This window comes from Cucurbita pepo, chromosome 13 (assembly GCF_057944985.1).
Source record: "Cucurbita pepo subsp. pepo isolate OVF chromosome 13, ASM5794498v1, whole genome shotgun sequence".
Classification (NCBI taxonomy): Eukaryota; Viridiplantae; Streptophyta; class Magnoliopsida; order Cucurbitales; family Cucurbitaceae; genus Cucurbita; species Cucurbita pepo.
In genome coordinates, this window is record NC_141810.1 from 1,230,759 (window position 1) to 1,501,815 (window position 271,057).

A 271,057-nucleotide genomic window follows, 5' to 3' on the forward strand; every position below is an offset into this window, starting at 1 on the left:
GCGATATGATATACGCTCTAAAGCTCGAGCCAATAAATATGTTGTATCGTTTACTTATAAGAACAATAAAGTGTAATGACCCGTTCACGTGAGGACGTTTCGTGAAAAGGAGATCATTAACCTATTTTTTCTTATTTCACAATGATATCCACTTTAAAACCTCGAGCCAATAAAGACATTGTGTCATCTACCTATAATAAGAATAAAGTGTACAGATCAGTTCACGAGAGAACGTTTCGTGAAAAGATCATTTTTACCATCGTTGTTGAGTAGAGAAATTTTGTCGACTTTTGACGATTTCATCAAGATCTAAGAAAGAAAAAAACAACGATCTTGTACGATTATTATTCACCTAAAGATTCAAACAGCTTCCTATTGGGTATAGATATTTTGTGAGATAATATATGATAGAAGTTGAAAGGATTGAGAGACAGACATATAGTACAATGTTTTTGGTAAGCTAAATTTTTGTTGTTTTTAATGATGTTCATACAGACAACGTAGGATGGATTGGCGTTGTTTGTTGAGGGTTTGTAGTTGGAGAATGGGAGAACCGACAACGTTCACTATAGACAGTACCTTGCTTTCATTATCGTTTTTCATATCATTCAAACGCATTCAAAAGCTTTCCCCAGATTTTCTTCCCTTAGGAAAGATCTCATTCATTTCAAACATATATATTTGCTTGTCTTTTTCTATGTTTTTTTTTTCTTTTTTTACTTTTTCTTTTAAGTAGATCGAGAAAGATAATAAAAGTTCAATCTTTCATTAGGTCGACATCACAATCTTAAAAGAGATTCCGAGCTTCACAGATGAGATAAAAGAGTTCAACAAATGAACGGTGGATATGAGTGTATACGGGTTGCGTTGGGAAAATCTTTTGGATCAATATAAAATTTTGAGTTGGTGGGGTTAGTAACCCGAGCAACTCGGATAGAGTTCACGACCCAATCCAACCCTCTGTTTTTTAATAGGGTTGGGTGAGTTGAGTTGGGAGAATCTTTTGGATCAATCTGAAATTTCGAGTTGGTTGGGTTAGTAACTTGAGTAACCTGAGTTCACGACCCAATCCAACCCTTTATTTTTTTTTGTAGGATTAGGTGGATTGAGTTGGAAAAATCTTTTGGATCAATCTAAAATTTCTTAGTTGGGTTAGTAACCCAAACAACCCGAATTGAGTTTACAACCCTAACCAATCCTCTATTATCGGGTAGGGTTGGGTTGTCGGGTTGTTCTTTCTTTAAAAAAATTATTTTGAAAAATCCTATTTATTCACAATACATGTTACATTAATAACTAAAATCTCATAAAACTCAAATATTAAACATTCACAAGTCACAATGTATCATATACATCCGTTACATACGTCAAATATTTTTTATTTTCATACTAATTTTAAAAGTAGGATAGGGTAAGGTTGGGTTGTAATGCTATTTTTGGATTGGTTGGGTTGACCGACCAAAAAAATGTCAACCCGTGAATCAACTTGAATTTGTCCGTTTTTCAAAAATTCAACCTAACAGTACAAATCTTAAAAAATCTAATCTAACCCAACCTTTATTGTTTGAATTGGGTAGTTCAAGTTGGTCAAGTTTCTTCGATCATGTGAACACCTCTAACGGTGAGCATCTCTCATTAGTTTTTCTTTATTTGAGTTCAGCCACACATGGTGTTGAAGAATTTCCATCTCTAACATTTTGGTTACAGTTATATACTTAAATCAGTTGTACTATGCTCAAGTTGACAAACAATAACACATCAAGTTGTAAATTATGACATGTTTTTATAAGTAAAGACATAAAATCAATAGAGAACTAAGGGAGAAAAACGTGTAATTCTTCGAGTAAGTTTCTAAGAAATGGGTAAAAATTTCGAGTTTTCCTCTCTTGGATACCTTTTTAGCTCGACCTCCATGAGAGCGATCAATCATAATTGTTCGAGAAAGAGTTCAAATTGTTACTCAAGGGATGGTGTTTAAAGGACATTATGGTCATAAGTTGTATAGGCATATGGTTGGATGTCCTTTTGGTATTAATTTTCTATATTTAGAAAGTAAGTTGATTTATTAAAACCCTCCTTTTTATTTGTGTTTCTATTTTTAGAAAATAGTGTTCATGTATTAACCAAACTTTCAATGATCCAACACTCTAATTATTAAAATTTGATCGTGGGTTGGGTTTACAATTACCTTAACATCTACAAAAATTTATTCATAAATAAATTAATCCCACATTTTAAAAATATATTACAAAATATACGTTACTAATTGTGTCTCATCTAATTCTCTGAAAACACGAATGCTTCGTCTTTGACTTACCCATCCAAGCGAATAGCTCACGTGCCTAAATTGGAAATGCCTTGGCTGTCCCTTCATAAGGTCGCCATTTAAGGCCTTGACCCTCTCGTGGGTCGGCTATTTGGCCTTCGGTCAATCTCTCGAGAAGTTGGCCGTGCCATACACATTGCGTTGGCTCAATCTTTATAAACGAACCCAACCTTGGCATCTTACCCACCATCCATTATGCTTGATCTCGACTTATTTACCTGTCTTTAGACTTCACAGTCCTTTACAATTTTCGAACACAATCGAGTTAGCTATATTCACTCATAACATAGTTAGGTGATCAAACATCTACTCTTTTATTCTAGACGCGTTCTAAAACTGTGAGGTTGATGGCGATACGTAACGGGTTAAAGAAGACAATAACTGCTAGTAGTGGGCTTGAGCTGTTACAAATGGTATCAGAGCTAGACACTAGGCGGTGTGTCAGCGAGGACAATAGACCCTTGTTAAGGATATTTAGTACTAAATTATAGTTTATCATATATATCATATTTCATATCTTATTACGAGGCAAATATCTAGATATTTGTCTTATTACTATAGGTATCTTTCCATTTATTGTTATTTCCATTTATTACTCTTTCCATATTCTTATAATTATTTTATTATAAATAGATAACTTTCACACATCTAGGTGGGTGGATTAAGCAAACATTCTTAGTCCTCAAGTAGAGTGAATTGTGAGATCCCACATCAATTGAAGAGAAAAACGAAACATTCTTTACAAGGGAATAAAAATGTTATCCTAATAGACGCGTTTTAAAACTGTGAAACTGACGGCGATAGGTAACGGGTCAAAGCAGACAATATCTACTAACATAAGATTATAGTGAAAAAAGTTGGTTTGGTTGAAAACTAAGGGTTTGTGAGTGGAGTTAAGGTTTGATTGATGAGGTTTAGTGGGGGATATAATGAATACACATAAAAATAGTTACCTTTATTGAATAATAACAATCCGACATAATAAATCAAAAGGTACATAAAATTAAAAATAAAAAAAAAATGAAAATTTTGAATTGATATGGAGGGAGAGGGGACATTAGAATTCCCTTCATCACCATGAACTGCCAAATTTCCATTGGGAATCGCTTTCCTGTCAATATTATTTAAAAAAAAAAAAAAAAAAAAAAAAAAAATTGAAAATTTCCAATTGGGTGAACACCCATTTGCCAAATCCAACATTATAAAGCCCTTCTCTTGTAATTTCTTCCCCTAAACCTTGCATGTAGTACAGCCCCCATCAATGGCGGAGGAGGGAAACCACGGCGTTCCACTTGTGTTCGACGCGGCGGTTCTCCGGCATGAACAGAAGATTCCGAAGCAGTTCATATGGCCGGACGAGGATAAGCCGACCGGGCAGTGCCCGGAGCTGGAAGTCCCATTGATCGACTTGTCGGGATTTGTGTCCGGGGACAAAGATTCGGTGGGGGAGGCCATCCGACTTGTCGGCGAGGCATGTCAAAAACATGGTTTTTTTCTTGTGGTGAATCATGGGGTTGACTCCAAGTTGATTGCGGAAGCTCATAAGTACATGAACCAGTTCTTTGAATTGCCGCTTTGTGAGAAACAGAGGGCTCAGAGGCTATCCGGTGAGCACTGTGGGTATGCTAGCAGCTTCACTGGTCGATTCTCTTCCAAATTGCCTTGGAAAGAGACTCTTTCCTTTCGATTCTCTGCTGATGATTCCTTCCCTAATCTTGTTCTTCATTACCTTTCCGCCAAGCTCGGTGACCAATTCCTCGACTTCGGGTACTTCCTTTTCCTTTCTTCTACTTCAAACAATATCGTTCATGAATGATTTTGAATTTCAAGTGTCTGGGTCCGTTCGTCTTAATCAGTTGAGCTGCCTAACCATCTGTCTCAAATGGGTCTCGTAATTTGATCTTTTTTAGTTCAAACCAAATGGTTAAGGTGTCAAGTATCTAGACTAGTACGTCTTAACCAGTTGAGTTGCCTAATCATCTGTCTCACGTGGGTCTCGTAATATAGTTGAAACGATATGGTTAAAGTTATCATTCGTGTTTAAAATGATTTTAAAGTGTCTGGGTCAATACGGTTTAACCAGTTGAGCTACCTAACCATCTATCTCAAGTGGGTCTTGTAATTTGATCTTTTTTAGCTCAAATGGTATCGTTCATGTTAAAATGATTTTGAAATGTTTGGGTCAGTATGTCTTCACCAGTTGAGCTACCTAACCATCTATCTCACATGGGTCTCGTAATTTGATCTTTTTTAGTTCAAACGATATCGTTTATGTTTAAAATGATTTTGAAGTGTCTGGGTCAGTACGTCTTAACTAGTTGAGGTATCTAACCATCGTGGGTCTCGTAATTTGATCTATTTTAGTTGAAACGATAGGGTGGAGAGGTTATTGGCTGATTGTTTGATTGGGTGGAACAGTAGGGTATATCAGGAGTATTGTGAAGCAATGAGTGGGCTATCGTTGGGGATAATGGAGCTGTTAGGGAAGAGCCTTGGAGTAGAAGGAGATTACTTCAAGAACTTCTTCAAAGACAATGATTCAATAATGAGACTGAACTTCTATCCGCCATGCCAGAAGCCCCATCTGACCTTAGGCACTGGCCCTCACTGTGACCCAACGTCTTTGACCATTCTTCACCAAGACCAAGTCGGTGGCTTACAAGTTTTTGTAGACAACCAATGGCGTCTCATTGCCCCTAACTTTGATGCTTTTGTTATCAATATTGGTGACACTTTCATGGTAATCAAACAAAACCCATCAAAATCCTCATCTTTTTCTTTTAAAAAACACTTTCTTTTCCTATTTTGACCTCGAAAAAGAATCCATTTAACTTTTTTACGGGTAAGTTACCGACCACTATTAAAAGTTTGACATCTTCGAGAAAAACTTTAAAGGGTTTTTTTGTTGAAGATTGTTGGGAGTGAGTCCCACGTAGACTAATTTAGGGAATTGATCATAGGTTATAAGTAAGGAATACATCTCCGAGAAGCTCAAAACAAAGTCAGGAGAGCTTATGCTCAAAATGGACAATATCATACTATTGTGAAGAGTCGTGATTCCTAACATTTTTTTCGTGGGAATGGGGAATAAAGAAACTACTAAGATGTAAGCTAGAAAGACGTATTCTTTGATACCCATGAACCTATATATCGTTAAAAGACATGGAAAGGGGTAGTTTAGGGTTTTAAACGTATTCTTTGATACCCATGAACCTGTATATCGTTAAAAGACACAGGAAGGGTAGTTTAGGGTTTTAGACGTATTCTTTGATACCCATGAATCTATATATCGATAAAAGACACAGGAAGGGTAGGTTAGGGTTTTAGACGTATTCTTTGATACCCACGAACTTATATATCGATAAGAGACACGGGAAGGGTAGTTTAGGGTTTAAAACATGTCGAATACATGAATTTGGAGTTATAATAATCATAATATGATATGGCTAATGATGGGTTTGTTTTGGATGGTAAAAAAGGCACTATCAAATGGGAGATACAAGAGTTGCTTGCATAGAGCGGTGGTGAACAACGAGACAACAAGGAAATCTTTAGCATTCTTTTTGTGTCCAAGAAATGATAAAGTGGTAAGGCCACCAAGGGAGCTGGTGGACACTCAGAACCCACGAATCTATCCAGACTTTACATGGTCTATGCTCCACCACTTCACTCTCAACAATTACAGAGCTGACATGAAAACCCTTGATGTTTTTTCAGCTTGGCTTCGACACACCTAATAATTCCATCAAATTTATAACCTCGTCCTCGTCCTCGTCCTCGTCCTCGTTGTCGTCGACGTCGTCGTGTTCTTTAGGCTAAGTGGCTCTTGCTGTGTTCAAAGGAGTTTGTGTGGTGAGGAAACTCGAGAGAGGAGAGATCCTTTTACCTTTTCTTTCAATTGGGAAGACAAGGGAAAAGTTGGGGGAAAAGCCAGTTGTTTTTGTTTTTTATTTTGTTTTTGTTTTTGTTTTATTATTATTATTTTTTTTTTAAATATATTTTTGGATCTTAGTCAATTCTTATAGCTAAAAATCTGACCATTTATATGTCTATGGTCTAATCCTAATGTTTTCTTGTCGTTTTCAGTTTGGTCGTTTTTTTTAGATAATAACTAACCAAATAATTGTTACATCAAATAATGTATCAATGAATATACTAATGACTAATTTCTAGATAAATTACTATGTTATAGGTCTAAAAAATTTCTCGATACCTTTCAACGTATGATTGATATCCTGAGAGTTAATGGACAACTTTTTGTTGATTAGAAAAAAGGGGCTCGTTATTTATCATGACGTCTACTATTTGTACACGAGTTGGGTTGAGTTGGAAAAATCTTTGAGACCAATCTAATATTTTGGGTGGGTGACCCGAGTTACCTGATAGAGTTCACAACCAACTCGACTCAACTCAATCCAATCCAACCCTCTATTTTCAATTTGAGTTGGGTTGGGTTGTCGGGTTGTTTTTTTAATTATTTATACATATTATAATAATAACTAAAATCTCATAAAGTTCAAATATCTAACATTTACGAGTCACAATGCATCATTAACGTTAAAAATTCTTAATCTTTTAAAAAGTAAAGTAGGGTTAGATTGGGTTGTAACCCTTGTTTCCGATTGGTCAAGTTGACCCGACTAAAAAAATTTCAACTAGCAAACTGAATAGAATTTTTCAATTTTCTAAAAATTCAATCCAACTTAACTTTCTAGAATAAAAAAATTGAAAACGTCGAGTGAGTTGTAACTTATAAAATTGAAGATAAGATAACAGGTCTCGAAGATTCATGATATTAGATAAGATAACAGGTGATTCGAGAAAAAATATTAAAAGTAGGTTTTTCAGACCCTCGAAACGATCATACTTTTTCAGATTCTTGTATGTTGAGTAGAATCTTTATCGATCGAAATTTGAACAGGTAGCATCTGACTAACCATATAGATAAATCAGTTAAATTAGTTGACAATTTTCTTCGTAGAAATTAGGTTAATCGAAGACGACATGCCTCTCATGGTAAAAAAAAAATATATTCCCAAATACCAAATTAAATATAAATTTGGAAATAAAAAATAATAAAACAAAATAAACCATTATAATATCGTGTTAATCACAATTTAAAAAACGATCTATTTTGATACTTAATTATAGCTCATTTGATAACGATATTATATTTTATTCATAATATTTTATTTATTTTCTCCTTTTAAAAAAATTCTTTAGAATCTTATCCCAATTTTAAAATAAAGACATTTTAAGATAATGCAAATAAATTAAATATTTTCTGAAATAAAATATTAAAATTAATTTTCACTTGAAATTATAAATGAAAAATAAAAAAGCATTTAAGAAAATAAAAATAAAAATAAAAATAAAAAATAAAGTGAATAATGCATTGAGGATATTGTGTGACAGAGTAGCTTTCAGTTTGTCTTTTTGTTGTATTTTTGTGAAAAGTATTTTCTCTTAATATCATATTCTTCCTATTTATTATTAATATTTTTTATTAATAATTTTAAAAAATATATGGAGGTTTGTGAGATATAGTAGAATACAAAGAACATTTGCTGCAATTTGTCTTGTTGTTTGTCTTTAAAAATGATTCCCCATGTTCTTTTATGATATAATTTTTTTTATTATATAGTAAATCAATTTTAAATAATTAAATTACCATTTTTTTAATTTATTTACTTTTAATTCGGTTAAGTTTGTGTTGCTAAGTTTCTTAGCTGAGGCTTGACTTCGAGTGTTCGAATTAAGGTTTAAGGTTCTTTTGAGTAAGAATATTCATTACGAGCACTGTTTGGGACTTTTAATACAGTTTTGACTTGAGTTGCTTAGGCGTGCTTTAGAACGTTTTATAAGTATAATTCTATCTATCGAGTTTGTTTGCTTGTGTGCTAGCATGTTTCATGCGTTATTTATGTTGTATATATATGATTTATTTTAAAATTATTGTGTTCTTATATGGTTGTCTGGCTGCTCGTTGTGATGATAGCAAGTCGTTGTGACTTGTCATGCGATTATAAGTGTGGCATCCGCGTAAAAAAGGGGTATATGAATGGATCGGTGTTATAGATGGTATCATAAGGCAGGCTCAAACTCTCGACCTCAAGATAACTTGAAGCTATGAGGACTATGCGGTAGCCAACTACGCCACCAACCCTCAATAATAAGAAATAAATTCAGAGACTAAATCGACACAAATAGATCTTTTGCTAGGTTTTATAGGACATTTTTTATATTGTTAGAATAAAAAAAATATAGTGTGGTGAGAGAGGCTCGAACTAAGTTAACTCAAAGCTTAAGAGCTCACGCTTGTCAACTGCGCCACCACCCCCAAGATTTAAATTTAGAGTCCAAACCGAAACAAAAAGATCTTTTGTTAGGTTTTATAGGGCATTTTTTATATTGTTAGAATAAAAAATATATATTGTGGGGTGAGAGAGGCTCGAAGTCAGGATAACTCGAAGCAATGAGACCTACGCGCTAGCCAACTGTGCCACCACCCCTCGATAAGAAAATTTAAATTCAGAGTCCAAACAACACAAACAGATCTTTTGCTAGGTTTTATACGACACTTTTTATACTGTTAGAATAAAAAAGAATATTGTGGGGTGAGAGAGGCTCAAACTCTCGACCTCAGGATAACTCGAAGCTAGGAGACCTACGCACTAGCCAACTGCGCCACCACCCCTCGATACGAAGTTTTAAATTCCGAGCCCAAACAAAAACATATTATGGGGTGAGAGAGACGCTCGAACTCTCGACCTCAGGATAACTCGAAGCTATAAGACCTACGCGCTAGCCAACTGCGCCACCACCCCTTAATAAAAAGTTTTAAATTCTGAGCCCAAATCGACACAAACAGATCTTTTGATAGGTTTTATATGAGACTTTTCATATTGTTAGAATAAAAAAAATATAGTGGGGTGAGAAAACTCTCGACCTCAAGATAACTCGAAGCTATGAGACCTACGCGCTAGCCAACTACGCCACCACCCCTCGATAAGAAGATTTAAACTCCGAGTCTAAATCGACACAAACAGATCTTTTGATAGGTTTTATATGAGACTTTTCATATTGTTAGAATAAAAAAAATATAGTGGGGTGAGAAAACTCTCGACCTCAAGATAACTCGAAGCTATGAGACCTACGCGCTAGCCAACTACGCCACCACCCCTCGATAAGAAGATTTAAACTCCGAGTCCAAATCGACACAAACAGATCTTTTGCTAGGTTTTATATGAGACTTTTCATATTGTTAGAATAAAAAAAAATTGTGGGATGAGAGAGGCTCAAACTCACGACCTCAGGATAACTCAAAGCTATGAGACCTACGCGCTAGCCAACTGCGCCACCACCCCTCGATAAAAAGTTTTAAATTCCGAGCCCAAACCGACACAAACAGATCTTTTGCTAGGTTTTATGACACTTTTCATATTGTTAGAATAAAAAAAATATTGTGGGGTGAGAGAGGCTCGAACTCTCGATAAGTCGCAGCTACGAGACCTACGCGCTAGCCAAGTGCACCACCACCCCTCGATAAGATGATTTAAATTCAAAGTCAAAACCGACACAAACAGATCTTTTGCTAGGTTTTATATGACACTTTTTATATTGTTAGAATAAAAAAAATTATTGTGGGGTGAGAGAGGTTCGAACTCTCGACCTCATGATAACTCGAAGCTATGAGACCTGCGCCACCACCCCTCAATAAAAATATTTAAATTCAAAGTCACAAACAAATCTTTCGCTAGGTTTTATATGACACGTTTTATATAGTTAGAATAAAAAAATATATTGTGGGGTGAAAGAGTCTCAAAATCACGACCTCAGGATAACTTAAAGCTATAAGACCTACACGCTTGCCAACTGCGCCACCACCCTTCAATTAGAAAATTTAAATTCAAAGACCAAACCGACACAAACAGATCTTTTGCTAGGTTTTATATGACACTTTTTATATTTTTAGAATAAAATTATTTATTTTGGGGTGAGAGAGTCTCAAACTCTCAACCTCAAGATAACTCGAAGCTATAAGAACTACACACTAGATGTCACAATCACACTCTTAATGGCAGCGGACTTGCAATTGTGCGACACTCACTTTCCAACGATGAGTGAGCTAAGTCAATTCGTTCTTACGTCCCCTACGGCCAAGTGACGTATGCTCGAGCCTCTGGCCTCGATTTAAGAAGAAGATTTTAGAAAACGAGTGCAGAGAGAGATTTTCGAAAGAGAGATTTTGAAAGAGACGTCATATATGCAAGTAAGAGAGTAACAACAACGGCTCACAGTATATAACTATTCATAGGGAGTAGTTGACAACTAGCCATATCCCCTGTAGTACATTCTGAGACATTTCATCTCTGGCAGGCCTAGACATGATTTTTCCAAAACGTCATACTCCCTAGAAATACAAAAGTAAAACACTAGAACATGGAAAGACATAAAGGGTTTGGCTTGTCATGGGCATGCAGCCATGGGCAACACGCCTTGGACGAGCATGACCATGACATCCTCCCCCACCTAATTGGTTGACGTCTCTTTCAACCGACAACTTTCAAACCTGGCGATGTGGGTGGCGGCGGAGTCTAGATCTTCAGCGCGTTCCCAGCTAGTTTCCTTCATAGGGAGATTCTTCCATTTGACAAGGAATTCGCGAATCTTCCGTATAGGTCTTCCTATCTTCCTAACCTTATCAGCTAGGATCTCCTCTATTTCTTTGGTGTCTCTTTGTTTCAGATCGATGCTCGGTCTAGTGATTACATTTCGGTGGTCATCGTCTGGGTCAGGGTGATAGGGCTTCAAGTTGCTCACATGAGTTACTGGGTGGATTTTCATCCATGTGGGTAGTGCAACTCTGTAGGAAGTAGCTCCAATCTTTTTAAGGACTTCAACCGGGCCTTCATATATTCGAACTAGTCTCTGGTCCTTTCGGCTGCGGAATCTGGTTTGTTCTGGTCTCAACTTGATGAGGACTTGGTCTCCTGCTCGGTATTGGAGGGGGCGACACTTCTTGTCCGCCCACTTCTTCATATACTTGGAAGCTTTCTCCAAATATGCCCGGGCTATATCGGTTGTCTGCTTCCATTCTCTGGTGAAGTTTTGAGCTTGAGGGTTTTTTTCCTGCATAAGGATGATCAATAATATGGGGCAAGGCCGGCTGTCGTCCACTTACAATTTTGAAGGGGCTCTTTCCCATAGACGAACTCGTTTGACAATTGAAACAGAATTGGGCGACATCTAGCAGTTGTATCCTGTTCTTCTGTCGAGCGTCAACGAAGTGACATAAGTATTCTTCGAGCAAGCAGTTGAATCGTTCTGTCCATCGTTTTGAGGATGATAGCTCAAGGAGATGTTTAAAGTCGTTCCCAAGAAGTTGAATAACTCGGTCCAAAATGTGCCAATGAATCTACCATCCCTATCGTTGATGATGCTCGACGGAATGCCCCATAACTTAACAATGTGTTTGAAAAATAGTTGGGCTGTTAGTTCAGCTGAGCATAATTTGGGGTGGGAACGAACGTTGCGTATTTCGAAAATCGGTCTATGATAACCAAGATGGCGTCGTATCTCCGACTTTTGGGAGGTGTGTTATGAAGTCTAGAGACACACTTTTCCAATGCCTTTTTGGCACGGGTAGAGGTTCCAAGAGTCCCGAGACTTTGGCTTTCTCGACTTTATCCTGTTGGCAGATGAGGCACGTCTTAGTGTATTACATGATGTCGTCTCGCATATTTGACCAGAAGTACCCCTTTTTTATTAAGGCATATGTTCGTTGCCACCCAGGGTGTCTGGCCCATAAAGCATCATGACATTCTTGAATGAGCTTCTTCCTCAGTTCTCCTGTTCTTGGAACGTATAATTTGTTTCCCTTTGCCATTAGAAGGTCTCCCTCGACCCAAAACTGTCATGTCTTCCTAGCTTTGGCTAGTTCAACGATGGCTTTGGTCAATGGGCCTTTATGTAAATGTTCTTTGATGATGTCGCGCATTGATCCATCGATCTTACTTGAGTGAATATGGGTATTATGCACAGGCTCGCATGTTCGACCTTCCGACTCAGTGCGTCGGCGGCTTGGTTACTCTTTCCTACCTTGTGTTCAAATTTGAAGTCAAATTCAGCCAACGACTCCTGCCACCGGGCTTGTTTTGCCGTCAATTTCGGTTGATCGAAGAAGTGGCAAATGACGCTTTTATCCGTCTTCACTACGAATTGTGATCCCAAGAGGTACTATCTCCAGACTCGTAGGCAATGGACCACAACTAGCATTTCTTTTTCGGAGACAAAGTACCTCCTTTCAACATCATTGAGCTTTCGACTTTCATAAGTGATGGGGTGGCCTTCTTGAATAAGGACACCGCCTAGAGCAAAGTCGGAAGCATCTGCCTCTATTTCAAATGGTTTAGTAACATCTACTAATCCGAGGACAGGACCCCTCATCATGGTTGCCTTTCGATCTTCAAAGGCCATTTGACATTTATTTGACCACGAGGGTGGTCTTTCTTCAGGAGTTCTGTTAATGGGGCTGCTCGTCGTGAAAACCCTTCGACGAACCGTCTATAGTAGTTTGCCAATCCTAGGAAGGATCGCACATTGGATACGGAAGTAGGGATCTTCCACTCTTGGATAGCTTTTATCTTATCGCTATCCATACCAATCTATTCACAACTGATACATGTCCAAGGAAGTTGATACATGTTTGTGCGAACGCACATTTTTCTTTCTTGACGTACAACTGATTTTGCCGCAGCTTGTCAAACACTAGCTTCAGGTGCACCTTGTGTTCCTCTAGGGTTGTGTTGTATACAATTATGTCGTCGAGGTATACTTCGACGAACTGATCCAAGTATTCGTGAAAAACCTGGTTCATTAACGTGCAAAACGTAGCTGGGGTGTTTGTCAAGCCAAAGGGCATTACCAGGAACTCAAAGGCCCCATATCTTGTTACACACGTCGTCTTAGGCTCGTCCCCTCGGCGATACGTACTTGGTAGTACCCTGATCGTAAGTCCAACTTCGTGAAGTATTTGGCTCTGTGAAGTTGGTCAAACAAGTCGAATATTATCGACAGTGGGTCTTTGTTGCGTATCGTCACCTTGTTTAAGGCTCTATAATCTATGCACAGACGCAACGTCTCATCCTTCTTTTTCTGAAATAGTACGGGGGCTCCGTAAGGTGCCTTTGCCGGGCGGATGAATCCTGCCGCCAACAACTCATCTAGTTGTTTCCTCAATTCGGCTAGCTTAGGGGGAGCCATCTGGTATGCGTTCTTCGCTGGGGGTTTAACCCCGGGGAGGAGTTCAATTTCGTGATCAATGCCTCGACGGGGTGGTAATGTTTGTGGTAAGCTCTCTGCATTATGTCAGCATAACTGTCTAGTACATCCTTGATTTCGTTTGGAATAGTTTCCTCAGTGGTCGTTCCATCAGTGGTCATTTCTTCCATCAGGGGTATAGCCATGAATGTAGGTTTCTCTCGTGTGAATCCTCTTTTCAATTGTATGGCCGAGATCATTCTAAGATTACCTAATTGCTTGATGCTTGCAAGTATTACTGTGGGGTTGTGATCGGTGATCACCAAGCATTTTGCCAGTGGCATGGGGATAACTTTGTGTTCTAAGAGGAAGTCCATCCCAAGTACCACATCGAAGTCGTCCATGCAAACCACGACAAGATCCATCTCTCTGGTCCAGGCCCCTAATTAGAAGGGGACTCTTTTGGAGACTCCACAATAGGCAAGGCCTCGGATGACAGCTTTCATTTTTCCAAGGTTCTTTTCTATGGTGAGTCCCAATCTTCGTGCTTCTTGGTCGGCGATGAAGTTGTAGGTCGCATCTGAGTCTATCAAGGTGCTCTTGCTTGGTCTAGAGTTTATTGTTGCATCTACGAACATAAGCCCTTTCTCTATTATCTCCTCTGGGTCGACCTTCCGTTGGAGGGCTGACAAGAATTTAAGCGCACCCATTCGGGGTTGTCTTGATCTTCCCTCCTGTCTGGCGTACTCTTGACTCCTGTGTCGTTGCTCTCTTGAATGGACACTTGGAGTGCACTGAGAGAGGCTTGATGAGGACAGTAGGACAGTCTGTGGGGGCCTTTACACAGCAGGCATTTTAAGGTGTTGTCGGGTAGTTGTTTTGAGGGTAAGATCCTCGAGATGTCCCACTTGGTTATTCTGAGGAGGTCTATCTATCCACCCACTTGGTCTGTCGTTACTTCCGTTTGGCCTATTGGGGCCTTCATTTTGATGACCTGGCGTTTTATATGTTTTGCCCCCAGTGTTTGGGGCCCGTGTTGTTCTTCTTTGGAAACTCGCTTTGTTTCCAAAGTCTAGGAGTCTCTAGGCGCTGGCGATTGCGGTAGCTAGGTCTTAAACCTTTTTCTCGTGTATTTTTGTTTTGGCCCACGATTGTAACCCAGTTATAAAGAAAAATACCTTTTCTTTCTCTAACGTGCCCCTGATATCTAGCATCAAGGTCGAAAACTGTCTGATATAGTCCCTTATGCTTCCATTTGTTTTAGGGTTATTAGTTTTTCCATTGCTATATGTTCTATGTTTTCAGGGAAGAATTGGTCCCTCAATTCTCTCTTGAGGTCTTCCCAAGAGTCGATGGTGCACAATCCATTCTCGATATCTTGCACCTTCGTACGCCACCAAAGTTTTGCATCGTCTATGAGATGCATTGAGGCTACTGTCACTTCTATGTCGTCGGCACAAGTCGTTGTGGCTTTGAAGTACTGTTCGACATCAAAGATGAAGTTCTCCAACTCTTTGGCGTCCCAGTTCCCTTTGAAGGGTCTGGGGTCTAGGAACTTCAGTTTGTTGGATCCCGTATGAGTTTGCCCAGTCGTGACGTTCTCCACAGCTTTCATGGTCACCCCAATTCGGGTGTTCATGTTGGCCATCTTTTCTTGGATGGCATCGATCGTTGTTCTGAATTCGTCAACTAATCAATTAAACAAACTCATCATGGTATTTTGTAGCACGTCGAACTCTTCGCAACGTCCCTCCTTGTGCGTGACAGAGCTATCGGGGCTACCAATAGGTCTTGAGTTGCTCGTAGAAGCAACTCTTTCTTCGAGCGAAGCCACTCGAAACATCAGTTCTGTGATTGGCAACCCATCCAGGCGGTTGCCCATTGCATCGATTTCTACGACTTTTCCATTCAATTCTGTCACCCGTGCTTCCAGGAAGCGAATGGTGTCAGGGACTTCTTTGAGGAACATCATTTCCTCCTCTATTAAAGTAAGCTGGTCGGCTTGTGATTTGGGTGTCGACTTTGTCGTCGTCATGGTTTCGGTCTTTTCTATTTCACAGAGCTAACAAAGCTCTGATACCACTTGTCACAGTCGCACTCTTGATGGCAGTGGACTTGCGATTGTGCAGCACTCACTTTCCAACGACAAGTGAGCTAAGCCAATTCGTTCTTACGTACCCTATGGCCAAGCGATGTATGCTCGAGCCTCTGGCCTCGGTTTAAGAAGAAGGTTTTAGAAAATGAGGGCAGAGAGAGATTTTCGAAAGAGAGATTTTGAAAGAGACGTTATATATGCAAGCAAGAGAGTAATAACAACAGCTCACAGTATATAACTATTGGTAGGGAGAAATTGACAACTAGTCATATCCCCCTATAATATATTATGAGGCATTTCATGTGTGGCAGGCCTAGACATGATTTTTTCGAAATGTCATACTCCCTAGAAATACAAAAGTAAAACACTAGAACATGGAAAGACAAAAAGGGTTTGGCTTGTCATGGGCATGCGGCCATGGGCAACACGCCATGGACGAGCATGATCGTGACACTAGGCAACTGCGCCACCACCCCTCGATAAGAAGATTTAAATTCATAGTCCAAACCGACACAAACAGATCTTTTGCTAGGTTTTATATGACACTTTTTATATGATTTGGCTTGTCATGGGCATGCGGCCATGGGGAACACGCCATGGACGAGCATGACTGTGACACTAGGCAACTGCGCCACCACCCCTCGATAAGAAGATTTAAATTCATAGTCTAAACCGACACAAACAGATCTTTTGTTAGTTTTTATATGACACTTTTTATATCGTTAGAATAAAAAACAAAATTGAGGGGTGAGAGAGGCTCGAACTCTTGACCTCAGGATAACTCAAAGCTATAAGACCTACGCACTGGAGGATAACTCAAAGCTATAAGACCTACGCACTAGCCAACTACGCCACCATTCATAGTCCAAATCGACACAAATAGATCTTTTGCTATGTTTTATAGGGCATATTGTGGGGTGAGAGAGGCTTAAACTCTCGACCTTAGGATAACACGAAGTTATGAGACCTAGCCAACTACGCCACCACCCCTCAATAAAAAGATATAAATCAAGAGTCCAAACCGACACAAACAGATCTTTTGCTAGGTTTTATATGACACTTTTTATACTGTTAGAATAAAAAAAATAAAAAATTAAATTAAATTAAAAAAAATTGTGGGGTGAGAGAGCCTCGAACTCAGGATAACTTGAAGCTATGAGACCTACGTGCTAGCGAACTGCGCCACCACCCCTCGATAACAAGATTAAAATTTAGAGTCCAAACTGAAACAAACAGATCTTTTGCTATGTTTTATAGGGCATATTGTGGGGTGAGTGAGGCTTACTCTCGACCTCAGGATAACTTGAAGCTATGAGACCTACGCGCTAGCGAACTGCGCCACCACCCCTCGATAACAAGAGTAAAATTCAGAGTCCAAACTGACACAAACAGATCTTTTGCTATGTTTTATAGGGCATATTGTGGGGTGAGAGGCTTAAACTCTCGACCTCACGATAACTCGAAGTTATGAGACCTACGCGCTAGCCAACTGCGCCACCACCCCTCGATAAAAAGATTTAAATTCAGAGTCCAAACGGACACAAACAGATCTTTTGCTAGGTTTTATATGACACTTTTTAACGCTAGCCAACTGCGCCATCACCCCTCGAACTCTCGACCTCAAGATAACTGGAAGCTATGAGACCTACGCGCTAGCAAACTACTCGACCACCCCTCAATAACAAGATTAAAATTTAGAGTCCAAACATCTTTTGCTATGTTTTATAGTGCATATTGTAGGGTGAGAGAGGCTTAAACTCTCGACCTCAGGATAACTCGAAGTTATGAGACTTACGCGCTAGTCAACTGCGCCACCACCTCTCGTTAACAAAATTTAAAATCATAGATCAAACCGACACAAAAAGATCGTTTGATAGGTTTGATAGGACATTTTTTATATTGTTAGAATTAAAAAATAGAGTGGGGTGAGAGGCTCGAATTCCTAACCTCAAGGATAACTCAAAGCTATAATACCTACATACCCAACCACTACTCCTTTGGAAATCAATAGTTTGAAAATGTTGATTTTGTTTAATATTTATATTAAATTTTGTCAGATGTGCATAACATTAAATTAGGTTCTGCTTTTTTTTTTTTTTAAGTTCATTTTCATTCCCATGCTTATAAAATTAAAATTTTAAAATAGATTATCTCATACTCACAAAGTACAATCATGAAATCAATTCTAGTCTACTAGGAACAATCTTGTTAATTGAAATTTTTAATAACAGCACTATTAACGCTTTTTTCTCTTAGAATAATCTATCAGCCTTCAATCATTTTTCGAAAGATTGAATAAACCCTAAACCCTAAACCCTAAACAAAAAAAAAAAAAAAATACATTATTCCATTAGAACATAAAAAATGACATAAAAATTTAATTATTTAAAAACCCTCTAACATACCCTTATTTTGAAAGAAAGATCCCAAAAAAGTTGGAAAAAAACGTGTCCGTACAACAATGGAAGAAATGTAATTTTGAATGGAGCTAAATTAATTAGTAGAATAATACAAATCCCATTACGCACAGTACAAAATAATGTCTCTCTCGAGGCCACAAAATCATAGGTCTACCAAATAGGGGCGAAAGGGAAAAACCCCATTAGGGATAAACAGGAAATAATAAATAGGATAGTATCATCAAATAAAACTATAATCGCCGAGATTGGCCTCATGCGATACACCATTCACTGTTATCTCATCTTTTTCTACAAAATTTCCAATGAATATGTATGCATGCTGCTCCTAATTCAGGCTGTGGTTTCTATAAGGAAAGATGCTATAACAGACGCCACCCTTCTTACCATTTGTTGCTGCCACCGCTGAAGTTTCGACCTCTTCCACCCGAAAAACTGTTTCTTCTATCAGAAAACCCTCCACGACCACCTCCTCGTCCTCCTGAAAACCTACTACCACCGTATCCTCCTCCACGACCTCCGCCGTATCCTCCACGACCACCACCACCAAATTTTCCACCTCGTGATTGCTCTCTGTCCTGCAATTTTGGCAGTGTTTTCAAGACCTCTAGACGCACGCCGCCTGCATTGCCCTGACCTGCAATCAGAGGGAATAAGAAAAGCAAAGAGAACCGTAAATTATATTTGCAAGGAACAGCTTTGATGGTGGACGGACCCGAATAAGATCCATTTATCATCCACAACTTCGGAAAAAAGCTACACAAAATGAATCGAAGATTTACCAGTAAGAAATGCATCCAAATCTTCCGTTTGAACGTCGAATACAGCGCTGTATCCATCGGCCGTTAGTGTCATACCCTTGACTGACTCAACCTTCTCCTCTGGCAAAAACCTCCTTAGAACACTGTAGGCAAATCTGGACAATTTAAGAAGCAAAATTCATCAGTTTGATGATATGATGTGTAGCAGTCACAATGTAGGAGAAACGGAGAGCAAGGGGATAAATCAAAGCTATTTTACATGCAAGACAAAAAACGTTTAACAAATTAATAAAATTAAAATCAAAATAGCTCACGATGGGGAAAAGATGGGCTTTCCAGCCTCGAGAATTAAAGTGACATGATTTTCCATTGACGTCAGAAGAGATCTACTCTTTATCTCTGTATATCCCTGCAGAAATACATACAATCAACCAAAATGCAGTTAGGCAAATGTCGATGAAAAAGAGACGCCAACGAGCAAGAGCCTATATAAGATTACATAGTTTAGGGGGGAAAAAAACAAAATAAAAATGAAGGATAACTCACAGAGATCTTCGCAAGGGCCTTGGCAAGTAGCTCAACAGACGACAAACTAGAGTTGTTAACTAACTCTTCCGCGGCAGACTTGAAAGGTGGGATTACACTGTTCCAATATATATAAAATTAAAGAGTGGCAAAAATAAAATTACCCACTAAGAGAACATTAACCAAATATACCTATCGGCGACTTGAGTTACTGATTCCGCAGCACTTGCTCCAGCAGATCTGGCTATATCAATAGGTTGGGGAGCAGACAAGTGCTCAAACTTCACACCAGATTCTCTTTCTATCCTGGCAATTCTTCCCGCCTTTCTTGGATCATACAACGTCACGGCAACTCCAGAATTTCCTAAAAAGTACAGAATAGTGTTTTTAGGAAGAGTTTAAATTTATAAGCATGCACAATGAAGAAAAGTTTCCGAACTCAGAAATACCAGCTCTTCCTGTTCTTCCAGACCGATGAATATAAGCTTCTATGTCCTTTGGAGCTTCACACTGGCAGATTCGTAAATAAAGATAAATATGACATACAGAAAAAATTATAATAATAAAAGCACACTTTAGCAAATAAAATAAAAATGGCACGTTAGATATCAGGCTCAAGCACAAACCTGGATAATTAGCTGAACATCATTGATATCCAATCCACGTGCTGCCACATTGGTGGCCACTAATACCAGAAACTTGCCTGACCTGAACCCAGAAAGCGTAACCTGCAACGCGTAGGAAATAAAATGAACATTCGTTACACATGCAAGTCTCCAATAATCTGGATACTTCACAATCAAGAATATTATACGAAGGAAATAAAATGGACATTTAACTGTTAGATGTTACATAGTTAAATAAGCTAGCACGTGAGGGTCTATTGTGAATTTCCAATAACCATCCTACCCAAGAACGGTTTACTTATAAAATTAAAAGATCATTACATTACCCAAAAAAAGCAATCATAGATAGACTACACAATCAATCATAGAAAAACCACATAAAAAGATAATTATAAAATTACCGAACGTTGAGACTGCTGTATATCTCCATGTAACGGTCGTGCTTCTGGAAGAAGACCAGCAAGCTCTGATGCAGATTCCTTTGTCTCCGTAAATATAATAGTCCGGCCCCCACTGAGTAAAATATCATCATACAGTAAAACAAAGAGAACAATTGAATAATTTATGACTGATGAAAAATAATAATAACAATAACTAATTTCTTTCCATTCGAATGACTAACCTGCTATAACATCGAATGATATCTGGAATAAGCCGAGACCTTTCTGAATCAGAGCAAGGAATAACAATATGCCTAACATCATTACTGGCCTTCATTTTCTCATTGCCCACAAGATCTACAGTTTTCTTGTTCGCTTTAAGGAACCTCGAAGCAATCTAAAAAAGCAAAACAATATCAGTAACAATCGCGGAAGAAAAATACATTTTTCAGTCAATTTATCAGCATGTTTAAGACTAAGGAGCTTGGTAACTATAATTATGTTTGGAATACTGACATCTTTCACCCAGCTTGGTAAAGTGGCACTGAAAAGAAGTGTTTGAACTTTGTTTACATCCTCTACCTTGCCTAAAAATCCACCAAAAAAAAGTTAACCAACGACAGGTAAAACATAAATGACACAATATCAGTAATGAAGCCAAATAGATTTCAGTCTCGCTGTGGAACAAATAAGTAACATTCTAAATAATATACCTAGAATAAATTCAACATCATCGACAAAACCCATCCTCAACATTTCATCAGCTTCATCAAGAACCCTAAACTTTAGAGACCGCAGATCAATATTATTTCTGTTAATGTGATCCTACACCACAAATTGAAAAGGGCACATGTCAGTAAACAAACACTATACGTTATTATCATTTAACAAAGCCTTCAAGAATTTGCTGTAAATTTCCACCTTTACACGACCAGGTGTTCCAACAACTATGTCAACACCTCTTCTCAGTTTATTTTCTTGGGGACCATAAAGCATTCCTCCACATAAACAGCAAGACTCCAAGCCTAATGCATGCCCATAAAATTTGAAGTCCTCAAACACCTAATCAAACCACAGCCTTTCAATCAACTAAAATCAAGAATAAAAAACGTAAATTAAAAAATCTTCAAACCATACCTGGTCAGCCAATTCCCTGGTCGGTAAAAGTACTATAACACTAGGAGTCCTTCCATATCCATTCACTTTCGATGACTTAGAAGGCCCATTTACTATAGACTCCAAGATGGGCAAGACAAAAGCTAAAGTTTTACCCTGCACACAAAACATGAAGGTAATATACATAACAGACTTTATTACATGGCAAACCGAACCGTGCCATGAAAACAAACTAGCCCTTTTAGGCTCATTGAGAACAATATCGTTGTAAAAGGCTTATAGAGATTTTAAAAAATAATATATAATAAATAGAAACCAATGTCAGAATTTTGCACGACTTGAAACTACTAAAACTTATCAACTATCTATAACATGCAAGATTTACCCTTCAGGTGGAAAAAAGAATTACAAGAAAGAATTGTCATATGAAAAACAAGCTTCAAAACAAGTCTATGTTTCACACTGGAGAGGAAAACCTAACACTTTATACCTGTCCCGTTCTGGCTCGTCCAACCAAATCAAACCCGTCATATACGGTGTCGAACGTCATAGCCTGAATCGGAAACAAGGAGCTAATGCCCTTCTCCTTCAACCTCGCCCTCAGCGGCTCCGAAATCCGAAACTTAGAAACAGCATTCGGGTCGTCAGCTTCCTTCTCCACATCGTCTTCGTCAGACTCAACCACCTTTGACTTCTTCGAGCTCTTTTTCTCCTTTCCGTTTTTCAACCTCGAATTCACAGGTTCGCCTAATTCCGAGCTCGTCTCGCTTCTATCCCCGTCGTCAGCCTCTTCTACGGCTTTCCGCTTCTTGCTTTCTTTATCACCCTTACTCTTCTTCTTCTTCTTATCCGAGAGAACCAACTCGTCACTCTTCTGCTCAAAAGCATCCTCCGAAGGTAGGGCTTCCACAAGAGCTTTGTTCTTCATCTTCTTCTCCTTCTTGTCCATAGAAACTTGGGGAAACGGTGGAAGATGTCAAAACTCTGGTGCTCAAACCGATCCGAACTGAGGTGCGACTCCGTCCGGTACGGTTGAAGAATGGTAGATGAAGATCAGAGGCGGCTAGGTTTAGAGTGGCAACGATTGAAAAAGGAGGACGAAAGGGAACGAGAGCAATGAAGGCGGGGGAGGTTCTAGGGTTTAGAACGAAGAGAAAAATGGAATTAAAACGGTATTTATACTCTTCCTTTCCTTCTAAAATTCACCGCCGTTTTCTCAGTGTTTTGCTTTCCCTTGCAAAAAAAAAAAGATTATAAATTTAATAACAACATTTTTAAATAATATACTTTCGTCCCTATAAATATTTTAAACCATTTTATATATAAAAATAAAAAAAATTAAAAACTTATAAATGGACAAATTTAAAGTAATAATATTTTATAAATAAAAATAAAAATATAATATTCAACCAATAAAAATTTTAATTCCAATATTATAACATATTATTCAACAATTATTTCTTTCAATAATCTTCAAGATTAGAGAAAACTCTTCTCTATCTCTAAGCCTAATAACTATTTTATTTTTAGTTTTAAAAAAATTATTATCACTCCACTCAATCTAGGTTTTTTTTTTTTTTACTCAATTTTTCAAATTTTTTAAAATTCAAATCAAGTTATAAAAATTTTAAAAATTGTTTTGTGTTATAGAATTTAACATTTTTATAAGAAAACAAAAATAATTTTAGAAAATAATTAGTTTTAACATTTCATTACACCGTATCAAAAAAAAATATATATATATATAAATATGTAAATATATGTTAATAGAACTAGTCTCTTGAAAAAAAAAAAACTTGGTAGAACAAAAATATTTAATTAGATTGTTAGTTTTTATTCTTGGGTTTAGGACATTTTTCATGGTATTATTCACTTCAATCGAGTCTTGTGATTTGTGTCGCCACATTATCTATCTGCACGTGGGAGTCACAACATACTTTCTTCTTAGATAACTCATGTTTCAAGCCTCCACCTCATTTCACGTACTTTATGTATCACACTTCACATCTCAACTTCATTTTTAATGCCTTAATTTCATTCCCAATATCTTGTCTTCATGCCTCACGCCTTAACCATATGTCCTATGTCCCGACTTAAGATCATAAGACACGACCCCTAAGCCAGTCTTAAGACTCGACTCTTAGGCCTTGGCTAGCTCAATAGGATTGGATTAACCCACTTGCCTTTGGATTTGGCTCATAATATCACCCATTCCCTAAGAAAATTCGATGGAGGCTTCTCGACTTGGAGCGAATGACTTCCCAATGGTTGCACGTATCCAATTACTTGTAATTGTAGTTAATTTTCTTATTCATTTCAAGCACTGATAATAACACTGTCTTTCACTATTATCATATGATAATGAACTCTTTTCCAATTTTATTAAAAGATCAAGTTATAATTAAGTACTATTACTTAAAATATGTTATTTACAAAAATAAAAATATCATTTCAAGCAACCTTTAATTTACATTTCAAGCCATATAAAGATTGTCCAAATATTATAATAGTTCAATATAATTTAAATACTAAAACACCAATCATTTATAATTTGATATTCTCTAAAAAAAATCATACTTGTTTAAATCTCAAATGCAATAAGGACCTACAAACTAAAGGCCTGAAATACCATTCTAGTCTCTTATGGGATGGGATGGGCAGAGAGTATTAGAAATGACAAACTGATGGCATTCAAAGTTAATCTAAGATAAATAAGAGGGTTACAGGGACAGAGCACTACAACAAGAAGTTCTCAGCCTTAAAAGACGCATATAAGTAAGCTAAACAACCAAAAAGAATCAGACAACAATTCTGCAAGTTATCATAAAAGAACAATTCTGATACCTAAGACATCCTCTGAGCAGCTTCCTTCGCCAGCAGCCTCTCCTTTGCCTTAGTTTTAGCCTGGGATTTGGAACCCATGATTCCACCACCCCACTTCTTCCTGTACTCGTCGTACTTATCATTGAAATTAGCCTAACATATAACAAAACAACAAACAAGTCAAAATGAGCCTAATCCAGAGGCCATCTGGGCTTTATATGTTGTGTATATATATTGTAAACCAAACCACCTTAATAGCTTCGAGGATCCTGCTAAACTCCAGCTTATCTTCGTTCTTCACGGTTGTCAAGCACAAAACTGATGCAGTCTTTTGGTGGACAATCTGTTATTAAAAAGCCAAAATTACAAAAGGTTTGATCCATGGATTCGAAGGAGTAGACATTGTTGTGTTGAATAAAGAGACAGTTACCGCTCCCAATCGTGCTTTTCCCTTCACGATGCAGTATGGAATTTCCATCTTCCTGCACAGAGCTGGGAGCCAAACGACCAACTCAATTGGGTCCACATCGTGTGCAATCACGACCAGCTGTGCCTTGTTCTGAAAAGAAAGAAAGTACATTTTAGATGGCGACTATAAAGGGTTTATCTGATTGCAGATGAAAAGTGTGAATTTTTGCTTGTATGGAATAAAAGACTACCTGTTCAATGAGATAGGTAACATGGTTGAGACCATATTTAACAACGATAGGCTTTTTCGCATCGTGTGATTTGCCTTCAGCTTCTTCCTGAGCTCTTTTCAAAAGACGCTCCTTTTTCTGTGCTTTATCCTCTGGCCTATACTTCAACAACATCTTGAACAAGTTTGTTGCTGCATATGCATGAAAATGAATTTAAAACTAACACTCTAAACACTCTACAACAAATACCAAGAAATAAGAAACGTAAAAAACAAAGGATACGATACAAGTCAAATCGAACCAAAACCACATAGAACGTGACCAGAATAATTCGTTGGAATCTGGCCAGAAACTAATATGTTTTCCCAAATGATCAAAACGGAATTTCTAAGTAGAACTATCATAAAAAAACAAAGGCACATTTCATTCACGACCAAGAGTATAAAACAGGTTATCTAAAGAGAACCATTTATAACAAAATGTTAGAAGTCTAAGCATAATACAAGGAACCCAACAAGAAAAAAAAAGGCTCAGACAAGAATCTAGGTTCCAAGGTGCTGAAGTTTACTAGCAATTCCCAAAATACTTGAATTGTCAACGAACAAGTTAGCAAAACCAAACTGTCAATCAATAAGGTAATAAACTACTTATTTCTTCTTTAACCGTAGCAGAACCTTTTACAACACTCCTAAATTAGATGCATTCGTACAGTGTATCGCTCCTATAACCTAATAAATTTTATAACGGAGAGAGTTCCAGCTTGAAAGAAGAAAAAACATATTAACTAAACTATTCAATGATGACCATCTAAAACCTAACGATTAATGAAAAATCTCTTGACTAATCATATGAAAAGAATCTCGATGAGAATTTTAATGACGATCACAGATATTCGATTTTATTACCAAGATTCTTGTCAAGGGTCTTGGTGAACTGATTCAAAGCTGGTGGAACCTTGAGCCTCTGCTTGAGAATCCTCTTCTTCCTCTGAATTTGAACAGCTTTCGGCCATTTGACGAACCGTGTGAGATCCCTCTTCGGCGGCAATGCCCCACCGATTCCAAACTGCTTCGGACGCTTCTCAAATAGCGGGTTCACCACCTTCTCCTGCAAACAATCGGATTCTGTGTTAAACCAAAGCAACGAATTCAACAAATTCGCATCATGGGAAAGGAAAACAAACAATCGATTTACCGGCTTCTTCTTCGCCAAAGCTTTTCCAACAGCCTTCTTCGGTGCCTTTCAAGAACACAAGAAGAACATATCAACAAACATTGTTCACGTTAAAATGCAAAGAAATTGCATCACTATGAGATTGACGCAAATCCATAAAACTCAAAAACGAAGTATCTAAGCTACTGATCCATAGAGGAATCGAACGAAAGAGAGAAGACGGGAGTACCATTTTTTCCGCGGCAGGAGAGCGAGGTGAAAGGAAGTGGCCGCCGCTTTAGGGTTTTATTTGGAGGAGGCTCTTCAACACAGTATGAATGGTGGAACGCCTCAGGTTTGTATTTTCTTTATAAATGTCATAATATTTTTTATTTGTTTATTTAATTTTAAGTTACCATTTTAATTTTGAATTTTTAAAAAATTTAATAGGTTAAGAACGAGTTAGACCATTCTTTAAAAATGAAACTATTTTTAATTGATTTATAAATTTATTTTAAATTTTTTAATAATAAAATTAATTTAATTTATATACTTTTATTTTTTTTTTATTTAATATATCTCAAATAAATTTAATAAATTAATGTTAGACATTAAATTAAATTCAAGATTATATGTTTATATACCTATGAGAACGTGATTTCGGTACCACCGTCATGCACACTAACTACAGTGACATTGTTAATATTGATAGCATAAATATGTGCATATAAGAAAACGAAGAAAGTTTAAATATAACAAAGACTAAGCAATAAAGCACCTTGGATTTTCCCTTTCGGGGTTGTCTCGTGATCCCCTATGCAGCTTGGCCCGCCAACAGTACCAACCCAAGTCTAATAAAAGCAAGCTCAATGGTCATCTAGCAGCAGCGACGAAAGTAGCAAACACAACGATAAAATTACTGTAGTTGATGCTTCACTGTATACTTTTTCATATACTTCAACATCAGCACAATCTTGTTTAATTTTGTGTTTTTACTCTAAGGAACTGAGGACTATCATCTCTGAAGAAAAAGGCGAGTCACAACGTGAGCAATACGAGCAACATGAATACCCGAGATCTTACTCAAAATTTTGACTTTTTCGAGAAGGCTAGTCAAACCCTCGGCACAAATGAAGAAGAGATAAGGAGAGATGTGGGGTTTTCATATCTCGAACCCATGTGGGCTTGAAAGTTTAGTACAAGACCGACCAAGAGTATGCTCGACTCTATCAATCACCACTGTGGGTTCTTTGCCCTTCAAAACGAGGACTATAGTCGTGTGATTAAGACATTTCAAATGAATACCCTCGTTTAAGCAATTGACGCATGCTCTCGTAACATCTCCACCTACTACCACGTGTCAGTATTCCTAGTAGAATAATCTCGGAAAACCATTTGAACCAAGGACTTTCGAAGGGTGCATTTGCTTACGAATAACTTTTATCTCCTAAACTTTAAAGAGACGACCATTAATTTTAAAAAAAAATGTAAATACTCCGAGAAAATTTAAAATAATAAATATTAAATTACAAATTCATAAAAAAATTAATTTCTCTAAATTTGTAATTTATTAAAATCTAAATTTAAAATTTAAAGTTTACATAAATTAAATTAAATTAAATTAGAGAGAGAAAAACCTAGGTTGCTCTTGTTCATCACTGTGTGTAATTGCCAACCCTAATAAAACCCTAGCAGGCATCATACTGAAGCGGCAGCTTACTTCACCCCGCCCTATTGCCGCGCGAAAAATGGTACCCTCTCCTTCTTTCCCGTTCGATTCCTCTATGGATCAGTACATTTGATTCTTCGTTTTTCGTTTTATGGATATGTAATCTCTTTACTTTTGGATTTGGGTCAATCTCATAGTCATGCAATTTCTTTGCATTTTAACGCGAACAATGTTTGTTGATTTGTTCTTCTTGTGTTCTTGAAAGGCACCGAAGAAGGCTGTTGGAAAAGCTTTGGCGAAGAAGAAGCCGGTAAAATCGATTGTTTGTTTTCCTTTCCCTTGATGCGAATTTGTTGTTTCAGTTCTTCATTGCTTTGGTTTAACATAGAATCCGATTGTTTGCAGGAGAAGGTGGTGAACCCGCTATTTGAGAAGCGTCCGAAGCAATTTGGAATCGGTGGGGCATTGCCGCCGAAGAGGGATCTCACACGGTTCGTCAAATGGCCGAAAGCTGTTCAAATTCAGAGGAAGAAGAGGATTCTCAAGCAGAGGCTCAAGGTTCCACCAGCTTTGAATCAATTCACCAAGACTCTTGACAAGAATCTTGGTAATATAATCGAATTGCTGTGATCTTAGTTAATTACGGATTGTGTTCCCCTTCGGTTTATGCATTGTGTTCTTTGAGCCTGGAACTCTCTTCCTTTATGAAGTAGGAAATTTGTTAGGTTATATGAGCGTTGGGTTGAATGATTGCACTTAATTTAGGAGAAGTGTAGAAATGTTCTGCTACGGTAAAAGAAGAATTAAGTAGTTCCATACCTTATTGATAGAACGTTTGGTTTGGCTACCTCGAGATTCTATGCTTTGATTGACAAATGCAGTTTATTTGGGATTGTTGATAATAAGCTTCAATTTCTTGGAACCTAGATTCTTGTCCAAACCTTTTTTCTTGTTGGGTTTCTTAAATAGTGCTTGGATCTTCTCACATTTTGGGTGATTTAGACGTTCAAACGACTGTATTGTCGATTTGATGTGTATCATGTCCTTTGTTTTTCACGTTTCACGTTTCTTGGTATTTGTTTTAAGTGTTTAGAGTGTTAGTTTTGAATTCATTTCCATGCATTTGCAGCAACAAACTTGTTCAAGATGCTTTTGAAGTATAGGCCAGAGGATAAAGCACAGAAAAGGGAGCGTCTTTTGAAAAGAGCTCAGGAAGAGGCTGAAGGCAAATCCCACGATGCAAAAAAGCCTATCGTCGTTAAATATGGTCTCAACCATGTTACCTACCTCATCGAGCAGGTGTTCGTTTATTTCATACGTGCGAAAATCTTCACTCTTTCCAACTGCAATGTTATCTCTTCAATATAAAATGTACTTTATTTTCAGAACAAGGCACAGCTGGTTGTGATAGCACATGATGTGGATCCGATTGAGTTGGTTGTATGGCTCCCAGCTTTGTGCAGGAAGATGGAAATTCCATATTGCATTGTGAAGGGAAAAGCACGATTGGGAGCGGTAACAATTTTCCTTTTTACCCTTTCCTGAAAAACGTTTTACGATTCGCTGAATCCTGGGGTCAGTCGTTTGAAAATTGTTCCTTTTTCAATAGATTGTCCATAAGAAGACTGCATCAGTTTTGTGCTTGACAACAGTTAAGAACGAAGATAAGATGGAGTTCAGCAGGATCCTAGAAGCTATTAAGGTGACTAGCACATTTAAAATAGATATTACTCTTGTCGTGTACCTCTGCGTCGAGCTTACTTTTTTAATACGCGTGCTGCTGTGTTTCGTTCGTTAAGGCAAACTTCAACGACAAGTACGACGAGTACAGGAAGAAGTGGGGTGGCGGAATCATGGGTTCCAAGTCACAGGCCAAAACCAAAGCAAAGGAGAGGCTCCTTGCCAAGGAAGCAGCTCAAAGGATGTCTTAGGAATTCACAGACCCAAGTCTAGGATCGAGCAAAGGACAAAGAAGAAGCTTTTAGCAGAGCAGAGCATGTCAAAGTATGGCCGAGGGAGTCGGTAATGATCTAACTTAAGCCATTTTTCTTTGATTACAAAGCAGATTTTTCACGAGGCTTGTTTTTATTTTCAGCTTTTAAGTTTTTTGGATTGTGAAATTTTAAACTGTTCTTCTACGAGTTGACATTATGGAATTATTCTATTCGGACACCGATTTTCTCGTATATGTCTTGAGTTAAACGTTCGATACCGACATTATGGAATTATACAACATTGCACACCTTTTATTGATATTTTCTCGACTTTTTTATAAATTGAAGAATGTTTTGTGGTGAAATCTTACAATCGATCCTCTTTTATGGTTAGCGTCCTTGCTAGTGATAGCATTTATAATAGCTCGAGTTCATCACTAGTAGATATTTTCTGTGCTCATTACTTATCACTGTCAACCTCACGGTTTTAAAATGCATCTACTAAGAATGCTTTGTTCCCTGATGAGAGATTTCACAATTGAATTTGGTGGCATTTGGGTCCCAAATTTTCGTGTTCAACTATTTTACTCATGATATTTGTATTTTGTAGGATTATCAGGTTTTTTCGTCAATTATTTAACGAACATAATTAAAAGACTGAAAAGTTTTTTATAAGTTTTTTTTTTAATTTTAATAATTTTAAAATTAGAACAATAATTTAAATAAAAAATAGGTGTCATACCATTTAAAACGACAAAATTAAGGAGCCAAATTTCATTTAATTTCTAATTAAGGAGACAAAATTAATGAGCCACAAATTTCTAAATAAAAATATTATTTAAATATATCTCTTCCCCCTCAAATATATAAATATTTTGTTAAAAATTTCCTTTCTTTTGAGAGGTGGTTATCAATAAAATAAAATTAGCTCCCAGCGAGGATCGAACTCGCGACCTTTCATCACTTACGAAGCGAACGCAATACCACTATGCTATGGAAGCAATTTACATCTCCTAAGTTTGTCATTACAATTTTCAAAATAAATTAATTTCTTAAATTTTAGACTAAATAATAAGAAAATACCCAATTTTGTTTCAACAATACCTCACAATTTTTAAAAAGTTTGTAATAGATATTCTCATCTTCCCCTCCCCTGCCCATTTTGCCCTTTTGTCAAAATCCACTCCCCAATTTAATTAGCATTCAAAACTTCAAAGTAAAGATATTAAATATGACACCCGAGTAAAAAAGGGACACATGAATAAAGCGGGATCACATCCGAATGAGAGCGATTACGAAGATATGATTACTAAGAAAAATTTAAAGGAATTGAAAGTCATTATTTATACCAATAAGGCGAACTTTCATTTTTTAGTGGCTTAATTATAAGAATTTCATGGTTAATAAGTTTTACTTCGACCAATTTTATGTCGGGTGACCTCTCAGGAATTTTTCTACACTCTTATAAGAGGTTTTTACAACCTTATAAGGGTGTGGGACCTCGAAGGTTGTATAAACTCACCATCTACCTCCACAATCTACTTCATTTAGGGGTCTAGTGTCCTCGCTAACACACTGCCCGATGTCTGGCTCTAGGACCATTAGTAACAGTTCAAGTTCATTGTTAGCAAATATTATCCGCTTTGGCCTGTTACGTATCACTGTCAATCTCTAAAACGCGTCTACTTGAAACGATATGGTATCCTAGTGTGTTTACAAAACCAATGAATGAAAATGATAGATAAGGACATCATAAATGAAAAATAAATAAATAAATAAATAAAATAATAATCCTTTTGGGCCCATTACAAGGCCCATACCTACCACCTCATGCTCCCATCTTTATACACATTATTATGAGGACCACCAATAATTTTCCCTTTTCACTTTTGTACCTCCAAAATTTAATTATGGAAGCACATTTATTTTTCCTCAAATCCTATATAAATATTATGCCCATTGCTTTTATTTCCTCTCTTTTCTTTAATGGGTTCGTTTGAGTAGATATGTACGCTAAGAGGTCAGATATTTGAATCTCTTCAATTTCACATTCGAACTATGTTAACTATATTCGTGATAAAAAAGCGATAGACATGTTCCTTCAATCAAAGAAGTCTGTGATTTAAATCTCTCTAATTTCACGTGCAGTTTGGATTTTTTTTTTTTTTTTTGATAAGTTTCGTTCCAATTGGGTTCATCACTTCTTTAATCGTGAATTGATTGCACCCCACTAAAATTTTTAACTCGGGTATTGACCAAACCATATAATAATAATCAAACCATATGATAATGTTCCATTTGACCCAGATATTGATGATACCATAGGATAATGTTCAATTTGACCCAGGTATTGATCATACCATATGATAATAACCCGAGTATTTATCATACCATACCATATTGTTCAATTGTATCATATACCATATACTATATTGAGTGTTGTTCTCGTCTCGTATTTTCTTGGTCGGGAAATTGAAACAAAATAAAAATAAAAATTAAAAAGAAAATTATTGCATCAAATTTAACTGTCCTTACAAGACTTGTACACCAAGTTATTAATATTCTAAATAATCCAAACCCTAAAATTTTTAATAAACAATTTTCTATTACTTTTAGAGAAATAGAAACCAAAAAGCTTTGATTCCATGCCTTTCATTTTTCTAAATAAAATCCAATTTTGCCCCAAAATACAACATTATCCCCAAGGACCCCACCAAAATTCCAACTTTTCTCATTTTTGCAATTATATCCCCCAACTTTATCAAAATTACCCTCCAAATTTGTTATTCGGTCCAAAAGAATCGTATAATCTCCCTACATACACAAATATATACCGATTACAATTTTCCATTTTCCCCCTTCTCTTTCATTATTTGCATTTCTACCCCCCTCTACTTTTCCTTATTTCCACTTGTACCCCCACTCATTTTGCTCTTTAAACCTCCTCAAAACCCCATCGACGGCGACGTCGAACGCGTCTCTGACGCCGCCGGTGCCGTAAACGAGCTTCGGAATTGACTCGATCACTCTCTCTCTCATCTCCCTCACTTCCTCTCTGCTAAACCTCTCCAGAACCGCTTCAATGGAGACCGTCCCGTTCTTCACCGCGTTCCGGTCTATAAAAACCGAGTAACTCCCCGGTTCGCTAGGTAAGAACCACTCGTACTGGTAATACGCCGTACGCCGCCAGAAGAACACTGGAATCGCTCCGGAAATCATGCAATCGAAGATCGACCGCCGCGTGAAGCTGTCGCCTCTCGGCTGTAGGCAAAAATCTGAAGAGAGAAACGTCTCCAGAATCGCCGATGTGCCGTTGGTGCAGCGACTACCAGCGCAATCGACAACGCGGCATTTCTCCGCCGTGGAGTTGCGGCATTGGTAGAGAAGTACCGCTCGGAAGTCGTTGCCAAACGCGGCGCGAGTCGCCCCGGCGAAGCAGAAGAGGTGCGTACGACGGCGCGTGCGGACGAAGTCCTGCCAGGCCGTCACGTCGTCCTGGCCCCTGGGGTGGAATCCTGTGGGGTAGGGTACACCGACGTCAAAATAATCCCACGGATTTCGCTCAATCAGAAGCCGAGTTATGTTCCTCATTCCGGGCAAATAAATACACTCCGATCCCCAATCCTTATCCTTGCTCCGGCGGAAATCCCATGTGATTCGTCCCATTGTAATGAAATGATCCCAGCCGTTGGATTTTTTGTAATACTCCTGATCTGAAAGCCATTTAAGAATCATACGGCAGTGCTGATCCCGATCCTCTACGGTTGAATTCGTCCAGAGGAATTTCCCCACTGCGAGTCCAGCGTAAAACGGTATGTAGAACGCCGTAGCCAATTCCGGCTCTGAAACACGGCATTTATGCTTCATAATACGGTTATGGAAAATAATCTCCGTCACGAATTGGTCCGTCCAATACCACGACGGAAGAAGATTCTCCGGAATGATTCCGGCGAGAGAATCGGCTCTCTGTCCGAATCCGCCGTTCGCCATCGCTCTGCAACTCGAGCTCCACGGATTCAGATTGTCGCAGTTTTCGAGAATATCCTTGTTAAATGCCGACGGCAGATCGTAGACGAAGATCCGGCCGTTTTTACATTCATCGGCATCATTAGCGGCGGAGGAGACGACGGCGACGGAGGGGAAGCGGTGGAGGCGGTTGGAGGAAGAGGAAAGCACCGGTGGGAGAGGGAGAGGGAGGAAGCGAATGGTGAAGAGAAGAAGGATCTGGAGACAGAGGATTACAAGGAGAAGCCATAGCCGAGATTGTTGATGATGAAATTGCTGTAACAACGAGTTGAACGCGTTCTTCCTGTCGAACAACTCCGACGATTTGAACTTCTTCGGGTGGTGCTCCGCCGGCGAGGAGTTACCGGAAAGAGGAAGCATCAGAATAAAACGAATAAGTGGTTTAATTCCGACGTCCGGAGAAGAATGGCGACTGTGACCGTCACCGCCAGGGGAGAATTGGTTTTAGAGTGAGAAAGAAGAAGGCTGAGCTGTATGAAGAAAAAAGAGTTGCAAATGAAGGGCGGAAATTTTATGTGGAGGGAGAAAGACACGTGTCCAATTTGGTTACCGACTGATGGAGCAACCGACAGCGTATTGAATCAATTTCGACCGACAAGTGCCGGTTGCTTTCTGTCAGAAACAAATTCCGCCGTTGATTTTCCCAAGCGGTGAGGGTAATATTGGTAAAGTAAATAAATAATGATTTTATTTTTAAATCCAACAATTTAAGGTAAAATTATGAATTTATAAAATAGTTAATTAAGGAATTATCACAATTTTCATATTTATTTATTTATTTATTCTGTAAAAAGTATCTTTACGTTTATTGGTAGCGTGCAAGAAAAGGCATCTTTACGTTCATTGGTAGAAGTAGAATGCTAAGATTGGAATATATTTTAACCAATATATTATTCCCTTTAAAATAATCTATCATTTTAATTATTATTTAATATTTGAGCTAATGAATTTTATAATTTATTCATGTCAATTTAAGTTTTTTGGGTTTCGGGTTTGATGAATTGAGAGACCAGAGAAGATTTTAGGTCTACTAATTGAAAATTCGGGAGGTTTTGAGGAAAAAACGCATTACGGGCACCGTACAACTCATCTCCTTCAGCAATCACACATAACGGGATTCGTATCCATGACAGTAAACATCAAATCAAAGCGATGATCATGTTTGCATGTGTATGCATTTTTCGACCCAACGATGAGGTCAAAAAATCATAGGTGACTGACAGCAATTACTACAGTGGCCACGAGGTAATCACGATCAAAGCTTTCATCTTTTAGCTATTTCAACTCGATTAGACTTTGAAAACATCCATGACATGCACGTGACAACAACTAAGTTACGTTTTAGAGGTCAGATCGTTACAACAAACTTCAAATTTAAATTTTCAGTAGCAGATATTGTCCTCTTTCGACTTTCTTTTTCGGGCTTCCCTTTAAGGCTTTAAAACGCGTCTGGTAGGGGAAAGTTTCCACACCGAGTGTTTTGTTCTCCACCACAACTAATATGGGATATTACACCGACCCTTTTATTAGGTTATTGTTTACAGTTATATTAACTGAAGATCATAAACGGATTAAAACAAGTAATATTTAGACAGTATAATTCAATTAAAAAAAATGCCATATTTTTGCAAGTTAAAAAAAGAAATTAATAATTTTAGGAAAAATAAATAATTACGAAAAAGGAAAATAATAATATCAATAAATACGCATCGGAGACAAAAGGAAACAGTTGACGGTGGAAGTTACAGCTGTTAAAAACCTAGAAAAAAAACCGTTGAATGGGATGACGTCAGACTGCCACGTGGATGACAGCAAAACCGAAAAAATTATTAAAATATATTAAAGGGGGCGGCGCACGAAGTGGGACGGACGTAACGTGGAGTATTAAATGGAGTTTAGTGGGTGAGGTGGCGTCCGGAGAGATAGCTGTCAGGATTGGGATATAGGGGTAATGGGAATTGCCAAACTCGTTTTATGTCTTTTTCTTTAGTACTCTTGTCGTGTTCTAGGAGACTAATCACGTTTAATTGTCTTAATTTTATTTAATTATGGACGAAATTATTGATATTATTAATTTAAAAAGATTTATATATGTATTTTTTTTTAATTTTATTAATATTGTTGCTTGATAGTCTACAAAAGTGAGTCAAAATTAAATTCTTATAATTAATTTATTAAATTATTAAATATAATTATTTACTTGTAATAAAATAATTTAGTATTTGAACCTAGGATTTGATTGGACATTTCCATTAAAATTGCCCACAAGTCCCTAGATTATGAAAAATTATTTAAATGCCACAAAAGCCCATAGAATAAAACAAAAAGAATAAATTTTTGAATGTATAAGAACCTATTAGATACAAACACGAGCATATCTGCAAAATCCCACATTGGTTGGAGAAGGGAATGAAACATTCTTTATAAGGGTGTGGAAACCTTTCCCTAGCATACGCGTTTTAAAAGCCCTCCGAGGAAGTTTGAAAGGGAAAGCTCAAAGAGGACAATATATGCTAGCGGTGGGCTTGGACCGTTACTAATGATATCAGAGCCAGACATTAAGTGATGTGCCAACGAGGAAGCTGAGCTTCGAAGGGGGGCTGAACATGAGGCAGTGTGCTAGTAAGGACGCTAGGCCACGAGGGGGAGGAGGGGGGGGGGGGGTGTGGTGGATTGGGGGCTCCCACATCGATTGGAGAAGGGAACGAGTGCCACCGAGAACGCTGACCTGACCCCAAAGAAGATATATTGTCTTTTTTGGGCTTTCTCTCAAGATTTTTAAAACGCGTCTGTTAGAGAGAGACTTCCACATCCTTATAAAGAATGCTTCGTTCCCCTCTTCAACCGATGTAATATCACACAATCCACCCCCTTCGAGACCTAGCGTTTTCGCTGTCACTCGTTCATCTCTCCAATCAATGTGGGATCTCATAGAAATAATCGAGGCCCTGTAAGTACTCACCATGAACAGGGCAGAAAATCCTTGTTTACACCGTGAATGGAGAGAGTTTTGTCTTCATTCGACAAAAACGGGGATTGGAACAAAAATTATATTTCTCATCGTCAGTGACTCTACTAAATTATTTATTTATTTATTATTATTATTATTATTATAGAAATAAGCTATTGAAGACTATGATATAATAATAGCATGGCCTACATTTTTAAGGAATAATATTTTACAAAAGCAAAATTAAAAAATAATGTCAAATAATATAATATAAAGAAAGGTAAAGAAATAAAAGTTGTATTTTTAATTTTAAAAAAATAGAGAAACTTTACGAAGGGATAAAGAAATCCATAATGATTAAAGAAAATAAAAAATACTTAAACACCCAACCATAAAGTAATAAGATTCCTCCACCAATAAACTTTTTTACTCATTTTATGAAAAAAAAAAAGGAAAAAATTATAGTTGCATTTATTTATTTATTATTTAAAATTAATTTTTATAGAAATTTTTACGAACCTAGATTCTGTGTTCGAGTCATAGCAAAAAAGATCTTTTAGAGATTTGACATTGTAGGAGCTGAAACATATAAAGATCAGGTAGAATTATCGATGTATTTATATGTTGTTGAAATTTACTTAATAAGGGTTGTTTCGATTGAAAATTTAATAATTCGAAGAATTGAGTTCGGTCTAAAAAACGTTCGAACCGACAAACACCTCTAGCACATAAGGCCATCTCGAAAGCTTTATTCTAAAATTGAGAAAAATTTATATTAGATGTGTTTAAATAACCTGATAATCTGATAACCCGAATAACTCGATTCAAATTATAAAACTTAGATTCCGCTATAAAATTTTTGGAATTGAGTTGAGTTTCTCGATTAGTTGGGTTCAAGTTGAATATTAAAATTTAAAAAGATCGTCATACGGTTTATGTGCACCAACTTGGGCCAGCCCAGTTACCAAAGCCCATCCTCTAACTTTCATCTCTTTCCTTATTTATTTTTAATTTCAAATCAAGATCAGACGTGAATCAATTCTATGTTGGGTGTGTTAGACGAACACGACTCTCCACAATCGTATGATATTGTCCACTTTGAGCATAAGCTCTCATGACTTTGCTTTGGCTTCCCCAAAATGCCTCATTCCAATGGAGTTAGTATTCCTCACTTATAAACTCATAATCATTCCTTAAATTAGTCGATGTGGGACTTCCGTCATCCAACAGGGTGAACTCTTGAAAATTTTCCTAAAATGCATTTGAGTAGGGACAAAGTATCCTGGAATGACTCATGTTGGTCTGTGGGGATAGACTTCACTCTTAGACATGAAGAGTAAGTAATGTGAGCATGTCGCAGAGGATGTAGGAGAATGTTGGGACATCAAGTGTCATTAGAAACGGGGAGTAGCTAGCGTGACTATGTCGCCCTAGATGCAAGGAAATGTTGGGGTCATCATGTGTAAAATTCAGATTCCAAATCCTATGCGTGAATCGTTACAGGAAAATGATGGGACCATCATGTGCAGAATCCAAATTTCATGAATCAGTTAGAAATTTGACTTCTTCACTAGTTTTATTAAATTTATTAAAAAAAAAAATCGATGTAGAGAAAATTAAGATTCACGTCATACGTTCATACGAAACTTATGGAGATACGATAAGAAATGAGGAAGAAATTGGAAACCATAATTTTGAGCTAAAAAAAAAAAATGTAGAAGAGAATAGAGGCACCACCGGAAGAAAGGGGAAGGAAAGGATCATAGTCTTTCAATGAACATGAAAGCGACTTCTTAGAGGGTAGGCTTTGCGTGATCCTATTGCATCGCTATTTTGTGATTTTTTTTTTCTTTTTTTAACTATATATTCATCATGATATATTGTTTTATAATAATTAATAAAGGGAAATAAAAATTTATTAAATGTATAACAAAACTAGAAATATTCATCGAATTCGTGTAGATTCACTCCGAACAGAGTGGAAAATCACCGTTCACCAGGGGTATGGGAGAGGGAGAGTTTTCTACTTGTTGACTAAATGAGGATAATTATATTTCTCGTCCCCTATATCCTCCCCAATTATTTATTTATTATTACTATTATTATTATAAATTTTTACAAGATTATTAAAATTCTACATTAAAATATTAAAATTGATTTTTTTTTAATTTTAGAAATTAGGTTATATTTTTCTTATGAAATATTATTGCTTTTATTAGGATATTTTATACAATTTTCTTTAAATATTTATATCGAGAATTATCGAGGTGATGATAGAGAATTCGGGCGAGGACGGGGTATGTTCCATGTCCATGATCCTATTTAATCAAAAAAAAAAAAAAAAAAAAAATCCCTATTTCCTTCCTCATTCTTCACTTACATAAGTATGATGGGTTAAATGGACATCTCTATATAATTATTGTGGTTTAGAATAAATTAAAAAACAACAAAAAAAAAAACAGAGACATTTTGGAAAACTCGATTCTCGAGATTAAAAATAGGTGACAGTAATGGAAATGAGAAGAGTTTACTCGTACCTGTAACAGCCCAAACTCATCCCTAGTAGATAGTGTCCGTTTTTCCGGTTATGAATCATCGTCAACTTCACGGTTTCAAAACCGTCTGCTGGAGAGAGGTTTCCACACCTTTAACCCAAAAGTTGTATTCATGTAGCAACAAAAAGAAAATAAAGTTACCATTAACCCTTCATTTTCTCAACTAAATAATTCTTACTTTTTGTTCTAAGGAAGGGAAGTTGAGTATTTTAGGGGTTTTTGTTCTCTCTCTTTCCCACATGTATAGCACATGCACAAGGACAAGGGGTATATGAGAAAGACAAAGGCGAGTTAGAGGTATAAAATGGTGGGTGAAGTGAGGCCTTTTGGGATCACAATTTGACCTTAAAGCTCTACCTTTGGTATTTGTAGTGATGGGAAGGCAGCCTTGCTGTGACAAACTTGGTGTCAAGAAGGGCCCATGGACTGCTGAAGAAGACAACAAGCTCTTCACCTTCATTCTCTCCTACGGCCCTTGCTGCTGGAGGGCTGTCCCCAAGCTTGCTGGCCTCCGTCGCTGCGGCAAGAGCTGTCGTCTCCGATGGACCAATTACCTCCGACCCGACTTGAAGCGCGGTCTCCTCGATGAAGCTGAAGAACAATTAGTCATCGACCTGCATGCTCGCCTTGGCAACAGGTAGCTCAACAATAACTCACACCATGAGTATCATTTTTTGCTTAATCATGAATAATTTTCTGTCTCAGATGGTCAAAGATTGCGGCGGGATTACCGGGAAGAACAGACAACGAGATCAAGAATTATTGGAACACCCACATCAAGAAGAAGCTCATCAAGATGGGGATAGATCCTGTTACACACCAGCCTTTGCAGAAGCCACAGACAGAGAGCAGCAGCCAAGGAAGCTCCACTGATTCCTCCTCAGCCGCCATATCTCCATTATCAGAACCTAATTTCCCTGCAAAAGATCAGCCATTAACAAGCCAAATTTGGATGGAGGCTCTTCAAGATGCTTCATGGTCCAATTTCTCAACATGGGGCACTGAATCCTACACTGATTTTGGACCACATTCCTCAGAGGATAGCTTGAATCAGTTGCTGGATTACTACAAGGACCTTGGAGACAAGGATTGTGAGTTGGGTTCTTCTGGGAATTTTAACAAACAGTTGGCGGGCATGGGAGAAAAAGACTGAAAAACACCCCAGCGATTCAGTTCATTCTCATCCTACTCTAATTTCTAGCTTCTATTTTGGAATTGAACATGAGAAATCAAACTCTACAGAAAGATGCGAAACTTTACAAGAACATTGTTGCTAAGAAAATGTTTGCGCAGAAAGATATGAGATTCAGAAATGTAAATGCGATCAAAAGATCCTTCAATGAAATAAACAACGCAAAGAAATGGAAATTGAGTACCAAATTTTGTGGTTAGTAATACCATTTCCCCTCCGCATATCCCATCGACAAGAAGATGAATAGCCATGGCTACAACTACGACATGGTTTAGGCTCCCATTGGAAGCAGCGACGGAGGATAAATATACCAAATGACCCCAATCCTTAATATTCTAAACCCTAAACCCTTTTATATTTTAAGTTTGTGTCTAATAAGTTCTTAAACTTTTAATCAGATATCCATGTTGTTCTGAACACAAATGGGTAACACGGTCATGTCGTAGAGGTGTAGAGGAATGTCGGGATCATCAAGTACTGAATTTTTATTTGAATCATGGACATATTCGTTGCTAGCCCGAACGGGCAAAATGTAAGACCCTCTTAGCCAAGATGTGTAAAAGTCAATAATAGCCTTGGTAATTACATCAACCTAAGGGCAAAATAGGTAATAAGACATGAAGATGTTGGTTGACTTTGTAAGGGTAAATTGTTTTTGTGTGCATGGTAGGAAGATTGGACACACCAAAGATAGTTGTTGGGGAACATTAACTCAATGTTTTGGCCTATTTTAAAACACATAACCTAGCTTGTCTATAAGATCGAGAAGAGTTTCGAGTCTTTTGTAAAGTGATTCGCGGGTCCTTTTTTTAGATAGGACAGTGAAAAAAATAATTATTGAGTGACGGTAAAGGTTTGTATTTTTTCTCTGAAATTTTCTTAAAACCTGCACTGATAGTCGAGAATTTGGTGTAGTCCTAAAAAACTGAACAAAATGTTGAATAAATAGTCTACGAGGGTTATTTAACTCTAAAAATTAATTTTTTTAGAAAGTAAATACAAGTTTAATCCGTTAAGTTTTGAATGTTTTGTGCATAAGTTTGGAGAAATAACTTAAATGCCACCCATATAAAGCCATATTTTAAGGTATAAGACAAATTTCAACCGAAAGCGGATTATCAGGGAAAATGCTAGTCATGTGACTTCATTCGTAAGGCCGAATATATACATTGCATGTATGTGTGTAATGCCTTATGTTCAGAATTCGGATTCAGAGTCTCGACATTTCGTTGCATCCCGTGTAACATGCCTATATTAGCTACTTATTTTGAACGGGATCCAAAAATGAATGACTAACCTTATAGACCAACACAAATTCTTATAATATATTTTGTTTTTACTCACATGTTTCTTAGAACGAAAAGAAAAAAAAAATGCTAAAAGAACTCGTGCTAGTTTGTAGAGATAATCCTCCTTGAATTATACGATGATTTTTGTTCCTAAACATTTTAATACTCATTTGCAAATTTAAATTTAATTTAATGCAAATTTAATTTAATGCAAATTGATGACTATATTTTATAAATGTTAGTGAATGAAGTGTCATAAGAATATTTCGATAAAATAAAAATGAAATGACCAAAATGGACAAAAGTTGAAAGTATAAACATAAAAATGAATATTTTAAAATTATAGGGATAAAATTGAACTAAAATCGAAAGTAGTATGAACGGTTTTAAAAAGGTTCCAGAAGCCGACACAATTGTGAGATTGGACGATTTGTCTATCATACCATTTATGGATTTACGTTAGCGAGTGGATGCAGGCATGTCTAGCGGTTATGGTGAAGATAAGATAGACATGTTTTTAAGGAGTCGTTTGGTATTTCTCGTTTTTAAGATACGTAAGCGTTCCTATTTTTTGTTTTTTTGTTCTACTTTTTCCAAAAACATAAATAAAAGTATTACTTAAAGTTTTTGAATATTTAATTTTAAAATTTTAATTTCATATAAATGTTACCATTTTAATTTAAAATTTCAGAAAACAAGAGACAGGTGATTACCAAAATGTTTTTTTTTTTTTTTTTTTCTTCCTTTCAAAAAAGTGAAAGAAAAAAAAACAAGAAACAATGGCTAAATACCTTCCATGTTAGAATAGCCTCAATTGCTTTGTTACCTATTCCGTAAGTAACGGTAGCAGATTTTTAGTACATCATATTCATACATTTACGGTTCATGTAATGATATTATTACTCTTGAAAGATGTTTTCCGTACATCGCATTTGATACCAAATAAAGCAAATATTGGTTTTCATTCTCTACATATGAACCGGAGGGCAGTAAGGTAGGGTATATGTGAGATTCCATATTGGTTGACGAAGGAAACAAAACATTCTTTGGTGTGGAAAACTCTCTCTAGTAGACGCGTTTTAAAACCTTGAAGCTAACAGTGTACGTAACGGGCCAAAGCGGACAATATCTGTTAGCGATGAGTTTGGACTATTAGAAATGATATTAGAGCTAGACATCGGGCGGTGTGCCAGCGAGGACGCTGGACCCCCCAAGGGGAAGGGGGGTGGATTGTGAAATCCCACATCGATTGGAGAGGGAACAAAACATTCCTTACAAGAGTAGAAACTTTTCCCTAGCAAATACATTTCAAAACTATGAAACTGATGACAATATGTAATCGGCTAAAGCAGACAATATCGAGGTTGGTATCACCCAGCATATGATAAAGTATAATATGCAATGAATGAATGTAAACGGTAGAACTTCTCATGCATTACCTATACACTTATCCACAATTCCAGAAACTGATTATCAACAGTCCATTGAACAATATCCTTCAAACAAACAGCATATTGAGAAAATGCAGCATTTTCAAAGTCTTAAAGGGTTCAGAAAACTCTGTACAGAGTTGAATTTTAGTACTTTACAGAACATATTCAGAGATCCACATGAGTCATGAAAATACATCTCCCTAATTTACACTAGAACATATATTTACACAATTCTGAGAATGAACTATTACTATGCTTTTAATGTACATATTACCTGACAGTAATAATACAAGAGGGTTAAATACCTCACTAGAGCTGCGCTAAGCAATAAAACAAAACAAGCTTAAAAGTGATGCCAAGTTTTCATTCTTACCAGTTGTTTGGAAGCAAAGGATGATGAAGCAGCCAAACTTGGTGTGAATTAGCTTCAAGGAATGGATGGCTTGGATACATCTGGTGAGTTTTGACTGCTCTTCACAACCAAGTCATAATTGATGGAAGCCAATTGTGATAAATTCTGCAGAAGAATGAAGTTTCTGCATCATTTGATGTCACTTTTGTTAGGAATCACGACTCTCCACAATGGTATGATATTGTCCACTTTAAGCATAAGCTATCATGGCTTTGCTTTGGGCTTCCCCAAAAGGCCTCATACCAATGGAGATAGTATTTATTCCTCACTTATATAAACCTATGATCTTCCACTAAATTAACCAACGTGGGACTCACTCCCAATAATCCTCAACAACTTTCAACCCAAGAGAATGGATGTCTATAATGATAGAAAATAAAATTTGTACAGAACTTATAATTTCTGAGAAATCATTTGGATTCATTTAATTATTATTCTCTGCTGTTTATGTACCTTAAAGAAGTCCATTTCCAACATTAGTGAGAATGTTGGATTCTTTATAAACCACAATTATTCTCTTCACCTCTTTGAATGAAATATACCATGCAAATATCTTCGATGGAAAAAGAAAAAAAATTCTAGGCCTAGTACGCCTTACCTTGAAAGAGAAATTGCTGAACGAATACTTCACAGAAAGGGCTGATGATGTACCGAAGTCAGCCAAACTGCCACATTCGTCTCCCTGTATCAATGACATCAAAACAATCAAACTGGAGGATATAACAATCTCAAAGACATAATGGATTTATATTGATTTCAACAATCAAACTGGGGGAGAGGAGTATGATTAAGAGATTCATACCACCATGTATGGTGTGCATCTTTTGATTCTTAAATGTTGATCCAGGGGTTTCAATATGAGTAAGTATCATTAGTTAAATATGACAACCGTGATACTTGGTTGCCACCAAACAAAGATGTGGATTTCTTTCTTAGATCGGGAGATCATCTTGGTGATAGATAGCCTAAACCTTACCATTAGTAATATGCTTTATTGACATTGTGGCAATTCTTATTGAGGATTCTTCCAATTAATAAATACCAGATATAGGGTAACAGAGATGATTCAGTTTATCAAAAGCATATGTCCAAGACAGGCAAACTAGCTTACATCTTCATCTTGTTGGTTACTAAGTGAACTACTGCTGCAAGTATCTGTCAAATCATGATCATCAAAGTCACTTCCACAGTTAAAATCCTCATCTTCTGGATTCCATACATAACGGCTCATGAAATAACTTGTATCCTGTGGCTCTGCTGATGGTATAAACATGGCCTGTTAAAAAAAAATACAATCTTCCTTTAAGGTTCATAAATCTATAAAGAATTAGGTCAACCAATTCTTTCGTGCAACAATGATGAATACCTTCTGCCTTGCAAGTGTATCCCAGTTAATATCTTTGAAGAAAAGATGCCGCTTGACCTGACAGAAGAAAACAGTTCCAATCTTTCGTTTCATTTAATAAATCATAATTACCTAGCAAAACTACTGTTTTTTGCAAGGAATTATACAATTACCTCTCCGGCTCCAGTAGCTCCCAGTCTTTGAACAGAATTTTCAGTCAGCAATCTGAAACATAGTGCATTGGCGTTCATGGATAACATAATACTTATAAAACAATTCTTTCGCAGTTTTAGTTGGAAAGAAACCAAAGAATTTTCTATATCATTTTCAATTCATCAAGATCAAAACTTCTCATTAGTATTCCTTATCTAAATTTTTCTATGAGTATTCTCGTAATAGTATTTGTAATGATTGGGAGGCTTTTTGTTAAGGTCTATCTTTAGTTTCCCTCTTTCTTTTTTCATTTCATCTTTATTAGTCTACACTTAGTAGACTTTGAATTCTTGTACTCTCTATTAGCTTTTCATACATTAATGAAAAGTTTGGTTTCTGGTTAAAAAAAAAAAAGAAGATAAAATCAAACAACCATTTGAGGCAGCAAATAAACTGAAAACTGTAAATTTTGATATGCTGTTATTACAGAAAAGGTTTCAATGAATCTTACTTGTCAATCAAATCATGGGCTTCATAACTCATCTCGTCTGGTATCTTGGGCCATGGTATGTCTCTATTAATGATATTATCAAAAATTTGCTGCAATGAAATAATAACTCCTTTGGTCAATCACAATGTTGGGCAGTTAACAAATGTATTACCAAGAAACAAGAGCTACAAAGCTCTGTATTAAATTTTCAAATCCCAATCACACCAAACAGATACGCTATCAAATAGAGCGCGTAATATTGTGTGTTATTTCTACTTATTTTAGAAGCATTGATTTAGATACGCAAAAATTGACTCTCTTTTTAAGAACTGTCATGCAATCATCATATCAAATAGACCTTCCGGGAAAAAAAAAAAACGAAGTCCAGAAGGAACTTTTTCAGCACAAACACGATAACAATGGATTTATACAAGAATATAAGGGGAAAGATGTTAATTGCTCGACTGTTTAAGATCAGCACCTTCACAATGTAAAGCCGTTGGATGCGACCATTGGTATGTTTAACCAAGCTGGTCCATGATGCTAAGATTTAGCCGTTGGAGTTAGGTGGTTAGTTTGGCTTCATTTAGCTGCTTTATTATATAAATATTCATGGTTTAGGTTGTATGCATTCATTCCTAATTAACTTTAGCTTAGAAGAAAAATTACGCATTCAAAGAAATATGATCAGCCTTGTACACTGCATGTTAAGAATTCTAGTAGCAGATTCAACCTGTGGACTTTCTGCATTGAACGGCGGTAATCCTACAAGCATCTCGAAAAGGATTACACCAACAGACCACCAATCAGCAGTTACACCTGCAAGAAACAAGTAGACAAAAATAATATGATAAGGCTTCATTGAGAATAATTCAAGTTCTTGTACGCCGGATACTACGCCTATTGGTTACAAACCGTGTCCCATGCCTAGAAGTATCTCAGGGGCCAAATAGTCTGGAGTACCAACTACTGAATGCTTTTGTCTGTGTTCTCTTTTTGACAAAGATTGAGATGTTGGACCATTGTCTCCAAGTGAAGCAGTTCCATTGATTGATGGACCTGTGAAATCATCTGTACTATTGATAAGACCAATCTTGGAGAGCCCAAAATCTGTTAACTGTAACAAAAAGAAGAAGAGGTTTCTAAGAAATGACAAGCAAAAACAACTTCAACGTTTCTCAAGAAGTTCAAAACGAACTAAAAGAACATTATAAAAATGAGTGTACATGGATTCCACTTCCTATTAAAGAATCCAACAGTTTCTTCCTATAGCAGTCGTGTTCTTACTGCACTAGCCGTATAGTAATAATATCCCTTTTTTTAGTTATTTTCATTTTTCATCTATAGGAGGTTGCTGATCTTTCTCATTCCTTCATAATCTACAAAATCTAACTCTACCAAAAAGTTATATCATGTTGCAAGTCTAAATTAAAACATGATATAACCCCACATTCATATAAACAACCACTGCCTTATTCTTCAAAGATTCCTGGCAACTTAATTGAAGAATATATTCAGAAGCTTTTGCAGCAGCCACAAGCTAGATTGCAACTGAAAAACAGAGTTGAAGGATTGCAATTCTCCACGCCTTTTTTATTTCAACGAAACGCACTACGTTTAAAGGACAGATCTAGTAGAATCTTCTAAGCAAGGTATCTATTACTATCCTAAGGACCAAATGCCCGAGCGAAATGACGTTTGTAGCCTCATCTTTGAAATGGCTTTACTGAGAGAACTATTGGGAGGTTTTTCCTTATTCAAATGGAAGGTAATATAGGTTCTAGAGGAAACTGATAAGAACAAATGGATGAAATGAAGCAAACGAGATAAATATTATTAATAACTGACCATCAATTAATCACCAAGCACAAACAGCCTATTAAAGATTTAAAAACTCTCCCCAACTAACTAACAAAAAGCATTCCTACCAATTTTACACCTGCTTAATATATAGTCCCTACTGAAGGCCGATCAGAGACCTACCAAGAAAAATTTAGAATAAATCAGCCACTTCGATCTTCTCCAAGTTGGACGGTTTCCTTCAAGGTTCCAGCCCATGTTATTAGAATCCTTACAATCTGAATAAAAGCTCCTAAGAAAGTGCCACAAGGATCAGTCTAGGGAATTTTCTATAATTTTTGTAAGACCTGATAGAAACCTATCCAACCTTTTCCATTACGCACCTGCCTAAAATCCCCAAATAACTTCTCAATAGAATACGTGAGAAAGCTTTTCCTTCCAATGACAAAGAATACCTCCTAAAATTTGAACAACCTGGTATTTCAAATTTTGGAGTGGATAGTTTTAAGCTATGACATAAACAGAATTACTTTGCCTAAGATTCAACTTCATAACATAAGAATTTAACTGCTGCTAGTTCTTGACACTATTGCCATAAAAACTAACAGCAGGGACATAATGAATGTACTTTAACAACTTTGTTTCACGACGAATATTTCCACAAATCTATGGGATTGCCAAAAATTACAAAATATTGAGAAATAAAGGAAAACTGAAGCCCACACCTTAATGTGACCATCTTGACCAATCAATAAGTTATCTGGCTTTAAGTCTCTGTGAATCACATTTAAGGAGTGCAAATATTCCAAAGCAAGAACCTGAAAAGTATCAAGACATGCATTAACTAGTCGTTTTTTCGATGATGGTGATAATCATAGTAATAGTAGTAGTATAGAAAAAGGAAATAGAAAAGAAAAGGAAATATCATTTTCTTACAATTTCAGCGATATAAATTCGAGCCATATCTTCATCTAAGCACCCCAGGTTTCTCAGTAAGGAATAAATATCGCCACCATTTAAATATTCCATGACCAGATACAAATTTTCCCTACATGTGAAAGAGTAGAAAAAGCGGACCTGTTCATAACCACATTTACAAAAATGAGAAATTAACACATACAATGCTTCCTTAGAGGGAAATAAATTATTGAAACAACTAACCACAAAAGGGTTGCGAACTGAGATGAGGATATTACGTTCAGCCAAAATACTTTCAACTGCATTCTTGCGTATCATATCAGCCTTCTTTAAAACCTGAAGTATCATACAAACGGACTATTTACTTTAAAGTACAACAAAGATAATCTCCTCCATTCAAACTTAGAACACGCAGACGGCATACTAAGAAAAATATCCAATTTTAAGTTTAATAATACAAATTATTCCCCCATTGACTTTGGACTGCATATCTACTTGGTTCAATATCATTTTAACATGTGCAAAGAGATAAAAGAAAACAAAAGATAAATAATTATATATATGCTATCATGTCAGACATATAATCTAACATCACTATAAATGCCTTAGAAACCGAAAAGGGTGACAACATAGATAGATTTCATTAGTGACTAGTATAGAACCCACTCTTAAAAAATAAGAGTTTTCTTTTTCGGTAAGTAACATAAAAAATATATATAACAGTTTTTAGACTCAAATAATTCATTTAACAAGTTGATAACTAGAAACAATTATAAGTAGGCACAAAAAGTATGTAGACAAAATTATCGTTACTCTTTAAGTTTACAGTATACAATTTTTTAAGATATAAAATAATGTGAGCATATTTTATTTTTAAATTGTTGCATATAAAATGCAAATGAAACCACGATAATTAAAAATTAAAATTGTGAGCAGTTTTAAATTAAAAAACATCAGAAAAGCATTTTTTTTAAAATGACTACGAAAAACAATTTTCATAAGCACACGTAACCAGACAACTCAAACTTTACCCATAATGAGCCTAGTTTGGCATAGCATGAAAACCCAGTATAATACTGATATCAGCATGTATTTCATCATGTTAGTTATGTTGATGTCATATTTATTATGAAGCTTCTGGAGGAAGTTGTGATGAATAGTTTATAAGGAAGTTGTCATGAATAGTTTATAAGGAAAGTAGATGAGTAGTTGCTTCTAGAGGGGGTGTAAATTCCGTTCTTCATGTGTCATCCATCTCACCGTTATTGGAACACTAACCTTTATTGCAAACAAGTCTCCAGTTGCTCGTTTTCTGGCAAGGAAAACTCGACCATATGCACCTCTACTGATTGGTTTAATTATTTCAAAATCTTCAATTGATGTTCGATCTTTTGAACATGTGTTAACAGGACTTGCACGTAAACTACGAACAGCATCATCTTCCACTGAACTCTCTTCATCCACGATTCCATTTGAAGAGTCTACTTTATCATCTTCTATTTGCCCACAAAGTTGTACATATTTTTCCCTGTAAATGCAGAAATATCAGGATGTAACCATAGAAATAGATGTGAGTAATATCAATTACTGGAGGAAAAAAGAAGGATGCAGAGTAGGTCGTACTAATGCAAGAATAAAATAAAAATGTAGCATGCTGACAGAGTTTTTATCTTTCCACAAAATAATATATTGTACAGCAATTGAATTGTGAAACAAGCCAGTCGACTCACTGCAAGAGCTTCTCTATGCGCCTTCCAAAAGTCTCCACGACAAGAGCATCCACCTTCCTATCCTGGATTGCATATTTAAGGTCTTCTAATCGATCAAGCATAGACTCCAATGCACCATAGCCAGAGTTGTTAACGTTTGCAATGGAACGAACAATATCCAATAATTTGTAAATCTGTTATTCCACATACATGTTATTTGAGACATTTAACATGAATGAGTTCTTGGAAAATTCTTTTTACAAACTAAGAAAGACTAGAAGTACTTATTCATATTTTATGCAAATCCCAAAATAATACCTTCAAAGCTCAACAGAATCAAAGGACAAATAGGATGTTGCCATGATATACGGAAAACACTACCTGCTGATAATTTTCAAGTTCAGATATTGTTCTTCGCCCATGCAACGCCAACTCAATCTGGCTGGATCTGGGTGTTAAAAGAGGTGATCTTGGTGTTAGAGTTCCAGCTGACATTGATTTTGTACTGTGTTCTGGTGTGAAATTAAATGGTCGATTGTATGATGGATCAGGAAAAGTATCCTGACTTTCCATACAAAAAGAGTTGCCAGTAACAGGGAGGGAATCAAGCAAATCCTCTGAGTTTTGACAATACAAATTGATTCCTTTAGATGATAACTCAAAAAAATCTTCTTGCATACTTGATGTAGAAACCTTAACAGTATCAAAATTTCCACAGGAAACATTGCTACTTCTCGGTGTACTTTTAGGCGTCCAAGACTCTAGTATTTTTTCAAGAGCTGTAGCAACCCGTGCAAGGCGCTCGTTCACAGTTAAACCTTTCAAATCACACCTATCGGCAATCGTACATATTCGAGAATGCTCCTCAACATGAATGGTAGGAATTTCAACCTCACAAATCCGACAAATCATCAGATTCTCAAAAGTAGCATTTTGATAACCCCATATTCCCCAAGATAATTTTTGTTCTTTAGGAGGTGCTTCAGAATGCGCAATAGGAATAGATGGGGTATCTAAATGATTGATGCTCCCAGTCTTAGCTTCATGTACATGCAACATTTCAAGTTTATCCTTAGAAGGTGTTCCAGTAGAGTCAGAGTCTTTCCGGTTCTTGGCAACTGCTGATGGTAGCTTTTTCCAGGATGACATCCTATATGTGCTTGTGGATGAGTCAATACTTATCGCAGAGTCCAGATCAACATTTCCAGCACTACTACTAAAACTTGGACCTGAATGGTGCTTCACCATGCGACTGGCTTGATCCTTCCCAACCAACTTCAGCTGCTGCTCAATATCTTCTTTTGTAGTCAATGGATCGCCAACGTCGAGTTGTTCGAGCTTCCTAATTTTCTCTGGATAAATTCCTGGATCATTAAGTTGATGAAGACCCAAAATGTGCTCATTTTCATAACCACTTTCCTTTCTAAACTGAATAAGCCTAGTACATCGTGTCAAGATGAAAAGAAGGCGGGTATGGGCTTGCTTAAGAACCCCTAATGGCAGCTCCTGCCGCCGGTCGTCTAGATTTTGGACAATCCCTTCACCTTTCGCCCAAAAATCAGTAGGTGACATTGTTGCACATTTCCGAGCAACCACCAATAGGTCCTCCAAACCTTCTCTTATTTCAGGCAGAGACCGGTCTGTCTTTTCAAGTGTATCTACCAGATCTCCAGCAAAAATACCCAGTTCGTAATTAACATCATCCTTCAATCTGTCAAATTTGGCTCTGATAGCCACCATGATCTCCTGAAAATTAAAGCAAGCAACAGGTAGCTTCGTTCAACATAGCTGGAGAGAAAGAGAACAGCCATTACCACAAAGGTGAAATAGAAGGAAGAACATACTTCCAGATATCCAAAGGCCCGAGGCTTCCAAACTGGAAAAGGGCGAACTCCCTTGGAATTAAGCTCGTGAGAGAAGCTTTTGATATCCAGAGTTCTCTTCTTTTTTCCACTAGTAACACGCAGTATGGCACGGAATCGTGGAGACTGAATTTCCTTTCCAAACGCTACATGATTAACCTAATCAAGAACAGCCATCGATGAACTACATTACGTAACCAATCTACTCCATCAGCGGTACGGATTTTACAACGCACAAACTCAGATACAGATACAACTAGAGGTAGAAGAAAAGCAAGTGTAAATCATTACCTCAAAATCATGATTCAGAGCTGTTGGATATCTAAACGATTTCGATTGACTCCACAGAACTTTTTTCCCTAACGAAACATGAATAAATTTTACAAAACAATAACAATCCTCACACTTACATAACCACGCACCAAAACAGAGCCAAGAGAAAAACAAAAGAAAACACATGCATCACACATTCTACATACCATGATCAGTGGAGGAATGTTTTGGCTCGGACTCGGTCCCAGCGGTGGCATTAGTCCTGGAAGTTTCTCCCAAATCGGAGGGCATGCCAGCGGCCAAGGTCCGTTGCGGCAAAGGACCAGACCGCGTCCGAATGTGGTTCAAACCGAGAGAGGAGGCCATAATGATGGAGGAATCGTCAGGTTCATAAGGAAAATCCTCGTCAAGGTCATAATCTTCATCGGAATCGGAGTCTCTGGCATTGGATATGGAATCGCGGAGAAGAGGAATGGCGGGGATCTTGCGGAGCTTGGCGACAGAGGAGGATGAATCATGATCGGAAGGAGGTGGTTCGGACATAGAGGAGAGGTGGCCGGAGAGAAGGAGTTTTTCCGGTGACGGTTTGTTGAAGATTGAGGAATTGTGGCATTGGGAGAGGAGAGCGGTTGACTGAGAGAGAGGAATTTTCGCGGGAAGAAGAAGCCGTAAGATTAAGACACGTGGAAGAGGATGAATCAACTCCGTTAAGATCTTGTGTTGCTTTTTTTAATGCCTTTTCAGTTTTAAAATATGCTTCCCGCTAAGTGACGGATTGATCGTTGCCGTCTTCACCCGCTTATTCAAATTTCAGCTACAAAATTAAATCAATAAAATACATTTAATTCTTAAAATTTAGTGAAAAATAATTATAAAAAAATTAAAATAACTCGAATTTTCAATAAGTATTTAAAAAATATCGTTAAATAATAAATATTCTTTAATTTTTTAAAAAATCAAAAATACTTTTATATGGGTTTATTAAAACTTTTAAAAATTTAAGAATATTCGTTAAACAAAACTAAGGTTTAGGAATATTTTTATTAATTTAGTTTTTTTATTGTTTAAAAAAATTATAAATAATCCGATCAGAGTTAGCAACCATAGGGTTCCATCCATTCGCACTAAAAATCTCAACGTTTACTATACAATAATATATTCGAACTTCTGATAGTTGTTGTATTCACCTGCTTATTCAAATTTCAGCCGCTAAATTAAATAAATAAAATATCCCTAAAGTTTCAATAATATATTTATATTTAATTTTAATAAATAAAAAAATTTTAAATATTACTCGACGTTTTAAAAAATTTAAAAATATTTTTATCGAAATTTTATAAGTAATAATTATTATTAAAACTTTTGAAAGTTTATTTTTTTAATTTAATTTAATTTAATCTATTATTTATTTTTATTTTTATTTTTTAAAGTAATTATAAATAATCGGGTGAGTCAGCAGGTGTAGGGTCCCATCAATCCGCGCCAAAAAATCTGAGAAGCCTCAACTTCCATAGCCACAAACTCTCTGGAAAACCGATCTTTGTCCTTCATCTCCATTTCCATGTCCATCTTCACCTTCTCCCCTTCTCCTTCTCTTTCCTTCTTCACTCCTCCAAGTCCTCCCCGTCGTTCTTCTGCATTTCCGGCGGCAGCCCTATCCTCTGCCAATCTCAACACCGTAGCCGGAGGACTCGCCCTTCTTTGGTTCAAACATGACCTCCGAATCGACGATCATCCTGCTCTCCATGCCGCCGCCTCCCAGTTTCCCGCTCTCATCCCTCTTTATATCTTCGATTCCCGCTTACTTTCGCGTAATTTCTCTTTCTCTCTATTCTGCTTGTGGATTTAATGGCAATGTGGATACTAATGGAAGTTGTTTGTCTGTATAGTGTCTGCGATTAGATGATGAATGAAGTTAATGGATCTGCAGGGTTTTCTGATGAAATGCTTGAGATTACTCTTCTTGCATTGGAAGCTCTGAAGCATTCGTTGAGGGATCGGGGTTTGGATTTGTTAATCAAGTTTGGGGACGCGGAATCTGTACTCCGGGAGCTTGTAGTTGAGGTGAGGATCAGATTTTTCTAACTTTCAAACATCTAATATGAACTTTAAAGAATTGGAAAATATATTTTTACTAATTTTGATTCAAATCTAGATTCATAGTATTTCATTTTATTTTATGTTTTAAGAGTTTTTATTTACTTTTGGTTTGTATTTCTAGCTTAGCTAATTATAGTCATAAAGTAGGAATATTATCATTCCATTTCACTCTTGAAATGGAAGGTCAAGAGTTTATTTTGGACTATATAAAGTCATATATATTGTATTTGTAAAATTAAAATGTAATGAACATAGCATTTATTCCTTTTTAGTTTAGGTTGCATACTTAGAATCATTCGTGCTTGATCTATCCATTTAAATTTCAAATAAGTTTTTTTGAAATATTTGATCTAATCTAGAATCTTACTTTCCCTCGTGGTTTTGAAGTCATTAGATATTTTAGATTTAAAGGTCCTAATTTTCAAGAATTGGGATGAAACCAACTTGATTGGGGAGTTTTAGCGTTTTGCAATCTAGGAATTTTCATATTGTTAGAGTTTTTAGTATAAATTGTACTTTTGTTTATTACTTTAACTACTATGTTTTGAACAGGTTAAAGCTACACATGTCTTCGCTGAGGAAGAAGTAGAGCATGAGTTATGTGTGTTGATGGATGGGGTATCTCAGACATTGTCCAGTCTGATTCAGAGCCCAAATCTAACAGTTTGGAGGACGCCATTTTACGATATTAAGGTCTGTCTGTGGATTTTACTCTAATACTCTCTTTCACATTGCCGCTTTGACTTGTTGATTTTCATACACCGTTGCCGTGTCTACCAGAGCTTAGAGGCCTTACCTGCATCATACGACGAGTTTAGGAAGCTTCAACTTCCTGTAAGTTCTCCACTTTCTTCTCCAACATTACCCTGTTTGAGACTGGAATTGAACTGGGGTACGTTCTGTGCACGAACTTTTACCTTTGGAGAACGAGAGTGGCATCCATATTGTGGCGGCCATGATAAATAATACTTCATTTGTATGATAAGATGGCTAAAATCATTAGGTACCATGCCCACATTTGATGCCTTGAAGGAATTTATGAATAGTAATCGATTGTACAAACCAAGTGAAGATTGGGATTCGATCAAGAATACAACAGCTGAAGCTACTGTTCTGGCTAAATTTTCTAAAAGAGGAAGCAATGGAAAGAATCCAAGTTCGAAAGAATCTAGGACAGAGAGAATGGGGAAATCAATTTTTTCCACACAAAGAGGAGTGAATTTCCAGAGGGGAGGTACAGAAGGTCTGTTGAATGCATTAGCTGCATACATAAGATACAATGAGGGAACATCTCGAGATGACTGGCAAGTGTAAGTATTCAAACTTCTCTTCCTCGTATTCCCTATCCTTCTAGGAAAGAAGGTTGAAAAAACAGACAGTGGGAACTCAAGCTCATACTGTTATCTACGTGCTAAGGGATTTGCAACCCTTTGATACGTTTCCGTATTAACATCCATATGTTTTCCTGGCCCATCAATCCACTACGATTGATTCTAACGATCTTGTCGTGTAATTTTCAATACCCTTTTTAGCTACTCCTACTAATATGTAAATTTGCAAACCCTTTTCATCACAGAGGACAAAAACATAAAGCATTCATATTCTTGTTCTGTTCTCATTTACATTTTTATGATGCAAAAGAATAGCTTGAAGCATTAATATTTATTTCAACTAGTCATTAGATTGTCCATTGAGGTCTACGTTTTATGCAGATTACACGAAATGGTACGCAATTCTGAAAGCCGAGATGGAGCTTCATTTATCAAACTGTTTGGTCCTGCCATTCATCTGGGAATGATTTCTAAAAGGAGAGTGCATTATGAAGCCATCAAATATGAAAAGGAAAGAAATGCTGGGTTTCTGTCACCTTTTGGGTACTCAGCAGGCACTGTTGCTGCAGCAGTTGATGCTGTTCTCTCCTCAGAGGTACGTCATTTAGTTTAAAGTTTCAAAATGTACTTTTGTTTGATTGGTTGGTTCTAGAAATTGGTCTAACTCCATGAAGTTTTACATTTATAGATGAATTATAATATTAAAGTATCTTTAGATTCTAATTTGATTTTCACAACACAGTGGTATTCACTTATGTGTCTGAAGAGCAAAGGAAGGCATTTGGGAAGCCTCTCTTATCGAACTTGGAGATGGAATGGCTTTCTTGTTCAGGTTGGTATATTCTCTGCAAAGTTTTGGCCATATGTGTAATGCCTGATTTCCTCAAAAAAAATGCCCCTTTTCAGTACACAGTTGATGGACGTGACGGCCCTGCTATGCTTCTTGTGCATGGTTTTGGTGCTTTTTTGGAGCATTTCCGAGACAATATACATGGCATTGCTGAAGGTGGAAACCAAGTTTGGGCTATAACAATGTTGGGATTTGGGAGTTCAGAAAAGCCAAACATAGTGTACAGTGAATTAATGTGGGCTGAGCTTCTTAAAGATTTTATCGTTCAAGTTGTGGGCAGACCAGTACATCTTGTTGGAAATTCAATTGGTGGTATTTACAAACTTACTGGATATATTACCATAAACTCTCAAAGCTTCTTTCCTACAACCCTCTCAAGGAAGTTTGCTTGCTTGCTTTTCAGGCTATATTGTTGCTATTGTCGCTTGTCTTTGGCCTGCTTTGGTCAAATCAACTGTCCTCATCAATAGTGCTGGCAGTGTGGTTCCAGGATATTCTTCTTTGCCCTTCAATAAGGTGAGTTTTCTGAACATTATTATGTCTCATCTTTCCGAAGTTAGCTTCGAGTATGTGCGGGGTTATGCGTTAAGGCCACATAGGTGGGGTGAGTGGATATTAGCATATAAACTAGACCCTTCTTTCTTGTTGGGCTAATACAAACTTCTCTTTTAATCACAATTAAGTCATATTTGAACTCCAATGCCTTCCTACACGCACTTGTTCTTGTTGACGCATTAATACACATACTCACATCCATATCACCCATTCATCAAACAAACGACCATAGAACAATGACATATTGTTATCATCTGCACTCAAATTACGGAAACTAATTCCATCAATTCTCGAAAATAACCCTAAAGTTTATGGAACCAACATGAGACCGAATATCGAATATTCTTTCTTTTTCGTGACTTTCACATATTGTCATTTGCATACAGGAGAGGCAGGTTTCTGTTGCTGCATGGCTGGGTGCTCGACTCCTTCTAACTTACTTAAGACTGAAAACCAAGGACATAGTGAAGAATTGTTATCCTACTGTATGTGAACTAATGCCCCAATTTTGTACTATTTCCTTGCATTTCATGTCATAGAACTTCAAAACTTTCCAACACTATTTTGCGCTGTGCAGAGAACAGAGCGAGCTGATAACTGGCTTATCAGTGAGATGCTGAGAGCTGTATCCTCATCTGTAAGCTTTTGTTATGATGTCTAGAATCATCAGCTTCACTTTTCATTACAGATTGTGTAAGTTTTGCCATCAAATATCACCTTAACGGATCATGAAAAGTCCAAAGATCCTGGAGGCCTGGTGGTTCTGGAAAGTATTTTCAGCTTTGATCTTTCCGTTCCCCTTAATCATCTGTTGGAAGGATTGGAGGAAAGGGTTCTTATTATCCAGGTAAAAGGATGGTTAATTTTGAAGCAAGTTGTTACTGTCACTAAATGTTACAAAAGAAAGGATAACGTGTGAAGGTTGGTACATTATGATGCATTTGATAGGGAATGAAAGATCCAATCTATAACTCCAAGGCTGTGTTGGCGAAGCTTGAAGAGCAGTGTGTTGGGGTTACGATCAAGGAATTGGATGCTGGTAACATCATTTTATTTGTTTTATTTTCATACTAATATGATATTTTTGCTGTTCTAACTTTAGTTTCTTGTATTCTCAAATTTTCAGGGCATTGCCCACATGATGAACTGCCTCAACAAGTTAATTCTATTCTATGTGAATGGATACTGAGACTGGAAACTAAACCAAAGGTAGACTCACAATGACCATATTAAGTTTTGAAGCCATTATTTATATTGAAGTACTCTTATAGCACCTGATTTGTTTATAGCCTTATAAATATGAATTAATTGTTTATTTAGTAGAATAAAAAACCAACAACAAAAAAAAAGATCTACTCTCTTTAAAAGACTTTGAAGGTTGTCTTCCGCTCACATTAATAGTATGATTTGACAATATAGAAATTATTCCAAGGAGACCAAAATCAAGATTTATAAGAATTCATACCATATTCTCACAATCTACGATGTTCTTCGCGGATGAGGTGAAACACAATTAGATGAAAATGGCAGGTTTGAAAGACCATTCACATTTTAAAAATAAAAGCACATTACGGCAGAACGCAGAATGCAGCTCATGCAAATATATTCTAACTTCTGATCAAAGTACAAAATTCAAAGATATCAACGAAATAACAGCAGGCCAAAAATCTTCCTCTCAAAACAAGTTATGAACTTCAAAATTATGACAAAAATGGATGATAATGCATTAACCTTAACATTTGAGATTTGAAGCAGGGCAGGCACACAGAGTACATAGACCTCTAAATAACTACGAGCGGAGTAAAGAACTCGGGAAATATTGGAAAACACATCAATCTGCAATTGTGACTTCGACCTCAACCCCCGGTTCGATGGTGATGGATGTGATCTGCTTAACAACGTCAGCAGAGCTAAAGAGGTCGATAACCCGCTTATGGACACGAAGTTCAAATCTGTCCCATGTGTTAGTACCTGCAACAGAAGTACAAGATTATTGACCAATGATCAGAATGGATCATCTTATCGGTCCCCTCGGCTTCTCTGATGAACATGGGGGCTAAGAGAAACAAATCAAGTCACCCAAGAAAACATATACCAAAATAACCAATATTAACGGAATAATTATAAACAACGCCAGACTGACTACACTAAATAGAGTCGATTATGATACCAAGTACAGAAGACTGGGTTTTACATGGAATATGATGACAATAGATTTATTTCATATAACAATAAACTCAAAATTTTGTGAAACACATCAATGCACAACTCCAAAGAACTTGCAGATCTCCCGTTCATACGTTTCCACGGTGTTTCGTGAACGAAGACATATTCATGCAGCAGAATCACTCGCACCCAAATTTCAAGTATGGAAAACAATATCAAGTCTAAGGGCTGTACGTGGGGAGGAAGGATAAAGAGATAACAGAATTACCACACTAAAACAAGTGTTTTTTAAAGCTCAAGGTGCAATAGTGCAACGGCCTTCAAGGGCTTAAGCGCAAGGCACGAAAATAAATGCCCTTTGTGAGGCACACTATAATGAAAACCACCTTATTTTGTGCACCTCGGTCTTTCCAAGGCGACCAGGGTAACAATGACTTTTAAAAACAGACTAAAACACAGGGTGTGAAGCTACAAATATCATGATACCAATCAAAGATTAAGAAAAATAAAAGATGGAAAATACAGTTCAGGGCTTGATCCAGGGTAACAATGACTAACAAGCAAACAGAGAAATCCAAATACGGGCTTATAGTTATTCTTAAGTTAAGCATTGATTCAAAATTACCTTCACCGCAGGGAGATTTCCTGGTGGTGATGTGCAGGACTTTTGTTGGCATCCTCACAGGCCCCTTAACCCTCAATCTCTTGTCCTTGGCACCCCGAACCAAATCAGCACAAACTATTGATTGAAAAAGAAAGTAAACCGTGAGGATTAAGCTAACATTTACAAAGCTGAAGACATCAATAAATTCCAATAATTCATAGAAACAAAGAAATTAGGGCAAAGAAAACCCTCGCTCGGTAAAGTCAAAACCCCCAAAGAGGCTCGATTCCAACTTGGAATCATGGAAGACTCTCAAAGCGACCATCAGATATTCATTCGGCGGACTTAACATAAGAACAATTCAATAATAAACAATCCATTGATCAAGACGAACATGAAAAATGAAAATCCAACGAATTACAAACAGCAACAACAACAACAATCATATCGCAAATTTAGAAGAATCTATATATTTCCGAAACACATTACAAAGACGCAAAACCAAGAGACAAACAACACAAGAGTTCGAATATAATATCATAAAAAATAAAAAATCAACTTGCTTCAAAAACTGATGGAAGGAGATACCCTTTTCAAGGTTCTTCACGTTCTTCGACGAAAGAGTGATCCTAATCTTGTGGATCTGCTCTTGTGCATCCTCCAAACCAGCCTTGGTAGGCTTCATCGCTGCATACGCCATATTTGCTTACTTCCTGAAAACAAAAATTCCAAAACTACGGGAATCAGATGTGAAAATAGTACAGCAAACACCGAGTGAAGTGGCACAGAAGTGGTGGAGAAGAGTACCGGAGCAAGGGCGGCTTCCGCTGCTAGGTTTTGCAGTTGGAGGATTTAGGGAGGAGGAAGATAGAGTATGGAAGTTAGGGTTTTCATATTAATATCAGTGGACTAGAGGCCCGAATACTAATAGATCGGCCCGAATTCGAAGGGGGTTTTAAATAAAAAATAATAAAATAATTAAAAAAAAAAACCTATACATTATAATAATAATCTTCCATTTTAAAAAGACAAAAAAAAAAAAAAAAAAAAAAAAAATAGCACAATTATAGAAAATACTCCCAACATAGGAACCTCTCGGTGTCGAATGTCATGGTCATGTTTGTCTAAAGTGTATTGTCTATAGGCGCATGTCGGATGTCCCAGTCATATTTATCTAGGATTTGTTTATCTCAAGCATAAAAGAAAGTTAGAGAGGGAGAGCCACGGCTGTGCATACGACCCATGGTGGTGGCGGTGGCGCGCGGTGAAGTGCAATGGAGCTTCAGTTTTTGTATCCTTGCACCCGCTTCACGTACACAATTAGTGTAGTGGAAAGCTACCTCCTTGAAAGAGCTAAAAGCGCACCTCTCCTTCACCTGAACTTCTGTTCCTTGACCTTATTGAAGGAGGTAAAGCAGCTTCGCTCCTCTCTATATTAGCCGAGCTAGCTTTGTTTTATTTCTTGATTGAACTCGAGTTTCACTGTTCTTTCACGAGGTAAAGCGTCTTCCCTAGACAAAGGGAGTAGGTTGAGTAAGCATTGGATCCTTAATTGATGTTTTGGGCCTGGCCCAATATTTTATCAATCTTTCGCATCATTATGATGGGCTTTAGACAGCCAAATTGGGCTCAAATTAAAGCCCACTAAACCACTTTGGAAGGTGAATGAGAGTGATTTAGAAATCGATAAATTCACTTATTTCAATTTCAAAACCACTCCAATATAAACAAAATCCCACACCTATGAGTTTGAATGAACGTTCCTAAAGCCAACACGTGACCCGCACGAATGCACCGTGCAACCGAACGTGAGATGCTATATCAAATTCCCCACTGCCCATCGTGGACCGAATGATAAAGCCATGATCCGCAAGGGAACAAATCACTCATTTTTTCAATGGAGACAGGTACACAAACGACAACTCCAAACGTCACACATTCGTCGCCTACCTACCATTTAGGTGGCACCTACAAGATCCACCTAAGGTAAGGAATTTCGTGGAGAACCAAAGAGAAGATCGAACAGTTTGTGTCGATCATCTAGCAAGTTCTTATCTTACTCCAACATTTAGCGTTGTTTCACCCAGCCCACTTAGCAACAGAGTTTACGAAGACTTCAAGTAATGTGAGATAAGCTAATCACCAAACTGGTCGAGAGTAGGTTAATTTTCAAAGACAATAATAAAACGTAACATTTTTAGAGCATGCCTTAAGGTGACGATAAATTAAAAAAAAAAAAAAAAAAAAAAAAAAAAAAAAAAAAAACCAATATTAAATGTTTCATTAACCCAATAAATAATCAAATAATTTTTACATTATTTGAAATTTTCATTTATGTATATTTTCATATTATAAAATCGGGGGCAAAAAATAAAAAATTGGCCCATTATAAAGGGCCTTGCCATGTAACATAAGGTCCCTCTAAATTATTTTTATTTTAGAAAAATAAAATTAAACTATAAAGTATCTTTATTTAATTTCTAAGCCTCCAAAATAGTTGCATCAATATGTACTTGGGCCAGCAGCTTTTGGTCATGTCAAATTACTTTAACGTAAACATTTAATTCCATAAAGTTAAAAATAATAATATCACTAAATAATATTTTTTTTATTTAAAAAAAATATCTAGTCTTCTTTTATTACAGAGACTTAATTATTTTCGATTTAATTTATATTCATGCACCACAAAAAAAAAAAATTACAACTAGGACTAAATTGTTATAAAATTCAAAATAAAGTATAGGAACTTGTTCCTACGGTATTGGGGATAACAATTATATTTTTCGCACCATTCCTATATAAATATGATAACTGTAAGTTTCAGATACTTGGCAAGTGCACCAGATGATCTGTTTTATTCTTAGGTTTCAAGGCGAAAATACTGCAGAACAAACGCAAATACAGTACACGACTCAACTAGCTTCACTAATAACAAGAAAATAGCTTACAGAAATTGACCAGTTCCTAGAGAATAGGTTTTTATTGAAATAATATATATATTACACGAGATTATATCGAAAATATGATATCCATTATTTTTTAATTAATATTTTAAAAATATATATCTAAAAATCGTACGAATATAAATTAAAATATATATCTATTTTGCCATCGTGGTAAAGGAAAATGTTCTCGGAATTAGATACCGAGTTTAAAGAGCGCTAGTCTCGTGTTCTTTTTCATCATATTACAAATTTCTTACATGCATAAATCAATATTATTTATTAAAAAAAAAAATCAAAACTCTCTAACGCTTTTATTTTTAAAATATAATAAAAATACAAACATTTGAGATAATATAATATTTATATCGTAATAATAGAAATAACTTTTATCATTTTATTTAAATTATTTTGAATTATAGAAAAATATATTTATTTATTTACCAAAATAAGATGAGTGTCTTTTTTAGGATAGAAAAGTAAAAGAGGACCCAAATAAAAAAGATGGGATTAAAAAGGGTCCATAAATTATTGGATTAAAAGGGTCCACTCGTCAAAAAAAATTAAATGGTAATTTTTCATTTTAAGGTAAGAATTTAATTTATTTTTTTTTAAATACAAAAAATAAAAATCCCGACAAAAATTATACACTCATTGTTTGATATATCTTATGAACGAGCTCTCTAAGTAAGGCGAATTACTGAAATATCCACTTTCACGATACCAGAAATCCTAGATCGTTTGGAAAAACAGAGTTGATATTTTTGTCGATGATAACTCGAACGGAATAAGAGATAGACAGTGTCACTTGAAGACAGGTATTGAAGAAGAATAATCAAAATAGGGTAACTCTTAAGCTGCTCTCTTGACTTTAATTAGTGTCGAGAGACTTGTATCAGTCCAAATTTAATTCCGGATTAAATCGAAAAAAAAAAGTGTAATAAAATTTATAAATGATGAGACTTTTTGTAAATAAAAGAGAGAACTTTTACAAAACCTTTTCCTCATTGGTGGATGGATGGGTTGGCATTTCCAAGTTACTTTTGTGGGTGCATTTTTCCTTGTCCTCTTATACCCCTCCAAAGGACAGCTGCCCTTAAATCTTCACAAATTAGGGCTTTTTTTTTTTTTTTTTTTAATTATCTTCATCAAATTATTATTTATTAATTAATTTAAAATTTATGAACATAGGTTGAAATTGTTACACTATATTTATAATTTAACCTAAATAATGATAATAAAAAGTTTTATTTATTATAAAATAAAATTAGAATAATTGTAATGGCCCAACCCCACCGCTAGTAAATATTGTCCTCTTTGGACTTGTCCGAACTTTCAGACTTCTCCTCAAGGCTTTAAAATGGTGTTTTGTTCTCCTCCGCAACCAATGTGGGACAACACAATCCACCCCCTTCAGGGCCAGCGTCCTTGCTGGCACACCACATCATGTCTACCCCCTCTAGAGAAGAGCGAGAAGGCTGACACATTGTCTAGTGTCTTGCTCTAATACCATTTGTAACGGTCTAGACCCACCGCTAGTAGATATTGTCTTCTTTCGGGTTTCCTCTCAAGACTTTAAAATGCTAAGGAAAAATTTTCATACCCTTATATATAGTGTTTTATTCTCGTCCCTAAGGAACACGGGACATCACAAGAATAATAATAAAGATATTGACAAAAAAGAAAAGACAAAGAAAGAGGAGGAGGAGGAGGCTACATGTGAAGGGAAGGTCCAATTCCACAAATAATTAATTAAAAAATAAATAAAAATAAATGGCACTTTCATTTGATTGGTTGATGGGTTTTTGCATGGAATTTTGGAAAGTTTAACTGAAAAAATAATTAAAAAGAAAAATAAAAAAAGCATTGTAATGATAATAAAATAGAACAAATAAAACTTTTTAAAAAGGTTATTTGAGTCAGAAAATAAGTGGGGTTTGGACTTTGGAGAATCCCATGCTCTAAAAAGTGCCAAACCCTTTTATTATTATTATTATTTATTTTCTTTTTTCATTGAAATTATAAGTTTATGGGTTTTTATATCTATTTAATTGTTGATTTTTAAAATTATTTAATGGATTTTAATTTTTAATTTTTAATTTTGACGTATTAAATACAGTGTTTGGAATATTTTGTTTAGCTGAAAATTGAAAAATAAAAGGAAAATAAAGGAATTATTAATGCTTAATTATTATATTTGTAAAATTGTTCTAATTATAACAAGAGATATTGGACTAATGTATTACAAAGAATTAGAAAATTAATATATTTAAAAATCTTAAATAATTCATTAGAATTGTTTTTTTAATATAAATTATATTGAAAAATGTAAAATACCTTAATAAATGCAATAGTATTTCACCCTATTTTAAAAACACCAATTTTAATATCACAACAAAAAGAAAAAAGAAAAATATATATATATATATATATATATATATATTTATTTATTTATTTATTTATTTATTTATTATTTTTTTTTTTTTAAAGGAGGAACAGAGGAAGAGATGGAAATATAATCTCTTTCTCGAGCTCCGTTTAGTTGATGAAGAGAGATCTTTCACTTCTCTCTCTTCCTCATTCATGATTTTTTTTTTTTTTTTTTTTTTTGTCACATGTGAGGTAGATTCGTAAGGGACCATGATATGTGGAAATCACTACAATGGGAGTAAGATTCGGATTACCTTGTTGATCGAAAATCTGAAAGCAAGAACATTGTTTGAGATCCAAATCACTCCAAGATTGATCATGTCTAGCTTGAATGATTTTTGTTGATCAAATATCTTAACGCAAGAACACTTACTGGAGATTCGAATCACTCCACAAACAAGATTTATCATGTCAAACTTGAATGATTCTACATGCAACCCAAACTACATAGAATTGCAAAGAAACGTAGCTATTGGCTAAAGAGAATCACAAATGCTTCTTTTACTATATTTTTTCAGTCTACTTACAAATACAACATACATGGCTTTATTTAGTCTAAAAATGAAACTACACGACATTCAAAGAGTTGTAACATTCATACTTAATGGTCATAATTAACTCTTATGTAATTGTAACCGAAAGTAACTAAAAAGTCTTAAAATACATTAATTAAATACAATAACTCTAAATTACTATGAATTGTAATCCACCCAAAATTTATAACACGAAACTTCATTCTTCTTTCAATGTGGCATGAATTGAAATATCTTTTGATAGTTTCAACAATATTTTCCTCACATCTTCATTGAAGTATATTGTATGATTGATGTCTCTTGGTTCATATCAGACAAAAAGTCAGACGACTCTTATAATATTTGAATTTGTAATTTTTAAATAATACAGTTAACAAAAATCTTTAAAATTAAATAAAAATATCTCATAAACTTAATAACTAATCTTGTAATTGGACACTAGAATGGAGTAGGGATGAGAAAATAATAATAATGATAAATAAATAAATAAAAAACAGTATAATTGGTCAGAGATCCAAACAGCGTCATAACCATTTTGAATAAATTTTAGGTCCATTTTTCAAAATTCTTCATAAAATCCATAATGAAAAAAATGAATTTTCTAAAGTGAAATTGCAATGATCCAAACTTTATATAGATTTTACGTAGAATATCGTAAAAAGAAGCTCGAGCATGGAAGAAGTCGTTATGATAAAGTTTTGAAAATTTTAGAACGAATTACTTTATTTTTAAAGATATTTACATATAAAAATAATGGCACAAAATTAATATGATTTTAAGAAAAAAAAAATGATGTTAAAACTGTGTTGTAACATTTAAGTAAATGAGAGGTACATGAATGAATCGAGATTGTTGGATGATGAAAGTCCCACATCGGCTAATTTAGAGAATGATCATGGGTTTATAAGTGAGTAATACTAACTCCATTGGGGTGAGGTCTTTTGGGGAAGCTCAAAGCAAAGCCGTGAGAGCTTAGGCTCAAAGTGGACAATATCATATCAAAATGGACAATATCATACCGTTATCTGATTTGATCGGTTAGTCGTCACAAACATTGGACGGAGGGGAACAAAGGTGGCTGGAGGAATAAATTCACAATAATTGGCATATTAATATTCTGACGTGGATAATAAATAAATACCAAATATATTTATTTTATTTATGTTTTTTTAAAAATAAGAATAATATCATGCGAATAAGGTGTAATTGAACAACGACAAAAGCCTGCAGAGTGGAGTGTCAGTTACTGACACTCTCTATAAATGACACAAAAATTATATTTATTTATTTCCATTTTTCCTTTTTCAAATTCCCTTCTTAATCCTCTACTCACGCGCCCACCCAACCCAACGTGCTCCTCCTCCTCATTTCTCCACGTGGCTTATCGTTTCTTCTTACGGTGGGTTGCGAGGCAGCAGAGTTCTTAGTCGATTTGAATTTTGAAATTGGGTCCGCCGCCTCGTGCCATGGCCGGGTACTGCCCCTTGCGTACAGACAAATAGATGTCCGCCACATGGCACACATAGGGCTGATCATTGCGCGTCACCTAGAGATTTAATCTGGACCGTTGAAATATTGATCAGATCCGATGGTCTAAATTTACTAATATCGTAATTAATTTAAATAGTTAGTTAAAACATTAATCACTTCATTTAAAACGTTTCTATATAATTTTATGATTTAAATATTTTATTATAAGATATGTCATTAATGTCTTGATTTAATAGATTTTGGTTGTCTCAATTAATCGACTCTTGTTTTGATTCGCGATATTATTTTTCTTTTATTATTTGTTTTTTATGTTTAAATATTGTTTTTATTCCATTTTTATTAAATTATTTTTGTGATTTTTTTTTGTCGAAATTAACGAGTTTGGGTAAATTGTTAATTTTTTTTTAACTATTCAATATTTTTAATAAAAAAAATATCATTTACAGGGTGGAAATTAATAAAATAGGTCAAATTCAGAGGGAATAACTTGATTTGTTTTTTTTTTTTTTAAGTAAATTTTGGGTAAAAAAAGCTGACAGTATTAATAGTATTTTATTGAATAGTAAATATATTCTTTTCATAAAAATACGGATTAAAAATGCAGCCTTAGTTAACTTTTCAAAGTTAAAATTTTTTAACCTCGTATAAATTTGGTTAAAGACCTTATACTAATCGAGATAGTATTCATTGATCATAAATTGATGATCATACCCTAAATTAGCAGATGTAGGACTTTCATCATCGAACAAGGTTTATACACTTTTGTTAGGAATGTTTTGTTACCCTCTTCAACTGATGTGAGATCTCACACATACACTTGAATTTTGCGTTCGAATATTTTAGCTCGACAACTAATGATAAGTGGAAATCAACCCAAGGAGAGTAAGATTCGGATTACCTTATTGATCGAATATCTCAAGGCAAGAACATTGTTTGAGATTCGAATCACTCCACAAGCAAGATCGATCATGTCTAACTTGAATGATTCTTGTTGATCAAATATCTCAAGTCAGGAACACTTGATTGAGATTCGAATCACTCCACAAGCAAGATTGATCATGTCGAGCTTGAATGATTCCACATGCAACCTAAACACATAGAATTGTAAAGAAACTTAGTCATTGGTTAAATAAGAGCACAGATGCTTCTTTTACTATATTTTCCAAATCTACTTACAAATACAACATAAATGTCTTTATATAGCCTCAAAATGAAACTATTAAAGGCATTCCAAGAGTTGTAACTTTGATGCTTTATGGCCATAATTAACGATTATGTACTTGTAACATAAAGTAAATAAAAAGTCTTAAAATACATTAATGAAATACAATAACTTTAAATTGAAATCCACCAAAAATTTATAACATGAAACTTCATTATTCTTCAACGTGGCATGAATTGAAATATCATTTGATAATTTCAACAATATTTTCTTCACATCTTTATTGAAGTATATTGTATGATAGATGTCTCTTGGTTCATATCAACTAAGATACAAATATTTGTGTTTTTTTTTTTTTAAATTTACAATGGTTCGAGTAAAACTATGAGATAAATTACATAAAAACCACGAAAATTACTCAATAAACTTAACTTCTAAGTTAGCTAAATCAATTTCTTACAATCATTAAAAAAAAACACTCATATATTGTGTAATATTTGGAAAACATTATCATTTGGAGTTGATAATTATGGATAGAAGACTTGTTTGGTTGATCATTATTTATTTTTTTTCTATTAAAAAAAAAGATATAATGAGCTCGCTTCATCACATCAATCATGTTAATTTAATGGCATGATTGAACTTCGGAAGTCAACATTATGGTGTGAGTGGAAGTAGCGTATCATTTCTCCTTCGTTTGTTTGACTTTGACCACCAAGACCAATCATCAGATAATGGCGAGACTCCATGAGATCTCATGCACATTCAACAGATCGAGCGGCTGATATTCAATCCACGCAAATCGTTTTTTTTTTCTTTCTAAATATTTTTCAATATATTTTCTTTTAAAAATAAAAAAAAAAAACAACAGGATAAGTGGATGGGTTGAGAGTAGGGGCGGGAACGAAGAGTTTTTCAGAGTCTTCAGTCCCTTGTCTCACTTAGCTAACGAGGAGAAATCTCTTTAATTATTATGAATAATAATAGAGAAATATGAATTTTTGTAAGACGATATTTTATTATTATTTTTTTAATCGAGAGGTGTATTCTTAAATGAATTAGGGACTCGATAGGTTTATAGTCTAAAAGATCGAACTCTGCAATCTCGGTTTGGTTGGCATGTTGACATTTTTGCTCGGAAACCCATAAATAGGATTATAATCCAATCCTATCATACTCTTAAAAATATTTAGCGTTTATAACCGATGTTACTGATGTATTATGACCTGTAAATGTTTAATATTTAAATTTTGTAAGAGGATAAGGTTGGGTTGTGAACTCTATACACAGAATGTTTACTCAAAATTTTAATTTGGTCGAGAAGATTTTTCCAACCTAACAAGTATATACCGATTTAATTATGAATTTTTTACGACTTTTATTAAGTAGTTTAAAAATATTGGGACTAAATTGGTAGGATTAAATTATTATAAATTAAAAAAATAAATAATTATTTCCATAAATTAAAAATAAATAGTTGAATCATGAATGCATCTCAACTTATTTCCTTTTATGTTCTTGAAGTTCAACAAAATAATAAATAAATAAATAACTGAAAATAAAATAAAATAAATAAAGAGCTCTGCAAATTCAATAATTTATGGCCAATAAAAATATTATCATCATCTCCATTACAGGCAGGCTTTAATCTCCCAAGAATCTACCCTTTTCAGCCCCCACTCTGCTCCCAATTTCTCCCTTCACTCCAAAAGAAACCTCCTCTAATGAAAACCCCCTTCACCTTCTTCTTCATTCCTCTGCAAACCCAAATCTAGAACACCCAGAAACGCCCCACTTTCATCAATGGCGGCCCCCATTTCCTTCATTTTCATCTCCCTTTTCATATTCCTCTCGAACCCAGTTCGGATTCTGGGCAACGATGAGCTCAAGGCGCTACTGGATTTGAAGGCGGCTTTAGACCCTGAAAATCAGTATCTATCTTCGTGGAGCGCTGATGGATACCCATGTGCCTCTTTTGAGGGGATTGGGTGTAATGAGAAGGGACAAGTTACTAATATGTCGCTGCAGGGGAAAGGGCTTAGTGGGAAGCTCTCCCCTGCCATTGCTGGGCTTAAGCACTTGACTGGGCTTTATTTGCATTATAACTCATTGTTTGGGGATGTTCCTAAAGAGATTGCTAACTTGACTCTGCTCTCTGATTTGTATTTGAATGTTAATAACTTTTCTGGGGAGATTCCGCCTGAGATTGGGAACATGGCGAGCTTACAAGGTTTGCTTTGGTTTCTTTCTATGGCTGCTTTAAGTGCTGTGAGATAGCTTTTGAATGTGACTGTTGGCTGCTGTTTACTTCAACAAATGTTCTTATCTAGCTTGAAATTGTAGATTTACAGCCTTTTCTTCTACATGCATGAGTTTTGGGTGCCATTGAAGCTCATAGTTCTGCCTGAAATCCATTTTGTTTTCAGAGAGATGATGATTTTCTTCATTCCCCTGTTTTTTTTTAATCTGGGTCATGTTTTTTTTTTTTTTCGATTTAATCTGTAGAACATGTGGTTTTCTTCGATCTAGAATGTCACAATACTCTATGTTAAAGGGGTTTTGGGGTTCTTGAATCTAAGGGGAAGCTTGTGATTTCACTGTTTTGAGCTTGGAATGGTCATTTTTGTATGTGTTGCACTCTGTTTTGCTCATATTTGAGCTGTTTTGTTATTCATTTTCAGTATTGCAGCTATGTTATAATCAGCTGAGTGGGAGCATACCAACGCAGCTTGCATCTTTGAAGAAGCTCACTGTTCTTGCTCTCCAATCCAATCAGTTAACTGGTGCAATCCCTGCAAGCTTGGGACGTTTGGCCTTGTTAGTGAGAGTAGACTTGAGCTCAAATCATCTCTTTGGCTCTGTTCCTTCAAGGCTTGCGGATGCGCCGTCGCTTGAAGTTCTCGACATTCGAAACAATACGCTCTCTGGCAATGTACCTCCTGGTATCGATCGATGTTCATGCTTTTGTGTTTTGTTCAATTTTTCTTTTACATGAAGCTAAGTAGGAGCTTTGTTTTGCTTGTGCTTGCTTTGATGAAGCTCTGAAGAGATTGAATGAAGGATTCTTGTTTGAGAACAACTTGGGATTATGTGGAGTTGGGTTTCCTTCCTTGAAAGATTGTTCCGGCTCGAGTCGTGTTACTCAAACCCAACCTGAACCTTATGCTGGATCAACTGGGACAATGCCCACACGAGACATACCCGAAACTGCTAATGTTCAGTTGCCTTGCAACCATACTCGTTGCCCGAGTTCATCGAGTTCCTCCAAATCTCGAAACGCTTCAATTGTTGGTGTAGTTATTGTAACCATAGCACTTTCAGGTATTGGGATCTTAATGTTCACACAATACCGTCGTCGAAAACAGAAGCTTGGATCTTCGTTCGACATTTGTGATCACCGTCTCAGCACGGATCAAACCAAAACAACTTACAGAAAGAATGGATCTCCTCTTGTCAGCCTCGAGTATGCCAATGGCTGGGATCCATTAGCAGACGGTCGAGGCTTGAGCGTTTTCGGGCAAGAAGTGCTCCAAAGTTTCAGGTTCAATTTAGAAGAGGTGGAGACAGCCACTCAGTACTTCTCAGAGGTGAATTTGTTGGGGAAGAGCAACTTCTCAGCTACATATAAAGGGATTTTGAGGGATGGATCAGTTGTTGCTGTTAAGAGCATTTGTAAAACAAGCTGCAAGTCAGAGGAAGCTGAGTTCTTGAAAGGATTGAACCTTTTAACTTCATTAAGGCATGAAAATTTGGCTAGACTTAGAGGATTTTGCTGCTCTAGAGGCAGGGGAGAGTGCTTTCTTATCTATGATTTTGTTCCTAATGGGAACTTGTTGAGATATCTTGATATCAAGGATGGTGATGGCCAAGTTCTTGATTGGTCTACTAGAGTATCCATTATAAGGGGCATTGCCAAAGGTTAGCTATTGCATGAACTTTATTTTGATATCTATGAGCTAGTTTTTGATATCATTCTTGGCTTTATTGACTACACGTGCCCAGTGACTCTTACATGTGTCATTTATGCTTTATGTTATATGATTACGTGATGACGTTAAAGATGATGTGATAACGTTATATGATGATGTGATGACGTTATATGATAATGTGATGATGTTATATGATTACGTGATAACGTTAGATGATGATGTGATGACGTTAAATGATCATGGGATGATGTTATATGATGATGTGATGATGCTATATGATGACGTGATGACATTAGATGATGATGTGATGATTTTATATGATGATGTGATGATGCTATATGATGACGTGATGACATTAGATGATGATGTGATGATGTTATATGGTGACGTGATGATGTTAAATGTTGATGTGATGACGCTAAATGATGATATGATGATGGTATATGATAATGTGATAGACGTATCCTAAGCGAGGCTGAATGTTTCGATGATCTAAAACCAGGTGTAGCATATCTGCACAAGAACGAAGCAAACAAGCCAGCTCTTGTACACCAAAACATCTCAGCTGAGAAGGTCCATATCGACCAGAGATTCAATCCGCTACTCTCGGATTCCGGTTTACAGAAGCTGCTTACAAATGACATCGTCTTCTCCGAGCTCAAAGCCACAGCAGCTCGAGGCTATCTAGCTCCAGAGTACACCACAACAGGTCGGTTCACAGAGAAAAGCGACGTATACGCATTTGGGGTGCTAGTGTTCCAAATCCTCTCAGGGACTAGGAAGATCACCAGCTCATTGCGTGGTGCTGCTGAAGCATATCGTTTCGTAGAGCTTCTCGACTCGAAGCTCCATGGTCGATACTTCGAATACGAAGCAGCTAAGCTATGTAGAATTGCATTGCTTTGCACGCACGAATCACAGAGCGAGAGGCCGTCGATGGAAGCCGTTGTTCAGGAGCTCGTGACCTGCAGCAGCTGCTTATGAAATGATATATAGAATTGGAAGGAGATTTTTGGAGCTGTGAATGAATGGCTGGCTAACTTGTTGTTGCTCTAACTATTTTTTTTTTTTAATCTGATTTAGTGAATAGTTAATGTATTATGAACTCTTTCAAATGTCACTTTCCTTAGGACACTGAACTTTGGCTGTCACAACAGCTGCCTGCTGTCTGTCTGTCTGTGTTAATTGCCAACATTTTTTTTTTTTGACTGTGACAGTGAACTGTCCCCTAATTCTTGGAATCCTGTGAAAGTGGTTCTTATGCCTCCTGGAGGGAATGGGGTAAAAGACATTTTACTGTTTACTTTTTGTTTTTGATAGAATTGACCTAAAAAAAATAATGACCTTATCTTTTTCATTATTCATTTTCGATAATCATTTCGACAAAAGACCCACACTCAAAGTTTTATAGCTTTGGGTCCGCTATCCCGATCATGATTTTCCTATTCCTAGTAGGAAAAGTCATTTTCTTTCTTGGCCGGGTGTGGACGAGGAAGGGTTCGAACTTTCGACATCGTGGTTTGTAACCATGAGCTCTAATCCTATGAGCTATAGGCTCCACCCTGTTTCCAGTGGATTTGTTCTCGGTGTATCCTATAAAAAAACATTTCCTCTGCTTAGCCATTTGTTGAAATTCCTTCGGAAGGTGGCGTGTTATGAAATTCTTGTAAAAAATGATAAGGAAACAATCTAAGGGAAAACTTTGGAACGAATCAACTTGATTGGAAGATCAAGAGTAAAGAAAACTGGTGATTCAAATCACTCTACTAGAGAATGAAATGCAGATTTAAACACAAGAAATGTAAAGGAATAAACTCATAAACTCGTAGCTTAAGAAGCATAATATGTCACTTTCGTTTTAATATCCAAAATTTTTATACAATTGAAAAATAATAATCTAAAGTTGAAAAATACAATGAAACCTCCATAAACCGAACATGTATGGTACAATCTCATCATCTACAATAAAATTTTTGTGACATGATTAAGACACCTTATTACTTATCATGTTCCGTCTTCCTCAATGAGTGGGAGATTTATAAAAAAAAATTAGAAAAATTTATTTTTTGAAAAAGTTGGTCACATCGTATTTGAGCATAAATATAACCGCTCAAGCCCACCGTTAGCAGATGATGTCCACTCTAGTCCGTTTCATAGAGCCGTCAGCCTCACATTTTTAGAACACGTTTACTAAGAAGAGGTTTCCATAAAGCACGGATAATGATGGGAGAGAGATGGGGAATACAAATTCTAATCTAGGGGTCGTGGAGAAATGGGGAAGGTTCCAGATGTTGGCTCAGCCTGGTTTCCGTTTCATTAATCCATTTGCCGGCGAATACCTCGCCGGAATCCTCTCCACCAGGATCCGCTCGCTTGAGGTTCGTGTCGAGACCAAGACTAAGGTTTACATTCCTCTCCGATTCTCTGTGTTTTAATGCTCTGTTCGTGATCGCTGGATTTTGGATGTTTCTATTGTAGGCTAGGAATTAGTTGGAATTGTTGTAAGGTTTCTGATACTTGTTGAAGATTGTGGAGTAGTTCTGCATACGTATAATAGCCTTCTCTTTGCACTGCAATATTTAGGTTTAGGGTTCCAATTCGGCATTTGAGTTGCAAACTTGTCTGTTGTTCTAGTTCGCATTCTGAAGTTTGTATAAAAATTTGTTTTAGTGATTGTTGGCTGGAAGAATTAACAGCTTGAAGGATGAGACAGGAAATTAATTGTGCCGGTTAGGAATCAACGACTCTCCACGATAGTATGATATTGTCCACTTTGAACATAAAGTCAGGCCTCATTCCAATGGAGTTAGTATTCCTCACTTATAAACCTATGATCATTCCCTAAATTAGCCGATGTGGGACTTTTATCATCTAACACCTCCCCTTGAACAAAGTGTGCCTCCCCTTAATCGAGGCTCGACTCCTTTGGAGTCTTAGTCATTTTTTATTGCCTTCGAGGAGGCTTGGCTCCTCTTCTTTTGGAGTTCTTTGTTCGATATTTGAGGATTTACCAATCTATTGGCACGACTAAGTTTAGGGCATGACTCTGATACCATGTTAGACGAACACGACTCTCCACAATGGGTATGATATTGTCCACTTTGAGCATAAGCTCTCATGGCTTTGCTTTGAGCTTCTCCAAAAGGCCTCATTCCAATAGAGTTAGTATTCCTCATTTATAAACCCATGATCATTCCCTAAATTAGCCGATGTGGGACTTTCATCATCCAACAATGCCAAGATGATGTTCTTCACTTTACAAACCAATAAAACTACTTCTTCCAATAATCCTTAGATCCTTAGAGCATATTTTTAGATTCTGCAACTATTCTCGAATCTTAGTAAGAGTTGTGTTAAATCTATGCAGGACAATGTGTTTGTGCAATTGGTTTGCTCAATACAATTCTGAATTGTCAAAGCAAATGCTGATGATGCATTTTATGAATTGCAAAATCCCAAAGCACAGATACAAGTTTATATATCTTCGACGGTAGTTGTCTGAATTCTTTTCTAATCAATCAGCTTTGACGTGTAATACTTTCTTTGATGGGGTAATGTTCTCCTTGAGTGGTTGTCTTATTGTTATTTCAGTGGTTCGTGAAGTTAGATGATGTGAGATTTCACATCGGTTGGAGAGGAGCACGAAACGTGCTTTATAAGAGTGTGGAAACCTCTCCCTAGAAGACGTGTTTTAAAAACTTTGAAGGGAAGCTCGAAAAGAAAAGCCTAAAGAGGACAATATCTACCCGCGGTGGGCTTGAACTTAGGCTGTTACAAATGAATTCTTTGAATAGAAGAGTGAGGTTTTGCTTTAGGAGGAACTTGAGAAGGTACCTCAACTAATTATACATTGAATTAGATGACAGTTTCCATATAACACGTGAATATTGTTCGATCTAATCAACTTTGTTCTTCGATACTCTCAAAGCTATTAGGGGTGATTGGACTCATAGGGTGGAAGGTACCTCAGCCAAGGTGGTCATGGATTTGATTATGATCACTCGGTACTTCGACACCATTAAAGACCTGGGAAACTCTTCAAAGAACACAACTATATTTGTATCTCATGGGTCATGTTCGGAATATTAGTTGTGAGATCTCATATTGGTTGGGGAAGAGAACGAAACATTCTTTATAAGGGTGTAGAAACCTCTCCCTAGCAAACGCGTTTTAAAAATCTTGAGGGAAAACTCAAAAGGGAAAGTCTAAAGAGGACAATAATGAGCTTGGGCTGTTACATTAGTGGTAAAATACGCGACGGATTGACGGAGGCTGGCAGTGCCGAGTTGAAGGTAGAACAAACTAGCAAGGAAACAAGACCCTTTTTCTTTTACTCTAGAGGTAGAGAGTACCATCTTCTTTCATTTTTTCTGTGATGAATCTTGAACACTATACCAAATATAGAAGGGGGATAAGGCTGTTAGCACCCAAACAATGAACTAAATTTTGGTTTGGTGAATGAATTCGAGATATTCTGTTCTTAAATACGAATTCATTCCAGTTTTGCAGTATGGAGTCCCGTGATTGGGTTCTTGGTAATGGGCCACGGCACATTAGGGGCAACCCTCTTCTACTTCACATGTGGTTTCTATGGTATTGTTTCCCTAACCTTTGTCTTTGATAAGGTTTCTATTTTGGCTAATAAGGATATAAGAAACAAAGAAAAATATGCCAATTACCTCCAAAATTCTCTTCTTTTTTTCTCCTCTCAAAACCCTAATCTCCCAATTTCAAGTCTCTCAGCCAAGTTCATATATATATATATATATATATGTATTATTTGAAATTTGGCTAAGAATCCAAACGTTTACTTTAAAACGATGAAAATCACGAACTTTGTAAGAAAACAAGAAGAGCTTTAAATGGACCTTATTTATCTCATTCAAATACTCAAATAACTAAATCAAATATATAAATTAGAATGAAATTCTTAAAAATAGACCAAATTGCAAAGAAGTTTAAATCATAATGTGAGATCTCATATCGGTTGGAGAGGGGAACGAAACATTTCTTATAAGTGTATGGAAACCTTTCTTGGCAGATGCGTTTTAAAACCAGGGAAAGTCCAAGAAAATAATATATGCTTAATATATGCTGGCAGTACAACCGTTATAACTACAATATATGCTAGCAGTAGGGGAAGTATGAAAGGGAAAGCCCAAGAAAACAATATATGCTAGCGGCAGGGAAAGCCCAAGAAAACAATATGGAAAGCCCAAGAAAACAATATATGCTAGTAGTAGGATTGTTACAAATGATATTAAAGCCAAACACTGAAAAATTCAAAGAGAACAATATCTGCTAATTAACGGTAGAACTGTTACACAAATTCTAAGCATATCGTAAAATTCTCCTCAATCAAAAGAATTTGATTGATGAGTTAAGTTAAATGTTAAAGGCGTTTTATTTCACGTTACAAATCCATCTAACTTCTTAAGTAACATAAACAAAGAATGTAAATTTTATTTTACATACTAGCATTATCTTTTAACCTTTTTTTAGTAATTCAATTCCAAGCGTATAAAAGCTTTCATCTCTAAATTTGATAAATTCAAATTAAAGCAAACATCACCATAATGTATTTTTCTCCATCTACCCTTAAAATTTTCAATGGCCAACCACCATGTTTCATCCTTTATTGCCCTTCATAGCTTGACTTTTTTTTAATAGGTGGGTGAACGAAGACCAAAAACATAATATTAATATTCAACTAATAAAATAAAATAAAATAATTTCACAATATTAAAATTCTTTTCTTAAAAAAGAAAAGTAAATACAATAAAAGTAATAATCAAGTGGAATGACCTACCAAATGAACATTTGGTAGAGAGCATTATCTAAAAACAATTTTATTTTTATCATATATATATATTACCAAAGAGAAAATATCTAAATAATTAATCTAATTATTAACGTTACAAGTTCACGTACCTTCACTCGTGCTCGAAACATAACCCGTAACCCATATTCAAGTTGATGTTTTTCAACCCCTTCAAAAACAAATATATGATATCTTAACAAATTGAATCGAACCAAATATCTCAAAACTTTCTCTAAAACCTTCAAATATTTTCATAATAAATTCATGAAGAAACTATGTAACCATCTTGTTGATGTATAATTACTCCCTGTCAAGGCATTTTCAATCCATTCATCAATGTCATTATTACAATAATGTAAACATGTTTTGTCAAACAAAGAACCAAAAATTCAAATCTGTCCAAACCAAAAGGAAAATGATTAGACAAACAATAGTAAGCTTAATCCCCCCCTCCATTTCACATCAAGAATTAATAAAAGGCTAGTAGGTTTGATAATTATTCTTTCAAAAAAGATATTAATTTGAAAATCCCTATCTATCTCCACCTAGCTTTTCATACACACTTCCTGTTGTTCCTTTGAAACTGGGGCCACTTAACCAATAAAATGAAGGTTTGGTGGGGAAGGGGGTTTTGATGGGAAAATGCATAGTGACATTCCTTTGTAGCAAAGTTCACAGGGAAAGGGCCAAAAGTGCATACCAAAAAAGTAGACTTAGCATGTGAAACAAACAGTAAAATGTCATTCAGACAAAAAGAAAAAGTTGTGATATTAATGTATAATTCCAAGTATTTCTTTTTCTTACTCAAAATAATTCAGATAATCGAGATAATCCCCAACAACAGTGTTCTATTAGGTGAGATTTCACTCCTACCATACAAATTTGACTGCAACAGATGGGAAAACAGAGATAAAAACCACAGATATGCATAGAAGCAAGTTAAGAAATATGGAGTATACATCAATTCAATCACTTAGTTTCCAGAAAAATACCTCAGAAATGTGTTTGGAGACCCGCCAACTGAGATTGAAGAAGATTGAGTCAATAATAGTAATAGCTCAGGCTCACCGCTAGTAGATATTGTCCTTTTTGGACTTTCCTTTTCAAGCTTTCTCTCAAGGTTTTTAAAATGTGTCTGATAGGAAGAAATTTCCACACCCTTAAAAAATGCTTCAAGCAACTTCAAGAAAGTATGCCAGCAAGTTTCAAGCACCTTCGAGACCCTATTTTAGGGGAACAGAGGAGAGTTTAACAACTGTCTCCTAGTTTGTCTTGGCTTAAAAAATATATTAAAAAAAAAAAAAAAATCAGATTTTTATAGTTTTCTAAATAAATTTAGATGGTTAAATTTTTTCCTCCCTCATGAAAATTTGCTAGCTCTACTCTACTAATGAAAAGCAAAATCCATTGTTTACTTTTTCTCTCTCAAATCATTCATCTGTAAGGTAATTTCCTACATCTTACCTTCTAGTGACAACTTTCAGCAAGTTTGTTCTCCATAGAAAATTGGGAGAATCAATGCGAAAATAAAGAAAGTAATTTACAAACTATGCAATAGAAGAATAAAGTAAAGTAAAGGTCAAAAGGCAATGAATTCTACCCATTGTTTTCACATCATGGCATATGAAATGGACGGGTATCATTTTAAAACGCAATCAAGCTTGAAAACAAAAAATGAAAACACAAACAGTTCAGCAATTCAAAGGAAGGGTGAAGATTCCTTGTAGAAAAGAGTGTGTCCTGTACAAATAATGATATCTACTTTCCCTTCAACAATAACAGCAATGAGTGGAATGACATAGTAATAGGCATACTAAAAAGTGAATAAGAAAAGTATAATGATAATAATAATAATAAAAAGGTTTCTTCTCTAGTAGGTGAGCAGTCACCATTTCTGACATTGCCGACAAAATCCTCATATATTCCACCATTATTGTATCCCAAAGCCAAATCAGAGTAAATTTAAGACCCTACTGTTCCAAGATAATCAGTGGCATCCTAATATTTAATATCATTTTTTTTCATCCAATCTATTCCATGGTAAGTCAATTAGTGGTGTGCGTGTGTAATGAGGTAAATCCTGAAACCCATAATTAAGAGAAAAGTAAAAGTGAGTATGAGTCAATCAACTTTATTGATATCCCTAGAAATGAGGGCAGTTTCTCTAGTTGGTGATGAGGAAAGTATAATGATAATAGTAATAATAAAAGCTTTCTTCTCTAGTTGGTAAGCAGTCACCATTCTCTGACATTGCCGACAAAATCCACATATATTCCACCATTGTTGAACCCCAAAGCCAAACCAGAGTAACTCAAAAATAATCAGGGGCAGCTCAATATTTAATATCATTTTTCACATCCAATATATTCCATGGTAAGTCAATGAGGTAAATCCTGAATCCCATAATTAAGAGAAAAGAGAAAGTGAATGTGAATGTGGGTCAAATCAACTTTATTGATATCCCTAGAAATGAGGGCAGCAATGTGTTATTTGGTTTATTCTTTAATGGAAGAAGAAGACCTACACGGATAATCTTTCTCTCATGGGTAAATCTTGAAGAAACTTTATTGAAATGAAGAGCATTGAAGGGCCTAAAGAAATATCATATCTACAAATGTACAAAACAAACATCTTCAAGTTTTTACATTTATCTCATCCAATCCTCTCTCAGCTTTGAACCTTTTAGAACTGTGAATGTGGGGAGAAAGAACATTTTCAGGTGTACCAGATAAGGATGCCAGTGGCATACAACTTGACGAATCCGACAAGGTAGCACATGACATCATTCCCAATACTAATAGTAACTATGGGTTGAATCAAAACACGTCAGAATATGTTTGGGAAGCCAATTTAACTGACCCCCACAGGACTCCATGCCACCTAAATGCTAAAAATGGTATCTAACTTTCCTTTTTAGCGAGGAAGAGATAGGTATAGGATGCTCAAGACACTATTATGAGAAAGGTAGGACCAGATAAACTTCTAAAAAATTTAGCTTTTTTTTTTCTTACCATAATAAAAGATAACTTGGAAAATTTAGCATCATGGCTCCTTTGAGATCTAGAACCTCCTCCAGTCCCCTAAATAAAATCAACCAAAGACATAGGAGAATATTGTGTCAGATAAGAAATGCCATGGTACTTTACCCAAAAATAAAAAATTATGGATGGAAAATTCTTCCCCAATGAAAGCAAGAAGAAGACGCTTAGGATAAGATAAATATACAATAGTCAAATTTTGTATTAATGCTTGATAGACCTTCCTTGTCAAACATTAAAATTATTGATATAACAAAAGATATTATATGAGTGTTTACTTTCTTGGTTGGAGCCGATGAGTTGAAAAGAATAGTGGAAAATAATAAATAAAACTGTCGCCTCAAAAGCACTACCAACCTGCTTTGTGTTGTGAAAGTTGTTTTCTGAACCATACATGCAACATCAATTCAAGTTGGTTGCTACATCCCTTTCGGCCTTGTTATGTGCATACTCATGCCGACAACGCTCCTTGCTTGCCCTTTGGTCAAGACTTTTTTAGCAATCATGCCAAGGCTAACCAATAAATCCGCAAAATTTCAAACTTCAACTTTCAGGTGGAAATTTTACATAAGGGCCCATTCTAAGAGAAAAGAAAATGTCACAAGAACAGGATGATTTCAATAACAAGGTACAAAAAAATGGTGACAGAAGCGAACAGAACAAATGAATAAAGAAAAATAAAATGCATGCTCAAAGGCAAGTGCATGAAGGTGACTGACACCCCCCCCCCCCCCCCCCCCCTCCCTCCCTCCCTCACCCCCATCCCCACCACACGCACAGACATAGAGACACAGAGAGAGAGAGAGAGGATGTCACCTTGTAAATGTCTTTTCTTTGACTATGACATCTACAACAGCATTGAGATAGACATCCACTCCACACAGTGGGGCTCAAAAAGTGACATAAGCAGGCACAATAGGAGATATATCTGGGATTCCATCGGTGAAGTGCATCTTCAGCTGCAAAGATATGGTACCTAGTCCGAGGTTGACTTCTGACAGCTCTGGTTCCGTTTGATCAAACATATCCACCACGTTACTGCATAAACAAATTGTTGCAAAAATTTCAAGCCAACGTTATTTCTGAGAGTTGTTCATTTTCTTTGAACATCAAGCTATCGAAATTCTACGTTTAACCAAAAAAAACCACCCTAATCATTGGAAGCTTCTTGCTTGCTTTGATCATCTTTATCCATGAACTAAGAAATATTTGATTAAATCCAAATAAAGAGCAAACTAACTAAACATTTGGGGTTCCTAGTCATGATGAACACTACGAGATTTAAAAGTTTAATATTCTTCCCCTTTTATGCTTGAATAAATAACATGAAAACATAACTATTGTAGTTTTTAAAAAAATATATTTCCACGTTTTCTTTTAAAGAAAAAAATGCCCCAGACATTGCGGGGGGGCTTCACTTAAAATAATAAAAATTGCCTCAGAAAAATATACATTTATTTTTCTTTTTCTGGTCCCTAGAGTCCCAAAGTTCAACTTCAGTTCTATGAACAAACAACACTTTTTGTCTCTTATGTAAACATGGGTTGAACACTAACTATGAACAGTAGGAACTAAAAGATCAAATTATTCGAACTAAAATTGAAATTTTGGAAATAGGGGGTCCAAATTTAAATGAGGCGAAGTATACATGCTATAATAATAGTATTTTTAATGTACTAAGCACATAAAAATCAAGAAGCTAAACAGAGCAAATAAATAAGATTCTCGTCTTCAAAGATGCTACAGCTTTTTTTTTTTTTTTTTTTTTTTCCTTCTTTCTTCTTTTAACAGTTCAAATAAATAAGATTCAACTTCAAAGGAGCTTAAATGGTTAAAGTGGATCAGAAAGGTTAAGATGTTGAAAACCAGGAAAGACTGCATCATGAAGATCATTCTGGTGCCAGTCATGGCATACCTTGTTCTTGATGCACACACAGTCAAAGAAATGTGTATCGGAGCATTCTTAAACAGACGAAGCCAATCCCACTTTCCAGAAACATTTGATCCTCAATTTAAAGGGCTTCATATTTAAGTCAGTGTAATTGTCCTTTTCTTTTTCTTTCCTGAACAAAAACCGATTCCTTGTGAAAAAAAGATAAAATAGTTTGATAAGTTAATAGCACTTCAAGTCCCATGCTGATACAGAAAATTATAAGAGTGCTCATACTCAATTCCAGACCAGTTTTTTACTGCCCTCTGTTCTGCAAGTCTAGAAATTCATAACCATCCCTGAAGGGGAAAGAAAAGAAAAAAGATTGAGGGCTCCCTTAGAATCATGCAGCTGTGTAGATTTTATCAGTACATGGCTCAATCTACGCTACATGGACAACACAAAATTTGCGGTAAAAAAATGAAAAGAAAAAAAAAAAAAAAAAGTAGGATGAATTAAAACAACAAAAGAATTTAATATACGCTATTTCCATGATTCTGCAGGAGTTCAAAAGAAGACATTACATTGAGGGTGCATCAGAAAAGACCTCATTGAGTATGTCATTTTCACCATCTGCCATTGAAAATAGTTCTGCATCTTTGTCTCCCTCGTTAGAAAAGTCACCCCTTTCAAGCTTGGCATGAGCTGCAACAAATACCATCTTCTGAGCTTTCTCCAAGCCGACCCTGGAGTGTCGATGCGAGCAAACCAAATTCATGATAGAACATTTACACTTGTAGCCACAAGATGTTGAATGGAGGAAAATGAGCCTTAGTGCAACCTTGGCAAGGGTCTTAAACTCGCTTAGGCAAGTTTCCCAGACAAGTCGCCTACTCTGTGGGTTGGCAATTTTCATCTTTCCAGTTAAAGGGTCTCGTTGTTTAACCTGAACTGCCTGAGCATAAAGTGGGTCTAGTCCTTCGGATCTCCATTTCATAAGCTCCATGAATGCGACATGAGCTTCTTCCCTGGACACCAACCGATTAACAAGTGAATCCACATCCTTTTCCTGATCTTGCGAAAGGCACTTGAAGGGTGGAAGATATTTCCCATTTATGTCCCTCCTCAAGTAAAGAGGGTCCAGAATAAATGCAGCTGACCATGCTGGATGATAATTTTTCCTAAACCGCTTTTCTATAATTTTTTCCACTGGCTCTTCGGCTATGCTGTATTTTGCACACCATTCCTTCACTTTTGATCTCAGCTCTTCCCAAAGAGGCAAGCATTGCCCTATCAGTGGCCTTTCGGCTTCAATCTCTCGAGCCATCCCTCGGATCATCTTTACAAATGAATGAACTGCCTCCACTTCATCCCAAAAGCGTTCATTTTGTATCAGACTAGAAACCTCAGTGGCAAGTGAATCCTCCATGCATGCCAGCTTATAGGACTCGTCTAACACAGCCATTTGAAGCACATGAGCACAGCTAAGCAAATCATCAAGCATAGCATAAACAGGAGAAAAGTTTTTGGATGTATCACAGTTTGGCGAAGGAACATGAAGCAACAAATGGCCCTCTAACTCCTGCACCTTATACTTGTTTAAACAATCCCTAACTTGAGATTTGGTGCTTACAAAGTTTGCAACCTTCAAGCAATTTTCAGTAACTACCCTGAAAAGTGGAAGCTCTTTGTTAAAATCCTTTATCAAACTAATAAAACCCTGAAGCTGGCAAGAGAGATTTACCATCCAATGATACTTTATCTCCAAATTCCTCAACGCCTTGGCCTTATACTTATCTGCAATTATCCCCACACATTTGTGCAGATCACTCCCACAAATCTCGTTGACCGTATCCAAAATAACCTCTTCGGCATACTTGGATGATACCAGTCCCCCTGTAAATAGTGCTTTTTGAAACACAGTAGTACCATTTGGAAGATTGACCATAAATTTAACTACACTCTCTTCGCCACAGCAGTTCTTATTCTTCCAGCCATCTGAAGCAATTTGAAAAGACGCTGCATCTCTAATCCTGGCTTCTGAATCAGCTTTGGCCTCTTCAAACTTGGAGTCGAGCCGAGCTCCTAAAATGTCGGTTCGAGGTATTGAAGGCAAACCTAACTGACTAAGCAAGGCTTTGAACTTTGGGTGCTCAAGGCACGAAAGCGACACTGACCCACATGACTCAATAAGCCAATCAGTCAGTAATTCGATGGCAGAATCGATTTGTTCCTTACTTAGCCTTGGTCCAGGTGAGGCATGTGGACTCTTCAGTTTCTTGACACTGTTTTCCAGCATTTCTAGTGCACCCAAATCATCTTTCCCACCTGATAACACCAACTGATGCTGACTCAACCGCGGATTTTGAGCCACTGGCGTCCGCGGCGAGGAAATTAGCGGAGCATAGGACCGCGTCGGCTCAATCATGGCAAGCGAATGAACTTGATAGGAAGCAGTAAGAATTGGAGCATTCATTGGGGAGCTTCGCTTCTTGTGGTTGTGAAATGTCGGAGAAGGGATGGACGATATCGGCAACGGCGACGCCGAAGCATTAGACAGAGAAATGGAGCTCAAATTAGGACAAGTGCCTCGCTTCAAATGCTCAGATGCAGTCCGCGAAGGGTTCGAAGCCGAAAAAACAGAATCGCACAAAGAACACTTGAGCTTCACCGCTTTCGGAAGACTATTACTAGGATTCCGTATAAGAACAGGCTCCAAATGAGCCCAATACCAAGCTCCTTTCCCCTTAATAGCCTTCGTTCGAACAGTTACAAGGCACTCATACCGTTTATTCAAAGCCTTCGTCGCTAAATCCTCCGTCAACTCCGAAGAATCAATGTTAGGCGGTGAGTTCGTGGAAGCCATAAATCAAAGTAACAAAACCAAATTTGCAATCACAACAACGAGTCACAGACATCCAACTACAAAGCGAAAAGCTCACATCTCGGACTCCGTTCCGATAATCGCTCCATGCTGCTACTCCCGAGCATCATTGTCCGGAAAAAAAAAAAAAAAAAAAAAAAAAAAAACCTCGCCGGCGGTGGCGAGTGGAGCTGCAAAAGTAAAAGAGAACGGAGAGTCCGATCACAGGAGAGCGCTGGTTGAAGTTGAAGAGGAATGGCGGAGAATGATGAGTTGACAGAGATTGGAAATGGAGGGATTAGAAAAAGAGAGTGAAAAGTGATTTGCAGACAGAGAGAGAGAGAAGGAAAGCGGAAGACGATGAAGCAGACGATGACGTTAATAAAGAATTCGGGAAAGAATATAACGCTAAGAGATTTCTACCGTTATATATATATATATTAATTATATTATAATATTAAAATTAAAATTTTAGTATTCTAACATTATATTTTATTAAATTTATTAGGATGTGTTTAAGTTTTTTTTTTTTTAATTAAATTTATATTAAAAAAATAAAAATTATGATTATAAAGTTTTTTTTTTAATATTATATATTAAAAATGAGAAAAATTTTCTTGAAATTAATTTTTGTCTCAATTATCACCAAAATTAATGGATAATATCGGAGTAATGAAGATTGAAATAAGAGATTGAGACTCGGAATGGAGAAAGCTTCTTCGTCCTCGTCCCGTGAACATCTTTACTTTTTTTTTATGGAACGAGAGACTTGGTTACTATTTACAAAATTATATTAAATATATTTACATAAATTTTTTAGTTTAAAAATTTCTATTTCGGTCTCACGAACTCTCCGTGATTGGTTTTGATACTATCTGTAACAGCTCAAGTTTCTCACAATTCACCTTCTTTGGGGGCCCAACTCGTTCCACTCTCTAATTGATGTGGGATCCACGACTTTGATACCATCTGTAACAACTCAAGTCTCTCACAATTCCCCTCCCTTGGGGACCCAGCTCGTTCCACTCTCTAACCGATGTGGGATCCACGGCTTTGATACCATTTATAAAGAGCTCAAGTCTCTCACAATTCACCTCCCTTAGGGGTCCAGCTCGTTCTAGTCTCTAACCGATGTGGGATCTACCTCCCTCGAGGCCTAGAATCCTTGCTAGCACATTGTTTGGTGACTGACTCTGATACCATCTCTTAGAGCTCAAGCCCACCATCTGATACCATCTGTAACAGCCCAAGCCCACCGCTAGCAGATATTGTCATTTTTAGACTTTGTCTTCTGGGCTTCCCCTCCAAGATTTTAAAACACATCTTGTAAGGAGAGATGTTTTTACGCCCTTATAAAAAATGTTTTGTTCTCCTCTCAAACCGACGTAAGATCTCCATTATGAATATATATATATATATATATATAGAAAATGACAAGAAATAGAGTAAAAAAATACAATTTTGATTTATATTTAAAGTTTAATTTAATAAAATTGAAAAATGTTAATTGGAAGTTAGATTTAATTATTAAACTCATGCACATCAAATCAAAATACATTAATGGTCATAAAATTATTGCACATCTATTAATGAAAAAGACCTCAAATAGGAGCTACCAATTGTCTAATTACTCTAGGAGAATCTATATCACTAAAAAAAACTATAGGGGCAATTTCGTAATATCCATACTTAAAATTTATTCCAATTAAAATAATATAGAAATTCATTTTGTAATTAAATATAACAAAAATATTTTAAATAAAATAAATTAGAACAATCATTTTAATTTTTTATAAAAATTATAAATAATGTGTCACATACATTTTTTCTAAATTTTAATTTTTTTTAAGAGAAAATATAATTTTTAAATTTTGTAATTAAATATAACTTTTAATAAAATAAATTATAGCAATCATTTTAATTTTTTATACAAATTATAAATAAGGTGTCACATACATTTTTTAAAATTTTAAATTTTTTTAAGAGAAAATATAATTTAAAAAAATAAATAATTTCAAATTTTCAAACTTACTTTATTCTATAATGTAATTAAGATATATTTTAAAATAGCAAAAAACACGTGTCAATTAGTTATTTTTTTGCCTAATTAATTAGAGACATAATAATGTAATTAATCCTTTCAAAATGAGTAGCTTTTCTACTTTTACTATTACTAACGGTGATATTGATAGCTAAATTATGATTTAAAAAATTAAATTTTTTTATTTGATATATATTATTATTTTAAAATTTTGTAATGATTAACGAATTGGTGGAGTACTTATTATGATGATTAATAAATATTTTATGATTAATTACCTTAATTAATTGAGTAAAAAGGAAGAACACTATTTTTTTGAAATCATTATGATTGTGAAAATTAATTCACTTTTAAAGCTCCGATAGGACCTAAAGATAATGGAGCCTTGGTGAATAATTATTAAGGGCTTATTTGGAAAAAAAAAATTCGGTAATCAAATATTTATAAATTATATAAAGATTTAGTGTGACACTCGAGAGATTATGAACTGATACTACCTCTAAATAAAAACGATATCGAGTGTATGATAGTTGAGAAAGACTTGAAGGAATTAAAATTACTACTTCTACCAGCAATGTAGACCATTCTTTTCGGTGACCCAGTTATAAGAATTCCAAAGGGTCTCTTAGAATTTTTCATAGGAAACATGTGAGCGACGACAAAACATGCTAAAATATAGTTGTGTTAGTTTGTGGGAACAGTAGTTTTCAGTCTTACGAGCACTTCAAGACAAGCAAACAACATGGTCATGTCGCTGTGGATGCAAGAGAATGTCAGAATCCGTATCCCAAATCATGATCCGAGGACTGGTCATGAGGTTACAAATGGTATCGGAGCGGTACTTGACCTAGTAAGATATGGTTCAAGGACGATCCAAGACAGAAGCTAGTGAGTATGTGACTAATGAGTAAAATAGTAGTACATGAATGAACCGATATCATAGCTAAATGAGAATGATCTTAAGAATAGGATAGTTGAAATCGAAATTACTAACTACCAATATGAACAATATGTACATTTCTTTTCGGTGGAGCTCCAAAGTTGAAACGTTTCAAAATAAGTAGGTAACGTGATTACGTCGTAACAATGTCATAGTCGATGAATCCCTCAAACTAGACATAGTTAATTTAACCTATCTAAAATCTTTCTCACCCAATATTTCAACGACGATTCCTATGATTATTTTTAATACTTATTTCTTAAATTCTTATAAATGGTAGAACATCTAAAACGAATCAAATAAATAAATAAATAATGTTACACGAATATCATCGATAACTTGTCGATAAAGTTATCACTTTTCTCGGGAAGGGAACAAATTTGATCCAAAACCCCATAAGAAATTAAAAAAGAAAAAGAAAAACATCCAATATATACCAAATGATATTACATTTGAAGAAATTAAGAGAGAATGATGAGATTGGGAGGAAAAAGAAAAAGAAAATAATGAGAAGGGAATTATTATTTGGAGGCCCCAAATGGAAATAAATATAAATAAATAAATAAATTAATTAATTAATTAAATTAAATAATATTTTGATAATGAAAATCATGTGGGATGGGATTTGTGACAAAAAAAAGTCAAAAAAGTTGGGTTTGGTTTGGGTGAGACATCTAATAAGCTCATCGGTCTTTCTCACCTCAATAAATAATTATTTTTTATATATTTTTTAAAAATATTATATATATATATATATATAAAATAAAATTGCTTCAAATGGAAACAATTTATCTTTAAAGTTTATATGATTGAGTCGCAGATAAATGCTTAGTCAAAACCTCTTTCTCATTGAGCCACCCCCTTACCAACTACTATACCGACATGCTGTTCCTGTCCAACACCGTCTCAGCAGGCAAAAGACTGGTTTTGCAGGAGGTGATAAAGGTGGTGAGAAGAGGTCCGGGGGGGGGGGGGGGGGGTGTCTCCTGCCGATCGCTCGGGAGGAGAAGGGGAAACTCCGAAGAAGAAGATGAAGAAGAGAGATTTCAGAGATTCTGGTTGTTCAATGTGATCATACGCATCATTCTCTTCACCACATGAAACCAGTCATCTCCAGTTTTGATCTGCAAAATGATGATCATAATGGGCAACTTTCGTTTGTTATTTGCAGCAACACAAATACAAATCAAGATTTCATGTTTCTGAAACATTCCACATTTTGGCAGCGACAAGATGCATAAACTTCAGCTGCAATGATAATGTTGAAGTGAGAATGAGGATGATTTCAGGCGAACAGTGGAAGAATTTATCGAAAAAGTTAACAGAGGATAAGAGAAGAAAGGCAAAGAACCTCGAGATCAGTCGAGTAGCTGGGGCGTCGATATCGGCTAGCCAGCTTAAACTGAATGAACTGAATTCATGGAACTTGTGTTCTAACATAAGAATGTCAGAATTTTGAAGAAGATACACATAAAAGCATAAGAATCAAGCAGATTCAATTAGAACAATTCAGCAAAGTTGCAATTCTCTAGTGTTTGATCCAAGGAAGTGAATAAAACTGGAATGGTTCCTAGAATCTTGCTTCATGGTTTCATTAGAACACGTATCAAATTGCTCGAATTTAAACAAAGCGTTAACGATCAACATAAACCAGGTTGCTTCACCGCCATCCCGGCCAAACGACATCAAATTCATTACTTCCGAATAAGAACATCTGGGCAATGATCCTTATGCAGATCTTAGGAGCTAAGATAATCTTTCATAGCCAACTATTATAATGAAGGAAGTTGCACTGAATGCATGGTGTTCTACAGAACCTTATTAACAGAAACCAGCCAGGCCTGAGATAAATGAATACGTACACAAATAGAACATTGGAAAACAGTGTTTGAAATTTAACTTAAAATGTTATTATTTCAGATACAGAGAATTCTAGAACATGAATAATTTACACAAACTTCTGCACCTAAACTGCTATAACGTTAATTGGGATACAACACACAAGAACCTACATGCTGAGAACAGAACAAATAAGCCTAAAGGATCAAACTCCTATCTAGAGATGTTACCTGATGGCCACATATACGTCAGTTGTTTAAACACTCTTAGTTAGCCCTTTAAAGAATCAATGAGCTCATACCATTGATAATCGAGGTCGAGGAAAAGCCAATGCACCAGCAAATCTGCATGAAAGATTGAACGTGCAGGGGATTGATCAACAAGAAACCTCATGGTTTGAATGGTTGAGTACACCTCTTGATTCTTGTGGAAATGGTAACTTTTCGTTGACTTGTGGAGTTTTAAAAGCTGGATTTTGGTCTAAAGAGGCTGGTTTATCTTCAGTTAGAGTAGATGGGACTATGGCCTCCACTCCGCCAAGGACTCCGTTCGTCCCTTCGCCAGAAAGAACATCGGCTGGTGGTAAAATTGCGTTCGATTTAGGTTCCATCCTACTCTTCTTTGGTTTATGTTCCTTCTGGTGAACTGGTGGTAGGAAACTGCCCACCACCACCTGTGATCATGTAGTTATACAGTAATACTTTGTGTTGAACAAATTAATACTGAAGCTGATGGTTTAGAATTATATTCATATGCACTAACATAAAAGTTGTACTAACTCATATGAAGATGGAGAAAATGATACCTGTACTGGACCAGCTGCTATCAGCATGCCGGCAAGTTCTCCACCCATCACTCGGCCATCTGAGCCAGCCAAAGAAACACTCACCCCTCGAGATCGGCTCTTTGTTCCACCGCTCTCAGAAGGCATATATGATCCAGACAATGAAAGTATCTCAAATCGACCCTAATAATCAAGAACAGATCAGGATGTTCTACCATGACAGTTGATAAGATGCAGGGATACATTTGCATAGAGCGGCTAACAATAACAAGTAACATTTGAAACAATCGTTTTAACAACCCAAACCCACCGCTAGCAGATATTGTCCTCTTTGGGCTTTTCCTTTCAAGTTTTCCCTCAAGGTTTTTAAAACGCGTCTATTAAGGAGAGATTTTCACACTCTTGTAAAGAATGTTTTGTTCCCCTCCCCAACCGATGTGGGATCTCACAATCATAGTTGTTTACATGAAAAAGAACTCAATATATGAAGGAGAAGTAACAAACCATCTGAAAACAGAAATTTGAAAACAAAAGATTCAATTTTGTTGTATTTCATGTTCTGTATTTGGTGGAAGATTCAAGAGTTGAATTCCAATTTAAACAATTGTTTAAATGGTATGAAATAATATATCTATAAACCATAAAACTAGTCATAATTGTTAGAGAATTATTGGGAATGAGTCCCACATTGGTTAATTTAGTGGAAGATCATGAATTTACAAGTGGGGAATACTATCTCCATTGGTCCTTTTGGGGAAGTCCAAAGCAAAGACATGAGAGCTTATGCTCAAAGTGGACAATATCATACCATTATGGAGAGTGGTGATTCATAACATGGTATCAAAGTCATGCCCTAAACTATGTCTCCCTAAATTTAACCATGTCAATAGAATCCTCAAATATCGAATAAAGAATTGTGAGCCTCGAAGATGTAGTCAAAAGTGACTAAAGTGTCGAACAAAAAGTGTACTTTGTTCGAGGACTCCAGAAAGGAGTCGAGCCTCGATTAAGGGGAGGTTGCCCACTAAACAATTATTAATATATTTATGAACATGTTTTAAGTTACAAAAACTGTGTGATAACTATTTTGTATAATCAATATTTTAATTTAACATGAATAAATTATTTATAACATGAAATACTATATTTATTAACATTTTTATCTTTTTTTAACATTATTCTGCATTTTAAAATTTTAAATTCAAAATCTAGATCACAAAATCCAAAAACAGTTTTCATCAACAAAATCCAAAAACAGTTTTCATCAACAAAATCCAAAAACAGTTTTCATCAACAGAATCTAGATTGCCTACTAAATGAAACATAAAACAAAATCCAGATTGCCTACTGCCTACCAAATAGGCCCAACTTTGCCAGTGATTTTCTCTTGTATGAACATGTGCAAAATTTCAGTTCTTTCTCAAAATTCCTATACATTTGCTGAAAAAGAACTTATGGCTATATATGGTTCGAAATTCTAAGTCAAAATGTGAGACTGATTCTGGAAAGCTACCATTTTACTTATTTATTGACATGAGACGGGACGGGCGAAACAAGCAAGCAATACATCGATCCCAGCCGAAAAACAGTTGATTTGAGTATTTGTACAAGACAACTAGCATCAAGATCATTTCAAATGTTTTGAAGGGGTATTCCAGAAGATAAAAGAAAAATATTCAACTTGGTCAAATGCAAACAGTAAAAGAAGTATATTATCCTCAAGTGTCAATGAGCATGCATAAAAAATGACATGGGAAAGAAAACAATCAGATCTTACTGCAGTCAGACATTTGAATTAGAAATAAAGTGTGGAATGAGCAATAAGATCAAACATGCCTTCATCATATAGAAGATGCATGTAGCAGACCTATAGACTTCAAATTCATCAATACAGAGGAGCTTAGATGGTATGTATATCAAGGAAGGCGACGACCTACCTCATACGTTAGCGTGCCCCCAGAAGATGTTGACCGCCGAAGTGTAACATTCGAAACCATACCATTAGCAGAGAGTATAAAAATTGCCCGAGATCCTTGTTGAGAAAATGACATGATTTTCAAGTTAACATCCTAAAACGGCAGGAAATGGGCGTTAGGAACAATTGGCAACTAGGCATTAAGAACAAATAGGAGTTAAGAGATCATTTGTAACAGCCCAAGCCCACCATTAGCAGATATTGTTCGCGTTGGCCCATTACATATAGCCATCGGCCTCACAGTTATAAAACACGTCTACTAGGGGAGGTTTCCACATTCGTTCCCCTCTCCAACCGATGTGTGATCTCACAATCCACCATCTTTGGGGGCCCAACATCCTCACTGGCACATAGCTCAGTGTCTGGCTCTGATACTATTTGTAACAGTCCAAGTCCATCGCTAGCAGATATTGTCCGCTTTGACACGTTACGTATCGCCATCAGCCTCACAGTTTTAAAACGCTAGGAAGAGGTTTCCACACCCTTATAAGGAATGTTTTATTCTCCTCTCCAATCATTTAGCTAACCTATTATTATTTGATACAACCTATTATTATTTGATACAAGACTTATTCCCTGATGACAGAATAGATGCCTCTTGGCGAGGGATTCCAAGGCTTACCTCACCAATATTAACAGTGATCACGTGAGGTGTGAAATCTGCTCCAGCAATGAAGGCAACCTTGTTACCTGAGTAACAGATGCATTATGTAAGAACCACTTAGAAATGAAATGAAGTTTCTTCATTTATATTAAAATTGCATGGCCAGACTTCTAAATATTAATTCATGACATCAGTTACAACCATACCCATTAAATAATGATCGTACTGTTCAATATTTCTTTTTAGATAATCTCATTTACCATGACGAAAATCAGCATAAATTTCAAGAAAAACCAAGAACATATTACCTGAAAATATCATTTCAAATTTTCAATAAAAAAAAAAAATCCAATAATCCAATCCCCCTACCTTCTCGTGTCAACATTAATATGACTCTTAAAGAGAGACCAAAAACCTTGTCAGTAACTCTTCCTGAATATATTTTGATGCTTTTTTTTTTTTTTTTTTTTATAAACCTTCATAAGAACCATATCCTAACTATTATCTCGAGAATATCCAACAAATAATTCCATTGAGTGAATACCGGACCCAAATCCTAAAAACAACCACGCTTTTAGCATGAGTAACCAAATCAAATAAAGCAGAGAGAGGCATTTTGACATCTTCTTAACCCGAAATGGCAAATGTCTAGAGAGAGGAAAGGTTCCTTTTTTAAGAGTACCCTTGGAAACAAATCCAGTGGAGACGAAGTGGGACCAGTAGCTTAAAGGATTAGAGCACGTGGCTACGAACCACAATTTCAAGGGTTCGAATCCTCGCACATAACCAGCCAAAAAAGGTAGGACTTTTTTTCTCTCATAAGACCATTTGTATCTATATGCATTAGGATCCCAGATCATGAATCTCTAGAATCTAGTTTAAAATGTAAGTGGTTAAGAGTTCAAACGTTTAGCTGGACGTCATATCAGCGAACATCCTCAACTCACACTTGGACTTAAAAAACCATCAATGACCTGTAACTTTTAGAGTCTTAAAAGAGGATATCTTGTCCTCTGTTACTCCATACACTGTTTTCATGGCATTAAACTTCAATTTTCCATTAAAGGACGCAGAAAAAGGGAAAAAAGATGAAGAACAGAGCTACCAAGCATTGTTTCAATTATTTACTTTCAACAAACTAATATTCCGATGCCTACGCTTCATCCACATTCAAGTTAAACTAACACTTCATAATAATGCTGCTCCCTGAATTTTCCTTCCATTTTCCATTGATTATAAGCAGCCAATTTGGAAACTTCACTCAGGCTAGATTCTCCAGATCCAGACAAACAATGGCTATGTTCTCAAAGGCTATTCTATCCTAGGGAGAAAGTTCATCGATTTTCCAGAAGGCTCCAAAGTCACTTTTGATTCATAAATTACTATTTACAGCAGATCTGAAGAGAAATCACTATCACATCAAGACCCAACAAACATTCCCTCGTGATTCTACTGTACAAAATCCAAAAAAATACGTTTAAAACCATCACTTTCTACGCCAAATATAACTACACTGACCCCTCTTATCTTTCCTACAAGTACGGAGATTCTCACAATTAAAGAGAGAGAGAGAGAGAGAGAGAGAACACAAGACCGCCATAACAGAATTTCAAATCATCAAATGATCTCAAATATACCTGGAATCTCAAATTCGTACCCTCGTCGCGGCTTCTTAATCGACTCTACTGACCGCCCTCTTCCCCGTTTCCAAACCGGAAATTCTCCACTCAGCGGAATCGAAGACGAAATCGGCATTGGCGACAAAGTTGGAGCTACAGTCCCATTGGGACCGTACTTTCTCGGCCTCCCTCTTTTCTTCTTCCCATCTGTAGCCGCCACCGTTGGAACACTCGCCAGCGGCTGCGACTGCGGCTGCGGCGGCGGTGACTCACTATTTGTGCTTGTATTTTCAGGTCTCGAATCCATCATTCCTAAGCTCTCTGGAGCTTGGCTCACTTCTACTGCAAATCCAAAATCCACTCCCTCTTTCTCCTCCATTTTTACAGTGACAGAGAGAAAAAAGATCGGTTCAAAAGCAAAAGAACACAAACTCGCCGCTTAAACCTTAAAAACCTCCATTATTCACACCACAGACGATCTTTTACAAACCATAACATCAACGAAGAAGCTCTCAATGAAGAAGACAAAGAAATAAGAACACAAGAACACAGCCAATGAAGTGAGATGAAATCCAGAGCCTATGACTACAACATCAAACTCAAAACCTCCACTAGAACTGCTTCTAGATCAGGAACCTGAGCTTCAGTACTACAACTTGAACTCAGTTTCGTTTCAGTAACCTAAATCTCCACCATTACAGACTATTACACAGAGCTTCAGTAAAGGGAAAATCCAACGAATCACTGACCCAAAGATCGTAAAAATAAAAATAAAAATAAAAATAAACATTAAAAAAAAAACAGTAAAAATAATTTCTCAGAAATTCAGGAAAAATAATCCAAACAAATCAGGATGATCGCATAATTTTTTTCCAGAGGCAGAAAATTAGGGTTTTGCAAAGGGAAATGAGAGGAAATAAATAAAGTAGAAAAAAGGAATGGGAAAATTAAATAAAATTAAATCAGGAAAAGAAAAATTAAGGTGAAAAAGTTTAATAGATAATTAATATTATATTTGGGAAATTCAAAGTATAGATTTTGGTTAATAAAATTGTTCACGTCCGTCTTCTAATTTGATTTGAATTTAATTCTTGAAGATACTATATTATATTATTAAAATCCATAAAATTAATGGGAAAGGATAAATTTTCAAAGATACAAAAATAATAATTAATAACTTTGAATTTTCACTTTTTTTTTTTTTGCTTGCTTGCTACGCTCTAAAATTTTAACCTTTTTTCTTACTTAAATTGTTTCATAAGCAATTTTACAAAATAAATTCTTTGGTCGTTAAATTATCTTCGATTTTCGTAGACAATAATTAATATATACCTCAGCATATAATTTTTTGTCTAATATTTGCTTGTTCTCGAAGTTTAATCTTTGATGTATCTTCGTAGTCTTCAAACTTGAAAGTCTTTTGATCTTCTACACGTCTTCAGGCTTTGTATAGAGTAGTTATATATAAACCATGTGTATACTCGTCACTAGTACACATATATAAACCATGTGTATACTCGTCACTAGTACACATGTAAGATTTCACATTAGTTGGAGAGAATAACGAATAATTCCTTATAATAGTGTAAAAACATCTTCATAGCATACACGTAAAGTTTCATTTAAAAAATAGTTTCCTGGTTTGTAAAGATTTTTCGCGGCATAGAGACGTCACAATCCATCTCTGTTAATGTTCGTGATAAGAGTATATTCACAGTTGACCAAAAAAGCCAAATAGAATTGACTTAAGAGTTTCTCTACAACAACTACAAAAACTAACCACGATAAACTTTGTTAAGGTCATTGAGACTCATCACACGCCAGAGGCAAGCAAACCACCCAACCATTTGGTTATCCATCAAACTTGTATTGATTTTATATGCGTTTTCGGAAGCACGAATCCAGCTCTTCGTTCCTCGAATGAATATTCGATGTCGTCGTCAGGGATTTGCTCAGCTTTGTAAGCAGAAGGAGGCAGGGCGATAGCCGGGGTTGTAGTTGAAGGGGTAGATGGCACTGGAATTGTCATTGGCCTTGGAGTCATGATGCCCTGGTCGTCATCTTTAGCAACTGAAGTCTTCTTCAAAGGTGTGGCAAATGGCACATTGTTGGTTGGGCTTGTTTTTTGTGATGAGTCGCTAGATGCTGTGTTTTCATCGTTGATAGAGTTCGTTGTGTTTGTCTTTGGTTGCACTGTTGTAGCAATCGGTGCGAAAGGTTTTCGAGTCACCGACTCGGGTTCACGAGCATTGGCCAGTGAGTTATTGTGGCTCACAAGTTGACCAGAAAAATCAAGTTCTCTTCGGCCTAAAACAAGAAAGAGGCACAAGAATATCAAACTACTGCCAAAAGCTGAACAGAACTCATCAATAAATCAATGAACAAGAACTAACAAAAATGGCTGTACAATGTCTTAACGTTGGTATGGTATTATAACGGACAAGGAAAAAGAAATAAAGCCGTTTCTTCACACTATGTTTTTGACTGGAAAGGTTCACGAACAAAGAAATAAAGCCGTTCTCAATGACATTTTCACTTTTGGTATTCTGTTTGTAAAATATCATTGCTTGTCAACGTTCTACTTACTTTGTTTGACCTAAATTCCAAATATATATATATATATATATAGATGAATGCTGGTTAAATTATGATACTTGAAAAAAAGGACTTTCGAAGAACTTTCTTCTTTTTGTTCTTTTTTGTCAAAAGTCATTCGAACAGTAAAACATTTAATGTTTAAGAAATTTCTTAAGTTTCATCCTCTAAAAACAAAAACCATAAAAAGAAAGGCTTTAAATATAAGTTTGAGCATTGACTTCAAATGAATACACAGAAAATACTATTGCCATATTGAAGATTATGGTCTCAATAGACGTACGTACGTGTATTCATGGCAAAAGTATAACCCAGATGATCAATAATAACTAGCCAGAAAAACATACCAGCAGTTGGAAGAGATCCAAATCCTTCATCATAGTTTTGATCATTCAGCTGGTCACCTTTCCTAGATGAACGCGACTGAGGTGTTGCCTTGGGCGTTTGGTGCGCGGACCCTCCAATGGAAAGCCTCTTACCTGCGGCTGAAGATCTGGGAGCCTTTTTGACACTCTGGGGTTTTGAAGGGCTTGGCTTTGATCCATAAAGAGCCTCCTGTTCTGCAATTAACTGTCCCTGGAGTTTCTTCTGGTCCTAATCAAATAAAACAAGGAGAAAGAAATAAGGACTTGACTGAATAAGTCAGTTTTTCAGTATGGAAAATGGCCACTTTATAAAGTCAACCAGCACACAGATGGTGTGTCCATTGATGAGCAATAACAGTAGGAAACTAGAAGGATAGTAAGTATCAACCCGCAGCCTCCGACGCTCGTGCTCTTTCTCTTGCCTTAATACGGTATACTCTTCAAGCATATTGAGCAGACGGACCTGCACCGAAGTCGATTACAGAAGAAAATGTTGAACAATTTCTGCAAGAATATTAAGTTGAACAATCATATGAAGTACTTACACCATCGTATGTAAACTCAGTGCCTCTGTCATTCTCCCATGCAACCGTTTTTGCAGTTAATGCATCTACCATTCCTGCATAAGATGGTTATGATATTCAAAGACATGAAGATAACATCCAGAAAAGAAAGCCAATGACATGACTGCTGGTCCGAACACTTCATAAATAAAGCACATAAAGGCACGAATTGAATTTATTGAATACCAACTTAATGAATGTCTTCAAATGTCTACTAAACTGTTTGAACACAAACCTGGAAGCTTATTAACCAAAGCTCGGGCCTTCTCTGCGCGTTTGAGAATGAGATGTGTCCCTCTACCAGCATTATATCGATTTTCATCCTGTGAAACACAAATAATGTCAGGATGCAGCTAGATTTAAACAATATAGATCAACTAGTTGGTGTAATGAAATGTGATAAACGCTTTACCCTATTATACTCCTCGAGCCAACACTCCTCTTCACATGCACTCAACCATTTCTCAACTCTTTCAAGAATTTCTTTCCTCACAAATGCTTCCCCTTTAATCCTGGCAACCTGAAGCTCGATTTGCTCGAGAATAATGGCAGGGTCAACATCTCCTACATCAGATGGAATTGCATACAAGTTAATAAAACAACAAAAGGAAGAGGCAGTAATATTTTGTTTTATATTACACTGAAAGTTACCGGAGTCTATAGTTTCAATTGCATAATCCACTATTGTATCTTCCTCCAGGACCAAATGTGTTTTTCTACAAATCTCATCCAGCTCTGACTTCTTCTTCAAAACAAGTTCTTTCATCTTGCTTGATTTTAACTCTTCTAACCGAGACACTTCTGCTTCAACCTGTAAAATATTAATCATTATTAATCTATATTCAATTCTTTAAGTTTCTATGACATGCAAGTTTTGTTATAGCAGAAGAGCAAGAGATGATACAAACTCGGAAGTACTCACAGAATTAATTGAGTCCACAGAAAGACTATTGGGTTCATTAACTTCATCTTCTGAAGCAGCTATATTACATGTCACATTCTGGAACAACTGTTGTTCTTCCATTGGCGTATCCATTAGATTCCAAAGCTCCAACAAAGTTGTAGCAAGATCTTGGAGCTGCCCAAAAAAGGTGTTATTGCAGCTAATTCAAGGCAGATAGGTTTTAAATTGTTATCTACGGATATATAGATTTGAGGTAATACCCGCTGCATTCTTCGTAATTTAACCTCCCGCAAATTAGTTATTGCAGCAGCCAGGGTTTCAATTGATTCACTAGTTAAGGTAAAAGGTCCTTCTGGGTCACCCAAAGTGGGATGAAATTCGTTCACTGTTTGCTTGAAATCCATCCCAAGCACTAAACAAAGCAAGTTTAGAGTCTGAAGGTGCTCCTGAATAACCATCTGCCGGTCACTCTGCATAAGTGGGTATCGAGTTTACTGAGTGACTGATAGTACGAAAGGCATCTATCTAAAAAAAGTAAAGAACGAACTTATTAAAAAAATCAACAAAGTTAACCTTCTCCTTCTGTAGCATATGTAACTTCCCCGTTAGTTCTTCTAGCTTCCTCAATGATAAATCATTTTCATCAATATCTATACTGGAATGTGAAAATTTTGATCCATAAATCTCACAGGATATCTTCTTTATTTGTTCTAGGACTTCTAAAAATTGGTTTCTTCTGTCTATTTTTCTTTTCTGCATTTCATCCACTTGTGGAAGAACACGGGCCATCTCTTCTTTCAAGGTTCCAGCCTTTTGATCAGCCTGATAATAATAGAAAAGCTATCAATAATCACACCATCAAAAGCACTCAAATCATTCAAAGAAATATCAACACATATATCTATGTCTATAAAAGTTGCCATATTGAGCCAACTGTTTACTTTTGTAATTACAAAATTTTGCACAATAGATGAGTTATGCACAATTAAATCGTACGCAAGACTGAAAGGCTGACCAATAACTCATTATCAGAGCCACAAAAATTCATGCAGAGGTTAGAAACTAAGACTTAGTCATATTTGTTGATTATATAGAGCCTAGAAAACTTTTACAAACCAAGACCTTCGTTGAAAAAACAAAAAAATCCAAGAACTGTGATATCGGCACGCATATATTTCACCTTTAGCTTTATGATGGCCAATCATAATTAAACAAAATCAAAGTTACTATGAGGTGTAATCGTGCAATATGTTTCAACCTGTCTCGTATGGACTGGTCTCTCGCCCATTGCAGAGCAGATGGCAGCCAGTTCTGCTTCAGAATCAGCAATTGCCTGTCTTAGCTGAGCTCTAAAGCGGTTTGCTTGATCTACCTTTCTTCTGTAAACTTCTAAGCACTCTCGTTCAACCTCAAGCAACATTTTGTCCCTTGTGGCCTCAGATTCCCCAACTTCGTCCCAAATTATCTGATATTGATATAATATAAATATTTCAGCCTGGCGGAACTTACAAAAAATGGCAGCATTGTTCAAAAGGTTTTAGGAAAAAGAAAAAAAACCTGAAGTTCATGTAGAAGTGTTCCACATGTTGTTTCCATTTGTAAAAGCGGATCATTTCGAACATTAGTCATGCTGACGCAATTCAGTCAGCTACAAAAGATGACTGAATCAGTATATCAAATAGTATAAGCAAACTTCGCGCCACAAAAATGAAACCGATCCACAAATACTGACGAATCTTCAAAGAAAACGATTATTCCATTCCGAATATGAAACTCAAACCCTATCCAAATAGCCGCCTCAAAAACAATGCGTCAGATTATGGGAATACAAAATGCTAAAACGATTAAACACGAATCCAAACACATTCACATCAAAACTTGGTTCAATCGATTCATAGCATGACATTCAGAAAACATTCCGTCGTTCCGCTCAAAACATGACCGTAAGAAAAAAACCGAATCATCATTTCCGAATTCAAATAAAGAGAAAACAAACATCATCCTCGACACGATAGAAAACAAAAAATTGCAGTTACGCTCAAATGTATAGGCAACACGTCTCATTTCCCCAAATCCACAACAGAAACAATAAAAATTGCAATTACGCTCAAATGTACAGGTAACACATTTCATTTCCTCAAATCTTCAACAACAACAACAAAATTCCTCGTCACATACAGAGCGATTTCCCTCAATTAACGATTGAACGAGAATATAAATCATAGAGCTTAAACACAAACCTGATCAATCGATGCTCCGAAAACTTTTCCGTGGCGAATAGGATTTGTGATTATCTCCTGAGATCTATATGTTCGTTTTTCCTTTTTGTTTTCGAGGTTAAGCAAATGTTCGTTTTGTTCCGCGTTTCGAATTTGTAAGAGAGAGAGATTGAAAAATGGGGGAAAAACAGAGAGATGAGAGACGTTATGGAAAATTGGACCGTTGGGGAAGAAAATATATTTTATTTTATATGATTTATATATTTATTAATGTTCTATTAAAAAAAAAAAAAAAAAAAAAAAAAAAAAGGGTTTGAATTTCAAACAGAGAGAAAAGAGAGGAGAGTTTGGGTCCGGTTTGCCGCGGCCTCACAGTAAGAATACGAACGTCTACAAGGCCCACGGCCCAACAAGACCGGGCTGACAGACCTACAAACCGGGAAATTCAAGGCCCAATATTAAGAAAACCGTTGGCCTGACAACTCATTTTCACGCGAGTGGTTAGGTTTCTTGAAAAAAAAATATCTCAAAAGTTTTAAAAATACCAGAAATTTATTAAAAGCTAAATATACCTTTTTACTTTTAATAGTATTTCAAAAATATCTTAAAAGTTTTATTATTTTCTTTTAAATTTAAAAATAAAAAATAAAAAATAAAAAATATTTGTACGTGAATAATTTATTTAATAAATATTCATAAAATTTTAAAAGTATTATTAACACGATTAAGTGAATAGAAATCGTCAAACTTTTTAATATTATTTTTTAAAGTTAAGGAGTATTTTTTAAATATGGTACTGACAGACAATAATATTTTTTAATTTAATGTTTTTAAAGAAATTAATTTTAAAAAATTAATGTTTTTTTAGTGTATTAATTATCGGTTTGAAGTTAAAATGGTATTTTTTAGATAAAGTATTGATGATTTTTCAAATAAATATATATATTTTAACCGTTTTTAAGTTTAAGGGTATTTTTTAAATTTATATAAAAGTTTAAAGATATGAAAGTTACAAATTCTAGGTATTTTTTTGTGAGTCCGTAAATATGGTTCCAATTCAATTTTACCATACTTTTAAAAAAATTAAGAATATTCTGATATAGAGACGAAAATCGACCTTAGTGATCAGACGATGTTGCATGGAAAAGTTATCGCTCAATGAATAAAAGTTACTCTTGGAATAATAGGTTCCAATAGCTCATGTCAACGGGATGTTTGACATCTCGATGTCGACTCTCCGTCACCTGGGGCTATAGTATGTTCTATGGATTAGGATGTTCGCTCGTAAAATCAATACGTGAGTTGAATTCAGAATATCGTTAGATAGTTCGGTCGATATTAGGTGTGGGCGTTAGAGCATTAAGAGAACCTTCCCCTAGTACAAGAGGACTAGAAATGATGCACCTTTGGTGTACCAATTATCGTGCCCACAATAAACGTTAGATAGTCAAGTGCAAAACAAATACCTGCTGAAAGCACCTAAATAGTAAGAATACCTCAAGATGAGCGCTCTCTTAGTCCAACTTTCCTAAACTTTGAGTAGCACAGCTAAAATAATGATAATCGATGCATTACGACTTGTAAATATTTGATATTTAAATTTTATAAAAAGTTATATGTATATATATATACACACAAACATACATATAGGAAACTTTGAGCATCAAAACTAAAATAATGATAATCGATGCACGACCTGTAAATATTTGATATTTAAATTTTATAAAGAGTTATATATATATATATATACACAGATACATACATGTATATACATACATACATACAATATATATACACATACATATATACATACATACATATATATACATACATACATATATATACATACATATATATATACATACATATACACACATACATACATACATACATATATACACATACATACATACATATATATACACACATACATACATATATATATATATACATACATACATATATATATATATAATTGAATTTTGATCTCTAGCATCTTAAATTATTTTTGATTAATTTAAAATGATATGGTTGGTTTAAACTAATATTTTTTATAAAAAAAAAAACAATAAATAATATTATAAGTTTCGACCTTTTAAAAGTAAATTAAAATTTTATTCGAAAATGGATTCACTTGACGGTTTTAGTGTAAATTTTAATTTTGTTTAAAAAAGAAATAAAGAAAGAAAAAAGAAAAAAGCATTGGCATTCATACGCTACTATTTCTTCACCGTTTCTTCCCAGAACATTCTCTTCCTTCTCTTCCATTTCACCGTTTTTTTCTTTTGCTAATCTGTAAAGAAATCCAAACAAAACTTCAAACCATTTTCATGTACGTTGTTTCAGACTTAGACACAGAGATCGGGAGTTGAAAGCCAGAAATCGGAAGAAGATGGGTCAAACGTTTAGCAGACTCTTCGATACATTTTTCGGCAACTCTGAGATGCGGGTATTTTACCGTTCTCTATTTTTGTTTTCGAAATTATTTTTCTAGAATTGGATTTGGTACGCTTGTGTAGCCTTTTGATCTTGTTAATCACTGCGAGTTGTTGGTTTCTTCCGTCATTTTCTGGTGTTGAATTTGTTTCACGGTTGGCTTAGAATTGTAGGCCGATTTTTGCATAAACTCTTTCGATTGATTTACTTTATATGTAGCGGTACTATAGCTAGAGAGCTAAATGCTAGTGGGATTGAGAGCTGCATGAACTCTTGGTGAAATGGTTTGGTTTTATCTGGCCAATACTAGTTCTGGGTAATTGAAACTTTATTCTGATTGTAGGATTCTCTATTCTTATCATAGCCAGTGCATTAATATGTCTCGGTTATGTTTGATGTGTATTTTGAGATGGAAATTCATTGAGAACGTCGGAAAATTCGTCGAGTTGGTCCCTGAATTGGAAATACTTAACAATTTGACTTTGCCAAGAAGTTAGCCTCATGGACTCATGATTGATTGCACAGACCTTATATTATAGGGAAAATGGTCCATTTGTGACCCGATTTTAGTAGTTGACGTTAGTTTGTTGTTCTCGACAAACGATGATTGATTTATAGGCATGAAGTCTAGCTTTGCCATTCGATCCGAGGAACAGATATTGTAAATTATATTTTCTAGAAAAAGTTGGGGATCATTTGGTAGTTTGCTTTCCATATTAGTTTTTATGATTTATTCATAGGAATGCAATCTGTGTTCGAAAATCGTGGTTCACTTCTTGAGAACGTTTTGTGGGAAAGAAGATCAATTTGTGACTTCTTATCTGGTGGAAGGGTTTCTTGTATTTTCTCAATTAACTATCCATTAAAGAGGTCTAGGGATTTTGCTTCATTCACTTTATATAGCTAGAGCGGACTCATGGATTGTATTTCCATATGCCTCATAGATTCTCTATTATTGTTTATCTGCTTGGTTACAAATCCTCACATATTTTATTCCTTTTTCTTGAGGTGGTTTAGGTTGTCATGCTTGGCTTGGATGCGGCTGGCAAGACAACTATATTGTACAAGCTGCATATTGGGGAAGTCTTATCGACGGTTCCCACAATTGGTAGGTTCTTCACAATTAAACAAAAAGTGTCAATCTAGGGATTTTTGTAACTTCTTGATTGAGTGTAAGTATCAATATTTTTCGTGGTATCATAACTTCTGTGCTAGCTAATATATTTCTGCCCTAAATCAAGGATTCCAGTGTAATGCTTTTGAGACAATGCCAGATGACAACGTGGGGGATGTATTGCAAAATTCATACATTTTGAGACAATGCCAGACAATGCCCTAAATAAAGAATTTAGCGAAATTGTCTTTGGAGAAAAATTCTTCTTTCTATTGTAATGTGTGGGGGATTTATTGAAAAGCTTAAATGGAAACAAGGGCTTGGGTTTTATTAGATACTACCTTAGATGCTTCAAATATCATTAATGGAGCTCTCTCAAGACTTTTCCATTTCTTTGGATTCCATCGTTTACATCAAGTCATAGAAAATGGAGTTTGTAACTTGAATAATGTTGTAATTTATCATCCAACTGTTTAATTCCAGAGAATTGGGAGCTTGAAGTCTCTGAGACAGGGATGGATGTTTTTCCACCTTATGAGATTCATGAGTCCCCCATTAAGGCATCCATTAAAACTCTGGAGTTCTCAAAACCCTTATCTGTTAAAAATTGTTACATTGCTACAATATACTTGGAGAAGCGAGTCTTTCATTTCTTCTCAGTCGCCAATCGAGGATAAAGCTGTGGATCTGATTTAGTTGGCTAAAAGTAGAGGTAGCAGAGAGGTGGTTCAGAAATTCTTTCGCTGTGGAGGAAGCCATTGAGAAAGGACGGAGGAGAGGGGTAAGGGAAAGGGAGTGCGGGGCTGAAGAGAGAACAAAAAAGCTATAATTGCGTCCTCACTAATTGATAATTGTGCTTTCTTTATATTTATCAAATAAACTTAATACTTCCGAAGTAATACTCATAAGACCTTATATCCCTTAGATGGTACATGGTCATCTGGTTTCTTGTGTGGGTTTTTCTTGCCTTTCTTGTGCTAATAATTGTTTCAGTTCTTTGCGCCATTATTAGTAGTAAAGTTTTTTATGGCATTCATAGACGTTTGGTGCTTGCAATCATAACCTGGTGGTTTTATCCCGTTAATGTGGCATTAAATTGATTTTTCATTTTCCATGCAGGTTTCAATGTGGAGAAAGTCCAGTATAAAAATGTTGTGTTCACTGTTTGGGACGTTGGAGGACAAGAGAAACTGAGGCCATTATGGCGTCACTACTTTAATAACACAGATGGACTGGTAATGACTACTAGTGTTAGAATTTCTACCATTTACAAATATTTGTGTCTAATTTTAATTGTCAAACATTTGTCCTTTATTGTCCTTGTTCTTTTTTCCATGTCCGTAACACGTCTCTCGTCTATATAAGAAGACCTAACTTGCACATATTAACATATCAATATATTTTTATTCTCTCAAAATTAGGATGGCATCAAGAGTAAAGAGGTTATATGTCTAAACTCTATTATGTTGTTTCCTTCACCAACTTAAAAAAATTTCAAACCCTCAAATAGGGATGTTTAAGTATTGATACAAGTTTAAGTTTACCGCAACTCCTCAGCTTAAGCTTTTGGATTCAGTGATAATTTAACATAGAGCAGTAAACCTAGATCCTTAAAAAACCCTAGTTGCCACTTGTACTATCTATCTTCAGAGCCTTAGTTGCAATGTCTAAGTGATGCACCCTACTTCTAGATCTTCGTGGTTGTTGGTGCCATGTTCGCCATTCAAGTATGGTCGTCACTTAAACCTTCCTCAGTTGTGTACCAGTATGCTGCCAACGTGGCTTCTCCTCAATCCATTTTTGGTCAGACATTTGCACCATTCAATTCATGTTTGATTGTCGTTGTTCACGCTTTTCAATTTGTTTTTTTGTTGCTGATTCCTCCACCCTAAGCTGATTTGTGCGTTCTAGTTGATTCACACGCTGATGTCAACTAGAAGGATTGGTTCATGTCATGGCGCCCACACATCCGTGGATTAGGTCTCCCCCTGTACAAAAAGTTCTAAATTGCACATATTAATATATGGATATATTTTTATCCTCCCAAAACTAAGAACTAGTAAGGGATGTCAATGAATTTTGTAATTTGGATTTTTATTCTTCAGGTTTCTTTTTAACATTCAATTTGATTTTTTAGTATAAAGTATCATTCTGGAGTTATTGTTTATTTATTGACTTCCTTTCTTGTTCATAGAAGCCTATTATCGGTCTTTTTCTTATAAATTATTGTAAGATGATCTTACATTCTCTCCTAATATTCATCTAACAGAAAGAAGTCCTCATACTGATAGCTTTACTCGTGCAGATTTATGTGGTTGACTCCTTGGACCGAGAGAGAATTGGGAAGGCAAAAACAGAATTTCAGGTTATGGCTCAAGTTGCATTGTGCATTTACGTATGGCGTTATGGGCAACCCTTTGTTTGCTGATATGTAATTTTTCTTTCAGGCCATCATTAACGATCCATTTATGCTGAACAGTGTCATATTGGTCTTTGCGAATAAGCAGGATATGGTATGTATATCTCATCTTCTTCTGGTACATACTGTATAAATAATTAATGTTTTATATCCATAATTTGGTTGTATATTATGGGTTGGGAAGACAAAAGATAAACTCTTCAACCTACTTCATTTTACTAACCTGCACTGATACGTGAAGTACATGATGCATATGTGATAAAGGTCTGAGCTAGTTGTAATATTAGTATTACTCCTCTCTTTGAGATACACATGCCATGTCATAAGAACAAAGGTTAGTTTCTAACAAGCCCAAGTTGCGAAAAGGACCTGTAACTAACGTGAATTGTGAACAAGAATATTGAATACTGAGTATTTGATATTTATTTGGACAATTGGTTCTGTTTCTGAATAACGGATATTTTTAGATTTTGTTTCCAATATATTTTTAGTTGTTATCTTAAAAATCAGGTCCTTACATTTAGTCAAAGAAAAATAACAGAAATGTTTTCCTACTTGAAGAGGACGAAGTATCGGTATAGAAAGTAATCTACCTTGATTATGCGGTTTAGAGACTGCTTCTAGCCCCTCAAGTTTGTCTGATCCCTCTTGTGTCGTCCGAATCTCAAAACATATTACGTAGTGAATGGTAGGGGTCGGAATATGAGTATAGACAGATAGATAGCGGGAGTATCAAGTATGGAGTCCAGGCGTAGTTAAAGCCAGCTCTTGAAGCCATAAGACACCAGCCTTGTCCATGCAAAGTAGGGTGAATAAAGAAAGGTGAAGTTGATATTGTGCCATGATCAATTGTAAACTTTTATAAAGATCAGATGACCTATGAATTCAAATGGTCTCTTGCCACACCATATTAGGTCGCAGTTACCCCATAACAAAATCATGTCCAAGCCTTATATAGGGCATAACATCTATTAGTTTCTTTGGTTTGATATTAAAACTGAGCTTTTGTCCAGTTCTAGACGAAAGAGTGCAATGTGTCTTCAGCTGTGCTTGTCAAGCACTTTATATATAAAGCATTGAAGGTGAAGTTGAACACTGGTGATTTTTAGGCGCCTTACCTTTTCTTGAGAAATATTTAGCACCAAATCAACTTTAATCCTGCTTCTTTGTACCCAACAAAACGTGATTTGCATGAGAGTCCTAAGGGATAAACCTTTTGACCATATAAAAGAGTTACTTGATGAAGATCGCATAGGATCAAGTCTACACGTCATCGAATATTAGCTCTCGTTCCACCGAAGAAAGATGGAAGTTGTTGCCTGCCTGATGATAATTGAGAAACCCACAAATTCATGATGAAATCCCCCAGCAAAGATACAAGGGTCAAACTGGAAAACACCTATCCAATTCATCAATTAAGATAGCACCGTCAGCACCAATAACCACATGGTCCTCTGTGTTAGAGGGTTCGACCCCTGTTCCCACCTATGTATATGAAATATTTTAAGAAGTGAACATCTTTCTTAGTCGCAGGGTCCGGGAAAAGAATAGGAAATGTGATTTCACTATATTTCTGATTAGGAACGGGCCTATCCCAAAAATATTTTTTTTAGTGGGACGATAGCTTTGGAAAGATGGATTGCCCATTTTTTCTTTAATCTTGGGAGAAATACGATCGGGGGTCTAAATCAAACCCTTCGGGTAAAATAAGAACAACCCCCACGTGTTCAAACCACACTTTTTTCCATTCGCAAGAACTTATTTCTTGCAACAGGCTTTTCTTTGTCTTGTTCATACATCTCTTCTTTCGTTCAAGTTCGATTTCACATGCAATAGTAAGTAATAGCATCAATAACGATTTCGATATCTCTTAGTTCATTCTAACGCAATTTTTAATGATTTTGTTCGTCCAGAAAGGAGCCATGACACCAATGGAAGTATGTCAAGGACTGGGTCTATTCGATCTCAAACACAGAAAATGGCACATACAAGGAACGTGTGCTCTCAGAGGAGATGGACTTTACGAGGGTTTAGACTGGTTAGCTGGAACTCTCAAGGAGATGAGAGCTGCTGGATATTCTTCAGTAGGGACATCATTTTAAAGATATAAAAGGTTTCATTCAATTTTCCCTCGATCTTCTTCCTCTTTGCTGGCCTCTTCAGCCATTAAAAAGCATTTAGACTCGCTTGTGCTGTGTAGGTCCAGGTTGGCTGGTCGAAGCCGCTGACTTCTACAGTTTGCAGATTTCAAATTGTAATCAGAGTGTCTTGTTTCCCTTATCAAACTTGAAATTATCAGGTGCCTACTCTTTGGCCTTGACCTTAAAATGTTAACTGACTAGAATGTAATCTATCTATCTATATATATATATCTTCTTTAGAAGCGTTTGCACATAATTTCCTTTCCTTCCATCTCTCTTTACGTGAGTATATTTATTTTGAAATGTTGAAAAATGTCAGATCGTATATAAGGAACGGTGTTTTTTTGGACCCTTTTTCAAATTCTTGAGTAAACTATCGACAACTTTTTTTTAAGTTCAACGACTGAGAGTAGGGGATCAAACAACTGTCAATTAAAATGATAATTGATGTCTTGTTCACTTAACTATGCTCGAATTGACCGAGAGAACTTCTAATACTATCATGGTTGATTAAATATAATTTGTCGTTCTATCTTTTTTTTGGCTACTATGTTTGGGGGCATCAAAACACGAGCAAAGCTATACGATTACAATAATTTTATGTTTTATTTTAACAATTTTGATACAATATTTAGTTCCAAAAATGTTTAATATATATATTTTCAAGCTCTTCTTGAATTATAAAACACCACATCAATTTTATAGAGCAACAACATTCTAACACACTTTTTCAATAATATTCTTTAAATTTTAAATGTTTTAATACATGTAACTCTAAAAAAAAATACTTTTGACGAAAATAATTTGTATCAGTTCTAATAATATTTATTAAATTTTTAAAATTTCATTAATATTTTTAACTTAAAAAGAAAAAGTTCAAAATGTCATTTTCATTAGTATATGGTGAAAATAGTTTCACCCCTTTCCTCCTCTATGCTTTAATCTATAATTTAACACTTTTCTCATCTTTCATCTTTTCACCTATCTTCCACTCATTAATGTATATTTAAATAGTTTAATCGGAAAATACATTTTTTAATCCTTTTTCCTTAAAAGATTAACTATATTTATGTAATTTCGAAAGTTTATAAAAGTTATCGTTGAAACAAGATATAAATGGTTTTTTTGTCTATATATTATATTTTTTAAATTTTTTAAAAGGATATTAATGTAATTTTTTTTAAAATTTCGGGAAAATTATCTTATTTTCTCTAAAAATATAATTTTAATTTCCATATATATATATATTTGAAATGTATCTATTAAACTATACTTATTATTTAATTAATTTTTATAAAAATTAACTTTGAAAGTACATAGGTTAAAAGAAAATAAAACCAGAATTACAAAAACAAAAATAATATTTATTTATTTTGTACTATTTTCCCAAACCTACCCGTTTACGGGAGATAGCCGGTTCAAAACCGGAAAATTGGTTAAGCCCGAGAAGCCATTTTCGAACCGTTATAATACCCAAATCCGAACGTTGCGGTTCAATTTTCAAATACATATGCGGGGGAAAGAGAAAATCCCCAATCTCATCTCTCTCTCTCTCTCTCTCTCTCTCTGTGGCTGTGGTGCCTTTGCTGTATGTGTAATCGCAGTTCAAGTTTAGGTTTAGATCTCTGATACAGTTGCTTTGAGCTGATTTTCGATTGGACAAGAAGAAGTCAGGAACGATTTTCTGTAATCGTCAGGCTCCGCCGATTTTAGCAGGTAGTTCCTTACTCGTCTTTCGTCGTCTTTTTTAATTTCTTGACCCATTTGTTTGGTTACTTGAATTTTAAGACTGATTTCTCCTAGATCCCCTCCAGCGGTTTCAATCGGTAGCTTAGTTACTCGTCAGTAGTATTTTCACTCTCTGTTTGGTTCCAGTCCACTTCCACTTGATCCATTTGGACTCATCGGGACCCTGTTTTGCGTCCCATGATTTCATGATTCATAATTTGATGTTATTGATTTTCTACTTGTACTGCATTGTTTTTGGATTATGTTTTTTGTTCGGCACTGATCGCATTTCTGATGAAAAAGATTTACAACATTTTGTGTCTTAATCTTGCCCTTGCTGCGAAATGAACCAGTCGTACAGTTGCCATATTGATTAGTGTTATGCTAGAAATTGAAAGTGATCTGATGGAAGTACTATTTTCTATCCATTCTATCTTGTTTATTGTTGTTGCTGCAATGGTATGTTCTATGCTTTTTCCATTCAGAGCAATGATATATTTTTATTCTTTTACATTCACAGAATGGGTGTTGAAAATTACCATGTAATTGAGCTTGTTGGGGAGGGCTCTTTTGGAAAAGTGTATAAGGGAAGGCGGAAGAACACAGGCCAGGTGAATTGCGAACTTATATGGTTTTTGCTTTACTCGTTAAAATTATTAATTTAAGTTGTTTACGGCCCTTCTCAGACCGTTGCAATGAAGTTTATTATGAAGCATGGAAAAAGCGAGAAAGACATTCACAATTTAAGACAGGAGATTGAGGTACCCGACTAGTTTACTTGGCATTCCTGGCATGTGTACGGTCTGTAATCGTGTATAACGTTTCTTTGTAGAGCATTATATTGATGGCATCTTTTGTATCTCTGTGTTCCCAATTGTTGTATAGAAATTTATTTAAGGTGCTAGACATACATATTTTCTTCTTTATTTATAATATTTCCTGTTTCTAAGCAATCACGTATGATAAGTGAAGAATGGTCATTATTTATTGAGATTAATTATTCTTTTCCTGCGTAAAGTTAAGGTATTTGGTGTCATAACGTTGCAGATACTAAGAAAGCTGAAGCATGAAAATATCATCGAAATGCTCGACTCGTTTGAAAGCCCGCAAGAGTTTTGTGTTGTCACAGAATTTGCACAAGTAATTCTTCTTCTTATTTCTTGATATTGATTAAACACATATATGTTCAAAGCATACATTTTTGCCATTTAATTGTAGGTTCCAAAACATTCACATTCTGTATGGAGTGATGATACGTATAAATGCATATATACATACATACATACATATATGTTAAGAACATATATATATATATATATATATATATATATATATATAATATTGTTTCACGTATATACCAAAACCTAGCTTATGTGCATCATTAGTTTCACGTATGTGACAATTTCTGATTGGTAGGGTGAACTTTTTGAGATCCTTGAGGATGATAAATGCCTTCCCGAAGAACAAGTTCAAGCAATTGCAAAGCAGTTGGTAATCCATGAATTTATCTCTTTTCTTGGTCAATGATTATCTTAATATTGGGTTACTGAGACTTTATAGAATCATTCAATTGTATGAATTTTGAAATTTCTCTTAACCTGATTAGAACAATTACTTTCAGGTAAGAGCATTGCACTACTTACACTCCAATCGTATCATCCATCGTGATATGAAGCCCCAAAACATTCTTATTGGAGCTGGATCTGTTGTTAAGGTTTGCCCTCACCTTATGCTTATTGACCATGTCCCTGTTACTAGCAGAACTTCTCAAGTGTTCTCTAAATGAATAGTAGTAACTTCTTTAAGTGTCCTATTGTATCAAATTTGTCTGGGTAGTATGAAGCAGATGCATTCTAAATTATCATGAATGACATGTCAATACACATAAATTATGCGTCACCAAATTTATAAAAGAACTAAAAACCGAAATGTTAGATCTAACATCAACTTAAAACATCAAGCTGAAAATTAAATCTAATAACAAAGTTAGAAACTTAAGAAACTCAAAATTGAAATTTAGTTAGGAGAAACCTCAAATCTCAACACTCCTTAGTTTTTCTTTGTCACACCTAGCTTGTGGTGCATGTACAAACGGTCATATGACAGAGCTTTTGTGAGAACGTTGATGAATGGTTTAGAACTATAAAAATGAGCTTGATTTTGTTTTTTTCCCTGATTGTTAAGCAGCTTGCTTTTGATTCTCGTCAATTCAGTACATCGTTACGTGAGTTTATTAAAATTACTTTTTTTTCTTATAACAACCTTTTCGTCATGCATTGATGAAATAATGTGATTTAATGTATTAGTGTAATACCAATTTATTGCATCCAAATTTTCTTTATATGCTATTATTTCTAGTACAACATTTTTCTTACTTTTTAATAATTTTAGGCATTTTCATACTGATATCCCGTACTCTTTTTATGGTTTATTTACCCCAGCTTTGTGATTTTGGGTTTGCTCGAGCAATGTCGACAAATACTGTTGTTTTGCGATCAATAAAAGGTAAGTTGTTCCAATTGTTCTCTCTGTATGATTGATCAGGAATAGAAAAGGAAAATTTGCATCTGGTTGTCAAATATCGACATCCCTCCTTTTTTCGCATTAAAGGGAAACTTCTATTGCATGCTCTACCTGATTACTAGTGAATGGTTAGAGTCACTTGTCGTTAGTTTTCTTGTAAATATAAAATGATCTTGAGCAATGATGTATTGGACATTCATCTGCTTTATGAAAATGTAAAGTTTCTTTGATAACTATATGAGGCATTTCATCTTGGTTTCCAGTTTTAAATTATTATAGTCATTTGAACAGTACAACCACACTCCCTGTTTGTTTATTAATATTGTTTTATTAATTTTATTCAGGCACGCCTTTGTACATGGCTCCAGAATTGGTCCGTGAACAACCTTATAATCACACTGCAGACCTGTGGTCATTGGGAGTGATATTGTACGTGGATTATTGTTGTCTTTGATTTTATTTCTGTTCATTATCTTCTACTTAGAAATTATGTACTTTTTATTCTTATGTTGCATCTGATTTTCTTAATTGTTAGTTGAATAATCTCTTTGTTCTCTACGATTTTATGTTTTTGTTCAATTTTCATCCATATGCTATTATTCCATAGAATTGTCAATCGAGCTATATTAGATGTTGCTACGTTTTAATAGATTCTCTACTTTTCATGATTCGTATGTCATAAGAGATTACTTGTGGTGAACAAGGGTAAGTTACATATATACTTGCGTTTTATTGATGAAGTCCTCATTCACTGTTGTTGCATGTGTGTATGTTGAGCAAAGTCCTTGTGTTCTTTTATAAGTTTTATTTTTATGTCACAATTGAGTAAATGAAGCTCAAGGTATATCAAAGACTGTAATTGATTAAAAAGCCATAAATAGTGGAGAAAATAGTCATTGTTTTCTAGTAATTCCTGTACTTAAGAGGTACATTGGTCCACAACTTCATAGAACTACTCAATTTCAAGTTACGGCGCTGATTTTGTTGATGCTTATGCACTGTTTATGGAAGTAGTGATCTAATGCCCAACCATAGGATTATTGTGAACGTGATAGTTGACAGTTATTCTCCCTAGTAAACTGAAAATGAAACTGGCTGAAACAGGTATGAGTTGTTTGTTGGCCAACCTCCATTTTACACTAACTCAGTGTATGCTTTGATTCGGCACATCGTAAAGGTATTTTATGTCATGACTTGATAATTATCCATGTTTTATTTTGCTAAAATTTCGAAGTGCTAGCTAATTTTACATTAAAAAAACCAGGATCCAGTTAAATATCCTGAGAATATGAGTTCAAGTTTCAAGAGCTTTTTGAAGGGATTGCTCAACAAGGTTATTCTGAAGTTGCAGTACCTGATTCCATTTACCAGTTTTTCAATTATGTGTGCTGACTTCAAATTTTTAATTGATTTTTGCTCAAATTGGGAATAGGTACCTCAAAATCGACTCACATGGCCTGCTCTTCTGGAACATCCTTTTGTTAAAGAAACTTCAGATGAGCTGGAAATGAAGGTAATGGATTTCATGTTGGTTACAACAATTTTGTTATAAATATGATCTGGGAAGCAGTGTATCGTTTCAGATTTGCGTCAAAATTTTGGCGAGATACAAGATCTTTTGAGTGTATTCTCCATTTGCTTCAAAATTGTGCCAGCTAACATTGCACCAACTAGCATTGTACCATCACACAGTAGTCCTTGTCATTACGATAAAGCTTGTCTATATGTAAATATTTGAATGATGCTTAAATGTGAAATCATGGAAGCTATAACATCCTAAAACTGTTTCCAGGAGTTGCATGCTACATCTGTTGCAACCAGGGGGTGCAATCCAACTTGGAGGGGAGAAGGACATGGTAGTCTTGCTTCAAACGTTTCCGGTCCTGGAGGTAGTGTTCACCTCTGTACTTGTTAGATATAACATTTATCATTTACCACTGAAATTTGACCATCATTTTACAATACTGAAGGTAAAGTTGATGTTCCAGCTGGTCTCCAGGACAAGACTGTAAATCCTAACGCCAATGCGCAGCTTAACAGTCCAAATTCGATGACGGGGAATAATTCCCATCCCGAGGAGTTCCCAGGGTTTGTAAGTTCCAATGACGTTAAACATTCAGGTATGAAGCTTCTTGGTTTGGCGAATGTTCATTTAATTCTCTTATTGACGTTTTTTCCGGCAACTATGAAGGCAATCTACACGTTAATCCTTTTGTGTTCCAATTCTCAAAGGTCTCTTATATCAAAATATCTCTGTCTTGCATTATTTGAAACACTACACTTTCCGGCCCTTGTGTCCTTAAAATCATTTCTTGCGGCTGTTGTTGCTTCTTGGCTTGTTTACTTATAAGCTGATTTGTACTCTTAACATCCTACTAATGCTTGCATAAGTAGTTCTTCTTGGGCAATGAGAAAGTATCTTAGTTCTTTGCCGAGATAATTCTCAAGCTTCTGTTTGCCGTCGATTTATATTATTCTTTGTCTCATGTTCTCTTTATCTTGTTTTTTTTTCATTTGTCTTTATTCAGGCTGTTTACATCGTGTTTTTTTTTTTTTTTTTTTTTTTTTTTTTTTTTTTATAATTATAATTATTTTATTTTTATATTGTGTATATATATATAAAACCTGGCTTATAATATGTTTCTTGCTTACTATGCAAGAAACAAAGCAAACCAATGTTTGAATCAAAGCAAACCAATGTTGTTTAAGTGGATTTGTCTCTATAGATTTACTATTTTTATTCAGGTTGTCAGATATTGGACAAATTGGAAGATAACTCGCGCACTGTGAAAGGTGCACAAGTTATTAGTCAAGATACTGAAGCATTAACCCACATTTTGAAACAATTACGAAGATGGTCCGAATTATCCCAGAACTCTTGCAGGTTCATAGACTTAAATTCTCCATCATTTTACTTCAAAATTTTCATTTGTGAGTTCGTTATTCAACATTGGCCTTTTGTGTATGATCTCAAATTGGGTCAATTAATGGGATATACTTATATATTCTCTCGCCCAATACTAAATAGCTTTTCTTAAATTAAGATCCTATTTGTTGATAGTGCCCGTTTTCTTTGATAGGAAATGAAACTGTTTCATTGATGGGGCTGAATATGTAAAAGAAATCTAAATCCAAAGGGTTATAAGATAGAGTTCTAATTGGCTATAATTGAAGAGATGCTGTTCAGCTATAAATTTTATGATAAAGAAGAGATAGAGGGAAGCTAAAAGAATACAGTAGGTTAGGTGGAAAACCCCTTGTCCTGAGGGCTGAAAGGAAGAGATTCGAATTTAGCTTGATAGATGCAGAGAAGAGTGGGAGATTGACTCATGTCTTGAGTGGGATTTTGACTTACTTCCTATCTTCGTTTAGGATCTTGGTTTTTGTTGGCAAAAATCTGGAGAAGATCATGAGAAATTTCTTCTGGGAAGGTGTGGACGAGGATGAGGTTCCCACTTGATTAGGTGGGAAGTTGTGTCTTGGTCTTTGGTTTAATAACAATATAATCACTTTTCAATTATAGTTTTGATGTCAATTTTACTTCTATTTTTTTCTCTGAATTTGTGTTATCAAATCTTCTTCTTGCACTGTAACTTTTAATTCTCCTAATTTGGTATATTTTTCTGTTTTAAATCTTATCAGGGAACAAATTATACTTAGTTCAAGCCAATCATTGAGAATCCTTTCGAACTTAGCAGCTGCTGGAGCCATTCAATGCACTGAGCAATTTGATGAAGTTACATATGAACTTCTTGTATTCACTAGCATTATTGTAAACCTGAAATCGGTTGAAGTTAATGATTTAACAGTAAAGGTATATTTCTTTGAAGTTTCACTAAAGCTAGTTAGATCTCCATCTATTTTGTTGCATGTTTATATGACCTTAGTTTAGGATCTTGATGTTGGTGATGCATTGTTCTATCTATTCAATTGCGTCTTCGGATCTGCAAGTGCTTGCTTTTGATAAAATTTATTACCATTCTTAAATCCTGTCATCATCATCATGCATTACAAATTTTTCGTAATTTTCAAATGAACAATTTCTTCTCTTTTTACTATGCTGCTTTCACAGAGGGGTCACCTTTCTGTTACTTAGTACTTCTATAAGTACTTTATTGAGGGTCATCTTTCATTATTAGAATACTTCGATAACTAAGTCGATATTGCAACTTGTTACAATTTATGCTTCTACAATGGGTTTATGAGGGTGTGTATATGTGATGTCCCACATTGGTTGGGGAGGGGAACAAAACACCTTTTATAAGTGTGTGGAAACCTTCCCCTAGTAGACACGTTTTAAAGCCTTGAAGGGAAGCCCGAAAGGGAAAGCCCAAAGAGGACAATATCTACTAGCGGTGGGCTTGGGCTTGGGCCGTTACAGTATAATGAATATGAATCTTTTTATCTATCTATCTAGGAATTGTTTAGCTACTAAACTAACTTTATACTAACAATTATATTTTGAATAGCAGTTATAATTCTAGAACATTTTTATGAAGATTTCAGTTCAATGCAATTGTGCCATGTCTTTTTTTTTTTTACCTTGAATTTTTTAAAATGGTTTTTTTAGAAATATGTATTTGATTCCCAAAATAAAGCTGGCTCAATATTTCTTCTTCTATAGCTGGATCAATCTTCATTAGGTTTTTAATACATTTGTACCATGCAGATTTTTTTTTTAGAAAAAAACAAATAGCCTTAATTATATACTATGTTTTTTTTATGACATGTATATTTGATTCCCAGAAGAAAGCAGGCTCAATATTTTTTGTTTTATAGCTGGATCAATCTTCATTAGCTCTTTACGCCACAGAGAGTTTGTGATGCAAATTGAATTACTTTTGATTGCAGAGTTTCTCAATTATTAGAACATTGGTTAGCAAGTCTGGAAGTGTCACTGGAAGCTTGTGCTTTAGGCATTGGGTCGCTTTGGCAGAAATATTTTCTCAGGTTTATGTTCTTTTATGAATATTGCTGCTTAAATAGTAACTCAGTTTTCATATTTCAATTCTCTAACTTCGTTAAATCTGTAGGTTATATGTTCTAGTGGAGATTTATCTGGAGAAGTTGTGTGTGAATCCACTGCTTGTGTTGCTGTGATGTTATCGAAAGTAGCTCAAGGTCTTAAAGCATCTTCTTCCGGTTCAGGTCCTGAGGTAGTTTGTGCTCCTAATGAAATATTGAGAAAGATTTTGGATCATGCCAAGACAACTGGTTTGGTAGATCATTTGTGTCTCTGCCTAGCTACCTCAGGAGCAAGCCTTCTTTCTGGTTCTTCAATTCTCCTACGAGCTGCTTGTGAAGCTTGTAGAGCTCTTTGGTTGCTGATAGAGTCGTTCGAAATTATTTTTGTGAAAGAGAACACTTATTTATTTCCCCTGAATGCTTTTAGAAGTCATTCTCTACACCGACTCGACATTAGGGATCACGACAAAGGATCCTTACAAGGATCAGATTCAACAAAAATTGTTGATGCAGTGACCAGGGCATTTCTTAAATCAAATGCAATACAGGTTTCTATTTACTATTGCCTCCATCAACGACATGAAGCTGCCTTGTCTTCTTGTATTCAGGTATCTATATCAAATATTTTAGAGCCTGTAGTTGTGATAAGTAGATTATTGAGTTTCATTTACTTAATCAAGAGTTAATATTAGTTACATTACATTTATATTGCAGATTCTCCAGAGGTGCTGCCTGCATAATTTAATCGTTCCTGGTGTTCTTTGTGGTCTGCCCAGCTCCCTCCCTGTAACTACTGTTGTAAGTGGTGGAGGGGACGGTACTATAGTTGCAGAAGCATTCAACGTATTGTCTTTATGTATTTCAGTTTTAAATAAAGATTCACAAACAGGTGATACGAGTAACCTGAAGTGCAAGTTGGTCAATCCTTCTTCCTTGGTTATGCATTCATGCCTCCTCCTGGCTACAGTTGCCCAATGTTTAAAGTCGATGGGGAGAAATTCTGCATTATTTATGCTGACCACCTCTCCAAAGAAACAGCTCTCACGACTTACAGTCATTGCCCATAGTTTTTCTTCTGATGATAAAATAAGAAAAGCTGTTTTACCTCATTGTTCCTCTGCCATGTTGGCTCTTGCATCCATTCTCTCGCTTGAAATTGGAGCTTCAGTTGAGTCATCGGTGTCTGAAATAACTATTCCTCTAATACCCAGAACGGCAACACTATGCGATCATCTCAAAATTTCATCACTAGGCAGCAATGATGGGCATACAAATGACTTTGGTCAATTCCTTTCACACTGGCATGGCTTCATGGATGGATGTGTTGGCTTATTAGAGGCTAGACTGAGGTGGGGTGGACCTCTAGCTGTTCAACAGTTGTGTGCTAGCAATATACCTCTCCTGCTTGTTAATATGCTGGCCAAAAATGGTTCACAAGGAATGGACATCAAGAATGATCAAGTTGGGCTGTCTCCCCTTGGGCTTGTATGGACTGTTTCATCAATATCTCACTGCCTTTTAGGCGGGTCTTTAACTTTCCGTCAGATTTTAATTAGGAATGATAATGTCAAGCTCATGTCTGATTTGATATCGGATGCCCATCTCAAGCTTGTTAAGAGTTGGGGTGGTCCGGGTGGAGGCAAGAGTGGAGTCAGAGACATAATAAACGTGGTAATTGATCTTCTTGCATTTCCTTTTGTTGCTGTACAAAATGCTCCAGGCTTGCCGTCTGCCACTGCTTCTGTGAACAGTGGGTTCCTACTCAACATGGGTTCACCAGGGGGAAGAGTCTGCATGGATGACAAGGATTTGGTGAAAGCAATAGAGGAAGACTTGGGAAAATATATTAAAATTCTTATAGAGGTTAGACCCTGCATATTGAATTTAAAAATTGGTTATCAAAATTGAAATTTCAGGTGATGCCTTGACTACTGTAGTATTTGTTGTATCGGATAAGTTATATAGTTAAAAAAAAAAAATCCCCACTTCTTGATTCTTCACTTTTTTGTTCTACCAAAAGAGTGTATATATATATATTAAAAAAAAAAAAAAAAAATACCTCTAGCATTCTTATTCATGACTTTGTTGTTCTACTAGAGGAAGTATCTATCTTTCTGGTTTATGTGCGAGGAAGACTTGTATGTTCTATAAGTTAGACTTGAGAATATTGATGTTTTCATATCTAATTCCTTATTAACTTTTCATAGGTGGGAGTGCCTGGTATTGTCATTCGTTGTTTGGAATATTCAGAGTTCAAGGATATTGGAAGGCCTGTTGCCTTTCTTGCTAAAATGATCAGCCATCGACCTCTGGCTGTTCAACTTGTAGGTAAAGGCCTGCTGGATGCAAATAGGATGAGACGGCTGCTCGACACTTCAAATTCAAGGGAGATTTTACTGGATATTTTAATGATTATTTCTGATCTAGCTCGAATGGATAAGGTTAGTATCTTTATTGATTTTTCGTGCTTCACATTACATGCTGACATCCTGGTGTTAGCATCTTGCTATGAATACATGGACTTAGTTTCTCTTATTCTATCACACTAGAGATTGTTGAAGTATAAGGGTTAAAAAGATAATCAGATTGTAGTTTCGTCAAAGTTGTACCTTTTGATTTTCTCTTCTTTCTGTGTAGTATATGTTCAAAGAAGTGGGACTTTCTCATAGAGGACTACTGGATGAGACAAACTTTTGGGTAGTCATCGTTCATTGAGCATTTCATAAGACCCTCCTTTAGATACACCTTCTGTAGAAGATCTAATAAAGTGTGTAAAAAAGCAGTTGTAGAGATGTGTCAAACGGGAGAAACTAGTTGGAATTAGAATGTTCAGGAGAGCTTTTTTAACTTCTGAGGAGTGGGAAGGACATGAGCGTGTATACTGAGGGGAGGTAATTGAAGTGAGTTCCTATTTGGTGGTCTCTCAGGACTCTTGAATCCTTTAGAGATGCACTATGATTTCGAGGTGGTGTTAATTAAAAATCTGTCTTGATTATACCGTGATTATTAAATCCAGATTGTCAATAAGAGGAGTTGTGATAAAATACGCAGAGGTGTAGTTTTAATGCTTAGGGAGTTGTGGATAGTGGAAAACTTCTTTCCACTACATTTTTGGAAATCAAAATATAGATGAACTTAGCATGGATTTCGTGGGTGAAAGAGTAGAGGAATACAACTAGAGTCTTACAGGCAACTCTTGCGTGGGTGAAAGAGTAGAGCATGGATTTCGTGGGTGAAATAGTGGAAGCATGTATATATTTAAAAGAAATTTAATAAATTAATATATCCTTCCTTTTGTACTTTCATTTTCTTTAATCAATTTTATCCCCCAAAAATAAGTTTAGCAGAACACGAGAAATCAACTTCTAAGCATACTCTTGGTTGGTCCCTTATAACATTGGGTATTATAGAAAGTGTTAAATGCTGATAAAAGATTAAATTTTTCGTTCAATTTAGGCTGTTGATATTAATATTCACTTGTTGGATGTTTTATAAATTTCTATGTTCAAAAGTGAGAAGTGTAAAGTACTGATAAAAGATAACCCATCGGTTTAAGCTTTTGGGTTTATTGGTGTTTTAACAGAAGACATCAGGTATAATATACATACATCCAGTAACCTATACTATCGACAAAGTTCTTTTATTTCATACCATATTACTTGGCATTTTTTTTGGTGTAAAAGACTCTTTTCTTTCATTCTGTCCTTGTGGCTCTGCAAAATAGTTTAAAGTAGGTTTTTGTTGAAATTTACTTTTTACAAGCGCGACTGATCAATATTTTACCTTGGTATCGTAATGAATAGTACCTTGGACAATGTTGATGACTTTTGTATTTTAGGCATTTTATGAATACATCAATGGAGCATCTATTTTGGAGTTCCTAAAGGATTTCCTTTCACATGAAGATCCAAATATACGAGCAAAGGCCTGCAGTGCCCTGGGAAATATGTGTCGGCATAGTTCTTACTTTTATGGTTCCTTGGTAAGTTGTGAGATGCAAATTACTATCACCTTTGTAGTTGTGTTATGTGGATTTATATTTTATTTAACTGTGTCATCCTTTGTTTCAAGTGTACTCAACCTATCATGTTGAAACTTGCAGGAAAGGTATGAAATAATCAACCTTCTAATTGATAGATGCTCTGATCTGGACAAACGCACGAGAAAGTTTGCATGCTTTGCTGTAAGTTTTGTTCTTCCCCATTACTGCTTTTTAATAGGACTGAAATCCTTCGAATATCTTCATTTGAAACTAGCAAATGCACTTTCTTTACTCATCAAATTGCCAGTGTGTTTGGAAAACTGCATTTTGGAGTTGAGAGCAATAACAAATTTATTCTCTCAAATGCATGAGATTATGATTTTTGGAGTTACAACTTTTTTTCTTTATTTTTTCAACATAATATGACTCAAGTAAAATTAGATTAAAATTACAATGCCATCCACTGATTGATTTTAACAAAAGGCAAGACGCTATTTTCAATTAAAAACAAGTCATGCAGGTGTGTTTTTAATATTAAGTCAGCGAATCAGTAAAATTCCAAACAACAGCCAGTCCCCTTTTCGTTTATAACTTGAACCAAAATAATAGTTGATGTGAAATCTGATGCACTTGGCCTTTTCTTTTCTCCAGATCGGAAATGCTGCCTACCATGATGACACGTTGTATGGACAGCTCAGGAGATCGATACCTCAGCTAGCAAATCTACTGGTATCATCTGAGGAAGACAAAACGAAAGCAAATGCGGCAGGTGCACTAAGTAACCTTGTTCGCAACTCCAACATGCTCTGTGAGGATATTGTTTCCAGAGGTGCAATGCAGGTCTGTAAACCTATCAATACCTTAATCTTGTTGCTTACTTGCCTCCCAAGAATTTCGCTAATGAAAATCCTGTCCTTGCTAGCTAAAAGTATGAAACTTGAAAATTAAAAGAGCCAAATACAGAAGTTTTCTCGAGATTATGTACTAAGACCTATTAAAGATAAGTCCTGTCCTGTCCTTACTCAGATCTATTAAAGATATTTTTATGCACTTCAGTGACTATGTAGTTTACCCAAATCTTTTAACTTGTAAGGTTACATACATAATATGTGTAAGGTTGCTGGAAGTTTAATACGGGCATGTGTCAAAATAGGATTCTTGTTGAAAATTGAAAAAACCAAACGCCCTCAGAGTTTAAAGGTTGGGTGTTTTACACATTATTCAAATCCAGTAATGTTTCAAATCATATCATGTGAAATGTAGCCTATAATGTTTGTTTTGAAATTTGGCTTCCAACCTCCCAAATTACAAGAGGAACTTTAGTATTTGTGATCTGATTTTAGTGAAAATACCATCTTCATTTATTCATTTTGTTTCTTTAGTGGTTTGAAAACACATTATCCTGATGTTTATGGAAGATCATTGTGATTAGACTGGATGACAATAGAGCTAGACTGAAATTTGTGTGGGTTCATAATCGATATTCTTCTTTTTTTAGGTAATTTGAATGAGTATAGGGACAAATGTTCTTATGGCTATCAATGTTCGTTCTGGTTAACAACGGTATTATGGCTGCACTCATTTTTGTTCCAGACCCGTAAATGATTCACAACGGTATTATTATGCAGGCTTTATTAAAGTTGGTGGCTGACTGTTCGGCAGTAGCCTTGAATCCAAGCAAAAAAGATGCAGCAAATGAGTCTCCTCTCAAGATAGCCTTGTTTTCCTTGGCAAAGATGTGTGCACACGCACCCTGCCGACAGTTCCTTGTTTCATCAAAGCTGTTTCCAGTGATCGGGCAGCTACGACAATCCCCAGAATCAATAATTGCCAAATATGCCTCTGTAATTGTCAGCAAAGTAGCTGAAGCTTGAATCTCCACCAATCTCCTTGTCATCTTTGGCTTACAAGAATGCTTGAAGCTGAAGCTTATTAGAGTGTTGAGGTCAGTTATATTCTTTACGCGTTTATAGAGCCGTAGTTTGAATGTACAGTCTTGTATAGTAATATTTTGTTGACTAAACAAGAGCACTCTTATAACTATCAGCCTTGATTCCTGTTGTAGTAGTCAATTGAGGTTGTTCGTTAAATATATATAACTTAAAAGAAGCAATAGATGGAGTGTGAATTCAGTTCTTCTTGTCTTGGGGATCTAGTCGGTCCCCTCGAATGATCTCGAGCTACTTACTCCCTCTCCTCTTCGAGTCGAGCTACTTCAATTCAAATCTTGTATTTAAGACATGTGGACACGTTCAAGAATTCCAATTCAAATCTAAATCGATTTGGTTGGCTGTAGTTTGTGTCTCATAACTGAATGAAAACAATTATTTTTTAAGTTATTTTTTTAAGAGTCAAGAGTATGACACTTTCAAAGCAATCTTCACGGTAGGGTTACACAGAAAAATCTATCAATTATGAAAAAAAAAAAAAAAATTGTCAAGATATGAAAGCTATTGTTGCTCAGAGGTGCAAAAAACTCGAGATATATTGGAAGCTGTGGTACATGACGAAAAATGGATCATAAGTTTATTTATTCATAGAATCTCGAGATAATAGCATTGAAGTCAATCATCACAACCTTTATCATATGCGAGAGACTACAATCAACGAACACCTAAAAAAATGCCTTTTACTTGATTATCTCTTAATTTTTTTTCTCCTCTTAGATGTCATTAAACTTTAAAGGTGACCTTGTAGACTAATATTCTAATGTAACCAAAAAAAAAAAAAAAAAAAATCTATTTGTTGAAAACTAAAAGAAAAATCTTGTTTTTTGTTTATTCTTTTAAAAAATATGAATAACCCGAATGCTTAAAGTTTGGTTTAGAACACTAATTCTCACCTAGGGGTTTAGGATTAAGTATGTTGTGCGCCGAAAGCAGAACAAATATACTCTCAAACACAATGAACGGAAATACACAAAGAGACACCAATATTTACGTGGTTTGGAGAGAAGAAATTCCTTTACATCCACGGGTAGCAAATAATCACTAATAATCAAACAAGTGAATACCTCACTTTTACGTTACAAAGACTCTCAACAAAATACAATGTGACACACAAAACTCTATCAAATTCCGATATCAACAATCTCCTAGACAAGCTCATTATACAGGGACAATTGTTTGAATCATCCAACCTATTGAATTAAATAAGATTAATATTAAATTGGTTTCAAAACTAATAATCAAATTAATAATATTCATATTTAATCAACTAACTAAATTAAATAAAATACAGAATTCACTTATATTGGCTAGAATTTAGTATATACGAGCATTAGTTTTGCAACTAATGCATACAACAACAAAAGAGAATTAGTTTTACATAATTTTCAATCAATTTCTAAAATTTAATTTTTTTTAATATAGAAAATAAATGATAATTTAACCTAAAATATTAACAAATAAAAATAATAGATATCCGTGTAATATACGAGCATTTTACATAATTTTCATGGTACTTGAGTCAACATGATAGGTTGAGTACACAACACAGGATGACACGGTTATATAATATATCTTTAGGAACTCCAATATATCTTACTGGAGAATATGACAGTGTTCAATAATCTCCACCTTGTCATAAGATCTCCAAGTTGATAGCGAATTCGGTTGCTACCACGTCAACACACTACTCCCTTCCGACGTTGATGAAATCCAAACAATGCCAGAACTTTTCACGAGCGATCACCTTTGTCAACATATCAGCAGGGTTATCAGCAGTTCCAATTTTTAATAAACGAATATCCCCTTTGCTAATAATTTCTCGAATAAAGTGAAAACGGACATCAATGTGTTTTGTACGAGCATGATGGACTTGATTTTTTGACAAGCAAATAGCGCTCTGGCTATCACAAAACACATCTATATGCTCTTGCAAAATACTCAAGTCATTGATCAAAACATGCATCCAAATAGCTTCTTTAAAAGCTTCCGTTACTGTCATATACTCTGCTTCAGTGGTAGACAATGCAACAGTAGACTGCAATGTTGAACGCCAACAAACAGGTCCACCAACCATAGTAAATAAATAACCCGTAGTAGATCGTCGCTTATCCAAATCACCAGCCATAGCTATCAATGTTCGTTCTAGTTTACTGATAGATATGGTCATTTCAAACCTCGCACTCATTTCTATTCCAAACCCGTAAATGATTCACAACGGTATTATTATGCAGGCCTTGTTAAAGTTGGTGGCTCCTCTCAAGTTGGTGACGTTCTATATTACAATTTATTAAAAATATATAAATTAAAATTAGACATTTACGCTAAAATGATAATTCAACCTAAAATATGAACAATTAAAAATAATAGTTACTCTGCTCTGCTCGAGGTAGTGAATTGTGTAATATGCGGCCATTTCACTTAATTTGAGTGGCACTTAATCAACGACCGACGTCGACAGCATCATAATATTTTATTTTTTATTTTATTATTTTAATTTGAGAATAAAACCTCTCTATATATTATACTATATATGAAATTTCTTCCTAATTTAAATTTTATATTTATACACTTCCATAATTTTCAGTATTTTTTTAATCTTAAAACAATAATAAAATTATATATATAAACAAGTCATGACAGCCGGCTTGGTTCCTCCTTTTCAAAATTTAAAATCTACGCTCCCAACGGTCATATGTTTTAGGGTTTACACAACGGCTCGTTTCTCGCTAATCGTCTATTTAAAGGGCCTCCACTGCTCAACTTCATCAATTCGCCTCAGTCGGTGTGGCTGTGAGAAATTTTTCAATTTGTGCGAGAGATTTTTTTCTTCCTATCGCCATGGATTTCCATAGCTTGTCAAGGAGAGAACTCCAAACACTCTGCAAGAGGAATAAGATACCAGCCAATATCACTAATGTTGCCATGGCTGACGCTCTCTCTGCTCTTCCATTGGTGAGTTATCTTTTTGCTTTTTACTGGTTCTGTAGTTTGATTTGATATGGTTATTGAAGGATCTGAGATTTTGATGAACTTGATTTCACTTCTATCTGAGTTCTTTCTTCAAAGTAACTAGCAGTTTTTCTAGGTATTTTGTTAGTTAATTTAGACATTTTTTCATTCGCTATTGGATTAGGTTGAAGGAATCGAAGAGTTTTTGAGCAGTGAAAGATCTGGAGTACCTGAATCGCCAGTGAAAGGAGAGGTTGTTTCCTCCGAAATTCCTCGAACTGAATTGAGAACCTCGACAAGAAGAAAAACGGTCAAAGATGATCCTATTACTACTCGAACACGCCGTGCAGCTGCGGCAAGAGGAACAGAGGAGTCAGAAAATAGAGATCTAAATGTGACTCTGACTACTCCGTCTTTGCGGAGTAGCCGGAGAATAACGGCGGGGGCTTCTTCAGCTTGCAAGAAAGTAGATTTTCAGATGACGGTTGATGAGGAAGAGGATAATGATTTGGATCATGAAAAGCCTGTGATTGAAAATACGCCTGCTGTGCCTAAAAGCCAGAAGAGAGTTGCGGGGGCCTCGACTAGTAAACGAACTCAGACTCGGAACAATGGAGCTATGGAGCCACGAGTTTACAGTACAAGAAGATCCGTCAGATTGTTGGAGCAGACCATGGAGAGCTTGAGTTTAGCGGAAGACAGGAAAATGGAGCCAATTACTGTCCATATGTCGTTCGATGAAATGCCTAACAGTGCAGGTGTGCAATTTGAGAATGGCTTATTCTTTTTCGTATGCATATTGATTTGTATAATCGCGACATTTGATGATTGGTAGCAATTCGTGCAGGACCCGTGAAGGAGGAAACGAAATTGGAAGTAGAGTCAAATAACACCGATAAATCAGAAAGCAAATTAGATGAAGATTTGGAGTTAGAAACCAATGAACAAGAGAAGAATGAGATGGAGGAACCACAAATGGACCCTGATGATTCGATGAAATGTTCTGCAGATTCAGTGGAGATTTCTGCGGAGGAAATCAACGATTCTGACAAACTTTCTCTGGATTCTGAAGACGTGGACTTGACTGAAGTTCACCACTCGAGCATCGAAGAAGAATCCGGTATGGAAGTCCAATCTAAACAAAACGTGACTATTTTTGAATTAGAACATATAATTGAAGAAGTCAAACCCATGAATATTTCTGCCGAAGAATCGTCTCTGCCCATTGAAAATGTGGAAGAGGAAACCCAAGTTGATGATGTCTTGAGCAGCGTTGAAGAATCTGTCATGGAGTTCCCTGAGAATGTTTCTGAAGATTTGGTTGATGTAAAGATCCAATATCAAATGGAAGAATCTCCTCCTACTGACACAAATGTCGACACTATCGATTCACATCCCGACATACCCAATGACATTCTTCAATGTGAGGAAGCTTTGATCGAAGTGTCAGTTTCCTCCAACAACAATGGAATTCAATCCTTACCCTCTTTAGCAGCTGCCCAATTGGCATTGGCAAACCAATTTCCCAGGCCATCAGTTGTAGAAACCAAATCATCACATAAAGAACAAGCCACCAGACTGCTAATGGACAACTCAGATGCTGAAGAAGAAGCCAATTGCACTCAGAAACAAACTGTGGAGAAAAACGACATGAGCCTGAGACAGCTGAGAAAGATGTTCAAGGAACAACTCCAACTTAACAAAAAGAAGATGGACAACAATAATAATATCAACACAAAAGTAAGCATCATCTTGAATTTTGACTATGTTTCTAACATTCATTGATCTGGAGTTTTGAGTTCTTAATGACAAATATCATGTGTGTTCACAGGTTAGAACTGCTTTACAGCCACTGCCAGAAAACAGGATGGCCATGGATGGATTGGAGAAGCTATTTTAGAAGGCTTTTGATGGTGGTTGAGAGAGACAAACTGTGGTTTGCCTTGCCTCTGTTCTTGAATTTGTATTATTCCATGATGTTTTTTGAGGTAAACAATTAGTTTGTCTTGTTTTTTACATGTTCATCATTTAATAATGAATGCCTTTATACAATTAGTCAGTTAGTTGATGGCATCTTAAAGGATTATATAGAGAAGTATAGCCATGGATGGGTTGGAGAAGCTATTTTAGAAGGCTTTAATGGTGGGTGGGTGAGAGAGACAAACTGTGGTTTGCCTGCCTGTGTTGTTGTGTTCTTGAATTTGTATTTTCCCATGATGTTTTCTGAGATAAACAATTAGTAGTTCATGTTTTTTCTTCATCATTTGATAATGAATGGCTAAAATCTTTAATTCCTGTGTGTGATGTTTATCTTGCAAATGGGGCCATGTTAGAATGGTAATTAATTTTATTTTTCTTATAGATAATTTGTTAATTTTTTAGGAAAAAAATTTAAAAATACAAATTTTGGTATCAAATGCTTAGTTTTAATTATAAATATTGAAATTATATTCCCTTATATGTAAATTATTATTATTATTTAACCCGTTTTAATAAATAAATAATTTTGAGATCAAAGGTAAATAGTTGTGACCCGATTAAAATGATATTTTAACACTTTTGATTTAGATACATAGAGAAATTCGTCCATCATAATTTTAGCAACGGCGTAAAAAAGTGTTATTTCAAGACTAAATTTGATATATTGTTTAATGACGTTAAATTATTGATATAATATTATTTACTTTTTAAATTTTGGAGGTTAAATTAATTATGACACAAGCTGATTCGGTTTGAGACATAAAAGAGAATACACAAAAACGTGATGACCTTAAACTTATGACTAGTTTTTTTATCACACAACGAGGTCGCTTTAAATGGATCTAGTGCAACCAAAGTGACTAAAAACATCCTGTAATTGATATTTTACAACAATGAGAACGTTGGGTAGTTTTAGTTGAGTTAAATGCAAGAACGGGTAGGACGAGACAACTCTTGAGTCTTTCAAAAGTTAGTTCAATGAATTGTCTCTCGAGACTCAAAGTGTGTGATAAAGTGATTCTTTCGAGATCTTTATAGGGGAATTTCAAGAATTCATAGGAGAATGAGACAATTTTTAAGTATTTTAAAAAGTTCTATGATTCTTTCAAAACTTAGTTAAATAAGTTGTCTCTCGATACTTAATAGTGTGATAATTAGTGTGATAATGTCCATTTCAATCGGTTGCCTATGCTTCATAGAAATTGATATTAGTTTCTGAGTGTTGCTAAGATCATCCAACAATATGACAAGGCGATTATTGTGAGTCATGATACCATTGATACTCATCTCAACGTGGGTGGGATTCAACGTACCTCTTATTAAATACACATAATAAACTTCAAAACGAGAGCCAAAAAGTTTGAGAAATTGTGCAGTTAGTTAGTGGACAGCATCAGAAATAGGCGTGTGGCTGTGTCAAGTCCACCATCTCCACACCATTTCATATTAATTATCACATCACCCACTGTTTCCACAGCCTTCCCCATCTCCACAAAAATGTCATCGGCCATAGTTGCAGGCTCATCCTCCTCATGCTCCGCCGCCTTCACCAGAACCACCACCATCGGAGCCCCCCTCTTTCCATCTTCAAAACCCTCTGTTCCGCCACTCCCTCAGGTATCCATTATTCACAAAACCCAAATCCCATTTCATTGCTGTGCCTTTCTATTGACTGTTTTTGTTGTTTTTGTTGTGGGTTCTTCAGAAAAGCGCTTTTCAAGGGCTGTCGGTGCAGGAAGCCAAGAAGGGTGTGTCCCATTGGTTCGTGGCTGAGAATGGAGAGGCCCACAGCCGCTCGAGGAGGGGGCTTCAGATTAGGGCGGCTAAAACTGCTGGAGCTTCCAAGACGGTTGAGGTCGAAGTTGATAAGCCCTTGGGTCTCACGTTGGGCCAGAAACCTGGCGGTGGTGTTGTCATCACTGTAAGTCTTCTTCGGTTTTGTTCTTGCTGTTACTTGTGCATTTTTGGGTTTTGGATGAGCTGAGCTTAAGATGATTTTCTTAGAGTAGCTATGGCGAAAGTTCGTAAAAAAAGGTGTTTAAAAGCACAACCTATGTAGTGCCCCCAAGCCTACCGTTAATAGATATTGTCCACTTTGGCTCATTGTGTATCGTCGTCAGCCTCACAGTTTTAAAATGCGTAGGGAGAGGTTTCCACCTCCTATAAAGGAATACTTCGTTCTCTTCTCCAACCAATGTGGAATCTCACAATCCACCTCCTTAGGGGGCCAACATGTTGGAAAGAGGGATAGTGAAAGAGATAAGAATAGATGAATGCTGCGATGCCTTATTATTGTCTACTGACTCAATGCTCAGAGGTTTACACAATCCCAGTATTTATAGCTTATACACTGGACCAGAAATAGTAAATCATCGAAATCTAGAAAGAATTTAAATCTACTAACAATCTCCTAAAAATCTCATAGTTTGAATATTTGAATCATATCTCTACTACTCTGAATCATATCTTCATTTTGAATCATATCTTCATTTTGAATCATATCTTCATTTTGAATCACATCTCAACACTCCCCCTTGATTCAAAGTTGCAAATGCCAAGTAATTGTCTGAAGTAGCAAAACTTTTCTTTTGACAATGCCTTGGTAAGTATGTCTGCTAGCTGTTCATCGGTGTTACAATATTCCAAGACAATTTCTTCGTCTGCAACAAGATCACGAATATAGTGATGTCGAAGTTCAATATGTTTTGTTCTACTGTGAAACGCTGGGTTCTTTGTCATAGAAATAGTTGCTTTATTATCACAAAATATCTTTGTTGCCCCTTTTTGCTCTTGTTGAAGATCAGCTAACATTCTTCTTAGCCAAATGGCTTGACACGCTGCTGAAGTTGCTGCAACATATTCTGCTTCTGATGTTGACAACGCCACTGTTGCTTGTTTCTTTGAGCTCCAAGTGATCGCTCCTGACCCTAAAGTGAAAACATTGGCTGAAATGCTTCGTCTATCATCTAATGATCCTGCCCAATCACTATCAGTGAATCCATATAGTTTGAAATTAGAGGATTTAGAATACCAAATTCCATACTCCATAGTTCCGGCAATGTAACGTAAGACTCTTTTTGCTGCTCCATAATGAACCTTTGAAGGATGTTGCATAAACTTAGAAATAATACCAACATGAAATGCAATGTCGGGTCGTGTGTGAGTTAAGTAAATCAGTCCGCCAACCAAGCTCCTGAACCTTCTAGCATCTGTCATTTCTTCCTTCTTCACATATAAAGTAGGCTCATTCTCACTTCTCATGTATCCTTTCTTTTGAAAATACCCATCAATCTTGCTGTACCAAGCTCGAGGGGCCTGCTTTAATCCGTATAGTGCATTTCTCAACTTGTATACCTTTGTTTCTTTGTCCGTCTCTATGAATCCTTCTGGTTGTGCTACATAAACCTCTTCTTGTAAATCTCCGTTAAGAAATGCTGACTTAACATCAAACTGATAAACTGGCCACCGCAATTCTGCTGCTAATGCTAGAATAGTTCTTACAGTTTCAAAACGAGCTACTGGAGAAAAAGTTTCTTCAAAATCTATACCTTGTTGTTGTGCATACCCTTTTGCTACAAGACGGGCCTTATGCTTTTGTATGCTTCCATCTGGTGCAAATTTTGTCCTGAACACCCATTTCAAATTGATTGCATTTTTTTCGTTTGGTAAGTCAACCATCTCCCATGTTCCATTTTTCTCAATGGACTGCATCTCTTCTACCATGGCTTTCTTCCACTCTTCTCTTTCAGCTGCTTCTTCATAACACATAGGATCTGAAACAGTAAGAGCAAATTGACATGATGCATATATGTCAGTTAAAGATTTATACTTCTTTGGAGGTGTCTCATCCGAAAGTTCTTCAAGAGAAGAATCGCTGTTTAGTGATGCTGAAGATGATGAATTTGACACATTTTGTGTTGCAGTGGAAACACTAGGAGATGCACTGGAGTTGACCCTTGTTTCTTCATTTGGGGAAACTTCAACTGTAATCTTTTGCTGCTCCTGTTCTTTACTCCAATCCCAACTCACATTTTCATTAAATATTACATCCCTTCTAACTAAAATCTTTTCACTGATGGGGTTGTATAATTTATATGCCTTTGATTGAGTACAATAGCCAATGAAAATGCATTTTTCAGATTTTTCATCAAGCTTTTGACGAACTTGAGGATGTTTCAAAGCATAAGCAACACAACCAAAGATTCGTAAATGACTTACAGATGGTTTCCTTCTATGCCATGCTTCATAGGGAGTTCGATTCATAACCGCCTTTGTTGGTGAGATGTTTAATAGATAAACAGATGTTGCTACGGCTTCTGCCCAAAATTGGTCTGGAAGTCTCCTTGCTTGTAACATACTTCTTGCCATCTCCACAATAGTTCGATTTTTCCGTTCAACGATTCCATTTTGTTCTGGAGTGTAGGGAGCTGTTAATTCCCTTTGGATGCCCTCTTCTTCACAAAACAGATTGAACTCTTTAGATATGAACTCGCCACCTCTGTCTGTTCGAAGAACTTTAATGTGACAGCCACTTTGGTTCTCTACCATAGCTTTAAACATCTGGAACTTCTGAAAAGTTTCTGATTTATGTTGTAGGAAATAGACCCAGCTCATGCGACTATAATCATCAATGAATAGTAAAAAATATATACTCCCACCCAAGGAATTCGTTTGCATTGGCCCACATAAATCAGCATGAATTAGTTCTAGACAGTGTGAAGCTCTTCTAGCTTTTCCAACAGGAAAGGACTTCCTAGTCTGCTTGCCATAAATGCATCCTTCACATAAGTTAGTTGAGTCAATTCTTGGTAATCCGAAAACCATACCTTTATTCCTGAGTATTTTCAGGCCGTTCATATGAAGATGTCCATATCTGAGATGCCATAATGTTGAGTCATCTTTCGTGCTAGCAGCAAGAGCAAAATCCTCCATGTTAGAAATATCAAGTGGAAACATCTTATTTGAAGTCATGGCAATTTGAACTTTATGACCTGATTTTTTATGTGTAATGACACATGTGTTGTCATCAAATAGAACTGAATGTCCTCTAGTCATCAATTGTCCAACACTCAATAAATTATACCCTAAATCAGGTACAAATTGAACATTATCTAATTGTTTTATCTTACCATAACTGGTTTCGACTTTCACCGTACCTTTTCCCTCAACTTGCATCTCTTTTGTGTTTCCAAGTTGCACCTTAATTTTTTGTGTCTCATCAAGCTCTTTGAATAAGGATTTGGTGCCTGTCATATGGTTCGAGCATCCGCTATCAACAAACCATAAGTCACCTTTTCTTGGATTAGTATCCATGCACGCCATAAGCAGCTTTTCTTCTTCTTCTTCATTCCCTGCCGCAAAATTCATTTGTTGATTTTTATACCAACAATTAGATTTTGTGTGCCCATACCTTTTGCAATAGTAACATTGTATGACATTCCTTTGTTCATTGAATTGTCTCTGTCCATCACTTCTCCATCTACCCCTGTTACCACGACCACCATGGAAGCTGCGAAATCCTCCTCTTCCACGACTTCTACCTGTTAAATGAATATTTTCTCTTCCGTTGTTTTCGTTGTTGGTTGTCTCCTTCACTTGTAGTGCCTTTTCTTCGTTCCTTTCTGATGCTCTGTTGATTCTTGCCTCATGAGCCTGAAGCGAGCCCATCAGTTCATCAACGGAGAGTACGGATAGATCCTTAGCTTCTTCTATGGCAGCCACCACATGGTCAAACTTTGGAGTTAAGCTTCTCAATACCTTTGCAACAATTGTTTCGTCTGAAATTTTCTCTCCATAGGTGCGCATCTGACTGACTATTGCCATTGTTCTGGACAAAAAATCAGCAATTGATTCGCCATTCGTCATGAGCAGAGTTTCAAAATCACGTCTTAGAGATTGCAATTTCACTGTTATGACTTTTGAATCTCCCTGAAACTCTTTCTGCAGAATTGACCATGCTTGCTTTGATGTGGTTGCTGCTGCAATTCGTGAAAAGATAGTCTCATGAACTGCTTGCTGAATAATGAATAAAGCCTTGGCATCGTTTTTCTTGGTTTCTCTTAGTCTCTCCTTTTCTTCTATTGTGGGTTCTAATAAATCAACAAACCCGTGCTCCACCAAGTCCCATAGCTCCTGCGATCTGAGCAAGGTCTTCATCTTGATGCTCCACCACTCATATTTCTCACCATTAAAGATTGGTAACAACGGTGCAGAGGAAGAGAAACCAGCTACTGCCATTTTTGTTTTGTGAAAGAAAATAATCACTCGCCCTCGTGTCGAACGAACTTGGCTCTGATACCAAAATTGTTGGAAAGAGGGATAGTGAAAGAGATAAGAATAGATGAATGCTGCGATGCCTTATTATTGTCTACTGACTCAATGCTCAGAGGTTTACACAATCCCAGTATTTATAGCTTATACACTGGACCAGAAATAGTAAATCATCGAAATCTAGAAAGAATTTAAATCTACTAACAATCTCCTAAAAATCTCATAGTTTGAATATTTGAATCATATCTCTACTACTCTGAATCATATCTTCATTTTGAATCATATCTTCATTTTGAATTGAATCATATCTCTACTACTCTGAATCATATCTTCATTTTGAATCATATCTTCATTTTGAATCACATCTCAACACAACATCCTCGATGGCACACTGCCTGGTGGATTTGGGCTGTTACAAATTGTATCAGAGTCAGACACTGAGCGGTGTGCAAGCGAGGATGCTGGGCCTCCAAGGAGGGTGGATTGTGAGATCCCACGTTAGTTAGAGAGGAGAACGAAACATTTCTTATAAGGGTGTGGAAACCTCTCCCTAGGAGACGCGTTTTAAAAACCACGAGGGGAAGCCCCAAAGGGAAAGCCTAAAGAAGACAATATCTGCTAGTGGTGTGCTCGAGCTGTTACTAATTACAAGTTGTTAGAGTCTCTAAACTTTGAGGATTGTGTTTGTTTAGTCCTTAAACTTTCGTAGTGCACTACAAGAAATAATAGATACGATAGCTTACGAAAACGCTATCAACAGCGTTTTTCGTACGTCGTGACAGCCCATAACGTTTTTTAGAGCTATAATAGAGTATGAAGTTATAGCTTATATACGTTTCTATTTAGTTCTTTTACTTTATCAGGATTATTTTTAATAGGTCCTCTGCATTATCAAGGGATCGGTCCTTCTATAATGCATAGTTTGCTTATCATTAAAGCGTTGATTAGATTAACAACGGAACTTACGATACATAAAATTGAATGTTTAGGGACGTAATAGAAGACTAAACGGACATAGCTTAAGGGTTTAGGGTCCTACATTGGATTTTGTGTGCATATTATGTAACTGAGGTGATTTTTGGGGGTTTATATTGGGTCAGGCAGTGGATGGAGGAGGGAATGCAGCAAAATCAGGGTTAAAAGCAGGGGACCAAGTTCTATACACCAGCAGCTTCTTTGGTGATGAATTATGGCCTGCAGATAAGTTGGGATTCACCAAAACTGCCATTCAAGCCAAGCCTGATTCTGTCTACTTTGTAGTTAACAGGTTCTTTTCCTCCTTTCACCTTCTTATTTGATGCATAATTTTGAAAGTTTTAAGAATCGAAATGAGTTGTTACATATGGTATCAAAGCCAAACACTGGGCGGTGTGTCAACGAGGCCGCTGGGCCCCTCAAGGGCGGTGGATTGTGAGATCCCACATCGGGTGGAGAGGGGAACGAAGCATTCCTTATAAGAGTGTGAAAACCTCCCCCTAGTAGACGTGTTTCAAAACATTGAGGGAAAGCGTAGAAGGAAAGCTCAAAGAGGATAATATCTGCTAGCGGTGAGTTTGAGTTGTTACAAATGGTATCAGAGCCAGTCACTGGACGGTGTGCCAGCGAGAATGTTGGTCCCCTAAGGAGAGTGGATTGTGAGATCCCACATCAGGTGGAGAGAGGAACGAAACATTCCTTATAAGGGTGTGAAAACCTCTCCATAGTAGACGCGTTTCAAAACATTGAGGGAAAGCGGAAAGCGTAGAAAGAAGGGAAAGCCCAAAGAGGACAATATCTGCTAGCGGTGAGCTTGAGTTGTTACAAATGATATCAGAGCCAGTCACCGGACAGTGTGCCAGCGAGAATGCTGGTCCCCCAAGGAGAGTAGATTGTGAGATCCCACATCAGGTGGAGAGGGGAACGAAACATTTCTTATAAGGGTGTGGAAACCTCTCCCTAATAGACACGTTTTAAAACCTTGAGGGGAAGCCGAGATGGAAAAATCCAACGAGGACAATATCCACTAGCGGTGGGCTTGGATTGTACAAATGGTATCAGAGCTAGAGCCAAACACCGGACGGTGTGCCAACAAGGACATTGGGCCCTTCAAGGGAGGTGATTGTGAGATCCCACATCCGGTGGAGAGGGGAACGAAACATTTCTTACAAGCGTGTGAAAACCTCTCCTTAGTAGATGTATTTTAAAGCCTCGAGGGAAAGCCCAAAGAGGACAATATCTGCTAACAGTGGGCTAGCGGGCTTGGGCTGTTCCAAAACATGTGTATGTGAAAACCATAGTAAAGAACTTAGTGAGAAAACAAACAAAATTCTCGAGAATAGAAAGCGAGAAATGAAATCGTTACCAACAAGACGTAACTTGTGAAGTTTTTAAACAGAGGCGCTGATGTCGATGTCAAACGTCTCCCAAAGCGACCTGCGCCACCTCGCTTCGGAAGAAAACTTACAGAAGCACAAAAGGTAAGCACATCCCTCACCCATCATCACAATGTTACCCTTCTTTAGGCCTGATGGCATTGCATTGAAATTTGTTGCACAGGCTAAAGCAACTCATATATGCTTGGATTGTGGATACATTTACACCTTATCAAAACCTTTTGACGAGCAGGTATGTATATTCATCTCGTATGTCTCGATATCGACTCTCTAGACCATCATCGTTAAAATAAGAGCAGCTACTCGGAGCGTAGTTCATAACGGGTAGTTGTTTTTGAATATGGTGGCAGCCTGAAGGATATGCATGCCCTCAATGCGTAGCACCAAAGAAGAGGTTTGCATGGTATGATGTGAACACAGGGAAGGCAATAGGAGGGGGTCTGCCACCCATTGGAGTCATTGCTGGCTTGGTTGCTGGCGTTGCTGCTGTTGGAGCATTGCTTGTCTATGGCCTTCAGTGATCATAATATCCATTCATCTTTGCTCTTCTCTATGTCTCTTCTTATTCTCATTTTCTCCTGCACATATCTTCATAATATCAAATTATATTTCATTAGACCAAGCTAGCGTTCTAATAATCGTTCATTAGAAATTTTAAAATTTGTATCTAAATAACCATATTTTTAGTTTCTTCCGACGTAAAAATTTTAGTCACAGTAGAGAGTTCACGAGACAGGGAGGGGACGGAGAAGCCTTTTCGTACCCATCCCGCTAAATTTTTTCATTTATTCTTTTGCAGATATCGGGGACGGAGAAGCTTTCATATCTTACCATTTTCATTAATATATTTAATTTTATACCAACATTAATTTTTAAAATTTAAAAAAAAAATTAAATATTGTAATTAGAGTTCAAAATTAACTAATTTATATATATATATATATATATATATATATATATATATATATATATATATTGAATGGGGCAGTGGTAGGGACGAGAAATATAATCGTATCCCCAATCCCATTTACAGTAAAAAAAATGTTCTCCATTCCCTCTTGAGTTTCGGTTTAAATAGAGAATCTCTCATTAGGGTCTCTAGGATTTCGATCAAGTGGATAAAATAGACATTCTCTATGTGAAAAATATAAATTTTTATGAGACCAATCAACGGGTTGAAACATTGAAGCGACTCAACTAAACACTTTCCATTAATTTTGAAAATCGCCATTATTAATAGCTAAAAAATTTATTTTAAAAATCTAAGAAAGTTAACTATTAATTCACTTATAATTATAGTGTCTGAATGTAACGATCCAGATCCACCGCTACCCGATATTGTCTGGATTTTTCCTTTCAGGCTTTAAAACGCGTCTATTAGGATAAAGTTTCTACACCCTTATAAATGGTGGTTTGTTCTCTTCTCGAACAAACGCGGGACATCGGAGTGAAGAACATAACCAAAATAGTGTGACATAGGGGAGGGGCGAAAACAAATAAAGGAAAAGTAGAAAACAACCAACTTTTACTCCTTTAAGCAAACACCCAAAGATTGGCCAATACACCAACAAAAGCAAAACCATACCAAAACCCCACCAACAAATACAACAAACAAAAAAAGGGGTTTCAGAGTTCTCATACACAGATTCTGTAAACAACTCATCATCCTCCTCGTTGGGATGGAGAGAAGGGTTTTGGTGGTGTGTTCTGTTGTGGGTTTACTCGGGATTTTATCATCTGTTACTGCTTTCGTTGCTGAGGCTACAAGAATCAAGGTCATTTCTTATGATTTCCCCTTTCGTTTCCCCTTTTTTGCATTGGATATCACTTGCATTTGGTTTTGTGTTCATGGGTTTCTCTTGCATTTCGTGATCATTCTCTTGGATTCTGTAATTACTGAGGAAAATGGAAGGGGGAAGGTTTTTTTTTCTCTTGTTCATGTCTCTGGTGAACTCTAGAAGGTAATGTATCTTATTGGAATGGTTGCAGTCGTTGTTTGTGGGTGGAAGGAGGTAGGGCAGTCTAGTCTAGTTTCGTTACTATAGCATAGTGCTAGATCGTAACTAGCGGACCTCTTATCTATTCTCTTCTCGATATCGGATCTTGCCCTGTTGTCGAGTTGTCAAATCGAGAGTTGTCTCCAAAACAGGTACTGCAACCAATGCTCTCTACCCAGATCATCACTATTGGAATGGTTGCAGTTGTTGTCGTCTGTGGGTGGAAGGAGGCAGAGCAGTCTAGTCTAGTTTCGTTCCTATTGCATAGTGCTAGATCGTAACTAGCGGACCTCTTATCTATTCTCTTCTCGATATCGGGTCTTGCCCTGTTATCGAGTTGTCAAATCGAGACTTGTTTCCAAAATAACGGCTGCAACCAACTCTCTCTATCCATATCATAACTATTGGAAAGGTTGCAGTTGTTGTCTATGGGTGAAAGGAGGCAAGACAGTCTAGTCTAGTTTCGTTCCTATTGCATAGTGCTAGATCGTAACTAGTGAACCTCTTATCTATTCTCTTCTTGATATCGGGTTTTGCCCTGTTATCGAGTTGTCAAATCGAGATTTGTCCCAAAACAGCTGCTGCAACCATCTCTCTCTATCTAGATCATAACTATTGGAATGGTTGCAGTTGTTGTCTGTGGGTGAAAGGAGGCAGGGCAGTCTAGTCTAGTTTCGTTACTATTGCATAGTACTAGATCGTAACTAGCGGACCTCTTATCTATTCTCTTCTTGATATTGGGTCTTACCCTATTGTCGAGTTGTCAAATCGAGACTTGTCTCTAAAACAGCTGCTGCAGCCAACGCTCTCTATCCAGAGAGTCGTCTACTATACGATTCCATCATGATTTTCTTTGTATCTGACGGGACAAAATGATATTTTGATTGTTCAAAGATTCAAAATTTAAGAGTACCCTTTTCAGTTCTTCTCATGTATGTTGATAGTTTCTCACTGAATCAACATACAACTTCTGATTAATTAAGATTGGTGCTTGAAATCAACGTCGGTTTGGGAGAGGTTTTCATACCTTTATAAAGAATGTTTCGATTCTCCTCTCCAACCAATGTGGGATCTCATAATCCACCCTTCTTAGAAGCCCAACGTCCTCGTTGGCACACTGCTTGGTGTCTGGCTCTATACCATTTGTAACATTCCAAACCCATTGCTAGCCGGTATTGTCCTCTTTGGGTTTTACCTCCGAAACTTTACCTCAAGGTTTTAAAACGCATCTGCTAGGGAGAGGTCTTCACACCCTTATAATGAATGTTTCGTTCCCCTCTCCAATCGATGTGGGATCTCACAATCCACCTCCCTTCGTGACCCAATGTCTTCGCTGGCACACCACCCGATGTTTGACTCTGATATCATTGTAATAGCCCAAACCCACCGCTAGCAGATATTGTCCTATTTGGGTTTTCCCTTTCGTCCTTCTCCTCAAAGTTCTTAAAACGCGTCTGGTAGGGAGAGATTTCCACACCCTTACAAAGAATGCTTCGTTTTCCTCGCCAATCAATGTGGGATCTCACAATCCACCTCCTTCGAGGTCTAGCGTCCTCGTTGGCACACCACCCGGTGTCTGGCTCTAATACCATTGTAACGGTCCGAACCCACCCCTAGTAGATATTCTTCTCTTTGGGCTTTCCCATTCGGATTTTCCCTCAAAGTTTTTAAAATGCGTCTGTAAGGGAGAGGCTTCGTGCGAACACTACCGTGTAATCGTTGAACTGATATTTAGATGGCGTTATTATCCATTATTCTTTTGGTATTATTTATTGTTCTTGAATCCATGAAAAGGAGTAACATTGATTCCAATTTATGTAACAGGGCTCTCAGGTTCAGTTCATCTCCACATCTGAGTGTGCATACCCGCGGAGTCCAGCCATGGGTCTTGGTTTAACTGCTGCAATTTCTCTGTTGATTGCACAACTAATTGTAAATGTTTCAAGTGGTTGCATTTGTTGCAAAAGAAGTCCAAACCCTTCCAATCCTAATTGGAAAATAGCACTCCTGAGCTTCGTTATTTCTTGGTAACTGCTCTCTCCACCATTCTAATTCTATTCTCATGAAGGACAGTTCGTGTGAGATCCCACGTCGGTTGGAGAGAGGAACGAAACATTTCTTATAAGGGTGTAGAAATCTCTTCCTGGTAGACGCGTTTTAAAATCTTGAGAGGAAGCCTAGAAGGGAAAGCCCAAAGAGAAAAATATCTGCTAGCGGTGGGTTTGGACTATTACAAATGGTATAAGAGCTAGACACCGAGCGGTGTGCCAGCGAGGACGTTGGGCTCCCAAGGAGGGTGGATTGTGAGATCCCACATCGGTTGGAGACGGGTACGAAACATTTCTTATAAGGGTGTGAAAATCTCTTCTTAGCAAATGTGTTTTAAAACCTTCAGGGAACGCTTGGAAGGGAAAGCCCAAAGAGGACAATATCTGCTAGCAGTGGGTTTGAAATATTACAAATGGTATCAGAGCCAAACACCGAACAGTGTGCCTGCGAGAACGCTGGGCTCCCAAGGAGGGTAGATTGTGAGATCCCACATTAGTTGAAAAGGGGAACAAGACATTCCTATCAGAGTGTGGAAACCTCCCCCTAGCAGACACATTTTAAAACATTTAGAGGAAGCCTAGAAGGGAAAGCCCAAAGAGGACAATATCCGTTAGCGGTGGGCTTGAGTTGTTACACTTCTGACACATTTTGGACACTTGTTAGTGCAATAGATATGTTAGACACTAGTTGTGTGTGTTTGTATATACACATCGTCTCTTTCGTTCGTGGTCACCCTTGTTCGGTTATCGCTGTTGTCGCCTCCACAAGTTCTTTGCGGATTCACTTGCAAATCCTACACATTTTGGGGAATTTAAGATCATAATCTTGTACGTTTTACACCATTACTCTATGTCTTGACGTCATATTCCGTGCTGCATTCTCAGGTTCAGTTTTGTTATAGCCTTCTTGTTGTTGCTGACCGGTGCTGCCCTTAACGACCAGCACGGTGGCGGGACTATGTACTTCGGTAACTACTACTATTACTGCTATGTCGTGAAACCCGGAGTCTTTGCTGGAGGCGCCGTTCTGTCGTTTGCGAGTGTTTTATTGGCAATAGTCTATTACCTCACTTTAAATTTGGCAAAAAACAATAGCCCTTTGTGGGGGAACCCTGTTCCAGCTCAAGACATTGCTTTGGGGCAGCCTCAGTTTCCCCCACAAAATACTCAGCAACCCGTTTTTGTTCACGAAGATACGTATGCACGACGACAGTACGTGTGATTCATAGTCGGTCTCCGAGCATACTTTGTGAGCTGAGTAAGCTTAGAGAATGAACTTTAGAAAGATGCTATGTTTGTTTTGGTTTTGTTCCTATATCGAAATCGACTAGCTTAGAGAGATTGTATAGCAAGATTACCGAACAAAACATGTAATCTTTATGTGAAAAGGAATGTCTTTGAATCGATTAGCTACTCCCTTCGTCTTTGTCAATTAACGTGGCACTTGTTCTTCAACGTCGGCCTATCATCTCTCCCTCCCCAGAAAGGGGCAGCGAGTATTCTTACCGGTGATTTTCCCTCTAACATTTTTGTTTTAAATTTAACACGAGGGTAACTCAAATCTCAATTCTCTTGATCGATGGTATATACCTATTTCAATAATAGTACATCTCTTGTCCATCTGTCCGTACAACTCTTTTGTACAAATTTGTGTGCTCTCTACATTTTCTCCTTGATTTTTTTTCATCTGCATCTCCGTTAATAGAATGTCGAGAATTAAGATGCCTAATTCAGATTCCTCGAAGTTCAATAACATTCATAAGCCTGTAAACGAACCGATTCATTGTCACTTTTTCTTTGTAGCAGTTCGTTCGCCTAGGCAGAAGAAACAGCAACCCTGTTAGACCATTAATCGTGAAACATATATAGATGAAGAGAGGTAGAGAGAGTACCTAAAAGACTCTAAAAAAACCATCTTGGTCTTGTTTCCTCTTCCTCTTCTGTCAAATCGCGGTACTGATACCATTCCGATCCAGCTTTACCTACGGGCATGGGAGGTCGAACGAAAATCTCCACTGGCTTGGGGACATGTACAGCCAACTCGAGTTCATCGACGGATGATTCTAAGTCTGAGTGATTATTTTGGAGCGACTTCTTTCGTTCAACAGTGATCCATCCCAAGCCTGAAATAGCCACATCACAAGCAGGCCTGTAGAAAATGCAAAGAGAAATAAGTTCTTATTTCCTGAGATGCACCTATTAGCCAGCCAGATTACATCCACCAAAACACATCCGGAATAACATTGGAGAGGAAAAACGATATTTTACCAAACATGTAACATCTCAGATCCACCGCTAGCAGATATTGTCTTCTTTGGGCTTTCCCTTTCGAGCTTCCCCTCAGAGTTTTTAAAACATGTCTGCTAGGGAAGGTTTTCATACCCTTATAAAGAATACTTCGTTCTCCTCCCCAACCAATGTGGGATCTCACAATCTACCCCTCATCGGGGCCCAATGTCCTCACTGGCACTTGCTCCATTCTCCAATCGATGTGACCCTCAATCCACCCCCTTCGGAGCCCAACATCCTTGTTGGCACACCGCCTCGTGTCCACCCTCCTTCCTATCGGGGGGTCCCACATCGATTGGAGAATGGAGCGAGTGCTAGCGAGGGCGCTGGACCTCGAAGGGGGGCTAGATCGTGAGATCCCACATCGATTGGGGAGGAGAACGCAACATTTTTTATAAAGGTGTGGAAACCTCTCCCTAGTAGACGCGTTTTAAAAACCTTGAGGAAAAGCTCGAAAGGGAAAGTTCAAATAGGACAATATCTGCTAGCGGTAGGTTTGGGCTGTTACATAACTTGTCAGTCAACAAGAGTTGTATCGCACCTTTGCTCGTCCTCAAAATTTATCTTCAATTGACGCATTACTTCGAGCCCTCTCCAGTCATCCCTTGCTTGTTTTCCAGATGGAGGTGTTAGTGAAATTCCTAGTTCTTTCTGTCAATTTGTAAGAGAAATTATCCAGTTACCAACTTTAAAATTTAAAGTCCAAAAATCAATCTATTAGAAACTTCTACGTTTCGACCTATTAGACACAAACTTGAAAATTCAAAATCGAACTGATAAGTATTCATCTGATACATAATCTTCGGTCCATTACTACCTGACATGAGAGTTTAGAAAAACTAATCTATGTTCTTTCTAATTCCAGACAGCATTTTAATTACCTCATAAAATTCATCTGCTTTTTCAGTGGGCACCACGTGGATCTGCAATCCTTTTGGACCATAAAATGTCAAACATGTTTCTGGTTGAACCTGTTAACATAAATGAAATGCTAAATTAAAAAATAAAAATAAAAAAATAACATTTCTGACGACAGAAAAAAAGTTTTAATAACTGAAATTAAGACCTTTAGTAAATCTACTCTCGCAAGACCTCCCCAAAATATAGAAAATCCATTCAACCCACTGGATAAGTCCTTGCTTCCCATTTCATTGTCAGTTGCTAAGTGATCAACCTGACATAGGATAAGGTTAAGACTGATTAAAGAAGGTGTAACCATTATAGAACAAGTCTGCATACTTGGAAATTTTGACCCCTGAGACGACTTTGAGGAGCCAGGGCAGGAAGATCTTCGGAATGAACGACCGCAGCTAGCCTATGGTGGAGATGGACTCCAGGTGTGTCAAATATTTTCTGCGAACCAAAAAAACGCTAATAACTTCCCTAGAATGAATATAGTTTGGAATCATAGGTTAGGCAAACAGGACAGGAACTCTGTTGGACAATATATATATATATATGGGTTCATAAGGCAACTTCATATACAAAAATTCAGTAAAACTAACACATACCCCTCCTCCTAAGAAAGCATCAATTTGTATTGGACCTAAAGTAGTTCCAGGAACGGCAGATTGTATGGGTCTGTATTTTTGAGCTGCTGCGGCAACCGGATCCCTTTCAGCCATCTTTTCTGCCATCAACCGTTAGTTTAAGAAGTTGATTGTGGCCATGAAAACAGACAGCAATCGAACTACCAGAAAAGAGTAGGCTAAAAAGTGGAAACTGGATTCAAGTTAATCAGTTGAAGGACACCATGCAGATTCCAAGACAAGCATCATTGAGTTCGTTTACTATAGTTCGACTCTTGAAAAGAGTATAAGTTCGAGTTTCATTACCATTAAGATGATCAGTGTAAGAAATTGGGTGTCATTTGGCCTCCATGACCTACAATATTCCCCACCTTCCTAAAGCTCTCATTCCTCGGCAATGCCAATTTCTTGACTACTTCCACAATGAAATTACTTGGAGCGCCACTATCATTAGAACCACACTTCCTATTGCATTAATGCTTGCCTTAAATCTTTATCATGGGGTGAATTGGTTACTCACCAAATTTAATGGATAACCCTATTATATTATCTTCTCCCCACGTACCCTAAATTAGTACTGGATTGTTGTCGAAAATGGACCCATCAGGTTTGTTGGTTTGTTTCTATGGGAAGTCTTTAGCTGGTTGCTTCAAGTTCACACATCTTGTAAAAAAGAAAGAAAACAGACCCACAAAAATCCTACTATACATTATAGTACTGAAATAACTTAATACATAAAGGATAAAATTGAAATTTCTAAAAAATTGGAACGAAATTGAAAGGGGCATATACATTAGTCACAAAATTACTAATTACAAATCAGCAAAGAAATAATTGGGACATTAGACACAGTGTCACCCTATCAAAGCTTGGCATATACTCAGCATCCCTCAATGATATTGTGAATGCTATATAGATAATAGAAGGAAAAGATACTCACTCAACAAAGCGTTGATGAAAGCAGACTTCCCAACATTAGCTGAGCCCTACACGCATGTCAAGTGAAAATGAAGTCTCATAAATCATATTATCATATTATCTACAAAAGTCATGATGACATGTAAACTCAAAACAACTTTTTCAGAAACCGGAAGAAAAATAAAGAAAAGTTATTTCCCTTGTTATCTTCAAATTCTAAGAGAAGAGGTCGTCCGAGCAGCCACAATTGGTAATAAAATTTAATTAAGAAGAAAAGGAGGAAAGAGTAGAATCCTATAATGCAGATAAATTAGGAGAAGAAGAATTGAGAAGAAAATGAAACTTGTAGGACTTGAGAATAGTGCGGGGGCATGTTTTTGGTTTTACATGTGATTAGTAGCATATGAATCAATTTAAAAATAATAATAAATAAACAAATGTCAAATTTCATACTTGAAGGTGAAACTATGTTTTGCTCCTATTTTATGCGAATAAATATTCAGTTATCTATTTGTGAGGATACCAAACACAAGTAACTCATGTTGCACTATCCAAGAATAAATTACGATAACAATAGCCTTTCGAGAGGGATATGTCTCCCCCACGATCAATCCACTAAAGACTTGACGTACCAAAAATATGACCTCTTCCTAACAAATTACCATTATACCCTTACTCTATTACTATTCCCAAAATAACCCTATTAGTACTCTCATATTATTAATTTCTATATTAATTATTTATCGATTCATGAGTGGAATTGAAGATAAATGATACGTGTACTGTAACGTTTAAATTTAATTGTATACTAACCAGAATGTAGACATCCCGCCCCTGCACCAGAAAAATGAAATCGAAGGTTCAGCAGTAAATACGGGGTAAGAAAACAGGGACAGCATCTTCTTATAAAAAAAAGCAGAGACAGTATCTTACACAAAATGGAGACATTCAGAAGTTGAGAACATAAAACTCAAATATGCAACCAGTAAGGAAAGGAAAAAGTGCATACTAGTTAAGATATCTGCTTTAAAACTAAAAAACTATGTAGATATAGAATAGTGGCTGGATTACTAAGGTTATGAGTGCTGATATAATGAACTTTTAAACTTCCTAACACTTCCATGATCCTATTAAATATTGCACGAGGCCAATAGTTAGACTATATCGAAGTAGTTGGCTGATTGACTAGTGAAATTTATCAGAGTGAACGTGTACAAACCTTTTTCTCCTTTTGAATATCCGCTACTACTCCAGCTACTCCAACCAAAGACTTCGAGCTCGTCAGATGGACACTCAGAACACTACAAAGTTTAAAAAATTCTTCATATAGAAGTCCAACTAGAAACTTCAGATCATAAAGATCATGCTCGTGCTCTAACTGAACGATAAATCACAATAACTAAAACTTTATGAATGCTTTAGTTAATGTAAGATCGATTCTTGTATAAGAAGTATTCCACAAAAGAACGTTTGATACTTTCAAAATGATGTAGATGGAAAAACATTTCACTAGGCCAAAAATAATCCAACTTACCTAAGCTTCTTTTTGACAGTGGCCTCCACAACCCAATCACCAATACAGTTCAGATCAGTCCCCTTGGGAAGGAGATCGACCTACATAAATCATTATTAGTCCGAAGAACATGAAAGGAAGTTATTCACTATTCATCAATAACATCATGAAACCCGACATAAAAGTGCAAAATACCACCTTAGTGACCACCAGTATTATTGGATTTGCACCAGCAAGATCACGCACACGTGCCAAAAAACTTCCATTAAAGTCAACTATATCAACCTAGAACACATTGCCAGAAAAAGAGGGAGAAACCCCATATTAAACTCGGCAGCTGCGCATATCTTGACTTCACTTCAGGATAAATTAAAAAGGACAGCAGCCTACGCTTACCAATTTCACAATCAAAGCCTTCTCGTAACGTAAGTGAGAGAGCTTTACTCGAAGCTCCTCGGCCGTGATGAATTGCTTTCCTCCTGAATAACCTCCATTTCCACCCACAGCAGTTATCATGTGACCATGAGATAAGAGGCGGCACCTCCCACATATAACTCGTCTAAGTTGGTGATGCTTCTTTTTCTGCCCATAAACAGACATCAAACAAATGTAATTCAAGAGCACGCTCCAATCTACAAGATCACTATAAGACCATAAAATTTAACAGTATTTTCGTAAAAACTGCAGTCTAGACAATTCATATCATATAATCCTATCCGCTCAAATTCAAATCAGCACCAAAAATCCAGTAAAACTGAGGGGAAAATGGCACAGTTCCTAAATATATCTTCTTAAATAGCCTATAAACTAACCTCTCGAAAGCCCCAGAATCAAATCTAAACCCCCACTACCAGGTCCAGAAACTGGAAAAGTATAATACATCGAAGTACGTACTAATTCGTAGGTTTCCGGTTCCACATAACCCGGAGCATCCGATTCCAAGGTCTGCAACGGAGCACCACAGCCATAACAAGAAGCAACCGCCAAAGAAACCTTCAACGCCTTATCCTTCTTTTTTTTCCGATTCTTCTTGTTCTCTTTGAGCACGAAATTGACAGCTTCGACGGAATGATGGTGTTCGAGGAATCGGTCGCCTCGGGTGGGCGCGGCGGCGCCAGTGCCGCCGAATTCGGGTGGGTCGGCGGTTGGAGGTTTTTTGTGGTGGGTTTCGAGTGAAAATTGGGAGAGGATGAGGGAGGGAGTTGAACGAGTTTTGAAGGATTTAGTGGTGAATAATGAGATTTTGAAGATAGAAGGAAATGGCGGGAATAAACTGGTGGAGAAGGGAGCTACCGCCATTGGTGTAAACTGTGAGATTAGCTTCACCGGAGATGAAGGTGTGGTTTTCAGCTTTGGATACGTAGACCGGAGTGAGCTAAAGAAATAAAAAACCCGGGAGGATGGTTTTTTTTTTTTTTTTTTTTTTTTTTTTTTTTTTTTTTTTAGTTTTATTTCCTAAATTATAGAAATTATCAATAAACATCCTATTTTAATTTTCAAAAAAATTTAATAATAGCTTTAAAAAATAAAAATAAATAAATAAATAATTTTAAGTTTATTTTTATTTCTTAAATTATAAACAAACTTTATTTTCTTTATTAATTTTTAAAAAATTTAATAATATCCTTACACAATTAAAAAAAAAACAAAAATACTTTTTACGTTTATTTTGTTTTATTTCCTAAATTATAGAAATTATCAATTTCTTATTTTGTTTATTAATTTCCAAAAAAAAAATAATAATAATAACACCCTTAAACAATTAAAAAAGAAAATTAAAAATTTTACATTTATTTTGTTTTATTTCCTAACTTTCTATTTTTTTATTTTAAAAAATTGTAATAATACCTTGAACAATAAATAAAAAAATTTATAAACACTTCGACATCATTTGAGCTTAAGTATTGTTTGATTACCGAGAAAATGTGTAACAACACAAGCTCACCGCTAGCGGATTATCCGCTTTGGATTATTTGCTAGGGAATGTTTAGTTCCCCTCTCTAACCAACGTGAGATCTCACCATCCACCTCTCTTAGGAGCTAGCATTCTCGTGGCACACTGCCCCGTGACTAGCTTTGATACCGATGTGGAAACCTCTTTTTCTAGTAAACGCGTTTTAAAACAGTGATGTGAACGACCATAAATAATGGGTCAAAACTGATAATATCTGCTAGCAATAAGCGCAAATGATTACAATAATTTATTATCATATAAAATATAGAATTTGACAACAAATTAAAATAAAAATTAATTATAGACAAGTTATAAAATAAACTAAAAACATTAAATTTTTGCACAAAACCAAAGCTTAAAAATTACACAGCAACAGCCTCAGGAACCCCTGTGAATGAATCTACATTTTCAGCCGGAAAAACCACATTATCATGAACAATCCCGGCCAGAGCTGCTCCGATCAATGGCCCAACCCAGTACACTGCCTGGTTCTTGAAACTCCCAGCCACAATTGCCGACCCGAACGCACACGCCGGGTTCACCGATCCACCGGAAAATGGCCCGGCAGCCAGCACATTGGCTCCAGCCATCAGCCCGACCATCACAGCGCCGATCGCATTGCATGGACCTCTTCTCGGGTCACTAGCAACGAAAACAGTGTACACTAGAGCAAACGTCAATACACCTTCTACCACCGACGCTCCAAAGCCCGTCATCTCCTCGGCGATAACATAGCTTGGAACGCGCTAGAAAAAAGTTTCATACGACCATGTTAAATCACCACCCAACTCAAAAGCTTTTTCAATCCCGAGATCTAATAAGCCAATTATTTACCTGTCCAACAATGGTGACTCTAAGAACAATGCAAGCCATGATAGAGGCAAGCATTTGAGCAAACCAGTAGAAGAGAGCGGTAGGAACACTGATATGGCCGCCGACCGCCATCCCGAACGTCACTGCCGGGTTGACATGTCCGCCGGAGACGTTGGCAGCAATGTAAATGGCTGAGGCCAAAGCAAAGGCATTGGCGATAGCCGCCACCAAAAGGCTCGATGTGTCGGTTGCAACAGCCCCGGGCACAAACTTCCCTATCATATACAAAAAAAAAAAACAAAATTCAGTCCATGAGTCAGTGCAAAATTTGAACTTCTAACTTTTTCCGAAGTAAACAGGCTCCTATGCCCTTATCACCGACTCTAAGCATAGATAGAATCAAATCTACACAGGTGATATGAATACATAGCCCCCCCTCAACCCCCACAACATGGATATATGAACGCAACGATTAGGAGCGGACTCAGTCACAAAACTATTAGGGACGACATATTATTGTTGAAATCGAGAGAAAAGAGTAAATGGGTAGTGATACTTACGGGAGGCGATTGATGCCCCCCCCCCCCCCCCCCTCAACAACCCGGATATACGAACGCAACAATTAGGAGCGGGCTCGGTCACCGAACTATTAGGGACGACATGTTATTGTTGAAATCGAGAGAAAAGAGTAAATGGGTAGTGATACTTACGGGAGGCGATTGATGCCCCCCCCTCAACCCACACAACCCGGATATACGAACGCAACAATTAGGAGCGGGCTCAGTCACAGAACTATTAGGGACGACATGTTATTATTGAAATTGAGAGAAACGAGTAAACGGGTAGTGATACTTACGGGAGGCAATTGATGCTCCAACGACAGAGAAGACGTAGAAGAAGGTGGAGATGAACTCGGCGGCGTAGGATCGGAGGGCGGTCGGGGCAACGGATTGTCGGAATCGATAAGCGAGGGAAGTAGGGGCCATTTTGGAAAAGAACATTGAAGAAGGAAATGGAGGGGAAGTTAAAACTGATCAGTCTATGGGAAAAGAAAAGAAGTGAAAATTATAGCCAAACAGTTTGATCAGATAAAATGCTTGAAATTTGATGAATAAGAGGACAGTGGCAGTTAGTTTCATGAACAGTTACAACGTTAGAGAGGGAATTCGTTTTAGATTACGACACGTGGCAAATTTTCTTTGGCCAGTTATTTACCAATATATTACTAACAAAATTTAATTAGTTTTTTAGAAAAAAAATTTGAAAATTTTGTATATTTATATGAATATTTTAAAAATTAATTTATATTGCATTTTTTTTTTGTCCAATAAATTTTTTAATAGAGACAAGTGCATATAATTTGCAGTATTAAGAAATTAAGTTTTTTAATTTATAAATATAACAAAACCCTCAATTTTGATATATATATATTTTTAATTATTTCAATTTTATTGTCGTCTGAATAATAAATTATATTTTCTATGAATTTTAAATAAATGCTTATATAAACTACTGGCTCCAAATGAGTATCAATATTCTATTGATATACTAATAATATACTTAAAAATATCTTTTACATAAATATTATTATATTGTTGATACAATCATTTTTATCTCGTGATCTACTTGTTATACTGTGTAACGGCCCAGATCCACCGCTAGCAGATATTGTTCTCTTTGGACTTTCCCTCTCGGGCTTTCCCTCAAAACTTTAAAACGCGTCTAAGGAAAGGTTTTCACGCCCTTATAAATGATAGTTTGTTCTCCTCTCCAACCAATGTGGGACATCACATACTGTTTCAAGTGTAATATATATATTTATTTATTTATTCTTTTTTTTTTTTTTGTCGGGAAATATTTAACTTTTCTTAATGCCCGAATGAGAATCTTGAAATACAACAGTGAGAGCTAGAACAGATCCTTATACATCTACAAATAAGTTAGTTCCCCGTTCCTAAAAAAAAAAAAAAAAAAAAAAAAAATCAAAATCTTGAAATTCATTAATTTGTTTTTAAAAAATATATTAAATATATTAAAATTTTATTCAACATAAAATTGAAAGAACATATTAAAAATAAATATATTAATTCAAAGATTAAGATTATAATATTGTTTAATCCTATCTCCCTCCAAAAATAAAAATGAACAGAAAAAACAGAAAACTATAAAAGGGCGAAACTGTAAGCTGACAGTTAGGTAGTGAAGTTCCAAGTGTATTGACATGGCGGAAGCGGGCAACGTTGATCTCGAAATTGAAGGTGATATTAAGCGGCACTCGCCTCGCTTTCAGCTGCAACTGATTTCTATTACGATTCTCCATTTTCAATACCATCGCAATCAATTCCGCTTTCTCAAATCATCACTCTTTCCCTTTCCCGATCGGGTATCTTCTCTCTTTTCAATTCGAATCCATTCCATTCCATTCTTCGAGGTTTTTCAATTTCTTCGCCATCATGAACGCCTTAGCTTCTACCAGTCGCAATTTGCGCCACGCAGCGCGGATTCTAGGTCTGGACTCAAAGATCGAGAAGAGTCTTCTGATCCCGTTCAGAGAAATCAAGGTTGTTCTTCTGTTATTGTTTTGAGATTGATTTTAGAGGCTCTGATTGTTTTGATTTTGATGATCCGACAGGTTGAGTGTACGATTCCGAAGGACGATGGGAGTTTGGTGTCTTATGTGGGGTTTAGGGTTCAACATGATAATGCCCGTGGCCCGATGAAAGGAGGAATCAGATACCATCCTGAGGTGACTGGATTTTTCCTTTGTGTGGTTCTGTTGAATTGATGGGATCAGTTTTTGTGTTTTCGTAGTTTTTTTATGTTTTGATCACTATGTGCGATTGTTCTTTTCTGTTTATCTTATTTGATTTGCAAGTTAAGATGTCATTTGGTGTGTTTTGGTTTCTGGATGAGAATTTTTGACATGTTAAACACTATCAACGATTCTAATTTGTGTGGTAGCATGTGCATAGTTCACCGGTTAAGTCTTGTTTTTTCATCGGATCAGAGGTTCATATCCCCACCACATTTGTTGGACTAAGAAAATGATATTAGTTTCTATCAGGCAACAGGTTGCTATTGTTGTTCTTTTTGTAATATCATCATTTGTAATTTTGGACATTCTAAAACACCTATAGGTTTTCTGTGTTGGATGATGAAAGTCCCACGTCGGCTAATTTAGGGAATGATCATGGATTTATAATCAAGGAATACTCTCTCCATTGGAATTGGCCTTTTGGGGAAGCCCAAAGCAAAGCCATGAGGGCTTATGCTCAAAGTGGACAATATCATACCATTGTGGAGAGTCGTGTTTGTCTAACAGTCTGTTTTGGATGCACTCAATCAGTTAGGTCTGAGAGTGGTTTGAAAAGAAGATAAAATTGTTTTATGAAAAAGTTGGAAGGCAATCTTTGAAGTGCGTTTGACTCGAGCACCCGATGATCCGAGTGTAAGATTATTTGTTATTAAACACCATTTACTAAAGTGGTTATAATTAAGAAACTATTGCCAAAAAGCATTTATTTTAAGAACACTCTCAAGAACATCTTTTGTGTTTATCGAGTAAGTACTGCACTTAAAAAGTTCCACATCCAAAAAGTCATCTAAATAGTAGTGAGACGTGCAAGGATTTTTATGTGCATTCAAGTACTTGCAATGAGAAGTGACAAGATACTGCTACCATACATAGTTGAATGTCAAAATCTGTTACTAAAAGGTTGAGCCTTCTGATTTACAAGTAATGTTCTTGAGCTGTTACTAAGAGACTTAAGATGTTTACATATGAACATCCTCATAATGGACTATTGAATTGCTCAATTCTGCTACTAAAGGTCAACCCTGATGAAGTAAATGCTCTGGCTCAACTAATGACATGGAAGACTGCCGTAGCAGATATTCCTTATGGAGGTGCAAAGGGTGGGATTGGATGCACTCCACGAGAGTTAAGTATGAGTGAGTTGGAACGCCTTACTCGTGTATTTACTCAGAAGATCCATGACCTTATTGGCATACATACAGACATTCCCGCACCAGATATGGGCACAAACGCACAGGTTTAGTTCAGATAGTTTACAGGTTCAATAGTATCCTTAATTTTTCTTGAGCTGCTTTAAAATATTTCGGCAGGATGATTGATTATGCTTAGAATTTCCTGCTGCTGCTATGAATTTGAAGCCAAATGATTTGTGCAGACAATGGCCTGGATTTTGGACGAGTACTCTAAGTTTCATGGTTACTCGCCTGCTGTTGTGACGGGGAAGCCCTTAGTAAGTGATTAAGATTTGAAATTCAAGAAACTGCTCTGTGTTTGATGAATATCACTGAATTGATTTGATCCCTCTCCCATACATTTTTCAATCATAGGACCTTGGTGGTTCCCTTGGTAGAGAGGCTGCAACAGGGCGTGGTGTTGTTTTTGCTACCGAAGCTTTACTTGCTGAGCATGGAAAGAAAATCAAAGATTTAACATTTGTTATTCAGGTATATTAGAATTCAAATGTGCAAACTTAATGGTCTTGTTGACAATGTTTTGTGTTCTCTTTCAAATTTCAATTGGAGAAACCTCTATGAACTGCAAATTAATAGGGATTTGGTAACGTGGGATCTTGGGTAGCAAGACTCATCCATGAAAAAGGAGGAAAGGTTGTTGCAGTGAGTGATATCACCGGCGCTGTAAAGAATCCAAATGGGATTAATGTATTCGACCTGCTTGAACACAGAGAAAAGACCAATAGTCTCGTAAATTTCCAAGGTGCAGATGGCTTGGATCCGAATGAACTTCTAGTTCATGAATGTGATGTTCTCATCCCATGTGCTTTAGGTGGAGTTTTGAACAGGTCTACCATCTTTTTCATCCACAAATCCTCCTCTGCTGTCAAATACTTTTGAAACTCTTGAATACTTTGAAGATATGTATATACATTTATGGTTGGCATTGTATATTTGAGGTTAACTTCTGCAACTCAATGTGTCTAGCTAATTCCCTTTTTTCCAACTGAAGGGAAAATGCTGGTGGTGTGAGAGCAAAGTTTATAGTAGAGGCAGCTAACCACCCTACTGATCCAGAAGCAGATGAGGTAATGTTTCTAATTAATCTTGGATTCATGCGTATGCTTAAATTTGTGACAGTTATGATTTCATTGCTACAGATCCTATCTAAGAAAGGAGTCATAATACTCCCTGACATCTACGCAAATGCTGGTGGAGTCACCGTTAGCTATTTTGAGTGGGTTCAGGTAACAAAGCAGACTAAACATCAAAACTTTTGCACTTAATATACGCTTAAATTCTATTTTTGTGAGATCCCACGTCGGTTGGAGATGGGAACGAAACATTCCTTATAAGGGTGTGGAAACCTCTCCCCAGTAGATGCATTTTAAAACCGTGAGGCTGACGGATACGTAACGGGTTAAAGCGTACAATATCTGTTAGAGGTAGACTTGAGCTATTATAAATTATATCAGAGCCAGTCACTGGGTGATATGCCAGCGAGGACGTTGGGTCCCCAAGGGGGAATGGATTGTGAAATCCCACATCGATTTTAGAGAGGAACGAAACATTCCTTATAAGGGTGTAGAAACCTCTTCCTAGTATACGCGTTTTGAAACCGTGAGGCTGACGGAGATATGTAACGAGTTAAAGCAAACAATATTTGTTAGTAGTGGGTTGGGCTGTTACAATTTTAGTCTCCAAACATAATTTCGAAGTTTTCTCCAGATACGTGAAGAACATATATTCGAAAGAAGAGTTGAAAGGAGAAAAATCTAATATGTGCCAACTGATTTGCTTCATTTCTTGAGAACGTTGTGAATTTGTTTGAGCTTAGGGGGAAAAACAAGAACAACAACAAAGTGAACTAAGTGGTAGCTAAGAGGTGCAATTGTTGTAAGTTTGCAGAATATACAGGGGTTCATGTGGGATGAAGAGAAGGTGAACAAGGAGCTTCAAAGGTACATGACAAGAGCTTTTTATAATATCAAGAGCATGTGCAAATCACATGGTTGCAATCTTCGTATGGGTGCTTTCACTTTGGCTGTCAACCGTGTGGCTCGTGCTACCCTCTTGAGGGGTTGGGAGGCCTAGACATATATGGATGAATTACTATTTTCTATGCTTTTACTTTCACTTCCTCTCTTTTTTCACTGTGCTTAAATTACAGGCACTTGCATGATGAAACTTACTGTCGAATAAAATTATTAACATTATTTGCAAGATTTAGTAGTTGACCTGTTAACTATTATCGGCTTGGCCAGTTACTCGAGATTCCCGAATATTCTATTTTCTAATGTTAGCAATGTATAGCGGTCAAATAGGATCATTTTCTGCTCAAAACCTTTTACTAGTTTTTATCACGTGGGAGTTAGAATTGATTCCCGTTTATCTACTTCTATCGATGTGGGGAGGAAAGAAACGGTTGTATTCAGCTACAAAGTTTATTTTGTATATTGCGGGAGGTTCCATTTTTTTGTTAATGAGAGTTCTGGGGTCGGTTTATATGGTTCTAATGAACCAACTTTAAATTTTGAAATTTTTTGTTAATGAGTTTTGGGGATCGGTTTATATGGTTCTAATGGGGTCAGTTTATATGGTTCTAATGAATCAACTTTAAATTTTGAAATTTTTTTGTTAATGAGAGTTTTGGGGGATCGGTTTATATGGTTCTAATGAACCAACTTTAAATTTTGAAACATCGGCTAATCAATCGTATCCTATAGCACTGGAAATAATATTCTATATCGGATTTCTTATTGCTTTTGTTGTCAAATCATCGATTATACCCTTACATACATGGTTATCAGATACCCTCGGAGAGGCACATTACAGTACTTGTATGCTTCTAGCTTATTATCGAAGTTGACAAAACTGTCATGGTCGTTATTGTCTTCAACATCAATGCAATAGGGTTTACCTAGACCTATCACTTGTAACGACACCAAATGCAAAAAGAGAACACTTGTTTTTGTGTGGATCTTACTTTTGAGAGATAGGGTCGTGGTTTTCTTGTGACCATCCTTCATATGAAAAAGGTTCAGATTTTTTTTTTTTTTTTTTTTTTTTTTTGTAATTTTTTAAACAAGTAATAGACCTATTATAGAGCAATAGAGCAACAAGTACTGCTAGAGATGTGTGGAAAATTAATACACCTTATCAAGACGAAATTGTCCGTTTTGACTCGTTACTTATTGTCATCAACTTTATGGTTAGCTTTCCACACCCTTATTGTCCGCTTTGATTCGTTACTTATTGTCATCAACTTTATAGTTAGCTTTCCACACCCTTATAAGAAATGATCTCACAATCCACTCTATTAGAGACCCAACGTTTGACCTGTTACTTATCGTCGTCAGTCTCACATTAGGTTTCCACGTCCTTACAAGAAATGATTTCACAATCCACTTCGTTGGGGACCCAATGTCCTCACTAGTTACCGTCAGGTGTCTGACTCTGATACCGTTTCTAACAACCCAACCTACCACTAGCAGATATTGTTCATTTTGACCCGTTATGTATCACCGTCAGCCTCACGATTTTAAAACGTATCACCGTCAGCCTTACAATTTTAAAACATATCACCACCTCACGATACCCGTTATGTATCACCGTCAGCCTCACAATTTTAAAACGTATCACCGTCAGCCTCACAATTTTAAAACATATCACCGCCTCACGATACCCATTATGTATCACCGTCCGCCTCACGATTTTAAAACGTATCATTGTCAGCCTCATAATTTTAAAACATATCACCACCTCACGATACTCGTTATGTATTACCATCAGCCTCACAATTTTAGAACGTATGACTGTCAGCTTCATAATTTTAAAACATAATCAATGTCTCACGATTTTTCCACACTCCTGTGAGGAAGATTTAGGACAAGAAATTAATCCGTTGCTAAATTAATGTTTTCAGTTCAGCCTTTTATGAAGTGGGTAATACGATAGTATAGAGAGCCCCCTTCTAAGCCTTCTCTCCTGCCTTTTTCCCCCCAACTGTCAAACGGATCCTTCTTCCTCGTCTTCCTCAACCACCAATGGCTTAGTTTCCGCCATTTCCACCATTTCCACCATTTCCACCGTTCTCTTTCTCATCTTCCTTCGCATCCCTCTCCTCCATCTCCGATCTCTCGTAATTCCTCCTTCTCTCTTCCTCAGATGCCCCCATTTCCCTTTCTCCACATCGCAAAATGTCATCCTCTTCTTCTTATTCTTCCTCTTCCTCTTCCTCTTTCCCCCCCTTTTCCTCTCCCTCATCGCCGTCTCTGAACAGGAGCACCAGCAGCATCCAGAATTCGGAGGCCGAGAACCGTCTCCGTGAGGCGGAGGACCAACTCCGGGAAGCTATTGAGGAGCTTCAACGGAGGCAGCGGAAAGTAGCGGCATGTGGATCTCATCATCACCAGACCCGGGAGCAGCCCCCGCCTTGTGAACATGCTGCTTACGAGTCCTCTTGTGTGGCTAATGCCATTGGTAACCTCTGCCAGACCTTCCTTCTCTCTTATGGTGTTAGAGTTGGCATTGGTATACTTCTCCGTGCTTTCAAGCTCGCGCGGAGGCAGTCCTATTCCTCTATTCTTGATCTCAAGGTTCGTTTTGTTTGATGTCATTCGTATTTTTTAAATTGTTGATTCCGGTATTCCTTATTGTTTTGTGAGATCGCCGATTGAAATTTTGAATCAGGGTTGGAAAAGATTGTTGGATTCACGTCACCATACAGTTTTATCCCTTTATTATTGTTTTTATGATCAATATAGTCGTTTCTTATGGCTGCTATGTGACTGTTTGTTTAGGTTAATGCATTTGATGGAGATTCTTATAGTTCTTTTTCGTTGAATTGTATTCTTCACCATATTTATTGGGAATGAGTTTCAATTGGAGGTGAGTGAAAACGAAATGGGATGAATTTTTCAGGGATTAAAAGAATATTTCCAATAGGAACAATCAAGATTGAAGTAAAGAGGGTTGTCATTTGTTTACCTACATTTTTTTCCATATTAGGATTTAACTTCTTTTTCCCCACAAGTGATTTATGTCTGACTGCGTAGTTATATGTTTGTATTGGTTCATTTTTTTTCAAATGAAAGAACATCTAACAACAATGGTTCTCTCTTCTATGAATTCTCTGCAGTCCCCCCCCCCCCCCCCCCCCCCAACAACACCCTGTAAAAGTCGAGCTAGACTTTTTGAGTACGAAAGAGACGTTATATCGCATTGGCTCGAGCTATTTAGAAGTAGAAAAATTCTAAGTGGTGGGAAAATTATGCTTTTTTGATAGATAAGTACAACAAGATAGGAGTGGTGATGGAAGTTAAAAGAAAGGTAGCGCTTTCATACTAGAGGACCAAAACTTGGAAGGTTAATCTTTATGTGTAACGACTCAGATCCACCGCTAGCAGATATTGTTCTCTTTGGGCTTCCCCTTGCAGGCTTCCCCTCAAGGCTTTAAAACACGTTTGCTAGGGGAAGGTTTCCACACCCTTATAAATGGTGGTTTGTTCTCATCCCCAACCAATGTGGGACATCACATTATGTAATGTGTTTAACTTTCTGCTGCCTCTCACATCTATTTAATAATTTAGTTCTTTGAGGATATATTGTTCTCTCCATTTGTTTCATGTACTTGATTAGATTTTTCCTCCCGAACACTTTTTTGTAGCAACTTGTCTCAGAGAAAGACTTGATAGTGAGAGAAGAGGCATGTCGTGTTGGTTTGCTCTTTGGTGGTTTTACTGGGTCTTATCATGCCCTTAGATGCTTGCTAAGAAAGTGTAGAAAGAAAGAGACATCGTTAAATGTGTAAGTCTCCAATCCATTGTAGCATCAACTTTCACGTCTTCATGATTCTGTTTGTGTTTCATTTTCTTCTTTTTAATGGATGATGAGCAGAATTTTAGCAGGTTCAGTGGCTGGTCTGTCTGTTTTAGCATTAGATGGCTCAAATCGGAGGCGTACTCTTGCTTTATATCTTATGGCTAGACTTGCTCAGGTACAAAGCACACAAGTTTGCCGTTGAGATGTAGTTTTCTTTCTCCCTTTTCTTTGGCTCTCTATCTTTATCTTTATGATTCTATCTGACTAGGTATTTCTTTTTACTTTCTTCATTTTCTTCTTAAAATTAGTGTGCCTATAATTCTGCAAAATCCAAGAACAAGTTCCACTTCTGGGGAAGTCACTGGAGACATGGTGATTCTCTTCTTTTTGCCATGGCATGTGCACAGGTAGTTTAAAGCTGTATGGGTTCTCTGCTTTCTATTTTTTGTGGAGCATTTGAATGGGGAGGAATAATTTTTTTTTTCATGTGATAGTACTCGTGCAGATGGTTTCCACTTAGGTTTTTGGCTTTTACATTATTTGTATTACTATTACTCCCGTTTGAATCATCAACAGTTGGGCCTCTTTTAATTCTACTTCCTTTGTTGGCCCTTGTTGATGCTGGTCTATCTTTTTGTGTAACCTTTGTGTTTCCCATTTTCTCAGTAAAAGGTCTCTTTTATATCAGCCAAATATCTATCTATCTATATGTATAGTATATGTATATCTCCTAGTCCCTCCAACACTACTGGTGCTGTTTTTGTAAGCTTCTATGGTTGATTTGCGGGAATTTCTATTTCTTGATTAAAAGAACTATGGGATTCATCTCTGCCCTTATGATGTTTCTGGCATAGAATTTATATAATTGTGATAACCTCATACTCGTGATTAACTATTTGTTACAGGTTATGTATTCCTTTGTAATGCGTCCGGAGAGCTTGCCAAAAGCATATCGGGACTTCATTCAGATTACAGGGCCAGTTGCGGAACCTGTCTACAAGGCTGTACGAGATAGTTGTAGAGGCCATCCTGTGGATGGTGCTTCACTTTCTTCTTACTTGTCAGATAGGCAGAAATCTGGCTATGGAAATCTAGATGAATTTCCCTCCATTATTCCATGTAGTATAATCCATCCGGACACGAATTCGTGCATGGCTCACAATACGCAGGCAGCATCAGCCACATTCAAGAAGACATTTCCTCTATACTTCTCTTTGACATTTGTACCATTCGTTGTTTTGCACCTGCAGAAAGTAAGTTCTCCCTAAAATTTTCTTCTACCAGGATTGGCCCACCAAAATTGTGTTCCTTGGTTAGAGCTGCCATTGTTTAGAATTGGTAGTTTCCCTTCTTTTTCCTTCACTAGGAAACAGAGGTCTTTCCATTAAAACTATGACACGTACATGAGAAAGATGTACAAAAACCAAGTAGTTACAAAAGCCTCTTATTATTTGATACGTGCATAGTTATATATATATATATATTAAGAAGATTCTTATCTTTTACTAAAATGATTAGATAGTTGTTATCCCCTGTATTTTTTGCTGAGATTTTTTTTTTTCCATTAAGTTCTCGTTTCTAGATATCATAATTCATGCTTTTGCAGTTCATGGATGCTCCGGGTCGTACCTGTTGGCTTGCTGTCAAAGGTGCAGTTCGCTCGACAAGTTTTTTGTCTGCCTTTGTTGGGATTTTTCAGGTCAATGTTTTTCTGATCTGTATTCACGTTAATATCAGTTGGTCTGTAAGATAACGTTCTGAAGTATTTGAGATGATGCTAGGCGGTCATTTGTTTGCATAGGAAAGTTGCAACCAAAGACCACAAACTCGTATATTGGGTTGCCGGTGGAATATCTGCCCTTTCAGTTCTTTTAGAGAAGAAGGGAAGACGATCTGAACTAGCTCTCTATGTTCTTCCGCGTGCAGCTGATTCTTGGTGGTATATTTTGGTCAACCGCCACCTGGTTCCAAACATAAAAAACGCTGAGGTATGATTACTTCAAAATCAAATGTAATTGTTAAAACTTAAAAGTTAACTGTTTGGAGTGCGCATCAGTTACTCACATCTATCTATGTTCTTATTCCTGAGAAACAAGTATTTCTGTGATTCTATCTTAAATATGTTGAGGATTATGGGGAGTGAGTCCCACATTGGTTAATTTAGTGGAAGATCATGAGTTTATAAGTAAGGAATACTATCTCCATTGGTACGAGGCTTTTTGGGGAAGCCCAAAGCAAAGTCACGAGAGCTTATGCTCAAAGTGGACAATATCATACCATTGTGGTGAGTCGTGATTCCAAACAAAATAATCATACCATCCAGCAATATACTTCCTCGTATGTTAATGGCCTAGAATAACTGACAATGTCATGCTTGAAATCTAATTAATTGCCGACGTATGTCGATCCTCGAGAGAGATTAGCAGCGTGTCAGCCTGGATCTAGTGAACTCGCTTCCGAAATAGTTTCTATATTTGTGTGGAGGAGTTCTACAAAATCTCTACAGTGTATTAGGATTGTAAACAACCTGATACCTATGATGTTCTGTTAAATTTCTAACAATTTTCCTTTGTTTTGGTAATATGAGTCAGGTCTTCCTGTTCTCAATTTGTATGGGAGGACTCATGTATTACTTAGAATATGAGCCAGATACCATGGCTCCATTCCTCCGAGGTCTGATTCGTCGATTCCTCGCGAGCAGAATCAGCAACTCTAGCATATCTGCCAGTCGAGATGTTTCGCACTCTTATATAAACACACTCGACACAATGAAGAAACCAAATGTGGAAGATAGCGAGGAAGTCGAAGCTGCTCGGTCTCAGAAGTACAACCTCGAATCGATTCCAGGTTTATAGAGTTGGAGCTACCAAATGCAAGGTCATGAGGTACATGCCTTTAACTTTATTTTTATTCAAATTTCATTGAGTTGGTTGATTGAAGAAGTAACTATTAGCCAACAACCAATTTTCTTTATATACAAAAGAGTGACATTGAATTTTGTGCTATTTTTGGTATACTCTGTATTAGCGCTGGATGCTGCGAAATCAACAAGGGAGAAGGAAATATTATGCACACAACATTTAACAAATGGACCCTTTTCCTTTATTATTATTATTATTATTTGTTTATTTATTTATTTTTAATGTATATATTTTTATGGTGAAATTTTAAATGGGTTTTCTTATACATTAAATTTTGAATTAAAAAAATGAATTTAAAAGCGAGATTATAAGTTTAGAATTTAATTATTAAATTACTCGATTAATTTTTTTTTTTTTTTTTTTATAAATACATTTCCTACAAATACTCTTCTTATATTGCAATTTGAAATATTCTGTTCTCTACTCTTTCATGTTATCTCATTTGTTCTTTTAAAATGCCGAAAGACGGGGTTCTTGAGCTTAACTTTTATGTGCATAGCAGATTTTCAATCGGGTTGTTGTATTTCTAAGAGGAGGGGCTAGAGAATAAACTAATTTTCAAGCACTAAAAACTAAGTCGTTATTAAATAGGATCTATGTTTTTTGCAGTGCGAATAGGAAATGAAATGACGTGAAACCTACATCAAGAGACTATATTGAAAATCATAGAATCATGGTCGGGTTAGGACCTAAATAAACCCAAACTAAAGAAACTAAACGAATATTAACTCATACATAAGATTCTTTTCCGGAAAATTCGCACTTTCTCAAACCATATAAGATTCTCTTCTGGTTGATCTATACCATACTCGATTCTCGTAAGGTGATACACACTAGCTAACAAGCGGGCTTGGTGCTAAACTTGTTGAGATGATTTACTAGCTAACAGTCCGCTTGGTGCTAATCTTGTTGAGATGAATTAATAAAAAAAAAAAACAGTGAAATTGCAATCCGGCCCAATAAATCTGGAAATTTGTACAAGAAATAACCAGCCCGGTCCAACAGAACCGGAAGGGGAATCCCTAGGGCTTTTGTCAATGGCCGCTATATATCGAATTTTAGCAGCCAAATTTGGAACGAAGGATTGGAATCGCAGAAGGGGGCGCAGAGAGGAAAAGAACAAGGTTCATTTTCATTTCAATTTCAATTTCCTCTGTGTTACTTTCATCTGCTGACTTTAATTTGATCTTCGTTTTCGGAATACTATGCAATGTTAGATTAGGGTTTTAGTTCCCTACCAGTCCTTCTCAAGCTGTTTATTAGGATCATTGGGTTTCCTTTTATTCTTTCGTTATTTTCTTGGTGTTCTACGAATTGTGGCGACATCGTGTCCGATTGTGGTGTTTCTTCGAGGGATTTGGTTTTATTTTTCCGATCGTTTCTGGTTAGGGTTTTACTTCCAACTAAGTTTGATATATATGTATGTCAGTGTATTAACGAAACTTATCTGCTACCAATTTTTGTGACATACATAACATAAATGAAGATTCTTTCTTTTGTTTGGAATACTTAGGTAAGCCATGAAGCATAACAATGTTATCCCTAGTGGGCACTTTAGGAAGCACTGGCAAAATTATGTCAGAACTTGGTTCAACCAGCCTGCTCGCAAAACAAGGAGAAGGAATGGTGAGGCCCTGTATTTTCTGCTAGGTCATCCATGGCTATATATTGTATTGTATTGTATTGTTCTAACAGATTTGATTGTTCTTCTGTAAATCATCACTAGCCCGTCAAGAAAAGGCTGTGAAGAATTTCCCTAGGCCGACTGCTGGACCTCTTCGGCCTATTGTTCATGGACAGACGTTGAAGTATAACATGAAAGTGAGGGCTGGTAGAGGCTTCTCTTTGGAAGAGTTAAAGGTGGGATTATTTTTCAGATTTTGGAGTTTTTTCGATGATTTGAGCATATTTAACTCAGTTTACATCTATACGGTTGTGAATGTCTATGAATGTTTATCTTTTTTAGAGTGTACTAGAGTAAGTAATATTCAAGAACACGTTTGCAAGTTTAATGATATTGTTTGGATTCTATAGAGATCATTCATTGGTTGCTACCCATCAAGATGATTGACAAATTTTTCATAAAACCAGGCAGCTGGAATTCCGAAGAAATATGCACCAACAATCGGTATTGCAGTCGATCATCGTCGCAGAAATCGTTCCTTGGAGAGTCTTCAAGCTAATGTACAGAGGTTGAAGACTTATAAGGCCAAGGTGGTCGTTTTCCCACGACGTGCCCGCAAGTTCAAGGTAGCCTCCATGCTCCTACTGCCAAATCAATACAATTCATTTGTTAATGCCTCGTCTCTGATTCATTTACATTATCTGTTGTTGTAGGCTGGCGACTCTACTCCTGAGGAACTAGCAACTGCCACACAGGTCCAGGGCCCTTACATGTCAATTGGACTTGAGAAGCCATCAGTTGAGCTTGTGAAGATCACAGAAGACTTGAAATCCTTCCAGGCTTATGACAAGATTCGTATCGAGAGAACGAATGCCCGCCATGTCGGTGCTCGGTTGAAGAGGGCTGCCGAGGCAGAGAAGGAAGAGAAGAAGTAAATGGTTTCAAGTTTTTAACTGTGCCCATATGTTATCTGTTGAAATTCAAATCGCTATAGTGTTTGGCCTTTAAATTTAGTATCCTTTTTTTCCCTTATGTGCAAACCTGAGTTGTGAGTTCAATTTTGAAATGATTAGAGATCTGTTTTTATGCAATGTCAAACATAACGCAGATTTCATAGATGTTGCCTCTTCTGATTTCGTATTCATATGCATTTTTTAGATGATCATCTCGTGGCTCATATGTTTTTGTTTTTAAATACCATTTTGGTTCCAAACTGTAAGCTGTTTAATTTTTGTACCTATACTTTAGAAGTGCCCATTTTAGGCTTTGTACTTACAAGAGAAGTGACTACTTAATTAGGAGAAATCAAAAACTTTAATTAGCAGACTCGCATATTCCGACATCCCCAGAGCCTCCGATAGTACGGCTGAGATAGTGATGGGTTCTTTACCCCTGCCGGGGATGGAGCAATAAAAGTTGAGAATTCAAGAGAAGGTCATGGCGTCATCACGGTAGGTGTCAAGTGGAAGTGCAGGTCAAGTGGAAGTGCAGGGATCCTACATGACTCGATCAATTCTTCTAGCTTTGCCTGCTTCATCCTTATTAGCTTCATCAATATTCCTTTTACACTCATTTCTCGCAGCCCCTCTAGTCTCTGAAAAAATCAGAACACATTTTTTTCTAATGAAAGTCACTATGAAACAATTTACTCGTGATTCTTCCTAATCTCATTTTCAAAATATATCAGAATCCATGACAATGGCACCTTAACACGATTACAGAGAATTGGATACAAAATCTAACCACCAACGCAATACAGTACGAAAAGAACAGTATTTGAGAAAGTCACTCCTCAAGAATGGCGGTAGGGCACGACAATTTACCCCGAAAATACCGATTCATCAAGAACACATCTGAAAGCTCTGTCAAGAACATTTCGTCCAGTAGATGGCCATGTCTTAAGAACCTGCCTTGCAATGGTAGCAGAACAAGGGTCAGCTAAAGAATAGAGATGGTGAACTGTTGTAAGAACTGCTAACACCACAAAGTGCAAGCCCAAAAAGACGCCTAAAACTGCAGGCATAAAGTTCTGAAATTCTCTTGACGTGAAACCCTATTAGGAAAATCCCAAGGTAACCAGAGTCAATGTCTTCATGGACGCGCCTATTTCAGTATCGAAATCAAAATACTGTATCCTCTCCCTTCCCGCTCATCCAGAACAACAAACTATGGTTATTCAAAATAATAATGATATTAGTTCATGAACATGGAATGGCGGAATAGACAATACAAAAATTAGCCATAAGAGAGTTTACTATATTACCTAATCGGAAAGATCAGAATCAAATGCTGGAATTTGGCGAAAACGAGAGAAGGGGCGCAAGTAGGAAATTTCATTTTTATTTTGCGGTGTTGATCTCTTCCGCCTTGCTGAAAACCCTTTACCAGAAAGAGAAGCAAATAAATATCCCATGTCCATTTCCTTGGCTCCCATACCATCATCCGCAAATCTGCATCATATCAACAATTAGTGAGCTACTATACTGATTGAAGGAAAACGCTCAATTTGAGATAATCCAGTAAAGCAGGAGTCTTAAAGACCTTCTACTCTACAATTCAGTGCAGATAATTGGAAGAGTTGAGCAACTCTTTCATTTTTTTCATAATATTAACCTCTGAATTGCCATGGTCACAGAGACACCAAGAGGAAACAGGTTACCAGTTACCAAGACTCTGAACTACCATCTATTAAAAGCACAGATTCCATGCTCTATAATAACTTAAGAAGAAGATCATTGGGCCATTTTGGGTACTCAAAAGAGTACAACTTAGTGTTCCTGTCATTGAGCTAATCCCAAAATCACAAATGTCTATACTGTTTTATACTTTGGCCACTTATTACCCTCTTGATGAGCCTGATTTAAAATTCGAGTTTTCTTCTTATGAGGAAGAGAATTGATGTACGCTCATTAAGGGTATGGTTATAAATGACTTGTAATTATGTTTGATCTGTAAGTCAAATAGGTTTCGTTCCTGGATGTACATAAACTTAGGGAAATGCCGATACCAGCGACACCATAATGGAGCATCGGAAATTGATGATGTAGCAGGCAAAAATGAATTGACAGTCTTTTCTAAACTTCTATCATCAGTCACCCTCTATCCAACGTTTTCATGTCTCGGTTATACACAATATTGGCATTATAATGTAGTGAATAATTTTTTTTAAGAAGAATTAAACAGGCTTAAAGAAAATGAAGTGAAGTGGGAGGTATACAAACTTAGCTATAATATAATGAAGAAATCAAAACCCAAAAATTAAGCAAAGAAGAACTGTACCGTTCACGGATTGACTTAAAAGCTTCTTTCGTTGCATAAGGCAACCCTGTTTTTGGGTCACGATACCTGCAGCATAAAAGGCAGTAATTACAAGAGAGTAATAATTGCAGAATTGTCAAATTCTTGATACTATACTTCAGTACAGTTCTTAGGAGCAATACCCTGCAGAATTAAAAGCTTCTTAAGTAGCATAAGGTAACCCTCTTTCTGCCCTGTGTTAAAGCTCCGAGGATTGCACCTCATGCACTTTACTATTTAAAAGAACAATGATATAACCTTTTCTGATCTCTCCAGTTTCCATCATAGCCTAAATTTTAAGGAATTGAACCATGTTGCCTTTAGATTGCGAACAATTGAACCGGTCTAACAAAAAACGTTGTGGTATTTCATGAAGCACTTGAAGGATCATTTTTTTAGATTAAAAGAACATAAGAACAATCATTTAAACTATCTCTCAGGCACACGAGAACAAGAACCAAACATTAGAAGAAACTAATGGCAATGAGATCTTACCTCGCAGGCAAACCTGTAATCACACATACGGCTTTCTCTGGATCTAGAAAGAAAAATGGAAGAGAAATATACTTAGGTTCTGAACTTTTTTACAGTGCAAAATAGCATACTAGATAATCTCAATGTTTTTCTTTTTCTTTTCCTGGGATAAGTAACCAATAATTATAAGCATTATAGATGAAACAGATCAAGCAAGATCAGAACCTGCATATTCTTCAAATACAAAGGAAGAGGAAAAGAACTAAAAACTTAATGGAATGAATTTGATACCTTAAAGGCACATTCCAAGGGACAATAGCTCTCGGAAGTAAATCAGATCCATTTTTTTAACTCATTGTTTTAATACTTTAGTAAAGAGGAAATAACAGTTTTTCTCATAAGAAGTCCTACTCTTGAAAATTTGAGAAGTTTCTGAAAGAGAGGAACCGATGGACGAGAGGGCACTTCAATTTAGGGGACAAGGTACTGATAAGAACAAGATCCATTTTCTTTTCCTTTCTAACAGGAAACAAATTTGGAAGACTGAAAGAGATCCTGTAAACACAAGGAAGTAGGACGCTGGCCAAATTTTGCTGAGCTAACAGTGTTTTGGGGATTCATTGTAACAAAATATGCAATGAAGGCTATTATTTCAAGATTTGTAACAAAAAGAGTTTTGAGAATTTATAGAAGCATCTGTATTTGTATAAATTAGGAAGTATTTATCTTTCAATGATTATTCCTTTTGTTCTCCTTTTACCTTCCATTAATTATGCACTTTATTTTCCTTTTGTCTCCTTTTGGTGTTTGTATATTTGAGTATTAGTCTCGGAGATTTCTTGTTCAAGAAAATATTGGGTGGATGATTATGTACAAGTAATTAATTACATGGAACTGATGTGGTTGAAAGCTCTGCCTGAAATGACGATCCTTTACTGAACTCTAGATATGAGCAACCTGCAACAAAATACACCAATATAACTTAATTCCGAACATGGATAAGGTCATTTCTGAAAGAACACAATTTTCAGTCACACTTCAGATGGTACCATTTCTTGACAAATATTGTATCCGTGGACCATTGTACACAGCTTTCTGTACAATTGCTCTCTTTTTGACTTCTTCTTCCCTTGCCAAAACACGCTCCAAATTCCTCAAGTTCATGATTTCTTGAATATGGAAGGTTAAAATATTAATTCAAGAAAAAAAAAAAAAAAAAAAAAGAGAAGATACATTCAAGTATCCACCCAGTGTTGCAACTTACAACAGAAAACGTTAACCATCAGTTTCACCTGTTTGAGCGGCTTCAAGAAGCATGTCTTCCTGACTCATCTTCTTCTCCTCACCTGGATTTTTCCTCTTGATTGGCTGGTGGACACGAAAGAATACAGTCTCACTCATATCTAATACTAAAAACAGTCATTTTGACAAAATTGTTTGATGGAAACACTAGAACAAAATTGAACATTGAAGGAAAAGAAGCAGGAAATGAACTTTTGAGGAAGCAGGAAAGGAACTTTTTGAGAAAGCAGGAAAAAATGTGCGATTAATAATTAGAACCACAAATAGGACAATGAATTCATTTGATATGGATGTTAAGGCTTGCGTATAGAAGATTTGGATTAGAGGAAAGCAAAGCATCCATCTTCAAGGAAAAAACTAAACATTTAGAAGGCATCTGGAAGTTAGCTAGATGCTAGATTTCTCACTTCTATAAGGTGCATTCCCTTTAATAGTTATTGAAAAATGAAGTTTTTATTAACAAAATTGGTGGACATCTTATTTACCATACTGATTTCTTACTCTCCTGAATACAGTGTCAGTTGTCTTATCTCTAAAAAAAAAAAAAGATATTCACTTGTACGAAGAGCAGCAGTTCTAGACCTTACGGCCTGAAGTCCATACATCAAAATAGTAAAACCAGTCCAGTAACTCTTTCAGGAGAATACATTATCCAACCAAAAAAAAAAAAAAAAAAAGTTTTCTTTTTACATACCCAAACACCATGAAAACCAAACAAACAAATGGAGAACCAAATTTTGCGTGTCATAAAATTCAAAGTTACTCCAAAACAAACTAAATAGAACTCAGGAGCTTCTGTCTTAAAATTTTCGTTTTTTTAAAAGTTATTTCTGCAGTTTTTTTTTATTTTTATTTTTTATTTCACCTCATCTCTTAAACACAGAATGGATCTATAGATTCAAATGAATGGTCTGACATAGCACAATAAATGACTACATAATTTATAGGATGACAAATAAGTTTCAAGTAGTTGAAGGATATGTGAACCCAAATAGAAGTTTCCACATCATAATAGCATCACCATATTCAATCAAGAAACTGCCTTCAAGAAAAACCCAAACTACTCTAACAAACAACAGTTTGGTCTACATCCTACAAATGAAAAGTCTCAAGTATTCAGGACTCACCTTCATAGTGGCTTGCAAAGCTGCACGAATAGCATCCCTCTCAGCTTGCCTAACAATAACTGAAGTTCTAGTGGATTTCCTCACCGTTCTCTCAACTTCAGTATCATCTGGAGTATCATGATGTTCAGGAGGCGTAGATTGATCGGTCGATGCTTCATCTTTGGAAGATTTTTCAATTTTAGAAACAGCTCTCTTTTTATTCTTGTTCTTAGAAGGTGTCTTTCCGGGAAATATTAATCGCTTTTTCGTTTGTGTTCTAGAAAGAAAAAAATAAAAAAAAACTCAATTTTAAAACAGAAAATACAAATATATCTATATCCAACATCCAAGCACTTCAGAGAAGAGCAAACCTCTCATCTGCTTCATTCTCGGCTTCTTCCTCTGGTTCAGACTCCTGTTTATAAAAAGTAGCCATGTTATGAAAAACAGTTTATGGTTGACCAGAATAAGTCGTGAAAAGGAACTGAAACAGAACTCACATCTTCATTGAAATCACTATCAAATTCATCAGCAACCTCAGGTTCTTCTTCATATTCGTCATCAACCTCATCCTGTAACGAATTTTGAAGATGATACGTTCAGAAAGGATATTTGTTTCATTCAAAATTCACAATTGAGTGAACACATTGCAGCAATCTAACGGAGGACATCCAAACCATGGCGTTGTAATACGGAAATCCAACTGTGTAACTACATCTAAGTGGATGTGTACAGGATCAGTTTCAGTGAAATTTTCAAATTTGAACATTAATCTCGCGTATGAGAAATGATGGAGAAACAGAAGAACACATTGCATAACTATAATCGCGATTTTACTAGTAACCCCCGCAAAGCAAATATACGTGATCAATCATATCGTTCCTATAGAAGAAAAAAAAAAAAAGTTGGATTACATTAAAAATACCTCTTTAAGTGCATCCTGATTCCAAAACAGCTCGTCTTCTTCAAGCTCATCATCAAGCAACTTGGTCATCCTGTAACCAATAAAAACACCCCATTCATAAATACATCAATTCGAAACATCTTGCATCAGTTCGTTGCCAATTCACAATCAAATCCATCTCCAAGGAAAATAATAATAATAATAGAAGATAGGCAAGTAGTCCAGTACCTCTTTCCTCTAGTCAACCGTGAAGAACGATCAAGAAAAACGGAAGCATCCTCTTCTTTCGAGGAATCCATGACTGAAAATAAAAAATCCACAAAAGTAATGCAGGAAATTGAAGTTGAAGATTTAGAGAAACCACAGCCGGGCACCAATGGCCGAAATGCGAGAGCCGATTACAATAATTCTCTGAGCTCCGGAACTCGAATCGTATAATGATTATAACTTCAATCGATGTGTTTGAACAGTAACGTAACAAAGAAGGGCGGGAAATTTTGCTCGATCCGATTCCAGACCTCCAGTTTCCCTCTAGGTCTTTCCACAAATGACTTGATATATATATATATATATATACACTCACTTTGGCGCATGTGCACGTGTCATCGGAGAAGTTTATCCACTATTTAATATCAATTTTATATTTATTACGTCATTTATATGAACATTTTCTAAAATTTACGCATTCCATAAATACAAAATAAAAAAAATTAATTTTAAAAATAAGTTTATAAATAATATTTTAATATATAAATTTATTTATTTTCTATCCATATTTTCAAAACCAAACCAAATTTTAGAAATAATAATAAAATAAAAAAAGTTTTTTTCGATAATTATTATTTTTCTTTTTTAAAATAAAAATATAAAAATATAAAAGACGGCACTATTTACTAGCTCGAGATTCGAATATGGTTTAATTAAATTTAAATTAAAGTTTTGAAAATAAATTAAAATATGAAAAGAAAAACCATAATTTTAAAAATTTAGAAAATACAAACAAAATTTCATAGGAATAAATAATAATAATAAAAAAAAACAATTTGGTCGTTTTCATTTTATCCTTTAAAATCGATATTTTCTAAAGCAACCACAAAAATTATTCATTTTTTAAAGAAAAAAAAAATGATATAATTAAATAATTATATCATTTTCTTCTTCCTATTTGAAATATGAAGAAAGAAACAGAAGAGAGAGAGAGAGAATATCATTCTTCTACGTGGCACACAGCGCTTGCTCAGTTCTTCGGTTTCTCAGAATTTTTTCCCCGGGAGTTGCAGAAATACGCATTAGAATCAACGAGAATCCCAACAAAAATTGAACGATTTGCTTCTTCTCTTGTGTTTCCTATGGATCGTGTTTTGGTGGCTTCGTATCCAATCAATCACTCGACTCGACCTCGCAGTTTTCGAATCGATTACTGTTGGAGCACTGGTTTGACTTTCAGGTTGAGTTCTGTTAAAAAGCGGCAGAAATTGAGCTCAAGGTGGCGATGCCAATCCATGGCCTCGGATTCCGCTGACTCTTCTTCTTCTTCTTCTTTTGCTCCGTCTATAGAATCTGATCCTTCTGATAAAAATTCTGCCAGGTAGGTCAATTCTTGCTTGTGGTAGCTCTGTACCTGGTTGTTGTTGTTGAATCACTTTGAGGCAACCTCTAGGAAATGAAATAATTGTTCATGTTCGATGTTTTATGTTGGTTATGTGATGAAATTGCAAAATGGCTGGATAATTTCTTTTGTCTTTTACTTTTTGAGCACTGCTACTTGAAAATGCGCCGACTACTTCGAGTCAGTTTATTTTCGCAAGTTGTCAATTCACTGCGTGGAAGTGTGTGGCGTAATTGTCTAGCAAAGCAGGAAGGGGAAAATGCTCGCACTCTGAGTGAACGCTTGGGCTGGAGTGACTGGTCGTTTGTGTTCTCATGATTTGAAGAATTTGCTTCAAATCAGTATTGCAAATACCATAAGTTCTTATCTTAGGGATTTGCACTGGTCTTGGGACCCTTTCTGAGCCCTGAGAATATGTGGAGCTGGGCATGTTCGAGGAATTGTTTCTTAGATGTTGTCACGTTCATGGCAGTAGGAAGTTTGTATTCGTAGTATTATCTCTTCGGTTTTCTTGTTGACAATTAGGAATATTTCATCTGAACGTTAAATTTTAACATAACATGATTTTTATGCAGCTTTTGTATCATAGAGGGACCTGAAACAGTTGAAGGTTTTGCAAAAATGGAACTGCAAGAAATTCAAGAGAACATTCGAAGTCGTCGAAACAAAATTTTCTTGCATATGGAAGAGGTCAGAATTAGTGGACATTTTGCGTGGTAGTATAAACTATTCTCATGAACTGATTGCCTTTATTTGATTATTCATGGATTTGAATTTTGAAGTATTTAGATGTGTCCAAAATTTCAATAGCTTGAAAAAACCTAAGGCGTTCATCTAGGGGGCGGTGCTAGGTATTAGTATTATTGTTTAAACAGCTTGGGTTCTGATTCCTTCATTGTTGTTCTAAAATTCAAAAATTAGTTTCTGTTGAACCTAAACAATCTGAATTTATTGATGCAAAAGGTATACATATTATGTAGGCTGACATTACTTATATAGTTTTAATCCTCTACTAGATTTTGCATTAACCAATTTTCAGTCTTGAATTCTGAGTAGTTAATTCAGTCTTATTACTCTTAGACTGCCTTTCTGTTAATTTTCAGCCAAAAATATCTAAATTATTTATGTGAGATGTTGTGGATAAAGATAGAGAACATCATCTTGTCAATTGGTCTATTGTTTACAAGTCCAATTAGGAAATGATTTTCTTAATGGCAAACAATTTTTTTCGTACTATCGATGAAATTATTTCTTGTCCCCCAAAAAAAGTGCCAGACAAATTTTGAGGTTTCTTGTTTAGTTTCTGTTTATGGCATGCTGAATACGAGATTATTAGAAACAAGTAGGATTTTAGAACAGTGGAGAGGGAGCGTTTTGATGTTGGATCAGCCCACTCTTGAACTCTAAAGGCATCTTGAGTCACTTTTTGACTCCAAATGCAATGAGGTGTTAGGTATCTCATCCACTCTAAAAGAGAGAGAGTAAGTTGTGTCTCCCATGTTGTGGACAAGAAAAGTGTTGGTATGCAAGTGCCGTTTGTTGAGTCATGTCAAAGGTTAAGAGAGAAGTGTCATGATGTGATCGAGGATGACGGTGCATCATCTAACACACCAAAAAGATTAGGTAAGATTGTCAAGTTAAGGTGTAAGCAAGAATAGAAGCAATAATGTAAATCAGTTCTATCGTTTTGACAAGCGGCTATAGAGTTAAGTCCGTATAAGTGAAAGATGTATACTCATCAAGCTTGGTGTCAATTGGACATCAGATAGATGCTCCACATTGGTGTATGACTCACCACCTTGATGTGCATGGGTCAAATATGTCTTATATGTACTATAGAGGGGCATGGTATTGCCTCTCTACCACACTCTTGGGCCTCACGGTCTAATTGAGCCATACCACGGCATATGCATATCTCGTGACATGGTGAGTACTATCGGGTAAAAACTTTGGACAAATGTTTTGATGCTCCCCATTTTCATTCTAGTGTTTGAAATCAAAATATGTTGGTTCTCCTTCCCCTTCATATTTTTTTTGGAAATGCTCCAATCTTTGTAGGTTCGTCGGCTGAGGATACAGCAGAGAATAAAAAATGCTGAACTTGGAATTTCAAAGGAAGAGCGAGAAAACGAACTACCCAATTTTCCATCATTCATTCCATTTTTACCCCCCCTGGTATGCTTTATTCCCCATCTGTAATTTTTTCGCTAAGCCATATCATCTGAAGTTCTTTCTTTTCAACTACTTGTTGATCAACATATAAACATGCTACTATACTTGCAGACTTCAGCGAATCTGAAGCTCTACTATGTTACATGTTCTTCTCTAATTATTGGCATAGTGCTATTTGGAGGCCTATTAGCACCCACGGTAATCTATTTGCCACCCTATTGTCCTCTGTATACTCCTATAGTGCCTCTGGGTGTTTCTAATGCGATCTTACCTGTTTTATATAAAACACGTTTGATGAGTCATCTTGTCCATTAGGGGCAATAAGCAGTCTGATTACATCATGTAAGTTTCTTTTCAAATTTGGAACGGACTAATGTTTCCTTCATCTTTTCTCTTACATTTAAGCTTGAGCTGAAGCTGGGACTAGGAGGCACATCATATGTAGATTTTATTCGTAGTATGAATCTTCCAATGCAACTAAGGTGAGCTAATACTCTCTCTTAATCAAAGATTAAAATATCCATGTCGATATCGATATTGAAATTTTGATTTTACGAATAGATCGATATCGACAAATATTTCCGCAATGAGTTGTCTTTACTTCATATATGTGTCAAAGATATCAGTTAATACTAAATATCGACATCGAACTCTCTGATTCAAAGATGTATCGTTGTATTAACGGATATTTTAATCCTTGCTCTGAATTTTTTGATTTATTTTTTGTAAAGGCTCCATTAAAATTTGTTGAGATTCAATTAATATGCATAAATTTGAAATTATTAGTCGCTGTACAGGGAATGGATATCATAGCATGTTACAGATTTCTTAGATTATTATGTTAGTTCAGCTGCCATCGTGAATTTCTCATGTTTTCTTTCCAATAAATAAATAAAAAGGAAACTTCCAAAATTGAGTGGATCAACAACCTTCGTAGGATTTTAAACTTTTGGTACTCAAAATTTCTTATAATGATTAATTTTCTGTATTTTCCTTTGGCAAGGGGTTATTTTATGGTTGATTATAAGATTTGATATGCTCTTTGTTGTGTTCTTTCATTACTCAAGACGTTGCAGTTAGAATCTCATACTGAGGATCTTGAGTCCTATTTCTACTTAGTGTATGTGGATTATGCAGTTTGTGTGCAAGTAAACTACTAAAAATTTTTAATGTTTGTAAGAATTGCCCACTTTGGAATTCAGATCAGTGGCATTAATGTTTAATTGTTTCTCTTCATGCAAGTTTTAAATTCATATGTTCATATGTTCATATGTTCATATGTTTCCTGTGACAAAGTGCAGTCAGGTTGATCCGATCGTGGCATCTTTCTCCGGAGGAGCAGTCGGGGTGATCTCAGCGCTAATGGTTGTTGAAGCAAACAATGTAAAGCAACAGGAGCATAAAAGATGTAAATACTGTCTTGGCACTGGTATGGCTTGAGCACTTGTTTTAGTGCACAAACTAGAGTTCCTAACTTGATTGAAGACATTGTTCATAATTATTTTTGTTGAAGTTTCATTCTCAATCTTCGGGATGTACATTTGTAATTGGACCAGGATACTTGGCCTGCGCTCGCTGCTCAAACACGGGAGCTCTTGTGCTGACCCAGCCAGTATCAACCTTAAGTGGTGGAGATCAGCCCTTGTCGCCACCAAAGACTGAAAGATGCCAAAATTGTTCGGGGTCGGGAAAGGTATGATTTCTTGAACTACTACTTATACTTTCACCATCTTTGAGGTTAGTTACAAGAAGCTGTGAATATAGAAACCTTGAATGGTGATGGAAATCCATTATCCAACATTTAACCAATAGTTTTAAATATTTGTTCATATAGTAAGTTATTATTGTTTTAATAAAATTTAAAAGACTAAAATATTAGAGTTGAAAGGTTATGGCTAAATTTCATCAGTTCTATACCCAAAAGTTTTGTGGGATTGAGGGACTTTCCACCATTTTATTTAGATCAATGAACATCGTGAAGGAGGGAAAAGGGAGAAGCTAGCTTTCTAACTCCAAATTCTATTTTGTAGGTTATGTGCCCTACATGCCTTTGCACTGGTATGGCAATGGCAAGCGAACACGACCCACGAATAGACCCCTTTGATTAGACTTCGGTTTTGCATAGTCAAATATATATGTGTATGTATGTATATATCTATATATGCATCAGAACTTTGTGTGCGGAGGACTTCACTCCTTGAAGGGATAGAAAAATGTAATCCCTTACCTTTTTGTACGATGTAACTGTATCCGAGCTATATTTCATGTTGGATTGAGCATTGGTCTGGATGTTATAACTGTACCTTCTAGGGAAATTTCTCAAGTTTTGATTAATGGTTCATTGAATCTAATGCTGAGGCCGATAATTGAACTATATGCATATACAGTTATGGTTGGGATGAAAGTTAATTTAGATTTGGATTGGATTGAGTTGCTTTGAGTTAGATTGGGATGCAATAAGTGGGATGCAATAAGGGGATAAAATGTCAATTTGGGCGTAAATGCCTATCTAGGCTGTATACTGTTAAATCTAGCAGTTTACATCATTTTATACCAGAGATGTCATGATACAAAAATAAGTTACAAGTGAGGTTATCCTTTGGCAAAGAAGTTCAAACAAAAGTTACAAGAACATGGTACCTATGTTAAACGAACACGACTCTCCACAATGGTATGACATTGTCCACTTTGAACATAAGCTCTCATGGCTTTGTTTTAGGCTTTCCCAAAAGGCCTCATACCAATAGAAATAGTATTCTTTGATTATAAACCCATGATCATTCCCTAAATTAGCCAATGTGGAACTTTCATCCAACAACCTATACTCGAGGTTCTTGCCTCAATTAAGCGTTAGAGCTGAAAATGTCTTACCTAGGTGTGACAAAGAAAGGATGGTCATCGTTGTGCATGTGCCATAGTGACACGCGACACATTATTGCAAAAAAAAGGATGGTCATAATTTTGAATACACTTAAGTGATTATCATAGTGTCGTCTACGAAAATTCTATGTCAATCAGTCAAGAGAAGACAACGATGCACTCTCTGTACGAGAAAGGGTTGTAGACGAGGCATATAGCCTAAGATAATACTAAAGATAACCATTCTACAGATTCATATCAAATTTAGTCCAACCTAAAAATCCTAGAAATGACGCTTTCACAAATAAAGATCATTAAAGATGATAAAAGTAGCAATAGGATACAAATTCACGAATATCATCTTATTCATCAGGAAATTTACATATTTTAAACATTTTTTTACCAATCTTACATTCAATCCCATTGAATTTGGCGGTGAAAATACATCGCTTCGATTTTTCCTTAACCATGGACTTTTTCATTTCATCGTGAACTGATTGACTCAATAATTTACTAAGGTCACCTAATGCCCAGGCAAGAGATATATGTGGTCTTCCTTCCTACAAAATAGAGTCCAGAAGTTCATCTTCTTCAATATAAGATGGATAAAGATCGAAAGAAAAAAAGATTAATGCAACTAACCTTGTAAAATTCAGGAAGATTGTGGAGCTTATAAACCTCATTAACAACTTGGATATGTTTTCTGATCTGTAACCAATTAAAAAAAAAAAGGAATCACTCTTTGTTCATGTAATATTATCAATCTCAACCATGTAAGACTCAGGAAATCATCATAACCTATGTCAAAAGATCTCAAACAAAAATGGCCTGACAAACAAGTTTGTTCTTGAGCTACAATTATAAACAAGTCTTAATTTCAAAACATCACATGAGAGAGTGTCAAGAAAATAACAGAACCATAAGAGTTTAACAAATTATTGTCGCATGAGGTGTTGACAACTTAATCCTAATTTTCCAATATTTCGTTGTCTAGATAACATGAATGCAAAACACATATACGTTCATGGATGCATATATGTGGGTATGGATTTGATAATGTTGGCCTTAATCTAATTTAGGAAAGCTTCAAAAAAAAAAATTCCATACAACAACTGTCTCATCCTACAAGATTCTACATAAAGTTCATTGTCTTATATTCTAATTCAAAACTTCCAGTCCATGCCTCAGCCTCGTAAATCAAACCCGCAAGCGAGGTAAAGAGTTAACTATAATCTAACCTAATTTTGTTGAGTTTTTGGACTAGTTGTACTATGTAATCTAATAGAAACTAATATAAGGGGAAAAGAAACTTTAGCAGAAGTGGATGCTCCCATATGATTGGTCAAAAAATTGAGAATGAAGAAAAATACTTTTACGCCAAAAAAATGCAAAGAAAATGGAAATGGGAATTCATCAAATCTGACGCACCTCCATTAGCCCTCCAGCAATAATTTCCATTGACAAAAAGGTTCGGGAGAGATCATCGTTAACAAAAGTCTCCCACTTACTAAAATCAATCCAATAACTGTTTAAAGGGGGAAAAAACAAAGACATAAGTAGAATACAAAAACAAATTGAAAAGTACTAATCAAACTAAATGGAGAGTTTTAACTTACCGCCTTTGAGACTGAAGCTTCTGGCGAAGCATTGTCACTATTGAGTCAATCTGGTGTACTCGGATTGGCACTGTTCTTGACAAACTTATGTGAAATTCTCTGGCCAATGCTTGCTCAAGCTTGTGGTCATCTTTACATAAAATGTCTAAAGGAATGTCAATATCAACAAGATGGAGAGCAGGCACAAGTTTGGAAAGTTTCTTCAGAAACAACGCCACCTCCTTCCTTGCATTAGTTGGTATATACACTAAGAACATGAAAAATCAAATATTTATAATCGGGCGTGGGCATCTATGTGAAAAGTCGTTGTATAACACAGAACAAATGAGAAATAGCAACAATCATTTAGATCTATGCATTTAAGAATGTTTAATCCGTAGATGTTTAGAATCTCTTTTAATGTTTTGATTATGAATCAATAAACTAAAAAGGAATCTAAAAACTTATGCCAAAAAAACATGTTTATATTTATTTTTAAACAAGGCATCTACTTTAGCTGCTTTTCCTCATCAAACATGAACATTTAGAGGATTGAAGATACATTGATCACAAAATTTTGTGAAAATGTTGCTATTGACGAAATAAGCGTAGAGAAAGTTTTAATTCAAGATTTAAAAACCTAACAGTAAAAATTTGACATTATCTGACATTTGTAGGTATTGTTGAAACATTATCATAGATATTATTGATTTTCTTAGTTGGTTCCATCATGACATTCCAAAATTCCATAAGTACAATGAAAGGCAAATGCATGCAACTGATATGCATTACTACTCATGTTTGAGGTAATATAGCAAGCTCAGGGAATGAAGTTTAAAGTTTGCACAAGGAAGGGTTGAGAGGCATAAACCAAAATGAAATCAACATATATTTCAACACAATTAATTGTTACACATTGATTCCGATCTATAATCTAACAATCTACTTGTTAATAATGAATTGATTATCAACCAAAGAAGAGTTCCCTATAAATAGAATCGTAGCTAAGCTTCCACCGAACAGGACGCCAAAAATCAAGAATACAATAGAAAGATGATATACTGGAATCACCTGGGATATATAGGTGTACGGCATAGTTTCCTTGAACGTGAGGGAAGCTTCGAACCCTAGCCGCCTGACCGATTGGTAAATCATCCAAAGCGGCTGAGCAAGAAATAGTGAAAGAGCTGATGAGCAAAACTACATAGTAAAAAATGAAAAATGCAAATGTAAGGAGGAAGAAGAGCTTTACAGGTGGAATTTGGAAAATCGAGAAGCGAAAGAGGCGGCGGAGGCAGAGGTAAAAAACTCTCAGTCTGAGGTAGTGAAGCCGAAGCTGATGCTGATGCTGATGCTGATGAAGGGGAAACTGTATCCGCATCTTCATCCGACGAGCTTCCGCCATAAGAAGCCATCAGAGCCTCCATGCCTGCTCTGTCAACCGCAGCAACGACGGTGGCGCACGAGAGAATTCGTCGTGAAATAAACGATTTCATACATTCTTATTTGCCCCAAAAAAACTATTAACAGTATAAAGTAAATAGTTTCAAATATTCGTTTTCCTCCCCAAATAATTCTACAATTCTCATTTCATTCCCCAATAACTTAATAATTTGTAAAAATGGCACAAGCCTTTTGGCCCAAAACCAAGGTCTAAAAAGATTAAAATATTCAGTGCTAAATAAAATTAGCAAATAAAATGAATTTTTTTATATTTTATTTTTAGAATCCAATTCCCACCCAAATAATTACCAAGCTGATAATTGACTCACGATCTGGGGTAAGTCGGAACTGCATAAGTTCATTGGGGTGGAGCATGGTCCGGCCAAAATCGGCATGGGTTAGGTGATATTGATGGAACATAGTAAGCCTATTTTCTCCATATGGAACTGTTGCGGGCACGTAGAGATGTGAGTAGAGTCAGCCTCAAAAAGCAAAGGTCGAGCTATAGGTCACGTGACCTGCACCAAGTTGGTGGCTTACTGGACTTTTTCCTAGATCAAAGCGGATCAACTTGTCTTCTTGTTATCCAAAAGTCGGTCGTCAACTTGTCTTCTTGTTATCCAAAAGTCGGTCGAATTGGGGCCCCCCGCCCTAAAACGTCGAATGAAATTGGTAGTCGAGTTCTCTTTCAACAACCCTTTAGATATATATAATAATAATAATAATAATAATAATAATAATAATAATAATAATAATAATAATAATAATAATAATAATAATAATAATAATAATAATAATAATAATAATAATAATAATAATAATAATAATAATAATAATAATAATAATAATAATAATAATAATAATAATAATAATAATAATAATAATAATAATAATAATAATAATAATAATAATAATAATAATAATAATAATAATAATAATAATAATAATAATAATAATAATAATAATAATAATAATAATAATAATAATAATAATAATAATAATAATAATAATAATAATAATAATAATAATAATAATAATAATAATAATAATAATAATAATAATAATAATAATAATAATAATAATAATAATAATAATAATAATAATAATAATAATAATAATAATAATAATAATAATAATAATAATAATAATAATAATAATAATAATAATAATAATAATAATAATAATAATAATAATAATAATAATAATAATAATAATAATAATAATAATAATAATAATAATAATAATAATAATAATAATAATAATAATAATAATAATAATAATAATAATAATAATAATAATAATAATAATAATAATAATAATAATAATAATAATAATAATAATAATAATAATAATAATAATAATAATAATAATAATAATAATAATAATAATAATAATAATAATAATAATAATAATAATAATAATAATAATAATAATAATAATAATAATAATAATAATAATAATAATAATAATAATAATAATAATAATAATAATAATAATAATAATAATAATAATAATAATAATAATAATAATAATAATAATAATAATAATAATAATAATAATAATAATAATAATAATAATAATAATAATAATAATAATAATAATAATAATAATAATAATAATAATAATAATAATAATAATAATAATAATAATAATAATAATAATAATAATAATAATAATAATAATAATAATAATAATAATAATAATAATAATAATAATAATAATAATAATAATAATAATAATAATAATAATAATAATAATAATAATAATAATAATAATAATAATAATAATAATAATAATAATAATAATAATAATAATAATAATAATAATAATAATAATAATAATAATAATAATAATAATAATAATAATAATAATAATAATAATAATAATAATAATAATAATAATAATAATAATAATAATAATAATAATAATAATAATAATAATAATAATAATAATAATAATAATAATAATAATAATAATAATAATAATAATAATAATAATAATAATAATAATAATAATAATAATAATAATAATAATAATAATAATAATAATAATAATAATAATAATAATAATAATAATAATAATAATAATAATAATAATAATAATAATAATAATAATAATAATAATAATAATAATAATAATAATAATAATAATAATAATAATAATAATAATAATAATAATAATAATAATAATAATAATTTAAAAAGGAGAGAATCTAAATTATTTTAAAAATTCAAAATAATTAATTTCTATATTCCATATAATTTAATTCAATTTTAAAAATATTAGAATAATTATAAAATAAAAGACCACAAAAGTCTTGGTCAACCAATGTAATGTATGTATAGTCTTTGGTTCATTATGAATCTTTGTTACTTTATTATGATAATAAATTTTATACCTAACTATTGAATTTTCAACCATAACATTTATACACATAACTTTAAAAAGAGATATGCTTATTATACATATTATTCAACTAAAAAGTATATATTATACTAATTGTTTAATATTATATTATGATAAAAATTAAACAAATATTACCACTATTATTATTCATAATTACCAAAATTTCACTATTATTTTTTATCTCATTACCACTTGTAAATTTCCAAAATTTCCCTTATTAAAATTTTAAAATAATTGTTTTAATTAATAAATGATTTTAATCTTTATTTTATATTTTCTTACATCATATTAGTCTTAAAAATCACTCTTATGGTTAGTGTCACATCATAAAAAAAAATTGGTCAAATATATTTAATAAACTTGATTTCATTCAATTCGAGTAAACGGATTGACGTTTAAAATAGAGAAAGAGAGATTCAAACCTTTGACCTCTTGATTGAGAGTTTTTTTTATCAACGACATTGGATGTGAGAGATTCGAACTTCCAACCTCTTGATCGAGAGTACATATTTTATGTCAGTCGAGCTATTTTTAAATTCAACAGTGTTCAAGATGAGAGATTCGAACTTCCAGCATCTTGATCGAGAGTACATATTTTATGTCAGTCGAGCTATTTTTAAATTCAACAGTGTTCAAGATGAGAGATTCGAACTTCCAGCATCTTGATCGAGAGTACATATTTTATGTCAGTCGAGTTACTTTTAAATTCAATTGTGTTCGAGATGAGAGATTTGAACCTCCGACCTCTTAATCAAGAGTGCATACTTCATGTCAGCTAACGTTAGAGATGAAAGATTCAAACTTCTAATCTCTTAATCGAAAGTACATACTATACGTCAATTGAGCTATATCAGGTCGACTCGGGGACACGAGCATCATATCTCAAAAACTCAAAAAATGTAATTAAAATGAAAAGAAAAGGATTCACAAAACACATATCATATAATTAGTTACAATAAACACGAGCTGAGAAGACACTCTCACACATTAACAAAACAACACCAATTATTTCATTAAAATCCCCAAACAAACAAAACAAAACAAAACACACAAAAAAAGTAAAGAAATTTACATATCTGCCACAGCCAGCAAAGGATTGACCCGAGTACAAGTCAAACGAATCTCCCCATCAGTTCCAGTCAACGGCCGAATATTCCCCATCTTGATCATGGACGCTCCAAACCCGTCAAAGAACGCTTCTTGGCTGGCCGCAAACCGGTTCACAATCTCGATGGTGTCGGCGCCGTCGGTGGAGAACAGCACCTGGTCGCTGGTGAGAAGCCCCCGGTTGGCTTGGAGATTCGTGAAATAGTTCTTGTCGAATTCGTCTGGAGTCGTCGGATCCAGGTCGATCCGGTTGTTGTCGCCGCCTGCAGGACATGCCTCGATCAGGATCTCCCGGTAGGCTGCCTCTAGAGTCGGATCGGGAAGCCCTGACCCGCTAAAGTTGGTTAATCGCCTGCTGAAGAATATGCACCTTGAACGCCCAAACGTGTGCGCTCCTATGTAAACGACAAACGTGAGATATAAAGATTTACGTTCTCTTATTTATTACCCGTATCTACTATTTAGACACAACCCAACCCAAGCTCATAGAAAGTATTGTTCGTTTTGGTCCATTACGTATCTCCGTTAGCCTCACAATTTTAAAACGCGTCTATTAGGGAAAAGTTTTCACACCCTTATAATGAATGTTTCGTTTCCCTCCCCAACCGATGTGGGATCTCACAATCCATCCCCCTTGGCACACTATCCGTCTAGCTCTGATACCATTTGTAACCGTTTAAGCTCATCACTAATGGATGTTGTCTGCTTTAACCCGTTACATATCGCCTCACGGTCTTAAAACGTGTCTGTTAGAGAGAGGTTTTCACACCTTTCTAATGAATGTTTTATTCCCTTCTCCGACCCATATGTTAATAGTAACCACTTCCGAAACAAAAGTGGGGTCCATCAAAGAAGACATTAAAAGTATATGTACTCGTCAAAATTAATATCACCTTAAGCCACACGTTTCCGATCTCAAAAAAAAAAAAAAAAAAAAAAAATCTAATAGTTTGAATTTTCAAACCTCTAAATTTTATTAAATATATCGAAGAGTTTATAAGAACATACAATGTGACAGTCATATTAAATAAACACGAGCTTATGTATCGAACGTACCCGATAAAGCAACGAGGTCGGTGGAATTGAGACCGACGTTGGCGAATTTGACGGTGAGATTTGCAAGAGGCTCAAAAGGACTGGGAAGGTTGCTTACAGCTCCAGATCTATTTGCTTCTCTACTGTCTCTTCTTCCCAGCTGAACCTCCCACCCTCTTCCTCCAGCCTGCAAAACACATTTCATAAACGAAGTACGAACACGAATAATCGATCGTAAATATCGAGCACGTCACAACTCGAGGTGAATCGAAGCAATAAATAATGTCTTTACCAAAACAACAGCTGAATTCGACGCAATAGCTAAGATGTCAGCACACGAGACGAGATTCGGGCATGCATTTTCAACGGCTGTTTTGATATCATTGACGATATTTTCGCCTTGTATCCCTTGGTTTCCCGCTGCGTTTTGTTCACTATCGATGTTGTCTTCAACGGAATCTATTAGTAGAACCGACCCGTCACATCCCTGAACATATCGTAATCTATTAGTTTAAAATTAAAAGTGAACGATCGCGAGAGAAAGAGAGAATTCTTTACATTAACAAAGCAGTCGTGGAAATGGAAGCGAATGAGTTTGGCGCCTGCTCGGGCATCGGTTACGAGAGCTTGTCTCACGACATCTTCGACAATGGACGATAAATTCGGGCATCTCGCGTCGTAGAACGTCGGGCTCAGCTGCGCCGTTGTCGGTCCAGCAACGATCAGGGCCGTGGCGACGAGAATATAGGCTAAAGCTTTGGAGAAAGGCATTTCTCTTTGTGAAGAAGGAGAGCCTCAAGCTTGGTTTTATAGAGGGAGTATCCATGTGTGTACATAGGAGGTTGAATTTTGGAAAATTATTTTTTTTTATTTTTCTTATTTTATTATTATTATTATTTTGTTGAATTTAGAATAGTAAAATAAATAAATATCCATGAAAAATAAATTTAAATAAAAGAAAATAAATGTCAATTTACTCTGAATCCTAATTATTAGCTAATTTAAATTAATTAATTTATGTAAAATAATAATAATAGTTCTCTGGAAGAAAAATAAATAAATATATTTTCAATAAATTTAAATATTTGAAAATATATAGATTAAAATTAGAATAAATTCGAAAATAAATAGATGAAAATAGTATATTTTAACCAAAAATAATAATAATAAAATATAAGATCCTTGACCAATAGGGTCTAAGTAATATCTGAATTATATTTTTAATATTTATATTGGAAAAAAAATAACAAAATAATTTTTAATTACTAAATATATTTTAATATTTTGTAAGTCAATATAATAATGCTTGACGTGTTTCTTCTAGAAGAGATTTTTCATATTTTATTAAACGAATTAGAAGAAATTTCAACGTTAAATAAAATAGGGTAACGCGGTTGGTACAATTCCTTATCCATTCACCGCCAATTTTGAAAAATTGTATTTATTCCTCTTAAAATTAAAATGGTTATTTACTTCAAGATTTTATTTATTACGACGAAAAAAATGTTTAGAAATTAAATAATTAATATAAGAAATATTAATTTTCAACAATTTTATTATATTATTTAATTTTAGATAATTAAATTTTGTCAAAATAAATAGTTCATTTATTTAATAATTTTTTTTTATCAAAATAAATTATTATTTGATTTATTATATTAAATAACTAATTATAATAATTTTGTAAATGTCGGTTCTATGGGAATTGGACGATCCTATTTGGTCAAATACCTAGCGACAAACTCCTATCTTCCTTCCATTACAGTATTTCTGAACAAGTTCTTGGATAGCAAGCTTGGGTTTGATTATTGATGATAGTGACGATATCGACTGTGACCTTGATATAGAGCTGAAGCTTCTAACTATGATGAATGCGTTAACTATGGATATGATGCTGGAAATAGACGGATTTGATATCACCCTGAAATTCGAATTAGAATTTTTTGAAAATAAAGAATTTGATTGAGCTTGCTTGGAATTGACTCGAACCACGTCAAAATAGGGTTCACAATCCAATCCAACTCAATTCTACCCTATTTTAGAGATGGTTACGTAAACCAATAATATTTAGTGTTTGTAACAGATGTTAGTGATGTGATGTGATGTGACTTGTAAATGTTTGATAATTCTGATTATTAATGTAATGTATACTGTGGATTAGTATGATTTTTTAAATAATAAAAAAACGAACTCGGTGACCCTCCATGTACATAGTAGTTGTTACATTACTATCAAACATTAAATGGATGTCCCACGTTTTAGGATAATGTTTGAAAATGATGGAGATTAAATAAAAACGTCTTGTGACGACTTGACTAATTTTGTAGGTAGACTTAAGTCCACTTGACGGATTTCGATGGTATATATGTATGGTTCACAAATGTGACACTCGAGTAAAAAAGAAGTACATGAATGAACCGAGACCATATTCGAATAAGAACAATCTTGATAAACTAGGGTAACATCAACAGTTCTTAAGGCATCTCTCCGTATTTGACTTGGATTTTGATTTGGAATCGTTATACTTGTTAACTATTAACAATTTAGGTCATAATTCGTTGTTGATTTTGTTTTTGGTCCCTATGATACCATTTTTTAGGGACGGATTACTCCAGCTGTTCCAAGAGTCTCTGCTGGTTGAACCCTATCCAGTAGACTCCCTGTTTGGCTCGGTCTATAAAAATTATTGTGAGTGGAAATAACGTATCAAGCCCAAAGACATTAAACCCATATTCCACGTGTTCTATTTTTTTTGATAGCTCGCATTCAATACTCAATAAAACAAACCCTGATTTTAGTTTCCCTTGCGATGGACCGAGAAGAGAGGATACATGTCAAATACCAACACGGGATCATGTCATTTTAGAGCTATTTTGGATGTACAATTCAATTTTGATGGTAAAATTCTTTCGAGATAGTGTAAGTGATCGAGGGGGTAGTAACTCATATTACGAGACGAAACTTAGCACAGAGTTCCATTGCTATTAACAGGAGGCTTGACGGGTTCTTACGGGCACAGACATCCCTCATTATATGCATATGGCTAGTATTTCATCTGGGTCGGGTTGGCATACGAACAATTTCGAATGTTATAAGAATAGAACAAAGAGATATAAAGTACCAAAACATCAAATTTACAATGATTTGGAGCAATTGTTTGAAGCCTAACAAAAGGGGAGAGGCCAAGTTCTATGAAGGATGAGATTTGAAGTAAGCCAAGAGGCCAACAAGAGGAGCATTGATATAAGTAGTTGGCTCTGAATGCACAAAATCAACTCGAGAATCTGCATAAGAATCTTTGTTATCAGGCCCTCCGACGACAGCTCCGATCAGCAAATTAGGGTTTGGATTGTTGCTCTCAAAATATGGATGCCCGTTTGAGCATGCAATGCGCTGTGGATGGTCCGCCATGGATGGCAACGACGAGCCACGGTGGTGGATCCTTTGTGGGAACTTGCTGCCATATCCCACCATATATGACATGCCCAATGGGTTGCTTCCTAGTATATAATCCACCTGCATTCATACGTTCGGTTACTTTAGTCTCTAAAATTTCAAATTTACGTCTCTTTGTAAAGTTCTTTGGGGCCAGTGTCCTGGCACACTATCCAGTGTCTGACTCTAATACCATTTGTAACAGTTTATGTCTACCGCTAGCAGATATTGTCATCTTTTGCCTGTTACGTATCGTCATCAGTCTCACCGTTTTTAAAACACGTCTACTATGAAAAGGGTTTAGTCCTACTCCGACTAGTGTCTCGCACTGTTCGGTGACTAATTCTGATATCCTTCGTAACATCTCAAACTCACTACTAGCAAATATTGTCTGTTTTGGCCCGTTACGTATCGTCGTTAGCCTCACAGTTTTTAAAACGCGTCTACTAGGGAGAGATTTCCACACCCTTATAAGGAATATTTCGTTCCCTCTCCAACCGACGTGGAATCTCACAGTAACCGAACCCTAAACTTTAAAAATGTTTTAACAAATCTCTAAACTTTCAGTTTTATGTTTAACAGGACATTCGGAAGTTCAAAAGTGTTTAATAAATCCACGAACTTCGAAGTTTCCGTTTATTAGGTCTGTTTTTTTAGAAAATGTCTAATAGATCTCTAAATTTTAAATTTTATGTCAAATTTGTTTATAATATATCTGATATTTTACAAAATCATCTCCGGTATTAGATATAAAATTAAAATTTATGTTTTATAGGTCCCTAAACTTTGTTTATAAATTGAATAATTATTAGACAGTTTTTGAAGTTTAGGAACTTATTAGACGACACCAAATGAAAGTAAGTTCATGACCGAATATATAATGATTTGATGATATGTATACCCTATGTTCGGAAGTTCGAGAACTAAACTTGTAATTTAACCTAATAATGAACCGAGTTGTTAAGCTTGTCGTACCTGACCCTTGGCAACTTGAACGAGGCGAGACGAAGATGCAACAACGTTTCCACAGTGAAGGAGGCGTTTGGATTGATTCAAGTAACGAGAATAAAGAAGAAGAAGAAAAGATAAGGCTGTTGAATGTTGCATATTACTTCCTCCCGGTTTGAATAGAAGCCCACCTAATTCATACCATTAGGGATTGAATCGTTATAAATTTCCGTTTAAGGACTAAATCGTCATTTCAGTTAAAATATAGGGACTAAAATGTTATATCATTTTCTAAATTAGATGAAAGAATATGAATTAAAATTAAAAGAATAAAAGATAATAATAATTAAAAAATAATTAATTACCTAGTGAGTAAGAGACTGATACAGAGGGGGATTCAGGCAGAACTGAGCATACGAATTTATCAGCATAATTAATAAAATTGGAATAATTATTTCCGCTCATCACAAACTGCAATAATAAAAAAAATATTCAAACATTTTATCGAAAAAAATATATTTTTAGTCCGTCACGGTTCGTTAATTTCTATTTGGTCCTTAAATTATAAAAAGAAACACTTTCATATGTAGGTCAATTTTGAAAAAATACGAGCATTTCTCATAAAACGGTAAAAACAGATTGACCGTAACTAATATTTTTTTACCTAATCTTCGTACACCTCGAATAGGGTGCCCGAAACACCTCAAAGTAGTTTTCTTCACTAAAAATAAACCTATAGTCATGTTCACGACACCTTACGTCCCAAACCCGCCATGAAATTGACCTGCTTTCTCAGTCAAAAAACACTCCAAAGGTATTTTCGAGCAATTTTCAATAGGGGTACCAATGCCGACTTTTACACTTTCTCAAACGACCCATTGCAACATTAAAAAAAATTCTTTCTCGTTTTGGTCTCTTACTATACTATACGAGGATTCCACAAGGTTCGTGATAGCTACATCTCGTCTTCCCTGATCGTCCAAAAACCTTATGAATTAACCGTTCTTTGTACTATTAGAGGCGAAGATGAACCCGAAAATACGAATGTGAACGGAATATAATTAAATAAAGTACCCACCTTGGAAATAAGGACATTAATCCCTGCATGTTTGGTGTCCCATCCAAACTCAGCAAAGCTACCATCAGAGTAAGATTGAATACCATTTTTAGTGATATAATTCCAGTAATTTGCAGCCTTTGTTGCCTTGAACAACCATGCAGCTCCCCATATGAGTTCATCCTACGCCCATCAGTTCATCATTTTTGGTTCTAAATGATATCAAATCTAAGAAAAAAACCTCCTTTTCCTTACCTCATAGCCACTATAGCTGCAATAAAATGGGCAAACCCATGCCCCGACGCTCTCGTTGTAAGACCCTCGATAAGTATCTGCAAACTCGAAAACCTAAACAAAAATAAACACACCCCGTCTCGTTTGATAACTATTTAGTTTTTAGTTTTGGGTAAATTCTTACCATTCGAGCTCTTTTAAGAAGTCGAGCAGAGTAGCCTCTATCGAGAGACTTGAATACGATGGAGGAGGCAGCGAGAGCAGCGGCAATCTCGGCGGAGACCTCGGAGCCGGGGAACTTCTTGCTAACGGCGTAAGGGGTTCTCGGTGTATCCATATCTTCGGGACGTTCCCAGCAGACATGATCGGCATAAGGGTCGCCAACTTGAGCGAAGACAAAGCCTGGCACGCTTGTGGCCTTGAGTAAGTAGTCAGTGGCCCATCGGATCGAGTCGATGGCGTAGGGAAGGTCGGGACCCATGTCTTTTCCGAACTCCAAAACGCTCCATGAAAGCATGGTGGTGGTGAACGCCATCGGAAAGTTGAACTTCACGTTGTCGCCCGCATCGTAGTAGCCACCAACCAAGTCAACCTAAAATCATTAACCAATCTCAAAGGTTCTATTTGTAAGATCCTACATCAGTTGGGGAGGACAACAAAATACCCTTTACAAAGATGTGGAAAGGAAAAGCTCAAAGAGAACAGTGGTTGGTTTGAGCCATTACAAATGGTATCTGAGTCAGACACCCGGAGATGTACCAGCGAGTAGGCTGAGTCCTGAAGGGAATGGACATGAGGTGATGTGCTAACGAGGACACTGGGCCTCGAAGAGGGATGGATTGTAAGATCCCACATCGGTTGGGAGGAGAACAAAACACCCTTTATAAGGTTTGGAAACTTCTCCCTAGCAGACGTATTTTAAAAACCTTGGGGGGAAGCCCGAAAGGGAAAGCTCAAAGAGGACAATATGTACTAGTGGTGGGCTTGAGCATTACAAATGGTATCAAAGCCGGATAGACATGAGGCGATATACCAGCGAGGACGCTGGTCCCTAACGGAGTGGATTAATCCCATATCGGTTGAGAAGGAGAACGAAACACCCTTTATAAGGTGGGAAAACCTCTCCCTAGCAGACGCGTTTTAAACCCTAAACCCGAAAGAGAAAGCCCAAAAAAGACAATATCTGGTAGCGGGGTGGACTTGAGCCGTTACACGTTACCCTAAATACCCTAAAAAGTGAATAAAAGAGAAGCAAAAGAATGATCTTACCCCAAATTCAAGGCCATCATGAAGAGCTGAATCCTTCCTCCAAGTGACCCTTTGATTAGGGGGCAATTTCCCAGACCTCTGACCTTCAAAGAACAATAGGCTTTTGGTTAAGGCATCTCCATAGTTATGGGAAGCCATAGCTTTAACCATTATAAGAAACACTCCAAAAAGCTTCATAAAAAACCCCATTTTTTAGCTCTTTTTCTTCTCAATATACCAAAATTCTTATCCCTTGGCAAACCTTTTATAATGCTTATAACAACAATCCCTTAACTTTAAAGGAGAGAGGCCTTTCTTGAAGGTAGGGTTGGATGCTAAGGGGAATGAATTGTCTCTTTTTTGTGCTTTCAAAGCACTTTTCTAAGTTGACAATCCCAAACCCGAGTTTTAATTTAATAAAATCACTCCCGAACATACCCTAAATAACGAGTTGATACCCATAAATTTGTCGGGTTGTATCATTTTTTACCATAAACTTCTGATTTTACGAAATTTGAGCCTAAACTTAGACAATCGTTGCAATTTCTACCTTTTATTAGATCTCTGTTGATTCAAACAGCTTAGAGTCTACTTGGGTTGACTTTTTATGTCATTCCAAACATGTCCTTAACCATCAGGTGTCATGATTTGGACACGCTCATGACAGGTCGTAAGGGGAACTCAAACCTCATTTCTATTTTTTGTCCAATTTTGTAGGTTTGTGGGATCTTTGGCGAGGTTCTCCTTCGCCCACCGAACATAACTCATACAAAATCTAAGGTTGTTCGGCTACATACATCGTGCATGCGTGCATGTTCAATTGTATGCAACCCTAGCTGACTTGTCTCATCGTCTAGACCTCCCGTCTTTTTTATATGCACATTATTAAATATATGTAATGTTATTGAAGTGGATATAAAAGAATTAAGTGAATTTGATGCCTTTACTTGTGGAAATAGCATTGAAAATTGAAGGCTTTAATTGGAATCAAAACTCCCCTAAATTTAGAGTTCAATTCTTTTATAGAAAATTAATTTTTAATTTTTAAATTTTTTTAAAAAATATTTTTCATGTATTTCCAAGGTGGCAAATTGTACGGAACAAGCACCACGAGCCACATCCGCTATCAAAGCTAAGGCTAACCAAAGATCCCTTGGGTCCGAAGCAAACATAGGACAACTTTGACCATAAGCTAAGTTCTTTTCAAAATAATCTATACGGTCGCACGTGCAAGTGTTGATGGACTCGTATCCTAGCCCTTAAGTTTATGCTACTTTGAGTTATGGCGAAAATCGAACAAATGAGTTGATGAAAGTGTGAGATTCCACGTTGGTTGGAGAGGGAAACGAAGCATTCTTTACCAGGTTGTGGAGACCTATTTCTAACCGACGCATTTTAAAACTGTGGGACTGACCACGATATGTAACAAGGCAAACGGACAATATATGCTAACGGTAGGCTTGGACTGTTACAAAAGGTATCAGAGTTAGACATAGGGCAATGTGTCAGTGAGGATGCTAGGCCTCGAAGAGGGATAAATTGTGAGATCCCACCTCGGTTGGAGAGAGCAATGAGTGCTAGCGAGGACGCTAGAACCCGAAAGGGAGTTGAGTGTGAGATCCCACATCGGTTGGAGAAAGGAACGAAACGTTCTTTACAAAGTGTTTTAAAACCGTGAAATTGATGGTGATACGTAACGGGCCAAAGCGAACAATATTTGTTAATGGTGGGTTTGAGCTTTTATAGAAAGGGAGAAGATGACGTTTGGAGATTCGACAAAAAATCGAGCTAATGTTGCATCGTGCGGGCGAGAAAAGTGCATAACAAATAGAGGAAGAAGGAATAAAAGAACGTGGAAAAGGGAAGAAGGTTACGTTTCACAATATTATGGAACGTGCCTTCCACTTTTTCCCTAGCTTAACCAAATCCGTCGTCATATCTAGGATCAACTGGCGAAACATACATATGTCATGCAAAAACGTCAATTTTATTAATGACTTGTTCATAACATGAATATGTCTCCGAACGCAACTAGCTTTGTTTGTATATCTAAGATCTATCGATAAATTTAATTATGTCGGGATTTCTCTCGTCAACTTTGTTAATTTCCTTTTTCACTATTTTAACTATAGGTTTCATTTAAATTCATAAAAATTAAAGTTCAATTTTGGAATAAATTAATTTGGTCATCTAATTTTCCTAATTAAATTAAAGTCTATATATATATATATATTTATTTTATTATTATTTTATTTATTTATTATTAGGAGTAGGGAGAAGCGGGGTATTTTAGTCTTTTCATAGAAAAAGGGGAGAAGGTGTATATAAATGGTGAATTGCAGGGTATCGTCTTCCATTACAATCTCTGGTTCAATTCTTTTGTTTTTCTTTTTCTTTGTAAGATTTGTTTTTTTGAGTGAATCGTGGCCGTTGATGACTGATATCTTGATTTGCCGACATTGTCTGATTATCTTCTATAATTTGATCGAGATTTCTGTGTCTGAGGCCTGATTTCGATTCCTGTTTTTACCTATCATGTTTCAAAATCCCATAATTTCGATTTCATTTTCAATTCATTTGTTTTTCTACGTTATGCGAGTGTTCTTGATTTCTGTCTCGCTGATTTAGATTTCAATACGTTTTTTTCTTTTTGTTGATTTAGTGGTGGTATGATTATCGAAAGAAAAAGAAATCATAGTTGCGTGATTTGGATTCGTACTTATGACTGTGATAATTCAATTTGCTATGAATTTGTTTTTCTATAATGCTCGGAAAAAAAATTGGTCAAATCAAGTCAACCGAGGGGCAAACATTTGACCAAGTCAACGAGGGGCAAATGTGTCATTTTGCCCCTCCGATCATTATTGGGGTGTCCAAGGACTTCCAATCAGGACAAATGTGTCATTTTGCCCACCAAGGACCTCCCATCAGGGCAAATGTGTCATTTTGCCCCTCCGGTCATTATTGGTGTGTCCAAGGACCTCCAATCAGGGCAAATGTGTCATTTTGCCTCTCCGGTCATTATCAGAGTGTCCAAGGACCTCCAATCAGGGCAAATATGTCATTTTGCCTCTCTAAACATTATTGGGGTGTACATGGACCCAATTAGGGCAAATGACACATTTGCCCCTCCAGTCATTATTGGGTGTCCAAGGACCCTCAGTCAGGGCAAACGTGTCATTTTGCTCCTCCATTCATTATATGGGTCCAAGGAACCCAATTAGAATACCACAAGTGAAGAGAAAGTTAGGGAGAGAAAAGTGAGAGGAGATAGAGGGATCCTCTCGAACAATTTAATAGGGAGGTTGATCTTCAACATCTGTGAAGAAACTCGACTGAAAAACGTGATTCGAGTCAGAATCCCGAGAGGTCACCCAAGAATGGTAAAACAAAAAACGAACCTCTTCTGACACTCAAATCTCATTCTATGTTGAGGCTAAACTCAAGAAAAAAAAAAACCAAAACTTAGCTTGTAACACGATCTAAAGCTTTGATAAAGGGATCAATGGAATTTGAGTTCATAATCGAAAGATATGAAAATAGAAAAAACCAAGAAATTGATCAGAAATCGTTTTGTGTAACAAATTGCAGGAGAGAGAAGAAATTCCAGCAGCCACTAGTAGGCGGTGAAACGCAGCTTGGCAGGCGGAGGACACATGTCAAGTGTCAACTAGAGCAACGCAGCTCCAGCGAAATGGCGTCTCGTTTCGCCTTCAAACCCAAACCAACCCGCAGTCCACACGAGCAAATTGACTCACTAACCGGAACCGGAGTGCCTAAACCACGACTACAGAACCTCCGCCAACGCGTGGTACTCGCGAGTAGCCACTTCCCCACAGGGGACTATTATGAGCTTACAAGGTATTCAGCACACCCCTAAGCTAGATAATCGGTCATTACAGCTCGCCCTAAGGAACTCTTAGGTATCAAATGAAAGGACAGAGAACCAGTGAAGGAACCAGATGTCCTAGAGCCAATTAGGAGAAGTGGGAATCTATTAAGCTTAGGATGCGATGAGGGCGTACAAAGAGCCTACAAGTAGGTGGCGTAATTTTTATACTCATCCTTGCTATGTTTTCCATGAGAATGATGAAAGCTTAGGATGCGATGAAAGCCTACAATTAAAAACTCTCGAGATCGACCCGGTTGAGACCGTTTTAACAACCTTTGACTAAACCGAACCAAAAGTGTGTATTGTTTTGGTGAGTCAAAAATCATGATAGAAAGTGCTTTTGGAACCCTTTAGGTTTTTTTTTTTTTTTTTTTTTTTTGGTTTAGGGTTTAAGAAAAAGTGAGAAGAGGAGATGGAATTAGAAGAAGCACTTTCCGTCAACTCTCTTTTGATTCACTCATCCCTTTCCGCCCTAATTTCTGTCTTCTTCTTCTTCTTCTTCAAATGTTTACCATAAATCTGCCACTGCCTTCCTTCCTCGGCTCTCCCCATTAATTACTCCATTCTTCACTCTCTTCTTAAGGTACGCTTCTAACTTTTTCTTTTTCTTCTCCTTTTTTATTTCGATTCTTCGTTCTTTCTGTTCTGGTTGAAATAAACAATTGTTTTCTCTTTTTTCTGATCGGCGAAGGACTTATTGGACTGTTTCCCTCTGTTTGTTCACCATTGTTTCTCATTCATTGTTCAGTTCCTCTGGCATCACTTTAGTATTCGAAACCTTTATTCTTCAAATGGGTTCAGATGAGCAGAGAGAATTGGGATTTTGTGCTTGATATTTTTAAACAGGGGATTGCTATTCTCTGTGTCCAGGCTTTATTCATATTGCCTTTCATTACTATTCTCCTCCAACTCATAATGTATGATGACACTGAATCGTGTCAAATTTTGAGTTGATTGAGTTGATGATTAATAGTGCTAATTTAGGGCAAGGAATACTCTCTCGTATGAGGTATTGGACAAAGTAAAGTTATGAGAGCTTATGCTCAAAGTGGACAATATCATACCATTGTGGAGGGTCGTGTTTATCTAACAAATAGAACTAACATCAATATCAATTATAACCCTATTACCAGATTAGTTGGGTTGCAAAGCTTCAACCCAACCAAACTAAAAAAAAAATCCAATTCAACCCAATTTTTATGATTTGGGTTGAATAGTCCAAATTGATTAGATTATTAGGTAGATTAATACTCCTTGCGGCGGCATATTTACGGTATGTCTAAGTTTATCCCTTATTCAATAAAACTGTATGAATTTGAGTCACTAAAAGGATGAGCTGCTGGGTCACAGAGAAAATAGAATCATTTCTTGCTCTTTACATTATAAACTTGTCTATATGTTCCTATTTACATATCTACTATTTACGTATCAGAATGTCCAAGAGTTTAGCTGCCAGTGATGAAAAGGAGAGGCAAACAAAGGCAATTTGGGATGATGTTACTGTTGATTCATTCATAAATGTCTGTATTACTGAGACTTTAAATGGGAATAGACCTCATGGCCATTTTACCAAAATTGGATGGAGGAATGTAGTTAAGAACTTCCATGCAAAGACAGGAAGAAACTACGGATACAAGCAGCTCAAGAACAAATGGACAACGCTCAAAAAAGACTGGCAAGTCTGGAATGATTTGATTGGAACTGATAAACAATTAGAATGGGACACTCAGAGGCAAACCATTGATGCCACTAGTCAATGGTGGGATAGCAAATTGAAGGTAATAATCATCTTTGAATTCCTATGACAATTCTTAACTTTCAATCCAACGATGTGATATCATTTAACAGATTCTTCCTGAGGCAACTAAGTTTCGTGCAAAAGGACTGAAAAATGTGGAGATCTTGAACATTCTCTTTAAAGATGTTGCAGCAGGCAATGGAGGAGGAGCATGGGTGCCAAACCCAACTCGGGTTGTTCTACGTAAGTCTTCAAGTGATGACACGATAGGAGACACAAAGTTGAATGAGAATGAGTTTATTAACAATGTTGAAAGTAACACTAACACTAATGAAGTTAATACGAGTGCAACTTATAGTCAAGGCAGTGAGAAAAGGAGGAAAAGAGTAGAAGATTCAAAAGTTGGTTCGTCTTCTTTGAGGTTGTTCGAGGCATTAGATCGTCTTTGTGATGCCATAGAATACAGAAGAAGAGATTTATCAGGATGTAGTACACTTGAAGTAATGGAAACTTTAAGGGGGATGCCTGGAATTGTGGAAGGTGATGAGTTGTATATGAAGGCTGCTGATATCCTTATCAAAAGAGAAAATAGGGAGATGTTTGTTGCTTTAAGAAAGCCTGAGATTCAAATTACATGGCTTAAACAAAAAAGAGTTTGACATAAATGCACATTATACATACAAATATTATAGCCTCTAGAGTAGTTTGGGTTTAACCCGATGTAATCAATAGAACTATGGGGTTGTAAATGCAAATCCATGGTTTATCAATGCTTAGCTGCTCCTTTCTATCATGATTTTGCTTTTAAATGATTTTTTTGGAAATAAGAGAGAGAATCATTTGAATCCATTTGAACAATGCATTACCCGATGCGAGATATATTGTTGACTCAATTAAGAACTTAGATTAAATAAAATTAAAGATTAGATCACATCAGTGATTTCCTAGGAATAGTTCTTGGTTAATCTGTCAAGCCACTTAGAATTGGAAGCGAACACCAAAATGCATCGTCAATTTTTTTTATTTAAAAACACTTAAAAGCCATTCAAGATAGTAGAAGTTAAAATAACTATATTTAACTCAAAGAAAACAATACTGTAGAAAAAAATGTAACAAAAAATCAGACCACACACTATGAAAGCAAACCACGTAATAATTGTGGCGAAAACACTAAAGCTTGAATACTATAATCCAGGTGCAGCGGTCAATCGCAACACAGATTTAAACTTGTGCATTCAACATTAGAAAACTAGGAAAAGAAAAAGAACAGAGAAGAAAACGGAGAGATGGATTGATAGACGAAAGTAGATTCAGAAGCTAACAGTAGCATCAACAGATAATGATTACATTATCTCAGATCAAGTGTTGGATTAATAGTAATTGCTTCATCCTCATCCACTAATTCGCGCAAACTACATTACGACAGAAATTGTACAAGAAATCACATGAAATGCATCACAGATTAAATCTACGAAAGAAGAAGAAGAAGCGACAAAAAAACAGGAAGTCACGGCAAAGTAGATTCAGAAGCTAACAGTAGCATCAACCGATAATGAATACATTATCTCAGATCAAGTGTTGGATTATAGTAATTGCTTCATCCTCATCCACTAATTCGCCCAAACAACATTACGACAGAAATTTTACAAGAAATCACATGAAATGCGTCACAGATTAAATCGACGAAAGAAGAAGAAGAAACGAAAAAACAGGTACTCACGGCAATCCAAGACAGAATCGGGAAAACCAAATCAAAACATGCAAAATCAGAAGAAACTCACAAGAACAGAGAGCATCCTTGAAGAAGAATAAGGATGCAATAGATTAGACGGGAAGCTACATCAACGAAACTGTAACCATTGAAGAAAACAGAGAAATGGGAGGCAAAGGAAGTTTATGAAGTTTCACATTCGGCCGCTTCACTGATTTATGGAGCACAAGATTTTGCCCTAATTTTTGTTTTGGTCACGTGGTGGTCACGTGACCGACTCCCTGGATTTGGCAACTTACCATAATACCCTGCTTACGTTTTAAAATAAGATAAAGAATTAACAATTAATTGCTTCTTACGACGTCGTATTAATGAAATTTTATTTTTCAATTAAAATTTAATTGGATATTTTTTCAATATTATAAAAACAAAACTATAAGATTTTCATCAAAGTTTTGTGAAATGTACATTTCATAAAAAAGAAATCTGAGGTTATGATAGTAAATGGAGTTGAGTGGGCCTACTCTCGAAGGCCTCATTCATATCTCGATGAGTGTATCTACACGTTCAATAATTATAATTTAATTCTTATCGATATTTTGTAATGAATTTTTATTGAATATAGTCAATAAAAATAATTTTCACACAAGAAAATACTCGCATGCCTTTTTTTTTCACGAGTCGTGCTCAATATTGACATAGATAAAAAAATATCGGTTATTTTACTAGGGAGCCCAAAGTCATACCCATGAGCAATATTGTGACCAAAAGTTAGGCTACCTACTTGCTCACCAAGGCAACCTACTAAACTTTCATGAGCCTATTCGAATAACTTTAGCCAGCTAAATCGTCCCATTTTCGGCTTCAACATGGATCAAATCACGAACCCTCAAAGTTTTCGGCTTCAACATGGATCAAATCACGAACCCTCAAAGTTAACGGAGTCTATTGTACCATTAAAGAGTCTATTGTATATCTAACGACGGAGCAACGGGATAGTATCCGAAAAGTCAAAGGAGGTAGACAATTGGTTGGGGTTGGAGTTGGAGGTTTAGCTGCTTGGGCTTTATAAACAAGGGGGAAGAAATGGAAGTTGGCGGAGTTAGGTAAGCTAAAAAGAGAGGAAATGAAAGCTTAGTTTAAGTATAAATTGGGAAGTGGGTGATTCTAATAGCGATGGCTATGGCTATGGCAAAGAACATTTGGGTCTATGTGTTGGTGATCATTGGAGGGCTTGCATTGAGCTGCAATGCCACAACGTACATTGTAGGAGACACTTCTGGTTGGGATATCAGCACCGATCTCGACGCTTGGTCTCAGGGCAAGAGGTTCTATGTGGGAGATGTTCTTGGTACGATCTTATCTGTGTTCATTTACATTCATTTTTGGCTATGCACGGTTGAGTTTACTGTACTTTCTCTATGTAATTTTTGTTGGATGATGAAAGTTCCACGTCGGCTAATTTAGAAAATGATCATGAGTTTATAATCAAAGAATACTCTTTCCATTGATATGAGGCCTCTTGTAAAGTCCAAAGCAAAGTCATGCGAGCTTATGCTCAAACTGGACAATATCATTTCATTGTAGAGAGTCGTGTTTGTCTAAACTTAGTCATGCCCAATAGAATCCTCAAATGTCGAACAAAGAACTCCAAAAGAGAAAGGAGGCGAGGCTCCTCGAAGGCATGGTAAAAAATGACTAAGACTCCAGAAGAAAAGAAGTCGAGACTCGATTGAGAGGAGGTGAATTTAGGGAATGATCATGGGTTTATAATCTGATATCATGCCCTAAACTTAGTCATGTCAATAGAATTCTCAAACGACGAACAAAAGACTCCAAAAGAAAAAGGAGTCAAGGCTCTTCGAAGGCATGGTAAAAAATGACTAAGACTCTAAAAGAAAAGGAGTCGAGCCTCGATTAGAGAGAGGTGAATTTAGGGAATGATCATGAGTTTATAATCAAATAATACTCTCTCCATCCATTTGTATGAGGCCTTTTGGGATGCCCAAAGCAAAGCCATGAGAGCTTGTGCTCAAAGTGGACAATATCATACCATTGTAAGAGTCGTGTTCGTCTGACCATCTTATAATTCTCTCTCTATATATACAGTGTTCCAATACTCGTCGTCGCAAAGCTTAAACGAAGTGACGAGAGAGAATTACAATACCTGCAACACCACCAATGTTCTAAAAGCCTACACAAACGGAAACACTACCGTCACGCTGTCGCAGCCCGGCCAAAGATTCTTCGTTTCCGGCAACAGGTTGCTCTGTCTCGGCGGAATGAAGATGCAAGTCAACGTCGAGAACAACCAATCATTCTCCCCGGCCGCCGCTCCTCAGCCACCGCCGCAGTCTGACGGCCTCCCTCGGCCCTCCTCCAAAACCGACAACAATGGCGTTCCGAGCGGCTCGACTCGGCTTGTGATCGGAGGAAAAGAGGCACTTGGGATTGTCTTTGCGTGTTATGTCATCTCCTTGGCCTTTATATAATATTTTTGAGTTTTTATTTGTTTTATATTATATTATTTATATTGGATAATATTTGTTAAATGTTATATTTTGATATTTTATTTAAGTTTTTATTTATTTGGGCCGAACTTGGAAGCCCAATTAGATTGGGGGCATTGGGCTTCTTCAAGGACGAGCCCAGCCGAAAGCCTAGCGGCGGAAACAGAAACCCTAATGCCAGTACTCAGTTACCTCTTCCCCCCCTATTTAAACCCACGGAGCAGAACCAATCTTTTCTCATCGCTTCAGTCACCATTCTTTTGATTTCAGCGGCGGCCACAGTTTTCAGGCTTAGATTGTTCGATTTTGTTGCTTCTTAGCTCCGTTTGAAAATTCTGGATTCTCCATCTCTGTTTGAAATTGTTTGTGTTCTTGATAGATCCACTTGTTTATGGATGAATTTCATTGTTTTCTGATTATATGTACGAATGGTGGCTTTGATGATTTCCTAAAAGATCAAGCTCAACAGACCGGAATGCAGGTTTCTTTTCGAAACTTGCGTGTCGATTACTTTCGAAACTGAGCCATCTCCTCTGTTTTTTATGTTTTCATTCTCTCTGTTTGAAAGAAATCAGGCTGGTTTTGTTTGTTGTTGTGTTTCTTTTGGGAAAGGGAAGGTTACAATGAGGATAAAGAAGCTCCCTCTTCTGATATCCATTGAGGAGAATCTGCTGGCAGAATCGAACCTAATAATCTCCATTGCCTTCTGAGTATTCCATTCTCTTTTCCAACTTTTCAAAACTCTTCCGAATTGCAATTTCAAGTCTGTTTTCGTTGTGGGTTAGATTGGGCTTTGTTTCTTTTGTAGATTATTTTTATTGTTTGTTTTTATGTTACTTTCCTGTCTTTTATGTTCATCAAGTGATGAAATGAGGAATAATCTTAGGACACCTTCCTACACAGTAAAGCCATGCTGTGGATGAGAACAAAATTTCCTTTCTGATGATGATATATATTTCCATCTGGGTTTTTTTAAAGTGTTTTGACATTTTCTGATGAAATTGGAGTCGATTATATTTCCTAAATCGACAAAGAGGTGATAGGGAAGATCTCTGTCGGTCTACTGTAAAGGATTTTGGATTGTTGTTTTCAGGCATGATGGAGTTCAGTAATCAATTGGAGGACCAAAGATGTTATTTAAAATAAATTGAAGAACAAAATTAATATATCTTAGAAGAACATGAAATAAGACTTTATAATGAAGCAGCGAAAAATAATTGTCAATTGATGAAAATAAAGGTACGAGGAAGTTTGATAATTAAAATTAATTGTGAAACAAATCTTGAGAATTAAAAACAATTTCAAACAAGAAAAAGAATTTCAAATCAGTACTATATTCTGAAGAACAAACTTTGATTTCCAAACATTATGTTCTGAAGAAGAAACTTTGATTTTAAAAATTGGAATATAATCAATAACCGTAAACCAGTTATAGCTGAGATTTTCTATTTACGTACCTTAATTCTTCTAATACGCCTTTTATTGTGGAACCTCATTCCATGTCGATTACGAAGCAGCTTCCACCAATGCAATTTCTTTACACCCTTCTTCCCACATTTCATCTCCAATGCATCTTTCTTTTTCAGAGCTTTCGATCTCCGTACATGGCTTCGAAGCTCTTTAGCAAGCGCCTGAAACTTCCCAACTTGATTCGTGCGACACTCGCTTCTGATTGCTGTATTTTCTACTACCTTCTCATATCTATCTTCCGTACTAGTTAGTTTTTTGTTATTTGTTGGATGGATGGAAGATTTTTCTTACCCGAGTCCACATGAAGCTATGGCTGTTATGGTGGTGGTGGAAGATAATGCCTAGTTTGTTTTTGAGTCTCTTGAACCGTCCTATTGCTCTCTTGGACTCTTTTTTCCCATGGCTGTATCTGCTACTACTTGCCTCTGAACTATTTGCTGGCGGTTCATCTTGGTGGCTTGGGGAAGAAAAGTCATCAAGGGTTTCACTTTCACTGGTCTGTTGAGTTGTCCAACTTGAAGAAGACGCTGAATCTGTGAATTCTGATTCTTGCTGAGTGGCCAAATGGGTCTTGTTATGGGTTCTCTCCCTTCTTACTTCCCTGGAGGGATGGTCCAGCAAAGTTGGCTTCATTACCATATGAGGACCATATGAATTTTGGCTCCTCTGTACACGACTTTGACTTGGTTTTTTTCTGGGCATGATTGTTGCCTTGGATCCTACTGAACCTCCAGATTTATCTATCAGAGTCATTGGATTTACAAATTTGTGTTGTTTGGATAGGTGAGTTTCAACGGCAAGTGGTTTCCTGCTTTCTTCATTGCCTTGACTCAGAGGCAATCTGAATCCATGAACGAACTCAGAGCAATGGGGTGTCACTACCGCCTTAACATTCTGTGCACCAACAAGATGACCTTTTATCTGTCTGGCGCTTATAGTTGAGTGATCTGTCCTTGACTGAACTTTCTGGCGGTTTAATGTCTCATTCCCTTTAAGAACAGACCGCCCACAGTAACTGATATGGCTTCTTTTACTTTGACTTGTATATCGTTGCAGTGATAGAATGTGGTGTTCAATTCTTCTGAGTGCTGAACTGATGCCCTGTAATATTAAGTCAGTCGTAGCATTTGAAGCTGAACCTCTGGCCCTCTTTGGGGTGTGTTTCATCCATTCAACAACTTCTTCGTCCAGTGGCTTAGACTGTTTATCATCTTTGTGTAGAAATTTGTAAAAAATGCCGGAGTCTGTTGCCATGTTCTGCACAAACTCAAAAGGGAATGCATGTTACTAGACAGCTTCATGAAATTAGAACTTGAACTATTTTTCTTGACATTGATCTGCGTCCAATTGTTTTTCTTTTTCTAAGCAGAATGAAATATAAACCTTTGGGAGAAACTCAAGAACTTCAGCAGTAGCATCATCGAGCAAATTCTTCAATAAAATCTGTGCCCTTTCATCCAGCTGCTTCGACAATAAAAGCCAAACTAAAACACTCAAATGTTCAAGTAGAAAACTCACTCAAACAGCCTTATCTCACAATCTCTATCATGCTAAATCCATATAGAAATCACAAGGTAGCCGAAATCTACTGATCTGCAAGTTCGGTAAGATAGTTTCATGCTTGATAAGATCAGACTATGAGTATAATGGTTGAACAAGTCTGGTTCTTACGATTGCATTTATGGAATCGGAATGAAGTTTCTTAAATTATATCGACAAAAAACACTTCTGAATTGAAATTTGGCAGATTTTCGTCAAGTCGTTTAAAGTGAAAACAAGCTTAAAATGACGTAGAATTCGAAAAACTATAAATGAAACGAGAATAAGAACGAGATGACTAATCCAGGGAGGCTTACAAGTTCTGAAGGTGCGTCTCGCAAACAACTCTTCAGGAGTAGGATGTATAATTCCCTCAGAGCTAGGAGATCAAGATATGACTCATCAACATCCATATTGCCTGAGAAATTACAGGCCAACTACTCAAGCTTCAGAATAAACTCAACTTAGGTAGCAACTAACGAAAACAATGTGTATCAAACTGATGGTAGAAAAATTAGGGCAGGAGGAATATGAAGACAACATGAACATAATTTACAATTACAAATACTCTGTAGATTAACGATACTATTCCGATTCCGAAATCGAGTAGCAGAAAAGGCAAAGGACAATGAACGAATGGATAAGAAGAATATACTTACAAATTTCCTCTCGTTTCTGGCATTCGTAAAGCTTCGATTCGTCCTTCAATTTTTTGGTTACTCGTTGAGGAGTTGAACAGACGCTATATATATGTTGAAGCGCTTCTACCGCTGGTTGATTTTTTTACTTTATTTTATTATTATTTTTTTTTTTTATATGATATATAATTCAAACTTACACCAAAATTAAAAGTTAAAATAATATCGCTTTCATTTACTACTTTCATGTATTATTTTATTATTATATTTTTAAAAAGTTGAATTATTATATTTTTAAAAAGTGCAACTTTGTGTATATGTCTAGCAAACATGAAATGCATCAAAATGTATTAGTGGGATGCAACTAGTCTTGTTTGTTAGTTTGTAATATTACTTTCAACGTTCCTTTCAAACTCTCCTTTCAAAATCTCTTTACCCCGATTTATAAATCTTATTCTGAAACCAAATCCAGAAGTTTGTTGACTCACTCAATGTTGAGATTGAGTGTTGCATAATCGTTTATAACAAACTCACACATGAAAGCTGAGGTGAAGGCCCAGTTGCTTATCGATGGACTAAGGATCCTTGAAAATTGAATCTAAGAAGAGAATCAATATGGGTTCGTACAAAAGGAGTCGAGGCTGATAAGTCAACCCTAATTCTCAGCCCAACGATCCAAACTTTTGTTTTAACAAGCCTTAATTAACACCTCATTATACGAAATTTGGATCGACCAATAGATAAGGCGGATCAACCAAAAGATAAGGTTGGCTAGAATTAGATTACCTCTCAATCGGAGTGATAAGGTGGATCAACCAAGAGATAAGGCTAGAATTAGATTACCTCTCAATCGGAGATAGAAGCATTTGAAACCTTGTTCTAAATTGGGTCACTCCACAATTTAACTTGATCAAGGCTTGATTGAATGGCCCGGATGGAATCTACACTAGAATTGTTTGAAACTTATAAATGACAAAATTGATGCTCGCTCGGATTTAAAAGGAAAACGTCTCAATTCGAGATCTCAATTTCATTCCTTCACCAATCTCATTTTTATATAACATGGGTATTTATAGTCTCCCACCTTGTGGCCAGGATTTATTCTCGATCTCCTCTAATCTCCACACAATACTAAGTCAAATTGACCATTTTACCCTTACCTATTTAGATCAGATCCCGGAGAAGGAGGCAATTATGCCAAGCTCAACTATCCTCCTCAACCTCGGCTAGATAGGTCGAGGCCAAGGTGCACCATCCTTCTCAAGAACAGGTCAACCCTCGACCCAAAACACTATTAATTGTCCTAATCCTCTTCTCTACACTTTCCGAGACCGAAACGAGCTAATCTAAAGAGACGTACGAACAAAAGCAATGGCTTCTAGAAGCAATTACATGGAGAAAAGTTGAAATAGATGAGGAGGCAAGATTATCAAACATGAAAGGGTCCCATTATGGGAAAGAAAATGGTCAAATTCATTCACTTTAGTACAAGGGAGGGCCCATTTAATTAAAGGCTTCTACGCAACTCGGCTCTCTCAAGTGGGCTGCTCCCAAATACAATGCCCTTCTAGAACAATACTTTTAACCGTTTTTTTTTAAAATAAATAATTCAAATATAATTTAGTAAACGTAAATAATTAAATATTAGATCTCCAGAAGCCGCCAACTTCTCAGCCGACCACGTGGAACCCACGTGGATATTATTGTCTTTTTGTAGCTCTATGGTAATTTTGTCAATGCTTCAAATTTTAATTATAATAAGCTTTAAACCTTCAGTTATTAGTTCATATATTATAAAATATAATCATTTTAATTCTTATTTACCTAATATTCATAACCAAAACTAATTTATAAATATATTATAAATTTTAAAATTTTAAAATTTTAAAATTTTAATTAATTATTTTTAAAAATATGAGGACTAAAATAGATATTTTATAAATTTAGAGTTTAAAATCAAATAAACCCTAAAATTTATAAATATATTTTCTTTAGTGTTAATTAACATAAATTACCAAAAATGAGTATTTTAGAGAATTTTTAAAAGATATTTTTTAAATAGTAATTAATTTTTTTATATAAAAAAAGATATAAGGGATGAAAAATAAATACTTTAACTTATTTTAAATTGATTTTTTTTTATTTTTTTTATAATTTTTTGAATATATATATATAATATATAATATTATTAATCGTATCAGACTCGTCTACGTAACAAATTCTATGGTCTTCAAATAAATAAAAATTCAAACAATTAAAATATAAAAAATAGATTTCTTAGTTTTTTTTTTTTTTTTTTTTTTTTAAATTATAAAAACAATAAATTAATAAAATAAAATAAAAAAAGTGAATTTTTATTTTCTTTTTTCAACAAAAAGTAAAAACATAATCCAACCCGTACGAAGCTCCCTGGAAATCCCAAATCATTCGTGGAGCCCACATGAAATTACCCTTTTACCCTCATCTCCCCCAAATTATGCCCCTTCCTCTCCCTTTCCCCGAACCTCCATGGAAACCTCCTTTCTCCTCCCCTTTATAAACTCCATTTCTTCACTCCCAAATTTCCACTCAAAATCTTCTTCTTCTTCAAATTTCATCCGCCATTAATGGCTTCCATGGACGACGCTTCCACTTTAGATCTCATCAGCCAACATCTCCTCAACGATTTCAACTCCATTGAAGCTTTCACTTCAAGTCTCAACTTCGACAACAATGGAGTAAAGCCTCAAATTTCCGCCGCCCCTTTAAAGGTCAGTCCTCGGCGGCCGTCGCTAAACGTGGCGATTCCGCCCAAGATTTACTCTGTTGAACCCAAATCCGATGTGGGTATGAGCCGGCATTACAGGGGAGTACGCCGGCGGCCGTGGGGGAAATTCGCGGCGGAGATTCGAGACCCCAATAAACGTGGAGCTCGAGTTTGGCTTGGAACTTATGATACCGCCATTGAAGCTGCGAAAGCTTATGACAGAGCTGCTTTCAAGATGAGGGGAAGTAAAGCGATTTTGAATTTTCCTCTTGAAGCTGGAAAAGAGGTGGAAGAGCCGCCGTTGAAGGCGGAGGTTGGCCGGAAAAGGAGGAGAGAAAATGAGGCTGTGGAATTAGGGAACAAGACGGTGAAGAAAGAAGAGTCGCCGGAAACAACAGAGAAAGAAATTCCGGCGAGCGTTTGTCCGTTGACGCCGTCATGTTGGGCGACGGTTTGGGATTGTGATATGAATGGGATTTTTAGCGTGCCGCCGTTATCGCCGTTAATGGGATATCCTCAATGCACAGTCATTTAAATTGTGAAAAAGAAAATAAATTAATTTCGTTAAAATAAATAATTAAAAAAAAAACTCGTAAAACTTTGCGATGGTGAACATAAGCATTATCCAAGTTGACGAGAAGAATAAAAAATAAATAAAAAAATAAAAAATAAAAAAATAATATTTAAAAAAAACAAAAAAGAAATTATTTCTTTATTCATTTATTGAATTGGGAAATTTTGAATTTTATTTAGTAGATGTGTTGTAAAGGTTGAATGCCTAATAAGAAAATTGGGCAATGGATTATCTTATAATAATATTAATTATATTCGAGTTAATAGTTACGGTTTATAACAATAATATCTGCTTTCTCCGCTATTTATTCAGTAATTAAATAACCTAAAATTAATTAATTAATTAATTGTTCATAAAATATTTTAATAAATTACCTAGAAAAATGCTCGGAAAAGAATTAACCAAACGAACATCTTTAACACTCAGTTTTGTACTCAATGATTATGATTTATAATAATAGAGACAATTCTCGAGGTTTAACTAAATTAGAAAGTAAATTAAATATGCATAGATATATGTGGAAGTCGGAATGGCTCGAGATTGAGCTCGTCTCAACTTTCGACTTTTTTTAAAACTAATTTTAAGTGTATATGAACTGATAGAACGAATATCAATGAGATGAAATTATAGATCTACGAGTGTTCGTATAATTGAAACGTCGATATTTACATGATATTAGATTAGCCAAAACCGCTTATGTCGATACCCATAGTTTCGAGTGGTTTAAATTTTGTGGGTACTAAGAGTCGCTTTCTTATGGTCTATTCTCAACTTGACTTCTAAAACCAAAACCCTCACAAGTTGCATGACATTGACATTGTCCCCCCAAACAATAATATCCTTTTCATTTCTCTTATTTTTATTCCTCTTTTGTCCCTTTTGAATTTTTTTTTATGGGATTATTTAAAATATCATTTTTGTACCTAAATTTTGTATATTAAATTGTTACCGTATCAATTTTAGTCGTTTACTTAAACGGGCAGTTTAGTCCTCAACTTTATATATTTTATCTCATAAGTCCCTAAACTTTCGATTTCTGTGATGTCCCAAGTTGGTTGGGGAAGAGAACAGAACACTGTTTATAAGGGTGTGGAAACCTTCCCCTACCATATGGGTTTTAAAGCCTTGAGGGAAACCTGAAAGGGAAAGTCCAAAGAGGACAATATCTGTTAGCGGTGGATCTGGGTCGTTACAAATGGTATCAGAGCTAGACATTGGACGATGTGTCAGCCTTCTCGTTCTTCTCTGAAGGGAGGTAGACACGAGGTGGTGTGCCAATAAGAACGTTGGGCCCCAAAAGGGGTGGATGTGGAGGGGGTCCCACGTCGATTGGAGAAAGGAATGAGTGTCAGAGAGGACACTGGACCCCGAAGGGGGGTGGATTTGGAGGGGGTTCCACATTGATTGGAGAAAGGAACGAGTGTCAGCGAGGACGCTGGACCCCGAAGGGGGGTGGATTATGATGTCCCACATTGGTTGGGTAGGAGAACAAATCACCCTTTATAAGGGTGTGGAAACCTACTTGTTTTAAAGTCCGAAAGGTAAAGCCCAAAGAGGACAATATCTGCTAGCGATGGATCTTTTTTAAAATTTATTTCAAATTTTTTAATATGTCATATTATAAGATGACCTTCGACGATAGATAATTGTTACGTGTCGTTCACGACAAGAGTGTCTAGTAAGATATAATTAAAAAAAAAAATGTTGTAAATATTCAAGGACCTTACTGAGAAACGACCCTTCAAATATAGAGATCAAAATTGTAATACAATAAATTCTATAGGGACTAGATTGACCTTTTCGGGAGACATAGGTCCCATAAAAAGTAAATACTACATCAAATCAAATCATATAATCCATGGTTATCATAAAAATATCGACGAGAACGTTAATTTCTGAAAAAACGTAAAATATTTAAATTAACATCATATTTATTTATAGGTGTTCATATGGCTCAAGAACCTGACCAGCTTAGATTACTCAATCTAAACCATACAAGTTCAGTTGGGTTAGCTTTTTTTGGGGTTTGGGTCGGATTGAATTTTTAGAAAAACGAAAATTCGGGTAGGTTCGTGGGTTGAGATTTATTTCTATCGGGTCCACCCGACCAACCCGAAAATAGGGTTAAAATCCAACCCTAATTTTAAAATTATTATGGAAATTAAGAACATTTGACATTTGTAATCGATATTAGTGAAATAATTATATATATATATATATATATATATAGAAAAAACCCGACAACCCATATGAGATCCCACCTCAGTTGGAGAGGGGAACGAAACATTTCTTATAAGGTTGTGGAAACCTCTCCTTAGCAGACGACAATACGTAAAGAGTCAAGGCAAACAATATCTGCTATCAGTGGTTTTGAGTTGTGTACAACCGAACTTGAAAATAGAGGATTGGGTTGTGAAATCTATTCAATTTGCTCGAGTCACCAACCGAACGAACCCGAAATTTAAGATGGGTCTAAAAGATTTCTCGGATCTAACCCGTGTATACCGCTAATTTTGTTAATTAAGGAGGAGAAAGAAGTCAACTTGGTGATGGAGATGGTAAGAGGAAGAGATAAGGTTGAGGTTTGTTTTGGAGTGAAAGACGTGTGCGGTTGCTTCGTAAATGATATTAAATAAGAGCAACTTGGGATGGGAATGCTATTAATTCATGTGAGCCCCCACGTTTGTTTGGGACAACCTTCCTAACATTTTTTTATTTTTTATTTTTTATTTTTTTATCGGGATCACGTGATCCTATATGTATAGCGATAGAGCGAGGAGAACGGAGAGTTATGTCCGAGAGTCTCGGGTCAAGTAAGGCGAAAATGATTTCAAAGGCGTAGTCGTGAGAAAAATCTGTGCTCGGCGGAGATTTGGTAGGGGTGCTGACACGGAATATAGTCTGTCTCCCGACTCCGTTTTGTTAATGGGAACAAAAGAAAAATCTATGCTCGACTCAATCAGATTAGTATAATTATAAGAAAAATAACGGATAATTTTCATTTTTCTCCCATTTTTCTTGTAATTATACTAATTTAATGGAGCGGGGAGGGCGGATATTTGGTAGGGGTGCTGACATGGAATATAGTTTTTGTCTCCCAACTCGGTTTAGTTAATGGGAACGAATCTCTCTCTACTTTCTCACTCATTCCCATCACGAACACGAGTAAAACGTATAACTTACTCGATAGTCACGAACACGAGTAAAACGTATGTAGAGGTTCTATCACGTTGCGTCATTTTCGGTCATAAATTTATTTAAAATCCATTTCAAAGAATTTTAGCTTAGATCGAGATGAGAATAGATTTTTAAAAATATTAGCTCGAGATCGAGACGAGGATAAAGAATATAATTCTACCGAAGAGAAATCTCTCTGTACTCTTTCCCGTGTTAATTCCGTCCACTATAAATACTACCCTATCTCATCCCTGAATTTGAAGCTCACAAAAATGGAACTACTTCAAGACTCCGATTCCTTCTTCAATCTCCTAGAATTCGAATTCCACTCACCACCGCCGGCGTTGTTCTCGCTCCCGCCGATCAAATTCGAATTCGAAGATTTCGAGTACATGAAACCGTCGGAAGAGGAAGAGTCTCCGATTGAAGATCCGAGAAGTCATCAGGAACGACAATCGACGCGGTCGAGCTCGCCCGAGGCGGGCTTACGTTCCGATGGCGGGAGGCGTTACAGAGGGGTACGGCGGCGGCCGTGGGGGAAGTTCGCGGCGGAGATCCGAGATCCGAGTAGGAAAGGGAGTAGAGTTTGGTTGGGGACTTTCGATTCGGATGTGGATGCGGCTAGGGCTTATGATTCCGCTGCATTTAAATTAAGAGGAAGAAAGGCTAAGTTGAATTTTCCCTTGGATGCCGGAAATTCCGACCCGCCGCCGAGTAATGGGCGGAAGAAGAGACGAGAGACGACGGTAAATTGAAGGAGATGAAAACAAATACCCTCAAATCCAAGAATTTCCTTTAATCTTAAATCTTTTAAGAATGCTTTTTTAGAAATAATCTTTACATTTGGATAATAAAAAAAATTGTATATTAAATTATAATTTTGGTTATTTTGGTTTAATTTGATTCTAAAATTGCTCAATTTAGTCTTCAAACATAAATCAATTTAATCTTTTTTATAGAAAAATAAATTATTATAAAATTGAAATCACATAGACTAAACTTGTTACCCCATAAAATTTAATTTTAGTCACAATTTTAAATTATTTTTTATTGTCGATAATTTTTAAAACGATTTCAAATGCAAGTTAGCATAATCTGGAGAGCTTAGTGTACCTTTTAAGTCAGTTTCAGGTATTGCATTAAGAAAGATTCCTGTGTTGCTAAATGTCAGATTCTCACTCAATCTATTTCTTTAAAATTGAAAAAGAGGAGCAAGCAAGATCAGGTTTTCTTCGAGTAAATTATGCAAGAGATCGAAAGCTGCAAAAAGAAGTAGAGCTGTGAAATCAATATGGTGAGGTATTGGAAGTACTCATCGGGTCGAGAGGAAAACAAAATAAAAAAGAAATAAATATACATTAATTACTTCGTTATATTTCCATCCCTTTTTCTATATAAATTTTGCGATATATGACATGTAGATCAATTCAAACATTAAAAAATAAAAATAAAAATAAAAAAATAAAATATTAAAAAAAAATCCTATCAAACATTTCAAAAAAAAAAAAAAAAAAAAAAAAAAAAAAAAGGAAAAGAAAAGAAAAGTAGAGATAGACGTCTACGGATACAACATGGCTTTTGATACCCCACCTGATCTTCTCTTAATACTACAAAGCCTAAAGCTAAAATGGTGTCTCAGTTACAACAAATGAGAGGTTCATCTTCATACTAATTACACCTTCCAAATTCTGATATAGGTACCATTTCAGAAGGAAACACCGTTACTCATCTGAACTATAATCACTGGATTCTGGTAGAACTGGCACAGCAGCACAACAGAACGACTCTTTGTCCTTCAGAAGAAGACAGCTACCATCTGAATTCCATTTCAGGTCGGTTATGGCGAACTCCGATAGAGGGATATTGACACAGTAAGCGCCTGCGGGAGTCCACATGTACAGATGTGGGCTACCGGTACAGAGAGTAAGACGTGTGCATGTCGGGTCCCAAGCTGCTGCTCGGATTGGATCTTTCTGCACCAAGATGGCTGCCAGTTCTAGATGGTGAATGTCCCAAATCCAAAGTGCAGTTGGCATGCTATCATTGCGTGTACAGATGTATTGGCTATCCTTGCTCCATAGCATGAGACCTGTAATATAAACTATCATCAAAACCATATTTGGGAGACGGCTGATAGAGAGGGATGTTCAAAATCCCACTTCTAGAGGAATGTTAATGTAATAGCCCAAGCCCACCGCTAGCAGATATTGTCATCTTTAAGCTTTCCCTTTCGGGCATTCTCTCAAGATTTTTAAAATGCGTTTGCTAGGGAGAGGTTTCTACATAATTTAACAATATGGCACACACACACTAATGCATATTTATGCTTCATATATATTAAACTGTACGCGATAGCTAACAATTTTACATACGCCTTTTCTTTTCACTAAATGGAGCAGGAACTAGAAAGATTTGGTTTTGAATGGAACATGGATTTAGGACTACTAAGCGGTTCATGATAGTCACCTGACTTTGATAGGTTTATCTTTAGTAGTATTTCTGCAACTGAATGTTTATATTTCACTATATACTTCACGGACCAAGTATACAACAAAAACACGATACTACCTGAGGTTTTACTCTTGTACATATTTCACACAACCTCATACAGCCCAGAAACACATTATAACTATTGAAAAGGCAGAAAATGAAGCAGCATGTGTTCTCTTTTGGTAGGGACAGAGGGCTTACCAATGCCTTGCTTGGGGTTTGGTTTGTCTACAAGGGGTTTCTGGAATGGCAAAGTAACGGGCATTTCTGTAACTTCATATCTCACCCTGAAGTGTCCTTCGGTAGAATCTTCTTGAGAATAAGAAAAACGTAAAGATAAAGCCATTAGCAATGAAGTAGGTCGAATGTTCAAAGATTGAATAGTATAAAATCAAAGACGAGAGACTGTAATTGATGGGCTAATTTCATACATCATGCTTTGATTTCAAAACCTTGTGAAAGGTGATAGACTGACAATTTAGAAGTCAATTGTTCTGATGAGTCAATGGCCAAGATTATAACATTTCTTGGTTTTTTATGGCAAAGTACGCCATTCAGAAAAAAAGATAGCTATATTATGAAGGTGAGAGAGGCATAAAAACAGTTGAAAAACTGATGGTCTTATATTTTGAATGTTCTTTCTTATCTGACAAGGAAAAGATAAAGATCTCACGCTAAAATCACCGAAACATTACAAGAACGTATTCAAGAAAAATTAAGAAAGACCTGAGCAAAAACCATCTAAAAATAGTCTATGAATTGCAGGTAAACTAATGAGATCTACAATGTTTAAATATTTTGAAACTAATAATTTATAGGCAATAAAATAATGTAGGGACACTTGAGAAAAGAACCACATGTACCAGAATTCCCTTGGATAAATTCATCACTGAGACATAATTCTGACATATTAAGCTGCAACGGTTCATCCACTTCCTAAACATGAAGGAGAAAACATCAGCTTTCGTTTTTACGCGAAAATGATCATAGAACAGAAACTGGAAAAACAAAATAACACTACCTTAAAAATAGCAGTGCAACTAGGACCACGAACAGTAGATACATGAATGAACTCAGCAAAAGTCTTCCATGTCAGACGATTTAAAACTCTCAACATCTGATCATAACTACCAACAGCTAAAAACTGGCCACAAGGTGACCATGAAACACTTTTTACGCCAAGTCCACTTTCATATGCTTGATACTTAAATAGGCACCTTCCATCCGGAGAGTAAATGAGAACCTGTGCAAACCGAACCAAGCTTCACATTTTATTGTCTTCATTTAATTCAGTATTAAAGAGAATCAGCAATGTGCTCCCAACAAGCCAAATAAATAGAAGATAAAGTATTTCTGGAAGTGGCACATAGACATCTTATTGCCGTGCATTGTCTTGAAAAGGCTTCTCACGGAAGAAGGGAAATCTAGTCTCTAGCCTTCAAAATTGTGGTTTTACTCCATACTAATCTCAAGCAAACTAAAAGACTAGAATACTTTTTCGTTTTTTTTTTTAAGTTGAACAAGTGGAGGGTTTAAGGCTCCTACCTTTATTTAGGTAAAGCTTTTGATTAGTTGAGCAATGTTCATGTCAACAAAAGATAAAGAAAAAAAACTTAAATTAGAGAAAATGCAAGATGATATGCCTGAGTACCAAGAAAGATCGATTTTTAGAAGCAAGATATTGATGAGGAAAACGATTATCTTCGGTATCGGAAAAGAACTTAATTGTATGATTAGAGAGTCACATACATATAGGTGTACAGAAAAACCCTAATCTAAAGGAGTGTATAATTACAATAAATGACAACTACATATAATAACATATATTATAACAACGATAAGTTTAGGAGTGAAAAGAAAATGGTGGTGGAGTTAAGAAACATTAGCATTGTACAAAGAACACCAATGTTACATAGATTTACTCCAATTGGAAAGAAATAGAAAAAAAGTCAAAATTACAAAAAAAAGGAGACAGCACATCAAGAGGATCTTAACAAAGTAATCTTCACCTGAATAATATCGAAGTACGGCTCATTCTAGAAAACCTAAGGATGCAAGATGTATGCATATGTTGACAAGATGTATGCACCAAGAGTTGACAGTAAATATTTAAACTAAAACAGGAAGATATCACCTTATACTCAAGAGGCGAATCCCAGACCACAATAGAACTATCATCTGGCGACCATTCAATATCTGCCAGATCCAGAGTATCAACAGCAAAAACGCCCATTATCTCCCATGTATGACAAGAAATGAGATTGACGTAATCCTTGCAATCTTTTCGAGTGCAAACTGCTGCAAATTTCCCATCTTGGGTAAATGAAACTCCCTTGGAAGTATGCTTTGGCCACTGCACATGTACACATGCTGTATTTACCAAGGACCAGACTGTCAACCGTAGTTGAAAATCTGATGTGGTCAATATGTGACGACTGTCTGGGCTCCACCTGGCATATGCAATGCCCGCTGGACCATCATCTATCTTGCAAGTCCATTCAGGTTGTGTCAATGACCATGCCTGTATCATTGGTCTTTTATATAGACCACAAAGAATGTATTCAGAATCGAGGGCCCATTCGATGTAGCTTATCTTGTCCAGACACGAAAACAAGTGCACAACCTGCATTGCATCGTTTAAGTTACATTATCATCTTCATATGCAAAACTAAGCCTAACAACGCCAAGTTACTGCTCAAGTTTCCATTGAATAGAACATAAAGCAATTACAAAGTTCGTTTGTGTCACTTTTATCTGTCAAAGTAAGAAAATCAAAGCAAATAACATCAAGTTTTACATGTATCATTGAAAATCTATTATCTACTGTCACTATTAAGATGGCCAAACTCTTAAACCTTCCTTCTCCTATTCATATTTACGTTTCTATGGTGGTTTTAGACAAAATTTTACAACTCTTATGAGCACATGAAAATTTAGAAGCAGCACAAGAGTATTCATATCCTGCATTTTGAGACAAGGAAAGCACTTACAGCTAGAAAGAGAGATTATCCTGTATGTCAATGCAACTCGATTATAATACTTTTCAGTACCAAAAAATCATAATGAGCTCATACATTCTCATAGTTTTGCATTTTCCTTTACCAATCCCGCCTTATAAGCCCCAAATATGGCTACATCCTTCCTGATCTCCAACAAATTTATTTAGCAAGGAAATCGTAAGCTACTCTGGTTAATGGTTTTGCCTAAAAAGGGGAAGAGAACAATAAGATGTTTTATTGATCTACGCTTCTAGGTGGATTTATCCAAAATCAAACTCGTAAGAAAAACACCCGAATCAGCTCACTTCAGTTCAATTTATATCCTACTTGGTTAAACACTTCAACCAATGGACAGTGCAGCAATGCTGCTTAATTAAGATACCAAGAAACTCTGTATCTCAAATACCCTAATGATGAGATCATAATTCAAGTGGAAATTTCCAAATAATTGAATGAATCGAGAGAGAGAGAGAGAGAGAGAGAGAGAGAGAGAGAGAGACCTTGAAGGAGAGAGTATCGCGAACAACGAGACGATAATCGACGGCCACAGCGATGAAACGGGAGTTGGGAGAGAAACAGCAGGGTCCAGTCTGCTTATAAGAGTCAGTGAACTCCATAGCTTCAGGAGGCAAGGACAAAACTCCAGAAAGAACGGCGAAATGGTGTTGAACGGGCGAGAGTTTGCGAGTCTCTATCTTCTTCTTCGTCTTCTTCTTCTTCTACTAATCCTCTCCCTCTCCTCTCTCTCATCAATGGCAGAAACGAAATGGTGGAGGGAAATGAAATTCCAAATTCTGTGCCCAAGAACAAGAACAGGGCGACTTGAATTCCATTATAAACCCCTTCATCTCTGTCTCCGATCTTCGATCGTGATTTGGGTAATCGCTTTTCGCTTCCCTCCAAACTTTTTTCCTTTTTTTCTAAATTAATTAAAATATATTTCAGTTTTAAGTTTAATAGTTTTGGATAAAAATAATTAATAATTTATTTCAAAAATATTTTTAACTTTAAAAAAATATTCGTATTTTTTTTCTATTATTTAAATTTTTTATTAATATACTTAATTTTTAAAAAAATTCTTATCCTTTTATTTTGTTATATCAATTTGACATTTTAATTAAAAAAATAAATAAATAAACTAGGCTATATAGAAACTTTAAATATTTTCAATCATACTCTTTAATTTTTAAAAAATAACTTTAATTTTTAAAAAATAATTTTAATAATTTTAGATCAACATGGTTTCGAAAATACATTTAAACATTCAAAAATGTTTGTTTCACATCTATAGTGATCATGCTCATACGTGTAAAAACTACAATACTTAAACCCCGATAGTTGTAACTATCTAAAAGATAGTGTAACGACACGTTTTAAAGCCTTGAGGGAAGCTCGAAAGGGAGAGCCCAAGGAGGACAGTATCTGCTAGCGGTGGATCTGTGTCGTTACAAATGGTATCAAAGCTAGACACCAGATGATGTGTCAGCCTTCTCGCTGTTCCCCGAAGGGGGGTAGCCTTCTCGGTGTGCCAGTAGTGGATTTGGGGACGGTCCCACATCGATTGGAGGAAGGAAAGAGTGCCAGCGAGGACGCTGGGTCCCGAAGGGGGGTGGATTGTGATGTCTCGCATTGGTTGGGGAGGAGAACAAACCACCATTTATAAGGGTGTGGAAACCTTCCACGGGTAACGCGTTTTAAAACCTTGAGGGGAAGCCCGAAAGGAAAAGCCTAAAGAGGACAATATCGGTTAGTGGTGGATCTGTGCCGTTATAGATAGGTAACATAAAAATTCGCGAATTTTTAAAGGTAAAAAAGAAAACGGGAGTATCTTGATCTTAGATAGTATAACTGTATAAGGTAAAAAAGATAGTATCGTTCACTGGTATATGAATTTGACTTCGACTATTGATATCTTCGATATTCCTCTTCATCTTGAGTGACATGATCCTAGTCTTGTCGCCCCCATCGAAATTTTTGGAAGATGAAAAGAAGTCAAAATTGAAAAGCTTTCACAGGAAGATTTGAAAGAGTCTCTAATGGCTTCCTCTGCAATTTTCTTTCCCCAGTTCCTTAAATCCTCCGTTTTCCCCCAACCTTCATCATCAGCACACACCACAATCCGGTTGATTCTCTCCATCACACAAAATGCTCTGCTCCAAATCCCCCAAAATCCACCGCACCTCCACCGCCGCTACCACCGCCGCCGCCGCCGCCGTTGAACCAGTTCTCAATAACGAAGATCTCTTACTCGAGATCCTTATTCGTTTACCTATCCGATCGCTTCTAACATTCAAATCCGTCTCCAAACGATGGCTTGCCCTAATTTCCAATCCCAGCTTCTCTCGCCGTCGAAGCATTTCTAATCCGCCCATTCCTTCAGGTATCTTCCTCGCCCGTCCCTACCCCGATTCCCTAGCATTCGATTTCGTCAATTTGAGTGCAAATCCGTCTAGGGCACCGTTCGAATCTCTTAATTTCACCGATCAAGAATACGGAATTGTAATCAACCAATCCTGTAATGGCTTGTTGTTGTGCAGTAGTAGTTATGGAAACGAATCGAAAAGAGATTATTACGTTCACAATCCAACCACGAAGCATTTCACGACGCTTCCGAAGCTTCAAGCGCGAAAAATTTTCGGTCTCAATTTAGCATTCGATCCTTTGCGATCGTCAGATTACAAAGTAATTTGCGTTCGAAACTCCGATTCCTTCAAGAACAACTACGAAATCGAAATTTATTCCTCTAGATCTGGCCCCTGGAGGCCCTGCCAAGGCGTATTTTCGGCTCCATCAAGCATGAGATTCGATTCCGGAGTGTACTGGAACAGCGCTGTTCATTGGATCGACGCTTGGGAGAACTGCTTGTACTTCGATTTACGTGAAGAAAAACTCCATGAATTGCCGATGCCTCGAGTTCCCGAGGGTTGGGAAGAGAGAAGAGTGGAGTATTTTGGGAGTTGTGGTGGAAATCTTCATCTGATTGAAAATTATGAACCTCAAGATTTGGTGTTCAATGTGTACGAAATGAAAGATGATCATTCTGGATGGTTTGTGAAGTATCGTGTTGATCTTCGTTGCGTTTCTGTTGCCTTTCCAGAGATTGTTCCGTCTGAAGAGAACTTGGAATTTGGTTTCATTCCGAAGTTTTCGGTGATCGCCATTGTTGATGGAACTGAGGTGGGCGAAGAATCGTATGTTGTTCTGCAGATTTTTGAGAAAATTGTGAGAGTGAATGTTGAGAGTGGAAGATTTGAGAGTTTGGTGGGGAGTGATAATGGTGGCGGAATATCACAAGTCAATGGTTTTTTTGGACAGGTTGAAGCATATTTGTACATTGAAAGTCTTGTGTGTGTTTAAGGTTGGACTCCCAAAATCTTTTCCACCAAAATAAAATTTGGGTGGGTTAAATTGGTGACCCGAACCATATAAATACGGTTTACAATTCGATCCTATGTTTTTGGGTTGGGTCAGATTGTCGGATCATTTTTTTTAAAAAATATTTTAAATAATTCGATTAATTTACAAATTAAAACACACTATCCTCTTATAACAATTGTTAGAAGATATTGTCATTCTGATCCTAACTTGTAGGGAAAATATCAATTATCATTTTGCATCAGACAATGTGGACACTGACTTGAAGCGGGTGAATTGTGAGATTCCATATCAGTGGTTGTAGAGGAGAACGAAACATTCTTTATTTATAAAGGTGTGGAGATCTCTTGTAACAAACGCATTTTAAAAACTTTGATCCACCTAATTACAAGTCCGCTACAAATATTAAATATTTTTAATCTTTTCAAGAGTAGGGTTGAGTTGCAATCTTATTTTCCGGTTGACTCGACAAAACATAATGTCAACTTACAACAATTCTATTTTTGGGTTGACCCGACAAAACATAATGTCAACCTACAAACTAAACTAATTTTTTTTTTAATTTTCTAAAATTAGAAAATATATATATATATATATATATATATATATATATATATATATATATATATATATATATATATATATATATAACTCAACTCAAATTTTATGGTTTGGATTAGATAGTTTGAGTCGAAGTTGTTACTAAAGTTCTACCAAAATTTTAGAATTATCGATTTTTTTAGTTTTTTTTTCTAATTTTATCGTTTGTTATTAAACATTATTTTATCCTTTGTTACTTAAAATTCATAATATTTACACCATGATTTTTTTTTTCTAAAAAAAAATTAATGTTGTTGGGCGATGTTCACATGTCAAACAATTACACCCCAATAAAACAATAATAAAATATTTTTTTTTTAAAAAAATTGAATTTATATTACTTTTTTGACTTTTGGGTTGAAGGATTTGGACTATTCAATTAAAAAAAAAAAGACGATCACATTTTATTTGGATATTAAATATTTAAGATTTAAATATAGAAGGATAAACAAATATGGTACATAATTAATATTTAGGTATTTTGAGGAAAATAATATTTGAAAATTAGATGTATTTACTTCTTTATATATGAAAACCAAAATTAAACAATCAAATATAACATTAATACTTTTAAATGTTATATATATAAAGAAATAACATTTTAATTCTTTTTAAAATATAATAACAATACATAATTATTTAGAAAACAGCTAATTAAAATTTACTATTAAATTTATTTGCATCTCTATATTTATGGCCACCCATTAATTTTAACCTTTTTATTCTCAAACATTTCCCATTCGAGTCAAACCACTAAATATAAAATTAAAATATTATCTTGGTCTCTATATTCGTTAAATTGAGTAATGGTATATTTAATAAATTTTAAATATAATAATTCGACGATAATTAACCATCTTATTTAATATTTAAAGTTTAATAGAAATAAAATTAAGATTTATTAGAAATTAGAGAAAAAATTATTTAAAACTTTGTTACTAATTAAATTAATGTGTTATTATTTAAAATAAGAATAATAATAATAATTTTAGCATTTATTAATTTCCTGGTTTAGGTATTGATTTGACCATTTATTGATTATATTTTATTTGCCATGAAGGAAGATTAATTAGACAAAATGTAAGAGAAAAAAATTGAAGGTTGAAATTGCCTGGAAAGGAAGCCATGGAGGAGGATGAACTTGCCTATTAAACAGAGATTCCAATTTCCATTTCAGAATTCAGGTAAATTCATCATCGTCTTCGCTTAATCCTCAAGGCAAGTTCCCTTCATCCATCCCTCTCCTCCTCTTCATCAATCCACCTTGAAGGAGAGGAAGAGAGGTTACTCATGTTCAACTCAGGAATCCCATTTCGCCCAATCAACGAAGAATAACCCTCTTCGTGGATTTCCAGAATATTCCCTTCAAGATCTCATATACCATTTCTGATTTCGCTGATCTTTGTGTATTTATTCGCTTGATCCGTCCCTGTTCCTCTAAGGATGACTTTTCTTCGATTCTTCTGTTTCTTTTGCCTGATTTCTCTAGCTTTTGCTCATGAAGCTTTCGATTCTCATCTCCTTTTGAAACCGCTTGTTCTTGAGGCTCCTGAGAGTGGTGAGAATCAGTTGAAGGAAGTGGATGGAGAAATTAGGTTAAGGTGCGATAGTTGGAGATTCAATGTGGAGGCTAATAATTTGAATCCGTGGAGAACGATTCCGAAAAATTGTACTGAATATGTGAAACAGTACGTAACGGGTCGAGCGTATCAACTTGAACTCAAAATTGCTTCGAATGAGGCAGGGATTTTTGCCAAGAGTGTGAAATTGGTCGGCGATGGAAAGGATGTCTGGATTTTCGACATAGACGAGACCTTGCTCTCTAATCTTCCTTACTACACGGAACATGGTTATGGGTATCATTCTATTGGCTCTGTTCTGGATTCTGTATTTTGCTTCTTTTAGAATTACTTTGAATCTTGAAGAATCGGCTACTGTATTGACTTGTTTAGCTACTGTTAGGGCCTTCTAAACTTCTGTGTTCATATATTTTTATGCATAATATTGAGGTCGATGAGAAAATTGCTTATTTACAAATTTTACATGGATCTTTTGGGCTGTTTTCGTTTAGTTCTGAATTGAAAAGGTTCTAATTGGGTCACGTAGTTCAAATAAAATGAACATGTTCTTGTCTTCTCATCGTTACAACAATTGACTAAATGATGATATGACATGTTTTAAACGATGTTTGATAGATTCGAGCTCGGAGGGCTCGGATAGCTTCAAGAATTGGTTATATTTATCTGGATATCTATTAAACTTGGCTTGTTTTGGCAAATTCACAGCTCGGAGGGCTTTAAAGCTGATGAGTTTGATAGCTGGGTCCAGATGGGTATGGCACCTGCTATTCAACCCAGTTTAGAACTCTATAAAGAGCTTTTGGATCTAGGATTCAAGGTGGTTTTGCTTACTGGAAGGAGTGAGTATCAGAGGGAAGCAACAACGCAGAATTTGATAAATGCAGGGTTTAATGATTGGGATAGGCTCATATTGAGGTTAGTATGGTTCTGTTCATCAGTTAGCTTGATGATCTTATGATTCAATGCAATATGTTTGATGCTTCCTCTGTTATTGTTGATATCAAATATGGTATGGTACTTGCATTGAGCAAGTTTAAGGCAATAACTAGTGAAACAACTGATCTAGATAGAAAACAAAGTTTGTAGATGTGCACCGACAGCCTTGAAACCAGCATTGTTTCTTATTCTTTTGTGTGTTTAATTGTTTACTTACTTTATGTGATCCCATATCGGTTGGAGAGGAAAACGAAACATTTTTTGTAAGGGTGTGGAAACTTCTCCCTAGCAGATGCGTTTTAAAATTGTGAGTCTGACGACGATATGTAACGGGCCAAAGCGGATAATATCTTTTAGCCGTGGGCTTGGGTTGTTACAAATGGTATCAAAGCCAGACACCGGGCGATGTGCCAGCGAGGATGCTGGCCCTCCAAGGGGGTGGATTGTGAGATCACACGTCGGTTGTAGAGGAGAACGAAACATTCCTTATAAGGATGTGGAAACCTCTCCCTAGAAGGTGTGTTTTAAAATCGTGAGACTGACGGCGTTACGTAACGGGCCAAAGCAGATAATATCTTCTAGTGGTAGGTTTGGGCTGTTACAAATGGTATTAGAGCCAGACACCAGCTGGTGTGCCAGTGAGAACGCTTGCCCCCAAGGGGGGTGGGTTGTGAGATCCCACATCGGCGGGAGAGAGAAATGAAGCATTCCTTACAAGAGTGTAGAAACCTCTCCCTAATAGACGCATTTTAAAACCGTGAGGCCGACGGCTATATGTAATGGGCCAAAACGGATAATATCTTCTAGCGGTGGGCTTGAGGTATTACAGGCTTTCATTTTGGTTCGTAATCATCATCTTACCCAAATGTTTCTGATCCTGTTCAGGAGAGATGATGACCACGGGAAGCCAGCAGTACTTTACAAATCTGAGAAGCGGTGCGAGATGGAGAACGAAGGATTTCGAATCATCGGAAATTCCGGTGACCAATGGAGTGACTTATTGGGTACGTCAATATTGATTCGTTCGTTCAAGCTTCCAAATCCTATGTATTACATTTCCTGAACATAATGAACGTTCTGTTATCAATTAAACCATGGTTCAAGAACTCCTAAAGGATTGTATATACATTAATGATTGTCTAATTTGTTGGAGATTGAATCAAACATACACAGTGAAGACTGATCCATAAAAGCTTTTATTCTTATAGTGTTGATGACAAGTTCACACTCCTGTTCTAAGTTCCAGTATTCCATAACTGCAGAAATTTTAAGAGCTGTTCATTTCATTTCAATCTGTAAATTTTTCTCTTCTTTGAAGAAGAATTTGTGGTTTAAAAATGGAAAATGACAATCAGGTATACAATGTCGATCTAAACCTGTTATCGTATGGGTTCGATGTCGGTTTAGAATTGTTAATAACATTGGATTCAAAGTTGGTATTGAACTATCAACGTTGCGAACTGGCATTGTACCCCATTTATCATCAATCATTATCTCTTATAAACATATAAATTTATGTGGTGCATGTAAGTCTAAGGAAGCAAGTAAGGGATACTGTGAGATCTCACATGATTAGAGTTGCCAGCGAGGACGTTGGGTCTCGAAGGGGTGACGTCCTCGAAGGGGTGAATTGTAAGATCTCACATCAGTTGGAGAGGGGAACAAAACATTCTTTATCACCTCTCTATGACATAAAGGGAAAACACAAAGAGAACACATCGAGAGAAAAATGAGTGTCAACAAGATGCTGGCCCCAAATGGGAGTAGATTTTGAGATCTCACATAAATGAGTGTCAACAAGATGCTGATCTCACATAAATGAGTGTCAACAAGATGCTGGGCCCCAAATGGGAGTAGATTTTGAGATCTCACATTAGTTGAAGAGGAGAATGAAGCATTAGGACGTGGAAACCATGGACGTTGGGCCCCAAATGAGGGTGGATTATTTGAGATCACAAGTTGGTTGAAGAGGAGAACGAAGCATTTCTGAAAGAAAAAACCTAAAAATTACAATATCTGCTAATGATGAGCTTGAACAATTACGAACATTCATCCGTAGAAAAAGAGAACACCTTAGAAAGTGCATCTATTGAGTATCAGCAATAAGTGGTTCCAAGGCAAGTGCGTGTGTGGGGATAAAGTCTAGCATTACCTCGGGACCTATCTATTCTTTTAACATAAACACTCTCAATCTCTCAATTATATTTGAGCTTTTGCCCCTCTTTTATCTCCAAAGGTTCCCTTTTCGGGTACGATTTCTTTTCTAGTATGTTTTTTAAAAGAGTAAACGAAATAATACTTTTAACGAACGTGGCTCACGTCAATTATAGATAGTTTCCACGACGCAAACTACAACTTAAGAAATTTATTCTACGAGTTTCTCTAGATACTCAAGAACACAATTCTAGCAAACTCAAACGGGAATGAAATTGTAAGAACCCTCTTTACTTTAATCAAATGATCGTACAAAAAAAGGGTGACCGGGGTTGATAGCGTACCTGTCTCACATTAACCTAAAATAATACCGCTATATATATGACTTGTCAATGGTAATTGTTAACAATTATAAGTTCAAAAAAGTTCTTACAATCAATACAGAGACACCGACCAATACTAACAGTCAAATTTTTTAATTATATTATATAAATTATCTCCAAAATTTTTAATATTACTTTTAAAAATACAAGAATATATTTAAAAACGTGTACTACAGTAAAAAAAAAAAAAATATTTAAAAAAAATTGAAGAGCATCAATAAAACTTAATATTTTTAAAAGGTGTATTTTTTAATTTAAAACTATTTTTTAGATTTATTTGAAAGATTTAAAATATTATTGAGATATTTTAAAATAAAGGAGTGGGGTCCACATTCTTGGCTGGATGGGATGTATTCCCCTGCTGCGCACGCAAAGTATAGTATTTCACTCTGTTCTTCTGCCACAAACCTTTCAAACTCAAAGAAAAGAAGTTTTGAAGATCCAATCATTAAAAAGAAAAAAGCTTTGGATTTGTTTGAACAATCCCACATGCTCAAATTCATTCTTCTCGTTGCTTCGGCCGCCATTTTTGTTCTTCTTCTAATCTCCATCTTCTTCTTCTTCTTCTTCCGCCATAAGCTCTCACTAACAGAGCATCGACACGACGTCGAGAGGCCCTGCAACGACGAACACAACAAAAAGGAACACACGCCGCCGCCATCGCCGCCGTCGTTGGCAACTTTTGAGGGTGGCGAGGATTTGACGATCGACGAGATTCTAGAAGCTCCGGGGGAAGTGATTGGCAAATCCCACTATGGAACTCTGTACAAAGCTTCGTTACAGAGCACCCAATCGACCCGGCTACTTAGATTCCTCCGGCCGGGTGCCGGTGGAGGAGAGTACGACGTGGTTCGGTTTCTGGGTTCGATTAGGCATAGGAATTTAGTGCCGATGCTGGGATTCTACGCCGGCGGGAGGGGTGAGAGGCTTCTGGTTCACCCGTTTTATGGGCAGGGGAATTTGGCGGAGTTGATTAGAGGTAAGTTTGAAAATTTTGGTGTGAGATTTTCTGTTTGTTTCTCGAGAAAGTGGAAGGGAAACTGGAGTTTAATTTGGGGTGGGATGTCGGCAACCAGATTTGTTGTCGGTTTTTGGTGGCTGTCGGCGTTTTTGTCCGTAGGGAAATCATAGATGGTGACCATTCTGGTTCGTCCAGCGGTGCCTTTTTACTTGTCTCTTCTCCTCCAGGGGGTTTTAAATGTCTAGGAGAGGTGAAGAGGTTTCCCCTCTCTAGCGTGGAATCTCACGATCCACCCACTTGGTACTAAACATTTAGACGCACAGTTTGATATCTGACTATAATATTATTTGTAACAGTACAAGTCCGCTACTAGTAGATATTGTTCGGCTTATAGAAATGTTTGGTTCCCTCTCCCATGTGGGATTTCAAAATCCACCCCCTTGACGTCCTGACACATACCATCGCCAGTAGATATTGTTTTTTTTTTTTTACTTAACTTATCTCACAATCCACTCCTTGGGGGCACAACGACAGACCCTCCAATGTTTAGCTATGATACCATTTGTAATATACAGAGCTCACTACTAGTAAATACTGTCTTTTCCTATCTCACAATCCACCCTTTTAGGGTCCTATCTCACAACCCGCCCTAAACATCATGCACTCCGCTCCATGTCTGGATATGATACTATAAGTGACTCCCAAGTCCACAGTTAATAGATATTATTTTTTGAACTTTCCCTTCTACACTTCTCCTCAAGATTTTAAAACATGTCTATTGTGGAGAGGTTTCCACACCATTATAAAAAATATTTTGTTTCTGAGTCAAAATAATATATTTTAATCCGTTTTTTAGGTTTAATTTACTATATATTTTACTTTGAACTTTAATTTTTTTTAAATAAAGATTTTTCATGTTGTTTTGCAAATTTATGTATTTTCTCTTCAAGAAATAAAATATTTCTACAAATTACCTGTAGTTTCTATTTTCCTAATAATTTCAATTGTTTCACATGTGATTGAACAGTGCGAGAATCAGAGACAAAAAATTGGGAGGTCATTAACAAAATCTCCCTCGGAATCGCAAGAGCCCTAGATCATCTCCACAACGGATTACAGAAACCAATACCTCATGGAAATCTCAAATCCAAGAACATTCTTCTCGATTCAAACTTTGAGCCGCACGTCTCCGATTTCGGCCTCCATCTCCTCCTCAACGCCGCCGCAACTCGAGAAATGCTCCAAGTTTCCGCCGCCTCCGGCTACAAGGCGCCGGAACTGATTAATATGAGCGACGCCGATGAACGAACAGACGTCTTCAGCTATGGCAAGATCTTACTCGAGTTGCTTTCTGCCAAAGAGACGGGCGGAGACGGCGGCGATTGCGGTGTTTCTGAAGAGCGGACTCTCCGATGCCTTCTTCAGATCGGCGAGGCCTGTTGTTCTTCTTCGCCGGATCTCCGACCGGATTTCAAGGAAGTGATCGCGAAGATTACAGAAATCGGAAGGATTGAGATGGATTTCAGATGAATTGGATTGCAGCAAAAAGGGTAAGCGTTCTGTGAGACGGTTTTTTTAAGATGAGTTTTGAGCCACTGATAGATTTATTATTATTTATTATTATTATTTTAATAATTCTACTGAATATATATGGCTGATTTTTTTTTTTTTTTTTTTTTTTGGTATATATCGGATATTTTATATTATTATATTCTGATTTATTATTTTAATTAAATAAATTAATTTATTCAAATCATTTTCAGTGTAGTGACAAGCATGTGTTATTTTTTTTTTCAAAATTTTAAAAACATTTTTATGTCAATAATTAAACCATTTAATTCTTTTTAAAAAATAGATATAATTATATAGCATATATTTATCTTATTTTTATTTAATTTCATAATTACTTGTTTTATTATTTAATCTCTAATAACTCTAATAACTCTTAAAAATAATCGACTCGACCAATCCAACCCAAAAAAAATTTATGGTTGGGTTAGGTTCACTTGTCAACTCGAGATATAATAACAAAATCAAAACTGAACTTTACATTATATGAACATTATATGAACACTATATTTTGTCTTGTAATTAATTTATCTTATAAATGGTTGTAAGTATCAGTTTTTTCTGGAGTTCCACTCAACAATTGCAGAGAGAAGACTGAAATTTGGTATCAAATTCTTATCTGTCAACGGCAACTTCGTGATCGGTGAGTTATCGTTCTCTTGTAGCCACTTCTCGATCGCCCAACGATCGTACGTGTACCCATCTGCAGCTACACACGGGTCATTCATCACGTCCTGCAGAGAAATTTAGCACAGAACCATATGGTTTAGGAATTCGAGCCTCTAACCTTTTGATCAAGGTTATAATAACATGGTTGATTCGTACCTGAAGAATTGGACAGATGAAATGATTAGGAATCGGAGCTGGAACTTTTGAGGCCAAACTTCGAGCCTCATCAGCAACCTTTTTCAGTGTCAGCAACAAGGGAAGCACATGATCCTTCAAGTCAGGCCTATCTTTACGTTGCATCTCTGCACAGTGAAGTCCTAATCTTGCTAGTTCATATGTTTCTTCCACCGGCCAATGTCCAGCCTCTATATCCAGAACCTTATCTAAACTGCAGTTATCAATGGCTGTTTCCACCACATGGGTTAGTGCTACTGCTGGTTTTGCAGTTAGTAACTGCAAGATTACCATTCCAAAAGCATACACATCCGACTTCGGCGAGATTAATCCGCTTCGTTGGTACTCGGGATCAATGTAACAAAGAGTCCCAACTGGTCCACTGTTCTTGAATGCAGTAGACATTAATGGGTCCGAGTTGAACACGGTAGATAGACCAATGTCGCCGATTTTGCTCACGAGGTTTCGGTCGAGTAATATGTTTGCTGGCTTAAGATCACGGTGGATTATCGGTTTTGGTTTTGAGCTGTGAAGAAAGACGAGAGCTGAGGCTATTTCCCAAGCAATTCGGAATCTCTCATACCATGGAATTGCAGGTGTATTGCCTCTGCAGTATAACCTATCCTCCAAGCTACCATTTTCCATGTACTCATAAACCAGACAGTTCATATCCGGACATGCACCGAGGAGGAGTAGTAGATGAGGATGATGGATTTTGCTCAAGATTTCGAGCTGAAAAGCAACAATGGACAGATTTTAATTGAAAACGTAACGAAATTCGAGCTGAAAAACAACAAGGGACAGATTTTGATTGAAAATGTAATGAAATTCGAGCTGAAAAGCAACAAGGGACAGATTTTGATTGAAAATGTAACGAAATTTGAGCTGAAAAGCAACAAGGGACAGATTTTGATCGAAAACGTAACGAAATTCGAGCTGAAAAGCAACAAGGGACAGATTTTGATTGAAAACGTAATGAAATTCGAGCTGAAAAGCAACAAGTGACAGATTTTGATCGAAAACGTAATGACATTCGAGCTGAAAAGCAACAAGGGGCAGATTTTGATCGAAAACATAACAAAATTCGAGCTGAAAAGCAACAAGGGACAGATTTTGATCGAAAACGTAACGAAATTCTAAAAGCAACAAGTTTGTAAGATGTTATTTTGAACAGTTCACTCACCTCCTGAAGAAATTGGGTCTTTTTGTGATCATCTCTAGAATGAAGAACCTTTACTGCTACAGTTGTATGATGTAAACTGCACTTATAAACTGTTCCATGTGCTCCCATTCCAAGCTTAAGATCCTCTGAGAAAGATGATGTTGCAGAAACAATATCTTCCCACTGAAAATGTTGGTATTGCTGCAGAGGTCCTTCAAGAGCATTCTCATGCTTTCCTTTCTCTTTGGCATCTTGAAGAGCTTTTGTCTCTGCTTCCTTCCTATAGATGCCCTCTCTTTCGGCGCGTTCTTTTACGTACTTTGCTTCTCTTCTTAAAGCTTCACGCTTCGTTCTCTCTTCCCTTGCAAATTCTTTGGCAGCCGCCTCTCTGTTCTTGATCTCGTCGAGCTTCCTAGCGTCCTCCGATCGTTGTTTATTTAGATGGTTCAGCTGATAAAAATCAATAATGGGGTGACTGTCAAAGATCATGAAAAGAAAACAAGTAGAGGGAGTATTACTCATAGGTTATGAATGATGAATAAAAATGATGTCTACCTTTCGAGAGGCGTCGATCGTCTCTCGTTGAGCGATTGCGTACATTCCTCTCGCATGTCTTAGTTTGATTCTCAACTTTTCAAGCTCAAAGGTGACATCCGTCTGTCAATGCAAGAAACAAATTGAATATACAAATATGTGATAGTATCATCAAATAAATGAATGTCAGAATGAAAGTTGTATCCCAGAAGTCTTTATAATGCTGAGATTGGAGTCTGTGAATTGTCGAGGTGAGATTTTACATTGGTTGGAGAGGGGAACGAAGCATTATTTATAAGGGTGTGAAAACCTCTCCCTAACAGACGTCAAACGCATTTAAAACCCTGAGAGGAAGTCACGAAGAGAAAGTTCAAATAGAATAATATCTGCTAACGGTGGGCTTGGGCTATTACAATGATATCATAGCCAGACAATCGGGCAGTGTGCCAGTGAGGACGCTGGGGCACCCCGGATTGTGAGATCCCACATTGGTTGAAGAGGGGAACGAAGCATTTTTTATAACAGTATAGAAACCTCTCCCTAACAGACACGTTTTAAAACCTTAAGAGAAAACTTGGAAGAAAAAGTCCAAAGAAGATAATATCTGCTAGCGGGAGACTTGGGCTGTTACAATGATATCATAGTCAGACAACTAGGTAGTGTCCAGCGAGGACAGTAGGCCACCCCGAATTGTGAGATCCCACATTAGTTGGAGAGGGGAACGATGACACAAGGACGCTGGGCCCCTAAGGGGGTGGATTGTGAGATCTCACATTAGTTGGAAAGGGGAACAAAGCATTTTTTATAAAGGTGTAGAAATCTCTCCCTAACATACACGTTTTAAAACCTAGAGGGGAAACTTGGAAGGAAAAGTCCAAAGAAGACAATATCTGCTAGCGGGGGACTAGGGCTGTTATAATGATATCATAGCCAGACAACCAGGCAGTGTGCCAGTGAGGACGCTAGGCTACCCCGAATTGTGAGATCCCACATTAGTTGAAGAGGGGAACGATGACACAAGGACGCTAGGCCCCCAAGGGGGTGGATTGTGAGATCCCACGTTAGTTGGAAAGGGGAACGAAGCATTTTTTATAAGAGTGTAGAAACTTCTCCCTAACAAAACCTGAACGAAAAGCTATAATCTCTCAACCACTAGTGGTGAATTACATGGAAGCTCTCCACGAAAGAATTAGAGCCTTAAATGGATGCAAATGCTCAAGCCAAAGAGACCAAAAGATAACAAGCCAAGGGAACATATGAAATGATCCATTGAACTAACAACAAGCCAAGGCAAATAGCAGATGGATTACCTGACTTTCACATGAAACATGATCACTGAACGCGCCCGAGGACGAAGCTTCATCAACCCAAGATTGGCCATCCATCGACGAACTTTTACAGCTAGAGTCTCGACTCAAAGTTCGTGCGCAATCTGAAACATAGGAAGAAGAACGAACGCCATCCACCTGATCCTCAATATCAACAGATTGACATCTAGAATGGTCAGCATTAATGGGGCTTGATTTCGTCGTAAGAAGAGTCTGGTTGATGGTTGAAAGAGCTTGAAATCGTTGTAATGGTAGGGACGGGGAAGAAGAAGGGAAATCAGAGTAGGACGTAGTTAAGCTCGAACTGCTATCTGTATCAAGAAAACAGGAAAAACTGAATAATAAAATTTCTAATATGAACTAAAGATGAACAAACACTATCTCTGGTTGAATGCTGGTAAAATATGCATGCAGATCAAAGCTGATGGCTACCAGTAACTGAGCTGGATGAATAGCTCAAGTAGCTATTTGCAGAACTTGCTTCACTCGCAACATCAATGCTCACGTTTGTCTCCATATTAGGCGGCCGGATTGAGGCTAATTGTCCTTTTGAAATAGCATAAACTGTACAATGTCTTGGTGCAAGTGCTGATATTCTTGAGGATAGACCATTTAGTTTCCTGCCAAAAAATGTCATCCAGACACGACAAGAAGATGAGAAAATAAACATAATACTATGTTTGAGAGCTGAAATATGTACTCAACGAAGTGTAATGAGAAAATAAACATGAATCAGTGTAATGATAAAATAAGCAGCAGTTGTCCCTTTAGGCTTACTGTCCCCGACGAAGGGTAAGAACTTAGTACAATACCGTTGTAACAGTCCAAGCCCGTCGCTAGCAGATATTGCCTTCTTTGGACTTTCCCATTTGAGCTTCCCGTCAAAGTTTTTAAAGCCCGTTTACTAGAGAGAGGTTTCCACACCCTTATAAGGAATGTTTTGTTCTCCTCTCCGACCAATGTGGGATCTCACAATTCACACCTCCCTTGGGGCCAGCGTCCTCGCTGGCACATCGCCCGATATCTAGCTCGGATACCATTTGTAACAGCCTGAGGCCACCGCTAGTAGATATTGTTCGCTTTAGCCCATTGTGTATCGCCGTCAACATCACGGTTTTAAAACACGTCTACTAGGGAGGAATTTCCACACCCTTATAAGGAATGTTTCGTTCCTCTCTCCAACCGATGTAGGATCTCACAATCCACCCCTCTTGGGGGCCCAGTATCCTCGCTGGCACACCGCCCGGTGTCTGGCTCTGATACCATTTATAACAGTCCAAAGCCACCACTAGTAGATATTGTCTGTTTTAGCTCATTACGTATCGCAGTCAGTCTCACAGTTTTAAAATACATCTATTAGGAAGAGGTTTCCACACCCTTATAAGGAATGTTTCACTCTCCTCTCCAACCAATATAGGATCTCACAATCCACCCCTCTTGGGGGCCAGCGTCCTCGTTGGCACACCACCCAGCGTCTGATTCTGATACCATTTGTAACAGTCTGAGGCCACCCCTAGTAGATATTGTCCATTTTAGCCAATTACGTATCGCCATCAGCCTCCCGATTTTAAAACACGTCTACTAGAGAGAAGCTTCCGCACCCTTATAAGGAATGCTTCGTTCTCCTATCCAACCAATGTGGGAATCAGGCACTTGTGTCCTGATGTCTCCACGTTAGTCTCGTTTATAACTTTCACAACCCTACAGAAACCTTCATTTGATGTTTGTCATTACATATCTTAATTTAGTAAAGAGCATGCTAAAGAGAGTTAATTACCTTGAGAAAAAACCCTGTGATGAAACTCCTATAACAAGCTTGCTAATTGAACACTTTGTGACCTCTTCTATGATTGCATTTGCCACATCATCTGCTTCAAGAGTAACAACATCAAGTTGAACCTACATTTTGAAAGAAGATTTCAGCTTATTCTGTTTTCCTATCCACAATTCAAATTAGTGTAAGGCCAGACCTTTCTCTGAGCAAACATCTTCGTGTATGGAAGAAGCTTTTCGTTCGTCTGCCACCCGATTTCTTTCCTATAAGCTGCAGCGACATCGTCACGAACTTGTGAAACTGGAATTGAATTTCCCACTGCATCAACATTGGTATATAGCTTGAATATGCTATCTAGATAAAGTTTAGTGTTAGCCACAAGGAAGTATAAGGAAAATCTGATCAATTTTTACATCTAATGAAGATTTTGTCTCACACGTTAAGAATTAAAAAATGAACACAACGTATAGGGTTGAAGTAACTTGGTCATGTCGGGAGGTTATTACCCTCTGAATGGACTATGTCTGACCTTGTTGTTTCACCTTAGTAGTCCTATGCATAGTCAGTACTATAGCTTCATAGTCTAGTTTCCTGCGTCATTTCTTAACCTCATGATGCAACTTTGTTCGAGGTTACATTGTGAGGGTGGATTTGCATATATTGGGGTCACTACATGTAACAGTGCAAGTCCACTACTAACAGATATGGTCCTCTTTAGGTTTTTCCTTTCGAACTTCCCCTCAAGGTTTTTAAAACGTGTATGCTAGAGAGAGGTTTCCACACCCTTATAAAGAATGTTTCGTTCCCTTCTCCAATCGATGTAGGATCTCACAATCCACCCCCCTTCGGGGCCTTTGGGCTTTCCCTTTCGGACTTCCCCTCAAGGTTTTCAAAACGCGACTGTTAGGGAGAGGTTTCCGCACCCTTATAAAGACTGTTTCGTTCCCTTCTCTAATCGATGTGGGATCTCACAATCCACCCCCCTTCAGAGCCTTTGGGCTTTCCCTTTCGGACTTCCCCTTAAAGTTTTCAAAACGCGTCTGTTAGGGAGAGGTTTCCACATCCTTATAAATAATGTTTTGTTCCCCTCTCCAATCAATGTAGGATCTCACAATCCACCCCCCTTCTGGGCCTTTGGGCTTTCCCTTCCAAACTCCCCCTCAAGGTTTTTAAAACGCATTTGCTAGGAAGAGATTTCCACACCCTTATAAAGAATGTTTCGTTGCCCTCTCCAACCAATGTGGGATCTCACAATCCACCCTCCTTTGGAGCCTTTGGGCTTTCCGTTTCGAACTTCCCCTCAAGGTTTTTAAAGTAAGTCTGCTAGCGAGAGGTTTCCACACCCTTATAAAGAATGCTTCATTCCCCTCTCCAACCGATGAAGGATCTCACAATGCACCCCCTTTCCAGGCCCAGCATCCTCGCAGACACTCGTTCTCTGATCTCACAATCCACCCTCCTTCGAGGCCCAGCATCCTCACTAGCACTCGTTCCTCTCTCCAATCAATGTTGGAAACTCATGGATTTTCTAAGATGGTCACACAAGTGTGTACTTTTCAATTTTCAGTACAAGAACCAAGCGTAAAGTGTACCTCCACATAAACAACCAAAAACATATTCAATTTGAAGTGCACGGCTTACTTGGAGTTGGGACACTAGTAATCCTCGGGGTGACATGTATCAGCTTGAAATTAATGATGCCCTCAGGTAGAAACTTTTCCAACGACCACCTAATTATATATCTACTGTTTTTCTTCCCACTGATAGCAACAGCTACACCTGGAGAAGGGGAAGGCAGTGAAATAAGATCGGCTTCCTCTTCCATCCCCTCCATAATGATGCAACTCTAATGCATCCAAGTGTCTGAGCAATGTGGAAAGAATGTCAGTTAAGTATAATACATCAAAACAACATAAATTTGTACAGCAAAATGGCTCATATTTAGTGGACCTCCTAGCTAACATATTGGACCAGATATCTTGTATGATACTGTAACGTTCTATCCCAAGATTCAAACACAGGTCCTTCTAGCACATGAAACCAATTTGAGACACGACATGAATGAACCAACACCACATTTGATTGATACGAATCGTGAAACTATACAAGCATGATTAGACAGGAGTTACTAGTTACTATCTATACCAACAAATATAGCTTTCTTTTCAGTGGCTCAGTCATAAAAACGACAATCATATATAGGGTATAACAGCTCAAGCCCACTGCTAGCCGATATTGTCCTCTTTGGCCCGTTACATGTCGCCGTCAGCCTCACGGTTTTAAAACGAGTCTACTAAGGAGAGGTTTCCATGCCCTTATGAGGAATGTTTCGTTCCCCTCTCCAACCAACATGGGATCTCACATAGGGTGGCCTCTTAGGGATATTTACAAAAAATACGAGTGAGGAAAAAACATGCTAAGAAATCCGTTCAGGTATGTAGGAACAATATCAACCTCTAGTAAGCAGCTCAAGTGGAAGGATGAGAGTTCTTTGGGGGAAGGAAGTTGTTTGATACAGAGAGAATTATCCAATGCCCTCTGAGTTCAATAAACACCCAGAAAGTTGGAGAGAAACAAGACAGTATATCAGATTCAAAGCATCAAACAACAAAAACAGCAACAAATAAGGATTTCCCAGTCAATCAATTAACACCAAATCAAAAGAAACAAGCCCCAGCTGCTTGGAATTTCAAAAATAAGAACAACCCAGTTCAAACAGAGTACAGATAAATTAGGAAGAGGTAGAGAATATGAAAAAGTACCCTCCACGGCCAGAATCCGCCGCCGGAGATGCCCAAGTCCACCGTGCCTCGCAACCAGAAAACCTGCGTTTAAAAGTCCACAGAAAATCAAAGAAAAAATGGGAATCGTGTTCGTGTGGGAAAGGGAAGAAATGGGGAAATTGGTCAAAATTGTTCTTGGTCTTCCATTCCTAAACTCATTCGCAGACATGAAAGCAAGACTTTGAAGGTGATATCAAGTAATAACTCCTCATATGCCGTTGTGGCCCACCTTACCTCAATTTCTAATACTCATGCTCCAATGCGCAGCGATGAACAATGAATCGACATCGTGTGAAACGGCACAACTTTTCATAAATGGTTCAACTAGACCTATCAGCTATTATTACTTCAACATGACTTTTTTTAGTGAATAATAATTTTATTTTAATAATTTAAAATGGGTGAATGAAATCAATTCAAAATAGCTATAAAATAATTTTTTGTTTTGGATTTTTGTTCATCCAACTCTAAAATTTATGGGTATTAATTTTTTTTCCTTTATTTCCTTTTTTGTTGAATTTTCTTGTCCAATATTTGGTAGTTTTTAATCATAAATTTATCCAGGTGTATCAATTTCGAATTTAAACTTTTAATTTCATTTAATTGGACTTCAGTTCAATTAATTTATGAAAATCTTCATAAATTGATTAATTTTAATAAAATAAAATTTCTCACAATATTTTTTTGACAAATATACAAATTAATCATCGAGTATTCTTAATAAATTTTATAAATTTCAATGATATATTTATCTCTAGAATTTTATTAAATTTATATTGTCCATATTTTTTTTATATATAATTTATTAAATGGATATGATAAAGAAAATATACTTGCTAATTTACTAATTTAGTTATAGAAATATATAAATCCCACAACAACCTTGGTATATTTTAAAAAAAAGGAAAGTAAAAAAAAAAATATATTTTTTTAATTGTCTTTTAATATATTAAATGGAAAATTTTTATCATTCAAATTATATTTTTTTAATTATATGAATGATGGTAGTATGGAAATTTTTAATATTGTATAAATAATTTAAAATTTTAAAAATAATAATATTAATAATGGGGATAAACCAATTTTTAAAATATAATGTATCAACGTCCACGAAAGGGATATGATTGGATAGCCTCACATGGTAATGTATAATATAGAAAAATCAAAATAAAATTGTGATTTTTAATTTTAAATCTAATTTCAAACATTAAAATTTTAAATTTCCCATAAAAATAACAAATACTCCATTTATTAGTCAAAAAATAATAATTTTTCCTTTTTTATTTTATTAGTGATAGCCAATTTTTTAATATCTATTCGAGTCCGTCAACTTTTATAAATTTGTTTTTTTAATTTTAAATTTTAAATATATCTAATTTTCAAATGTCTAATAATCACATGATATATTTAAAAATAAATAAAAATTCATTATTATATATAAAATTAAATTTTATATCTAATAAAACTTTAAACTTTTAATTCTATAGGTAATAGTTTCAAAATTTATAGATGTCACACGTCTCCATGACTATTACATACAAAATTAAAAATTTTAAGATGTGAGACTAAATATGTGAGATCCTACGTCGGGTTGGAGAGGGAAACGGAATATTCATCGTATGGGTGTGGAAACCTCTTCCTAACATATGCATTTTAAAATTGTGAAGTTGATGCTAATATGCAGGCCAAAGTGGACCATATATGTCAGCGGTGGACTTTGACGGTTATAAATGGTATTAGAGCTAGCTAGGACGTTGGGACTTGAATTGTGAGATTCTTGGTTGAAGAAGGGGACAAAATATTACTCATGGGGACGCAGAAACTAAGTGGATTGTGAGATCCCACATTAGTTGGAAAGAATTGTGAGGCTTGACAACGATATGTAACAGACCAAAATGAACAATATATTTTAGAGTAGTAGGCTACGAAATACATACAATTAGGAATTCAAATACTAAACTTTTATATATATATATATATATATATATATATATATATATATATATATATATATAATTTTCAACTTAAATGGTGACTAAAATATTAAATCTCAATTATTTATGATCTCAAATGTCAACCGCTGTAATTAAATTTCGATTCTCGAAATAAAAAAATAATGTGGGTCAAAATACAAAAATTGACGGGATGAAACAGATGAGATGTGCATATTTGAAACTATGATTTTTAAAATATTAACAAATATGGAAACGTGAATCAAACATCTAATTTTATAAAAGGTAATAAAAAAATTTAAAAGTTTACGATATCAGTTTAATAATGTGTCAATTCTAACATAATTGAGTAGATAAAATATCAATTACAATCTCAAACATTATTTATTATTTATTTCACTACTAATAGGTTATTATATTCCAATTTGAAATTTTAATAATGGTCCGTATAAACAAGTTGTAAAATTAAAATCCACAAATAAATATTATTTATTTCAGAACGTCTTTATCGAGTGAATATCATAAGATGAAAATAATTATATTAATATGAAATTATTTAGTTAAAAACATATATTATATAAAAAAAAAATGAGAAGTAAAGATTGTATTTGAATACTAAGTATTTTCTTCAAAGTCTTTGATTATAGTATGAGACTTTGAAAAATCATGTCATGGTAATTTAAAATTATATAAGGTAAGGTTAATAATTAAAATAAAATATTTAAAAATTAAGAAATTAAAATAAGATATTCAGAAATTTAGGAACAAAATAATAATAATAATAATTAATTAAAAATCAAAATTGAAATTATTCTATGCTTTCTTTCATATTAAACGCTTGTTGTTCAACCAAATCATCCTTAAATTTGAAAATAAAATCGAGATAAAACTTTTTATTTTGATGGGAGGAATTCATATAACCCGATAATTCAACGAACCTGTATTACCAATTCAAGTTTGAGTTAGATTTTTTCTTTTTCGGTTTAAGTTTGGATTAAATTTTTAGAAAATAAAAAATCCAGTTCGATTGGTGAGTTTACATTTTTTGATCGGGTCCACTCGTCCAACCAAAAAAATAAGGAATTTAGGGTCGAGTCCGCTCGACCAACCCAAAAGTAGGGTTTAAGGTCGGGTCGGGTTAACATTTTTTTGGGTCGGATCGACCACCAACTTGTTAATCTCGTACTTTTTTTCTAATTCATAGCCTAACACAAGCGCTCAACCGGCCCATTCGGCCCATTAGTTATTTAACATTTCAATTTAATAAATTAATTTATGAATTGATGCAATGGTGGAGTAGTGATACTCAACCGAGAGAAACAGGGGATGTTGGTAAAGTTCTATTAATTCCTACAATCTTGATGAATTTAGCTCTAATTCTGTCAAAATTTTGATTCAGCAGTTCATGCAACTGCATTAGGATTTTGGGTGTATGAATCCGCCATATATGTTCTTGCCAAGAATCACTTCCCAGTTCCATTGCGACCTTCGTCTTCTTCTTCCCTCGTCCAGACTCTTCCACTGCAGCCCCATCGTTTCCCGGCATTTCTTCAAACGAATTCCATCTTCACTGAGTTGCTCGTCTGAGACTCATCGCTGCGATTTGAAGCTCGGGGCTGAAAATTTCATAGCGAGGGCAATTTCTTCGCGAGTAGAATTATCGGCGCCAGAAATGGTTAAGGCCGTAAGGGTTCATGAAGTTGGTGGCCCTGAGGTTTAGTCCCCTTTTCTCATCGCCTTTTCTCCGATTGTTGATTCAGTATTCGATTCTTTTCCTTCGCCTGAGCATGGATTTATGTGAATTCTGTATGCATTAGAGAAAACCTACTGTAGAATTATACTTAACTTGTACATTTTTGCTTTCTCGTAAGATTTTTCATTGAAAATGATTGTAACAGGTTCTTAAATGGGAGGATGTGGATATTGGAGAGCCGAAGGAGGGTGAAGTTCGAGTTAGAAATAAGGCGATTGGTCTAAATTTTATTGATGTATACTTCAGGAAAGGAGATTATAAGGCTGCTACCATGCCCTTTACTCCAGGTTCTGTTCTCTTCTTTAAACTCATTGTAAGGTCATGGATTCTGTATAAGGTTTCTTTAGTGGCATCTTATCCTTCTTCCATGTTTAGGTGATTTATTCCTGCCTGTGAAGTTTGAAGGCTTTGGATTGCATGTTGAGATATTGTCTGTTCTAGTTGGATGCAGCCATTAATTGTGCCTTTTTTTTTTCTTCTAAAGATTACAAGTTTTAGCGTGTGAGATGAATAGAGTTTTGTATGAAGTTGGTTAAACTGAGGGCTATGGACTAATGATGTCATTGACATTGAGGTTTTCCATGTGGCTTACAATATGTGTGGACTTTACAATGTCATATTGTGAGATCCCACGTCGGTTGGAGAAGGGAACGAAGCATTCCTTTATAAGGGTGTGGAAACCTCCTTAGTAGACGCGTTTTAAAACTGTGAGGCTGACGACGATATGTAATGGGGCAAAGCGGATAATGTCAGCTAGCGGTGGGCTTGGGCTATTACAAATGGTATCAGAGGTAGACATCGGACGTGGGCCTCCAAGGGGGTGGATTGTGAAATCCCACATCGGTTGGAGAGGGGAATGAAGCATTCTTTATGAGGGTGTGGAAACCTTTCCTTAGTAGACGTGTTTTAAAATCGTGAGGCTGACGACAATACGTAACGAGGCAAAACAGACAATATCTGCTAGCGGTGGGCTTGGGCTGTTACAAATGGTATCAAAGCCAGACAATGAGTGGTGTGCCAGCAAGGACGCTAGGCCCCCAAGGGAGTGGATTGTGAGACTCCATATCGGTTGGAGAGGGGAACGAAACATTCCTTATAAGGGTATGGAAACCTCTCCCTAGTAGATGCGTTTTAAAACCGTGAGGCTGATGGTGATACGTAATAGGTCAAAACGGACAATATCTACTAGCGGTGGGCTTGAACTATTACACATATCAACTTTGAAACTTGTTTAATTCCTCCATGCGTGCAATATAAGGAAGAAGTTAGGGTCCTTGGTGACTCAAAATTGAATTTCAAGGCTGAAATTTAAAAATTCTAACTGCTGTCCCTTTGTTATCCATAAAATTTTGTATTTGAGTGAAAATACTTATTGTCCTCTTTTTAAATTTATATTGTGTATTTACACAAAGATTACTTGGCCAATACTCAATTAGAATGCAGTAGAAGTGACCTTTATTTTACATGCCACATGATTGAAGAATAATTTACCATGCAGGCATGGAAGCTGCTGGGGTGGTGACCGCTGTTGGCCCTGGAGTAAACGACAGGAAAGTTGGGGATCTTGTTGCTTATGCTGGGAACCCAATGGGTTCATATTCTGAAGAACAAATACTTCCTGCTGATAAAGTTGTTCCAGTTCCTCCCTCAGTTGATCCCACAATTGCAGCATCTGTCATGCTGAAGGGTATGACAGCCCAATTTCTGTTACGTCGATGTTATAAGGTTGGTTTTGTTTTATAGTATTTATTGGCAGATGTTAGATTTAAGGTACATCTGGATCGTTTATGTAACAACTCAAGCCCACCACTAGCAAATATTGTTCTTTTTGGGCTTCCCCTCAAAGTTTTAAAATGTGTCTAAAAAACCTCAAGGGGAAGCTTGAAAGGGAAAGCCCAAAGAGGACAGTATCTGCTAGCGGTGGGCTTGGGCTGTTATAGTTTACACGTCTCTGAGAATAATGTTACATGATGTAATTTCTTCATTCCATTGCATCAATGTTACATGAGATAATTACATAATGTTACATGTTGTAGCAGAACTGCCAACATTTTTATGACCAGCGAGATTTTGTCTGATATTCTCTACAGGTTGAACCGGGAAATATTGTCCTCGTTCATGCAGCAGCTGGTGGAGTTGGATCCCTGTTGTGCCAATGGGCTAACAGTCTTGGTGCCACTGTCATTGGTACTATCTCAACCAAAGAGAAGGCAATTCAAGCCAAGGAGGATGGATGCCATCATGTTATTATCTCTAAGGAAGAGGACTTTGTTGCTCGTGTTAATGAGATAACTTCCGGAAATGGCGTTAATGTTGTTTATGACTCTGTAGGAAAGGATACCTTTCAGGTAATAATTCTACTTTTCACCTTGTTTTTAAGTATTCTTGCAGAAACTCTAAGTTGTTGTGACTTGCAAGGAATTGTCTTTTCTAACTTCTGAACAATTTAGCAATTCTTAGATACTGATTCTTTATAGCTTCCCACCTCTTAATCAAATATAACTTCTCAGCTATAGTTTTGGCCACGGATTGGGAGCATTAGGTTTCTTCCTTTACTGAAGTTTCACCAATGCTTATTATGATCTAAAATTTCCTGCTGTACTGATTTGAAGAATATGCTCCCAATCTAGTTCACTTGTAGAAAGTTGCTTGAGCCTAAATGATGTAACTGTTAAACCTAAAATAGATCATAACTGTATATACTAAAATAGTCTAAGATTTACTAGTTTATGATTTGAAGGGTTTGTTACCAAATCTATGATTTTATGGTTTGTTACCAAATCATAGATTTGGAATGTAATCTTCATTATACGCATCTATAAATACATGAGGTCGTGACCCATATAGGTCATCGTGCCATTCAATCTAACATGGTATCAGAGCCAAGGTTTATTTTTTAAACTCCTCGCCATGTCTTCTTCCTCCTCTCCATCCACCATCTCCAACACCGTCTCAACTACCATGGCGACTTTTGGCCTTAAACAATATCCAATCCCTCTACACCATGTTGTCACAATTCGTCTAACCAAAAACAACTTCATCATATGGCGTGCCCAGCTCCTCCCCTACCTACGGAGTACGAAGCTTATGGGCTACCTCGATGGCACCAATGTTGCACCTGCCAAGCTGATCCCTTCCTCAACTGCTGCTGGTGCTGAGCTGGTCTCTAATCCGGCCTATAATCAGTGGTATGATCAGGATCAACAAGTCCTTAGCGGCCTTCTCTCCTCCATGTCTGAGGAGATTCTTCATGATGTGGTTGCCGCTACTACGTCCAAGGAGGCGTGGGATACCCTGCAGCGGATGTTTTCATCGTCAACTCGTGCTCGCACTACTCAGATTCGTGTTGAGCTTGCCACGTCCAAGAAACGAGATCAATCTGCTGCAAATTATTTTTGCAAGATCAAAGGGCTAGCCACCGAGCTGGCCGCCGCCGGCTCTGCCTTGCAGGATGATGATGTGATCGCGTATCTTCTCGCTGGTCTTGGCCCTGACTATGATCCCTTCGTCACCTCAATGACTACCAAGAGTGAAGCCCTCACCCTTGATGATGTGTTTGCACATCTAATGACGTATGAAGCTCGCCAACTACAACACCAGGCTGAACTTCAGTTAAATCTTGGATCTTCTGCCAATTATGCTAGTCGTGGTGGTCAGCAGAAGAATCGTGGGCGTAGGGATCGCGGTCGTGGTCGTTCTCAAGGTTATGCACCCTCTCGTCCTGCTGGTGATCGTCGTGGCCCTTCTGCTCATCCTTCCTGCCAGATCTGCGGCAAAGTGGGGCATACTGCTATCCGCTGCTGGCATAGGATGGATGAGTCCTATCAAGATGAACCTTCTTCTGCTCCTCCTACGGCACTGGCGGCTACTTCCTCTTACAAGATTGACCCAAATTGGTACAGCGACACAGGCGCTACGGACCATATCACCAGTGACCTGGATCGTCTCGCTGTGCGTGAACGTTATCATGGAGGTGAACAAGTTCAAGTCGGCAATGGAGCAGGTTTGCGTGTTTTGCATACTGGTCATTCTCTAATTAATACTGCTACTCGTCCTCTTGCGTTGCGTAATATTTTGCATGTGCCTGAAATTTCCAAACATCTTCTTTCTGTTCATAAATTTTCTCGTGATAATGACGTATTTTTTGAATTCCATCCTTGGCATTTTTCTATAAAGGATCGACAGTCGAGGAAAAGTCTCCTAAATGGGAGGTGTGAATCTGGTCTTTATCCTATTAAGCCATCCGATGTCGATAATCTCAAGCACGCCTTGGTGAGCAGATCTACTACTCACGCCCAATGGCATGCTCGTCTTGGACATCCTTCATCTCAAGTAATAAAATCCATTTTGCGTCTAAATAATATTTCGTGTGCTAGTGAGTCATCTTTGTCAGTTTGTAATGCGTGTCAGTTAGCAAAGAGTCATCGATTACCATATACTAGTTTTTCCCATAGGTCTTCGTCACCTTTGGAACTTATTTTTTCGGATGTTTGGGGCCCTGCACCTCCATCTGTTGGGGGTTTTAAATATTATATTAGTTTCATTGATGATTTCAGTAAATTTTCGTGGATCTATTTGATGCATGATCGTACAGAAGCTCCTCGTATATTTTTGCAATTCCAAGCTCATGTTGAGCGCCTCCTAGATACTAAAATCAAGTGGGTTCAATCTGATTGGGGTGGGGAATATCAGAAAATTCACAACACATTTTTTCGTTCCCTTGGAATTGGTCATCGTGTTTCGTGCCCTCACACACATCAACAAAATGGGTCTGCTGAACGCAAGCATCGTCATATTGTTGAAACTGGCCTAGCCCTTCTAGCTCATGCTCATGTACCTATTAAATTTTGGGACGACGCGTTTCTTACAGCCACATATCTCATCAATCGTCTTCCTACTCGTGTCATCGATAAAAAATGCCCCTTAGAGCTTCTTTTTCATACCCCACCAAATTACTCCTTATTAAAAATTTTTGGGTGTGCTTGTTGGCCTCATCTTCGTCCTTATAACAAACAAAAGCTCTCTTTTCGATCAAAGGAATGTGTCTTTCTAGGCTACAGTTCTTCACATAAAGGGTATAAGTGTCTTGACACCGATTCTGGTCGTGTCTATATGTCTAGAGATGTCATATTTGATGAAAATGTTTTTCCATTCAAGAGAGCCTCACCTAATTCTTCCCCAATCATGCAGTCGACGCATAATGCCCCTGATTTGTGCACCTTGCATTTGGGTAATAGCAGTACTAATTTGGAGAATGATCACATGCATATGTCTGGGCCTACTAACTCTTTGGATGCAGAAAATTTGGTGTCTACATCAGCTTCGGAATTGCCGCAACAATCCTCCGCGTCGCTGCCATTCGAATCGGCGTTGGTTGTTCCGCCAATGATTGAGGCATCGGCTTCTCCGCCAGCAGATGATATTGCGCAATGCCCGGTCGAATCCTCGGCCGTTGGTCAACCAACTGCTGTAGCATCGGTTGCTCCCCTCGCAACGGCTGATACGGCCGTCCCCTCAAATGTGGATTCTGCACCTACTACTCATCCGTATGGTACTCGATTGAAGCACAATATCAAGAAACCCAAGGTGCGTACAGATGGAACAGTAACATATCTTGTAGCTCGGTCTTCTGCCTCTGAACCTACTTCACATATTACTGCTATGGAGCATCCCCTCTGGCGTCAGGCAATGAATGATGAATTTCAGGCACTTCAAAAAAATAAGACATGGCACTTAGTTCCTCCTCGTGCTGGTCTTAACGTTATTGATTGCAAATGGGTTTTCAAACTCAAACAAAAGCCAGATGGCTCTATTGATCGCTACAAAGCACGCCTGGTTGCTAAAGGTTTTAAACAGCAGTATGGCGTCGATTATGATGATACCTTTAGTCCAGTTGTTAAGCCCACTACCATTCGGCTCTTATTATCTCTTGCTATTTCTCGTGGTTGGGCTATTCGGCAGATTGATATTCAAAATGCTTTTCTTCATGGCCTTCTTAATGAAGATGTTTATATGAAGCAGCCCCCTGGATTTGTGGATTCTCAACACCCTGGTTATCTCTGCAAGCTGGATAAGTCGCTTTATGGCCTTAAACAAGCTCCGCGTGCCTGGTTTTCTCGCCTTAGCTCCAAACTATTACAGCTGGATTTTACACCTTCAAAGGCTGATGTCTCTCTTTTTATTTTTAACAAAACGGGCATTCAGATGTATATTCTCATCTACGTTGATGATATTATTATCATCAGCTCATCTTCTACGGCTACTGAGAAACTTCTTACACAGCTTCAGGATGATTTTGCCGTCAAGGATCTTGGTATTTTGAGTTATTTTCTTGGGATTGAGGTCCGCCATACTTCTAGTGGACTTATTCTGACACAACATAAATACATTCGAGATTTATTAGCCAGAACCAATATGCTCACCTCCAAAGGTGTGCCCACACCTATGCTTCCCAGTGAGAAGTTGTTATTGAATGGTGGTGAAAAGCTCTCACCTGAGGATACTACTCGCTATCGAAGTGTCGTTGGTGCTCTCCAATATTTGTCTCTGACACGTCCTGATATATCCTTCTGTGTCAACAGAGTGTGTCAGTTCATGTCCTCTCCGACTTCTATACATTGGGCGGCAGTCAAACGAATTCTCCGTTATCTACATGACACTATTGATATGGGTTTGTGTCTTACAAAGTCCAGCACTGATTTGTTGAGTGCCTTTTCAGATGCTGATTGGGCTGGGAATCCTGATGATCGTCGAAGCACTGGAGGCTATGTGATCTTCTTTGGTGGCAATCTTATCTCTTGGAGTTCGAGGAAACAATCGACAGTTTCTCGTTCTAGTACGGAAGCCGAACATTGGTGCAACCGATGCTACAGCAGTTGGTTGACCAACGGCCGAGGATTCGACCGGGCATTGCGCAATATCATCTGCTGGCGGAGAAGCCGATGCCTCAATCATTGGCGGAACAACCAACGCCGATTCGAATGGCAGCGACGCGGAGGATTGTTGCGGCAATTCCGAAGCTGATGTAGACACCAAATTTTCTGCATCCAAAGAGTTAGTAGGCCCAGACATATGCATGTGATCATTCTCCAAATTAGTACTGCTATTACCCAAATGCAAGGTGCACAAATCAGGGGCATTATGCGTCGACTGCATGATTGGGGAAGAATTAGGTGAGGCTCTCTTGAATGGAAAAACATTTTCATCAAATATGACATCTCTAGACATATAGACACGACCAGAATCGATTGTTTCCTCGAACTCCAAGAGATAAGATTGCCACCAAAGAAGATCACATAGCCTCCAGTGCTTCGACGATCATCAGGATTCCCAGCCCAATCAGCATCTGAAAAGGCACTCAACAAATCAGTGCTGGACTTTGTAAGACACAAACCCATATCAATAGTGTCATGTAGATAACGGAGAATTCGTTTGACTGCCGCCCAATGTATAGAAGTCGGAGAGGACATGAACTGACACACTCTGTTGACACAGAAGGATATATCAGGACGTGTCAGAGACAAATATTGGAGAGCACCAACGACACTTCGATAGCGAGTAGTATCCTCAGGTGAGAGCTTTTCACCACCATTCAATAACAACTTCTCACTGGGAAGCATAGGTGTGGGCACACCTTTGGAGGTGAGCATATTGGTTCTGGCTAATAAATCTCGAATGTATTTATGTTGTGTCAGAATAAGTCCACTAGAAGTATGGCGGACCTCAATCCCAAGAAAATAACTCAAAATACCAAGATCCTTGACGGCAAAATCATCCTGAAGCTGTGTAAGAAGTTTCTCAGTAGCCGTAGAAGATGAGCTGATGATAATAATATCATCAACGTAGATGAGAATATACATCTGAATGCCCGTTTTGTTAAAAATAAAAAGAGAGACATCAGCCTTTGAAGGTGTAAAATCCAGCTGTAATAGTTTGGAGCTAAGGCGAGAAAACCAGGCACGCGGAGCTTGTTTAAGGCCATAAAGCGACTTATCCAGCTTGCAGAGATAACCAGGGTGTTGAGAATCCACAAATCCAGGGGGCTGCTTCATATAAACATCTTCATTAAGAAGGCCATGAAGAAAAGCATTTTGAATATCAATCTGCCGAATAGCCCAACCACGAGAAATAGCAAGAGATAATAAGAGCCGAATGGTAGTGGGCTTAACAACTGGACTAAAGGTATCATCATAATCGACGCCATACTGCTGTTTAAAACCTTTAGCAACCAGGCGTGCTTTGTAGCGATCAATAGAGCCATCTGGCTTTTGTTTGAGTTTGAAAACCCATTTGCAATCAATAACGTTAAGACCAGCACGAGGAGGAACTAAGTGCCATGTCTTATTTTTTTGAAGTGCCTGAAATTCATCATTCATTGCCTGACGCCAGAGGGGATGCTCCATAGCAGTAATATGTGAAGTAGGTTCAGAGGCAGAAGACCGAGCTACAAGATATGTTACTGTTCCATCTGTACGCACCTTGGGTTTCTTGATATTGTGCTTCAATCGAGTACCATACGGATGAGTAGTAGGTGCAGAATCCACATTTGAGGGGACGGCCGTATCAGCCGTTGCGAGGGGAGCAACCGATGCTACAGCAGTTGGTTGACCAACGGCCGAGGATTCGACCGGGCATTGCGCAATATCATCTGCTGGCGGAGAAGCCGATGCCTCAATCATTGGCGGAACAACCAACGCCGATTCGAATGGCAGCGACGCGGAGGATTGTTGCGGCAATTCCGAAGCTGATGTAGACACCAAATTTTCTGCATCCAAAGAGTTAGTAGGCCCAGACATATGCATGTGATCATTCTCCAAATTAGTACTGCTATTACCCAAATGCAAGGTGCACAAATCAGGGGCATTATGCGTCGACTGCATGATTGGGGAAGAATTAGGTGAGGCTCTCTTGAATGGAAAAACATTTTCATCAAATATGACATCTCTAGACATATAGACACGACCAGAATCGGTGTCAAGACACTTATACCCTTTATGTGAAGAACTGTAGCCTAGAAAGACACATTCCTTTGATCGAAAAGAGAGCTTTTGTTTGTTATAAGGACGAAGATGAGGCCAACAAGCACACCCAAAAATTTTTAATAAGGAGTAATTTGGTGGGGTATGAAAAAGAAGCTCTAAGGGGCATTTTTTATCGATGACACGAGTAGGAAGACGATTGATGAGATATGTGGCTGTAAGAAACGCGTCGTCCCAAAATTTAATAGGTACATGAGCATGAGCTAGAAGGGCTAGGCCAGTTTCAACAATATGACGATGCTTGCGTTCAGCAGACCCATTTTGTTGATGTGTGTGAGGGCACGAAACACGATGACCAATTCCAAGGGAACGAAAAAATGTGTTGTGAATTTTCTGATATTCCCCACCCCAATCAGATTGAACCCACTTGATTTTAGTATCTAGGAGGCGCTCAACATGAGCTTGGAATTGCAAAAATATACGAGGAGCTTCTGTACGATCATGCATCAAATAGATCCACGAAAATTTACTGAAATCATCAATGAAACTAATATAATATTTAAAACCCCCAACAGATGGAGGTGCAGGGCCCCAAACATCCGAAAAAATAAGTTCCAAAGGTGACGAAGACCTATGGGAAAAACTAGTATATGGTAATCGATGACTCTTTGCTAACTGACACGCATTACAAACTGACAAAGATGACTCACTAGCACACGAAATATTATTTAGACGCAAAATGGATTTTATTACTTGAGATGAAGGATGTCCAAGACGAGCATGCCATTGGGCGTGAGTAGTAGATCTGCTCACCAAGGCGTGCTTGAGATTATCGACATCGGATGGCTTAATAGGATAAAGACCAGATTCACACCTCCCATTTAGGAGACTTTTCCTCGACTGTCGATCCTTTATAGAAAAATGCCAAGGATGGAATTCAAAAAATACGTCATTATCACGAGAAAATTTATGAACAGAAAGAAGATGTTTGGAAATTTCAGGCACATGCAAAATATTACGCAACGCAAGAGGACGAGTAGCAGTATTAATTAGAGAATGACCAGTATGCAAAACACGCAAACCTGCTCCATTGCCGACTTGAACTTGTTCACCTCCATGATAACGTTCACGCACAGCGAGACGATCCAGGTCACTGGTGATATGGTCCGTAGCGCCTGTGTCGCTGTACCAATTTGGGTCAATCTTGTAAGAGGAAGTAGCCGCCAGTGCCGTAGGAGGAGCAGAAGAAGGTTCATCTTGATAGGACTCATCCATCCTATGCCAGCAGCGGATAGCAGTATGCCCCACTTTGCCGCAGATCTGGCAGGAAGGACGAGCAGAAGGGCCACGACGATCACCAGCAGGACGAGAGGGTGCATAACCTTGAGAACGACCACGACCGCGATCCCTACGCCCACGATTCTTCTGCTGACCACCACGACTAGCATAATTGGCAGAAGATCCAAGATTTAACTGAAGTTCAGCCTGGTGTTGTAGTTGGCGAGCTTCATACGTCATTAGATGTGCAAACACATCATCAAGGGTGAGGGCTTCACTCTTGGTAGTCATTGAGGTGACGAAGGGATCATAGTCAGGGCCAAGACCAGCGAGAAGATACGCGATCACATCATCATCCTGCAAGGCAGAGCCGGCGGCGGCCAGCTCGGTGGCTAGCCCTTTGATCTTGCAAAAATAATTTGCAGCAGATTGATCTCGTTTCTTGGACGTGGCAAGCTCAACACGAATCTGAGTAGTGCGAGCACGAGTTGACGATGAAAACATCCGCTGCAGGGTATCCCACGCCTCCTTGGACGTAGTAGCGGCAACCACATCATGAAGAATCTCCTCAGACATGGAGGAGAGAAGGCCGCTAAGGACTTGTTGATCCTGATCATACCACTGATTATAGGCCGGATTAGAGACCAGCTCAGCACCAGCAGCAGTTGAGGAAGGGATCAGCTTGGCAGGTGCAACATTGGTGCCATCGAGGTAGCCCATAAGCTTCGTACTCCGTAGGTAGGGGAGGAGCTGGGCACGCCATATGATGAAGTTGTTTTTGGTTAGACGAATTGTGACAACATGGTGTAGAGGGATTGGATATTGTTTAAGGCCAAAAGTCGCCATGGTAGTTGAGACGGTGTTGGAGATGGTGGATGGAGAGGAGGAAGAAGACATGGCGAGGAGTTTAAAAAATAAACCTTGGCTCTGATACCATGTTAGATTGAATGGCACAATGACCTATATGGGTCACGACCTCATGTATTTATAGATGCGTATAATGAAGATTACATTCCAAATCTATGATTTGGTAACAAACCATAAAATCATAGATTTGGTAACAAACCCTTCAAATCATAAACTAGTAAATCTTAGACTATTTTAGTATATACAGTTATGATCTATTTTAGGTTTAACATGTTGGATGATGGAAGTCCCACATCGACTAATTTAGGGAATGATCATGGGTTTATAAGTGAGGAATGCTAACTCCATTGGTATGAGGCCTTTTGGGAAGCCCAAAGCAAAGCCATGAGAGCTTATGCTCAAAGTGGACAATATCATACCATTGTGGAGAGTCGTGTTCGTCTAACATGGTATCAGAGCCATGCCCTAAACTTAGTCGTGCCAATAAATTGGTAAATCCTCAAATCCTCAAATATCGAACAAAGAACTCCTAAAGAAAAGGAGTCAAGCCCCTCCTCGAAGGCAGTCAAAAATGACTAAGACTCCAAAGGAGTCGAGCCTCGATTAAGGGGAGGCGCGCTTTGTTCGAGGGGAGGTGTTGGATGATGGAAGTCCCACATCGACTAATTTAGGGAATGATCATGGGTTTATAAGTGAGGAATGCTAACTCCATTGGTATGAGGCCTTTTGGGAAGCCCAAAGCAAAGCCATGAGAGCTTATGCTCAAAGTGGACAATATCATACCATTGTGGAGAGTCGTGTTCGTCTAACATAACTGTATATACTAAAATAGTCTAAGATTTACTAGTTTATGATTTGAAGGGTTTGTTACCAAATCTATGATTTTATGGTTTGTTACCAAATCATAGATTTGGAATGTAATCTTCATTATACGCATCTATAAATACATGAGGTCGTGACCCATATAGGTCATCGTGCCATTCAATCTAACAGTAACTAGATGATGTTATGCATGAGTTAGTTAAGGAGTCTGTAAATCACTTGTGTGTGGGTGTACAGTGTCACAATCGTGCTCTTACGGGACGTTTCTAAGCGATTGTGTAACACCCACTCTCACCACCAAGTGAACCAACTCGAAATCTCGTTGCCTTCGGCATGACAATGTATACCCAAGCATCTGGCCCCGCTTTGAGAAGAAAGTTTTAGAAAATGAGGGTAGAGAAAGATTTTTGAAAGAAAGAGTACATTCTGAGGCATTATAGGTCTACCAGGCGTAGACATGATTCTGCCAAAACATCATACACTTAGAAAATACAATAAAGAAACTTAAATCGTGAAAACAGTAAAGAAAAGCAATAAGGTGATACAAGACAAGGGTTTTGGCATGCAACGGGCATGCGGCCATGGGCAACATGCCTTGCATGACCGTGTGTAGTGGAAGGGTAGTGAAGCTTGAAGACTGACTGAATCGTCTCGATTTCTATACCATTGGCTTTGACTGTATTCTTCTTGTCCCACCCTTCTGTGTTTCTGTCTCAGCTTTAGATAGTGTGGTGAAATGTGGAATGATATAATGAATGAAATTCTATTCGATCATAAGTTAAAATCTTAACCGACTCGTGTGCAATGAACGATCTGAATTTGAGCTGCAGGTATCCTACTTGAACTGCTGATTTTAGTTGTATCATAGTAACTGGACTGTTTCTGGGAAGAGATGACCTCATTCATGAACTCTTTCGTTTTGTTTCATAAGCAGGGATCATTGGCATGTCTGAAAACTCGTGGCTACATGGTGAGTTTTGGACAATCATCAGGACCAGCAGACCCAGTTCCACTCTCAGCTCTTGCAGCAAAATCTCTGTTCTTAACAAGGCCTTCCCTCATGCAATATACCGCGACCCGAGACGAGCTACTGGAGGCTGCTCAAGAGGTATTTGCAAACATAGAATCTGGCACTTTACGGGTTCGTGTTAATCATACATACCCTTTATTTGAAGCTGCACGGGCGCACGCTGACCTCGAGAGCCGAAAAACAACAGGGTCAATCGTGCTGATACCTTAAAATACTGTCCTTGAAAATAAGGTTCATGTTGGTTTATGCTCCATTTCTGTTTGAACTGCGTTTGTAATGACTTTCTGAGATGAACAGGCTATGGGACGTTTGCTTTCAATAAATTTTGTGGTAGCCGCATGTTTTATTACCCCACCCATTTTAAAAATAGTATTAAACAATTACAAGAGAAATAAATAGAATTAAGAGAATTAAAAACAAAATAAAATCATTTCTTCTCTTTTTATTTGACATTAATTTCTCTATTAAATATTTCTTAAAATTTGAATTTAGTTTATATTTCGATTATATATTTTAAAATGTCAAAATAATCAATTTTTAAAAATTTCATTAGAATTTTTTAATTTTTTTTTTTAAAACACCTATAAACTTTTTAAAAAATTTCAAAAATAATTCTTGAAAGTAAATTAAAATCTATTAAATGTCACAATTTTTGTCATATATTAACGATAAAAAAAAATAACTTTTTTTTAATAAAGATAAATATTATTAATATTGCTTTTAAAAATTTATTGACATTTTTTAAATATACGATAAAAGTATTTTAAATTATTATTTTTATATTAAAAAGTATTTTAAATTATTTTTTATATTAAAAAATTTAATATTATTTTTAAAATAAAGTATTAACTATAACACAAAAATATTTAAATAATTTTTTAGATTTTTATGAAAAATTAATAATATTATGGAAAGTTTCGAAAGTTAATAAATATTTTGAGCCAAAATAGAGCTTAGTTTAGGGGTATATTTTATTAATTTAGTTTTTTTTTTTTAACTGTTTTTGTAGATGGGGGGACCACGGACATGGAAGGCGGGAAGAAGGTCACGTGAGGTGCAACACGTCTGGTAATTTTTAATCATTACTTCTCCTCCTCAAAATTCCCTCGCTCTTCTTCGCTTTCCATTGGGTTTCATTTCATTGCATGCAAAGCAAAACTGAAATCGATTTCGCTCCATTTCTTCTCTCCACAAACCTCAAGCTTTCTCCTCTTCCTTGCCGCCCAAACTCAGAAGGTTCCGTCTCTCTTCACTCATCTTTTTCTCCTGCTTTTCCTGATCTCTAATCTATATGGCGTCTTGAATTCATCTCCTGATCTCGATCTTCTTTTTCAATGTTTTTCATCTCCAATCGAGTTTGTTTGGTTCTTGTTTCGGATGTATTCATGGTACTCTTAATTACTTGATATCGCTGTTTTGATCTCTCTTATGCATGTCAGTATTGCTTCTTACTTTGCCTGATCTCTACGACGTTTCAAGAACTGGACATGGAATAATTGATGGCTACTTTTGTTATTTATTTATGTTGCTCGTCTTTAATTCTTTGAGATCGAGTTAGGTCTTTTTTTTATTATTTATTTATTTTTTTAATTAATCAGTCTGAGTCGAGTGTTTAGTGTTCATTTGCAGTCTTTGTTGTGCTCGAAACGAATCGATTTATCTAACATTCTATCATATTCGAGTTGCAAAAACAGATGAAATAGTGAAAGTTTCCGCAAGAAGATCAGATATCTTTTGACCTAATTTGCTGCTGTGTACTTGTTTTCACTTTTAGTTCTGCTTTTTTTTTTTTTTTTTCCCTTTTAGATGTGTATTTCAACTATCAGAGCGTTCTGGTCAACTCAGTGCGTCTCTTTGGTTGCTATTTCATTAATTTATCAACTATAATAATATTTGAATCCACTCCCTCCCGTCGTTTGTTTCTGTATCGCTGCTATTTTCTTTTTGTCTCTGAATTTCAGGGTCTGAAATATATTGCTATTTTGGTGGTTGTAAGCTTTTTCTTTCGGTAGCCGCAATATTATCCTCATTTCCATTAATAAACTAATAAAGCCTTTTGTATCGAACGAAGCCCCAGCCACTAGGAATTTCTCTCTCCAAACCCTTGCGATTTCCTTTTTTTTTCAAACGTGAACTGCCAATTTTCATTTTCATTTGAGGAACAGCCTCGGAATTTTTGCCATGTGTATTTATTTAATTTGTATTGAATAAATTATCAAATGCACAGGGTCTCCATAACGATCTTTCTTTTATTCAGTTTTTGTTTGCTTCTTTTTTTCAGGTTCAGTATTTTCTTAAGAAAAAATTCTTATTTCATTGGTTGCACCGTTAACAAATCGTTATGTGGACAGTTTTTCAGGTGTTCAGAATTATGGAGGCAAGCTCGTGCGTACTTGATGATGCAGCTGAAGTTAGCACCATTTCTCTCTCTCTCTCTATAACACACACTAACTGTAATATATTCCCAAATTACCCAACTTGCATTCCCACGCGCTTTCACTTACGTCATATTCACGGTCGTTTTTTCTATTATAATGATAAAATTTAACTTTCTTTAAAATCCCCTTACATAGGATATATAAAAGAATAAATTTACTCTAATGGAATGGCGACTTGATTTATTTCGCTTACTTGAGTAAAACATATAGAACCTGTGCACCAAAATAATAATAATAAAGAAAAGAAGATTCAAGTGGAACATTTCATACACAGAACAGAAAGAAAAAAAGAAAAAAAAAAAAAAAAAGATTGAACGCCTATCATTAATGCACATACTTTTATGTCCCCAAAAAGGGCATTTACTTCTGAAAATTTGCTTTTTCTGCGTCGAGTACGTGCCGCAGCTAAAAAGCAAAATATAGTTAATGATGAGATTACGAAACCACATGCACGTAACGATCGATAATGCAAATATCTCTTTCAAAATATTTCTTTTTTGTATATATTTGCTGCAAGATCACACACGCGCACTCTGGGAGGGGGTTTGTTACTATGAAAAACCGTTTTAGCTATATAGTCTGGGCTATTGCATTGGGAGGAGGGTTTGTTTCCCGGTCATCGCAGTGAAGGGAGTTTTGTGGGTGGTAATAATATTGGATGTAGCTTGCATATTTTTGGTAGGAATGAAAAATGGGTAATTTAAACAGTGTTTTTGTTGAGCAGGATATGAAATTGACGATGTACTTGAAGGAAAAGCAGAAACATAGCTCCGTAGACGGCGCACCAAACCCTGCTTCAGCCAGACATGCACTGCCACCATCTTCAGCAGTGGCTACACCGTGTTGTACCGCTGGTAATGACAGCAACCTCCTCCTTTTGCATCCATATTTTCGTCTACCTTGTACCCATTTTGCCCTTTGCTTTGGCTTAGATTTATGTCTATATGGGACACTATAGTAACGTTCCTATAGGCGAGACTCATCCTCCGATTGGCTTTTGTGAATCAGAGGGTCGCCTGGAGCAAATCAAAGTGGGTTCTTTCTATGAAATAGACCACTCGAAGCTCTCATCTTCTACGCCAGAACAACTAAGGGCAATCCGGATAGTCATGGTATTTTACCAAATTCACACAAACCCATATTTATCGTCCATAAATTTTTTGGCATAAATTTCATGTCATTTTTGTTCTTTGCTCATTTTCTTAATGCAGGTAAGTGACAAGGATGAAATCAATGTATCCTTGAGATACCCAAGTGTATACTCGCTTCGCACACATTTCCGTAACTTCGAGAATCCAAATGGAAAAGAGCTTCCTGGACTAAACGAGAAGTATATAATGAGTTCAAACGTTGCTGGAGATGTACTCTACCGGAGAATACCAGCCACGGAAATTGCAGAAAGAAGGAATTCCTGGAGCTTCTGGACTGCACCGTCCGAGAACGCTGATAGAGATCAAAGTTCGACTTCGGGTGGTGAGGTCAACAATGCAGCGTCTAAGAAGGGGATTTGCTGGTCAGAACTCAAGTTCACTGGGATGGTCCAGTGGGGTAGCCGGCGGCAAGTTCAATACATAGGTCGGCACGAAGATAAAAAGATTATAGCTTTGTCGAAATCATTTGAACAAGAAGAAGCAAAAAATGATAGTTTAGGGGAAGGGGAAAAGAAAACAGATCAGGAGAATGGGGAAGAAATATTTAAGGTGGAAGACTCGGACGGGAAAGGGAACAGCCTCAAGAGGAAGCGCTATTGCTCTAGAAATATTCAGAAAAATCTCAAGAAATCAACTCCTGAAAAGAAAAATGGGTTAAAACTTCGTAATACTGGTAAGAAAAAAGAGCTGAAGAAATCCATTGATAGATGGTCCGTGGAAAGGTAAGAAACCATAATCACAATCGAATATTCAGTCATTAATTTTGATACTATAATTGAAATTAATTTAACCGTCTCATAATGGGTTGCTTTAATCATTCAATCATCATTGAAGATATAAATTGGCGGAGGAGAACATGCTGAAGATTATGAGGGCCAAAGGAGCAGTCTTTGGGAACCCAATTCTAAGGCCAGCCTTGAGAGCTGAAGCTCGAAAGCTGATTGGTGATACGGGTTTGCTGGACCATCTACTGAAGCACATGGCCGGAAAGGTGGCACCCGGTGGAGTTGACAGATTCCGTCGCCGACATAATGCCGATGGTGCAATGGAATATTGGCTGGAGAGTGCTGATTTGATAAATATCAGAAAGGAGGTTGGAGTGCAGGATCCATATTGGACACCGCCACCTGGATGGAAGCTGGGTGATAACCCTACTCAGGATCCCATTTGTTCCAGGGAGATCAAGGAGCTCCACGAGGAGATTGCCGAAATTAAGAAGTAAGTTACTGTTTTTTTTTTTTTTTTAAATAAATGGTTTTCCATATATGTGGATGGTAATTTTTTGCTTTGAAATCGTGATATCTTTCCCCAAGTTCTTATCGGAGTAGCTGTCGGAGGAAAAATTGTTAAATGTGGCATTTGGCTGCCGCTAGTAATCACTGTATGCATATTCAAAATACAAATTTTAGTTAATCCTTGTCGGTACTTAACCCTTTATTCATCATCAATTTCTATCTGTTTGATTCTCCCGGAATCTTGGCCTTGGATCTTTATTGCACTGTTTCATCGGGTAAAATGTACAGATATATCCTAGAACTGGCATCTGCAAAGCAACAAGATATAAATATCGAGACGCAACCGAATTCCGATGTTGTTCCTACGAGTCTGGACCATGAAGAACATTCCTTGACTGCATTAAAGGTGAGGATTTTGAATCAGATTAATTAGTTCGTCCAAAGCCCACTTATGCTTACTAGTTTCGCTTTATATATCCTCGATGGCAGGGAATCTACAACGAATTGTTGAAGAGAAAAGCCAAAATCGAGGAACAGCTAATACAAATTTCAGAATCACTGCATGGAATGGAGGTAACCAGACACGAAACCTTTATGTTTTTATTTTTATTGATCGTAGTCTATGATAGGGAACGTAGTATGGAATTTCTATATTTTTAGGGAATCTGCTTGAGCCACACGTTTATGCCAGAAATCATGTGGTAAATTATGTCCTAAAAGAAAACAGGGGAAAATCTCAGTTTCCCCCCTTAATACATCATTACATTGGGCACAAGTTCACACTACTTTAACACACCCCCGCGGAGAAATACAAACGAATTGTATGGCTCCTTTCATACACCTTTATTTTTAGAAAGCACAAAATAACTTGCCCTGCGGAGGGAAATTATAGTGTAGCTAAAAGTTCCACGTGTCAGGGATTGGACTGCCCAAATTATTTGATAAATATTGAATGGTTTATTTTTTATTTTTTGAAATAGCTGAGGAATGATTTATTGCAATCATAGTAATAAATCTTTTTAGGTACAATGAGAGATCAAACTTTTAACACACGTACAAAAAATAACTTTATCCAATGTTTGTTTTATGCTTAGGATAGATACTATATATTCATTTCTTTAAATATTATTCATTAATATGTTTAACAACTTAAAATAGACCTGTGCAGAAAATTTACAACTTATAAATATAGTTAGCTTTTAGCCATAATAAAAAAAAAAAAAAAAAAACATTGTTAAAAAAATAAAGAAAAAGAAATGTTTTAATTTTCTTAGCTTCCTTCATCTACACAGTGGGGAAAAAAGTTTAAATTTGGAAATTAATGGAACCCCTATTCGATATTTTTACACAATCATCCTAGTCCCTTACAGATGATTATATAGATCATAATTTAGGGATCTATATTTTATTCGCTGTTGAGAATGTTGGTAATGCGACGAACAATAGCATTGATGACAAATGTTTAATGCAGGAGACGACAAGGATTCTAAGAACAAAAATCCTGGAGGACCAAAACATAAAGAGGTCAGAAATAGAACCGGCATCCCCATTATTAAGGCCATCATCACCCGGGCCACCGACAAAGTCAGACAGTACTAAAAGAGAGATAAAGCAGGAAGAGAGAGGAAGAAGAAAACAAGTGCAGGAGGGGGTGGAAGAAGAGGGTAATATGGTGGGATACATGGTCGCAAAAACAGAGGACAAGGCAGCGAAGATCCGAAGGCTAAAGAGTGGGTTCAGGATTTGCAAACCACAGGGTACGTTTCTATGGCCAAACATGGCAATGTCCCCTCACTCTGTAATGCAGCAGGTGCAGGATGACCCCGTTGTGGTCCCAACGCCACCTTCAGCTTCCTCAACCACGGCCGCACCACGCCTCTCACTTTCACCCTCACCCTCAACTGGGCCCCACCCCACATCCCCTGTAAAGCCGTTGGCCAGGCGTCCAGTCGGCACCACCACCACCACCACCACGATCTCAAATCTCACGAGAAGGCCTAATCTCATCAACCTTAATGAGGTTCCTCCTCACACCCAACTTTGCGACCTTGCACTCTGTGGGACACTGACCTACCAAAGAAGGAACCCCAACGCCACTGCCTGCCATGATTTGCCAAATGTATGTATCCATCTCTCAATAATTCTTTTGCCCATTGAATTCTTTAAGAAAATATTTTGAAGTGAACACAAATCAACTCTCTGTGTATGCAGTTGGTATGTGGAAAGCATGAGAATGATGGCGTAGAAGGGATGGAATGCTCGGGCTCCGTTTCCTCCTCCGCTCCTTCGTGGTTGTTGATGAGAGATAAGTGGCTGTTGGATCTTGCAACTTCTAAATCATCTCTGGATCCATTTTCTGAAAGCGAGTGATTTGAAGAAAATCACCCTGGTTTGGTTAGTTTTAATCACTGGGTTTGGTTTGGAGCTTAAAATATATATATAGTTTTATTTTTATATCAGGCTAACTTGGTTTGGTCAGTATCTTAAGAGGGGTGGGAGGTCACTTGTGCTTTTTTGTTGGTTGGGGGCGGGGATCACGATGCTATACCGTATTACTACAATTACAGTGTTGCAGAACCTAAATTGAGAAGCAGAGATTTTAAGGAATGGTGATTATGATGATGGCGTCTTATTGCAATGCTATTTTTTTAAAGGCCTCTGACCAAAAACAAACTAAAAACTGCATACTACCAAAACGATGACTCATATCACAATAAATACCATCTTTATATTTGATTCTATACCATCAGGAATTGAAATTTCTACCATTCCTACACTTCCTTCATAGAGCATGCACTCTAACCATAAACCCATAAACCACAATATCCCGAGGCACAATTTTAAACAAAGTGACCTTAAAAACACTTTTTAAAACTTAACTTCCTTCAAATTTTGGCATTTTTACCCGATCAACTCTAATCACTTTCAAATAAACAAGGAAAAGAAGAAGCAAAAACAGAACCCCCCACATGGTAGCGATCCAACTAAAGATTTTGATTTTATTGGGGACTGCTATGATCATGGTAGCTACAGTGAAGTAGGCACGAGTATCAATGTCTAAGCCCATAGTAAACAGATGATGAGCCCAAACAAGAAATTCAAGAACACCTATACTAATCATGGCATAATCCATGCCTAGATACTCGAAAACCGATTTTTCCATTAAAAAAGGAAAAAAAAAAAAAAAAAGAAACAATATGACTGATGATACTAGATCTAGACAGAATGGGAATATACACCTCTAGATGATCGAAGAACCGAAAGAGATGCTGGTGTTTTCCAAAACTTACCTAGTTGAAAATCCCTTAATATAAGAAAGAAAAACCACAAAGCAATTGCTATAATAGCTTCTCATGGAGTTGCAAGACGCAAGGGATGAAAAGATTTTCCACTCACTCAAATAAATAACAATATGTGTATGTATATACTAAAATGCTTGCACTACTACAAACAACTACAAATGGATGCAAAATGTTAGGTTCTGTTCACCCAAAATTGATAAACCTATCCATTCTCTACAACGAAAATAATTTGTGTTTCAGCAATTGTGGATTTATAACATGAAAAATCAAGGAAAATTCGACGGAAGAGCTAAAGAAATGAAGACCTACAATCTTGCATGCCCGTTGGAACCATTGATAGCAATATCTTGAAACCTAATGCACTGCAAGAGTGCACTTGTCAGCTTCTTCACGTCTTCTGTCGTATGCGTTGCACTCAAGGTCACCCGAAGCCTGAGATGGAAGATGAAAGCAAAACATTAATTTATTTACCAACTAAAGGTTTTGTATTTCGTTGTAGCACCCAAATAAAATAAAAATAAAAATAAAGAAAATCGGCCGGTCACAACAGAGGGACAAATGGATCCATTTTACTGCGTGACCTTGACAACTTACTTGCAAATGAAAGGAAAAGTGAGAGAGAAAGTTGAGAGGAGAAAGGAGCGGCCGGAAAACTCACCGAAAACTACCGTTGGAGTTCATTCCGGCCAAGACCGTGACACAAGGAGTCTTTCTTGGAAGGGAGAAGAGGATTTGAGTAATCAGAGTTCCATTTTCCGTCAATAACCGAGAAGTTCGGCAAGGTAAGCTCTTGAGTAATCCTACACCATTTTTCCTTATATCCAAGCCATTTCTTAAGAATTAAGGCCTAAGATTTTGATATGTTCTTCTAGGAAGGACTCTTCAAAGATTTCGTGAAGGAACTTGGCCGAAATCTTAACTGGAAACTACTGATCCGAGAGCCCTACCAAGAATGGTAAGAAAGGATAACGTGCCTACTTCTGACGTCCATAAATTGGTCTGTGTTGGAGTAAAAAGTCAAGAAAAAATATCCAGACGTAGTCGGGATTAGGATCTACAACTTTGCTGAAGAAACTGGCTTGATTTGAGTTCAAAATCAAAAGATACAAAAATGTAAATTTCTAGAAAACTAATTAGAAAGTTTCAGTTTTCGTCTCTTAGGAGGAGAGAGAAAATTCTGGTGTGCCACGTGTCAAACGGCGAGAGGAGAGACACGGCTTGGACACGAGAGGGACACATGTCGATAGCGGAGTGGAGCAATGCGGTTCCACCCGATCTGTGACACGCAGCCTGAGTGACATGCGGTCCAACCTGAGTCGCTTAATCCAAACCGATCCAGAACCCGGTCCAGTGACCTATGAGTAGGCCTTTCCTGGGCGCGTGGGAGCGTGTGCAGCACGCGTGTAAGACCTAATTGAAGAAAATCACTATTTTTGGCACCCTATCTGTGTAGAATGCTAAACGAAAGAACACATGTCAATCAAGTAAGTCACCACACGGTATTTAGGAAGAATACTTGTAGAATTCACTTGCTTTCCATGAAATGAATTTAGGTAATATGAGTATGAATGCATAATATGAAGCATGATGAGAATGCAATCATGTTTTATGCTTCCGCTAATTATATGTGTTCAATTCATGCGGAAAGGAGGATGAGAATTTGTGAATTCTGCGCTCCGGGTGCTTGATGGACGTTATTGCCCGTTGAGCATGTATATTTATTTTGCATGAATTATGTTTGATGACTCTAGATAGTTAATGTGTGCACACCCAGTTATTCTTACTGAGCCAGATTATGTCAAGACTAGGGAATTATGGTTGGGGGTACCCGTTACTAAATTTGGACCTAACCTTTCCCTTAGGAGCCTAACAGACCACCACGACTTATGAACCACCTTAAGAGTTGTCCTTAAGTTCCAAGATGTGTGAACGGTGTCAATAGCTTTGTGGGGGAACAAGGGTTTATGATCAAACCCGACAGAACCTAGCAGTTTCGCATGGGGAACGTGAGACCCACGTCATTACAGCCCATCAACGACATGGGATAAGGGAGGGGTTGCGCCCCCCTACGAGGGTGACTTTATGGACTTGGAAGGTTTCAGTTCACCCCCTAGGTAAGATACCATACTGTCTTAGAGAGTCATGCATGAGGTAGCGCCTCGTAGAGAAATACCAGTCATTCACAGCCCGGCATAAGGAACTCTCAGGGTTTAAAAAAGAAAGAGAAAGACCAGAATAGCCCCAAGGGGAATAAAACCAAAACCAGACATCCTAGTGCCAACGAGTAGCTGGTGGGAATCTGTTACACCAAGTACGCAACAAGAGTCTACAAGTAGGTGGCTTACTAAGTATGATATGCTGCCGATCGAGGTGGAGGAGTGTTCAAGAGCTATGCGGTCACAAAGGGGGTCGTTCCAGAGCGTCGGTTTATTTTTAAATTTTGGGGTCTGTTGTATTTTCTTTTATGTTTGTATTCCCTTTGTAATATTCTTTTATTTTAATTTTATTGGATTTTTATCTTTTATTCTACTTTTCTGGTTTATTTTCTAGAATTGTGAAAACTTAGACGTTCATACTCCACAAAGAAAGCAGCTCCATTTTGAAATAAGAAAACATTTAAATACAATAAAATATTCAGAGATATGTGTACCAAGGAACAAAGATGTACCAGCCCAAGTCCACTGCTAGCAAATATTGTCCGCTTTGGCTCGTTACGTATCGCCGTCAACCTCACAGTTTTAAGACGCGTCTGCTAGGGAGAGGTTTCCACACCCTTATAAGAAATGTTTTGTTTTCCTCTCCAACCAACGTGGAATCTCACAATCCACCCTCTTGGGGGCCAACGTCCTCGCTGGCACACTGTCCCGTGTATGCGTCTAATACCATTTGTAAAGTCCAAGTCCACCGCTAGCAAATATTGTTAGTTTTAGCCCGTTATGTATCGCCGTCAGCCTCATGGTTCTAAGACGTATTTTCTAGGGAGCGGCTTTCATACCCTTATAAGAAATATTTCGTTTTCTTCTCTAACCAATGTGGGATCTCACAATCCACCCCTCTTAGGGCCAGCGTCCTCGCTGGCACACTGTCCAGTGTCTTGACTCTAATACAATTTGTAACAGCCCAAGTTCACCACTAGCAAATATTATCCGCTTTGGCCCATTACGTATTGCCGTCAGCATCATAGTTTTAAGATGCGTCAGCTAGGGAGAGGTTTCCACACCCTTATAAGAAATGTTTTGTGTTCCTCTCCAACCAATGTGGGATCTCATATAACAAGACCGATCAAAATCCGTCTTATTTTAGATAATAGAGTGGAAACTGCAGGAAGTAGCGATCCACTAAGAAATGAATGATCACATATACTGAAGTTTAACGATCACATGCTGAAGTTTAACGAGGTAATGAACCGTGCTAGCCAGATGAAGAATGTCAAGTAAAAAACCAAGAACAATCTCAAGAATTAATATTGTATAAGATTCAAAAGAAAATGATGAACCTGCAAGAGTTGGCTGGAACTGTAGGAGGCCTTATTGCAGTCACATGAAAACCGGATTTCAGCAAATGCCTGTTCCTCAATAGTAAAAAAAGCAACAATAAAAACAATGATGCATACCGTTGGAACAATAACTTAATAGCATAGAAAGGGTAACAAAGCACCTGCTGGCTTCCAATGCCTTCCCTTCGCTACCTACAATAAGAGAGATTATGGGGCTTTGGATAGGGATTCCAGTCAAATCACGAAAATCTTGCACCCGATTCCAAATTTCCCTTCTTCGCCACATTTCCCTCTTAGCCACCAAGACTGCAGCTGCTAAGATATGCTCTAATTAAGAACATAGAATTTCAAGATTGGATAAATGATGAGATTAAGCAATAACAAATCTACTCTACCATGGCCAGCAGCAATAAGAGGGATGGGTGCAGCAGTTGAAAATATAAAGGATCGGCCCCTTGATTGAATGAGCAATTTCCACCTTTTGCTGCTCGTGTCGAAGGAAGAAAATCTTAAAGCGAATCAAAACTAATTATCCAAAATTATGGAAAAAGAAGCATAGAATCTGTTGCCTGTTCTGGACATGGGGGAACAAAGCACAATCACATAAACAGGTTGATGGAAAGCAGGCTAAGCGGAATCATTATTTTCTTCAATTAAACAAATACATAGCAATTTTTTTTTTTTTTTTTTAAATGAGAAACCAAGCTTTCGTTAAGAAGAAATGAAAGAATACAAAACAAAAGGCACATGGGAATGACAAAAAAGCAGCCCAAACCAAAGGAACGAACCAACAAAATACACAAATGAGGACTCCAGTCTACAAGAATAAAACCTAATGGGTAATTACAAAAATTGTTGGACACCGACTTTAATGGCCCAAGCCCACCGCTAGCAGATCTCTTTGGGTTTTCCTTTTCGGGCTTCCCATCAAGGTTTTCAAAACGCATCTACTAGGGAGAGGTTTCCACACCCTTATAAAGAATGTTTCGTTCTCCTCCCCAACCGATGTGGGATCTCACAATCGACCTCCTTTGGGGCCTAGCGTCCTCGCTAGCACTTGTTCTTTTCTCCAATCGATGTGGGATCCTCAATCCATCTCCCTTTGGGGCCTAACGTCCTTGGTTGCACACCGTCTCGTGTCCACCCTCCTTTAGGGATCAGCCTCCTCACTGGCACATCGCCCGGTGTCTGGCTCTGATAACATTTGTAATGGCCCAAACCCACCGCTAGCAGATATTGTCCTCTTTGGGCTTTCCTTTCGGGCTTCCCATCGAGGCTTTTAAAACGCTTCTACTAGGGAGAGGTTTTCACACCCTTATAAAGAATGTTTTGTTCTCCAAGATCTCACAATCCACTCCCTTCGGGACCCAGCGAGGTCTACAAGGGAGAGGTTTCTACGCTCTTATAAAGGATGTTTCGTTCTCCTCCCCAACCGATGTGGGATCTCACACTGACTCCCCTAGAGGCATTAAACCTAGCTAACAACCAGACCTCCTCCCAAGCTCTCTCCAAATCCCTAAAATTCCTACTATTCCTTCGATCCCAAATGACAACAACGAAACCAGCATGCCACAGAACCCAACTCTTATCAAAACAAAGTAAATCTAGATCGTACTTTCATAGAGAAAATAAATATTACGTCATGGACTCTTTGGGTCATTTTGATAGCCAATGAGTAGATTGTTACCGTCAATCATTGCTCCTGAAGTTAAATTCTAGGCATTAAGTGAGCTAAATTTAATTTAACGAATGAGAACAATGCATACCAACAATTACCTGCATGCTATGAACCCACCAAAACACCCTGCTGCTTTGCTCAAGGTGCCAACACATATGTCAACATCTCTTTCACAATTGAACATCTCGGCTACACCCCCACCATTTTTGCCACAAACAAATGTTCCATGAGCCTGACGTTTGGAAGAACAATAGTTCTCAGATATACACTTCTTACATACATTAAGTTGTAGGCTCGAGCAATGCATATTACATCTGATATGAAGCTCAAACCGACAAACTAGACCAAACACAGAAGATATGAAAGCCAAAGATGGAATACACCATATGTAAAAGTGGAACTGATAGCAACAAACAATTGCCAAAAGCATATCATAATATCTTATAACAGCTTCAAACGATTCTACATCAACCAATGAGTTCAAAAAACTTACATCATCAATAACTAACAAAAATCCATGCTTCTTGCGAAGCTTTGCAAGTTCCCTCATGGGCGCAAAGTCTCCATCCATGCTAAATAAGCTGTATTATGAATAGGATACATGCCAAACCAATTTCACACTTGCAGTTAGGATAAAGGACAAAAGTTTGGGCCTAATAAATTCATTAATTAGTAGAAAAATAAGGGAAGATGTTGTAGGAGAACAACATAATAAATCTACTTCCAATGAATTTATTATCTGAAGCTATCTTAAAGGTTCTGTTTTTGATGTGGGAAGAGCCTACAGGGAAAGCGAGAAAGAAATGGGAGTTCTGTCAATGCATCTAATTGGTGCCCTCTAGAGATATTGTCTCGTTCTTTCTAATATTCCT

At 36.6% G+C, this 271,057-nt stretch overlaps 43 protein-coding genes, 2 long non-coding RNA genes and 8 other non-coding genes across 81 annotated transcripts in view; 28 read left to right on the forward strand and 25 right to left on the reverse strand.

Annotated features, from left to right (window-relative positions):
* The first annotated feature begins 3,478 nt into the window (after positions 1 to 3,478).
* On the forward strand, positions 3,479 to 6,342 carry LOC111808308 (gibberellin 20 oxidase 1). 2 transcript variants are annotated; one of them, XM_023694214.2, is made up of 3 exons: positions 3,479 to 4,093; positions 4,748 to 5,066; positions 5,806 to 6,342. In XM_023694214.2, the coding sequence occupies exons 1-3, from the start codon at positions 3,588 to 3,590 to the stop codon at positions 6,061 to 6,063; spliced, it is 1,083 nt and encodes a 360-aa protein (XP_023549982.2). In that variant the 5' UTR covers positions 3,479 to 3,587; the 3' UTR covers positions 6,064 to 6,342. The 2 variants fall into 2 exon arrangements, with proteins under 2 accessions (XP_023549982.2, XP_023549981.2); XM_023694213.2 differs by having other exon boundaries at positions 3,482 to 4,093; positions 4,745 to 5,066.
* A 2,725-nt stretch (positions 6,343 to 9,067) lies between these two features.
* Positions 9,068 to 9,153, reverse strand: TRNAI-UAU (transfer RNA isoleucine (anticodon UAU)). Its single transcript is given in 2 exon segments — positions 9,068 to 9,105; positions 9,116 to 9,153. It is a non-coding gene; the product is annotated as a tRNA-Ile (tRNA).
* Positions 9,154 to 10,657: 1,504 nt separating this feature from the next.
* Positions 10,658 to 11,464, reverse strand: LOC147789613 (uncharacterized). Its single transcript, XM_087116924.1, has 2 exons — positions 10,899 to 11,464; positions 10,658 to 10,739 (listed from the first exon to the last, which is right to left on the reverse strand). Exons 1-2 carry the CDS (start codon positions 11,462 to 11,464, stop codon positions 10,658 to 10,660), a joined length of 648 nt encoding a protein of 215 aa, XP_086973050.1.
* Positions 11,465 to 18,156: 6,692 nt separating this feature from the next.
* Positions 18,157 to 22,662, reverse strand: LOC111809092 (DEAD-box ATP-dependent RNA helicase 7). The gene is made up of 14 exons (XM_023695440.2): positions 21,999 to 22,662; positions 21,530 to 21,664; positions 21,314 to 21,454; positions 21,106 to 21,217; positions 20,909 to 20,979; positions 20,635 to 20,789; positions 20,414 to 20,525; positions 20,013 to 20,114; positions 19,836 to 19,896; positions 19,579 to 19,750; positions 19,408 to 19,504; positions 19,176 to 19,270; positions 18,883 to 19,016; positions 18,157 to 18,737 (listed from the first exon to the last, which is right to left on the reverse strand). The coding sequence occupies exons 1-14, from the start codon at positions 22,455 to 22,457 to the stop codon at positions 18,484 to 18,486; spliced, it is 2,100 nt and encodes a 699-aa protein (XP_023551208.2). The 5' UTR covers positions 22,458 to 22,662; the 3' UTR covers positions 18,157 to 18,483.
* Positions 22,663 to 24,175: 1,513 nt separating this feature from the next.
* On the reverse strand, positions 24,176 to 26,486 carry LOC111809094 (large ribosomal subunit protein eL8y). Its single transcript, XM_023695443.2, has 7 exons — positions 26,372 to 26,486; positions 26,164 to 26,208; positions 25,875 to 26,076; positions 24,991 to 25,160; positions 24,762 to 24,890; positions 24,582 to 24,674; positions 24,176 to 24,484 (listed from the first exon to the last, which is right to left on the reverse strand). The coding sequence occupies exons 1-7, from the start codon at positions 26,372 to 26,374 to the stop codon at positions 24,353 to 24,355; spliced, it is 774 nt and encodes a 257-aa protein (XP_023551211.2). The 5' UTR covers positions 26,375 to 26,486; the 3' UTR covers positions 24,176 to 24,352.
* LOC147789614 (large ribosomal subunit protein eL8y-like) lies at positions 26,456 to 29,158 on the forward strand. Its single transcript, XM_087116925.1, has 4 exons — positions 26,456 to 26,476; positions 28,056 to 28,100; positions 28,196 to 28,397; positions 28,920 to 29,158. The coding sequence occupies exons 1-4, from the start codon at positions 26,456 to 26,458 to the stop codon at positions 29,156 to 29,158; spliced, it is 507 nt and encodes a 168-aa protein (XP_086973051.1).
* On the forward strand, positions 29,158 to 29,976 carry LOC111809095 (large ribosomal subunit protein eL8z). The gene is made up of 3 exons (XM_023695444.2): positions 29,158 to 29,305; positions 29,400 to 29,492; positions 29,590 to 29,976. Exons 1-3 carry the CDS (start codon positions 29,258 to 29,260, stop codon positions 29,719 to 29,721), a joined length of 273 nt encoding a protein of 90 aa, XP_023551212.2. The 5' UTR covers positions 29,158 to 29,257; the 3' UTR covers positions 29,722 to 29,976.
* Positions 29,977 to 30,650: 674 nt separating this feature from the next.
* Positions 30,651 to 30,725, reverse strand: TRNAT-CGU (transfer RNA threonine (anticodon CGU)). Its single transcript has one exon. It is a non-coding gene; the product is annotated as a tRNA-Thr (tRNA).
* Positions 30,726 to 32,347: 1,622 nt separating this feature from the next.
* LOC111809093 (xyloglucan galactosyltransferase XLT2) lies at positions 32,348 to 34,238 on the reverse strand. The gene has a single exon (XM_023695442.2). The coding sequence runs from the start codon at positions 34,108 to 34,110 to the stop codon at positions 32,626 to 32,628; it is 1,485 nt and encodes a 494-aa protein (XP_023551210.2). The 5' UTR covers positions 34,111 to 34,238; the 3' UTR covers positions 32,348 to 32,625.
* Positions 34,239 to 39,351: 5,113 nt separating this feature from the next.
* Positions 39,352 to 40,414, forward strand: LOC111808952 (MYB-like transcription factor ODO1). Its single transcript, XM_023695205.2, has 2 exons — positions 39,352 to 39,892; positions 39,961 to 40,414. The coding sequence occupies exons 1-2, from the start codon at positions 39,630 to 39,632 to the stop codon at positions 40,406 to 40,408; spliced, it is 711 nt and encodes a 236-aa protein (XP_023550973.2). The 5' UTR covers positions 39,352 to 39,629; the 3' UTR covers positions 40,409 to 40,414.
* A 2,871-nt stretch (positions 40,415 to 43,285) lies between these two features.
* LOC111809256 (putative serine/threonine protein kinase IRE) lies at positions 43,286 to 52,730 on the reverse strand. Its single transcript, XM_023695681.2, has 17 exons — positions 52,338 to 52,730; positions 52,150 to 52,217; positions 51,841 to 52,017; positions 50,378 to 51,742; positions 50,018 to 50,190; positions 49,566 to 49,815; positions 48,531 to 48,623; positions 48,306 to 48,446; positions 48,095 to 48,187; positions 46,485 to 46,686; positions 46,303 to 46,388; positions 45,591 to 45,679; positions 45,100 to 45,151; positions 44,948 to 45,004; positions 44,693 to 44,857; positions 44,180 to 44,263; positions 43,286 to 43,686 (listed from the first exon to the last, which is right to left on the reverse strand). Exons 1-17 carry the CDS (start codon positions 52,672 to 52,674, stop codon positions 43,597 to 43,599), a joined length of 3,522 nt encoding a protein of 1,173 aa, XP_023551449.2. The 5' UTR covers positions 52,675 to 52,730; the 3' UTR covers positions 43,286 to 43,596.
* Positions 52,731 to 53,621: 891 nt separating this feature from the next.
* LOC111808364 (DNA photolyase) lies at positions 53,622 to 58,343 on the forward strand. Of its 2 annotated transcripts, none has more exons than XM_023694293.2 (14): positions 53,622 to 53,942; positions 54,062 to 54,195; positions 54,784 to 54,924; positions 55,012 to 55,123; positions 55,235 to 55,541; positions 55,944 to 56,157; positions 56,305 to 56,394; positions 56,469 to 56,724; positions 56,816 to 56,928; positions 57,354 to 57,452; positions 57,545 to 57,592; positions 57,704 to 57,814; positions 57,916 to 58,006; positions 58,094 to 58,343. In XM_023694293.2, exons 1-14 carry the CDS (start codon positions 53,693 to 53,695, stop codon positions 58,189 to 58,191), a joined length of 2,064 nt encoding a protein of 687 aa, XP_023550061.2. In that variant the 5' UTR covers positions 53,622 to 53,692; the 3' UTR covers positions 58,192 to 58,343. The 2 variants fall into 2 exon arrangements, with proteins under 2 accessions (XP_023550061.2, XP_086973046.1); XM_087116920.1 differs by having other exon boundaries at positions 53,801 to 53,942; positions 54,021 to 54,195.
* Positions 58,344 to 58,543: 200 nt separating this feature from the next.
* On the reverse strand, positions 58,544 to 60,677 carry LOC111809440 (Ribosomal protein S10p/S20e family protein). Its single transcript, XM_023695905.2, has 4 exons — positions 60,545 to 60,677; positions 60,326 to 60,450; positions 59,759 to 59,872; positions 58,544 to 58,938 (listed from the first exon to the last, which is right to left on the reverse strand). Exons 2-4 carry the CDS (start codon positions 60,435 to 60,437, stop codon positions 58,799 to 58,801), a joined length of 366 nt encoding a protein of 121 aa, XP_023551673.1. The 5' UTR covers positions 60,438 to 60,450; positions 60,545 to 60,677; the 3' UTR covers positions 58,544 to 58,798.
* Positions 60,678 to 69,988: 9,311 nt separating this feature from the next.
* Positions 69,989 to 73,363, forward strand: LOC111808671 (Leucine-rich repeat protein kinase family protein). Its single transcript, XM_023694786.2, has 4 exons — positions 69,989 to 70,525; positions 70,977 to 71,237; positions 71,335 to 72,213; positions 72,727 to 73,363. Exons 1-4 carry the CDS (start codon positions 70,099 to 70,101, stop codon positions 73,206 to 73,208), a joined length of 2,049 nt encoding a protein of 682 aa, XP_023550554.2. The 5' UTR covers positions 69,989 to 70,098; the 3' UTR covers positions 73,209 to 73,363.
* A 687-nt stretch (positions 73,364 to 74,050) lies between these two features.
* LOC111808674 (uncharacterized) lies at positions 74,051 to 76,709 on the forward strand. Its single transcript, XR_015411450.1, has 3 exons — positions 74,051 to 74,626; positions 75,592 to 76,054; positions 76,153 to 76,709. It is a non-coding gene; the product is annotated as an uncharacterized LOC111808674 (long non-coding RNA).
* A 2,519-nt stretch (positions 76,710 to 79,228) lies between these two features.
* Positions 79,229 to 86,210, reverse strand: LOC111808672 (uncharacterized). 10 transcript variants are annotated; one of them, XM_023694787.2, is made up of 5 exons: positions 83,538 to 86,210; positions 81,900 to 82,121; positions 81,441 to 81,663; positions 81,057 to 81,125; positions 79,229 to 79,268 (listed from the first exon to the last, which is right to left on the reverse strand). In XM_023694787.2, the coding sequence occupies exons 1-2, from the start codon at positions 85,817 to 85,819 to the stop codon at positions 81,974 to 81,976; spliced, it is 2,430 nt and encodes an 809-aa protein (XP_023550555.2). In that variant the 5' UTR covers positions 85,820 to 86,210; the 3' UTR covers positions 79,229 to 79,268; positions 81,057 to 81,125; positions 81,441 to 81,663; positions 81,900 to 81,973. The 10 variants fall into 10 exon arrangements, with proteins under 10 accessions (XP_023550555.2, XP_086972884.1, XP_023550557.2 ...); XM_087116758.1 differs by having other exon boundaries at positions 79,229 to 81,125; positions 81,441 to 81,596; XM_023694789.2 differs by having other exon boundaries at positions 79,229 to 81,125.
* A 4,461-nt stretch (positions 86,211 to 90,671) lies between these two features.
* Positions 90,672 to 96,565, reverse strand: LOC111808676 (AT-hook motif nuclear-localized protein 3). Its single transcript, XM_023694808.2, has 5 exons — positions 95,637 to 96,565; positions 94,018 to 94,085; positions 93,358 to 93,489; positions 91,442 to 91,603; positions 90,672 to 91,309 (listed from the first exon to the last, which is right to left on the reverse strand). Exons 1-5 carry the CDS (start codon positions 95,995 to 95,997, stop codon positions 91,013 to 91,015), a joined length of 1,020 nt encoding a protein of 339 aa, XP_023550576.2. The 5' UTR covers positions 95,998 to 96,565; the 3' UTR covers positions 90,672 to 91,012.
* A 649-nt stretch (positions 96,566 to 97,214) lies between these two features.
* On the reverse strand, positions 97,215 to 102,451 carry LOC111808677 (65-kDa microtubule-associated protein 3). Its single transcript, XM_023694809.2, has 13 exons — positions 102,286 to 102,451; positions 101,603 to 101,693; positions 101,304 to 101,510; positions 100,619 to 100,867; positions 100,306 to 100,515; positions 100,064 to 100,219; positions 99,793 to 99,952; positions 99,554 to 99,705; positions 99,377 to 99,464; positions 99,124 to 99,197; positions 98,967 to 99,041; positions 98,561 to 98,807; positions 97,215 to 97,925 (listed from the first exon to the last, which is right to left on the reverse strand). The coding sequence occupies exons 2-13, from the start codon at positions 101,672 to 101,674 to the stop codon at positions 97,477 to 97,479; spliced, it is 2,139 nt and encodes a 712-aa protein (XP_023550577.2). The 5' UTR covers positions 101,675 to 101,693; positions 102,286 to 102,451; the 3' UTR covers positions 97,215 to 97,476.
* A 2,007-nt stretch (positions 102,452 to 104,458) lies between these two features.
* On the forward strand, positions 104,459 to 110,639 carry LOC111808678 (ADP-ribosylation factor 1). Of its 2 annotated transcripts, none has more exons than XM_023694811.2 (7): positions 104,459 to 104,713; positions 105,718 to 105,808; positions 106,934 to 107,049; positions 108,120 to 108,179; positions 108,262 to 108,327; positions 110,147 to 110,346; positions 110,415 to 110,639. In XM_023694811.2, exons 1-6 carry the CDS (start codon positions 104,657 to 104,659, stop codon positions 110,333 to 110,335), a joined length of 579 nt encoding a protein of 192 aa, XP_023550579.1. In that variant the 5' UTR covers positions 104,459 to 104,656; the 3' UTR covers positions 110,336 to 110,346; positions 110,415 to 110,639. The 2 variants fall into 2 exon arrangements, with proteins under 2 accessions (XP_023550579.1, XP_023550578.1); XM_023694810.2 differs by having other exon boundaries at positions 110,434 to 110,639.
* A 1,257-nt stretch (positions 110,640 to 111,896) lies between these two features.
* Positions 111,897 to 125,681, forward strand: FU (kinase family with ARM repeat domain-containing protein). Of its 2 annotated transcripts, none has more exons than XM_023694814.2 (23): positions 111,897 to 112,090; positions 112,623 to 112,713; positions 112,789 to 112,863; positions 113,150 to 113,242; positions 113,519 to 113,593; positions 113,724 to 113,816; positions 114,544 to 114,607; positions 114,970 to 115,054; positions 115,730 to 115,802; positions 115,890 to 115,958; positions 116,058 to 116,138; positions 116,418 to 116,514; positions 116,614 to 116,745; positions 117,371 to 117,509; positions 118,268 to 118,439; positions 119,477 to 119,575; positions 119,659 to 120,198; positions 120,305 to 121,453; positions 121,798 to 122,031; positions 123,429 to 123,572; positions 123,693 to 123,773; positions 124,224 to 124,412; positions 125,201 to 125,681. In XM_023694814.2, exons 2-23 carry the CDS (start codon positions 112,624 to 112,626, stop codon positions 125,444 to 125,446), a joined length of 4,020 nt encoding a protein of 1,339 aa, XP_023550582.2. In that variant the 5' UTR covers positions 111,897 to 112,090; position 112,623; the 3' UTR covers positions 125,447 to 125,681. The 2 variants fall into 2 exon arrangements, with proteins under 2 accessions (XP_023550582.2, XP_023550581.2); XM_023694813.2 differs by having other exon boundaries at positions 111,898 to 112,090; positions 116,596 to 116,745.
* Positions 125,682 to 128,274: 2,593 nt separating this feature from the next.
* Positions 128,275 to 130,730, forward strand: LOC111808107 (uncharacterized). 2 transcript variants are annotated; one of them, XM_023693914.2, is made up of 4 exons: positions 128,275 to 128,473; positions 128,655 to 129,228; positions 129,306 to 130,210; positions 130,302 to 130,730. In XM_023693914.2, exons 1-4 carry the CDS (start codon positions 128,360 to 128,362, stop codon positions 130,368 to 130,370), a joined length of 1,662 nt encoding a protein of 553 aa, XP_023549682.2. In that variant the 5' UTR covers positions 128,275 to 128,359; the 3' UTR covers positions 130,371 to 130,730. The 2 variants fall into 2 exon arrangements, with proteins under 2 accessions (XP_023549682.2, XP_023549683.2); XM_023693915.2 differs by having other exon boundaries at positions 128,276 to 128,473; positions 129,318 to 130,210.
* Positions 130,731 to 131,882: 1,152 nt separating this feature from the next.
* On the forward strand, positions 131,883 to 139,714 carry LOC111808255 (uncharacterized). Its single transcript, XM_023694126.2, has 6 exons — positions 131,883 to 132,067; positions 132,156 to 132,371; positions 137,821 to 137,987; positions 139,095 to 139,176; positions 139,256 to 139,324; positions 139,443 to 139,714. Exons 1-6 carry the CDS (start codon positions 131,948 to 131,950, stop codon positions 139,611 to 139,613), a joined length of 825 nt encoding a protein of 274 aa, XP_023549894.2. The 5' UTR covers positions 131,883 to 131,947; the 3' UTR covers positions 139,614 to 139,714.
* A 937-nt stretch (positions 139,715 to 140,651) lies between these two features.
* LOC111808843 (protein VASCULATURE COMPLEXITY AND CONNECTIVITY) lies at positions 140,652 to 144,550 on the forward strand. The gene is made up of 3 exons (XM_023695044.2): positions 140,652 to 140,867; positions 142,914 to 143,116; positions 144,023 to 144,550. The coding sequence occupies exons 1-3, from the start codon at positions 140,772 to 140,774 to the stop codon at positions 144,357 to 144,359; spliced, it is 636 nt and encodes a 211-aa protein (XP_023550812.2). The 5' UTR covers positions 140,652 to 140,771; the 3' UTR covers positions 144,360 to 144,550.
* Positions 144,551 to 144,689: 139 nt separating this feature from the next.
* On the reverse strand, positions 144,690 to 150,765 carry NOA1 (P-loop containing nucleoside triphosphate hydrolases superfamily protein). Its single transcript, XM_023695043.2, has 14 exons — positions 150,281 to 150,765; positions 149,783 to 149,968; positions 149,585 to 149,671; positions 149,408 to 149,487; positions 149,093 to 149,174; positions 148,687 to 148,707; positions 147,896 to 147,941; positions 146,938 to 147,056; positions 146,666 to 146,779; positions 146,493 to 146,600; positions 146,308 to 146,397; positions 145,968 to 146,077; positions 145,030 to 145,286; positions 144,690 to 144,952 (listed from the first exon to the last, which is right to left on the reverse strand). The coding sequence occupies exons 1-13, from the start codon at positions 150,683 to 150,685 to the stop codon at positions 145,040 to 145,042; spliced, it is 1,695 nt and encodes a 564-aa protein (XP_023550811.2). The 5' UTR covers positions 150,686 to 150,765; the 3' UTR covers positions 144,690 to 144,952; positions 145,030 to 145,039.
* Positions 150,766 to 151,651: 886 nt separating this feature from the next.
* Positions 151,652 to 153,154, reverse strand: TIP5;1 (tonoplast intrinsic protein 5;1). The gene is made up of 3 exons (XM_023693833.2): positions 153,010 to 153,154; positions 152,175 to 152,428; positions 151,652 to 152,086 (listed from the first exon to the last, which is right to left on the reverse strand). Exons 1-3 carry the CDS (start codon positions 153,152 to 153,154, stop codon positions 151,703 to 151,705), a joined length of 783 nt encoding a protein of 260 aa, XP_023549601.2. The 3' UTR covers positions 151,652 to 151,702.
* A 1,207-nt stretch (positions 153,155 to 154,361) lies between these two features.
* LOC111808349 (glutamate dehydrogenase) lies at positions 154,362 to 158,407 on the forward strand. Of its 4 annotated transcripts, none has more exons than XM_023694270.2 (9): positions 154,362 to 154,714; positions 154,786 to 154,899; positions 155,984 to 156,205; positions 156,344 to 156,418; positions 156,516 to 156,632; positions 156,738 to 156,988; positions 157,153 to 157,228; positions 157,301 to 157,387; positions 158,049 to 158,407. In XM_023694270.2, the coding sequence occupies exons 1-9, from the start codon at positions 154,607 to 154,609 to the stop codon at positions 158,232 to 158,234; spliced, it is 1,236 nt and encodes a 411-aa protein (XP_023550038.1). In that variant the 5' UTR covers positions 154,362 to 154,606; the 3' UTR covers positions 158,235 to 158,407. The 4 variants fall into 4 exon arrangements, with proteins under 4 accessions (XP_023550038.1, XP_023550039.1, XP_086985677.1 ...); XM_023694271.2 differs by having other exon boundaries at positions 158,042 to 158,207; XM_087129551.1 differs by lacking the exon at positions 158,049 to 158,407 and adding an exon at positions 157,869 to 157,999.
* A 1,699-nt stretch (positions 158,408 to 160,106) lies between these two features.
* Positions 160,107 to 164,968, forward strand: LOC111808251 (uncharacterized). The gene is made up of 8 exons (XM_023694121.2): positions 160,107 to 160,738; positions 161,809 to 161,948; positions 162,039 to 162,138; positions 162,272 to 162,370; positions 162,869 to 163,216; positions 163,570 to 163,662; positions 163,745 to 163,951; positions 164,555 to 164,968. Exons 1-8 carry the CDS (start codon positions 160,340 to 160,342, stop codon positions 164,816 to 164,818), a joined length of 1,650 nt encoding a protein of 549 aa, XP_023549889.2. The 5' UTR covers positions 160,107 to 160,339; the 3' UTR covers positions 164,819 to 164,968.
* An 899-nt stretch (positions 164,969 to 165,867) lies between these two features.
* On the forward strand, positions 165,868 to 167,673 carry LOC111808857 (large ribosomal subunit protein eL13x). Its single transcript, XM_023695063.2, has 5 exons — positions 165,868 to 166,008; positions 166,398 to 166,510; positions 166,611 to 166,744; positions 166,976 to 167,134; positions 167,222 to 167,673. The coding sequence occupies exons 2-5, from the start codon at positions 166,405 to 166,407 to the stop codon at positions 167,441 to 167,443; spliced, it is 621 nt and encodes a 206-aa protein (XP_023550831.2). The 5' UTR covers positions 165,868 to 166,008; positions 166,398 to 166,404; the 3' UTR covers positions 167,444 to 167,673.
* A 471-nt stretch (positions 167,674 to 168,144) lies between these two features.
* SWC2 (DNA binding protein SWC2) lies at positions 168,145 to 174,135 on the reverse strand. Its single transcript, XM_023695062.2, has 12 exons — positions 173,820 to 174,135; positions 173,613 to 173,682; positions 173,188 to 173,259; positions 173,059 to 173,102; positions 172,709 to 172,964; positions 171,572 to 171,647; positions 171,329 to 171,448; positions 171,168 to 171,236; positions 170,301 to 170,343; positions 169,788 to 169,853; positions 168,772 to 168,958; positions 168,145 to 168,674 (listed from the first exon to the last, which is right to left on the reverse strand). Exons 1-11 carry the CDS (start codon positions 173,888 to 173,890, stop codon positions 168,772 to 168,774), a joined length of 1,074 nt encoding a protein of 357 aa, XP_023550830.2. The 5' UTR covers positions 173,891 to 174,135; the 3' UTR covers positions 168,145 to 168,674.
* Positions 174,136 to 174,757: 622 nt separating this feature from the next.
* Positions 174,758 to 179,723, forward strand: LOC111809179 (protein ORANGE-GREEN, chloroplastic). Of its 2 annotated transcripts, none has more exons than XM_023695560.2 (8): positions 174,758 to 175,179; positions 175,776 to 175,890; positions 177,259 to 177,375; positions 177,484 to 177,570; positions 177,778 to 177,854; positions 178,674 to 178,801; positions 178,929 to 179,065; positions 179,403 to 179,723. In XM_023695560.2, the coding sequence occupies exons 1-8, from the start codon at positions 174,764 to 174,766 to the stop codon at positions 179,478 to 179,480; spliced, it is 1,155 nt and encodes a 384-aa protein (XP_023551328.2). In that variant the 5' UTR covers positions 174,758 to 174,763; the 3' UTR covers positions 179,481 to 179,723. The 2 variants fall into 2 exon arrangements, with proteins under 2 accessions (XP_023551328.2, XP_023551329.1); XM_023695561.2 differs by lacking the exon at positions 174,758 to 175,179 and adding an exon at positions 175,287 to 175,678.
* Positions 179,724 to 180,521: 798 nt separating this feature from the next.
* LOC111808237 (U6 snRNA phosphodiesterase-like protein) lies at positions 180,522 to 183,348 on the reverse strand. Its single transcript, XM_023694103.2, has 6 exons — positions 183,079 to 183,348; positions 182,898 to 182,990; positions 181,848 to 182,094; positions 181,660 to 181,756; positions 180,874 to 180,939; positions 180,522 to 180,791 (listed from the first exon to the last, which is right to left on the reverse strand). Exons 1-6 carry the CDS (start codon positions 183,320 to 183,322, stop codon positions 180,594 to 180,596), a joined length of 945 nt encoding a protein of 314 aa, XP_023549871.2. The 5' UTR covers positions 183,323 to 183,348; the 3' UTR covers positions 180,522 to 180,593.
* Positions 183,349 to 186,598: 3,250 nt separating this feature from the next.
* LOC147789615 (peroxidase 2-like) lies at positions 186,599 to 188,607 on the reverse strand. The gene is made up of 4 exons (XM_023694278.2): positions 188,376 to 188,607; positions 188,110 to 188,304; positions 187,839 to 188,004; positions 186,599 to 187,177 (listed from the first exon to the last, which is right to left on the reverse strand). The coding sequence occupies exons 1-4, from the start codon at positions 188,586 to 188,588 to the stop codon at positions 186,744 to 186,746; spliced, it is 1,008 nt and encodes a 335-aa protein (XP_023550046.2). The 5' UTR covers positions 188,589 to 188,607; the 3' UTR covers positions 186,599 to 186,743.
* Positions 188,608 to 190,888: 2,281 nt separating this feature from the next.
* Positions 190,889 to 194,129, reverse strand: LOC111808352 (endoglucanase 8). Its single transcript, XM_087116919.1, has 6 exons — positions 193,676 to 194,129; positions 193,513 to 193,605; positions 193,279 to 193,440; positions 192,566 to 192,671; positions 192,228 to 192,391; positions 190,889 to 191,333 (listed from the first exon to the last, which is right to left on the reverse strand). The coding sequence occupies exons 1-6, from the start codon at positions 194,024 to 194,026 to the stop codon at positions 191,007 to 191,009; spliced, it is 1,203 nt and encodes a 400-aa protein (XP_086973045.1). The 5' UTR covers positions 194,027 to 194,129; the 3' UTR covers positions 190,889 to 191,006.
* Positions 194,130 to 197,884: 3,755 nt separating this feature from the next.
* Positions 197,885 to 201,122, forward strand: LOC111808102 (L10-interacting MYB domain-containing protein). 3 transcript variants are annotated; one of them, XM_087116918.1, is made up of 4 exons: positions 197,885 to 198,122; positions 198,331 to 198,600; positions 200,064 to 200,409; positions 200,480 to 201,122. In XM_087116918.1, exons 2-4 carry the CDS (start codon positions 198,434 to 198,436, stop codon positions 201,026 to 201,028), a joined length of 1,062 nt encoding a protein of 353 aa, XP_086973044.1. In that variant the 5' UTR covers positions 197,885 to 198,122; positions 198,331 to 198,433; the 3' UTR covers positions 201,029 to 201,122. The 3 variants fall into 3 exon arrangements, with proteins under 3 accessions (XP_086973044.1, XP_086973043.1, XP_023549677.2); XM_087116917.1 differs by lacking the exon at positions 197,885 to 198,122 and having other exon boundaries at positions 198,199 to 198,600; XM_023693909.2 differs by lacking the exons at positions 197,885 to 198,122; positions 198,331 to 198,600 and adding an exon at positions 198,954 to 199,214 and having other exon boundaries at positions 200,480 to 201,121.
* On the reverse strand, positions 200,642 to 202,462 carry LOC111808103 (uncharacterized). Its single transcript, XR_015411545.1, has 2 exons — positions 202,151 to 202,462; positions 200,642 to 200,987 (listed from the first exon to the last, which is right to left on the reverse strand). It is a non-coding gene; the product is annotated as an uncharacterized LOC111808103 (long non-coding RNA).
* Positions 201,674 to 201,767, reverse strand: LOC111809484 (small nucleolar RNA snoR31). Its single transcript, XR_002817253.1, has one exon. It is a non-coding gene; the product is annotated as a small nucleolar RNA snoR31 (small nucleolar RNA).
* LOC111809483 (small nucleolar RNA snoR31) lies at positions 201,887 to 201,979 on the reverse strand. Its single transcript, XR_002817252.1, has one exon. It is a non-coding gene; the product is annotated as a small nucleolar RNA snoR31 (small nucleolar RNA).
* A 672-nt stretch (positions 202,463 to 203,134) lies between the features above and the next one.
* LOC111807982 (stellacyanin) lies at positions 203,135 to 204,597 on the forward strand. Its single transcript, XM_023693731.2, has 2 exons — positions 203,135 to 203,431; positions 204,190 to 204,597. Exons 1-2 carry the CDS (start codon positions 203,257 to 203,259, stop codon positions 204,570 to 204,572), a joined length of 558 nt encoding a protein of 185 aa, XP_023549499.2. The 5' UTR covers positions 203,135 to 203,256; the 3' UTR covers positions 204,573 to 204,597.
* A 423-nt stretch (positions 204,598 to 205,020) lies between these two features.
* LOC111809482 (small nucleolar RNA Z107/R87) lies at positions 205,021 to 205,119 on the forward strand. Its single transcript, XR_002817251.1, has one exon. It is a non-coding gene; the product is annotated as a small nucleolar RNA Z107/R87 (small nucleolar RNA).
* A 324-nt stretch (positions 205,120 to 205,443) lies between these two features.
* Positions 205,444 to 205,540, forward strand: LOC111809481 (small nucleolar RNA snoR31/Z110/Z27). The gene has a single exon (XR_002817250.1). It is a non-coding gene; the product is annotated as a small nucleolar RNA snoR31/Z110/Z27 (small nucleolar RNA).
* Positions 205,541 to 205,900: 360 nt separating this feature from the next.
* LOC111807981 (uncharacterized) lies at positions 205,901 to 208,307 on the reverse strand. The gene is given in 5 exon segments (XM_023693729.2): positions 205,901 to 206,323; positions 206,325 to 207,317; positions 207,444 to 207,521; positions 207,917 to 208,017; positions 208,259 to 208,307. Coding segments are annotated over 4 exon segments (1,455 nt in total). The 5' UTR covers positions 208,013 to 208,017; positions 208,259 to 208,307; the 3' UTR covers positions 205,901 to 206,035.
* Positions 208,308 to 210,786: 2,479 nt separating this feature from the next.
* LOC111808215 (ethylene-responsive transcription factor ERF105) lies at positions 210,787 to 211,519 on the forward strand. The gene has a single exon (XM_023694060.2). The coding sequence runs from the start codon at positions 210,844 to 210,846 to the stop codon at positions 211,516 to 211,518; it is 675 nt and encodes a 224-aa protein (XP_023549828.2). The 5' UTR covers positions 210,787 to 210,843; the 3' UTR covers position 211,519.
* A 3,289-nt stretch (positions 211,520 to 214,808) lies between these two features.
* On the forward strand, positions 214,809 to 215,621 carry LOC111808954 (uncharacterized; the record flags this gene model as incomplete). The annotated part of the gene is made up of 1 exon (XM_023695207.2): positions 214,809 to 215,621. A coding segment is annotated over one exon (681 nt), but the record flags the coding sequence as incomplete, so codon positions are not given.
* A 670-nt stretch (positions 215,622 to 216,291) lies between these two features.
* Positions 216,292 to 221,136, reverse strand: LOC111808007 (Transducin/WD40 repeat-like superfamily protein). 2 transcript variants are annotated; one of them, XM_023693761.2, is made up of 6 exons: positions 220,724 to 221,136; positions 219,359 to 219,847; positions 218,246 to 218,467; positions 218,088 to 218,160; positions 217,426 to 217,533; positions 216,292 to 216,823 (listed from the first exon to the last, which is right to left on the reverse strand). In XM_023693761.2, the coding sequence occupies exons 1-6, from the start codon at positions 220,838 to 220,840 to the stop codon at positions 216,456 to 216,458; spliced, it is 1,377 nt and encodes a 458-aa protein (XP_023549529.2). In that variant the 5' UTR covers positions 220,841 to 221,136; the 3' UTR covers positions 216,292 to 216,455. The 2 variants fall into 2 exon arrangements, with proteins under 2 accessions (XP_023549529.2, XP_023549528.2); XM_023693760.2 differs by having other exon boundaries at positions 217,426 to 217,536.
* Positions 221,137 to 221,981: 845 nt separating this feature from the next.
* On the forward strand, positions 221,982 to 223,652 carry LOC111808219 (F-box family protein). The gene has a single exon (XM_023694066.2). It carries the CDS (start codon positions 222,369 to 222,371, stop codon positions 223,578 to 223,580), a length of 1,212 nt encoding a protein of 403 aa, XP_023549834.2. The 5' UTR covers positions 221,982 to 222,368; the 3' UTR covers positions 223,581 to 223,652.
* Positions 223,653 to 225,277: 1,625 nt separating this feature from the next.
* Positions 225,278 to 227,926, forward strand: LOC111808503 (acid phosphatase 1). The gene is made up of 3 exons (XM_087129546.1): positions 225,278 to 226,054; positions 226,484 to 226,693; positions 227,600 to 227,926. The coding sequence occupies exons 1-3, from the start codon at positions 225,642 to 225,644 to the stop codon at positions 227,775 to 227,777; spliced, it is 801 nt and encodes a 266-aa protein (XP_086985672.1). The 5' UTR covers positions 225,278 to 225,641; the 3' UTR covers positions 227,778 to 227,926.
* Positions 227,927 to 229,724: 1,798 nt separating this feature from the next.
* On the forward strand, positions 229,725 to 233,868 carry LOC111783945 (putative kinase-like protein TMKL1). Of its 2 annotated transcripts, none has more exons than XM_087116841.1 (3): positions 229,725 to 230,230; positions 231,240 to 231,762; positions 232,331 to 233,868. In XM_087116841.1, exons 1-2 carry the CDS (start codon positions 229,741 to 229,743, stop codon positions 231,740 to 231,742), a joined length of 993 nt encoding a protein of 330 aa, XP_086972967.1. In that variant the 5' UTR covers positions 229,725 to 229,740; the 3' UTR covers positions 231,743 to 231,762; positions 232,331 to 233,868. The 2 variants fall into 2 exon arrangements, with proteins under 2 accessions (XP_086972967.1, XP_086972966.1); XM_087116840.1 differs by having other exon boundaries at positions 232,337 to 233,868.
* On the reverse strand, positions 232,235 to 240,519 carry LOC111808500 (U-box domain-containing protein 35-like). 5 transcript variants are annotated; one of them, XM_087116836.1, is made up of 11 exons: positions 240,440 to 240,519; positions 240,185 to 240,247; positions 239,064 to 239,285; positions 237,619 to 237,776; positions 237,426 to 237,547; positions 236,081 to 236,268; positions 235,631 to 235,959; positions 234,342 to 234,443; positions 233,808 to 234,236; positions 232,607 to 233,356; positions 232,235 to 232,515 (listed from the first exon to the last, which is right to left on the reverse strand). In XM_087116836.1, exons 3-11 carry the CDS (start codon positions 239,254 to 239,256, stop codon positions 232,333 to 232,335), a joined length of 2,454 nt encoding a protein of 817 aa, XP_086972962.1. In that variant the 5' UTR covers positions 239,257 to 239,285; positions 240,185 to 240,247; positions 240,440 to 240,519; the 3' UTR covers positions 232,235 to 232,332. The 5 variants fall into 5 exon arrangements, with proteins under 5 accessions (XP_086972962.1, XP_086972963.1, XP_086972965.1 ...); XM_087116837.1 differs by lacking the exon at positions 240,440 to 240,519 and adding an exon at positions 239,877 to 239,960 and having other exon boundaries at positions 240,185 to 240,410; XM_087116839.1 differs by lacking the exon at positions 240,440 to 240,519 and having other exon boundaries at positions 237,619 to 237,722; positions 240,185 to 240,410.
* A 2,937-nt stretch (positions 240,520 to 243,456) lies between these two features.
* Positions 243,457 to 257,234, forward strand: LOC111783974 (uncharacterized). The gene is made up of 5 exons (XM_023664796.2): positions 243,457 to 243,871; positions 244,056 to 244,197; positions 245,409 to 245,635; positions 246,001 to 246,258; positions 256,790 to 257,234. Exons 1-5 carry the CDS (start codon positions 243,590 to 243,592, stop codon positions 257,093 to 257,095), a joined length of 1,215 nt encoding a protein of 404 aa, XP_023520564.2. The 5' UTR covers positions 243,457 to 243,589; the 3' UTR covers positions 257,096 to 257,234.
* Positions 247,352 to 247,491, forward strand: LOC147789616 (small nucleolar RNA Z247). The gene has a single exon (XR_015411601.1). It is a non-coding gene; the product is annotated as a small nucleolar RNA Z247 (small nucleolar RNA).
* Positions 254,393 to 254,532, reverse strand: LOC147789617 (small nucleolar RNA Z247). The gene has a single exon (XR_015411602.1). It is a non-coding gene; the product is annotated as a small nucleolar RNA Z247 (small nucleolar RNA).
* Positions 257,235 to 260,050: 2,816 nt separating the features above from the next.
* Positions 260,051 to 264,329, forward strand: SWI1 (SWITCH1). The gene is made up of 8 exons (XM_087117148.1): positions 260,051 to 260,177; positions 260,332 to 260,435; positions 260,535 to 261,196; positions 261,309 to 261,692; positions 261,998 to 262,115; positions 262,199 to 262,282; positions 263,181 to 263,828; positions 263,921 to 264,329. Exons 1-8 carry the CDS (start codon positions 260,051 to 260,053, stop codon positions 264,077 to 264,079), a joined length of 2,286 nt encoding a protein of 761 aa, XP_086973274.1. The 3' UTR covers positions 264,080 to 264,329.
* Positions 264,330 to 265,110: 781 nt separating this feature from the next.
* Positions 265,111 to 271,057, reverse strand: part of BIOF (biotin F) — an 11,426-nt gene continuing 5,479 nt past the window's right edge. Inside the window, exons 6-11 of one of the 3 annotated variants that reach the window (XM_023664745.2) lie at positions 270,679 to 270,766; positions 270,284 to 270,417; positions 268,903 to 268,991; positions 268,669 to 268,813; positions 268,508 to 268,576; positions 265,111 to 265,443 (exon numbers count right to left, since the gene is read on the reverse strand). In XM_023664745.2, coding sequence (XP_023520513.1) covers positions 265,317 to 265,443; positions 268,508 to 268,576; positions 268,669 to 268,813; positions 268,903 to 268,991; positions 270,284 to 270,417; positions 270,679 to 270,766 — 652 coding nt within the window. In that variant the 3' untranslated portion in view covers positions 265,111 to 265,316. Of the gene's footprint in view, positions 265,444 to 268,507; positions 268,577 to 268,668; positions 268,823 to 268,902; positions 268,992 to 270,283; positions 270,418 to 270,678; positions 270,767 to 271,057 lie in introns of all 3 variants that reach the window. The other 2 variants (XM_023664744.2, XM_023664743.2) reach the window with 2 other exon arrangements.

What these genes read in the sequence shown, in the direction of transcription:
- LOC111808349 (XM_023694270.2), top strand. Translation starts at nt 154,607, where the DNA reads ATGAACGCCTTAGCTTCTACCAGTCGCAATTTGCGCCACGCAGCGCGG. An exon ending in TTGTGACGGGGAAGCCCTTA is followed by an intron (nt 156,419 to 156,515) that starts GTAAGTGATTAA and finishes TTTCAATCATAG; the next exon opens with GACCTTGGTGGTTCCCTTGG. An exon ending in CTGATCCAGAAGCAGATGAG is followed by an intron (nt 157,229 to 157,300) that starts GTAATGTTTCTA and finishes TCATTGCTACAG; the next exon opens with ATCCTATCTAAGAAAGGAGT.
- LOC111808237 (XM_023694103.2), bottom strand. Translation starts at nt 183,322, where the DNA reads ATGAAATCGTTTATTTCACGACGAATTCTCTCGTGCGCCACCGTCGTT. An exon ending in CGATTTTCCAAATTCCACCT is followed by an intron (nt 182,991 to 183,078) that starts GTAAAGCTCTTC and finishes TTTCTTGCTCAG; the next exon opens with CCGCTTTGGATGATTTACCA. An exon ending in TTGCTGGAGGGCTAATGGAG is followed by an intron (nt 180,940 to 181,659) that starts GTGCGTCAGATT and finishes AATTGGTTACAG; the next exon opens with ATCAGAAAACATATCCAAGT.
- LOC111808676 (XM_023694808.2), bottom strand. Translation starts at nt 95,997, where the DNA reads ATGGAGGAGAAAGAGGGAGTGGATTTTGGATTTGCAGTAGAAGTGAGC. An exon ending in GTACGAATTTGAGATTCCAG is followed by an intron (nt 94,086 to 95,636) that starts GTATATTTGAGA and finishes TCTGTTACTCAG; the next exon opens with GTAACAAGGTTGCCTTCATT. An exon ending in TCACTGTTAATATTGGTGAG is followed by an intron (nt 93,490 to 94,017) that starts GTAAGCCTTGGA and finishes CTGCCGTTTTAG; the next exon opens with GATGTTAACTTGAAAATCAT.
- LOC111808677 (XM_023694809.2), bottom strand. Translation starts at nt 101,674, where the DNA reads ATGACTAATGTTCGAAATGATCCGCTTTTACAAATGGAAACAACATGT. An exon ending in GGCTCGAGGAGTATAATAGG is followed by an intron (nt 99,465 to 99,553) that starts GTAAAGCGTTTA and finishes TGTGTTTCACAG; the next exon opens with GATGAAAATCGATATAATGC. An exon ending in TTTGGTTAATAAGCTTCCAG is followed by an intron (nt 99,198 to 99,376) that starts GTTTGTGTTCAA and finishes CATCTTATGCAG; the next exon opens with GAATGGTAGATGCATTAACT.
- LOC111809093 (XM_023695442.2), bottom strand. Translation starts at nt 34,110, where the DNA reads ATGCTTCCTCTTTCCGGTAACTCCTCGCCGGCGGAGCACCACCCGAAG.
- LOC111808308 (XM_023694213.2), top strand. Translation starts at nt 3,588, where the DNA reads ATGGCGGAGGAGGGAAACCACGGCGTTCCACTTGTGTTCGACGCGGCG. An exon ending in GACCAATTCCTCGACTTCGG is followed by an intron (nt 4,094 to 4,744) that starts GTACTTCCTTTT and finishes TGGGTGGAACAG; the next exon opens with TAGGGTATATCAGGAGTATT. An exon ending in ATATTGGTGACACTTTCATG is followed by an intron (nt 5,067 to 5,805) that starts GTAATCAAACAA and finishes ATGGTAAAAAAG; the next exon opens with GCACTATCAAATGGGAGATA.
- LOC111808364 (XM_023694293.2), top strand. Translation starts at nt 53,693, where the DNA reads ATGTCCATCTTCACCTTCTCCCCTTCTCCTTCTCTTTCCTTCTTCACT. An exon ending in CGCCATTTTACGATATTAAG is followed by an intron (nt 54,925 to 55,011) that starts GTCTGTCTGTGG and finishes CGTGTCTACCAG; the next exon opens with AGCTTAGAGGCCTTACCTGC. An exon ending in GAGACTGGAATTGAACTGGG is followed by an intron (nt 55,124 to 55,234) that starts GTACGTTCTGTG and finishes TAAAATCATTAG; the next exon opens with GTACCATGCCCACATTTGAT.
- LOC111808503 (XM_087129546.1), top strand. Translation starts at nt 225,642, where the DNA reads ATGACTTTTCTTCGATTCTTCTGTTTCTTTTGCCTGATTTCTCTAGCT. An exon ending in TACACGGAACATGGTTATGG is followed by an intron (nt 226,055 to 226,483) that starts GTATCATTCTAT and finishes GCAAATTCACAG; the next exon opens with CTCGGAGGGCTTTAAAGCTG. An exon ending in TGGGATAGGCTCATATTGAG is followed by an intron (nt 226,694 to 227,599) that starts GTTAGTATGGTT and finishes GATCCTGTTCAG; the next exon opens with GAGAGATGATGACCACGGGA.
- FU (XM_023694813.2), top strand. Translation starts at nt 112,624, where the DNA reads ATGGGTGTTGAAAATTACCATGTAATTGAGCTTGTTGGGGAGGGCTCT. An exon ending in TTATCCCAGAACTCTTGCAG is followed by an intron (nt 117,510 to 118,267) that starts GTTCATAGACTT and finishes AAATCTTATCAG; the next exon opens with GGAACAAATTATACTTAGTT. An exon ending in TTTCCAGAGGTGCAATGCAG is followed by an intron (nt 124,413 to 125,200) that starts GTCTGTAAACCT and finishes ATTATTATGCAG; the next exon opens with GCTTTATTAAAGTTGGTGGC.
- LOC111809256 (XM_023695681.2), bottom strand. Translation starts at nt 52,674, where the DNA reads ATGTCCGAACCACCTCCTTCCGATCATGATTCATCCTCCTCTGTCGCC. An exon ending in GTCAAGATGGTCACATTAAG is followed by an intron (nt 46,687 to 48,094) that starts GTGTGGGCTTCA and finishes TTTTTGTTACAG; the next exon opens with TTAACAGATTTTGGGCTCTC. An exon ending in ACTTCTAGGCATGGGACACG is followed by an intron (nt 46,389 to 46,484) that starts GTTTGTAACCAA and finishes TGTTTCTTGCAG; the next exon opens with GTGTAACTGCTGATTGGTGG.
- LOC111809092 (XM_023695440.2), bottom strand. Translation starts at nt 22,457, where the DNA reads ATGGACAAGAAGGAGAAGAAGATGAAGAACAAAGCTCTTGTGGAAGCC. An exon ending in TACAGCAGTCTCAACGTTCG is followed by an intron (nt 20,115 to 20,413) that starts GTAATTTTATAA and finishes TACGCGTTGCAG; the next exon opens with GTTACGCTTTCTGGGTTCAG. An exon ending in AGGCCCTTGCGAAGATCTCT is followed by an intron (nt 19,271 to 19,407) that starts GTGAGTTATCCT and finishes GTATTTCTGCAG; the next exon opens with GGATATACAGAGATAAAGAG.
- LOC111808671 (XM_023694786.2), top strand. Translation starts at nt 70,099, where the DNA reads ATGGCGGCCCCCATTTCCTTCATTTTCATCTCCCTTTTCATATTCCTC. An exon ending in GAACATGGCGAGCTTACAAG is followed by an intron (nt 70,526 to 70,976) that starts GTTTGCTTTGGT and finishes ATTCATTTTCAG; the next exon opens with TATTGCAGCTATGTTATAAT. An exon ending in TATAAGGGGCATTGCCAAAG is followed by an intron (nt 72,214 to 72,726) that starts GTTAGCTATTGC and finishes ATCTAAAACCAG; the next exon opens with GTGTAGCATATCTGCACAAG.
- LOC111808102 (XM_087116917.1), top strand. Translation starts at nt 198,245, where the DNA reads ATGGAATTTGAGTTCATAATCGAAAGATATGAAAATAGAAAAAACCAA. An exon ending in GACTATTATGAGCTTACAAG is followed by an intron (nt 198,601 to 200,063) that starts GTATTCAGCACA and finishes TTTACGTATCAG; the next exon opens with AATGTCCAAGAGTTTAGCTG. An exon ending in GGTGGGATAGCAAATTGAAG is followed by an intron (nt 200,410 to 200,479) that starts GTAATAATCATC and finishes ATCATTTAACAG; the next exon opens with ATTCTTCCTGAGGCAACTAA.
- LOC147789615 (XM_023694278.2), bottom strand. Translation starts at nt 188,588, where the DNA reads ATGCCTTTCTCCAAAGCTTTAGCCTATATTCTCGTCGCCACGGCCCTG. An exon ending in TCCACGACTGCTTTGTTAAT is followed by an intron (nt 188,305 to 188,375) that starts GTAAAGAATTCT and finishes CGATATGTTCAG; the next exon opens with GGATGTGACGGGTCGGTTCT. An exon ending in CGAATTCAGCTGTTGTTTTG is followed by an intron (nt 188,005 to 188,109) that starts GTAAAGACATTA and finishes TGTGTTTTGCAG; the next exon opens with GCTGGAGGAAGAGGGTGGGA.
- LOC111808857 (XM_023695063.2), top strand. Translation starts at nt 166,405, where the DNA reads ATGAAGCATAACAATGTTATCCCTAGTGGGCACTTTAGGAAGCACTGG. An exon ending in CAAAACAAGGAGAAGGAATG is followed by an intron (nt 166,511 to 166,610) that starts GTGAGGCCCTGT and finishes AATCATCACTAG; the next exon opens with CCCGTCAAGAAAAGGCTGTG. An exon ending in TCTCTTTGGAAGAGTTAAAG is followed by an intron (nt 166,745 to 166,975) that starts GTGGGATTATTT and finishes TCATAAAACCAG; the next exon opens with GCAGCTGGAATTCCGAAGAA.
- LOC111808251 (XM_023694121.2), top strand. Translation starts at nt 160,340, where the DNA reads ATGTCATCCTCTTCTTCTTATTCTTCCTCTTCCTCTTCCTCTTTCCCC. An exon ending in TTATGGCTAGACTTGCTCAG is followed by an intron (nt 162,139 to 162,271) that starts GTACAAAGCACA and finishes TCTTAAAATTAG; the next exon opens with TGTGCCTATAATTCTGCAAA. An exon ending in TTGCCATGGCATGTGCACAG is followed by an intron (nt 162,371 to 162,868) that starts GTAGTTTAAAGC and finishes TATTTGTTACAG; the next exon opens with GTTATGTATTCCTTTGTAAT.
- LOC111809094 (XM_023695443.2), bottom strand. An exon ending in GACCCTTGACAAGAATCTTG is followed by an intron (nt 25,161 to 25,874) that starts GTAATAAAATCG and finishes ATGCATATGCAG; the next exon opens with CAACAAACTTGTTCAAGATG. An exon ending in TTACCTATCTCATTGAACAG is followed by an intron (nt 24,891 to 24,990) that starts GTAGTCTTTTAT and finishes CTTTCTTTTCAG; the next exon opens with AACAAGGCACAGCTGGTCGT.
- LOC111808255 (XM_023694126.2), top strand. Translation starts at nt 131,948, where the DNA reads ATGTCATCGGCCATAGTTGCAGGCTCATCCTCCTCATGCTCCGCCGCC. An exon ending in AACTTACAGAAGCACAAAAG is followed by an intron (nt 139,177 to 139,255) that starts GTAAGCACATCC and finishes TTTGTTGCACAG; the next exon opens with GCTAAAGCAACTCATATATG. An exon ending in CAAAACCTTTTGACGAGCAG is followed by an intron (nt 139,325 to 139,442) that starts GTATGTATATTC and finishes ATATGGTGGCAG; the next exon opens with CCTGAAGGATATGCATGCCC.
- LOC111808215 (XM_023694060.2), top strand. Translation starts at nt 210,844, where the DNA reads ATGGCTTCCATGGACGACGCTTCCACTTTAGATCTCATCAGCCAACAT.
- LOC147789614 (XM_087116925.1), top strand. Translation starts at nt 26,456, where the DNA reads ATGAATGGTGGAACGCCTCAG. An exon ending in CTTTGGCGAAGAAGAAGCCG is followed by an intron (nt 28,101 to 28,195) that starts GTAAAATCGATT and finishes GATTGTTTGCAG; the next exon opens with GAGAAGGTGGTGAACCCGCT. An exon ending in GACTCTTGACAAGAATCTTG is followed by an intron (nt 28,398 to 28,919) that starts GTAATATAATCG and finishes ATGCATTTGCAG; the next exon opens with CAACAAACTTGTTCAAGATG.
- LOC111808672 (XM_087116758.1), bottom strand. Translation starts at nt 85,819, where the DNA reads ATGGCTTCCACGAACTCACCGCCTAACATTGATTCTTCGGAGTTGACG. An exon ending in TTTTCTGATGCACCCTCAAT is followed by an intron (nt 82,122 to 83,537) that starts GTAATGTCTTCT and finishes TTGTTTATGCAG; the next exon opens with TAACGTGGTGGATATGTTTG.
- LOC111808219 (XM_023694066.2), top strand. Translation starts at nt 222,369, where the DNA reads ATGCTCTGCTCCAAATCCCCCAAAATCCACCGCACCTCCACCGCCGCT.
- LOC111808843 (XM_023695044.2), top strand. Translation starts at nt 140,772, where the DNA reads ATGGAGAGAAGGGTTTTGGTGGTGTGTTCTGTTGTGGGTTTACTCGGG. An exon ending in CTGAGGCTACAAGAATCAAG is followed by an intron (nt 140,868 to 142,913) that starts GTCATTTCTTAT and finishes TTTATGTAACAG; the next exon opens with GGCTCTCAGGTTCAGTTCAT. An exon ending in CTGAGCTTCGTTATTTCTTG is followed by an intron (nt 143,117 to 144,022) that starts GTAACTGCTCTC and finishes CTGCATTCTCAG; the next exon opens with GTTCAGTTTTGTTATAGCCT.
- LOC111808107 (XM_023693914.2), top strand. Translation starts at nt 128,360, where the DNA reads ATGGATTTCCATAGCTTGTCAAGGAGAGAACTCCAAACACTCTGCAAG. An exon ending in TGAAATGCCTAACAGTGCAG is followed by an intron (nt 129,229 to 129,305) that starts GTGTGCAATTTG and finishes GATGATTGGTAG; the next exon opens with CAATTCGTGCAGGACCCGTG. An exon ending in ATAATAATATCAACACAAAA is followed by an intron (nt 130,211 to 130,301) that starts GTAAGCATCATC and finishes GTGTGTTCACAG; the next exon opens with GTTAGAACTGCTTTACAGCC.
- LOC111783974 (XM_023664796.2), top strand. Translation starts at nt 243,590, where the DNA reads ATGAATCCGCCATATATGTTCTTGCCAAGAATCACTTCCCAGTTCCAT. An exon ending in ATGAAGTTGGTGGCCCTGAG is followed by an intron (nt 243,872 to 244,055) that starts GTTTAGTCCCCT and finishes TGATTGTAACAG; the next exon opens with GTTCTTAAATGGGAGGATGT. An exon ending in TAGGAAAGGATACCTTTCAG is followed by an intron (nt 246,259 to 256,789) that starts GTAATAATTCTA and finishes TTTCATAAGCAG; the next exon opens with GGATCATTGGCATGTCTGAA.
- SWC2 (XM_023695062.2), bottom strand. Translation starts at nt 173,890, where the DNA reads ATGGATTCCTCGAAAGAAGAGGATGCTTCCGTTTTTCTTGATCGTTCT. An exon ending in CGGTTGACTAGAGGAAAGAG is followed by an intron (nt 173,683 to 173,819) that starts GTACTGGACTAC and finishes TATTGGTTACAG; the next exon opens with GATGACCAAGTTGCTTGATG. An exon ending in TCTTGAAGCCGCTCAAACAG is followed by an intron (nt 171,449 to 171,571) that starts GTGAAACTGATG and finishes TCCATATTCAAG; the next exon opens with AAATCATGAACTTGAGGAAT.
- LOC111807982 (XM_023693731.2), top strand. Translation starts at nt 203,257, where the DNA reads ATGGCTATGGCTATGGCAAAGAACATTTGGGTCTATGTGTTGGTGATC. An exon ending in CTATGTGGGAGATGTTCTTG is followed by an intron (nt 203,432 to 204,189) that starts GTACGATCTTAT and finishes CTATATATACAG; the next exon opens with TGTTCCAATACTCGTCGTCG.
- NOA1 (XM_023695043.2), bottom strand. Translation starts at nt 150,685, where the DNA reads ATGGCGGTAGCTCCCTTCTCCACCAGTTTATTCCCGCCATTTCCTTCT. An exon ending in AACCGGAAACCTACGAATTA is followed by an intron (nt 149,969 to 150,280) that starts GTACGTACTTCG and finishes GTTTATGGGCAG; the next exon opens with AAAAAGAAGCATCACCAACT. An exon ending in AGGCTTTGATTGTGAAATTG is followed by an intron (nt 149,672 to 149,782) that starts GTAAGCGTAGGC and finishes AATGTGTTCTAG; the next exon opens with GTTGATATAGTTGACTTTAA.
- LOC111808007 (XM_023693760.2), bottom strand. Translation starts at nt 220,840, where the DNA reads ATGGAGTTCACTGACTCTTATAAGCAGACTGGACCCTGCTGTTTCTCT. An exon ending in ATTCGCCTCTTGAGTATAAG is followed by an intron (nt 218,468 to 219,358) that starts GTGATATCTTCC and finishes CGGTTTGCACAG; the next exon opens with GTTCTCATTTACTCTCCGGA. An exon ending in GTTGCACTGCTATTTTTAAG is followed by an intron (nt 218,161 to 218,245) that starts GTAGTGTTATTT and finishes CTTCATGTTTAG; the next exon opens with GAAGTGGATGAACCGTTGCA.
- LOC111809095 (XM_023695444.2), top strand. Translation starts at nt 29,258, where the DNA reads ATGGAAATTCCATATTGCATTGTGAAGGGAAAAGCACGATTGGGAGCG. An exon ending in GAAAAGCACGATTGGGAGCG is followed by an intron (nt 29,306 to 29,399) that starts GTAACAATTTTC and finishes CTTTTTCAATAG; the next exon opens with ATTGTCCATAAGAAGACTGC. An exon ending in GGATCCTAGAAGCTATTAAG is followed by an intron (nt 29,493 to 29,589) that starts GTGACTAGCACA and finishes TCGTTCGTTAAG; the next exon opens with GCAAACTTCAACGACAAGTA.
- LOC111808352 (XM_087116919.1), bottom strand. Translation starts at nt 194,026, where the DNA reads ATGGCGTTCACCACCACCATGCTTTCATGGAGCGTTTTGGAGTTCGGA. An exon ending in GCAGCTATAGTGGCTATGAG is followed by an intron (nt 193,441 to 193,512) that starts GTAAGGAAAAGG and finishes TGATGGGCGTAG; the next exon opens with GATGAACTCATATGGGGAGC. An exon ending in ATCAGTCTCTTACTCACTAG is followed by an intron (nt 192,392 to 192,565) that starts GTAATTAATTAT and finishes GGTATGAATTAG; the next exon opens with GTGGGCTTCTATTCAAACCG.
- SWI1 (XM_087117148.1), top strand. Translation starts at nt 260,051, where the DNA reads ATGAAATTGACGATGTACTTGAAGGAAAAGCAGAAACATAGCTCCGTA. An exon ending in GGGCAATCCGGATAGTCATG is followed by an intron (nt 260,436 to 260,534) that starts GTATTTTACCAA and finishes TTCTTAATGCAG; the next exon opens with GTAAGTGACAAGGATGAAAT. An exon ending in GATAGATGGTCCGTGGAAAG is followed by an intron (nt 261,197 to 261,308) that starts GTAAGAAACCAT and finishes TCATCATTGAAG; the next exon opens with ATATAAATTGGCGGAGGAGA.
- LOC111809179 (XM_023695560.2), top strand. Translation starts at nt 174,764, where the DNA reads ATGAAGAAAGAAACAGAAGAGAGAGAGAGAGAATATCATTCTTCTACG. An exon ending in TTTTCTTGCATATGGAAGAG is followed by an intron (nt 175,891 to 177,258) that starts GTCAGAATTAGT and finishes CAATCTTTGTAG; the next exon opens with GTTCGTCGGCTGAGGATACA. An exon ending in TTCCATTTTTACCCCCCCTG is followed by an intron (nt 177,376 to 177,483) that starts GTATGCTTTATT and finishes CTATACTTGCAG; the next exon opens with ACTTCAGCGAATCTGAAGCT.
- LOC111809440 (XM_023695905.2), bottom strand. Translation starts at nt 60,437, where the DNA reads ATGGCGTATGCAGCGATGAAGCCTACCAAGGCTGGTTTGGAGGATGCA. An exon ending in CGTGAAGAACCTTGAAAAGG is followed by an intron (nt 59,873 to 60,325) that starts GTATCTCCTTCC and finishes TTCAATCAATAG; the next exon opens with TTTGTGCTGATTTGGTTCGG. An exon ending in GAAATCTCCCTGCGGTGAAG is followed by an intron (nt 58,939 to 59,758) that starts GTAATTTTGAAT and finishes CTTCTGTTGCAG; the next exon opens with GTACTAACACATGGGACAGA.
- LOC111808952 (XM_023695205.2), top strand. Translation starts at nt 39,630, where the DNA reads ATGGGAAGGCAGCCTTGCTGTGACAAACTTGGTGTCAAGAAGGGCCCA. An exon ending in CATGCTCGCCTTGGCAACAG is followed by an intron (nt 39,893 to 39,960) that starts GTAGCTCAACAA and finishes TTTCTGTCTCAG; the next exon opens with ATGGTCAAAGATTGCGGCGG.
- LOC147789613 (XM_087116924.1), bottom strand. Translation starts at nt 11,464, where the DNA reads ATGCAGGAAAAAAACCCTCAAGCTCAAAACTTCACCAGAGAATGGAAG. An exon ending in GCCGCCACCCACATCGCCAG is followed by an intron (nt 10,740 to 10,898) that starts GTTTGAAAGTTG and finishes TTGTATTTCTAG; the next exon opens with GGAGTATGACGTTTTGGAAA.
- LOC111808500 (XM_087116836.1), bottom strand. Translation starts at nt 239,256, where the DNA reads ATGGAGGGGATGGAAGAGGAAGCCGATCTTATTTCACTGCCTTCCCCT. An exon ending in TACTAGTGTCCCAACTCCAA is followed by an intron (nt 237,777 to 239,063) that starts GTAAGCCGTGCA and finishes AACTTTATCTAG; the next exon opens with ATAGCATATTCAAGCTATAT. An exon ending in AGATGTTTGCTCAGAGAAAG is followed by an intron (nt 237,548 to 237,618) that starts GTCTGGCCTTAC and finishes TTCAAAATGTAG; the next exon opens with GTTCAACTTGATGTTGTTAC.
- LOC111783945 (XM_087116841.1), top strand. Translation starts at nt 229,741, where the DNA reads ATGCTCAAATTCATTCTTCTCGTTGCTTCGGCCGCCATTTTTGTTCTT. An exon ending in TTTGGCGGAGTTGATTAGAG is followed by an intron (nt 230,231 to 231,239) that starts GTAAGTTTGAAA and finishes GTGATTGAACAG; the next exon opens with TGCGAGAATCAGAGACAAAA.
- LOC111808678 (XM_023694811.2), top strand. Translation starts at nt 104,657, where the DNA reads ATGGGTCAAACGTTTAGCAGACTCTTCGATACATTTTTCGGCAACTCT. An exon ending in TCGGCAACTCTGAGATGCGG is followed by an intron (nt 104,714 to 105,717) that starts GTATTTTACCGT and finishes GAGGTGGTTTAG; the next exon opens with GTTGTCATGCTTGGCTTGGA. An exon ending in TTAATAACACAGATGGACTG is followed by an intron (nt 107,050 to 108,119) that starts GTAATGACTACT and finishes TTACTCGTGCAG; the next exon opens with ATTTATGTGGTTGACTCCTT.